Raw genomic sequence first — 288,358 nt, 5'->3', positions numbered from 1 at the left:
ATTTAGGCAGGCTCTCAGTGGCGGCAGCTCTCCCTTAGCTGCAGCGGCCCACTGAGGGTTAGCGAAAGGTTCAAAGGTTCAGACCGAGGCAGGCTCTCAGTGGTGGCAACTCTTCCTTAGCTGCAGCGGCCTGCTTTGTTTTTAACAGAAGATTTCAAAGGTTCAGGTTTAGGCGGGCTCTCAGTGATGGCAGCTCTCTCTTAGCTGCAGCGGCCACCTCCAGGTTTAGAAAAAGATTCAAAGATGCCCAGTCCATGGTCCTCACAGTAGAACTAGAGGCTAGAGGATTACTAGACGGAGTCCTCACCCGCAAGTAGGATTCCTTGCACAGGAATTCTGATGGCTGGCATGGTGAAGTCTAATGTCCCTGAGACTTCTGCAGGAGGCACTCTCGATTTAGGCGCTCTGGTAGTTTCTTTGGCAAACTTGGTGAAAGTGTCAAAGTTCATTCCTCAGTCCGCTCTGACAGAGTTTTGTCTTCATATCCAGAAGCACCACACCTGGACAAAGTTCCAGCGCAGCATTTTATACCAAAAAAGTCTTTGTTCTCTAAGGTCACAAATCAGAACCAGTTCAGTGGGGTCGGGGAGCACTCGGTTTACAAGGTGACCTCCTGCCCTTTCAGAATGCTATCAGACACCCAGTGTGAGGTGGAGCCATCATTCACCTTGCCGGGCTCAGCCCTGCTCGGATCAAAGAGTCAACCCTCCTCATGCTCTGAATACCAATCTCTCTCTCCAGCCAGGTTTGACCCAGCTGGCCCCGCTGCTCTAAAACCAGACGGCCAATACACATACTCGCAGCAGCCTAGAGTAAAGCTTAGGCCACAAACTACCGCGTTTCCAGGAAAGATATTTTTGAACATGTAACATACAAACGGTCCTTACCAAAAGGTGCCCCTCAATGTCCTGAGCACAAACATACCACATTTGAAGTTCCTATTAGGTTCCTAGGGACAGATAGGATGATAGAAAGTAATCTTTAACCGGCCCATCCTGGCCTATGAGAATGGATCGTTTCGCAGTAGCGACAGTGAAATGGAGGGTAACTCGCTATTGAAACAGGCTACACAGATATAGGCATTATGGTTATCCTTATTCATACGATTCATTTATATACAGGGACCATTCACGCTGTGGCACTGAGTAGCAGTGGCACGGCGCCCAGAACATCTAAAGCCAGCCAATATAAAAAATAGGGAGAGGAGAGAGGAAGGGAGACCCATGCCAATGATGCCAGGTCTAACAGAAATATATGAAAGAGCATCACCAGAAAGATCCAATAAAGCACAATAAGAACTGGCAGTTAATAATTTGAAGTCACCATGGGAATAAATTAACCAAATGTTCTTTACATGACCTTTTCTGTGAAGAATTGTAGGAAAGGTTTTTTGACTGTAAATATCTGATTCCTACACACTCGCTTTGCTGACATCAAAGCTATGAAGAATGCCATCTTCCATGAGATGTATTTTAGTTCAAGCCCATGAATCAGTTAAAATAGAGCTGATATGAGTTGACTTAATACTATGTTCAGTTTTGAAATTGCTAATGGATAATGTACTTGTTAGAATATTCTAAATGGTCACTACTGACACTCCACTACCTCTGGCCTCTAAGGACATTGCTGATATGGCAGCACAGTTCTCTGCATTCATCAAGGACTAAGTGATACCAGTCTACATGAACACCACAGACCTCACTATGGCTGCAGGGACACTGGACTATGATTCCCTGAAAGTCACAAACTCTTCCATGTTATAGAAAGACCATGCCATCTTGGATTATCTGGTATAACTTCTGATGGGATGATATTTATCTTTCCATGGTATACTGGCATGTTCCCCTGTTCTATTTGCCCAGCTGCATACATATACGATATCCTGATTTAATTTTCAGCACCGGTATCATTCTTATCTAAGTGTGTGCATGCAGAGGCCTAAGACTTTGCCTGACTGTGTGAAGTCCTGTACCTGTCCAGTGTATACAGGAACACATTATGGGTGACCTCATTATGAGCAGAGGATCAATATCCTGTTCTGGGTACAGCGTATAACATAGCAAGCAACACAGCGCTGCAAGACAACTTGCTGCTCTGTGCTGTGTGAAAGGGAGAGGAAGGGCATGCTTCACATCAAGATATTGTGCATGCCTGCTATCTGCCTACACTGGCACACAATCTGCTTCCTTGCGCCAACGCAGGCACCCTTGATGCAAGAGTGCCTGTATTTCATGCAGGATTGTTTTATACAGGTAAGGACACCTTTCTGCACAAAAACAATCTTCTGAGGCTTTTTCCTCTTTCTAAGAGTGCTTCAGAAAGAGGAAACAACAAGGAGAGATGAAGATATTTCCTCTTATTGCGTCTACCTTGGGAAAAGGGTACAATTTTGACACTTTCCTTCGTTTAATAGTATTTGTAAATCTGGGAATGCATCAACATCTCTAGGGAGATGCATAAGAACACCAATGCTTCGCCCATGGAATGCCTTCTCATGGCAAAGTAATGAAAGGCAGCAGCTTGCAATGCCTTGCGTTACTCCAGATTTACCAAGCCACAGATGGCCACACAAGGATGCATTGTGAGTCTTGATAAATCTGACTTATGCATTAAGTTGTCCTCAAATCACCTTGGTAACACATGGGACAAAGCAATCTAATCATAAACCTTGCCCCATATTTTTAGAAGAATCAGTAGTGTTACATTTTATCTGTGTAATTGGGAAACAGGTTTGCTAGTCTACTTGCTTAAACTCCAACTATAATGTGTACACCCAAAACCTTGCACTGACATCCATGTGCTTAGCTGTGTAGTGCATGTGGAAGATCTGAAGTTATAGACTGTCTTAAAGATATTTATAAAAGTAGGACCTACACCATCACTTTGTTCCAGTTCCAAATCTAGGTAAGACATGTTCTGCAGAGAACTGACAGGACTGCTGTGAAATCAGCTCTGGTGTCTTTCTAGCATTCAGTCTCCAGAGATGAAAGAATATTATCTAAAGTCTGATATTTCTGCTAGAATAGATTTGGGGGTTAGGGTACTTCCAGAGAAAGCTAACTGCTAGAGATCTAGTTCATAATAAACAATGTGACATAGGGTCTTCATAGTCACCCACCTATGCATCCTGGTGGGAACCACAACATCTGTCAAAGACTGTATTAGGCATCATCATTGTAGGCACAAAGAGAGTTGCATCTACCTCAATTCCAGACAGGGACATTTATCTGCTGTGATCATCGTAATCACAATTGTGCAGCATCTACTTTGGGCCTGGAATGAAGCTGCAACTATTGTAATCATTGGTTGCCTTTTTTGAGCTAATGCTACTCTCAGTCCAATTGGTGCTGCAACTGCCATGCTCCCTGGCAACCCAGTTGGGATTGTAAGATCCATCAGTCCAGGCAGGACCACAATACTGTGTTCAAATGAGTCCCCTGTGGCTGGATTCATACCTTGCTGAAGTTGAGGCATCACAAGAATGAACTGAACGAGCATGTGGTCTGATGCAACATAGGTCAGGTCTATCCGGGGTAGCTATGAGGTTCCTATTTACAGCAGACCCTGCATGAAGGTGGCTATCTGGACTATTGTCAGGAAGGAGCAGCACGCATTTGCCTACCCATTGTATTACAAGGGGGTAAGATTTGAAAACAAAATTGAACTTAATGAGCATTTGATTTATGGAATGTGATGGTTTAACTGATTTAGAGAAAGGGGGAATACCAGAAGAGGCATCATCAGGGCTGCAATAATAAATAGGATTTATCTGTTTGGCATCAAAAATGAGGAGCAGACCCAGGGGGTTCTCTTAAATAACAAACTGGATTGTGTAAACATTTTTAGAAGTACTTCTGCATGATTAAAAGTGTATTATTTTCCTTAAAAGGCATGCACAGGGATGGAAATTACTTATTTTGTCTTTAGGTTAAATATTGAGTGCTGAGTTGAACTGCTTGCCCCTCTGTCTAGTCAAGCATAGAAAGGTTTGCACTCCACAACTCTGCAAACACTCCTCCTGGTGCACTACTAGTTGGGAGATGACATCCCATTCAGTCCTGAAGCCCTCATGAGACAAGATATCTCATTCTATTACCAACAGTCTGCTGTGAGGTGTGTTTGCAGAGTGGTGGAGAAAGGGGGAGTAGCCTCCAATCACTTCCCAGCAATCCCTCTTTGTGGGGCATACTGGGGGTGACAGGAGGTCAGGTTGGACCTTAAGAACTCTCAGCAGACACATTTCATCCCCCAATGAGCAGAGTGCCAGAAGGCATATTTGCAGAGTAGTGGAGGAAAGGGGCCATGTGGCCTCCATATCCTGGACCATTTTGTGCCACGGGGACCCCAGGGCCTGCCCTTTTCTAATTTTTTTCATTAACAAAAGAGAGACAGGCCATGTGACCCACCACCTCTCAGGCTGAAGATAGCCTGTAATGGCCACAAATAATCAAAGTCTGAATTCCAAGCAGTAAACCATTTGGGCTGAACGCTGCTGACGCTAGTGGAGGAGGAGCTCGCGAGGAGCCGCGTGAGCAGTGGGAGTCGCGATCCGCGGGAGCCGCGCTCCGCATACCGCGAGCTACAGGAGAAAGCGGAAAAAGTTGTGCTTTGTGCATCGGCTGGGAACGAGCCGAAAGCGGGAAAAGTTGTGCGTTGCGCATCGGCTGGGAACGAGCCGAAACCCGAGCCGTCGCAGTCTAGCAAAACCCGGGATCAACCGCGGGTTCAGCTGTGGCACTGACTGGTATCTCCCCCGGGTGAGCTGTACGGCAGGAGCGCGGCAGGAGAGAAGCCGGAACAGCGGTGAACAGTGGTGAAAACGCTGTGAAGTAAGAAAGGCTGTGCAGTGAGAAAGGCGATACAGTGAATCTGGGCAGTGAAACCAGGCCAGGCAGTAGCTACACTGCACACCACGTCCACCTGGGCCAGCATTGCAAGGTAAGGCTGGGGGTGTGGAGCAGTGGCAGTCTAATTAGACTGCTTAGACTTTTCAGACTGTCTAGAGTTCCAGCCAGTTCACTCTGGGGCTTGTGGACTATAGCGGCCCGGATCCAAGCCCAGCCCAGCCCTGCTTTGACCTGACCCGAGAGGAAAATCACCGGGGGAGCTGCACTTTTTTCAGCCCCGGTCCTGCTCCTGCCCCGCCTTGGGGGGGATCAGCTATCTATCACCCACCACTGTCTGCACTACCCCGCAGGAGGGGGAGCGTGGGAGTTACTCAACGAGGCGAGGCTGTGTAGAGCTGCTGGGAGAAAAGTAGAGATGATGCACGTGCGCGGTTGCCATTAGAGGCAGTCGCAAAGCAAGAGTCCGGTGGGTTGACTGGAAGGCGGCTTGGCCAGGCCCAGTCAGTTCGAGGTCCCCTCCGTGAGCACCGCTCGTCACCCAGCTCCTCTTCCCTCTTATTTTACCCCCATTACCACCAATGTAAGCAGCAATTTGCAGTTATTACTGCGCCTACTGAAAAAACACAAGGGGGCACAAATCAACAGGGAGTTATACCGTCGAAATCTGCCGGAAACTGCTGGAATCTGCTTCAAACTACCACAAATCTCTGTTGTATACCAAGTCGCAGTTCATTATCATTTTACAACGCAAGAGCCGAACTAGTAACTAACTACATATCGTGCTTACGTATCACATCGGAACATAAGTAAATATTAAATACATCAATTGTGTATAAAACGGAAAACAATGAGATCAGGCAGAGTGAGGCAGCCACCTTCCAATTCACCGAATAAAATTTCAAATTCTAAAATCAACTCTTTATCCAAATCTCGGAAAAGGAAATTAGAGTCAGAATCTCCACCAATACACTTAAGCTCCAGCAAAAACGGAGGAAGCCAACCTGTGGGAACCAGAGAAGATACGATGTCAACCAACAACGAAGAACTAAGAACTATTAACGAACTAACCCCCACTTCGGACTTATACAAAACCTCAAACATAAAGTGCCACGAAAATTCTAACGCATCCACTGTATTACCCTGCCAAGAGACAGCTTCTCAACGATTGCAGCAATTACAGGAACCCCGGGCATTAAAATCACCAACAATGGTTTCAAACAACCTTATAACCATTGATGGAACGCCAGTGAAGAAAAAGATACACTTTTACCAACCGAAGATATATACAAAGTTTTCTTTCTTAAAAGATCCAGGATCAGCAATCTTCTCTAAAACAGGGAGCATCAAGAGCCTCCACGCACCGCTCCTACCAAGTGAGCATAATCAAAGCTGCATAAAAAACTTCGATATTAACCTAACAGGCCCGCCCAGGCAAGCTGGCCCTTTGAATACGCCCAACATTGAGGTAGCTGAAGCAAGATCATCACCAATCCTTTCAAAGGAAAATAACAGGAAAGTGGACTCACTTACCCACTTAGCAACCCTGGCAGTCCAAGCAATCTCCAACTACACAAATACGGGAAAAGAGCTGACCAATAAATCCGTAATTAAAAATTGGAGTTTATTAAAGAAATTTGAATCCACAGAGGCAGTAATCCATCAATGCCAATACCCAGTAAGACAGGTTGAGAAGAAGGACTTTGAGACCCAGATCCATAAAGAGAAGGAAAGGGAAGACCTACACTGTCTCCAACCATTAAGTAGCTCGCCAAAATCAAAGAAATCAAAGAAGTTAATCCTGGACTTTGAGGAGATGCAAATACTGCACCAAGTCAAAACAACAAAACAATGAAGTGGTACCCAGCACCATCAATCGGTTAACATCTCCTTGACTCAAAAACAGACATCTCAAATAAATTTAAATAGCAACATAGGAAAAACTGTATCAAATGACAGGTCAGTAATACATACTTCACCGCAATGTTGCACTTTACTACAGTACAACGACTTTCAACCTACAGATAACTACACAAACAATGACGTATCCTCCATAGCAGCGCAGGAATGGGAGGAACTAGTTGCAACCTATAATCAGAAATCAGCAGGATGCAGCTCATCCATCGATGTATCACCAAGATTGGACAAAACCACCAATATTGACAATCTGGGCTATGACGCAATATGGACAACAATCCTGAAAAGCTTGCAACATTCACCATGGCTCTAGAATTTCAATCCCAAAAGATGGACCTGCAACTTAGTTTTGCAGACAATGGCAGATACAATTTCAGGAATTGACCGGAAGATTTCAGAATTAAATGGCCTCATAAAAAGAGGACAAGACGCTGTCTATGAGTCCCAAATAAATCCTCAACAATTGCAAACTTATGACCCGATTTTGGACAAATTGTCATCGTTACCAGCAATGCTGGGAGATTTAATAAATGATCTGAAACTGACAACTTTACAAACCCCGATCCCACAAATCTCGGATCCCCTGCCAGAGTCCTTATTGATACACACAAGCCGAGGGACCGAGCCATCTGCTGAGCAGAGACTAACAACTAATTTATCTCCAAAACAAACACCTCCTTTTGACTCATTGGATATTGTTCCTATGACTGCTCCTACACCCACAGATAATTCAACTTCAACAAACAACCAAGTTTTGAATAAAACCTGCAGAAAGAAAAAAAGGAAAGGAAGGAATAGGTTGTCAACGCACGGAAGGCAAAACAAAGAGATACAACTGTGTCCACCCGCCTTAGAAGTGACTCGTGGACGAAAAATAAAACACAAAGACCAATTATCACCCTCACATAAGACCACTGGTAGTATCTCCTCATCATCTTCAGAATCCTGCGACAAACTGATAATCAGTTCAACTCAGGAACTTGTTCTTAAAGAACTTGAACAGGAAGGCTCTCAAATCAATTCAAAACAAGCGGTACACAAGGTTGAGACAACATTTGTCGAACACACTCGAATAATAAAAAGTCCAGACAACGCTGCAGTGACTAAAGTAGAGCTGCCACTTCATCCAAAAAGGAACGCAAACAGCAACACAAGGCCTCAAAAGGCAGAGAACATTCCAATGGAGCAATTAAACTACTTAGACACTACATGTTTAGCACGTTTTCCCCAACCAATCCAACAAGATAATGTGGGACTCCCAGCAAACCCAACAGCACCTCACCATTTGCATAGTCAAGCATCAATCCTCTTCATTCCCTAATATATCTCCCGAGGTAGGGATGACATATTGAATAGGGGCAATAATTTAAGACTCTTGCACTCAGTCACCACCCTAGAAAACATTAGTTCTCCAGAACTTGCACAAATAGAGTTTCAGCCAAATGCTGAGCCCCATCGCCCGAAAATAACGAAAGCAACTTGGAACTCTACTGAAACAGCATGTAAAATCATGGAAGAAGCAGCAACATTTCAAAAATGGGGGATAGAGTTGAGATTAGAACAACGCCCCCGCTATCCAACACCCTTTCTATCATCTAATAGGCCTCCAGCCCCCAAAAGTACCAATTCAATTCTAAGGGGTGCCAGAAGTAATTTCCCGAGGGCATTCTCCAAAGATAACAGAAAACCACAAACAGGACTAAATCAAAATCATAGTAGTTACTTTTCGCAGGACCGTAACCATAATTGGAAGTCAATCCAACGTACAATTAGCACAACGACTGGTGCAACTTGACAAAAAGGGCAAGAACCAACTAATCTCTCAAGCAAGATCAGGGAAATTAGAATCTGCTCATGGAACATCAATGGCTTAGCCAGCAAAAGCAACGATTCGGAATTCCTTCAATATTTGAACAGATTTGATCTCCTATTGCTTCAAGAAACTTGGGAAGAAAAAGCATTTGATCTATTAGGGTTTGCATCATGCTGCATCCCGGCCAACAAAAACTCCATCTTTGGACGTAGGTCAGGTGGACTGATGCTTTTCGCCTCTATACAAACAATAGGCGAAATTAAAGAAATAGATTCTCACATACCTCCTCCGAGTGCAATACAGTTGGTAAAGATCTCACTTTGGTTACAGAACCTGCCTCAAGAAGTTACCATAATTAACACATACATACATCCAAAACACAAGCAAAAGGCTGCAAAAGATCTGGGAGCAGCCTTGGAGAAGATAAGGGAAGAACAGGACTCCGACTTAATCATCATGGCCGGGGATTTCAATATGCCTCTCATCAGCGAGGACCAAGATGACGACCTTATTCAAGACCTGAATGCTGCATGGGGCGTAACTGCACAAGGCTTGATAAAAAATAGTAAACTAACTAAAAACCCAAAACATGTACTTCAAAATTTGGAACATCTTAACTTAAGGGCCTTGAATGGGCGTTATGTCGATGACGACCAACCAGTTGCAACCTTTCACTCCAATAAACAATCTTTCCATCTCGATTACATGTTCTTATCTTTAAATATGTTCAGCTGGACTAAAACGTTTAGATTAGGGACGAGTGACCATAGTGACCACCTACCCCTAGAAACCACAATAAGAGTCAATTCTCAACCAGGAAAAGAATTGTACAAAGGCCCCTGCTTGGAAGTCATGTCTAATCTACGGCGGCTACGATGCAACCTCAATAACATCGGGTCAGTAAGCACGATAGCTAAAAATCTTTTTATCCAAACAGTCAATCCCACATACCAAGCGTCGGATAACTGGCAAAGCTTCATTACAAAAATTTGCGAGAAACTGATAAAAAAACTTGGCAAGCATGTTACGTCAGGGGAAGGGAGCCCCAAATAAAAATCTAGTAACCTTGGAAATGAAGACTCAAAAACGGCTAATAAATCCAACACTAAGGCTGCTGCGAAAGGATCAAACAAATTGCAGCTTGCGCTTAGTCCTACAGACAGCAAAAAAATATTTAAAACGGATGAAATTGGAAAAAAGGAAGGAACAGAAGGAAGAACTATGGGCAAAACTCCATTACGAAGGGAAGAAGAAAAACAGCTCGAAGTTCTGGCAAATGGTTAAAAAAATATATAACCCGGACCATCGGGGTCAAAACTCACATATACCAGAGGAGGTCTGGACAAAATATCTGTTAAAACATTTTAGCAATGAGGACACCATAGAGTGCGCTGCAACACGCAAACCTCGTTCCGAAATCATATGGCCCAAAATTGAAGGCAAAGAAATTAGTAATGTACACACAAGGACCCACGAAAAGTATGACAATGGGCCTACAATCTCACCGAAACATGATAAACCAGCACCAACGGCAGAAGTTCTGACAAGTGTCGAGCAATGGCAAAATCTAATCATCCCAGCCGACGTGAAACGACAAATAACAAGAGGGCGATCTGCGGGAGCACCGGGCCCAAATGGTATTCCTCCCATGTTCTACAAGGAAGACGTGGAATTTTGGAGCAAATCATTGGCACTCTTATTTAACTCTCTAATTTACACTCAGATACTCCCAGAGTCCTGGCATGGGTCAGTAATTAGCCCAATTCATAAGCATGGTAACAAGAAGCATCCAAACAATTACCGGCTAATTGCATTAATAGACGTAGAGGCTAAATACTTTGCAGGCATAATCTTGGAAGAGCTAACAACATGGGCAACTGAAAAATCTATTATCCCAATTACTCAAACAGGATTCTGCAGAGGCCAAGGCACCACAACTAACATCATGGCATTGTCCCTGTTGATGGGACAAGCCAAAGAGACCAAGTCACCCTTATATCTCACGTTCATCGACTACACAGCCGCTTTTGACCATATAGATCGCAACAAACTTTGGCAGAAATTAAGCCATTGGGGAATACCGAAACATCTTTTAGACGTTCTAATATTACTTCATTCCAATACATGGATCAAAATCAAACTTGGAACAGGAACACACCTTTCGAAACCTATCAAGACAACGAAAGGATTAAAACAAGGGTGTGTACTGGCTCCCTTCCTATTTAATCTCTTTCTAGCTGATCTACCGGGGGAACTAGACAAATCTTCCAACCATGCGCCCAAACTGGGGTCAATTACCCTTTCCAACTTACTATATGCAGACGACTTAGTGTTAATAAGTCGAACCCCAATGGGCCTTCAACATCTCCTGAACGTCGCATATATCTTTTCTGAAAGAAATGCCCTTCAAATAAACTTTAAAAAGACCAAGGCCATGGCTGTGAATTACAGGAAAAAAAGGGAAGTTCGTTGGTACCTGAACGGAGGGAAAATAGACTTGTTAACTACTTATAAATATCTGGGAGTAACCCTGGACGCAAAAAACACGTCTAAGCCACAACTTGCATCCCTACGAGGGAAGGCGACTATGATCCATCTGGCTATCAAATCACTAAAGGCCAAACTTCCTGACCTAACATTTCAACCTCTCCTTCAAATACTACGCGCTAAATTGCAGCCGACCGTCATTTACGGAAGCGAATCCCTACATGGGAAAGACGCCGTTTTATTGGAAAATAGTCATGGCCAAAGCATATAGGGCCATTTTCAATCTCCCCAAATACGTTTCTCCTGCTCAGATTCGGTTGGAATTTGGTATAATCAAACAGACAATAGGAAGGCGGTGTGCGTATGTAGGGACTTGGCACAAGATCCACACTGCTGAGACTGGTACCTTAAGCTCCAATGTATGGGGGAGCTACATCGACATCAAAAATCTTTGGCCAGAGACTGTTTACTCGAATCTCTCCAAGCCTTGGGCCTGATTGACTTATGGGAAACTCCAATTGATCACCTTTCTTTTAAAAAAATCGCAACGAAATCGGCACAAATCATTTCAGCAATTGAAGACAAGAATGATTTAGCGAAAAGAGCGCATGGCTGGACAACGCTGGGTGACTATGGGCCAGTACAACCACAAGCATACCTTAGTACTGGCATGAAAAAAAAAACTTAAGAAAGGTTTCTGAAACTACGCCTTGGAGTAATCCCTATACTCCCACATTTGCCACCCTGGGAGAGGAAGAACTCCTTAGAGCAGTGCCGACTGTGCAAAACTGGCAAGGAGGACATTGTCCACGTAATCTGCATTTGCACCAAATTAAATGATTTAAGGCATCACCTACTATGTCCATTCTTCAAGCAGCATGGCGTGCGGACTTGCAGACACGCTGTAAAACTGTGTTTTAACCCGAAACATACTAAACTGAATTGCCAGGTTGTAAAGTTCTTTGATCTAATAGGAAAAAGACTTAAGATACTTGATGATAACTAAAAAACTTTTCTAACTGATCTTAGATAATCTTTTTTAAACATTTTTTCTTTTTTTCTTTTCTTTCTTCAAGTTTTACAATATTTGTAAAGATTTTAATTAATTGTGTACAAATGATCTTATCTTATCTTACCTCTCAGGCTGATTTCAGCCCCAGGGGCCCCACCTCCTACCTTCATCTTTCAAACAAAAATGAGTTCTTGGTTCTGGGGGTCCCCGTGCAACTGTGGGTGTTTCTACCCTGCCCCCTTTCTTTTTTATGTTTGTTCTTGTGATTCAATTTAACTGAGTCACAAGCTGGTTTGAAGTGTAGGCAGCCAATCGGATCTCAGGAGACGATGTAGAGGGGTCGTGGATCCGCAGCGTCTCGATTCATATAACTGGAATTGTCTTTACGTTTCTCACCAACTACTAAACACATTTATACTAAATTACAAAAAGGCACATCTTTGACCCAACAACTACCCTACTGCCAAATTTGGTGTAATTCCATTCAGATGTGTAGGCAGTAGCCCTGTCTAAAGGTCCTATGGGAATTAACATGGAGAAAAAGGGCTCTCATTGATGAATCACCACAAAACTTTAGGATAGCAGCTGAAGTGAGTGTTGTAACAAGTTGGAAAGTTTGGTGAAGATTCATCAAGCGGCTCCAATGTTATTGGCAAAACAAAAAACACTTTTCCTATGGCAACTAGGTCCTAACTATAACTGCCCACAGACGACCACTAGTAGGATATATATATCCAAAGAAAATCCTAGGGCTGGTCCAGTGACACCGGCGCAAGACCAAGGCACAGACTCCACAAGCGATGATGAATCAAGTGTCTTTATTACAACATAAAGATATCCAAAAGTGACGCGTTTCGGCCACCAGACATGCGGCCTTGTTCACACATTGGGCTGCATAGCAGTGAGTAACATTTATATATATACATGGTGACACATAAAACAAATAGTAACTTTACTATGTTCATGCAGTGAGTAGACGTTTTGCAACATGACCGTGCATTTTTACAGCAGACCATATGCTTTACTGTCAGAGAATGCGGTAAGTCATGGATTGTGACTCATCAAGCGATATGGAAAAAGACTAACCGTGCCATGTGGCACTAGAGGCTAATAAAGGAAGTACTAGTGTGAGTTGGACGATTGATGGCAGTGCAACAAGGTGTGCTATGTGCCTGCGGCTAAGGACTATGGAGCTCCAGAGGCTAAGTTGCCAATATAATGCTCAGTTGCGGTAAGCTCAGATCTTTTACACTATGAAAAGAGATGTAATATATAGCAGGCAAACACGGGTACTATTTGACCTGGCCAAAGCTAAGTATAGATGGAGATCTTAGTATAGCACATGTGTGTCAAAGTATGGGGAATCGCTTGTGAAAAAAGAGTGAGCGAGCGCTGGTCAAAAAGGATATATATAATAAAATAATTTTAATAAATTATTTAGAAAAAGATCGTCTACTTAATGCTGGCAAATGTAATGTTACACAGAGATGGTGATTAGTAAAGGAGTCATTATGTGTTAAATATGTGTAGTAACGGGAGAGAGGGGAGAGGGAAGGTGAAGGGAAAGCACGTAGTACTTTACCAGAAGCTAAATAACGTGGTGCCGACAGTCGGGAACCTGACGTGCTCATTTAAAGAAAACCGGTGCTTGGTTAATGTGGGCGCAGGTTCACCGGTGCTCTATGTGTGGTTCAATTTATGAGTGAATGTAAATGTAAGAAGTCAGGATAACAAACCCCTAGAAGACCAAAGTCGGGGCGTGGCTTGCAGCCGACAGCAATGGCTGCAGCCTAGGAGAGCTCCGCGTTAATCAGCGTCTCTCCCCATAAATCCTGGAACGAATCCGCTACCACGGCACATGTAGAATACAAAACCGACCGTCGGAAGGCCTCAGAAGCAATCGATAGCTGTTTGGGGGCCAGCGCAACCGCTGGAAGGACCGCATCGACGGGGCCGCAGGATCGGCCTACTTCCGAGGGCCGCGACTGGGGACTCAAGTATACTAGAGCGGCACGAGAAGGAAACGCCAGAAGTGGGGAACACCACAGCGGCCGCTTTGGCCCAGGGACGTGAGGCGCGCGGCCCCCACCTGGCACCGCTGAAGGAATCAGGGACTCGGGTCTGTGCTCCGACACGACGTGACCTCCCAAGAAGGCACCAGGCAGCAGGACGCGGTGAGCTCTGGGAGAGAAGGAGGGAGAGGCCGATCGAACGCACCGGGCTGCAGAGGAAATTCGGAGAGGAATTAACACAGGATCTCAAATTCCTCTGGGACTGAGGAGAAAGTGAGCCTGAAAGAGAGGGTGAGACCTAGCATGCGGACCTGGATGCCAGCCCCGTGTTCGCTGCATGGCCTTGAGCCCGGGCCGGTCCTGCACAGACTGTGACATCGGCGGTGACTTGGTACTGCCCTGCAGCAGCCCGCCACTTAAAGCATAAGGAGAATGGTGTAGAGGCTCAGGGTGGCTTGCAGAGGGTGACGAACAGCAAAAGGAGGCAAAGTGAAAGTAGAAGCGGCTTGTTTACACGCTGATTCTCCCTCATAGACCTTCCCATATATAAAGGGAAACAGACCATATAGCCACACTGCACTGATCCAGGCTGCCAAGGTGCTAATCAATACGGTAACAGACGCTGTTGAGGGCATATTGGAGGTAAGACACCCTGCACAGGAGGCGGCGGAGGGAGGAGGGAAAACCGAAAGGCCGAGCGCTGAAACTCCCTGTGCAGTCTGGTAGCGGCGATTACCGAACTCCCTAACGCCAAACAACTACACCGACCGGCAGGACCGGCAACATGGGAGGGAGAGCCCAACGCGGGACACAAGCAACAAAATTAGAAAAATACGCCTACCGTGGAAATAGACCGCGGACTCCGGAGACTCACAGGAGAAGTGAGGATGAAACGCACTCAGACCAACCTAAAGAAATAACTTTGCACGATGTAATGCGCACGCTGTCGCAAATGCAAACATCGATAGGAACGATATCAACGGACATCACACTGCTGCGGGCAGACGTGTCTAAAATCAGTGGCAGGCTGAAAGAGGTGGAAGAAACGACGGCAACATTGTCCACGGAGACAGCGACACTGCAAAAAAGAGTAAGATCTCTGGAAAGAGTTCAGAAACAATTAGAGGCGAAACTGGATGACCAGGAAGGGCGCTCACGACGCAATAATATACGCCTAGTGGGAGTGCCAGAGACCATACGCGGTCCGGCGCTAGACTTGTTTGTGGAAGACCTCGTTAAAAATAAACTCCAACCGCGAGGATTATCGAGTTTCTTCTCGGTGGAACGTGTGCACAGAGTGCCGGGTGGGATGCCCAAGCCGGGAGCCCCACCGTGGCCTATATTAGTGCGAATCTTTAACTTCCGCGACCGAGACCCCGTCCTGCAGACAGCGCGCGTAGCTCCCCCACTACAAGTCGAGAATAGTAAAGTAGAGATATACCCGGACTACACAGCGCTAGTAACAATGCAACAACGAGACTTCCTGGAGGTAAAGAAAGAGCTCCGAAAGAGAGAACTTAAATACGCAATGCTTTTCCCCGCAAAACTGAGGGTAGAGGCAGAGGGAAAGGCATGGTTCTTCACGTTGCCGGAGGAGGCGACGGAATGGCTGGAGGGATGGCGCAAGACTAAAGGAAACCGAGGATCGGCACAGAGACACGGACAATCCATGGAAAAAGCAGCGGAATCAGACTCATCAGGAAAGGGGGCAACCGGTTGTACACAAAACCACAACATACAGGAAGATGCAAATGAAGCATAAATGGCATATGCAGGGACATGGAGGCCGGAACTTGGCCCCAGGGAGTGGCCCTGGGGTGTAGATCCGGGCAGCATACTTTGCAGCTGAACTGAGATAATGGCTCCTTGGTGTCGGGAGGTGGTGTCGTACTGATGGAAGCTGTGAAAAGAGGCGTACGAGACAGAAGAAAAAGACATTTTTACAGCCGTGGAAATACTGCACTTCTGAGGGGGAGACCGGGACTGGTCGCAAATGGCTTCTTCCCCCCCGGCACGCAAGTACAAAGTTATGGGGACTAAGCACTCTGCTCAGTTGGGGTGGTGGGTAGTTTGGAATCCGCCGGGCAGGAAAGCAGGCAGGTGGGTGGGGGGCAAGGGTAGTTCACAGGGGTTGTTGTTTCAAATGAATCAAATGCATACCAAACGACAAGCAATCATTTACATCGACCCCAGTCACTATATTCTCAGCAAAGCCTACATGCAAGACAGTAAGACAACAAGGGCTAAGCATTTAGAAGTTATCAATGGCAACCGACAACCCGCACAACACAGACGATACCAGTAATACCAAGCACCTTACGGTGATGTCGTGGAATGTAAATGGGTTGGGGGACAAGATAAAGAGGGGGCTAGTACTACAATACATTAAACGGAAGGGACCAGCGGTGACACTGATACAGGAATCACACTTGGTAGGTCCACCTGTAAGGCGTTGGACAGGTGGGGATATAAAATGGCAGTACATTCAGATTTCACCTCTGGATCGAGGGGAGTGGGAGTCTTGATCCAGAAACGATGCCCACTGATAGTACACAAGACCTGGACAGACAACCAAGGCAGGTTTGCAGCAGTTACATGCCGATGGGAGGGGAGGCGATATAACTTAGTTTCGGTATATATCCCGCCTGCTCTACATAGTTCCGCGCTCCCAGACCTAGGCAAATTCCTGCTTTCGCTCGCGCAAGGAGCAATGATTATAGGGGGAGATTTCAACGCAGTCATTGATGCATCCATAGACAGGCGACCCCCTAGAGGACCCAGCAGTTTCAGTCCCAAGCTGAAGGATTTTATTAATGCAATTGGACTAACAGATGCATGGAGGGCTAGATACCCACATGACGGTCAATATACCTTCCACTCAGGAGTACATAATAGTATGTCAAGAATAGATTATATATTTACTCTGGCGCTAGGGATGGAAAGGATAATAGAAGTAACACACCTGCCCAGGGGAATATCGGAACATTCACCAGTATTGATGACCTAGGCATCAGGCATCCCAGGTAGACGCAGGGTTTTCCCACTGTACCCACACTATTTAACAATCAAGGAAATTAAGAAACAACTGATTGCCACCACAAAACGATATTTTACAGAAAACGCACACACAGTGGAGTCACCAACGACACTATGGGAAGCATATAAAACGGTCCTACGTGGCCAGGCAATATCATTAGCGTCGCACCACAAGAAACAACAACACCAACAACTCCAAGCGCTAGAAGAGCATTTGGAGAGGGCAGAGGCAGACTATGCCTCAGATATCACTGAAGTAACTACGCACGGGCTCCAGCTGGCACAACAAGAGTATAAGACATTTGTATGGGAAGAGGCAAAATCTAGACTCAAGACTACAAAGCACACAGTATAGGAGCAGGGAGACAAGGCAGGCACACTTCTGGCCTGGTTAGACAAAAAGGACAAAGCAAGTAGATGGATAGCGCAATAGGACACATAAAGTGGAATCACAACCACAGATCCCCATGCCATAGTAGATGCACTGGCGACCCATTATGAACACATATATACTCCGACAGCCACGGCCACAATTGATGAAAATAGAGCCTTTTTGAAAGACATAAAAATGCCAACGCTGACCCAAACAGCAGTGCACGCACGAGAAGCGGACCCCTCTTCCCTCTTTCTGCACCTCGTTTGCTCTTTTTTACACCCTTGTTCCCTCGTTCTGCACCTTTCCAATCTGTTCCTGCACCTCTCTGGCTTCTTTCTGTATCTCTAGGGCTTCATTCTGTACTTCCCTTGCCTCTTTATGCACCCTTCATGCCTCTTTCAGCACCTCAGTTGCTTCTTTCTGCACTTCTCTTGCCTCTTTCTGCACCTCTCTTGCTTCTTTCTGCACCCTTCTTCCCTTTTTTGTATCCTTCTTTCCTCTTTCTGCTGTTCCCATACCATTTTCTCCACTGCTCTTGCTTATTTCTTCACCTCACGTGCCTCTTTCTGCTCCTCTCTGGCTTCTTTCTGTACCTCTGGGGCTTCTTTCTGTACTTCTCTTGCCTCTTTCTGTACCCTTCATGCCTCTTTCAGCACCTCACTTGCTTCTTTCTGCACTTCTCTTGCCTCTTTCCGCACCTCTCTTGTCAATTTGTACATCTCTCCTACCTCTTTCTGCACCTCTGTTTGTTGTTTCTACAGCCCTTTTGCCTGTTTCTGCAACTCTCTTGCCTCTTTCTGTAGTTCTCTTGCCTCCTTCTGTACCTCACTTACCTTTCTGCACTTCTATTGCCTCTTTCTGCACCTCTCTTGCCTCTTTCTGAACCTCACTCCCTTCTTTCTGCATGCATCTTCCCTCTTGCTGTACCTCTCTTGCCTCTGTCTGCACATCTGTTCCCTTTTTCTGCACCCTTTTGCCTGTTTCTGCAACTCTTGCCTCTTCTCTGCAGTTCTCTTGCATCCTTCTGTACCTCATTTGCCTCTTTCTGCACCTCTCTTGCTCCTTTCTGCACCCTTCTTACCTTTATTGCATCCCTCTTGCCTCTTTCTGCTTTTTTCTTACCATTTTCTGCACCTCTCTTGCCGCTTTCTGCACCTTACTTGCCTCTTTCTTGACTTGTCTTGCCTATTTCCACACCTTGATTGCATCTTTCAGCAATTATCTTGCCTCTTTATGCCCTTCTCTTGCTTTTTTCTACACCTCTCTTGTGTCTGCCTGCACCTCTGTTTCTTCTTTCTACACCTCACTTGCTTCTTTATGTATTTCTATTACCAATTTCTGCACATCTCTTGCTTCTTTCTGCACCCCTGCTGTCTCTTTCTGCATCCCAGTTGTCTCTTTATGCACTTGTCCCCCCTGTTTCTGCACCTCTCTTGCTTCTTTCTGCACTTCTCTTGCTTATTTCTGGACATCTCTTGCTTCTATCTGCACCCTTCTTCCCTTTATTGCATCCCTCTTTCCTCTTTCTGCTGTTTTCTTACCATTTTCTGCACCTCTCTTTCTGCTTTCTGCACCTCACTTGCCTCTTTCTTCACTTCTATTGCTTATTTCCACACCTCTGTTGCTTCTTTCAGCAATTCTCTTGCCTCTTTCTGACCTTCGCTTGCTTGTTTCTGCACCTCTCTTGCATCTTTCTGCACCTCTGTTGCTTTTTTCTACACCTCACTTGCTTCTTTCCATACCCCTCTGGCCTCTTTTCGTACCCCTTTTTTATGTTTCTGTACCTCTCTTGCGTCTTTCTGCACCCCTGTTCACTCTTTCTGCACCCTTTGCACCTCTTTCAGCATCTCTGTTGCTTCTTTCTGCACTTCTCTTCCTTCTTTCTGCACCTCTCCTGCCTGTTTCTGTACTTATATTGCATCTTTTTGCACCTCTCCTCCTTTTTTCTGCACCCTTTGCCTCTTTTGCAGTTGTATTGCCTGTTTCTGCATCTCTTGCTTCTTTCTGCACCTCATGTTTCTCTTGTAGCACCTCTGCTGCTTTTTCTGCTGATCTCTTACCCCTTTCTGCACCTCACTTGCCTCTTTCAGCACCTCTGTTGCTTTTTTTTTCTGCAGATCTCTTGCCCCTTTCTGCAACCTCACTTGCCTCTTTCTGCACTTCACTTGCTTCTTTCTGCACCTCTCGTGCCTCTTTTGACACCTCTGTTGCTTCTTTTTGTACTTCTCTTTCCTCTTTCTGCACCTCTGACTTATAGGTAGGTTTAATCCCGCTGCCCTATTATGTACTAGGGCTTTACCGGGGAGGTCATGACAATCACAGGGGTACCCCAACCCATAGTGCACCTAAGTGTTTGTAGGTGTTTCTACTGTATTTTAAGTGTCTTTCAGAATAGAACTGGCTCTGTGCCTGGTTAGTCAGAGTCAGTTACCACCAGTACCAGTCGGCAAAAAGTTGGGGGCACAGGATGACTTTGCAACAAGGCCTCTTTGTGCACCTCTGTTGGTTCCTTCTGCATAGCTCTTGCATCTTTCTCTACTTTTCTTCATCTTTCTGGAGTTCTGTTACCTCTTTCTGCAGTTCTCTTGCTTCTTTCTATCCCTTTCTTCCTCTTTCTGCTCATGTCCTACCTCTGTAGGCATAGTTAGAAATTAGCATTTTTTAAAAACCTTAGAAATTCACTTAAAAACCATAGGTTTCAGGGATGTTACTGTTAGTTGGACATTTCACTCATACAAAACCAGAGCAAATCGGCCATTATAGTTAGTTGAGCTAACTATAACTTGCGCCCTGCAATATATAGCTGATGATGTCACATTTCACATAATTCATGACATGGTCAGTGACATCACTGATGACAGCTACTCACCCACGAACACAAGGCCCTCCACTGTACCGGACCAGCATACCTGAACAGCCGACTCAATTTCCACGCACCCCAAAGGACCCTAAGATCATCCAAACTCTCCTTCGCCGTGGTCCCCTACACTAGCAAGTCTAGATCGTGAGGACGCTCCTCTTCTTTCCTCGCAGCAAAAGCCTGGAACGCCCTTACGCTCCACCTCAGACAGACATCGCTTCCCATCTTCACACAGAACCTCAAAACCTGTTTCTTCGACATACCCCCTCTTTGATGGAATGGATCCTGTGAACCCCCCACCCCTAGCACCTTGATTCCCTCACGGGTGAGTAGTCACGCTTAACAAACCCTTGATTGATAGATTGATTGACATCACTGATGACATCTCAAATGACATCACTGATGACATCACTCACGTGATAATCTGATGCACCTCCTAATACCCTAATATAAACTTTGATACACCAACTCTAAAATACAGACTACCAATACCAGTTACTACATACCCACTCACTGATTCATAGGTCTGCACATACATACACACAGTCACTCATACAGTCACTCATACATGCAGTCACTCAACAATACAGCACTATCATATGCACTCATACACCTATACAGACACGCACACACTGCCACTCATCCATAGAGTTATTCACACACCTATTCAGTCATGCAAAGTATCAATCACATTCCCATTTACTCACCTATACAGTAATACACAAAGCACCTCACTTATTCATACAGATACTAACACATACTTACTCTCTTATACAATCACTGATACACACACACACTCATTCACACAGCCACTCTAACACTCACTCTCACAGATAGTCATTTATATACTCCAACACTCACATATACTGCCTTTCACATATGTACTGACTCACACATGTACCACTGAGACATTCATTCACTCACCAACACACCCATACACACACTCACCCACCCATACAGCCCTTCACCCATGCAGTCTTGAACCCATACACCCAGTGAATCACCCACTCATCTATGCACAGAATCACATACCCCCCACCCACCCACACAGACACTCAGGCACCCATACAGATACTCGGACAACCAATCAATAACCCATATAGCCACTCATGTAATTACAAACCAACCCATGCAGCCGCTTACACACCAACTGAAAGACTGATACAGACATTCACACAGTTTAGTCAATAACCTATGCATTCAGTAAGACATGTTTAATCACTCACTTATACAGTCAGTCACGCACCTACTAAATCATCCATTCATACACTCATACACCCACTCATTCTTTAATACACCATGGCAGATATATGATGTCAACAGTAATGTCATCAGTATATATATATATATATATATATATATATATATATATATATATATATATATATATATATATATATATATATATATATATATATATATATTCAAGCTCCAAAGTTGCCCGCAGGCAAGGCCGCACTCCCCAGCAGCTTGTTACGAGCATATTTCTCGAAGCAATTTTCAGGGTAAAGTCAACACTGCGTCCTTCTGTGATTACAGTTCTCGTGTCAACGATAGTAGAGCCTGACGCGTTTCTGGGCTTCCGCCCTCTTCAGAGGCTCGACATGAGATTGTTGCGGTGGACACGCCCACACCTTTTATAATTAACCGCCCTCAGATGAGCTTTGCTAGGTGAATCCTTGCAATGTCTTATGGGAAAGGTGGTTCGTGTCAGCCACATTGATTTTACTGTGGTGATGCCCTGGATGGGCCCGAAGGAACGGGTGAGACATAGATCCCCTGCTGGATGTATGTCCGGGTGAGTGTTTGATGGTGATGCTGCAGAAGTGCTTGCCACTGCTGGCTGAGGCTGCTGTCGGAGTCTTCTGCATTCCTGCTTGGCAAGGTTCACGGGATGCAGAGTCTTCAGGTGTTTTAACATACTTGCAGTCCCACAAGAGTATTTTTTGATGGATCTCCTCTGGAAAGCACTCTTTGACATATTTCACATGTCACTTTAGTTGAATTAGTTTTATTTTGTCCTTCTGGGAAGGAAAAAAAATTCCACACCACAGAGGTGTATCTTTCTGGGCGTGGAGGTTCCACAACAAATTCCTCATCGGACGAATGGTCTGATTCTGATGGTGGCTGCTGTGCAGAAGCCATTGTCTTCAGAAAAATTGCAGCTATGGAAATCTTCCCCCAAAAAGTTTCTTCTAGTTCTAAGGTGTGAGATGTTCCTCCAAAGAAGCTCTAAGAATGATTGAAATGGGTTGGGTCTTTCAATAGTTAGAATAGGAAGTGTAATGAACCAATCAAATCTCTTTTTTTGAAGGTCACATGGGATCCGCGCACCGTGCGCTTACGCAGCATGCACCCAGCGCGCATCCGCGAAATTGAAAAAAAAAAAAAAATAATAGGATTAGATGGAAAAATATATTAGTTTTAAGACTAGTTTAGAGTTTGTCTTCAATTAATATTCACATGAAATAGATATGTTTTTTTAAATGTTAAATATTTTGCGGGATCCGCCCACCTACCGCGTCATTGATGCAGATGACGCATCGCGGAAGCGTGTAAACGTCGCGTTACGTACATCGAATGTGTCGCGTATATGCTGCGAGTCGCGTACCGGTCGCATTGAAAAAAATATATAAAATAAAGTTTTGCACATATAGTTAAAAAAATATTTTGAAAAATATAAAAAAATATGTTTGAAAAACCCATTAAGTTCAAATAATATTTTTAAATTTTTAAAAGAATTAATTGAAAAAATAAGTTTAAAAAATGTTGATTAAAAAGTATTTTTAAAACAAGGTAATTAATGAAATTGACACACTGAATTTGAAAAATATAGAAATCCAATCAAAATCATTAAACATGATATCTTCAGAGATAAGTTATAGATAGGAATTAGCATTTAAAAAATCTTTGAAATTCACTGAAAAACCATAGGTTTCATGCACGTTAAAGTTAGGAATTGGCATTTAAAAAACCTTTGAAATTCACTGAAAAAACCAAAGGTTTCAGGGGCGTTATAGTTCGGAATTGGCATTTAAAAAACCTTAGAAATTCACTGAAAAAACCATAGGTTTCAGGGGTGTTATAGTTAGCTGGACATTTCCCTCGTACAAAACCCTAGAAATTCCCCTGTTATAGTTAGTTCAGCTAACTATGACTCGCGCCCCAGCAATACACTGCTGATGACGTCACATATTACATCACTCATGACATGGTCAGTGACATCACTGAGGACATCACTGATGAAATCTCAAATTACATCACTGATGACATCACTGATGACGTCATCCAGTGACTGTGTGTTTCTGTAAAGTTTAAATATGTTTTATATATTTATAGTGAAAGGCCTGTTGAAGAATGAGTGTGTGTACAAGTGTCTGAATGGATGAGTTTGTAGGTGTGTAACTGACTCTATAAGTGAGGCATTAAATGTATCTTACTGCAGACTAGTGACTAAACTGTGTGAATGTCTGTATGTGTCTGTGTGTTTGTGTAAAAGTGGCTGCATGGTTTTGTGAATAGCTATATGAGTGTCTATATGGGTTATTGATTGGTTGTCTGAGTATCTGTATGGGTGCCTGAGTGTTTGTGTGCGTAGGCTGTGTGTGACTCTGTGCATAGATGTGTGAGTGGGTGATTCTATGGGTGCATGGTTTTAAGAGTGCATCTGTGATGAACTGTATGGTTGAGTGAGTGTATGTATGGGTGTGTTAGGCATTGAATGTATATCTCAGTGGTACATTTGTGACTAACTACATATGTGAAAGGCAGTATATCTGCGTGTAAGAGTATATAAGTGGGTATATGTGAGAGTGTGTGATTGTGAGAGTGGACGAGTGTGTGCTTGTATCAATGATTGTATAAGAGCGTAAGAATGTGGTACTATTTTTATGAGTAAGTGAACTTGAGTGTGTATAACTGCATAGGTGAGTAAATGGGAGTGTAATTAATTATTTGCATGACTGACTAGGTGTGAGAGTGCCTCTATGGATGATTGGTGGTGTGTAAGTGTCTATGTAGGTGTATAAATGCATATGATAGTCTTGTACGGAGTGACTGTAAGTATGAGTGACTGTACAGGTGAATGAGTGGGGGTGTGTGTAGACCTAAGAGTTAATAAGTTATTGGTATTGGAGTATCTACGGTTTTGAGAATGGACGTCTGAAATTTTTAGTTGGTGTATCAACGGTTAAATTAGGGTGTGAGAAGATGCAGTAACTTATCACATGGATGACGTCATCAGTGATGTCATCAGTGATGTCATTTGAGATGTCATCAGTGATGTCATGAGTGATGTCACTGACCATGTCATGAGTGATGTAATATGTGACGTTGTCAGCAGTGCATTGCGGGGGCGCAAGTTCTAGTTAGCTGAGCAAACTATAACAGGGGAATTTCTAGGGTTTTTGTACGAGGGAAATGTCCAGCTAACTATAACACCCCTGAAACCTATGGTTTTTTCAGTGAATATATATATATATATAAAAACACAGGTTTCAAGGTTGTTATAGTTAGTTGTACATTTCACTATGTCTAATATATATATATATATATATATATATGTATATATATATATATATATATATATTCACTGAAAAAACCATAGGTTTCACACATGTTATAGTTAGCTGTACATTTTACTGATAAAAAACCAATGAAATTCCCCCGTTATAGTTACTGTAGGCAACTATAACTCACGCGACCGTAATCCTCTGCTGATGCTAATACTGTATTTAGACACTTATTTGCCCATGTCTTCTTCCATTAAATTTTAGCTATACATATATTACAAATATTTTTTTTTCATAAAGACACATATGTCATCAGCAGAGGATTACGGTCGCGTGAGTTATAGTTGCCTACAGTAACTATAATGGGGGAATTTCATTGGTTTTTTATCAGTAAAATGTACAGCTAACTATAACATGTGTGAAACCTATGGTTTTTTCAGTGAATTTGCAAGGTTTTTTAAATGCTAATTCCTAACTATAACATGTGTGAAACCTATGGTTTTTTCAGTGAATTTGTATGTTTTTTTAAATGCTAACTTACTTTACGCCATTCGTGGCGTGCGCGCCCAGTTAACGCAGTTCGTTCCGTGCGCGCACGGTGCGCTTTGCGCACCGTGCGCGCACAGTGAGCATGCGTGCGCCCACTTTACGCAGTTAGTGCCATGCACGCACGGTGGTCACGCGGTGCGCTGTGCGCACCGCGTGCCCACATTATGCGGGATCGGCCATGTACGCACGATGCGCTTCGCGCACCGTGCGCACATGGGGGACATATTATGAGCATCGTTGTGAAATGTTTTGTTTAGTATTTTCATTAATTTTATATGCCATGCACAAATGGTGCCCTTCGGTTACCATTTGCACATGGGGTGGGGAGAGTGTTGATAATTTTTTTGTTTTAACAATATTTTTACCGTACGCGTACGTTAAGCGTAATCGGCGATTTTTAAAAAGAAAAAAAATATTTTTTTTTTGGCCTTGGGGGTTGTTTGGGGGCCCGTATATCACTGCTGGGTGATTATTATCTCAATATACTGCCCCATTACACATTTTTGGGCTTCATTTATGCTGCCCCACTCAGAGTGCGAGAGAGAAAATGGCGGCCGCCGCTTCCTGGTTTCGGCCGATTCGAATGTTTACTAAGATCTAAGAGCCAATCAGAATCGCACGTCACCGTACGCGTACGGTAAGCGCACGGTAAGCGCACCGTAAGCTGGCTCAGATATATATATTGATTTAAAGGCTATTTTCTCAGAATCTACTGAACAGATTTACACCAAACCTACAAAAGGCACTTCCTTGACCTGAGGACTACCTCTCTGCCAAATTTTAAGTAATTCTGTTCAGCCGTTCGGGCTGTAGCTGTGTCTAAAGGTCCTATGGAAAAATGCATGGGAAAAACGCGTTTTGGGACCCCCCTTTTATCTCAGCCCCCGCTTGACGAATCCCCCCGAGACTTTCAGGGTAGGAGCGGAGCGTAGCGCACCACCTATTTTGAAAAATTCGCAAGGATTCGTCGACCGGCGCAAAAGTTATTCAAAATAGAATGTTGCGGATTTCCTATGGAAACGTGGTCCTAACTATAACTACCTACTGGCGACCGCCAGTAGGTAATATATATATATATATATATATTCACTGAAAAAACCATAGGTTTCACACATGTTATAGTTAGCGGAAATTTTACTGATAAAAAACCAATGAAATTCCCCCGTTATAGTTAGTGCAGGCAACTATAACTCACGCGACCGCAATCCTCTGCTGATGCTAATACTGTATTTAGACACTTATTTGCCCATGTCTTCTTCCATAAATTTTTAGCTATACATATATTACAAATATTTTTTTTTCATAAAGACACATATGTCATCAGCAGAAGATTGCGGTCGCGTGAGTTATAGTTGCCTGCACTAACTATAACGGGGGAATTTCATTGGTTTTTTATCAGTAAAATTTCCGCTAACTATAACATGTGTGAAACCTATGGTTTTTTCAGTGAATTTGCAAGGTTTTTTAAATGCTAATTCCTAACTATAACGTGTGTGAAACCTATGGTTTTTTCAGTGAATTTGTACGGTTTTTTAAATGCTAAGTGACTTTACGCCATTCGTGGCGTGCGCGCCCACTTAACGCAGTTCGTTCCGTGCGCGCACGGTGCGCTACGCGCACCGTGCGAGCACAGTGAGCACGCGGTGCGCTTCGCGCACCGCGCGCCCACTTTACGCAGTTAGTGCCGTGCAAGCGCGGTGCGCTACGCGCACCGCGTGCCCACGTTACGCTAGATGGGCCATGTACGCACGATGCGCTTCGCGCACCGTGCGCACATGGAGGACATATGATGCACTTCGTTTTGAAAGGTAATATTTTGATTTTTCACATAAGTAATAAGCCATGCACAAATGGTGACCTACGGGCAAAGTTTGCACACGGGGTGGGGAGAGTGTGGCTAATTTTTTTTTTTTATATTTTTTTACCGTACGCGTACGGTAAGCGTAATCGGCGAAATTAGCGAAAAAATTAAAATTCTGTTTTTCCCTTTGGGGGATCTTTGGGGACTCCCTCACCATGGCTAGGTGCATTGGAGCTGTCCAAATAGCCCCTTTACATGTTTTTGTGCTTTGTATTTTAATCCACACTCTCAGTGCGAGAGAGAAAATGGCGGCCGCCGCTTCCTGGTTTCGGCCGATTCGAATGTTTACTAAGATCTAAGAGCCAATCAGAATCGCACGTCACCGTACGCGTACGGTAAGCACACGGTAAGCGCACCGTAAGCTGGCTCAGATATATATATTGATTTAAAGGCTATTTTCTCAGAATCTACTGAACAGATTTACACCAAACCTACAAAAGGCACTTCCTTGACCTGAGGACTACCTCTCTGCCAAATTTCAAGTAATTCTGTGCAGCCGTTCGGGCTGTACCTTCGACTAAAGGTCCTACGGGAAAATGCATGGGAAAAACGCATTTTGGGACCCCCCTTTTATCTCAGCCCCCGCTTGACGAATCCCCCCAAGACTTTCAGGGTAGGAGCGGAGCGTAGCGCCCCACCTATTTTGAAAAATTCGCGAGGATTCGTCGACCGGCGCAAAAGTTATTCAAAATAGAATGTTGCAGATTTCCTATGGAAACGTGGTCCTAACTATAACTACCTACTGGCGACCGCCAGTAGGTAATATATATATATATACTATATACTATGTATATATTTATAGTTAGTCTGCTTTTCCATAGATGGAGTGGTTTTGGTTTGCTAATATCTTTGGCCCCATTCGACCAATCTTCGCAAAACTTTACCAAAACAAATCACCTCAGTTCCTTCCTGGACAATTTTGGGGCGATTTGTCAATCAAAGGTTACCCATGAATTTTCCATTGACTTCTTTAGAAACAGCTACAGCAAAAACTGCTGTATGGAATTACATCAAATTTTTCATGAAGCTAGATCTTGGTCTTCAGATTGTGATTTTTGTGATTTTTGTGAATTAGCATAAATCCATTCAGTAGTTTTTGAGAAATAAGAAACAAAGTATAAAAATTATTGTACATTTGGATAGTTGGGATAGTTGGGTCCATGAAAGGCTCAAGAGAATCTTGTGGGAGCCCCAATTTATAAATGGAGCTGTCTGATTAGCCCAGGGAGATTTATCTCCCTTAGGCCCTTAGGCTCCTCAGGTGCAAGGGCTCTGATTGGCTGTCAGCAACATGGGAAAAATGTTGCTGGCAGCCTTTACAGGACTTGAGGACTTAGTGCCCTGTTCTGAAGTAAAATAAGAAAAATACTCTAAGGGGGAAGGGTAGGGATACCCTGACCCCCAAGGGCCAATGGCCCTAGGTCCCAGAGGGACCCCAGTGGCCAAAAACAAAATATTCTAACAAAAATGCTGCAATCCAGCTGGGATAAACAAAATGGTGGCTTGGCTGCATTTATTAAGTTTGTCCCCTGGGCAGCACACCCTCGGGCTATATTCATAAAGGGGAAAGGGATTCAGGGCCCCTTCCCATAGCCAATATTGTCCTGGAGTGCCCACCTCCGGGGATGTAATTTTGATATTACCAGAGAGCCCACCCCAGAGCCCAAACTAGTTCAAATCTCCAAACCAATAAAGACCCCTAGGGAACCAACCCCTCTGGCTGATTACTTTAAGGGAGAAGGCCGTTTACCTCCCTGAGTCATTAATAGCCCCAGGGCCCCCATTCCTCTGGACCAGCTTACATGCCATGTCCTGGGGATCCCACCCCTGGGACATAGTGGTTTCCTTTCCTAGATCTCTGTTTGCTCTCTCTTTGCACAAACATTTTCAAAACTACTACGAAGTAGATCTGTGAGTGAGTCCATGAGTCTTTTAGTGGGTCTGTGAGTGAGAGCATGAGTCTATGACTGGGTCTGTGAATGGGGTGCGTGAATCTGTGAGAGGGTCTGTGAGTGAGTGTTTGAGTCTCTGTGTGAGTCTGTGAGTGAAAAAAGACCTCCCTTTCCCCACCCCTCCCACTAGGAACTGCATACCGCAAGGAAAGCTTACCATATTTTTTAGATCACTGCTAGTTTGAGCTCTAAACTCTTAAGCAAGAGTGCAGAACTCCCTTGTGGTTGGATCTATGGCTGGGTTTTATAGCCTAACAATTGGTAATAAAAAAACTCAAATGCATGTTGATTTTTTTTAAATAAAATGTTATTTAAATAAATGTAAGATAATCTATTTTAGAAAACGTACCCTGTGAATTAATGGTTAGAATTATTGGTGATTTTGTGACAAAGTCATTTGATGTGCTTTAAATATGTAGGTATGCTCACCCTTCATCAAGCCAATAGGCCCACTTTGTATATTTTGGTCTTCTAACCCATTGATAAAGTCAGTAGATTATCAATTTCTCTTACATTATATTAAGTAAATCCTTCCAAGTTGACTGAAAAAGCCAAACATTAAAGTAATGACTGACTTAGGTGAAAATCCATTGGCAAAATAACATTTTAAACTCAACCAACCACTGCAATCCACATTCAATTTATCTCAAATTGTGCCCTCATTATGCACTGCTTCTGACCTCAAATATTGCAACACAAATAAAGTGTTAAGTTATACTATTGATATAATTACTGAGGACAACTGAACTGATATCAATGATGACAACACTGTGCATGTTGGGTTCACAAGTCATAGTTACTTTAGGGCACAAGTTATATTTACTTGTATCACTAGCAACTTCTTTTTCTATACACACTGTACACTTTCTTTATATTTTTGCTACTAAATCACATTGTTTGATTGTATGTAGTGTACTAAACCTTGCAAACCTACAACACTGAAGGGGCGTATTTCCTTGATGTAGAGTGGATTTTATATGGTGAGTCATCAATACTAACTGCTGTTAACTTGTCTCATCTATTTATCTCTATTTAGGGTACAATTAAGGTAAGAGCAGATTTGTATTATCTAATATCTTTGATTGAGCATTGCTATCAAGTTGAATATTCAGCATGTTATTTCTGAATTATGATTTATTATTTTCCTGAAATATTGCTTCTATTCGGGAAGAATTTTATCCTAGTGGTATTATTTGAGGTATTTCATTTTGTCCCTAATTACTCAAAAAGAAGCAGAAATAGTATTTTTGCTAACTGAGTCAGAAGAAAGCATGTCCAATTGTTTGTACAATCAGTGAAAAGATTGGGATAATAACTGTTGAATATGTAAGAGAAAATATATACTCAATTTGTAACCGGCAGTAGTCCAAACATTGTGAACATCTCATTTGTGCATTTTCTGCACTGGTGATAGGGCATATGATCCTATTACAGGTTGATGCCGCCTCTAGTCAGAGCCCTGTGTTGTTTCCAAGAATGTAGAGTTACCGACATCCACTGATCAGTTTGAGCTTTATCAAACGTGGGACATTTGACTTGTACTTTGACTGAAAGGATATTTTATGACTTCTCCTATTTCCCTTCTCAGTACTCATTGATATAAGCCATCAACTTGCTGCAGCATTCTAAAAGCATGGGTGTTTGGGGGCACCACATATACCCCCCTTGCCATATTGCAGAGCACAACAGGGGAATGTCGGCCCTGCTAGGGCCCCCTGAAGTCCCTTTCTGACATCCTTTCACCGGACTGCCATAAAAAGTCTTTGAGAAATGGACATCTTAATCCCTGTACAGTCACCACTTTTATTGTAGAGATTAGTGTCCGACCACAACCCCAATCGACTGCCTGAGCTTGTCCAAGGTGGCAGTCTTTCTCCCCAACCGCTGTTCTCCAAACGCCAGTATCTCAATCTGGTTGTTGGAACGTTGCGCTGGATATTAGGCAGAACGTCACAGATGGCTTGTCTTTGTAAGTCTGCCCGACATCTTACTGCTAGCTAAACGGAGAGTGGCATGTAAATGGGGTAGGGGCAGGGCCCCGAAATTTAAAGAGTGGTTGGCAGACCTAACATATTGTCAAGAACAGTCTGCTATCTATGCCGAGATGGTACCAACTGCCTCCAAACCCAGAGATATATGGCAACCGCTCCAGGGATACCTACTCCTACACAGCTCAGTGGATGGGAATGCTGCTCCACATACAACGGCATAAAGACGGATAGGGCTGTTGTGCAGGATGTTTCGGTGGCAATGACCGCAGCTAGCTGGGACTACTGGTACATATGGTCAACTGTATTTTTGAACAATGACACCAGGGGGTCGGATTGCTTGCCTCCGATTGCTTTGTGTCTGGTAAACTCCTCCTTGCCCACACAGAATGTTATGACATTGCGCTACGTGTCATTTATGGGTTTTTTTTTGTACTGATATGGCTTAAAAGAATGGCTATATTGAGGCTGGCACCGATAGGGGACCGAGCGGCAGAAACCACTGGGATTGTGCTATGGCTCTTTGCACATTGTAATGCTATCCGCTGTTGTATGTTATGTTAAAATCACAAATAAGTAATAAAAAAATTAAAAAAAATAAAAAAGTCTGCCCGACATCATAATAAGGACCTCAGCTGGGCAAGGTTACAGAATTACTGCCCAAGTCCTCTTAAAGGTGGATAGTCGGTGGATGGTGTTTGGACTCATTTTAAAAATATTGGAACACAGAAATATTGAAAATTAAATATCGTGACACACAAATATCATGATGCAGAAATAGTATTGACAAAAACAATGTTGTTTTCAGGTAAGTAGTATTGTTGTAAATAATATTGATGTTTTTAATATTGATTTCACTAATATAGTGGTTAAAATATACTTTTCTAATAGTTTGAAGGTGCTTTATTTGAGATATTAATTGTATGTGTTAATATTGTTTATAAAATTATAATTTTTGTAAATATAGCTTGTCATTTTCAGTGATTTAAAATAATTTATTGATTTTAAACTAAAAAATACAGAATTTGGTGCAATGGACCCGCGAATCCCATATGACTTAACAATGAATACACTCAAATCCTTATCATTTCTTTGGGTGAGTCTCCTTAATCTTCACATCTCTTCAGCTCAGGAGGAACTTTATCTTTTTTTCTGATGTTTGTTTCCTAAACTATAAAAGAAAATGGCATCAGGTGGAAAAAGAGAGCAGGAGGAAGTGCAGAAAGAACTAGAGGAAGCAAAGAAAAAAGAATCCATTGCTTGGAACATTTTCTCTATTCCGTCTGAAGAAAACGAGCTGGCTATTAAAGGTTGTTCAATGCAACTTTTACAATACATAATTTTTTAGCAACAAAATCCTGCACGGGACAAGAAGCATGTTGAATGGGTGTGTGTGTGTGTGAGCAGCTGCGTAGGTCTGTCAGGGGGAGCAGTAGTAGTTTTGTAGGTCTGTGATTTGGTGTGTGAGTGTGTGAATGGATGCACAAGTGGGTGTGTGAGTGGCTGTGTGGCTATATGAGGGGGAGCAGTGTTAGATCTGGGGGTCTCTAGTTGGCAGGGTAGGTACCACTGTCCAAGTAGGGACCCTTGCTTCTAGTCAGGGAAAGGGGGATACACTGTTAAGATAACCCCTGCTCACCCTCTAGGTAGCTTGGCCTGAGCAGTCTAGGCTATCAAAGGCAATGTGTAAAGTATTTGTACCAACACTCACAGTAATACAGTGAAAACACCACAGATTTACTCCACACCAGTTTTAGAAAAATAATGTATCTTTACTAAAAACTTCACAAGACCAAATACTACAGACAAACCAACATATAATTCAAAAGGTTACTTTAAAGATAGTTCAGAGTTTGCAGAAAGTACTCCAGGATGTAAAAGTCAGTGTCCTGCACAATGCGACTCTCAACGCACAAAATGCAACACTTTCGTGCCCAACAGTACCTGTAGTTGCGATAAGGTTCCCAAAAGCTATAACAAGGAAGCTTGCAAAGGCGATGCGATACTCCTGAGATCCTGGGGAGGCTTTGCAGCAGCCCTGCTTCACGCAGCAGAGGTGGATGCGCCGGCTCCGATCTGTAAGGGGAGGATGCGATGACTTTGGCCTTCGTTGCGTAGGTTTCTTAGGGGGAAGCTTCACGCACAGGTTCGATGCGACACTCTTCGATGTGGTGCGATGCGTGGCGCAGCGTTGCCTTCCGGCGCCGCAACTCTCGATGCGCCACGGAACGGGACTCTGCGTCGACGCACGCAGCGATTGGAGACTTTTCACGCACCGGCAGTGGTGCGGTTCGCAAACTGGTTCTGCGACGACCCTCGCAATGCCAGGAATCTTCACGCTTCGGGACGATGCTCGACGCACTCGGCGATGCGGGGACCCTGCGTGTTGCGATGGTGTCGCGATGAAATTTTCCACGCACTCTCGTTCTTGCGACACGCAATCGGATGATGCGTTGGGTACCAGTCACTCTTGTTCACGCTTCTGCTTCCCAGCTCCCAAACACAGCAAAAACGACCTCCTGAGGCCCCAAGACTGGGCAAGCACTCCAAGGCAGGTCAGAACTCTCTCAGCAGAGTTCCAGGGGAGCTGGTGGTGAAGTCCTTTTGTTCCTGGGACTTCTTAACAGGGAGCCAGCTCTTCTCAGGCCCTTGGAGATCAGAATCAAAAGAAGGGGACACAGCAAAGTCCTTCCCCTCTCCTTGGCAGCAAAGCAAAACAGCAAGCAGGCAGTCTTCTCCTCTTCAGTTTCTTCCAGCTTTCTCCTTGGCAGAGGTTTCTTCTTAGTTCCAAAGTGATCTAAAGTTTTAGGTGTCTGGGGTCCTCTTCTTATACCCCTCCAAGTCTTTGTCTCTTGTGTTTCAGTGGGGGGATTCCCCTGCTCAAACCGGTTCCTGGGTGTGCTCTGCCCTGGAGCACCTGGTTCCTTTCAGAGTGAGGGGCAGGGTCGTTAGACGCTCAGCAGGAGGTGGAGCCTTCTTTGTGCCAGCAGAGGCAGAGTCCTCAGCCTGGCCAGCAGGGGGTGGAGCCAGCATTGTGTTTTTCAGGGGCAGCCCTATTCAAACCCAGGGACTACTCCTCCCACCCATCTAAAGCAGATCTCCCTATTCACCCTGCTGCTGACTCATCCAGGCTCCTGGAGCCACCTAGCCCATCACATGACACCAGTCAGCCAACCAGCACACAGGCACACAGGAAGGTTAAACAGGAGAATAGCTACTTTCTAAAAAGTGCTATTCTCACACAGTGAATTTAAAAACCATCTTGCTAAAAAGATGTATAATTAAATTCTGAACACAGAGATACCAAACTTGGATTTTCTATCTTGCCCTTATGGGAAGATAGGCATGTAAACAGCCTTCCCCATTCTATCCTATGGGCAAGATAGCCTCTCAGCAGTGAAAAACGAAAATGGCTGTAATTCACTACCAGGGCATGTTACACACCTCAGTACATGCCCTACCTTTCAGATACACTGCACCCAGCCCAGGGGGGTACCTAGGGCCACCATAGGGATGCCTGACATGTACAGAAAGGGAAGGATAAGGCCTGGTCAGTGGGTGCACTGGCCAGGTCGACATGGCAGTCCTGGACTGCACATAGGCACTGCAAGCAGGCCTAAGACATCATTTTAGCGCTACTCCTGTGGGTGGCACAATCAGTGCTGCAGCCCACTAGTAGCATTTGAATCACCAGCCCTGGCACACGCAGTGCACTTTACTAGGGGCTAACAGGTGAAACAAATATACCAATCATGGATAACCAATCAATATAACAATTTATACAGAGAGCATATGCACTTTAGCACTGATTAGCAGTGGTAAAGTGCCCAGGGTCCTATTGCCAACAACCACCGGTCAGAAAAAATAAAGGAGGAAGAAGCAAAAAGTTTGGGGATAACCCTGCAAAAAGGGCCGTTTCCAACACAACCCCCTTCCAGCCTAAAGCCAGGGTAGACCAAGCGATACCTCGATGGGATTCCCTGCTTAGGGCGATAGAACACGGAAACTGGCCCAAACAGCAGAGCACTATTCCTGTTCTACGCCTTCCTGAACCCGGTTGGATCTCTCCATCCATACTCTCAGGGTCCACCCCGCCAACCCAGGTGGAACCCTTCTCTTCACCTGTGGACACCACCTGTGCAGCACCTAGCCTTAACTTGCTCACAGGTGTGTCCCAACAGACATACCGCAGGCCACAGTGACCAGTGACAGTGGTCAGGGATGAGACCCAGGCCTCATGCCTCTCAGGGCTCTCAAACCCCTGTGGCGTCAGAGGGTGGGGGGCGGTAGCCCCAGGTGCTTGGCACCCTTTGTCCACTCCCTTCCCTGTCAGGTCGGGTCTGACAACCTGGCACTGACCAACCAGCCCCGGGCCTGTATCCGGTGGCTGGACAGGAGGCTGGGGTAGGCTTTTCCATACCCAGTCCTCCTCTTCCTTGGGGCTCTGTACCCTCCCACCTGGAGCGGTACCCCCTTCTAGAATAGTCAGGGCACCTGTGGCAGGTGTCCTGCACCATTCACCCACCAGTTCAGGGGTTCTATCCTGCAACTGGGATCCCAGGTCAGGGGGGACACCCCGGACCTGGCCCTCCAACCTAGGGACTACACCCTTCAGGTGAACCGGCGTCAGAGGCGAGGACTCCCTCCATCTGCACCCCCTTCCAGAGTTCTGCACCCTCCTACTCAGAGCAGTACACCTCAAAGACAAATTGGTAGAGACACTGCTTACAGATGTCCCTCCCTCCAGTTCAGGACCTCTCTCCAGCAACTGGTCTCCCAACCTAGGGTCTAAACCCTCAGGTTGCACCGGGGTCAGAGGCGAGGACTCTCTCCCTCTGCACCCCCTTCCAGAGAGCTGCACCCTCCCCACTGGAGGGGTACCCCTGGAAGCCAAACCGGTCAGGACACAGCTTACAGATGTCCTTCCCCCCAGGTCAGGCAGATCCTGAACCTGGCCTCCCAACCCAGAGACTAAACCCTGCGGTTGCACACCTGCCTGGCATGCCAGGACTTCTGGAGACTCACACAGTATCTCCCCGAGGGTGACACATGACTCAGGTGTCTCGTGACAGTCTGCCTGGCGCAGATCTCCCGGCCCCTGTCCATCTGACAGTGCGCGAAGATCCCCCAGGACAGAAGTGGTGTCACCATGGTCACTCCTAGGGGACTCAGCCCTTCTGGCTGGTCCCTGACCCACTGGTTCTCCCACTGGGGAGCACATCCCCCTCTCACCCCTCAGCCTGGACTTCTGCACCCTCCCAACTGGAGCGGTACCGCCAGACACCAGAACCACTGGAGCTCTGTTTACAGAGGCTCCAGGTTCTCCTGACACTAGGAGATCCTCCTCAAATGGCCTACTAGCACTGTCTAGGCCCCCAACCTGGTGTTCCCTTAAGGAACCCTCCAGGCCCTGAGACTGGGTTTTGGGCACCTTGGGACCCACAGTCCCACACTCACCCCTTCTCCACTGAGACAGGACGTGAGCCCCTACACCCCTCCCACTACTCTGGGACCTAACTGGGCTACACTGAACCTCTTCCACCTCACAGGTCTGGAAGATATCCGGGCCACTCCTTTTGGGATCACTCCCCAATGCCTCTCCAGACCTTTTGACATCCAACCAAAGGTCTGCCTCCAACGCAAGCTCTCTGGAACCAGAGAACTCACACTCCACCGGGTGTTGGCATAGCTCTGGAAAACAGGGACTTAAAATATGCTCTCCAACAAATGAATCACACAGCCCCCCACAGTTGTTAACCAAGCTACTGTTTGCCTCACCCTCCAGTGCCTCACACAAGTACCCCACACCACTCTCCTGAGATTGGCAAGACAGTATCTGACTGTCTCTGTCACACAACTCACACTCTTCTGGGCGGTCTCCACACTCACACACCAAGGTTTCTACCATGGGGGAACCCCTCTCCCTGTACCTCTCATCTAGGGTCAGTAGAGTGTCCCTCCCACCACTAAGAATATGGTCCCCTGTGCCAGTTCCCCAATCCACTTCAGGGATACTGCACTCCACTGGAACTACATCATAAACCTGAACCCCCTGGTGTATGTCAACCCCCTCCCTCAAGTTAGGCGCCACGTCTCTGGGTGTTTGTACCTCTCCCTCAGCACTAGAAACTACAATCTTGCTGCCACCATCTGAGCTGGACTCCACCTCCAACTCAGCAAAGCTCACTTCCTGAGCTAACCTTTCTTCTTCAGCTGAGACACTCATGGCCTCAAGCCTCTCGAGCTCCATATCAAGCTCCCTCATTCTTAATTCATGTGCCAAGGTCAATTTCAATTCTTCCAAGGCATACATCTTCTTGCTCTCTTCTATTTTGTTTTGGGTTTCCATTTCCATCAGCTTCAACTCAAGCCTCATGACTTCTAACTCATGATCTCTAGCCCTTTGATTCTCCTCCAACTCCTCTGGAGTGAGACTCCTACTGGAATGGGAGCTGCCAGCCCTTGAGACTGGTCTGACCACGGGCAGAGCTTGGGGAAAAAAAACATTCTCTTCATCAGCATCATCTTCCTCTTGAGCCTCCCACCAGGCCTTCAAGACTCTTTGTAGCACATCCCTTCTAGATCCGCTTTTCACAGGGAAACCAAGGTCTTTGCAGAATTGCTTGAGCTCCTCAACCTTGTACGAATACAGATCCTCCATGGAAAACTCCAATTCTGCCCTCTCACTTGTTGCCACCTGAGACATGATGCTCTTGAAGAGTTATTCAAAAATAGAATCAAAGATATAGTATGTGGTTGTCTATTGGTCTGCACTCCTAGTGATGTACACCAATTACTGTGGGTCAAGTACAAATACAAGTTCAATCCTCACCGCTGACCACCAATGTTAGATCTGGGGGTCTCTAGTTGGCAGGGTAGGTACCACTGTCCAAGTAGGGACCCTTGCTTCTAGTCAGGGAAAGGGGGATACACTGTTAAGATAACCCCTGCTCACCCTCTAGGTAGCTTGGCCTGAGCAGTCTAGGCTATCAAAGGCAATGTGTAAAGTATTTGTACCAACACTCACAGTAATACAGTGAAAACACCACAGATTTACTCCACACCAGTTTTAGAAAAATAATGTATCTTTACTAAAAACTTCACAAGACCAAATACTACAGACAAACCAACATATAATTCAAAAGGTTACTTTAAAGATAGTTCAGAGTTTGCAGAAAGTACTCCAGGATGTAAAAGTCAGTGTCCTGCACAATGCGACTCTCAACGCACAAAATGCGACACTTTCGTGCCCAACAGTACCTGTAGTTGCGATAAGGTTCCCAAAAGCTATAACAAGGAAGCTTGCAAAGGCGATGCGATACTCCTGAGATCCTGGGGAGGCTTTGCAGCAGCCCTGCTTCACGCGGCAGAGGTGGATGCGCCGGCTCCGATCTGTAAGGGGAGGATGCGATGACTTTGGCCTTCGTTGCGTAGGTTTCTTAGGGGGAAGCTTCACGCACAGGTTCGATGCGACACTCTTCGATGTGGTGCGATGCGTGGCGCAGCGTTGCCTTCCGGCGCCGCAACTCTCGATGCGCCACGGAACGGGACTCTGCGTCGACGCACGCAGCGATTGGAGACTTTTCACGCACCGGCAGTGGTGCGGTTCGCAAACTGGTTCTGCGACGACCCTCGCAATGCCAGGAATCTTCACGCTTCGGGACGATGCTCGACGCACTCGGCGATGCGGGGACCCTGCGTGTTGCGATGGTGTCGCGATGAAATTTTCCACGCACTCTCGTTCTTGCGACACGCAATCGGATGATGCGTTGGGTACCAGTCACTCTTGTTCACGCTTCTGCTTCCCAGCTCCCAAACACAGCAAAAACGACCTCCTGAGGCCCCAAGACTGGGCAAGCACTCCAAGGCAGGTCAGAACTCTCTCAGCAGAGTTCCAGGGGAGCTGGTGGTGAAGTCCTTTTGTTCCTGGGACTTCTTAACAGGGAGCCAGCTCTTCTCAGGCCCTTGGAGATCAGAATCTAAAGAAGGGGACACAGCAAAGTCCTTCCCCTCTCCTTGGCAGCAAAGCAAAACAGCAAGCAGGCAGTCTTCTCCTCTTCAGTTTCTTCCAGCTTTCTCCTTGGCAGAGGTTTCTTCTTAGTTCCAAAGTGATCTAAAGTTTTAGGTGTCTGGGGTCCTCTTCTTATACCCCTCCAAGTCTTTGTCTCTTGTGTTTCAGTGGGGGGATTCCCCTGCTCAAACCGGTTCCTGGGTGTGCTCTGCCCTGGAGCACCTGGTTCCTTTCAGAGTGAGGGGCAGGGTCGTTAGACGCTCAGCAGGAGGTGGAGCCTTCTTTGTGCCAGCAGAGGCAGAGTCCTCAGCCTGGCCAGCAGGGGGTGGAGCCAGCATTGTGTTTTTCAGGGGCAGCCCTATTCAAACCCAGGGACTACTCCTCCCACCCATCTAAAGCAGATCTCCCTATTCACCCTGCTGCTGACTCATCCAGGCTCCTGGAGCCACCTAGCCCATCACATGACACCAGTCAGCCAACCAGCACACAGGCACACAGGAAGGTTAAACAGGAGAATAGCTACTTTCTAAAAAGTGCTATTCTCACACAGTGAATTTAAAAACCATCTTGCTAAAAAGATGTATAATTAAATTCTGAACACAGAGATACCAAACTTGGATTTTCTATCTTGCCCTTATGGGAAGATAGGCATGTAAACAGCCTTCCCCATTCTATCCTATGGGCAAGATAGCCTCTCAGCAGTGAAAAACGAAAATGGCTGTAATTCACTACCAGGGCATGTTACACACCTCAGTACATGCCCTACCTTTCAGATACACTGCACCCAGCCCAGGGGGGTACCTAGGGCCACCATAGGGATGCCTGACATGTACAGAAAGGGAAGGATAAGGCCTGGTCAGTGGGTGCACTGGCCAGGTCGACATGGCAGTCCTGGACTGCACATAGGCACTGCAAGCAGGCCTAAGACATCATTTTAGCGCTACTCCTGTGGGTGGCACAATCAGTGCTGCAGCCCACTAGTAGCATTTGAATCACCAGCCCTGGCACACGCAGTGCACTTTACTAGGGGCTAACAGGTGAAACAAATATACCAATCATGGATAACCAATCAATATAACAATTTATACAGAGAGCATATGCACTTTAGCACTGATTAGCAGTGGTAAAGTGCCCAGGGTCCTATTGCCAACAACCACCGGTCACAAAAAATAAAGGAGGAAGAAGCAAAAAGTTTGGGGATAACCCTGCAAAAAGGGCCGTTTCCAACAAGCAGTAGTTGTTTTTTTTGGTCTGTGAGTTTGTGAACATGTGCGTAGTCAATGTGTACGTGACTGCATGGGTCTCTGAGGAGGTGTAGTAGTGGTTTTCTGGGTGTGTGAGTGGATATGTGAGTGGGTATGTGAGTGGCTGTGTGAGTGTGTCAAAGGGTGTGTGAGTGGGTGTGATAGTGTGTGACTATGTGAATGGATGCGTGAGTAGGAATGTGAGTGGTTTTGTGGGTCTGTGAATTGGTGAGATAGTGTTTTTTTGGGTTTGTGTAGGTGTGTGAGTGTGTTAATGGGGAAATAAGTGGCTTTGTGGGTATATGAGGAGGTTTTGTGGGTGCGTGGGTATGTCAATGAGAGTATGAGTGGGTGTGTGAGCATGCCAATGAGTATGTGAGTGGGTCTGTGAATGGGCAAATTGGTATGTGAGTGGCTCAGTAGGTCGGTGAGTCAATGTGGTTGTGATTTTGTAGGTCAGTCAGTATGTGTGTGAATGGGTATATGAAGGGGTGTGTGAGTCGGTATGTGAGTGTGTGAATGGGTAAGTGAGGAGGATAAAGAGAACAAGAGGAAGAGCAGCAATAACTAGAGGAACTAGAGGAATAAGAAAAGCTGAGAAAAATCTATTTCTGGGAACTGTTTCTCCGTTCCATCTGGAGAAAAAAGGGTGTTAGCAAAAGTTGTTAAATGCAACCTTAGCTATAAATAATTTTTGAGAGGCACAAGCAAAAGATACTTGCATGGGACTGGCAGCATGTTGAAACTGACCATCCACCTGACAACTGTTGAGAGCGGAGATCTAAAAGGATGCAACAGATGCATCAACATCAAGTGCTGCAGCTCAGCTTGCTCCTAGAAGACCTGGTTCCTGCAAATGTAAATGCAAACATTCCTGCAGTGGTCCATAGTTGCTCAAAATTTTATTGTATTGCACAGTGTGTAATACAAGTGTTACTGTTGGACAACAGTCCATGCAAGCTGTTTTTAACCATTAGTGTTGAATTCTTCATTTTTAAAACACTGTTTGCACAAGTTCTGTGCATGTTTTACAATTTATTTTTACTAGTTATAGTATGACATTAGTATGTCATGTAAGTGTGACATTAGAATTACAGGATATATCAGGTTGTGCCACAGCTGGAAATTCAATGGTGACTAAAGATGGGGTTGTGGTGGGAGGTGCCGTGCTCAGGGGGGATTCTCCACCACCTCCTTAAGAAAGTCTCCTTTCTGTAAGTTCTATCTTGGTGGCAATAAATGTTTCCAACCAAAGCAGCAGATCCCGCTCTGTGGGAGACCCGTTCTCCTATTAAGCACCTCCGGGCGCAGAAATTATGAAGCCTAAGTGCTGGGGCAGCCTGAGGCTTGTAGTCCTTGCCCCTACTCCTTCTCTGACCAAGGAAGCGTGTCCCACGCTGTGGGAGCCCCGCACTCCTGTTAAGCCCCTCTGACAATGGAAATAATGAGGGCTGAGCACTGAGCACTGGGGATTATAGTCCTTGCCCCCACTCCCTCTCTGACCAAAGCAGCACGTTAATATGATTTATTCAACCTTTGAAACTCAACTCCCAGTAGAAGAAGTCTTCCCTCGGGTCTCAATTTATTGGGCAGGGTTTTAGATCTAACATGGAAAAACCATGAGGATGGTGAAATCTGGTTTACTGCTGGACCACAGTCTTTATTTTATCACGTCACAGCTGGCTCTGCATATTAAGTCCATATCTTACTTGGCTTTTCAATTACTTCCTCTAGAATAATAATGATTTGGATGCAGCCCAAACATGATTTAGAGCTAATAACAGCACAGGGCTCTTTTTTGAGTAACAGAACCCGCTTCACACAACTGGCCCCTTTCAATTCCATCTTCACCTGTCTATCTGCACGGTCCCTCAAGAGTCGTCTCTTGGCCCTTTCTTGTTTAACATTCATGTCTATTCTCTGGTGGGCATTGTTAAGACCTGGGGCTTTGAAAACCTCTGTTATGCTGAAGACACCAAGTTTGTTATGTCTACTGATGAGAGACACATAGATACACTTTTTAGGATGCCTATCCGATGATGCCTATCCGGTGTGGACAGATGAATGAAACTCATTGTCTGAAACTCAACTCAGACAAAACTGAAATATTGCTCTTTGGCGGGGCAAACAAAGAGTGAAATTACGAGTAGTGGCCTTCTCTCCTTGATTCTGCTCTTAAGCCAAAATGAGTAGCTAAGAACTTGGTATCTCACTAGACAGGATCAGGTGAATGCAGTGAGTGGTTAATGTTTTGGTCTCCTATACGTGCTGAGGAAACATTTTGATGGATCCTGGTAGTTTGGCAAAAGAATGTTGTTCAGGCACTAATTATGAGCTGATTAGACAATGGCAGTGCTTTGTATACAGGAATGGCCAAATATCTGCTTAATCCCCTTTAACTCATCGAAAATGAGGCAGCCAGACTGATTTGTAACAACACTGGATGCAGATCGGCCTTGGTTTGTCTCAACTCTCTTCACCGGCTTCCGGTGCACAAGACAGCCACATTCAAGGTATTATGTTATGTACACAAGGCACTCCATGACACTAGGCTAACAATCCTGTGTCACAGAGTGGCTTTTTACAAACCACTACAAATGCTTTGATTTAGAAATCAAGCTCTGGTGTGCAACAGATGAAACAAGAAGGCAAGAATGGAGAGCAGCTCTGTTAATCATCTTGCAGCACTCCACAGCAATTCTCTGCCTCAGGACATTTGTGTAATTGGAGATCTCACTTTCTAGAAGAGTTTGAAGATGTGGTTATTTCCGTTTTAGTGGCTTCTAATATATGGCATTTGGTATTATTAGTTGAGCACCAGGATATTCCTTAGGGGATGATGGAGTGCTTTATAAATACTTTTCAATAATAAATAATAATAATCTGTCCACCCGCCTGTTAGAAATGGGTGAGTGTTAAGCATTCTGTCGACTGAGCTCCTGTTGGTGCCACTGATGGAAGTCTTATTACAATGGCCAAACAGAGTTCGATTGGATGAAAGTCTTTACAGCATCCACCCTATTTAGACTGGTTAGAGTGATATCTTTTTTTCGAGTCCATCATTGCTAGGAAAAACCTTTTTTAAGAGAAAGCAAAAAGCAATAATGTTGCCCAAATTCAGGTCCAGTCTCTGGGCATTAGTACCCTGGAAGACCAGCATATCGAACTTCAGAACAAACAGGAGGACCTTAAAAATAGGAGCTGCCGCAACAACATAAGCGGGGTGCCGACTGGTGCGGAAGGAGCAGACTTCATGGTGTTCACGGCAGACAGGTGGTGTGCGTGGACGACAATGCTTCTCCTCCTGCCCTGGACTGGACTCATACAGTTTGCGGGGGGGGCACCGCACAGAGATAGTGGTCCAGACATCCTCACCAGGGTGCACTTCTACACTGAGAAAGAGGCGATTATGCAGGCCGCGTGCAACAAGGCGGAGATCAAATTCCAGGGACAAGTGATTCAGCTGTATCAAGATCTCTCCGCCGCTATGCTCTGAAAGCGGCATGATTTTAAGCCTGTCACGGACAAACTTCGACAACAGGATGTCCACTATCAGTGGGGCCAACCCTTTGCACTTGTATTCCAGTGGGAGGGCAAACGTCGTTCGTTACACTCGCTGGCAGAGGCCAAGGCCCTGTTGGATATACCTGATGAACACCAAGTGACTTGTGGCCCCTCTCCTGCAAACCATGATCTCAAGCCTCGATGGGCCACCGTACTGCTGTGATGCTCCAACAACCAACGCACTGACCTCTCATCCCAGGATGCAGATGTAATAGAACACCTGTGTGGACTTAGCGGAGGCCTCTCCACAACACGCTTCACTACTGGCTCTCTCTAATTTTGTGCCACTTCCGACTGCTGTGACTCTCTAAAGCGCCTATCTACAATCCATGCTGGGTGCCAGCAGCACCCTCCCGCAATCTTGTTGTTTCGTATACACTCCTCTGGTCAATTGGAGTGGTGCGCATTTATGATCGTCTTGCCCACCTCTGCTGGACAGCCCTCTGGTGGGCCCCGTGGATATGCGGGTCCTGCCCTGAAGGTGTTGCACTCTTCTACCTGTGACATGGATGGTTCGCCTCTCCAGCCCTGCTACTATTGAGGGTGACTCCTCTAGTGGGATCTGAGCATCTTTGTGCCAGTCTCCACACTCGGAATGGGATTGTTGGGCTCTGTTGGTCCGTTATAGGTTGTTTTGTTCTTTTTGCTATATATACAAGTCATCTGGGACGCTTCTTATATCTCTGCTTTTGAGGTGCACTCGGTGTGTCTGGGGAGGGGAACCTCGGGCGACGCTGGTTCTCTTCCTCCTCGGGGGGGTGACATAGCTTGGGGTCAGTATAGTGGGTGAGTCGATACCTAACCTCGTGAGGGAGCGGGGCGGGCACATGAGGAGGAGGAGTGGTCTGTTGCTTTCCTGAGGGCACCTGCCACAGTAGCACCATATTTCCTTTCATGACAAATGATGTTGCCCCTCAAGATCACCACCCACCTCCGGGAGGCAACAAATTGCTTTCATTGAATGTCTGCAGCTTCAACTCCCCTAATAAGCGTAGGCAAATATAGTGATATATTTTCCACCACGACCCCGATGTAATGCTCCTACAGGAGACCCACTTGCTGAAGTCAGATGTGCATCGCATGGCACACCCGAAATACCCTTTGCGATACTGGGCATATACGGATTCCAAGACTATGGGGATGGGGATTCTTTGCAAGGCCGGATACTGCACATCTGTCTCAAATGTCACCCGGGATGGGGAGGGCCGCTACCTGCGACTGCAGCTCATGCGGGGATGACAACAGTTGACACTCCTTAATGTTTACGCCCCTAATACTTCCCAAAATGTTTATCTCTGGGGCCTACTGGGTGTGGGGACTTTAATCTAGCTTGGGACCCAGTCTTAGACCGAAGTAACGGAACATATCAGAATGTGGGGACTATGTCGGCGCACCTTAAGAGAGATATCGAGAACTGGGGTCTTGTGGATTTCTGCCGGTACAAATACCCTGACTTTAGGGATTACTCACATTACTCACATGGGCCCAGATCTTACTCACGCATTGACTATGCCTTCATTAAGCCTTCGCCTCTCACTTACCTACACACAGCGAAGCTCTCTGACATCTCTATCTCTGACCACGTGCACTTAGAGCTCATCTTGGAGGACCGGTCAGTGCAATTGGCTGGTCTGCCCCACTGGCGCTTGCCCCCAGATGCTGTGAGACCCAGTGGATTTGGAAGAGATTCGGAAGGGCATATTGGAATATTTCCAGCTTAACGCCTCCCCTGAGATCTTCCTGCACACTTTGTGGGATGGGTTCAAGGCTACAATTCAGGTTACATCTCTCGCCATTGCTAGAGGGCGCAAAGCAAAACTTGTAGAATCTAAACTCACTGCAGAGATTAAGATCCTAGAGCGTGCAGACAAGGAGGCCCCCTCCTGTCGCACTAAACGGTACCTTGCGCTGCTGTGGGGCCAGCTGCCCGCGCATCACATGGGCAAGGCAGAACGGGCTCTTCTGTCCCTGCAGCAAAAATACTATGACGAGGGTGACAAGGTGGGCCAGCTTCTCGCTGGTAAACTGCAGCAATGTAAGGTGAAGGCTCACATCACTAACATTCAGACGGGTGCTTCCACATGGGTGACAGCAGAAAAAGATAAAGCGGAGGCATTCTGGGCCTACTATGATCAGCTATACACTTCCCCCACGTGCCAACACTCCTACTTGTCTGCTTGTAACTGGGATCCCTTGTCAAAACATCATGCGAACCCCCCAAGTTGTGCAAAATCAGTCTGGGGCAGGAGTTCATATCGAAGATCATGGCATCGTATGTGGCCCCTAGAGCTCGCATTCAACTTAATGGATGGGTCACAAGACCGATTTCGCTGCACTGAGGCATGAGGCAGGGGTGTCCACTCTCGGCCCTCCTATTTGCGCTGGCGGTAGAGCCCCTGGCTATATGGGTTTGACTTTTGGAGGCCAAGTTCATAAGATTAACCTCTTCGCTGATGACCTTTTACTCACACTGACTGAACCACAACTCTTGCTTCCTTGTGTGGTGGTCACCCTACAGTCATTTGAGGCTGTCTCTGGCTTTAAAATCAGCCTCTCCAAGTCATTGGACCTTAATATTAATATCACGGCCCCTGCGGCTAGCCTCCTGAAAGGGTTGACCCCCTTTCAGTGGATGGAGACCTCCTTTACACATCTGGGGCTCCAGCTTACTCCCACACTCTCCACTTGGTTGCGCCGCTCCGAGTTGGCTGACTTACAGAAATGGAAACCCCTTCATATTTCATGGCGAGGATGCATCAATGTCCTCAAGATGAATATCTTACCGTGGTTTCTCTATTTATTCCAGATGCTCCTGACCCCGATCCCACAAGTGGATATTCAACACCTACAGGCTGATTTGCATACCTTCGTGTGGAATGGACGGCGTCCGTGGGTGGTGCATTCACTTTTGATGCGACTTTGTGATCGGGGAGGCATGGCTTGCCCAAACCTTCAGGACTAATTTTGGCTGCACATTTGAGGTATATATCCGAGTGGGTTGGATGGGAGAGTGAGAAGCATTGGTTTCACATGGACCAGGTGGTGGCATACCAGTCATTGTGGGACCTCTCTTGGTTACTGTTATAACCTGTTGTGTTATGTGCATCTTCCTCATTGCTACTCTGTCCCTTGCTGCTCAGCCATGTGTGTGATGTCATTTAGAATGTTGGGTGTGAGGGACTGGAGGAGTTGGCAGTTGGAGTGATGGGGCTGAGCAGCAGGGAGGCTGCTCCTGGTGGGGCTCCACTGGAGATCTGAGGCCTTACTGATGATATTTATATGAACTTTGTTACCTGTCAAATAAACCTACAACTTGTTCTAAGCGGCCTGTCTACGAGACATCTTTGATTATTACACTGGCGACGATTTGGAGGAACTAACGCGTGTTCTGGCTTATGCTTTATGGAGCTTGTAGGATTTTCAAGAGAAAGGAACTTCAAGAGTTATTCAAGTAAAAGGACTTCAAGTAACTTCAAGAGTAATTGCGTATTTTGAGGAAACTGACACTTAAGAGCCCCACCAGTGACCACTCCATCGGTCGCCCTAATATGTAAGTGCCAGTATCTTTCTTCTGTACCTTGTTGCAAGAGATTCGTAAACCTACATGACGTTAAAGTGAATGAGCTCCGGTGTTAATGGTCCTTCTTTAGTTAATTTATCCCAATGTGTGACCGGACCGTCTGATTCTGGGATCGGGGGCATGTGTCGAGCCTCGGTGGAATGTTTATTTTGTGGTTATGGCACTGATTGAACCTCAGCGTTAACTGGTAATTAACTGTTTTCAAAGGAACTACTGTCGACACTTCTGAGATAATTTATTGTGGAGCAATGCAAGTAATCGACCACTGATTGCCTCTTAACTGGCTGGTGAGGTTGTGGATTGTGCCCACTGCACTGTACGCGCTGTAAGGAAGATGAACTGTGCATGTGAGGTGTGAGGACTAACGACGAAATGTAAGAGGCTGTGCTCTTTTGGCAATTGAAATCATCGTGGCAAGTGGAGTGTGACCTACGTTTTGAAGCCGATTTCAGTAAAATGGAAAAGTTTTTTGGCTGTTTGGTTTCACTGTGCGGTGGCGGTTTTGGTTCAGTATCATTTACTCTTTCAAACATGCCACGAGCCTCATGACATTCGCTCAGAGCGCGCCGTCTTACCAGCTTCAACTGCCGCGGGGAGCAGCTCCGTGGCCATTCCTTTTCGTCTAGGTTGGTTACCTTGACGACATGAGTTGTTGTCGTTCGCTTGATCCATGGCTAAGAGATTTCCTCTGTTCTTGAGTTACAGATGTGACGACGATAGCAAGTTTTGGTCTGAGAGGCGAAATGAGACGTTTTGGAGCTGGCGCATGCGCATTGGGAACAGGAAGCGCTAAGCTCGAAGCTGATCTTTTAGTCTTGCGCGCTGATAGCTGAATCTTTCCCCGAACATGCGCAGTGATGCGCACACTTCCTCTGGAATGAGTTCAGTATCCGACCAGCATTACAGGAGCCCACAGGAGAGCAGTGCCCCAAGCAGTGTTAATACCCAGAACATTCAGTACCCCAGCAGCATTACAAGAGCCAACACGTGAGGTGTTGTAAGGTGACAATTTACTGAGCACAATGGAGCTAGCAGGAGACAGCTCTCTTTGTAAATTTGATCGCTTGTATTTGCGCGGTGATGCGCACACTTTCTTGTTGTAGCTTACTAGGGTGTGGTTGGATGGGTGTGGCGTCAACTGGGGGGAGGAAGGTACTGTTTTGTGGGGGTGTGAGTGAGTGCTTCTATCCTGTGGGGGTGGTGTGTGTGTGTGTGTGTGTGTGTTCTGATTTAGTTTCATAGTGTGGTGTGTCTCTCTATGTTGAGGCTGTGGGGTAGTGTGTGCCTTAGTTCTGGTTTAAAGGTGTTTTGTACAATTTTATGGTGTGGTTACTGGTGTGTAATCCTCCATTTCTGGTTTTCATGGAGTTGTGGAGCTGTGTGTTCTAGTTCATTTTGAGACGTTTTGGGAGCTATGTGCCCCAATTCAGTTCACAGGGACTTGTGTTCCTTTTCAAAAGGGAGGTGTTTTTCCCCTATAGGGAGGTGTTCCCCTATTACTGGTTTTGGTGAATCATAGGGAAAGGTTTTTCCCTATTACAGTGTTTGGAGAGTGTTTGGAGGATATTTTCCTCTATAGGGAGTATGGTGTTATGATGTATCATAGGGAAGTTTATTTTCCCTATTTCTGTGTCTTTGGGAGGTGTTTTCCTCAATAGGGTGACGTTGTTCCTCTATTTCTGCAATTTGTTTCATAGGGAAGTTTATTTTCCCTATTTCTGTGTCTTTGGGAGGTGTTTTCCCCAATAGGGTGACGTTGTTCCCCTATTTCTGTAATTTGTGTTTTGGAGTGTCATAGGGATTTCCCTATTACAGTGTTTGGTGGGTCTTTGGGAGGTGTTTTTTCCCCTATAGGGTGACGTTGTTCCCCTATTTCTGTAATTTGCGTTTTGGAGTGTCTTAGGGAGGTTTATTTTCCCTATTTCTGTGTCTAAGGGAGGTGTTTTTCCCCCATAGGGTGACGTTGTTCCCCTATTTCTGCAATTTGTTTCATAGGGAAGTTTATTTTCCCTATTTCCAAGTTTATGGGAGGTATTTTTCCCTTATGGGGTGGTGTCTTTACCTCATTGCTGTTCGTTTGTTGGTGGTGTTTTCCATCTAATTATTTCCCTAGGGAGGGGGATGGGGTTGGTTATGAATTGTCTTGCAAGTATTTTCTGATCTGTTGTATGTTTACTTGCATAATGAATTTTCTGTTAATGGTTGCAATGGTATTTTGGTTACATCTTGATTTTATGCATTTGTATCTTTATGCTTTGTTTTCGTAAGGAAGGGAGATGTGTTATAACCTGTTGTGTTATGTGCATCTTCCTCATTGCTACTCTGTCCCTTGCTGCTCAGCCATGTGTGTGATGTCATTTAGAATGTTGGGTGTGAGGGACTGGAGGAGTTGGCAGTTGGAGTGATGGGGCTGAGCAGCAGGGAGGCTGCTCCTGGTGGGGCTCCACTGGAGATCTGAGGCCTTACTGATGATCTTTATATGAACTTTGTTACCTGTCAAATAAACCTACAACTTGTTCTAAGCGGCCTGTCTACGAGACATCCTTGATTATTACAGTTACCTAAGCACGCTCGCCCCCGGAGTGCATATGTCACGGCATCGACCAAGACAGTCCTTGATATATGGGACAAAATAGCAGTCAAAAGGGGCCTGACAACGTTCCCGTCCCCACATACCCCCATTGCAGGCAACCCTGAGTTGCGCCAGGCTTGCCAAAGCAGGTGTTCCGCGCTTGGACTGAGGGGGAGTGTCGGATTATAGGCACCATGTTCACAGGAGGCATCCTCAAATCCTTCGACGAATGCAGATCTGACTTTGCGCTCTCGCCTACGTCCCACTATCAATATATGCAACTGCACCATTGGCTTTCCATCCCCGAGGTGCATGCTGCAGCGACACATCCCCGCACCCAGTTCGAAAAATTGGTGAGAGCCTTTGAGGACTCTAAGACGTACTGGGTGCTACAACACTCAACTCCACCACGCCCGCATAGCTATCAGACTACATGGCAGGACGTTACTCCAGGAGGACTTACTCCCAAGCAGTGGGCTAACCTGTGGCACCATATCCCTAAGACCTACCTTAGGTGAAACCACCTACAAATTGATGCTCCAATGGTATTATACGCCCTCCCAGCTGGCTTCCATGTATTGCTCCATCTCCAAGCTATGCTGGAGATGTGGGTTGGCGGAAGGCACTCTTTATCATATCTGGTGGTCCTGTCATGTGATAGCCACATTCTGGAAGGAAGTTCTGGGCCACATTAAAGGTGTGGTGTGCTACCCAATCCCACCACTGCAACACGTGGTGATCCTGGGCATCCGTCCACCTAATCTAACGGCAATGACAAGGGCAGAGTGGGCACTCATTAGTCATGTTCTTTTTTGGTATCACGACAACTCATAGCATGCACATGGAAACAGACTTCGGGCCCATCCATAGCTCAGTGGTTGGCGTGTACTGGCTACAGAGTGGGTTTAACACAACATAGCGAATATTGAAAAAAAAATTCCAGCGCGTTTGGCAGCCTCTACTCTCTTATCTCATGCCCATCGAATTCACTTGCTTTAGCCCCCCTAAACTCAGAGCCCTGCATTTCTTCCCCAGAGACTGAAGACTGCTTGAACCCCAGTTTGATGGTAGCTCGGACATATTGGGATTGCTAGCTGATTTCCCCGTTGCCATCAGCCCCCTCACCTTTCCTCCACCTGCATAATATGCGACACCCCATCATCATATGACATGTCACAACCTGTACAGTTATTGTTACTTCTTTATTATTGTTTACCTTTTTCTACTACAGCTGCCCTGGCAGTGTCTTTACCAGCATACATGCACACTTAGCTTACTGGACTCTGAGGGGATTTGACGCCTTTATGAATGGCCTGGTGTTTGCTGTCCCTAAGTGGCGCTGTCCATACCTCCTGATCTTACATGCTAGTTGCCTCTGTTTGGGGCCTTGGACTCTTGACTCACTGAGCACATTTTGATATAAGATGATTTTAAGTCCCCTATGGCTCTTTTACTGTTCCACATCTTAATCAACCCTTGATGCAATGTTTCAGTTGACGCGGCCGGCCCGAAGTGGTTGTAGGAGACTTGCTGTGTACTCTTATACTACAATGCTTGCTATTTTATTAAGCTGTCGGCCCACCCAGGATTGTAGGCACAATGCCATGTGCAACAGTTTCTACCTGCAATAAAGGTTTTTGCACAAAACCCCCCAAAAACATGTTTTCCCTATCACTCTAGTGAATGGTACAAAGTGTGCTGCAATCCACAAGTGACTTTTCTTGCCCTCTGTATAATTTCTACATCATTTGCTAAGTCCTTATAGGAGAGCTAAACATGACATTTAGGAATAAGCCAGTCTCTTGATATTTTAAAGGCATGCACAGATACACTGGGAACTGGAGAGAAGTGCCCTAATATGCAGAGTTTAAGAACCCACAATAAAACCTAGACCAACTGGTGCTAAAAGGGTTGCTTTCTCACACATAGTAATATACTATCTTCCAGCCATAACTTCAGCTTTACTCTTTCATACATATTGCATAAATAAGTTATGTAGGTTTTACTTAAAAAACCTTCTCAATGCATTGCCAGCATTGCCAGCAGGCAGTAATGGACCTTGTGCAAAAAATACACGTCTTTGTTTGGAATGGCTCGCATGTTTCAACTTGAGAGCCTTATTCTGAGTTACCCTGAATGTAAAATAGTGGTTTGCTGCAAATTTGATATAAAAAATTATAACAATTTCTTGCAGAAAAAAAACTGTAGCATATCCAAATGTCACGGTCCACTACCGTGCAGCTTAATCATATCCCTTCCAATCCCAATTTTAGGTAGATTTTTGTGACAGTTGGGCAAATGTTAATCTACAAACCTTTGGTGATGACAATATATCCATTCTTTAGGAATGGTATCTTTCTAATTGACCATAATGTGGAATTATACTTTCGTCAATATTAACTGATACACATGGATATAGCACTTTATTTGTTGCTCCAAAATTGCAGTGGTTGCTCATACATAGTGAACTAAACCTCAGAAAGTGGTCCTTTGTGTATGGCTTTAGAGTGCAAGCAATACTCAAGATGCACTTTTTTGCAGTAGGGTAGGTTTTATATATTAGTTTTTTATTATTAAATGTTACTAACTAGTCTTTCACATTATTTTTCCTCTCCATCTTAGAATGACATGAAGGTAAGAACTGATTTGTATTATTTCCCCTATTTACTCCAGAGCATATTATATGTTGATTCTGAATAAGTTTTAAATTACATTATTAGCTCAAGAGGTGTAATGTGTGTATTGTTATTTTTAGGAAATATTATGCAAGAAAATGGGTAATTGGTTGAAGGGGTGGAAGCCCCGCTCATGCAAAAAACACATTCCTTGGGTGGGTGAACAAAGGAAGTCACTAAATTAACCTTTGCTTAACACTCTGGAAGCTTTGCACAAAACAGTCAGGTTCCGCAATTTTAAAGTATTTAAGAATCACACAAACAGTAATAATATAAAAACACAACATGATGAAATCCCAAATCAATTTAGAAAAAATAGACAACATTTTAATAAATAAAATGGCATTAAACAAATTAAATTCAATTAGTATAACCGGAGTTACAAATGTAATTTTCTTTAGTTAAATGTTGCTCCTAAAATGCCAAAGCTGCAACCGCAGGTATCTGGTCATGTAACACGGTTGAAAGTCAATAGTTAAGTAGGACTCCGTGGAGCTCGCAGAGTTTCACTCCATGGAATTCCGCAGAGTTACAAAATTCCGTGGAGTATTGCTTGGTGAACCCCTAGTTGATACATGTGACTCCAGAGGTGGTCTGTGGATCACATTTCCTACACAGATGACACCCTACTCATCCTCTCACTTACCGACGACCCCACCCTAACCACTAGAATCAACTTCTACTAATACATGATAAACATCACTGACTGGATGAAGAACAACTACCTGCAGCTGAACATAAAGAAGACAAAAGTATGGAGCTTTGGCAACAGCGGCATCACATGGATTGAGTCCTGGAGGCTATCAGACCTAGGACCCGCACCCACTCCCTCCAATTACACCAGAAACCTCTCACTCACCGTGGACAACAAGCTCACCATGAAATGACAGATCAATGCCATTTCCTCTCTCTGCTTCCTCACTCTGTGCATGATGCATAAGATCATCAAGTGGCTACCCCTATGCACGAGACACACCATGACACAAGCCCTCTTCACCAGCTGACTGGACTATGGCAATGCCCTATACTTAGGAATTGCCACACACCTTCTACAGAGACTTTAGACCATGTAGAATGCGGCAGCTAGAGTGATCCTCTGTCTTCCATGATGATCCCACATCACATCCCACATCAGGAAAGTCCACTGACTCCTCGTACAGTGCCAATTCAAGCTGCTGACCCATGCACACATGGTTTTACACAAGGCATCACAGAGCTAATGACACACCTACATTAATCACTGCCTGAACTTCTACCAACCATTGGAAAGGCTACGCTCTGCCTCCCTTTCACTTGTCCATAATCCCCACATCTGCAAAGCAGAAGTAGAGGATGCTCCTTCCCTTACATTGTAGCAAAAACCTAGAACAGCTTCCCTGTGTACCGCTAGACTATCACCTCACTTCTGAATAGCCCTCAACACCTGCTTGTTCGAATAAGCCTCCAGGCCTGTAAGCACCTGGATACCCTATTGTGTGATTAGCCACACTTTATAAATCCTGAGTGTCCCGATTGTCAGTTAGTCAGTCAAGAATATCTTTATTCGAATATTCAAATATCCATAATAGAAAAAGCACACTGAAGAGCAAATAGAAACATATAAAGTATAACATATGAAATAAAACACAATTCATCACACAGAAAAGTGATGTATAAAAGCACTACAGTTTCAACAGGACAGTCTTGACCGGGAAACATCATAAAGAATAAAACACAATGTATTACTTTCACGAAAACAAAACCTATAGTTTCATATATAAACACTGCAATTACAACAGGGTCACCTTAATCAGAAAGCATGGTACACCAGGCCCAAACTGCTGCTTTAAAAAAAAAAAGCATTGATATAAGCGTGTCTCATCATCCAGCATTTGTAGGAGGAAACTGAATGCCACCTTAAAATCCATAATATTGTGCTTTTTTAATGAGCATAAGTAAAAAGTGGTTCATACATCTTAATTAAAATTAGCAAAAAAGTGCTGCATAGACTGACCAGAACTCCCCTCACAGGGGCAAGGGCATGCATCAAGGTTCATTTAAAAACCCAGAGAGAAGCATAATAAGTATTTCAATGTGCCAACTTGGGATCGAAGCAACAAACTACATTCCCTGCGTCCTCTTGCTGTAAAGAGGCAGCTGGTAGGAAGGTTGACTACAGCCATGTTTAAATATGTTGTCACTGTTGGCTACTCCCCATCCACCTTCAATCTAGTGGTACGCTAAAAAATAAAAAACGTTAAAATATTATCAGGGTCTGTGAAGACACGCTGTAAACCAAACTTTCGAAAAACTGACTTGACAGCAGCTAATCATGGGATTTGGTGTCCCCTTTCCCACTCAAGAAAGTCCCTAATAATATCCCTGGATAAAGGGGATAATGCATTTTTCCATACTGCAACCAAAGTAATGCAGGGTATGCTCTAATGTGTTCTTTTATATATGGAAAGCGCAGTTATCCATGACAGATCACATAGGAGGATGATAGAGGGACCAACAGCACCTTCCTGAAGAACCCATATCCTAGCTCCATATGTTGCGGCAGCAGTTTTGTAAATAGGCAACATGGGCCTAGAGTTCCTCCTCCTGGTGGCTGGGGTAGATTACATAGTGACCCAACAGCCCTAGACAGCTTAGACCTAGACTGAGAAACATGAGGCTTTCAGGACCCAGGAGCAGCAAAGGTGACCCCAAATAGGAAAACATGTTGATGAATCTTAAACTGTTACTACATAGAAAAAGTGTTGCTAACTGTTTACACTTTGGACCACATGCCATAATGTATGATTTAACAAAGTTGATTTGTGTAAGTCCAAGGAACCCATAAGGTTCACAAAGGCATACACTAGTTGACGCAGGGCTTTTGGAGTTCATGCAATCAGCACTTCATCGTCAGCATAAAGGAGAGACAGGAGCAGTAGATGGGTACACATCAGGGAAAGCAGAGACTAAAAAAGGGTGATGTTTATTCATATATAATATAAATAAAAGAAGGGCCAAAATACAACCTTGCCTCACCTCCATAATATTCTTTTCATCCGTACTTTCTCATCCTATCCTTAATATCTTAGTGCAAATATGCCATAAGTCCATCAGTTTTTCATCCATATAATAAGAGAGCAAAATTTCCCTTAACTTGGAGATTTTGATGCACTTAAACGCTTGCAAAATGTCCATGTCCAATGTCCGAAGTATAAAGGGGAATGTATATCTTCCAATAATCAGATATTGCTAAACAGTCCCCACTCGATTTTTGAACCTATATTAATAAATCCTGATTTATGAGTTTTTGGGTGAAGCTCTGGGTGAACACACCTGTACACTCAACTCTGCTGGTGATTGGCAGAGTTTTTGCTGAACTCCATTCTCGAAGCAGAGCATGGACTTGCAAAACATTGTAACCTCTGCATTCGGAGCAGAGTTTATCGCCCAGAACTATAGTTAGAACTATAGTTAGACCGAACCATGATGGTTTGCGAATTGGATACAAGGGGTGGTTGGGCCCAGTCTCGGCTTACCTCTGGATATAGAAAAAACTCTCAAGAAAGGTTCTTGGGAAGGTAGAGTGATTATTTGTATTTTAATTCTCTGCACCTACCTGAGCTAGTTGTAGACATTTCCCGCCAGCAGGCACCTACTAACAGCGGATCCTAACGCTGTAGAAAGGGTAAACATCGGACGCCATCGCTGGTAACGCGAGGCCACGCCCACTCGCTAGGCCACGCCCTTATCCTCTTTCCATAAATGTGTGTCCCACGTAAGCGCAGCGGAAGAGCGCAGCGGGAGCGCCGTTTGCGCGCCGAAGGCGCGCCTAAGGCAAGCCCGTCTGCGCCCGTCCGCGGCCGGACGGGGCGCGGGGCTTCGGACCCTGTCACCTTCAAGTCCCAAGAGAGGCGGTATGATAGACAGGTATTGCTGGATCTATGCCCTAATACTGCACTCCCCTGCAAACACTCTATGGAGGCTATATCGCTACATGGTTGCAACATATGTCCCTTCACTCCTGATAATAATTGCCTCACCACCTCTAACACGAAAGGGCTGCTAAAAGCGGCATTATTGAATTGCAGATCCCTTAGGAAGCATTGTAATCAAATCTATCATCTCCTTGAGGATGAAGAACTCAATATCTTGTTTCTCACTGAGACCTGGTTAGATGAGCATTCTGACCCTGTCATAATTGAGGCCTTGCCACCGGGATACTCCCTCTCCAGACTTGATAGGAAGGATGGTAGAGGTGGGGGTATCGCTATAGCAACTAGGGCACCTTTAGAATGCTCCCTATCTCCTCTTTCGATAGATCATAGTGAAGCAGGCTCCTTTACCATCTTAATAGGGCCGAAATATTCCCTCTCGGGTATCCTTATATACCGACCCCCAGGAAGACTCTATGACTTTACATCTAGCCTTATGGAGGCTACAACTCACCTAGCACTGAGAAAATCCAGATTGCTAGTGTTGGGAGACATGAATGTCCACTTTGACAACCCCCTTGACAATGAGGCAGCTGACATAAAGTCTGATCTGCTCTCTTTACAGCTAGAGCTTAAAAACCAGGACCCAACTCACCAATTAGGACATTTGCTGGACCCCATCTTTGGGAACTGGACTGGAGTACTCCCTCTGGCCCCTCTACCGATACCCTGGTCTGACCATTTCGTGATTCCGATGCTAATACAGATCCCTGCTACCGAACTCAGCTCTGATACTGCTTATCGCTATCAATGTAGAAAATGGAAAAATTTCTCCCTTGACTCTTTTATTAAGAAACTTGATAACGCTGGACCTCCTGGAGGGTTTGATTGTGAAACAGCTTATAGTCAGCTACAAAAATGCATCACAACTGCTTTAGATAGCACTGCCCCGATTCGTATGCTGACTAACATCAAGAGAGCCAATAAAGCTAATCCGTGGTTCACTCATGAACTACGTCTAGCCAAATCCGCCTGTAAAAAACTTGAGCGGACATGGCGTATCAATTTTTGCCCAAAAACTAAAACCCTTTACAAAGAAGCGCAAAAAAACTATTATAGAATGATCCGAGCCTCCAAAGCATCCCACTATAACATTCGCATTATAGAAGCAGAGAATTCCTCGAAGGAGCTTTTTAAGATCTTTAAAGAAATCTCTGTAACCGCCTCTAACAATACTTCCCTTAATGATTCAGTTGATACTTGCAATAAGATTGCTAAGTATTTTTCTGGCAAGATCACTGACATCTATGCTAACTTTTCGGGCAACATAAAACCAGGACATGACTTTGTTGAGAGTGATGATGCCGCTCCCACAGATTTATGCCTGCGTAATTTCACGGTCCCTTCCCTGGAAATCTTTGTTAAAATCTGCCAAAGTATTAAATCTGGTTCCCCTCGGGATCCGGCTCCTCCCAAAATAATAGCTGCTAGTCTGGCTGTTTTGGAGCCCCACCTTAGGCACGTGCTACAAATTTCCTTTCCACAGCCTGTCTGCCTGAAGACTGGAAAAAAGCAATCGTACTTCCAATAAAGAAAAAGCCCAATGTGAGTCAGGATACCCTAGATAATTTAAGACCTATATCTCTGCTACCTTACCTAGCCAAAGTCGCAGAGAAAATAGCAAATATTCAACTCATGTCCTTTCTCGAATCCCAAAATGCTTTACACAGCTCTCAGTCTGGTTTTAGATCAGGCTATTCAACAGAGACAGCGCTCCTGAGAGCGACTGAAACTTTACGGGAAGGCGCAGATGAGGGTAAGACCATGGCACTCATTATGCTGGACCTCAGTGCTGCGTTTGACACTGTAGCACACTTCATCTTGCTACAGTGTCTAAACAAAGCTGGGGTCACCGGGAAGGCACTGGGCTGGCTGAAAGCTTTCCTAACCAACCGGAGCTTTCAGGTTCAGAGAGGCAATTTTCTCTCGGACAGCATAGCGTTAGAACAGGGGGTACCTCAGGGCTCTGCCCTGAGTCCCACCCTGTTCAACCTGTATATGGCCCCACTGGCAGGGGTGGTCCAATCGTACGGCGTAGAGCTAGTCTCTTACGCCGACGATACTCAACTGCTGATCTCCCTGTCCCAAGATCCCTCCTTGGCTGCTGAAAATTTTAAAACCTGCATGAGCAATCTTGCAGATTGGATGACCCAACACTGCCTCAAACTTAACGGCTCGAAGACTGAGGTGTTGATAATTGGAGGCAAGGACACTAGCTGGACCAAGGAGTGGTGGCCATCCTGTCTGGGGCCTCTGCCTACTCCCGGCAGAGAAGCAAAGAATGTAGGTGTCTGGGTGGATTCCAAACTCTCCTTTGACAGCCATGTAAATAAAATTGTAGGGAAGTGCTTTGGGGTCATGAAAACTCTCAACCGTACCCTGGACCTTCTCCCTTTGGAGGCCAGGCGTACCTTGACTCAGGCCCTAGTAACCTCTCGCATGGACTATGGCAATGTACTTCTTCTTGGTACCTCGGAAAAGAACATCAGGAGACTGCAGGTACTACAAAACTCGGCAGCACGGCTAGTATTGAGATTACCCAGAAGAGTTGCTTCTAAAACCACCTTGGCAACCCTTCATTGGCTGCCCATCAGGAAGAGAATTCTTTTTAAAGCCCTTCTTTTATGCTTTAGAATTATCTCTCACGGTGCACCGTCCTACTTGTCTGACCTAGCTGTCCCATACGAGCCTAACAGAGCACTTCGCTCGATGGGAAAGGGCCTCCTCATGATCCCCCGTATAAAAAAATCCAGAATGGGAGGTCGGTCTTTTCGTTCCCTGGCAGCAACCAAATGGAACACCCTTCCCATCAATATTAGGTTAGCAAAAAATGAAGCCACCTTCAGGAAACTTCTAAAAACACACCTATTTGCCCTTTAGGCTCTTCCCCTCCTCTGATCTCTGACTCTATTCCTCAGCGCGGGGATACGCCGGTAGGCGTCACCATGCGCTCTACAAACCCCTTTATTATTATTTTATTATTAGAGTACGGCTGATAAAGGAAGCAGGCTTTGTTTGAGGAGGAGTGGTCGATGCCAGGTAGTCACTAGATGAATTCTCATTAAAGCCATCAACAATGACAAGAAAGCAGGAAAAGTTGGATTTCCAGGCCATTGAGTTATCATCATTGGAGTGGAGGTGGTTATCATCGAGCCATGTGAAGCTTTTTATCTTTGAACTTGTATAACTCTTTGAAAGTCAAAAATCTCTAGTGGGATACAGTTGCAGGCTGTAGCCAAAGAGGGCTCCTCAAGGCCACATACCATTGCTGAGAGGTCATACTTAACAGCATTCACTGCTGTTGAGAAGAACGTAGCAGTAGCTACTGCAAAGTCAGGCTGACCGATGATGCACTTTGGGTGGATTGGTTGGCAGAGAGGTCCCAGTGTTCTGTCAGTTGTCCAAGAACTTTATAGTGGAAAATGTTCTAAGTCTCAACATTTGGAGAAATACCACCAATACCACTACCAGGGTCCAAGATTAGGGAGGGGTGAGGTCTCACTCCAGCAGAGGTCAGCACTAGGGTTTAAGGCTTCTGGAGCTTTCTATGTTCCTGTAGATCACACAGGAGGCCACCAAACTAGCCCCTGGAATCACTGCTGGTGGTTCTGGATTCAAGGAGATGGTCCAGTTCTTCTTGTGGCTGAAAGTCAATACTTTAATAAGCAGGACAGTCCTCTAGTAGCAGCAGGACAGTCCTCTGGTGCCAGAACAGTCCTTTCAAAGTCTTTCACAGGCCCAGAATTGAGGAGTTGCTTTGAGGGTCCAATATTCATACCTAGTGCCATCCTTCCATTACCCTGTAAAGGATCAAAACTGACTGGGGTGACAACATACTTGTGCCAGGTTCCTTTTTGTGAGCTGGAGGCAAGTCCTTTGAATTGTAAATGAGGCAGGGAACAGCTCCAACCCAACCATCTTTGCAAGATGGCTTATCCTTCCTACATGGGTTCCTTTTGTGTTGATGTCTAGGAAGAATACGCAATCCAAAACAGTCATGTGATGCAGGACTCTGGCAGAAGGCACAAGTCTTGTCGTATGCACTTTCATAAGGGAGTACCCCAGGGCTTGAGTGTAAGTCCAACCCTCTTTAATATCTATATGGCACCACTTGCACGGATCTTGATAGCCTTTGATGTGGAGATAGAGTTGTATGCTGATGACACTCAACTTCTCATTTCCTTAGGACCATACCACGACAAAGTAGAAAGCAAAGGTTGCTAACTGTATTAATGAAGTTGCTGCATGGATGTCTAGTAACTATCTTCAACTGAACAGCGACAAGTCCAAGATTATGCTTTTTGGGCCCTGAATTGGGCCCATCCCCTTCTCCTAAGCAGTCTGTGAAAAATTTTGGAGTGAAGCTGGACCGGTCTCTCTCCTTGAAGGTCCAAATAAATGCCACCTGAGGCTCATTCTTTGCCTCTCTGAAGCTTCTGAAAAGGCTCTTCTTTGGCTCCTGACAGTGCTAGAAAAACTCTTGTCTAGGCTCTCATAATCAGCAAATGACTCTTTGTTGATGAAGCTGCATGTAGTAGAGAATACTGCCACTAGACTAATTTGTGATTGTCTCTCTCGCTCCCCCTCTTCCCCTATTCTTCGGGATCTCCATTGGTTGCCTATCAGAAAACTGGTCATTTTTAAACTCTGTTGTCTGACACATAAGGTACTTCATAAATCCCGCCCAGTTGACTTGCCAATGGCTCTGCAGTAGTCTGATGGTTTCTAGTTCCGTTATCTTCATTTCCTCTCCATTGAATCCACCATATTATTACAGGGTAAGCAAGGTAAATTGTGCCATGTTAAAAAAAGGAGAAACTTTTATATTAGTTATTTCTTTACCACTTATGCCATGGGAAAAATAAAAGCATTAAATGTGTCACAGATGTTTGTCTGTATGCAGACCACTAAAGTTACCAAAAAGTGGCACAGTGTGATTTCTCTCTTCTTAAATTTACTGAAGATAGTAATATTGATTATAAATATACTGAAATATTTAGAATACTTCCACTAGCCCCCAAGTGTCTAATCCTGCCAACAGTGCTTCATTCAATTCAATAATGCAGTTTTACTTTGGCCCTGATTACTCTTATCCTGGAAATGAGAGAAATATTGCACTCAATATACTTTGACAACATAGGGGCCGATTACTGACTGACTCAGAATCTGCGGTTCCGCACGACCTATTACGATGCTTCCTAAAACCATTAGGAAGGACTCCCATTGACTTCAATAGGAGCCTGTGTTCCAACCGACAACACAGGCTCCTATGGGGAAAATGGGTGGCTGTGGAAAACCTTTCACCCTGTCACGGCACCCCATGGTACCTGCCGCACTGCACATGATTTTACATGGTTTTACAGAGGAATCCCTTGGGATCCACCATGGACTGCAACCGGAGACATCAGGATGAAGGGGGAGCCTGCTAGGGGCCCCAAATCAGTGTCAGACAGTCTGACTCGGAAGGCGGTCGGAAACACTGTCCTTTGAGCTGTACAAATTGGCGCCGACTGACTTGCAGGTCGAAACCGATAGGGAATGACCAAAAGGTTCCCCTTCCGAATGCAAGCATCGTAATCGGTCAGTCAGAATGAGTTCCGGCCGAGTCGGCAGACGGGTTCCAACATGGTCTAGTGTAATCCAACTGTCGGTCTAAGGCTTTTTTACACGACATCTTAATCAGTCCTGTACAGATTTGATAAATATCACTCAGATACAATTATTGCTTCAAAAGTGAAGCAAAATGAGGCATTATTAACCAGACATTTTTCTACGGTAAATGTAGTCAGGTTTTACCTGCCTAAATCTATAATAAAAAAACATGCTAGCAGCTCATGCTCAGAGCACAAATCATTATGACGATATGTGTGGTAACAGGAGTTACTGCATATATCACAAATGATCAGGATGACCGTAAAGGAGTAGATTTACCATTTCTAATCTAATTTACGGCACATTTGGGAAAGTGTTGGACTATGAGGGGATGTATTTACTATTTCCAGTCCAATCTAAGCCACATTAGAAAATAGTGTATCTCAATAACATTTGTAAAAATATATATACTTATAGATAAAAATACTGGAAGAGAAAAGCATAGGGGCCGATTACGATGGTGGGTGCACTTGAGTCCGCCCTCCATCGTAGCGGGATTGGGACTTCCCGCCTGTGATGCTGCGGTCCCACACCCCTAATTATGATGCGACCGCCACAACGGTGGTCGCATCTGGCTGCAGCACCTACCGCAATGGTAAATGGCAATGTTGTGTATTTCCCTGTACAACGTGGCAGGCACTGCCTGGTGCCTGCCACCTTGTGCATGGAAATGTAGGGTGTACCCACCAAGGGTACCCCAGTACACAACTGCCCCCCACCACAGTGGGGGCCTGTAATGGGCCTCCCGAAGCCAGCCTATGCCAGCAGATGGGGCGGGTGTTGCCTTCGAGGCACCGCCCCCATATCACCGGCCTTATCCGCTCCGCCAGGCAATCGTAACGATTGCCTGTGGTGGAAGCATGACGGGTGCCCTTTGCCGTCGCCATGCTTGGGGCACGATTTCTCCCGCCATCCTAATGTGGTGGGAGAAATAGGAGCCAGATAGCAGAGGGACCGCCACCACACCCGTTTATGTGTATTTTAAAAAAAATAATATGTAATATGAAAAATTATTTTTTAGAAAACGTTAATAGCAATATTTTGAAATATTTGAAACTATGAATCACCTAAAAAACAAAAAATGTTTATTTAATTTATACTCACAATTTGCACTATTACAAAATGTAAATAACATAAATATTTTTTATTTAAATATTGTTTGTTAGTAATGAGGGTCTCTAGTTTCCATTGGATGGCATCATGCCCAAGTAGGGACCCTTATTCTTGTCTTGGTAAGGGTAAGGGGATTGCAGAGCTTAGATAACCCCTGATCACCCCCTTCGTAGCTGGACACGGGCAGCCAGGCTTTTCTCGGAGGCAATGTGTAAAATATTTGTACAAAACACACACAGTAACAGAGTGAAAACTTCACAAATGGACACCACACCAGTTTAGATAACAAGCAATCTTTATACGAATAAATTGTTCAGTCCATAGGAAAATATGGATGCATCACTTTTATCACAGAGTACCTGGCATGTTTCAAAATCAAAGACAAAAACAGGCTACGGGGATGTGAGGCGCCGGAAAAGCAAAGCAATGCATCAAATTCTTACTCCATTGGAAGTAATGCATTGATTCCTTACTGCCAGGGGAGGTGATGCATTGATTCCTTACTGCAGTGCAAAGAAGGTGATGCATTTATTCCTTACTGTCAGGGAAAGTGATGCATTGATTTCTTACTGTGAGGAAGACTTGGCAGGTCATAACTCCCAACAGAGGAGCTGATGGGTTGCAAATGAAGACTCTGATGGTCCTGAGACTTCTTAACAGGAGACAAGCACACACAAGCTCTTGGAGAACCTTGGCAAGCAAGATGTAGAAAGCAAACTCCAGTCCTTTCTCTGCCCAAGACAGGAGCAGCAATCAGCAGTCTAACACAGCAAAGCACACTGCAAAGTGGTAGTCTGTCTTGACAGCTTCCCCAGCATTTCTTCTTGCCAGAATGTCCTTTTAGTTCAGAAGTGTTCTAAAGTTGTGGTGTCACAGCTCCAGTACATATACCTGTTTCTGCCTTTTAAGTAGGCAAACTTCAAAAGAAAGTTTCTGCAGTAATCAAGGCCCCTCCTTTCTTCACCTGGCTCCAGACACTGTACAGGGGGATGGAGGCAGCTTTGTTTGAGGACAGTCAGAGCCATATTCAGGTATCAAATGACAACTCCTTCCACCACTCTAGTTCAGGATGATCCATCAGCCTTTTGAGGAGCCATCAGGAAATTCTGGACACACCTCAGCTCCTTTTGTGTGACTGTCTAGAGCAAACACACAAACAGCCCAGCTGTCACTCTTCCTCAGACATGGATTCCACAGGCAGGCAGAGGCACAGAATGGTAAGCACAAAAAGGCCCACTTTCTAAACGTGGTATTTTCAAACATGCAATTCGAAAAGCAAATTCAATAAAAGATGTATTTCTGAATTGTGAGTTCAGGAATTACAAACTCCAAATGTTTATCTCTTCACAATTGGAAGTTACCCTTTTACAAGGCAGCTCCACTGATTAATTATGAGAGAGATTGTCCTTGCAAAAGTGAAAAACAAAATTGGTGGTATTTCCCTATCTGGATACATAACACACACAATCACATGTCCAACCTTTACATTACACTGCACCGTGCTAATGGAGCTACATTGAGCCAATCTTAGGGGTGCCTCACCTGTATTAAAAGTAAGGGCTTGGGCCTTGGGTGCACTTGCCAGGTCGACATGGCAGTTTAAAACTGAACTGACAGACACTGCAGAGGCAGACCTTAGACATGGTTGCAGGACTACTCATGTGGGTATCACAATCAGTGCGGCCTCAAAAAAAACGTACTTCTTACATTATTCATTAGCTATAGTCTGTTGCCGATTTATTTTGCAAACCAGCATGACATGGTTATGCATACATGTTATATAGGTCAAATTTGTTAGTCTGGGAGGTGAACTCTGCTCTGCTCATGGAGTTTTCTGCTCTCCGCGTTAGGCGGAGCTCGCAGAGTTCTGAAAAACCCTGCTCCAGTTTGCAGAGTGGGAGTGTTTGCCCTCGCTCCGTTCATCAATGTCAGAGAGTATTCCTCGTTCGCAATCGTCAACATCAAGCTGGCGACCACGAGCATTGAAAATCAACCTCCTGGTGAGATTTCTTATTTTGAGTGGTAGCGTATACTCGCGACCGCTTGCATTGAGAAACCGCCCACTCGCATTGAGATAGCTGCCATTCGACTAAAAATTGACTTGAGCGGCAGAAAGGAAGCAGCGCCCTCTTGCACTGTGCATGGTGCCGTTTGCGATGATTGCACAGTGAGAACAACCACTTGGCAGGGAAAATCATCACAGACTGTATTGATCTAAAGAAACTCCACCGCTTGCGGAGTTATTCGTAGCACAGCAGAGTTTTTTGGGCGTAGCAGAACACTGCGAACTATGCTGAGGCTTACAAATCTGTTGCTGTTGCTGTTGCAAAACACTGTTTACTGAACTGTGTGAAATACAAAATAAGAAAGTGAATAATTAATTGCAGTGGATGGATGTCCATCACAAGTTTTGAAGTAACTAACCTGTTAGGTCCGGTAACTGGTTTAGATAATTTAAACCTGAGCTCAACCTCTGTATCTATGATACAGAGCAGGCAGGCTTAACATAGAGAGAAAACAAGTAAAGTATTTACAAGTACCAAGACAGTTAGAAAGCCAAAAACACAAAACAATAAAAATCCCAATCCAGTTTAGTACAATTGAATAACAAAATAACAACTTTATAATGTGATAAATATTTTTTATTTTTTATTTATCACTTTATTAGCTTCCCACAATATAAATCCAATAATTCAACAGCCCACAATTAAAACTTACATAAAATAGATAAAGATACTACAATGTACATAGTTGATAATCAATTAGCTAATTAATTAATAATTGATCATTATTTTTCAATTAATTATTACTTAATTAATACCCCATCCAATGTCTCTACAATCCCAAATTATTATGGAATTTACATAATTGTTAATCATTTAAATATGTATTAATTCATTATTATTTATTAGTAAAATGACTATTACATAGATAACTTCACACCCTATACCACTAGAAACCTAGAAACCCACAACAGCACTATAAATTACTATTAGCAATTAAATTTGAATATATAAATCACTTAAAATTATGAACTATATTTAAGATTGTAATTAACAGTAATGCTGTTTTAAACTGCCATTTCAACCTGACAAAATATACCTTTTGCCAGTCTTAAATCTTAGTCACCGTTAAGGTAGGCCCTATAAGCTCCTACGACATGGTGCATGGAATTTAAAAAGTAGGAAGTGTGGATTTAAGTTTGATACATCCTGATAGTATTAGTTGTTTGTTACTCTCCAGACATATGGGAGCCAACCCCAGGAAAGGCAGGGATGGGGATAGAAGGTGGAATGCTCGTACCCTGAAATCAGATGATGTCTCGACCAGTGAATGACTCCACAAAAGGACTGGCCTGCAGCTGGAAGGCTGCCCTGCAGCTGGAAACACTGCTGTGTTGCCATGCTACCCAAGGACAGAAGATTGGAACTGTTCTTTAAACCCAGGACCATCGAAGTGACTCCAAGGGCTAGCAGGGAGCCACCTGTGTTAACTACAGGTAAACAGCAAGCTCCAGAAACCATGCTACTTACCTGCCTGCTGCTGCTGATCCCTTCTGGAGTGAGACCTAGCCCTCAAGAGGTAACCCCCCCGTTCGTGGACTCTTGGTGAGGTGCTAAAGTGGCATCCTGTTACCTAACTCTAAAAGCTGAGACTTGGAAACGTTTTCACAAAAAAAACTGCTCTGAGAACTGACAGAAAACCAAGATTTACCTGCAAGCTAATCCAACAAATGGGCATCGCAAGCGGGATTAACTTGATCACATCTCAAGTTATATTCTTGTCTACAGCTGGACCTCTCGACAAAGGTGACTCAGAGCCCTCTTCAGCTACAGTCTGCAGCCTCATAGAGCTGGAGGAATCGGAGGTCCAGATAAAAGACGGAAGATAGAAACCTTCACTTAGGTGGATGACAACCAGTACTCCATTGATGAAAATTAAGCATTTCTTGGTCTGAGTTTCTCCCACAATCATTTACAGCATAACCACGACTTCATCCAGTGGTTCCTCGTCATTGACAACTCATCCCTGGATACAGCCTGCTGCCTTTTCACCCTGACACTCTAACTTCTCAAGGATTTTTCAGAAATGTCTTCTAAGTCTGAATGTAAGCCGAGACTTGGCTAATCAACCGCTTCTATCTGACTCATACTCCATCTTGGTTGGCCTTAACTTTTTACTTTGATCTGGTCTCTGTCAACCATATAACTGTGGTTGGTGTTTTGTTTGTTTTTTTGGTTATATTTTAAACTAAAAGTGTAAAAATTCATAACTTATAAGATTTCATTTTTTTTGGGTCATTTTAGTTATTAAAATGTACTCTATTTTCCTAAATTGTGTTTTCACTTTATTACAGTTTGAATGCCGCATACATACTTTATTTATTGCCTCTAAGTTATGCCTGACTGCTTTCATGCTAAGCTACCAGAGGGTTAAGCACGGGTTAATTTAGTGACTTTCTTGTTGTTCACCCTAACAAGAATTGTAGTTGTTACTTCCTTCAACTATTAAGTCAGTTTCTTACAGTATGGCACCAGCTTGTAGGTTGGAATGACTCTAGACTTCTCCATGACTAATAGGGTAAAGGTTTTAAGCAGCAGCTATAGTTACTTCAACAGCAAGTCTTGTTAGCTCTACTGCAATCAATCCCATTATATACCTTCATCCTGATATCAGATAGAGACGTCCATATTCCCTTGTACAGAGCCTGTGTGTCCACCCAGATGATTGGCCAGGGCAATGAACATTACTCTCCTCTACATAAAATCAAAACTGGTTCCAAGGTGTAGCCCTCCTCCCACTTGGTAAAGTGCCAGCCTAACTAGGATACAAAAGTCTACTCCTCTTCAAGTATAACCTGATATTTGCTTATAACAAGGCAGGCACGTTTGAAGTTGATTAAGTTCCTGGACTCACGCCAACTGGTCAGCTTTCCAAAGGTAGAAAACACCTCCCTAACCCTGGACAATTGTCCCTTCTCTGGGAGCAGTTTTGTACCTCATTAATGATAAGTAAATCCTGGGAAGCTGCTGGAGAGGTAATGCAAATTAGTACCCAGGAGTTTCATAAATGAAAAATAGCTTTTGAAAAGTAACTTTTCCTAAATATTTAGTAAAAATTTGACTCCACAAATTAAATGGGCATTTAATAAGCATACAAATAGTGATTTAATTGTTTTTGTATCTGGGCACACACAGTGCACTGTACTAGAGACTTACTAGTAACTCAAATATCTCAATCAATGACACAATTAACATGGCTAGCATATGCACTTTATCACCAAATAGCAGTGATAAAATGTCCAGAGTCTTAAAACCAACAAAAAATAGGACAAAAAAGGAGGTCAAAAAGCTAAATGTCTGGGGGTAAACCTGCTGAAAAAGCCATGTTTAATATAGACTATTGTCCAGTTATCGATGCAGCTTAATTCTTTAATATGTATTGCATAATTTTATATAAGTGCAATGTAGTTTCACTTAACAAAAAATCTTCTTGATTCTGTACAAGCAGACAGTAAAATGCCTGCTGCTTATTCATTTAACAAATATATGTTTACTTGGCATGTACATGGACCATCTTAGTTTGCCTATAGGCATTTTTCAATTTGAGTGCTTTATTTTGGGTTTCCCAAATTATAAGATAGCTCTTTCCTGCAAATTAAATGTCACATTTATGAGGAATTTCTCGCTGAATAACTGTAACTCATACAAATGCCAGGGACTATTACTTTTGTATCTTTATCATATTGCTCAAATTCCACTTATTTTAGAGCTAGACATAGTCAGTTTTTTGTGACCTTGGTTTGAATGGTAAACTTCTACCCTTGCACTAAATTGTTTCCCTCACACTTGTCTTTTCTGAAATGTATCAGTTTTTGTGAAGACAATATAACAAACTTTATATGGCCTATTTTTCTAATGGACCATTATGTGGTATTATAGTTTTGTCAATACTGACTATACAGATGTACAATGCATTTTCTTTTGTTGCTACTGAATTGCATTGTTTGTACATTAGTAGGCACCTATAGCTTTGATAATGGTCCTTTCTGTATGGGTTATGGCTCTGGAGGACTGTCAATAGGATAGACATATTGGAAGTTGTGTGGGTTTTATATGAAGGTATTTTATTATAATGTTGCTAACTAGTCTTTCTAATCACTTTCTCCTCTCTATCCCAGACTGTCGTAACGGTAAGAACAGATTTGTATTATTTCCCCTTTTTGCAAAAGTGCATTGTAAGTTGGCCTCCCTAGAAGTTGCCCTACGACCAACGCCATCCGCTGACTACATTGGCTGCTGGAGGCTAAGTGCAACAAGTTCAAGTCCCTCTGCATTGCCTATAAAATCATGAATCTCTCCTCCCCAGATATCCTGGCAAACCTGCTTTCACCCTATACACCTACTTGCCTACTACTATCTATGGGCCAGCATTTGGCGGTTGTTCCTCGGGTGAGGAAAGTGCGAGCAGAAGGACACTCCTTCCGCACCCTGGCTGCAAAACTGTGGACCTCTCTTCCTGCGCACATCCGTAGCATTGACAATTACCTGGCATTCCGCAAGGCCATTAGAACACACCTTCTGTTAGTAGCCCCTTACCTCCGCCTGTTAACGCTGTGATGCCCCTTTGCTGGGGCAGCTGTGCACTATAAAAAACCTGTAACATAACATAACATAACTTTGAATATTTTGTTTTTAAATTGAAATTTAAAACAGACAAATTCAAAATTAAATTCATGAGGTTTAATATGTGATTCATTATGTTCCTGAAATATTGCTTAGTAAGTGAGTGTAAACCACAAATTATTATTGGTGCATAGACATCAGTGAACAATGAAAACTTCAGATTGGGGATTGTGCTGTTCTTGCTCCCAAACATGGTTAAGAGGAACATGATCAGCATCATTATTAATCATATGTGAAATGTTAAGCAAGTAAATGAAGTTACTAACAATGAAATGCTTAGGTTAACATCATGGTGCTGATTCCAATCCTGTAAAAAAGCTGTACGAATTGTTGTATGGAGCGTTTTCTCCGTACGACTCGTACCCGGTAAACTCATCTTACAACCAGGAAGTACGATTCGTACAGAAAGCCTTTTTCTGTACAAATCGTACAAAAGACCATACGGCTAAAAGAAAACAACGATTCTGATCCGGAACTGCTTGTACACGACGTCCGGACGTATTTAAGCAGCGGTTTCCGTCCCAGCAAGTACAATTCGTCCCTACGTCACTACGTACGTCTCTTTGATTACGGGAGCGAAAAACAGCCGGGAAAGCAGAATCCTACAAACGGAGCCCCGGTACGCGACGTACACGCCATGAACCCGTCGTATGTGTCACTCCGGTCCTCTTGGCCTACGACCTGGCACACCGCAGAAGGTGGGAAAAACAGCCAGGGGCCAGGGTGGGGGTGAGGGGCAGGAAACATACCCCATACTCAAACCCAAACCTATAATATGGAGGCCATACATTACCACCAGGGTCTGGTCACTTGGGGGGGCGTGTCCAGCAACCCCTGCGTACCACAACAACGGAAGTGGACGTGTAGGGTGCGTACCACACGTACCCCTATGGCACCATTAGAACAGTGATACGGACCGTACACACGCAATGAATGCGTCGGTACGGTGCGTACCACACGTACCCCTACGGCACCATTAGAACAGTGATACGGACCGTACACACGCAATGAATGCGTGGGTACGGTGCGTACCACACGTACCCCTACGGCACCATTAGAACTATGATACGGACCGTGCACACATAATGAATGCGTGGGTACGGTGCGTACCACACGTACCCCTACGGCACCATTAGAACTGTGATATGGACCGTACACACGCAATGAATGCGTGGGTACGGTGCGTACCACACGTACCCCTACTGCACCATTAGAACTGTGATACGGACCGTACACATGCAATGAATGCGTGGGTATGGTGCGTACCACACGTACTCCTAGGGCACCATTAGAACTGTGATATGGACCGTACACACGCAATTAATGCGTGGGTATGGTGCGAGTCACACATACACTGTTACGGCAGCAGTACATTTGGGATACAAGGCGTACACACGCCAGGAATGTGGACCTAGAGGACTTGCCCAGCATGTTACCTTCATATTGGTGTGTGTGTAGGTCCAGGCCAGCAGTGTACAGCTCCAAGGAGGTGCGTGGGTGGGTGCATATGACTCCCAGCTGTGTCCAGACATATGAGGGGTGGGTGCATATGACTCCCAGCAGTGTCCAGACATATGAGGGGTGGGTGCATATGACTCCCAGCAGTGTCCAGACATATGAGAGGTAGGTGCATATGACTACCAGCAGTGGACAGAGATATGGGGGTGGGTGCATATGACTACCAGCAGTGGACAGAGATATGGGGGTGGGTGCATATGACTACCAGCAGTGGACAGAGATATGGGGTGGGTGCATATGATTCCCAGCAGTGTCCAGACATATGAGGGGTGGGTGCATATGACTACCAGGAGTGTCCAGACATATGAGGGGTGGGTGCATATGACTCCCAGCACTGTCCAGACATATGAGGGGTGGGTGCATATGACTCCCAGCAGTGGACTGCAATATGAGGGGTGGGTGCATATCACTCCCAGCAGTGTCCAGACATATGAGGGGGGGGTGCATATGACTCCCAGCAGTGGCCTGCAATATGAGGGTTGGGTGCAGAGGACTCCCAGCAGTGTCCCACTCCCAGGAGGATGGATGTCTTTCACACACTGCATGACACACCACATGTGGTTGTGAGGACATATAACACATGCATGCCCACCCATGGTGGATGCAGCACAATACACACCCTGATTTCATGCCAACAGACTGTATAGTCATGTAACTGCATACAAAACTAAGATAGCCAAAGGGAACACACACTGTCACGCACATCCCAGGAGTGATAGGAATGTTCAGGTGCTGGTCCAGCCACCAAGATGTTGTCTCTCATGGAAGGAATAGGGTTCAATTCCACTAGATACAATGCCCACAATTGTGAGTCAGGTGCCCAAATACCCTGCATAACAAGTACCATTTGTGTGGTAGGCCGTGATTACACACATGCATAGTGCTGAAAAGGGCCAATTTGCCCCTGAAGGCATTCCTACATACCCAAAGCACAAGTACAGTGACTAGCAAGGATGGCACAGACGATTCAGCAGGAGACATCGGTGAGCAGGCATGGCCATTGTTGAAGGGATCCGTCACCAACAAAGGAAATGTTGACACAGGTCAGCACAACAATTCTGCAACTGTTTGCAGGGAAGATGTCAGATGCCACAGAGGAAGGAACACTCCTTGGGACAATCTCTCCAAACAAAAGAAACACACTCTACCAATGATTATTTGCAGAGACATTGTGATGGCACACAGATACCATGGTCCACCTCATGACCATCATACAAAAACATATCTCATAACCTTAACACATTACCAGAACACCAACTCCAGGAGCCTCATCACCAACATCAAGTACCTGAAATGCAATAGTGTTGAAAGTAAAAGAAAAGGCTTTATTCAGCACAAAAAATGTTTTAATTAAGAAGAGACTATGTACAAAGGCCAATGGCCAGTCCATTTCTCAAGTCCAGGGGTGGACGTAGGGGACCGCGCCCACCATTACCTTGCCTGCACAAAGGATGTCGTCCGGGGGGGCATCATCTGTGGCAGTACCAGGCACCGCAGGGACAGTAGGGGGATGGGTAGGTGTGGTGGGTGCAGGGGTGGACGTCTCCACCACAGGGGGTGGGGCAGCGCCAAATTTGGAGGTGAGCTCGGTGCTGCACACTGCTGCTAGGACGTCCAGACTAACCCCTGCACCTGAAGATACCCCAGGGCCAACGGAGGGTGTGGTGGCCGAGGGATATGGTGCAGTGCTCTTGGGGGAGGGGGTAGACATTGGGGGGACTCAACTCCCATGCCCGGGGACTTCCTCACCCGCTTGTGGGGTGGTGTCTCAGTGGGGACGAGGTCCAGCTCACCCATGTAGATCTCCTTGGGTGAGAGTTTGGCAGAGGAGCTAAGGGGAGTGGTTTTGGAGGAGCAGGGTTGTGAGGACTGCGGACTGCGACTGTGGCTGCGTGTCTGTCGTCTGCCCCCAGACCCTGTGGGTGTGCCTATATCCCCCTGATTGTGCGTGCCAGGATGTGTGCACTGTGCCTTACTTGGGGGTGTGCTGGATGTGTCTGGTGGGGTGCGTGCCCATGACTGTCTGGGTATGCGTTGGGCAGGCATGGGAGAGGGCAGTGTGGATGGGTCCGGGGTAGGGGGGGACGGAGCACTGCAGGAGAGTAACTGCTGCCATCAGTGAAGAGTCCATGGACCGCAGAATCCTGCGTTGGTCAGACATCGTTGCTGACATGCCTTCCATGAACGACACCACCTGTGTGAGCAGTTTAGTGTGGTCATGGAGGACATTCAGCACTGATGCCTGCCCAACCTGCAAGTGCCGCAGTATGTCCACAGACTCTTCAATGAGGGCAGCAGGGGTGACAGGGGCAGGGGGTGCGGTGCCTGGGCCGAAGGAGACATGGTGGGCCTCTGCACGGACAGGAGGGACGGGAGCAACTGGGAGGACGGAGATGGTAATGGAGGAGGCGGGGACAGATGTGGGGATGCTGCCAGTTGGTGTTGCAGCCTCCGCCTCCTCAAGGAGGTCAGCAGGAGGTCAGCGTCGGACCCGTCGGTGTCATAGCTGCTCTCGGCTCCAGACAGGTCCTCCAACTGACTCCCCTCGCCCTCCGTGCCACCGGCTCCTGCTGACTCCACAGCACTGGTGGCACTGTCGCTGGGTCCCTCCTCCAGGTCCATGCAGGTGTCTCCCTCGGTTTCAGATGATGATGCTGTGGGCAAGGAGAAGAAACCGAAATGCATCAGTCACCTGTATACATCTGACACATGAGCACAAAACAATTGGTCACAGTGCATATCCGGCAATGCATCATGAGTAACAGCTAGATTACTCCGCACATATGTATGCCCTGTACTGCCCAGTTGGTAGACCCACTGTGCCACTTGGACACCAGGAAAAAAAGAACACACCAGGCCACAACTTGAATGAGAAATACACTGAGAAGCTAGTGTCTGTGAACCGGTGAGCACAGCAATACAATGAAGTCATGCTACCTCTTGTTTACCCTGAAAGAAACTGTAGTGGTGCACCCAAGGTAAACTAACACACCTCAATACTCAAGGTGTCACCACACTCAGAGACCTGCAAGTACTTTGGAACACAAAACGAAAAAATGTTATTACCTTGGGACTCACAATACTTTACACAATTGACATGTTTTGAATGTGGCAATTCGCCATCTTGTGAAAAGAACACTCATGTGCCTGCATGAAATATGTCGCACAAGGCAGTGCACACAAAAGTACATTTACAATGTCATTGAAGAAGCTGGCACCTTTTCTAAGAAGCCACAGTTAGAAATAAATGGTGTTGCAGAAAGTACATATACATGGGCCCAGGGAGGTCTTGATGTCTTGGGACTCGTTAGTTTGTATCACCAACAACAAAGGAGTTTCACAAAATCAAGACCACTGTGGGAACATGTATATGGAGAATCTGGAACACCATTTAATTCTAACAGTGGCTTCTTTGAAAAGGTGTCAGCGTGTTCCATGAAAGTGGAAATGTCGTTTGGTGTGCACTTCCTTGGTAGACTTTTTTCATGCAGGCACATCAGTGTTCTTAACACAAATCATCAAATTTCCACATTTACATGAATAACTGTTGACAAGTGCTGTGAGTGCCAAGGTACAATTTGTTTAGAGTAACAACTTGAATTATGTCAGGTGTCACATGGCCATCCGTCACCTGATTACACAGTTGGCTACACATATGACCTACTGGCACACATGTCCACACCCAGGACAATGCATAAGCTAATGGGCCTGTAATTGGGTTGTAAAAAAGCCTAGCTGTACTGTGGGGACACCCTCATGGCAAGCCAGAATGTACACACAGATGGCAGCACACAAAGTCCAAACTGCGTTGCATCTGAACCACACACAGGTGCCAAAAATGTATGAGCAGGATTCATGTTTGTAAAATTCTGACACAGGCTGCAAAGCACGAACATTAAGCACTGGCCAGCATCACAGGGGCACTTCACGGTGATTTTTTGTACAGCCAATTCTCACACACAAGTCAGACCTGGCAATGAAAAATCAGGGTTGCACATGTATGCCTCTCCCGCACCCCCCCATACCTGAGTCAATGTGATTGATACAGATCAAGAAGTGACACTTCTTATGCAGGGTTACAATAACTGTGCTGGAAAAATTGCTTCATTTACACAACATCACCTCGTGGGGCTGGCAACACATATTTGTGACAAACAACCATCAGCAGATTGTTGTGAATAGCCACACAGTCACTGCCCAGTGTGAGTATGCACAAGCAAAATGGTGTTTTCCTGTACAGTGGACACATGTAGCATACATTTGAAAAATACAAACTAGGCCAGGGAACAATGCCACAGAGGCAGACCTATGCTGAACCCACAGAGAATGTGCACAGTGTTGGATGACACACATGATTAGGAGGCCAGGGTGTCTCAGGGGACTGTAGTGGGCACACTTCTCCGTGGTCCTGGAATGAGCTGACTGTACCATGTTCAACCGTCATGGCACTATGCATATCTCCCACTCATGCACATCATGTCTGAGGCCACAACATTGGTCATGCATGCTGCAAGGGTGTTCAGTTGAAACCTCACACTCCTATGTTGAGAATCATCATCAGTGACAACAAATATGGACCCCCAACATAGTGAACAGGTCATGGCACAGGCAAGGTACCAACACAAGACACAGACCACCCTCCCACATGATGCAGAAAGCAATGTGCACCTAGATTTACTGGCACCCTAGATGACCATGTGCAAATGTGATTACACGCAGACCAGGGGACACATGTCAAGGAGGGGAAGGGATGAAAAAGAGCACCAGTTGACATTGGGGAACAGAAAATACACTGCACATATAAACTCTGGAAGTGTATTCAGGCTACAGAGCACTTCCAAAAACTGGCAACCCATAACACGACAAAAAGCCATGTACCTACCCCTTCCTTGCGCAGTCTCTCCTGTAAATTCCTATCGAGGTCAGGGAAGACCACTGCCAGGACACGTCTCATGTGGGGGGTCAGGCGTCAGCGGGCGCCGTGGGGGCGAGGACTGTCGAGCCCCAGCTGGACCCGGGCGATCCGCCGGGTCCAGCACCGGATGTCCTGCCACCTCTTGCGGACCTGTGGCAGCTGCCGACTATGCTCCCCCTCAGATCTCACGGCCCTGATGATGTTGTTCCAGATCACCCCCTTCTCGTAGGCAGTTACCTGTCAGGATGACAAAGTGACACAACATCAATACACCTGCTCCATGTCCCAGAAACACACATTTGAACATCTTTGAAATGTTGAATAGGGCATAGGATGCAGACAGGAATTACATCATACACAATAAGAAATTGGCCTGTGTGCAAGCCCCAATGCACTACATGGCATTGAAAGTCAACAGGTTGGCATGAGGGGTGCGACCCACTCACTGATCATGCCACACACTGTGCAGCACATGCAACAGCAGGCTGATGGCCAGCACGTGCCAAGCAGTCACATGTGCCACTCCACTGACGCACCCTCAGCATACTAGACAGACACACCCAAGCTTAGATCACTCACCTGTCATTGACAACAGCGGATACAACCCTCACTCTGCACATGTGCCACTTGCCAGTCGGGTGTCACAGGTGTCGTGCTAGCTCTGCAAGTCAGACACACAGCACGGCTTACTTGTCACATCTGATGGGTTGATCTGTTGCCTCCTCCATGCAGCTGTGGTGCAGCACTTCACATAGACACTTTCCCACATGTAAAGGAACACTCACACACATCAATGTCCATGAGGTCGTACACATCATTTGGACACTCTCACCACAGGTCCACTCAACTCATGCACATCTGTGGGTACAGTCACCTGTCACACCGGGGGGACCATTGAATCACCTCAGGACAATAGGAAAAAAGAATCACCAAGGATTTGCCAGGTTGAATGTGTCATGCACTATGCAGTGAAAGTCACAATAAGCACAATGCAAGTGAGGGGTGCACACAGGAACTACATCATGCTCTGCATGAGAGACATCAGCATGTCCTCCCCCTGGGACCCACTCTAAACAACATTGCATGTCTGTACCACCTGGACACAATATTGACAGTCACACAACAGGTGCCTAGGCAAAGGTAGTGGACTCAGCACTCACCTGCTCCCCTGGTCTCCCATACAGCTTGGTGTACTGTGGGAGGAGGCAGTCCAGCAAGGCCTCATTCCCCTCCTAGGTGAATGGCTGGGCCCTCTCCACAGTACGTGACATGGTCCAGAGGAAGCTGAGACAGCAGCAGTGTGGTCGACTGGAAAGTTGTGCAGGCACATGCCCTCTCATGGGTTCTGGCTGTCTTATATCTGTCTTGCTGAGGGGCATTCATTTTGAGGAGTACATAGTGATTGGTCAGACTCATTAGCATCGTACATTTACTCCAATCCCTTTAAACATACACCAATGACAGCATTTGCATCGTTCAAATTTTGAGCATCATGTCAAGTCAACAACCACTTTGCAACATTGTATTTTGTGGCCAACTGACTGTTCCAGGACACATGATCAACACTTTTCAACTGAAAACTCTTTCTCCATGACAACCAGCAGGCATTTAGGGCCTCATACTTGTCCCTTATGTGTCCCCTATGTAATTTTGAAATCCACACACAGGTATGTGCGTTTGACACGTACCCCTACGGCACCAGTTGTACAGTGCGTTTGACACGTACGTGTACGCACTAGTAGTACACGTACATGTACGCACTAGTAGTACACGTGCGTGTCAAATGCACTGTACTACTAGTGCGTACCCGTACGTGTACTACTAGTGTGTACCAGTACGTCTACTACTAGTGCATACATCATATTTTCCCAGTCATACATGTGTGCGTTGTCTCAATGGCTGTATCTTTGTGTTGCCACGTGTACCCCTTCATCGCACTGTGTTTGATATGTACATTTGACATTCCATGTGACCTGTGCGTGTGCCTTGCAGTCAGCTGTCTGGATGAGATGACATCCTTCCAATGCAGCTATGTGGTTGTGTGTCACTCCGGTGATATCTGTGGCTCTTCACTCAGACTGGTCCCCAGCTCATTTCAGGGCATGCGGTGTAGACTTGACAATCAACAGGTGTATCTTGCTTTTTGTAGGAGTGCCAGCAAGCTGGCATATGTGTCCTGTATGTATTGCACACAACCGACTCCATAGTTACCTGATGTGTATTAGCAGTGTAGCATGTGCTATGTTCATTGACATTGATATTGGCAGACTCTCAATTTTCATTCTTACAAACAATCTCTTGCAGGGCACAGCCTGTCCCAAGAACAATGCCAGACTTGGGTGCCATGAGGGAACGTGCCTGCATCCACCGTTACAGATTCACTCGCCAGTTGATTGTGGACTTGACAGACAAGCTTGCACCACACCTCCAACCGCGACACAGGTATCCTACTGCGCTGACCCCCAAGATGAAGGTGATGTCAGCCCTACATTTTTTTGCCACAGGTACGTTTCAATTGACCATAGCTGATGTGGGTGGGATATCACAGACAATGTTCAGCCGTGTCCTGCGTGAAGTTTTAGAAGCCATGTTGGAGCACCTTGATGAATTCATTAAATTTCCTACTCCTGAGGAGTTGACAGATGTCAAGGGTGATTTCTATGCCCTGGGAGGGATGCCCCATGTAATTGGGTCCATTGATGATACACATGTGGCGTTGGTAGCACCACAGGCACAGGAACAAGCCTATCGCAATAGAAAACATTACCACTCGATAAATGCCCTTTTGGTGTGTCTTGCTAACATGCTGATTTCCCATGTCTGTGCACGTTTTCCAGGATCAGCACACGATGCCTACATCATGAGGCATAGCAGGGTGCCACAAATGATGCTGTGGCTGCACAACGAATGAGCATTGCTTGTTGGTGGGTATACTCTGTTTGTCTTGTGTGTTGCAGTATCTTTGGCTCCTACGGCATCTCCTGACCCACTTATTTACATGATGTTTACATGTAGGGGACTCTGGATATCCCAACATGCCATGGCTGATGACACCTCTCCGCAACCCAAGAACAGCTGCAGATCACCGGTACAACAATGCACACGGGCAGACCAGGCGAGTGATTGGATGAGAGGACGTTTGGACTCCTGAAGAGCCGATTCCGGTGCCTCGACAAGACAGGCGGGTCACTCCCTTATGCCCCGGAGAAGGTTTGCCAAATCTTCCTTGTGTGCTGCATGCTGCACAACATGGCAGTTGAGAAGGCAGTGCCACTCATCCTGGATCCGGATGAGCAGGGACATCCACCCGTGGAGGATCAAGGGCTTGCTCACGAGGCTAGGGATGAGGAGGAGGATGATATCCGGAATCAGCTCATACGCAACTTCTTCTCATAATGGTGAGTCACTGGGTATGAGTGTGCAAGCTTGTAGCATTGATTGGCATGTGTTTCAATGTGTGTGTCCAGCTGTGTCACTCGAGTGATGATGTCATGCCATACAGTTTTGCGGAGAGACTTTCTTTGAAATTTACATGTGACCAACATTGTTCATGTTTTGTAAATGTCCATGTGTGCTGCGAGAATTGTTTTCGGTGACTTCGTGTGTGTCCCAGGTTTTTGCGCCTGTTGGCTGCTCGTGTCATTGTTGTCCTCCTGCTATTCCTCATGAGGATTGCAACGTGTGCTGAATCAGCGTTCCATGCACGGACATGTGGAAATGTCAGTTTGGGTAAGGATTGCAGCAAGGCTTTTTGGTGTTGGTACGGGTTGGGAATGTGTGGGCCTGCTTCTGTGCATGTTGTGGTAACATGCATACATGTCTTCTCACCATGGGGCATATAACATGTAGCATCACTCCCATGACATGATAGTCAACCTTCTTGACAGTCATCTGTAGTGGAGTGTGGCGTCTGATGAAGGCATCAATGTGTCTAAAACTTGCCTCTGAAACATTGCGGATGCTACTGGTGGACATAGTGTGGGACATCACAACAACAGGCTCTATGGGTAATTGCAGCCTCTCCGTGTGCAGCAGGATGTGTTTGGCTCATCCCCTTAACTTGTGTGCCAGTTCATTGGGATTTACATCATCCGTGTTGTGAAGGGGGGGTCCAGCGTATGTCCCACATGTTCTGTCAACTGACCTGTGACTCTGTTAATATTGATGCATTTCCCTTTGTGTGTGTATGTGGAATAAAGGTGTTCAGCCCAATCCAAAGTGCCTCATCTCTGTCACTGCAGATCTCTTGCCACTTTGCATGCGTCATCTATGGCATAATTGTCAAAGATTGAGCATATGTGTGTATGTGTACTTCGGCAACATGCATGCAGTTCTTCATGGCTAATATCTATTGTGCATGAAGTACCTGGTTGTGTATGTATTTGTGCAGCTTGGTCCCCACAACAGGACGTGAACTGATGGTGTGTCTCCTGTGCGCAGCTCCGCATTTTGTTGACTGATCCTGTGGCCGTCATTTTTGGTGATTGTTCCTACATTTTCCTGGAGTGACACATGAGTAATCTGACACTCCTTCCTTTACATACACCTGTTGCACTATGCCTTTCTGACCTCCTTGTCTTTGTTGGCTACTTTTTGCCTAATTTCTCACCCCTTCCACCTGCTGCTGCCTCACCTGCGGCACCGCCCCACCGAGTGCCCTGATTCTGCAACCCACACACCTCCAAAATGCTCAGCCCTTCCCCCTCCACCCATTCTAAATGCAGCCAACAGCTTTTCTGTGCCACTGTTGCGCCAACGCCATGCCAAATGCAGGACCGTCTGCGCCTGCAAATTGCACAGTGCACGACCCTCTGGTCTTTGCATGACCCATGTCACACAACAGGCTCATGCTGCAGCCAAACTCCAAGCAATGTCCTCCAGACAATCATCCGCCTGATATCAGGCAACCCCTAAGCACACACACGACACCTTCGCATGCTGAATGTGCAACTCCAACTGCCTAAACAGCGCTGCCCAGCCTACCAGACCCTGTCAGAATAACCAGGTCATGTGCCTCCTACTCCACACCCGCTCCGTCCACCAGCACGCCATTGGACTCTGTTACCTCCTCAACACAACAGCCCCACACATCACCTTCATGACAGTAACCTGGACAAAAGCATCCTCAGCACACAACTTCTTCATTGCCATCTCAGACGGATCCAAGATCACCCGCAGGGACGGAACAACAATCCCAGAGGATGAATTGCAATTTATTCACAAGTACACCCTCAGAGTCACTAATCCAGTTTTGCAGCAAATCCCTGGCAACCCTCAGAGTAACACTCATCTACAGAGCTCCAGCCCTACATCCACAATTCCGCTAAGCCATCAACACGTACATCTGCACGCACGCCCTCACCTCCACAGGCTACATGTGGCTGGGGGCCAGTAACTTCTTGCTGGAGGAGAACCACACCACCATCCATCATTGGTCCATCAACATTTGAATCCATGTCTCCGACAAGCAACACACTGCCCCACACCCCACTACTGATACCCCAAAGATGCTTGATGTAAGTCACCACAGACAAGCTGTGTGGGACACTCGAAACAACACCACTGCCACACCCTGCAAACTCATGCACTGGATCAGCAACTGATCCAACAATCTTGCAACATTGACAGACTTTCCTGTGAAGCACAACAACAGTTAAGGCACCTGGGACAAGGCAGACCTACTGGACTCCTACAGACCTAGCCGGACTCTTGTGCAAACCTTACAACACAAAGAGCGATCATTTACCTTACAGCCCTGGAAAACACCACACATAGCCATCACCATATCATCAGCAAGGACAAGTGGAGATCCTTCAGATAGTGCCGAGACACCTAGACACACGACATCAAGGAGCTCATCAGCATTGTGAGTGAACTGACAGCAGATCTCAATCCAAGACACCCCACCATTGCAAGGCAGATCACATCCCTTGCAACTTTGTACCACTGCAAGCTCATGGCCATACACGACAGCCTTGGCACACAGAGGCAGACAGCACTATTATCCGCAGGACAAACCCCCCTCAGGTTCTGGACTCCCGTCAGCAGCAAGTACACAACATGGGTCATGTGCACCATCCACTCTGGCTCTCCATCAGGCCCCTTCCCACACAACATCTCAACCACATCATTCCCCATCCTTGAACCCCACGTCCAGCGCGTCATGAATATCTCCTTTGAGTTTGCCACATTCCATGGGTGCTGGAGGCATGCAGAGACCCAGGCCCTTCTTAAACAACGGACAGCAGTACCGCAGGATCTCCTGGAACATCACTCTGCTTCCCTACCCAGCAAATGTCATCACGAAGACACTCAACAAGCAAATGACAAATTTCCTCCACGCAAACTGCTCCAGGCAACCGGCACCAGACCATCTTCCACAGTAATCACCACTGCAACCGTCATCATTGCCACCACCGACGACAACTTTGCCCTGCTCAACAATGGTGAGCCCACCCCCCTTGACCTCTCAATGACATTCTACACCATGTGCTACCACACTGTCAGCTCACACATCTCCAACACTGGTATCCAGAGGAGGGCCCAGGATTAAATCAGAAAGTAGCTCACCAGCATGGCCCAGGGAGTCTGCCTCCACCCTGCAGCATGTAGTACACTGGGGTCATCTGGCCCATGCCCCAGGGCTCTTCTCTCAGCGTGACGATCTTCAATGTCTCCATGAACCCCCTCTCCACCATCACATGCGCACACAACCTCATCATCATCTTGTATGCCATTGACACCCAGCTGCTCCTCAAACTCACCAAAGACCCAGCCATTGCCAGATCCAAACTTCAAGAAGGCATGAGATCAGTTGACGAATGGCTGAACATCAGCCACCTGAGGCTGGACTTGGACAGGACTGAGGTCATCATCTGAGGATTGTCCCCTTACGGCTGGGTCAACTCCTTGTGTCTAACCAGCCTGGGCACCGCACCAGCACCCAGTGGCCACGCACCCAAGCTGGTGTTCATCATGGACCCATCGCTCACAATTAACATGCAACTAACCACCATCTGTACCTCATGCTGCAGCACCCTCCACATGCTGCAAATGATCCACAGATAGATCCACTCTAAGGCAAGACAGACCGTCCCCCAGGTCCACGACACCAGCCGGCTCAACTACCGCACCGGCCTCTACGGAGAACAACAGCAAAACTGCAGGAGAACTTGTCCACATCCAGGGTGCATCCGCACACCTCATCTTCAACATCCCCCGCCCCAGCCACATCACCGTCCACCTGAGATAGCTACAATGGCTCACTGTCTGCTCCTGGATCACCTTCAGACTCCTCAACCACACTCAGGAGGCAGTCCACAACCCCAGACCCAAAACCGACCTTGGACGTCTGTCATCCAACACCCAGTTGGCCCAACTCGGCAGCCCACCTTGCCCTGGCCACCAGTCCTCACATCCACATAAAAACTGCATACAGGAGATAGTTCTCCCACCCCGCCAAACAGACCTGGGACTCCCTCCCCGGGCACATCAACATGACCCATGACCTCTACACCTTCATGATACTCTTCCAAATTGGTCTGTCTGAGCAGTATTGCAAGCCCCTCCTCAGCAGCTTGAGGCCATCCCGGGTGACTATTGGGCTCCATGTCTGTATTTGGTGATACATTGTGACTCATGTGTGTCCTCGACCGGACTCAGATCCAAGTGTATGGATGGCTGGAGTTAGTTCCACACTCAGGCATACTTTGACATATCCCCACACGTATGTTGTGGACTCATGCTAAATGACTGCAACATAAAATTTCAAGTATTAATTTTTTAATTATAGCTCTGGGGCGTGATTTGTGCACAGAAAAAGGTGCAATGCAGCGACCATAGAATCCAAAGTTCACAGGGGGAGATGGGATCCTTGCCATTTAAAGTCATCAGAGACCAGACCACAGTGTTTGGCATCATTGGTCAGACTGTGACCAGCAGGTCCATGTGGCAGATGATGTCAGTCAATGAGGTGATGCTGTCGCACATGAAAGCCAGGTGCCAGGCCAGGTGACCTGGGAGATGTGGATGAGCCGCTGCCTCTCACGGTCTTTTCCGTGGACGACCCACCTTCCTTGCGGGACCCTCAGATGCAGGCCTTGACGATGCTTGGGACGCTCCATTGGACGAATCCTCCTCCTCCTCCCTCCCTGTGGCTGGTGCTGGTCTGTGCCTGGTGGCACAGGGAGGGTTGCCCATGTTGTCGGCGATCCGACGGAGTGAATGGCTTATGTCCCTTCGCACCGCCAGAAGCTCAACCAGTCTTGCCTCCATCCGTCCTTGGTGTTCTTGTTGACTGGCATGTTGCTTGGCCTGCTGGTTCTTGATCTCTGTGAGGGTCACCACTACCTGGCTGAACTCCCTGGTGTCACGCCGGTATGCATCCATGATGTTGTGTATGTGTGACATACCGGTCCCTTCAGCTGGCTGGTCAGGTTCTCGCCTCCACCTGCCTCCACTCCCACCACCCCTGCCCACACGAGCCTGGCCTGCCATTGTGGGCCAATCGGGTCTACGGGACCCCTGAGGGATGGCAGTGGCGGTGTTGTCTGCCTCCTCCTGGGTGCCGGCCGCACCTTGTCCCTCCTGGTCAGACTGGCTCTGTTGTTCACTGCGGGCAGGGCTCCTCGGTGTCTCCTGGGATGTGGCAGGAATGGGGGTGGTGGTTGGCACAGAGGTTCCTGAACAAGGTGCTGCAGGGGCTTGGACACCAGAGGGTCCAGGTCGGTCGGGGGCATCCGCGGAGTGTTGAGAGGTGTCGCTTCTGGTGGGATCAGGTTCCTCCCGAGCCTGGGACTGTGATTCTTCCCCTCCATTGTTGGGGGGAGATTCATCATGTTGCCCTGTGAGTGAGAGACAGACAATGTTAATGCTGTTTCTTGCAACATGCATGTTTCACACACATTCAAGTTGGCACTGTTCCTCCAGGTAGTTGTATGTGCCTAGCATTCTCCTCAATGTTCACTTGTGTATGGGTATGTTGCGGGGGACAGATTGATATGTTCTCCTGAGTCTTTGACATGTAGAGTTTTGGCTTGGATGCTTCTGCGGCTATGTATTGGTCTTGTTGTGTTACATGTCCATTGTGACAGTGGGTAAATCCATCGCCTGTCCCGGGGGTGTCTGCTTGAGTAAGGGGTGTGTGTGATAGGGCCTGCTGGTGTGTGTAGTGTGATTTGGCCCTGGGTCTCCATTCTTGGGTTGGTGCTTCGTGTAGCATGGGACATAGCATGGCCTTGCTTTCTCAATGGGGCATACACATGTTATTGGCATTAGCGTTGTTTTTGACTGTGGTTCTGGCCGGTGAGGGCTTGGGGGTAGTTGCGTGCATTTGGTGTAGTTGGGGTGTAGATGCCATTACCCCCATGGTACGTAAGTTGTTTGTGTACTCACCAGGCTCTGGAACTCGTTGAAGTCCATGTACTCCCACCGGCGGAAGCATGCCCATCACCTTCTCCTCCCAGGGATGGAAATGTACTGGTCTGCGGGGCGCACCATCTCCAGTGATGTTGCTCTGGGCGTAGTCGTCATTCATTTTTCTCTTGACCGCCCTCCGCAGATCATACCACCTGGCTTGGCATTCGGTCCTGGTCCTTCCGATGGGTGCAACAGCATTCACCCTATCGACAATCCTCTGCCACAGGCGTGATTTTTCGGCTATGCTGGTCTGTCTGACCAATGTTCCAAATAGCTGTGGCTCGACTCTGATGACTTCATTGACAAGGATCTCCAGCTCCTCCCTTGTGAACTTTGGATTTTTGTCTGTGGGCATAGTGTGGGGTGAGGATGTGGATGATTGTGGTTTTGTGGGTCTGAATGTGACGGTGTGAATCTGAATGTGAAGAGGGGGTATGTGTGAAGGAGGTTGTGTGAAGGTGTATATGTTAAGGTGGATGGGTGCAGTTGTTGGTGTGTGCTCTCTAGTTGCAGTGAGTCTGTTGCAAAGGCTCATGGTTTGTGTGTGCGGGCCATTTTTATTGGTCCATTTGTGGGTGGGGCTCAGTTTGAATTTTTGGTGGGTGTGTTTTAAGGGGTGGTTGTGAGTTTGCCCCTCTGTTTGCCTGTTTAGATGTGTCCAGGTCAGTCCTTTCCATTTTTTGTGCAGTGTAGACGTGTTTTGTGGTGTTGTGCGAGTCGAATAGACCCTCCTTGTGCTGTTTTACAGTGTCCGTGGTTCAGTACGGTACAGGGGTACAAGTCGTACAGGCACACACCCCCATGCGTTGTGTATGTACGGTGCGTACACGGACATTGCTATGTACGGTGCGAACACCGCCATTGCTTATGTACGGTGTGTACACCGCCATTGCTATGTACTGTGCAAACACCGCCATTGCTTATGTACGGTGCGTACACCGCCATTGCTTATGTACGGTGCCTACACCGCCATTGCTATGTACGGTGCGTACACCGCCATTGCTTATGTACGGTGCGTACAACGCCATTGCTTGTGTACGGTGCATACACCGCCATTGATATGTACGGTGCGTACACCGCCATTGCTCATGTATGGTGCGTACACCGCCATTGCTTATGTACGGTGCGTACACCGCCATTGCTATGTACGGTGCGTACACCGACATTGCTTGATAACTTGTGAAAACCATTTTTTTGCTTACAAAACAGACCTATTGACTTTGTCAGTGCTTCCTATTTTGTGAGGCCAAACTGTGCAATAATAATACTGATCTGTAAGTAGATATTGTTTTAAAAAATGCATGTTTAAAATGTCCCAAAAATCATCCATTGTCTAAAAGACAGCTCATGCAATGTTGTGCAGCTATTATTCAACTGAAAGAATGATGGTTATAAGTGCCTTGCTATAACGTTTGAAAGAGCAAACAACTCTTGGATTGACAGTTTACAGAGCTCGGTTCAAAGACACCAGTCCAAGAACCCTAGACCATTGTGGTACATATGTGACAACACCATGGCATAGTAAGCAAAGGGAAATCATGCAGTGGAAACGTGACATCCAAGGGATAATAGGACAAAGCCCCCATGTTCTTCAGAAATGTTTTTAATATATAAAAAGTATTAAAGCTACCAAAATGGCAAAATAGAACAATCTATAACCCAAGTAAAACCTAATTAATCAAACCAAACCAAAGAAATGCATGAAATACTGCAATGAAAAGTTCAACTATTTGCCGGCAATGAAAGCCTACCATATGAAGACTCCATAGCAGGAATATTACCCTGAAAATCCCCAAATTACAAACTAAATATAAAATATAACCTTGAACAACAGGCACATAAGTACAGTGTCACCAAAAATCTTTATTTGAAACACATACTACACACCTTATTAAAAACACCATAAAAAGTTAAGATAGATAAAATAGTGTTAAGAATGCATTATATTGACAATCCTCATATAAAATAATGAGGTTAATCAGGTCTAGATCGCTTTGATCTCAAAGCTGCACGTAAAGAACATGAAACAGCAATTAAAACATTTTCATTCGGCAGAAGCTGCAGATACATAAGCAGGACTTTCAATAACAGGAGGATAAACTGCTTCCGGGGCATGCTAATATACTTACAAAACTGCAAAGAATGTACGGTGCACTGTGGAGACATTTTATCTCAGATTCAGGACCTCAAAGTTCCTGAATGAGATCACTTACTAGGGGAAGCCATAGATGGTGCAGCAAATTAAACCTGAACCTCACAACAACAAATCTATCCCTCTCAATAGGTAAAAGAGATAGATAAGTCTCCATACCATGTACAGTTTTTAATAGCATGTGCCCACTTACTGTGTGTTCGTGCTGTAGTACAACACGTTAAAAAATAAGTCTCTCACCCTTTTAAACTGCAGAGGGTGCAGGGAATGATGATTGTAGAATATGTCAGCCCTGCCCATGCTGGCAAAAGCTGCCTTTACATAGGCAATCCAAAGGATTTTCTACGCGTGGTCAAGGGACAGACTGTCAGAAAGGATCAATCTGTTCAGCTGGGTACCCCGCTCAGTCTAAGTCTTAATCCAGCAAAGCAAAGGGCTGAGAGCAACAATATCTTCAATTTATTTTATGTCATGCTCTTCATGAACAGAAAATGCTGAAGTACTTTGCAGATCCTGCAGACTACATCTTAAAGTCATATTTTCTGTGAGCTGGATCATATCAATTGTGATGTATCCCCATACCTCAATGCCATAAAAAGACTTGGAAACACACTTAGCCTGGTGAAGCTTAACTAAGGAGTCTGGTGACCATGAGCCCAATCTCTACGCAACAATATTTACTGCCCCTGTGGTCTTTTTTTTTTGTCCTCATTTGCCTATTTGCCGCCCAAAACTCTAACGAAACCACCCTGGGGTTTTCAAACTCATTTCACTGGAAGAGGGAGACAAAAAGAGGTAGGGGAGTAGATGGAGAGGAGGCGGGCCAAGCGAAGTCTAAGACCAAAGGCTCCCCTTTCCCCAAACCCTCCTAGTCACCCAGAAGAAAAAAAACCTTCACCAGCCGAGGAGGGCTCAGGCTTAATCATTGGACTTTTGCAGCTTACAAAACAAAACACCATACACCCTACACTTCCCCCAAACGAGCCAAAAAGGCCTCCAAAATTTATATCTTTTCTTTGTCTGATCCGAAATGTCCATTTTTGCAATGAGTCTCATAGAACACAACCAGTCATGCTTTGTTGGAGGCACAGGAGAAACCCATTGTTTGCATATCTCTCTACGGGCCAAAAGCACAGCATAGAAAATAAGCTTCCTGATATGACCAACTCTGGGCTTACCTGAATCTGGGCCCCAGGATACTTGCCAAAAAAGAACTCACGGCCTCCCAGAAAGCCTGGATCTTCGGACACCGCAGAAACATATGTAAGTCATCTTCGCTCGGGCTTTTGCACTTGGGACACACAACCACACCTCCTGAACTGAACTTGGAGAGTCTTCGAGGGGTCCAGTACGCACTGTGCACTGTAAAAAAGTGATTCTTCCTTAAAAATGCAGGATTTACAATTTTATAAAGCATAGACATTGTTACTTGCCATTGATCTTCCGTAGCAAACTCCGGCAAGCAGTCTCCCCACAAGGTCTCTGGAAGCGTAAACTGGCCATCCTCCATTTCAAGCAGCAACCAGTACCTCAACGCTATTTCCTTCTTAAAAGCACGAGTCGAAAAGAGCTTGTCCTCCAATTCATTATAGGAACCAATTTGATCACACATTCCCACCGACCAGCTCTAGATCGGTAAATACTTGAATCTAGAAAAGCTAGAATCCCACTCCTCATCACACTGACCCCATGTGATTAATGATCCATCCGGGAATAACTGCTCCCATCTCTGAAGACCCTTCTCCCTTAAAGGACAAGCCAGCAAATCCTTAGACCACGGTGGAGATCCTGGGGCATCCCAGATTGAGGCCTTCTGGCTATAATATGGAATCTTAACCACCTGCCTAATTCTATACCAAGTCTCCGCGATGTCTCTTAAAACCTTCAACCTGACCTTTTTAAAACATTTTGGATCAGAAAATTTATACATGAATCCATTCTCATTATAGTCCTGCTTCTTGAGCATGGCTTCACACATTCTGCCAATTGCCGAGTTTGCACAACACTATTTACTGCCCCTGTGGTCTTGACCAGGTCACATCTCCTTCCTTCAATTAGGGTTTCGCATAAAATAAAACCCTGAATTAAGATAAAGCTGGAACTTTTTACAAAGTATGACTCCACACCTTAAAGGTGTTGGAACTGGTGGACCTGGAGACAAGTATCATTATAGATGATTTTGTGAAGTTAACCACAAGATCAAAATTGTCCATGAAGCAGACAAATTGCTCCAACAATGACTGCGGTACTACAGCTGTAGGCTCCATGAGGAACGCATCATCGGCATACAGATAGACCGGTAGCAATCTCCTTCTTATCTAGAACAATCGGGATGCACTTAAAGAAGGGCCTATTCCAACCCACTAATATAAAGAGTTAACAAAAAAGGGACAAGTAGATACCACTGACACACTCCCATCGTGGTGCAAAAATGTTGTGTGAGATCCACCCTCTATGAATACCTCACCGCAACCGAGGTGTTAGCATGTAGGTTTGATAAGAGGAGTATTATTTCTGTGTGCACACCCATCACAAGGATCAAATCCCAAAAGATCTTATGGTTGACTCTATCAAGTGCAAGCATGAGGCTCACGAATGCCAGGTGTAGTGATACTGGCCTGCAACAATGTACTCATTTATAATTAAGTATAGGTTCAGCCATTGATTAGTTGTTGACTTACCTGGCCTAAAACAGTATTGATATTTTGAGAATATTTCATTAACATCTGCCCACAGCTCGAACCTATATAAAATTACCCTCCCAATGACCTTCACTGCTGCATCGACAAGTGGAATTGATCTATAGCACCGGGTATTGTCCTTGCCCCCTGCTTAAATGTCGGAACAATTACAGCAGTGGACCATGGACGTGGAGCGCCCTCGCTCACTGCAGCAATTAGGGTTAGCCCCCAGACCTCAAAGTTTTCCCTAAACAAGTCAGGAGGTATACTGTTGTGTCCTGGGGCCTTGTTACAAGATATTGCCTGGATGCCCTGAGAAACATCCTCTAGGGTAAAAACAACATTAGTTCTGCCCAACACTAAGCCAATCTGGTTCTTCATACCATCAGCTAGTCCAAAGTTATACACACTTTTAAAACGATCTACCCATTGTTGCTCAGAGTTGTGATGACATCGAACAGACCCTGACGGTTCAGCAAAACAAGACTTATTAGTAATCCTCCAGAAAAGAGGACTGTCTCTGGTTCCGCTTGCTTGTGCAAAATAATCCCACACAGACCTGTGTAATATAAGCTTGCCATTGATTGAGGCCTTCTTATATTCCTTCTGACATGAAGCAGAATGCTCCCTGACACTGGGGACCTGCTTTAGGGCAACCTTCAAGAGATGAAGGGACATAGACCAGTCTCAATCTACCCATGTGGGCTCCAGTGAGCCATGTTTTGTCACTGGGACCGTTGACAATGCCAGCACCTTCTAGGCAATAGGTACAAAAGTGGACAAGATCACCCCTCTTTAGGAATTAAAATCCAGACAGGTAGATATCTCCTGGCAGCACAAAGTAGAGAGTGAAATCCTTTGGGTCTACTTGCAAACACCTCAGTCATCTACCCTGGTCTGAGAGAGTATGGACCCACCTTGATTGTGTCTTCACCAACAGCCTAATCCTGCCCTTTACTCCTCTGCTGATTAGAGGCTGTGAACTATGCACACCCCTACCTTTAAATGTGGGGGAAAAGTGTGGTTTAACTGAGTTTATTAACTTCTCTAGAGCAAAAAAACATATTATAAGTGTTTGAAAATATGTTCTACTCCCTTCCCTCGGATGTATGAACCATTTGGAGCCCATCTGCTATCATAAGTTTGGGCTTAATGGTATCTAAAGCTATAGGGCAGGCACATAGATTGCAGATGAAATCACCTGCTAGTATAAGTTTATCCCAAGCAATGCAATGCCCCACCTGAGAGTCAATAGTTGATCAGAAAACTGGGGAGGATAGGTGCCACGTACAGCCCTGATTTCACATTATAAAAGTTTGTCAGTACTATAGGTGTGGATCAGGGGGCATGCAGCTTCAGGGCCTGAGACAAATGTTACTCCCATTTGAGGATATGATGTGACCACATAACTCCAATGCCATAAAATGACCAACTCCACTTTGGCCTTCACAGACATCACTACAGGAGAAACATATGTTTTATATCCTTCCAGGAAAAATAGATTAGTTGCTTCCCGGGTTTCCTGCAGACAAATTACATTATATTTCCTAACCAACTGGACCCAGTTGCTGTCATTAAACTTACTAGACAGACCAGGGATATTCCAAAGTAGTAGCCTCAACCCATCCAAGTTACCGGCGAATATCTGAGGGGGGCGTTGAGGGCAGGATCAGTAGCAGGAGTGTCTCAGGGGTAACAAGTCAGTCTCAGGACTTCAGGGACTCAAATCTGTTACATAGAAGAAGGATTGGAGACACAGACAGAGCCGGTGTAAGGAACCACAACATAACAACCCACAATGGTTGGCACACAATTATTGGTTCGTAAAAACAGCACAGTGGAAGTGCCAGGGTGGTAGTCGATCAAAGTTATTAGTGTGATCTTAGGGTAGTCATGACCCTCCTGACCATGAATATTGTATAATAAATCTCCATGCATAGTTAGAATGAGACCTGAATTGTTTTTTCAGTCCACTAGAGTAATGCAGGAGTACTTCAGGAGTACCGCAGGACCTCTGAAACAGACATGAAAAACATTGCATTGGTTGAAATCACAGTCAGCCTAAATTTAGAGCATGTTTAACCTTCATAACTTCATTTATGATTCATGTGTAGATGTACTTAGAGTTTTGCTGTGCCTTTAACCATTATTTGCATTTTTGCTATTTTTTGGGTGTGTCAACTATGGCTTCATGTGAGTAGAGTCCAGTTAATGTCTTCATTCCTTTAATCTTCAGCTGAACACCTGTACCTATGACAGAGAGCGGACAGAGATAACTTAGAGTAAAAATGAGCAATGCGTTTAGAACTACAAAGAAAAAAGTAATAAATCACTATAAAAATCTTACTCCAAATTATAACCCCCTTGTGCCTCTGTAAATTGGGGTGCAGGCATGTGGGCACATGTGGTGCCCACTATATTTTTGCAAACCCAGTTTCTTTAGGGGGAGGAATGGACAACATGGTGTAGTCCGTCCCGTGCAGGAGCGTACTTCGACGGTCCCACGTTGGTGCCTTTCTAAGGCTATCTTATGAGCCTTAGAGAGGCACTGCCATGGGACCGCTGAAGCACATCTTCCCAACAAGGATTAAAGTTGTAATCCGGCAGATGGTGTGAGGAAAGATTTGGCTTTCTTCCTGCAGAGCGCTGGTGTGGCGCTCGGCAGGAGGGCTGCCACAATCTTAATCAGGCCCTTTTTGAGTGTAATGAAGATGCACACGTGGAGTCCTGTGCGTTGTATGAAATATCAGTTCCTTCATTGTCCTTCTTTCTTAACACCAACTAGCCAACATGAGTTTCATTTGGCACCACCTCTTCCTCAGGATTTGGTAATCAAATTTCTCATGGAATAATTGATCTCAAATACATGACCACGATATTCAAAGGAGAGAAAGATCCCCTAAGTATGAGTCTCTTTATTTTTAGTTATCACATCAGTATTCAAAACTCAAAAGCCATGGTGTGGGCTGCATTATAGAATGTCAATGATCAGGCATGCAATCGGTTACGCATCTTCATCCTCTGGGGGTCCTGTTGTGCAAACATTTTCTGAGTCCCAATTTTTCATACATTTCAGCATAACTCTAGTTAGATACAGCTAGGGGTTCTAAGATATCAGGAATATAATTGGGGGGTTAAGATTTAGTCCTACAGTGCCCAACAACGGGGTCAAGTTCACGTCCAGTTGCTTCTAATCAGCTGGGCACTACAGAGAAAATTCCTGTTGCAGCTTGGTATAGCCATGTACCCTAGCAGGAACTCAGTCAACTGAGCCTTTGAGTCCAACTCATTGTCCTGGTACAAGTGGGATAAGGTTACCACACAGGTCTCATACAGCACTTCTGTGGTCACTCAAAATTGAATCTGGGTGTAGCCCTCCTCCCACTGGGTTTAGTGTCAGCCTGATTAAGGGCACACAGGCTGGTCATATCCAGATGTAACCTGACTTTTGATTGAGATTGGTCAGCACCCTTTAAGTTGTAGAGGTTCCTGGGCCGAACTCAACTGTTCTTCCTGCCGGGGAATGAAACACTTCACTACAGCCAGGCCAATGTCCTTGCTCTGGGAGCAGTTTTCACACTTCATCAATACCAACTACATGCTGGGCAGCTATTGGAGAGCTATTTGCATAAATTGTCTCAATTCATTACCATCAGGCAGTAATGGGACTGATAATTGTTTGTTCAAATAAATATGTTTTTGCTTGGCATGTACAGGGTCCATTATTGACTGGGTGCATGCTTTCAATTTGAGTGCCTCATTCTGGGCTCCTCTTATTGTGAGATAGCACTTTGCTGCAAATTAGATATCAAAGTGAAGAGGAATTTATTGCAGAAACACTTTAGATATGCAAATATCAGGTACCACAACTTTATGCAGCTTTATCATATACCTTCCAATTCCACTAGTGTTTAGCAGGAAACGTAGGCAGTTTTTTACAGACTTCAGGACATATGTTAAACTACCAACCTTGTACTAAAGCGTTTTCCTCTCACCTGTACCTTTTTATATTTATTCATTTTTCGTGATGGTAATATTTAACTTTTTCTAATTTTTATCAATTGTACTTTTCAAATAGACACTGATGTGCAACTATACTTGTGTCAATACTGAATTCATGTGACATTTTCATTTGATGATACTAAATTGCATTGGTTGCTCATGATTAGTGAACTAAGCTTTGAAAAGAGGTAATTTCTGTGTAATTTTAAAGTGTCAGAGATTGCATGTTGCTAATAAAGAGTGGGTTTAATGCAGTGGTATTATATTATTACATTTTGCTAACTAGTCTTTCTCATATTATTCTCCTTTTTACCTTAGGAGGCCGTGAATGTAAGAGCAGTTTTATTTTACCTGTTTGCACAAACACGTTTTATAGATGGACGCTTAATATGCCTGTTTTAAACTGAATGTTTTTTCTTATAAGGTTTGATTTATGATTTGTTTTTTCTTAAAATATTGCTTTGAAGAGAATAATCTTAGTGAGAGAAACTGAAAGATTGTTTTGAGCAGAGTGTACTGGTACTTATGTGTCTACAATCCAAGCAAAATGGACTCTTTTATAGGTGGAATATTTCCTAAATATGTCGGAATACATTCTTCCAACCCTGTATTAATAGAATTACATAGCAAACACTATGCAGCCATCTGGAGTATCTCCATTATCGTTGAAAAGTCAAGTTATCTTTTTCTTCTTCTCCATTGAATGCACCATTATTGCACAGAGGAAGGTACCTAAATGGTGTAATGGTTTGTGAGAGAGTAGTTTTTAAGCTAGTGACTTCTTAACCACATATGCTAAGATTAATTAAAGGCTCTAAATATATCATAGATGCTTGCTTGTTTTTAGGTAGTCTACTACAGAATAGGCTAAGACAATTTTAGAAATAGTTCAAGGTTCTTATGTCATAGAGTGAGATTTTGTAACCCCAACTTCCTGAAATTTTTTCATACAGCTCTTCATTTTGTTTGTGTCGCCAGATAATGGGCAATGTGATTCCACTAACCCTAAACATGTTGGGCCCGATTAACAAAGGTTAAGTTAGACCAAAAGTCTTACTTTACTACTTTTTGGTATTCGCAAAGGTAACGTTAGACCAAAAATCTAACTTAGACCAAAAGTCAAACTTTACTACTTTTCACTATTCACAAAGGTAAGTTACTACTAGTAAAGTTAAGCTTTTGGTCAAAGTTTACCTTTGTGAATACCAAAAAGTAGTAAAGTTAGACTTCTAGTCTAACTTTACCTTTAAGAATTCCGAAAAGTAGTAAAGTTAGAATTTTGGTCTAAGTTTACCTTTGTGAATACCTAAAAGTAGTAAACTTACACAGACGTGTAAGTTTACCTTTGTGAATAGGGCCCTCTGAGTTTACATATTGATTATGCATGCACTCAAAAATTTAAGAGACTTCCACTAGCCTATTAATTGTGTAATGCTGCTAACATTACTTCATTCAACTCAACAGTGGCATTTTATATACACCTTGATTACAAGAGAACACAGAGAGGAGAATTTATCTGGTGTGACACATTTGCCCCAAATATGATTATTCCCTGTAAAACATTTTTCTAGTTACAACATGTGGCATTTTGTCAAACCTGTTGATTGCCATGATTTGCAATACAGCTGGGCTACTGCCTTGTTTTTATTGAGAATGTCTAGCAATACAATATGTCTCATCATGATTTTTTATTGCACAGTGGTGCTCTAATATCCTTTTATAGGTGGACAGTTTTACTTTCCACATATTGGAGCCTTCACAGGCACTCAAGAATGTACATGCAAGGATCAATGGAATATGTGGTGAACTGAGTGATGGTTCTCTCTTTCCCATTATGTGAAGTATAGGTTGTGCAGCTCATGCTGTGTTTCCAAGTCTTATCTTTTTACATTTGTGAAACCAACTCAGAATCTCCAGCCATGTTTTGGTAGGAGATTGGAAGTGCATATGAAATAGACTATTTTTATTGGATCTTGACTTCCAGTATTTCATCGACACATTGCTGTCTACTGCTGACCTCAGAACTTGAACTGGGACCTTGTTTCTAATCGAAAAGCGTTGTTCGTTTGCTAATATCTTTACGATCCTTTGACAAATGTTTGCAAAATTTTCAAAACTAATGCCCCACTCACTTCAGCTGCTGTCTTGAAAATTTCAGTGTGATCCGTGAAAGCAGGGCCAAGAAAAAAAGAGAGTCCCAAAATTCTTTTTCTCCATGTTAAATCCCGTAGGAAACTGCTGACGCAGCTACAGCCTGAACTGCTGAACGTGATTACACCACATTTGGCAAAAAGATAGCTCTTGGTCCAGAGTGCACTTTTTTTTGTTAAATGGTGTAAATCCATTTGGTAGTTCCTGAGAAATGTAAACATTTCTCAGATATACAATTTTGGCCGCGAAGGATCCGCAAACCCTCCCAATCGGGTGCCTGATATCTGATAGGCTGCCAACACTTCAAACCAGAAAGTGTTGGCAGCCATCTTGTGATTTGGTTGAACTGAGTCACAAGAAAAAAAGGTAAAAAATCCAGAAAAGAGGGCAGGGTAGAAATACCCTGACCCACTAGGCCTGCTCAGGGGGACCCCCATGGCCAAAAATAGCATTTGTATCTATATTTTCAGCGGGATTTGTGTATCAGGATGAAAATTGTTAAAACACGGAGCGCATGCCCCCTCTGGCAATGCTCACTCTGTGCTGTGTCCGGTTCTAAACCCTGACTGAGAAGGGTGGAGTAGATTATTCTCTGTCAAGAAGGTGGCCAGTTGATGATTTACCACCTTCTCAAGCACTTTAGAGGCTTCTGGGAGTTATGACACTGGCCTATAACTAACCAAGGATTTGGGGTCAGCGTTGACCTTTTTAAAAAATGGATCACTGTGGCTCTTATCCAGTCATTAGATACTAACCCTGACTGAAGGAAGATTGCAAATAATTCCTAATGCAGGGGAACAATAATGTTGGCAATAGGCTTCAAAATGGCTTCAAAATGTGGGGCAGAATGGAATCTATTGCAGACCCAGGCGTATAATTCACAAAAGAAGAAGTCACCTCAATTGATGGAACCAAAATGTTTGACAATGTTGCCTGTGATATTAATCAACTGGATATCCTAATTCTAACTCTCCCAGAGTCTTATTTCCCCCTGATAGATTATACTGAATTCTGAGGATTTTCTCCTCAAAAAATCACTCAAATAGGACATTAAGAGCTGACTATGGTCCAGCAGGGGAGATGGGAATTTAGGGTCTGTAAAGTTAGACACAATATAAAGACTCTTTTTCATCATTTCCCCCTCCCTCATTCACTGCGTGTAAAATGTGCTACCTGTCTACTTAACATTTCTATGACAGAGTTTCAAAGCTGTTTTATAGCGAACTTTATCTGAGTTCTAATACAAGCACCACCAACGTCTTTCAAACTTCTTACATGCTGCTCTTTAAGGAACCAATTCCAGCTAGAACCAAAGTTCTGAATCAGCTTAAGTAGCTTTTTTGGGGTCCTATCGAGGCTTCAGTGTAAGCCGCCCTTCTAAGTCATGAACAACCACAGTGTGCCCATCCTTAAAGGAGGGTACTCCTTAAATCATCCAATTGCACCTTTTGCCAGCATCTCTAATCATTTTGCGGCACGGAAGGTCAGGGAATCTTTAAATACTCAAACTGCCATGCAAAAGGCAGAAGAAAGTGATCTGACCATAGCACTGTCTGAGTATAAGCCACTTTGAACATTATGTTAGAAAATATATCTTCTATAGCATGCTCCGCTATTTAGGTAGTCCACATAGAGGCACTGACTAAATTATTAAAGGAAGCTAAAGTGTCTAATAATCACATCATTAAGGGCTCCTCTATCATGTCTAAATGGAAGTTAAATTCCCCAAGGATGGAAAAAAGTAGTATGAAAAATACAATCAGAAACCAGCACTTGATAAAGAGATGAGATAACATCCCCCACATAACCCAGGGGCGACAGACCAATATCCCTGATAGGCAACGTTGTCCATCAAAAGCTAGGTTAAAACCCCATGTTTCTGCACCTATAATCCCTTCTGGATTAAAGGTCTCACAAATATGAGATTTCTTATACACTACCATCAGCCATCCTCCTCTTCTTGCTACCCTGTCCACATGCACACACACATAAGACTCAGGAATAGGAAAATGCAAATCTGGGCAGACATCCTCCTTCAACCAAGTTTCATTCAATAAAAGTATATCTAGAGTCTCCTTCTTTCAAAGATCATATACATCCAGAGCATGCTTATGCAGAGAACACACATTAATCAGTGTTTCCTTTACTTCCCTCAGTTTCTTGGAGCTGCGTTAGTAGTGACTGGGTGGTTCAAGGGAGAAAAAAACATATTTACCCTTGCCACATTAGACAGGATAAGTAGCTTCCAATAGAAAGATCCTACACCCTTTCAAATGCCCTCTTGTCCTACCTATGAGTTGATCTGATATATAGGTCTCAGTAGGTCGGTGGAACCAGCATAATGCCTGGCACTGGCCACGGGCGGGATGCGGATGGGTGCAGACGGCTTTGTCTTTGGTGTGCATTTGGTGCACCAGCAACGCGTCCACTGCAAGTTTGAGCTGAGGCCATCATTTTATAAAATAAGCTTCTTCCCACTCATCCATGGAGCTGTGGAACACCAGATAATGCCCAATACAAAATGGCGTCACTCCATGACCAACAACATCTTCTCCCATCTTCTCAGTAACCCTGTCTGTGCCCATGGCCTCCAACTTGGTAAGATCTTCCTTTAGCGTAACAGTACATAGAGCAACTGACAGCAACACCAACAACCTAATCTACATGCGTTACACAGAGCTGTGCTGAAAAAAAACTAATTTAAGAAAGTGAACACAATTTTCGTTTCATTACATTTCACTTTTCACATTTTATTACATACAATGTTATTCCTTTAAAAAAATGGCAGACAGTTTTCCTTAAAACCGAAATAATTCTCCTCAATTCCGTGCATGAGACGGAAAACACCGACTCCAAGACACTTTTTCGGAAACCTAGTATTAGCTCGCCCACTCTGCAGCCAGCATTTCATACACAAAGCCTCTTCATAATCATCTATGGAGCTATGGAACACTAGGACGTACCCAATACAAAATGGCATTGATCTGTGTCCAAATACTTCTTCTCCCAGCAACCCTGACTGTGCCCCTGGCCTCCGACATGGTAAGATCTTTTTTACCACATCAAACATGAGATAAAGCAACTGACAGCAATGCCTGAAACCTATTCTACGTGTCACAAAAATGGAGCCATACAGAAAAATAAAAACTTAATTAGAAAAAAATGTATTTCAACATTTCAAGGTGCATGATAGCAAACGTAATCGAAAATGAGGCACATGCTAGAAAAGTTGAATTTGGTGAATTTCTAAAGGCTATAGGGTGATAAGAAAAAATCAGCTTACTCAAGGGGCAGTGACTGCAGACTGGAGTCTGCTGGCTGCTGGAACTGCATCACATGGTCCACATATATACTTCAACAGCAATTCAGCTCAAGGGGCTCGCTATATGCCCCTTGAGCAAGTTAAATGCCCAGACAAACATTTTGTTGTAAATTAATGTGAGAATGCTTTATGAAAGTCATGTATATGAATGCCCTTGATATAAAAGTGCCCCCATTAGGTAATCTGTAGATTATTAATATCTGCATAATTGCATTTGATGCAGTTATTTCAGCAACTCTATCGATATCGACAGTTTATTGATACCTATAAACATTTATTCTTAGGTCTTACTGGTTTATGTGAAGTTCTTGTAGCTACATTCATCACTCTGAGAAAGTTGGCGTAAATCTGTCTTCGGCTACAGCCCTCTACCTCGACCCGCTGCACATTTTCAATTTCCAGAAAAGAGACTAAACCCAAACATAGAAATCTTCACTGCAGCTTCAACCCAAGTCCCCCCACGATGGCTCTCCCTCCTCGGATACCGCCTGCTGAACTTTATCTTCTCAAAACGTTTTTCTCAGAAATTCTTCAAGCTAAGCAGTGACCAGGCCTAATCAACTTCTTGTATCTGAACCATACCCCATCACGGTGAGCCATATTTTTTGACTGACCCAGTCTCATAAGATTAGATGTCTGTAGTTTGTACTTTGATTATTTAGGCGCTGTGATTAAAAACTCCAGTTTTACTGATTGGATTTTTGTCATTATGGTGTCAAATAAAGTATTCAAATTGTCTATATTTTTTTAATTAGTGTAGGTTTAATCTTGGGTAGTGTTTTCACTTTGTTTGTGTGCTGCATACATACTTCTCGCATCACCTCTAAATTATGCCTAAAGGCTTTTTCTGGCAAGCTACCCAGGGTTAAGCACAGGTTAGTTTAGTGACTTTTTGTAGTTCACACTGAAAGAGACCGCGACTTTTGCTTGAATAGGGCTCATAACCACATCAACCAACAATCCAATTTCTCACATCGTGTCAGCAGTGTGGATCAGGACTTATATTTATGCAGTACTATACAGTGATTTGTGTTTCACAAAAATCCCAGATCAATAATTTGACATCAGAGTGTCCCCGTTTTCAATGTATCCTTAGTTTTTTCAATTGCAAGTGTAAGTGTCCTAACAGCGGAGTGGATCAGGACTTGTAATTGTGCAGTGCCACAAATGACACTGATGAAACAATGAGAGGGGCCCCTTGTATTGTGCAGTGCAATACAATGATTTGTGTAGCACAATATCATAATTAAATAATTTAATACCAAACTGAGCCTTTTTAAATTATCCTTAGTCTTCCATTGGCTGTTTTCCTTTTTTCTAAATGTAAGTACCCTACCCTCTTCTTTTTACCATGGAGATGGAGCTGATCAATGTTGACAACCTCGAAAGGCTCTGTAAGCAAATATGGTTGAATGTGGGCAGGAAAACTTTTCAACATATTTTGTAGAAAACCCTCTGGGGTCTATGAAGAAATTAGAAGGATGCAGGTAGCAACAGTAGAGGATAACCATGAGGAGTACATGGACTCAATTAAAGATGAGGCGCAGGAACGAGAAAGGCACCCTGCGCTGCAGGAAGAGCCCAACTGTACCCCAAAGAGAAACAAGGATAACCAAGATTGGGCTAGGAGCAGTGTATCTCCAGCTGAAGTTGGAGCTGCCCAAATTAAAGCTGGATAAGGAGAAAGCTGAGAGGGCCCTAGTTGAAAGGAAAATACTGTTGGAACTTGATAAAAGCATGAGGACGCTGGAGATAAATACAACGCACCCATCAGGACCCAACAGGGATGGTGATAGCGTACCAACTGTGTCTGCTGGATAGGTGCAGTCAGCATATCACTGAAGGTGGTGTCTATGTGGTTGGAGATGATATAGCCAAGTGGTTTGCTGCAAATGACATTGCACTCAGGGAGCACAAGGTCCCATAGAAATTCTGGGATGACAGCTTGTGGAAATACATGCCCACAGTGGGGATGTATGCTATCCTTACACTAGAGGAAGGGGAATAGGACAAAGTAGGCCCCATGAAAGGTATTCTTGCTGTTAAATTTGAGCTGACACCTGAGAGGTTCCATCATAGGCTCGGGACAGCAACAAACTCCCAAACCAGTCCTGAGGGAACTTTTTAAATTATGCCAGCGAGGCATTGAAGGGGTGGGTGAGGAGCAGCGAAGGCAAACATTTTACTTGGATGTACAACATAATTTTGAGGAAGCATATGCTTAATATATGTTTTTACAGATTGGATAGCATTCTTACTGATCCCAGGATGCTTTTTAAGGAGGCAGACACCTGATTCTGCACCAGAAATTCTAAAAGGGCACCCTGGAGGGCACAAACAAAAGGGTGGTCATGGTTCCCAATAGAAGAAAGAGCAAGGGAGATACAAATAATATCAAGGAGTTCTCTCAAGGCCCCCAATACAGTTCACAGGGGCCCCAATCCTAATCTGGACACCAAAAGAAATGCTTCAGAGACAAGAATACTGGAAAGTTTGTCCATAAGTCCTAAGGATCCTGCCAATATGGGCATGTCAAAGGAGATGCCAAGTGCTTCAAAAGGGCACCACCCCAGTCATAGGCAGTCACAGGGGTTGGCTAGTAACCATAACTTCCAAATTAAAATTCATGCAACTCTTTTTTTGTTTGCGCCACCAAAAAAATGGCCCTATGTGATACCCCTCATCTTAAACTTTATGAAGACCAGATTATTAATTATGAACACAAAAACTATTTAGGAGACCTCCACTAACATGCTAATTGTCTATTGCTCTAACAGTGCTTCATTTAACTCAGTAATGCAACATTAGTTAGGCCCCAATCGCTCTTAGAAATGGGTGAAACATCACTCTTGATATGCGCAGACACAACAGAGGTCAGAATTGATCTGGTGTGATAAATACCGCTCAAATACAACTATTTTCTGTAAAATTGGGCAAAATGAGACATAACACTCATCTTAATTTGCCAGACATTTTATATCCAATACATGGAGTAAGATTTTACCTTCCTAAATGTATGAATGGAAAATAAAGGGGTTTGGTGCTTTTTGAATGAACCAGATTGGAAACATGTATGATAACATGAGTTACTGCACATATAACCTGTAATTAAGCCAACTACAAATGGGCCATGGCATATTCTACACTTTGACTAAAATCCATCACCCAGACAAATCCTAAAAGGGGTACTAGTATCGCAGCCTCCTAGATATGCCACCAACCTTAGACAGCAAACAACTTTGCATGCAAATATGTTCCAACAAGCATTAGCACAGTCAAAGGGTTTTGCTTTTTAAAGAATGTTTTATTCTCAAACACATAGCTGTTGTGTAAATGGGTGAATGTATGATTAAATACATGTATTGCTTAACCATTGATTCATACATTTATTATCCCACTATGAACTCATCTGGTTCATTTATGCAACCATCTGTTTATGTATTCACTAAGTTATTCAACCATTCATTCGTTCATTCATTCTCCCATACTTTTATTGATGTATTCTCACGTTCACCCACAAAAGCTTGATAACTTGTGAAAACCTTTTTTTTCCTTACAAAACAGAGGTATTGACTTTGTCAGTGCTTCCTATTTTGTGAGGCCAAACTGTGCAATAATAATATTGATCTGTAAGTAGATATTGTTTTTAAAAAATGCATGTTTAAAATGTCCAAAAAATCATCCATTGTCTAAAAGACAGCTCATGCAATGTTGTGCAGCTATTATACAACTGAAAGAATGACGTTTATAAGTGCCTTGCTTGGATCTATAATGTCAGAAAGAGCAAACAACTCTTGGATTGACAGTTTACAGAGCTCGGTTCAAAGACACCAGTCCAAGAACCCTATGCAATTGTGGTACATATGTGACAACACTATGGCATAGTAAGCAAAGGGAAATCAGGCAGTGGAAAAGTGACATCCAAGGGATAATAGAAGAAAGCCCCCATATCCTTCACAAATTTTTTTAATTTAGAAAAGTAAGAAAGCTACCAAAATCGCAAAATAGAACAATCTATAACCCAACTAAAACCTAATAAATCAAATCAAACCAAAGAAATGCATGAAATACTGCAATGAAAAGTTCAACTATTTGCCGGCAATGAAAGCCTACCATGTGAAGACTCCATAGCAGGAATATTACCCTGAAAATCCCCAAATTACAAACTAAATATAAAATATAACCTTGAACAACAGGCACATAAGTGCAGTGTCACCAAAAATCGTTATTTGGTTATAAGTATAACCATAAAAGAGCATACAATCATGAAACACATACTATACACCTTATTAAAAACACCATAAAAAGTTAAGATAGATAAAATCGTGTTAAGAATGCATTACATTGACAATCCTCATACAAAATAATGAGGTTAATCAGGTCGAGGTCGCTTTGATCTCAAAGCTGCACGTAAAGAACATGAAACAGCAATTAAGACATTTTCATTCATCAGAAGCTGCAGACATAAGCAGGACTTTCAATAACAGGAGGACAAACTGCTTCCGGGGCATGCTAACATACTTACAAGACTGCAAAGATTGTACGGTGCCCTGTCGAGACATATTGTCACAGATTCAGGACTTCAAAGTTCCTGAATGTGATCACTTACTAGGGGAAGCCATAGATGGTGCAGCAAATTAAACCTGAACCTCACAACAACAAATCTATCCCTCTGAATAGGTAAAAGAGATAGATAAGTCTCCATACCATGTACAGTATTTAATAGCATGTGCCCACTTACTGTGTGTTTCATCAACTCTGTGTGTTCGTGTTGTAGTACAACACGTTCAAAAATAAGTCTCTCACCCTTTTAAACTCCAGAGGGTGCAGGGAATGATGATTGTAGAATATATCAGCCCTGCCCATGCTGGCAAAAGCTGCCTTTACATAGGCAATCCAAGGGATTTTCTGCGTGTGGTCAAGGGACTGACTGTCAGAAAGGATCCATCTGTTCAGCTGGGTACCCTGCTTAGTCCAAGTCTTAATCCAGCAAAGCAAAGGGCTGAGAGAAACAATATCTTCAATGTATTTTATGTCATGCTCTTCATGAACAGAAAATGCTGGAGTACTTTGCAGATCCTGCAGACTACATCTTAAAGTCATATTTTCTGTGAGCTGGATCTTATCAATTGTGATGTATCCCCATACTTCACTGCCATAAAAAGACTTGGAAACACACTTAGCCTGGTGAAGCCTAACTAAGGAGTCTGGTGACCATGAGCCCAACCTCTGCGCAAGACTATTTACTGCCCCTGTGGTCTTGACCAGGTCACATCTCCTTCCTTCAATTAGGGTTTCGCATCAAAGAAAACCCTGAATTAAGACAAAGCTGGAACTTTTCGCAAAGTATGACTTAAAGGTTTTGGAACTGGTGGACCTGGAGACAAGTATCATGATATATGATTTTGTGAAGTTAACCACAAGATCAAAATTGTCTATGAAGCAGACAAATGTGTCCAACAATGACTACAGTACCACAGCTGTAGGCTCCATGAGGACCGCATCATCGGCATACCGAAAGACCGGTAGCAATCTTGTTCCTACCTAGGACAATCGGGATGCACGTAAAGAAGGGCCTGTTCCAACCCACTAATATAAAGGGTTAACAGAAAGGGATACACTCACCTCGTGGTGCAAAAATGTTGGGTGAGGTCCACCCTCTGTGAATACCTCACCGCAACCAAGGTGTTAGGATGCAGGTTTGATAAGAGGAGTATTATTTCTGGGTCCACACCCATCACAAGGATCAAATCCCAAAACATCTTATGGTTGACTCTATCAAGTGTAAGTATTAGGTTCATGAATGCCAGGTGTAATGATACTGGCCGGCAACAATGTACTCATTTATAGTTAAGTATAGGTTCAGGCATTGATTAGTTGTTGACCTGCCTGGCCTAAAACAATATTAATCATTTGAGAATATTTCATTCACATCTGCTCACAGCTCGAACCTATATAAAATTAACCTCCCAAGGACCTTCACTGCTACATCGACAAGTGAAATTGATCTAGAACACCGGGTATTGTCCTTGCCCCCATTCTTAAATGTCGGAACAATTACAGCAGTGGACCATGAAAGTGGAGCGCCCTCCCTCACTGCAGCAATTAGGGTTATCCCCCAGACCTCAAAGTTATGCCTAAACAAGTCAGGAGGTATACTGTCAAGTCCTGGTGCCTTGTTACAAGATAGTGCCTGGATGACCTGAGAAACATCCTCTATGGTAAAATCAACATTAGCTTTGCCCAACACTAAGCCTGTCTGGTTCTCGACACTATAAGCTAGTCCAAAGTTATACACACTTTTACAATGATCTACCCATTGCTGCTCCGAGTTGTGATGACATAGAACAGACCCTGACGGTTCAGCAAAACAAGACTTATTAGTCATCCTCCAGAAAAGGGGACTGGCTCTGTTTTGGCTTGCTTGCGCAAAATAATCCCAACCAGACCTGTGTAATATAAGCTTGCCATTGATTAAGGCCTTCTTATATTCCTTCTAACATTAAGTAGCATGCTCCATGACACTGGGCACCTGCCTTAGGGCAACCTTTAAGAGATGAAGGGACATGGAGCAGTCTCAATCTAACCATTTGGGCTCCTGTGAGAAATGTTGTGTCATTGTTGCCATTGACAATGCCAGCGCTTTCTAGGCAATAGGTACAAAGGCAGACAAGATCACCCCTCTTTAGAAATTAAGATCCGGACAGGTAGATATCTCCTGCCAGCACACAGTAGAGAGTGACAGATTGAAATCCTTTGGGTCTACTTGCAACCACCTGTCGTCTACCCTGGTCAGAGAAAGTATGGACCCACCTTGTGTCTTCACCAATAGCCTAATCCTGCCCTTTACTCCTCTGATGATTAGAGACAGAGGATTATGGTCATTAAAGGGGCTGTGAACTATACACACCCCTACCTCTAACCCCTTGTATGCCCATGACGAGCTGGACTTGTCATGGAGCACAGTCGCAATGTGCTCATGACGAGTCCAGCTCGTCATGAGGCATTCCCTAGGGAATCCCTCTGGTGCGGGCACCAGAGGGATTCCCTTTAAACCAAAATAGCCTCGGGAGCTGGGGAAGAGCTTCCCCAGCTCCCGAGGCCCCCCCCCCTTTCACTGTAATGACGATCGGCGCGCACGTCGCGCCAACGTCTTTACATTGAAAGTGAAACTGAAATGAGCCAAGAGGCTCATTTCAGGTTTCACTTTGTACGTGCTCAGGGGGCTATCTCAGCCCCCTGAGCAAGTAGAAAGATGGGAGAGGTATCGTTGGAAAGGGGAGAATATCCCCATTCCAATGGTACCCCTCCCCAGTGGATCCCTGCTTGAGGTTTGCCACAGGAGGGCGATCCCCAAGCAGGGATCCACCCACTAGACACCAGGGAGGGGGGAGCGGCCCCTTGGGCAAGGTCCTTTGCTCCCCCAAATAATTTTGGGCACATTTAGTCTTTTTGCCCCCCCTGGGGGGCATATGGGGGCAGTAGCCCCCAATCTGCCCCCCCGGGGGGGCAGAAAGCCCACTAGACACCAGGGAATTTTTTTGACAATAAAAATAGGGGTGGGGGCTGCCCAAAACGGGCAGGCCCATGCCCCCAGCCCACCCCCAAATTATCGCAGTCTTTCTGCCCCCCCCCGGGGGGCAGATGGGGAATTGGCCCCTAATCTGCCCCTTCGGGGGGGCAGAAAGCCCACTATACACCAGGGATTTGTTTTCAGTTTTTTTTTAGGGTGGGGGCTGCCCGAAACGGGCACGCCAATGCCCCCACCCACCCACCACCATTACAGTCTTTCTGCCCCCCCGGGGGCAGATGGGGCATTGGCCCCTAATCTGCCCCTTTGGGGGGGGGGAGAAAGCCCACTAAACAACAGGGATTTTTTTTACGCAATTGTTTTTAGGGTGTGGGCTGCCCGAAACGGGCACGCCAATGCCCCCACCCTCCCCCCCACAAAAATGACAGTCTTTCTGCCCCCCAGGAGACAGATGGGAGCTGTAGCCCCCAATCTGCCCCCCCCTGGGGGTGCAGAATGCCCCCTAGAAACCATGGATTTTTTAGTTTTATTAGTGATGGGGTAGGGGCTCCCCAAAATGGGCATGACAATACCCCACCCCACCCCCAGAGAAATTCCAGTCTTTCTGCCCCCCCCGGGAGGGCAGATGGTGGCAGTGGCCCCTGATATGCCCCCTGGGGGGGCAGAAAGCCCACTAGGCGCCAGCGAGTACGCAGGCTTTTTTTATGCATGGGGGTGGGTGCTACCCAAAATGGTCATACCAGTGCCCCCACCCCCACAAAAAATAGCCACAGTCTTTCTGCCCATTTAGGGGCATATCAGGATGAAACCTCCTTCCCCGATTCCCCCCCAGGGTGGCAGAAAGGCCACTGGGCTCCGGATTCTTTTTTAGCAATGTGCATACCTGTGGATTTTGGGCCCTAGCACAGTTGGCACGTAGGCAAACCTAGCAAACCTGTACATTCTTTAAAACTAGACACCGAGGGGAATCCTGGATGGGGTGACTTCACTGGCTCTCACCAGGTTCTGTTACCCAGAATCCATTGCAAATCTAAAAATGTGTCCAAAATACCACATTTTCCTCACATTTCTGTGGTGGAAAGTTCTGGAATCTGCATGGGTCCACAAAATTCCACCCACCCTGCATTCCCCAAAGTCTTCAGAGAAAAATGGTACCTCACTTACATGGGTAGGCCTAGTGCCCGCGTCACGCAAGGGCCCAAAACCTATTGAGGAGACATCAAAATTACCTATCACAAAACAACCTGGTTTTCCAAAGGGGGTTCTATGAGTTTTTTGCCCCGGGCTTGGCGGCCACCTAGGGGAACCTACCAAACCCACATATTTCTGAAAACTAGACACCCGGGGGATTCCAGGGAGGTATGGCTTGCGTGGATCCCTCAACGTTTCCTTACCCAGAATGCCCTGCAAACCTCAAATTTAGCTGAAAAAATCACAGTTTTCACATATTTGTGTATGGGAAAGTTGTGGCATCACCGGGCTGACACAAATTTCCTACCACCCAGCATTTCCCCAGGTCTCTCGATAAAAACGGTGCCTCACTCGTGTGGGAGGCCCAATTACCCGCGACAGGCAAGGGCCCAAAACATATTGAGGCGACATGAAAATTGCCTACCTCTAAACGTCCTGGTTTTGCAAGGGGGGTCACCTGGGTTTTTGGCCCGGTGCTAGGCGGCCACCTAGGGGAACCTACCAAACCCACACATTTCTGAAAACTAGACACCCAGGGGATTCCAGGGAGGTATGGCTTGCGTGGATCCCCCAACGTTTCCCTACCCAGAATACCCTGCAAACCTCAAATTTACCTGTAAAAATCACCTTTTTCACACATTTTTGTGTGGGAAAGTTGTGGCATCACCGGGCTGACACAAATTTCCTACCACCCAGCGTTCCCCCGGGGTCTCCCGATAAAAACGGTGCCTCACTCGCGTGGGAAGCCCAAGTACCCGCGACAGGCAAGGGCCCAAAACGTATTGAGGGGACATGAAAATTGCCTACTTCAAAACGACCTGGTTTTGCAAGGGGGGTCACCTGGGTTTTTGGCCCGGTGCTCGGCAGCTACCTAGGGGAACCTACCAAACCCACAAATTTCTGAAAACTAGACACCCGGGGGATTCCAGGGAGGTATGGCTTGCGTGGATCCCCCAACGTTTCCCTACCCAGAATGCCCTGCAAACCTCAAATTTACCTGTAAAAATCACCTTTTTCACACATTTTTGTGTGGGAAAGTTGTGGCATCACCGGGCTGACACAAATTTCCTACCACCCAGCATTCCCCCGGGTCTCCCGATAAAAACGGTGCCTCACTCGCGTGGGAAGCCCAAGTACCCGCGACAGGCAAGGGCCCAAAACGTATTGAGGCGACATGAAAATTGCCTACTTCAAAACGACCTGGTTTTGCAAGGGGGGTCACCTGGGTTTTTGGCCCGGTGCTCGGCAGCTACCTAGGGGAACCTACCAAACCCACAAATTTCTGAAAACTAGACAACCGGGGGATTCCAGGGAGGTATGGCTTGCGTGAATCCCCTAATGTTTCCTTACCCAGAATGCCCTGCAAACCTCAAATTTAGGCAAAAAATTCACCTTTTTCACACATTTTTGTGTGGGAACGTTGTGGCATCAGCGGGCTGACACAAATTTCCTACCACCCAGCATTCCCCCAGGTCTCCCGATAAAAACGGTGCCTCACTCGTGTGGGAGGCCCAAGTACCCGCGACAGGCAAGGGCCCAAAACATATTGAGGCGACATGAAAATTGCCTACCTCAAAACGACCTGGTTTTGCAAGGGGGCTCACCTGGGTTTTTGGCCCGGTGCTCGGCGGCCACCTAGAGGAACCTACCAAACCCACACATTTCTGAAAACTAGACACCCGGGGGATTCCAGGGAGGTATGGCTTGCGTGGATCCCCCAACGTTTCCTTACCCAGAATGCCCTGCAAACCTCAAATTTAGCTGAAATAATCCCCTTTTTCACACATTTTTGTGTGGGAAAGCTGTGGCATCACCGGTCTGACACAAATTTCCTACCACCCAGCGTTCCCCTGGGTCTCCCGATAAAAACGGGGCCTCACTCGTGTGGGAAGCCCAAGTACCCGCGACAGGTAAGGGCCCAAAACCTATTGAGGCGACATGAAAATTGCCTACTTCAAAACGACCTGGTTTTGCAAGGGGTTCACCTGGGTTTTTGGCCCGGTGCTCGGCGGCCACCTAGGGGAACCTACCAAACCCACACATTTCTGAAAACTAGACACCCGGAGGATTCCAGGGAGGTATGGCTTGCATGGATCCCCCAACGTTTCCCTACCCAAAATGCCCTGCAAACCTCAAATTTAGCTGTAAAAATCACCTTTTTCACACATTTTTGTGTGGGAAAGTTGTGGCATCACCGAGCTGACACAAATTTCCTACCACCCAGCGATCCCCCGGGTCTCCCGATAAAAACGGTGCCTCACTCGTGTGGGAAGCCCAAGTACCCGCGACAGGCAAGGGCCCAAAACGTATTGAGGCGACATGAAAATTGCCTACTTCAAAACTACCTGGTTTTGCAAGGGGGGTCACCTGGGTTTTTGGCCCGGTGCTCGGCGGCCACCTAGGGGAACCTACCAAACCCACAAATTTCTGGAAACTAGACACCCGGGGGATTCCAGGGAGGTATGGCTTGCGTGGATCCCCAACGTTTCCTTACCCAGAATGCCCTGCAATCCTCAAATTTAGCTGAAATAATCCCCTTTTTCACAGATTTTTGTGTGGGAAAGTTGTGGCATCACCGGGCTGACACAAATTTCCTACCACCCAGCATTCCCCCGGGTCTCCTGATAAAAACGGTGCCTCACTCGTGTGGGAGGCCCAAGTACCCGTGACAGGCAAGGGTCCAAAACATAGTGCGCGCGTTATTACCTATTGACTTTCGATGCATTTCTGCCTTCCAAATGAAAGACATTGTGTAAAAAAGAAGTCATTCTAAAAAATGACTGATAATTCTCATGCTAGTATGAGTATTACCAATTTCGGAAATGTGCAAATATCTACTGTTTCTAAACTCTATATTTTGTTCCCATTTCAGAAATACATAGGTGTCTTTCATACCGATTTTTCCATGTACACATTTTCACAGAATAATTACTATATACCCGGTACATAATAAAAAACCATTGCAAGCTGCTGCTCAGTTTTTGGCTCTGGGTTCGTCGAGTTCTTGGTGAACCTACAAGTCCTATATATCCCCACAACCAGAAATGACCAGCGGATGTAACGGTATATTGCTTTCAAAGAGTTGTCAAAATTAGAAGAAATTACAGGTGAAAACGTTGACACAAATGGCGCTTTTTTTCAACAAATTTTCAATTTATCCTATATTTAACTGTTAGTTTCTATAAAGAAACCTTGATGGATCTACACAAATGACCCCTTGCTGAATTCAGAATTTTGTCTACTTCTCCGAAATGTATAGCTTTCCAGGATCCATTATTGCTTTTGTACCCATTTCTACCATTAACTGGAAGGAGGTCGAAAGCACAAAAAATAGCAAAAATAGGCTATGTCCCAGAAAAATACCAAAACTGTGTAAAAATGTTGGGTTTCTGACAAAAGTCTGATATCCCCTAAAAGCTGGGAAAATTGTGATTTCAGCCCCACAAACCCTTTTTTAATAACATTTGCAGGGAAAAACCCAGATGCTTTCATTTGCAGCCCGTTTTTCCCATTTTCCCAAAAAAAAAAAAATTTTGCTGTATTTTGGCTCATTTCTGTGACCCCTCCAGGGGAATCCACAAACCCTGAGTACCCTCAGAATCCCCATGATGTTGGAAGAAAAGGACGCAAATTTGGCGTGGATACCTTATGTGGTCAAAAAGTTACAAGGTCCTCAGCGCGCACTACCCCAAATAGCCAAAAAAGGGTGTGGCGCAGGAGGGTGAAAAGGCCTGGCAGCGAAGGGGTTAAATGTGGGGGAAAAATGTGATTTAACTGAGTTTATTAACTTCTCTAGAGCAAAACCATATTATAAGTGTTAGAAAATATGTTCTACTCCCTTCCCTTGGAAGTATGAACCATTTGAAGCCCATCTACTATCAAATGTTTGTACTTAATGGTATCTAAAGCTATGGGGCAGGCACACAGATGGCAGAGTAAATCACCTGCTTGTATAAGTTTATCCCAAGCAATGCCTTGCCCCACCTGAGAGTCAATAGTGGATCGGAAACTGGGGAGGATAGAGGCCACGTACAGCCCTGATTTCACATTATAAAAGTTTGTCAGTACTGTAGGTGTGGATCAGGGGACATGCAGCTTCAGGTACAGATGTGAATCCCACTTGAGGTCCAATGCCACAAAATGACAACCTCCCCTTTGGCCTTCACTGGCATCACTAAAGAAGAAACATATGTTTTATATCCTTCCAGGAAAAAGAGATTAGTTGCTTCCCAGGTTTCCTGCAGACAAATTACATGATATTTCCTAACCAACGGGACCCAGTTGCTGTCATTAAACTTAGTAGACAGACCAGTGATATTCCAAGGTAGTAGCCTCAACCCATCCAAGTTACCGGATGAAATATCTGAGGGGGGCACTGAGGGCAGGATCAATAGCAGGAGTGTCTCAGGGGTAACAAGTCAGTCTCAGGACTCAAGGATATTCAGGGACTCAAATCTGTTATTTAGAGGAAGGATTGGAGACGCCAACAGGGGCGGTGTAAGAAACCTCAACAGAACAACCCACTCCGTACTAGGATCCACAATGGTTCGCACACAATTATGGGTTTGTAAAACAGTCCAGTGGAAGTGCCAGGGTGTTAGTCGATCTAAGTGATTTGTGTGAGCTTAGGGTAGTTATCACACAACCTCCTGACCATGATTATTGTGTAATAAATCTCCATGCATAGTTAGAATGAGACCTGAATTGTTTTTGCAGTAATGCAGGAGTACTTCAGGAGTACCGCAGGACCTCTGAAACAGACATGAAAAACATTGAATTGGTTGAAATCACAGTCAGCCTAAATTTAGAGGATGTTTTAACCTTCTTAACTTCATTTATGATTCATGTGTTGGTGTACTTAGAGTTTTTGCTGTGCCTTACACCATTATTTGCTAGATTTTGGGTGGGTCAACTGTGACTTCATGTGAGTAGAGTCCAGTTAATGGCTTCATTTATTTAAACTTCAGCTGAACACCTGTAACTATGGCAGAGAGCGGACAGAGATAGTTTAGAGTAAAAATGAGCAATGCATTTAGAACTACAAAGAAAAAAGTAATAAAACACAACACAATAAAAATCTTACTCTAAATTATAACCCCCTTGTGCCTCTGTAAATTGGGGTGCATGCATGGGGGGCACATGTGGTGCCCCACTATATTTTTGCAAACCCAGTTCCTTTAGGGGCAGGAATGCACAACATGGTGTAGTCCGTCCCGTGCAGGAACGTACTTCGACGGTACCATGTTGGTGCCTTTCTAAGGCTATCTTATGAGCCTTAGAGAGGCACTGCCATGGGACCGCTGAAGCACATATTCCCAACAAGGATTACAGTGGTAATCCTGCAGATGGGGTGAGGACAGCTTTGGCTTTCTTCCTGCAGATCTCTGGTGTGGCGCTCTGCAGGAGGGCTGCCAAAGTCGTAATCAGGCCCTTAGTGAGTGTATTGAAGGAGCACATGTGGAGTCCTGTGCGTTGTATGAAATATCAGCTACGTCATTGTTCTTATTTCTTAACACCAACTTGCCAACATGAGTTTCATATGGCACCACCACTTCCTCAGCAATTGGCAATCAAAGTTCTCATGGACTAGTTGAACTCAAATACATGAGTAAGATCCCCTAAGTACGAGTCTCTTTATTTTTAGTTATCACATCAATTATTCAAAGGCCATGGTGTGTGCTCCATTATAGAATGTCAATGATAAGGCATGCTATTGGTAACGGCATCTTCATCCTCCGGGGGTCTTGTTGTGCAAACATTTTCTATGTCCCAATTTTTCATACATTACAGCATCAGTCTAGTTAGATACAGCTGGGGGTTCTAGGATATCAGGAATATAATTTGGGGGTTAAGACTTAGTCCTACAGACCCCACCAACGTGGTCAAGTTCATGTCCATTTGCTTCTAATCAGCTGGGCAATTCAGAGAAAATTCTTGTTGCAGCTTGGTATATCCATGTACCCTAGCAGGAACTCAGTTAACTGAGCCTTTGAACCCAACTCATTGTCCTGGTACAAGTGGGATAAGGTTACCACACAGGTCTCATACAGCACTTCTGTGGTCACTCAAAATTGAATCTGGGTGTAGCCCTCCTCCCACTGAGTTTAGTGTTAGCCTGACTAAGGGCACAGAGGCTGGTCATATCCAGGATGTAATGTGACTTTTGATTGAGATTGGTCAGGACCCTTTAAGTTGTAGATGTTCCTGGGCCAACCTCAACTGTTCTTCCTGCCGGGAAATGAAACACATCACTACAGCCAGGCCAAATTCTTTGCTCTGGGATCAGTTTTCACACTTCATTAATACCAACTACAGGCTGGGCAGCTATTGGAGAGCTATTTGCATAAGTCGTCTCAATTCATTACCAGCAGGCAGTAATGGGACTGACGCTTGTTTGTTCAAATAAATATGTTTTTGCTTGGCTTGTACAGGGTCCATTATTGACTGGGTGCATGCATCTTTTAATTTGAGTGCCTCATTCTGGGCTCCTCTTATTGTGAGATAGCACTTTGCTGCAAATTAGATATCAAAATGAAGAGGAATTTCTTACAGAAACACTTTAGATATACAAATGTCAGGTACCACAACTTTGTGCAGCTTTATCATATACCTTCCAATTCCACTAGTGTTTAACAGGAAATGTAGGCAGTTTTTTAAGGACTTCAGGACATATGTTAAACTACCAACCTTGTACTAAGGTGTTTCCCTCTCACCTGTATCTTTATAAATTGTACTTTTCAAATAGGCAATGATGTGCAACTATTCTTGTGTCAATACAGACTTCATATTACATTTCCATTTGATGATGCTAAATTGCATTGGTTGCTCATGATTAGTGAACTAAGCCTTGAAAAGAGGTAATTTCTGTGTAATTTTAAAGTGTCAGAGATTGCATGTTGCTAATATAGTATGGGTTTAATACAGTGGTATATTATTATTACATTTTGCTAACTAATCTTTCTCATATTATTCTGCTTTTTACCTTAGGAAGCCGTGAAGGTAAGAGCAGTTTTATCTTACCTGTGTGCACAAACACGTGTTATAGATGGCCGCTTAATATTCCTGTTTTAAACTGACTTTTTTTCTCATAAGGTTTGATTTATGATTTGTTTTTTCTTAAAATATTGCCTTGTAGAGAATAATATTGGTGAGAGAAACTGAAAGATTGTTTTGAGCAGAGTGTACTGGTACTTATGTGTCTACAATCCAAGCAGAATGGACTCTTTTATAGGTGGAATGTTTCCTAATTATGTTGAGGATACATTCTCCCTTCCCTGTATAGATAGACTTACATAGCAAACTCTATGCAGCCATCTGGAGGGTTCCATTATTGTTGAAAAGTCCAATTATCTTTTTCTTTTTCTCCATTGAATGCGCTAATATGGCACAGAGGAAGGTACCTAAATGGTGTAATGGTTAGTGAAGGAGTAGTTTTTAAGCTAGTGACTTCTTAACCACTCATGTTAAGGTTAATTAAAGGCTCTAAATATATCATAGCTGCTTGGTTGTTTTTAGACAGTCTACTACAGAATAGGCTAAGACAATTTGAGCAATATTTCAAGGTTCTTATGCCATAGAGTGAGATTTTGTAACCACAAATTCCTGAAACATTTTCATACAGCTCTTCATTTTGTTTGTGTCACCAGAATATGGGCTATGTGATTCCACTAACCCTAAAAATGTTGGGCCTGATTAACAAAGTTTAAGTTAGACCAAAAGAATAACTTTACTCCTTTTTGGTATTCACAAAGGTAAAGTTAGACCAAAAGTCCAACTTAGACCAAAAGTCTAACTTTACTACTTTTCAGTATTCACAAAGGTAAGTTACTACTAGTAAAGTTAGACTTTTGGTCAATGTTTACCTTTGTGAATGCCAAAAAGTAGTTACGTCAGACGTTGGTCTAACATTACATTTAAGAATTCCGTAAAGTTAGAATTTTGGTCTAAGTTTACCTTTGTGAATACCTAAAAGTAGTAAACTTACACAGACGTGTAAGTTTACCTTTGTGAATAGGGCCCTCTGAGTTTACATATTGATTATGCATGCACTCAAATATTTAAGAGACGTCCACTAGCCTACTAATTGTCTAATGCTGCTAACAGTACTTCATTCAACTCAACAATGACATTTTTATACACCTTGATTACAAGAGAATACAGAGAGGAAAATGTATCTGGTGTGATACATGTGCCCCAAATATGATTATTCCCTGTAAAACCTTTTTCTAGTTACACCATGTGGCATTTTGTCAAACCTGTTGATTGCCATGATTTGCAATACATCTGCGCTACTGCCTTGTTTTTATTGGGAATGTCTAGCAATACAATATGTCTCATCATTATTTCTTATTGCACAGTGGTGCTCTAATATCCTTTTTTAGGTGGATAGTTGTACTTTCCACATATTGGAGCCTTCACAGGCACTCAAGAATGTACATGCAAGGATCAATGGAATATGTGGTGAACTGAGTGATGGTTCTCTCTTTCCCATTATGTGAAGTATAGATTGTACACCTCATGCTATGTTTCCAAGTCGTATCTTTTTACATTTGTGAAACCCACTCAGCATCTCCAGCCATGTCGTTTTGGTAGGTGATTGGAAGTGTCTATGTAATACAGTATTTTTATTGGAACTTGACTTCCAGTATTTCATCGACACATGGCTGTCTACTGCTAAACTCAGAACTTGAACTGGGACCTTGTTTCTAATCAAAAATAATTTTTTCGTTTGCCAATATCTTTAGGATCGTTTGACAAATCTTTGCAAAATTTTCTAAACGAATGCCCCACTCACTTTAGCTGCTGTCTTGAAAATGTCAGTGTGATTCGTGAAAGCAGGGGCCGAGAATGCTTTTTATGTTAATTCCCATAGGAAACTGCTGACGCAGCTACAGCCCGAACTGCTGAACGTGATTACACCAAATTTGGCAGAAAGGTAGCTCTTGGTCCAGAGTGCACTTTTTTGTTAAATGGTGTAAATCCATTTGGTAGTTCCTGAGAAATGTAAACGTTTTTCAGATATACAATTTGGGCCGTGGAGGATCCGCAAACCCTTCCGATCGGATGGCTGAGATCTGATAGGCTGCCAACACTTCAAACCATAAAGTGATGGCAGCCATCTTGTGATTCGGTTAAACTGAGTCACAAGAAAAAAGGTAAAAAGGTAAAAAATCCAGAAAAGGGGGCAGGGTATAAATACCCTGACCCACTAGGCCTGCTCAGGGGGACCCCCAGGGCCAGAAATAGCATTTGTATTTATATTTTCAGTGGGATTTGCGCATCAGGATGAAAATTGTTAAAACATGGAGCGCATGCTCCCTCTAACAATGCTCACTCTGTGCTGTGTCTGGTTCTGAACCCTGACTGAGGAGGGTGGAGTAGATTATTATCTGTCAAGAAGGAGGTCAGTTGATGATTTACACTACCACCAGCTGTCCTCTTCTTCTTCCTACCCTGTCCACATGCACACACACATAAGAAACAGGAATATGAAAATGCAAATTTAGGCAGGCATCCTCCTTCAACCAAGTTTCATTCAATAAAAGTATATCTAGAGTCTCCTTCTTTAAAAGATCATATACATCCAGAGCATGCTTATGCAGAGAACACACATTAATCAGTGTTTCCTTTACTTTCCTCTGACAGTTTCTTGGAGCAGCGTTAGTAGTGACTGGGTGGTTCAAGGGAGAAAAAACATATTTACTCTTGCCACATTAGACATGATAAGTAGCATCCAATAGAAAGGTCCTAAACCATTTCAAATGCCCCCTTGTTCTACCCATGAGTTGATCTGTTGTATAAGTCTCAGCAGGTCGGTGGAACCAGCATAATGCCTGGCGCTGGCCACGGGAGGGATGCGGATGGGTGCAGACGGGCTTGTCTTTGGTGTGCATTTGGTGCACCAGTGACGTGTCCACTGCAAGTTTGAGCTGAGGCTATCATTTTATAAACTAAGACTCGTCCCACTCATCCATTGAGCTATGCCCAATACAAAATGGCGTCACTCCATGACCAAAAACAACTTCTCCCATCTTCTCAGTAACCCTGACTGTGCCCCCGGCCTCCAACTTGGTAAGATCTCCTTTTAGCATAATAGTACATAGAGCAACTGACAGCAATACCAAAAACCTAATCTACATGCGTTACACAGAGCTGTGCTGAAAAAAAACGAATTTAAGAAAGCGCACACAATTTTCGTTTCATTACATTTCACTTTTCACATTTTATTACATACAATGTTATTCCTTTAAAAAGATGGCAGACAGTTTTCCTTAAAACCAAAATAATTCCCCTCAATTCAGTGCATGAGACGGAGAACGCCGACTCCAAGACCCTTTTTCGGATACCTAGTATTAGCTTGCCCACTCTGCAGCCAGCATTTCATACACAAAGCCTCTTCATAATCATCTATGGAGCTATGGAACACTAGAGCTTACCCAATGCAAAATGGCATTGCTCTGTGTCCAAATACCTCTTATCCCAGCAACCCTGACTGTGCCCCTGGCCTCCGACAGGGTAAGATCTTTTTTTTACCACATCAAACATGAGATAAAGCTACTGACAGCAATGCCTGAAACCTATTCTACGTGTCACAAAAATGGAGCCATACAGAAAAATAAAAACTTAATTAGAAAAAAATGTATTTCAACATTTCAAGGTGCATGATAGCAAACGTAATCGAAAATGAGGCACATGCTAGAAAAGTTGAATTTGGTGAATTTCTAAAGGATATAGGGTGATAAGAAAAAATCAGCTTACTCAAGGGGCAGTGACTGCAGACTGGAGTCTGCTGGCTGCTGGAACTGCATCACATGGTCCACATATATACTTCAACAGCAATTCAGCTCAAGGGGCTCGCTATATGCCCCTTGAGCAAGTTAAATGCCCAGACAAACATTTTGTTGTAAATTAATGTGAGAATGCTTTATGAAAGTCATGTATATGAATGCCCTTGATATAAAAGTGCCCCCATTAGGTAATCTGTAGATTATTAATATCTGCATAATTGCATTTGATGCAGTTATTTCAGCAACTCTATCGATATCGACAGTTTATTGATACCTATAAGCATTTATTCTTAGGCCTTACTGGTTTATAGCTACATTCATCACTCTGAGAAAGTTGGCGTAAATCTGTCTTCGGCTACAGCCCTCTACCTCGACCCGCTGCACATTTTCAACTTCCAGAAAAGAGACTAAACCCAAACATGGAAATCTTAACTGCAGCTTCAACCCAAGTCTCCCCCACGATGGCTCTCCCTCCTCGGATACTGCCCGCTGAACTTTATCTTCTCAAAACGTTTTTCTCAGAAATTCTTCAAGCTAAGCACTGACCAGGCCTAATCAACATCTTGTATCTGAACCATACCTCATCACGGTGAGCCACATTTTTTGACTGACCCAGTCTCGTAAGATTAGATGTCCGTAGTTTGCGCTTTGATCTTTTAGGCGCTGAAATTAATAACTCAAGATCTACTGATTGGATGTTTGTCGTTATGCTGTCAAATAAGGTATTCAAATTGTCTATATGTTTTTAATTAGTGTAGGTTTTATCTTGGGTAGTGTTTTCACTTTGTTTGTGTGCTGCATACATACTTCACGCATCACCTCTAAATTATGCCTAAATGCTTTTCCTGGCAAGCTACCCAGGGTTAAGCACAGGTTAGTTTAGTGACTTTTTGTAGTTCACACTGAAAGAGACCGTGGCTGTTGCTTGAATAAGGCTCATAACCACATCAACCAACAACCCAATTTCTCACATCGTGTCAGCAGTGTGGATAAGGACTTATATTTATGCAGTACTATACAGTGATTTGTGTTACACAAAAATCCCAGATAAATAATTTGACATCAGAGTGTCCCCGTTTTCAATGTATCCTTAGTTTTTTCAATTGCCCATTTGTAAATGTAAGTGTAAGTGTCCTTACAGCGGAGTGGATCAGGACTTGTAATTGTGCAGTGCCACAAATGGCACTGATGAAACAATGAGAGGGGCCCCTTGTATTGTGCAGTGCAATACAATGATTTGTGTAGCACAATATCATAAATAAATAATTTAATACCAAACTGAGCCTTTTTAAATTATCCTTAGTCTTCCATTGGCTGTTTTCCTTTTTTCTAAATATAAGTACCCTACCCTCTTCTTCTTACCATGAAGATGGAGCTGATCGATGTTGACAGCCTCAATAGGCTCTGTAAGCAAATAGGGTTGAATGTGGGCAGGAAAACTTTCCAACCCAATTTGTAGAAAACCCTCTGGGGTCTATCAAGAAATTAAAAGGATGCAGGTAGCAACAGTAGAGGATAACCATGAGGAGTACATGGACTCAATTAAAGATGAGGCGCAGGAACCAGAAAGGCACCCTGCGCTGCAGGAAGAGCCCAACTGTACCCCAAAGAGAAACAAGGATAACCAAGATTGGGCTAGGAGCAGTGTATCTCCAGCTGAAGTTGGAGCTGCCCAAATTAAAGCTGGATAAGGAGAAAGCTGAGAGGGCCATAGTTGAAAGGAAAATACTGTTGGAACTTGATAAAAGCATGAGGGAGCTGAAGATAAATACAAGGCACCCTTCAGGACCCAACAAGGATGGTGATAGCGTACCAACTGTGTCTGCTGGATAGGTGACAGTCTGCATATCACAGAAGGTGGTGTCTATATGGTTGGAGATGATATAGCCAAGTGGTTTGCTGCAAATAACATTGCACTCAGGGAGCACAAGGTCCCATAGAAATACTGGGATGACAGCTTGTGGAAATACATGCCCACAGTGGGGATATATGCTATCCTTACACTAGAAGAAGGGGAATAGGACAAAGTAGGCCCCATGAAAGGTATACTTGCTGTTAAATTTGAGCTGACACCTGAGAGGTTCCATCATAGGTTCGGGACAGCAACAAACTTCCAAACCAGTCCTGATTGACCTTTTTAAATTATGCCAGCAAGGCATTGAAGGGCTGGGTGAGGGGCAGCAAAGACAAACATTTTACTGGGATGTACAACATAATTTTGAGGAAGCATATGCTTAATATGTGTTTTTACAGAGCTGTGCTGACACCAATTGGATAGCATTCTTACTGATCCCAGTATGCTTTTTAAGGAGGCAGACTCCAGAAAGTCTAAAAGGGCACCCTGGAGGGCACACCCAAAAGGGTGGTCATGGTTCCCAATAGAAGAAAGAGGGTGGGAGATACAAATAATATCAAGGAGTTCTCTCAAGGCCCCCAATACAGTTCACAGGGGCCCCAATCCTAATCTGGACACCAAAAGAAATGCTTCATAGACAAGAATACTTGAAAGTTTGTCCCTAAGTCCTAAGGATGCTGCCAATATGGACATGTCAAGGGAGATGCCAAGTGCTTCAAAAGGGTTCCACCCCCAGTCATAGGCAGTCACAGGGGTTGGCTAGTATAGCTCTTGAGAAGGAGATGGCCCCAGTTAGTGAGGTTACCCTAGTGTCCTGGGGTGGCAAGGAGATGGTGCCCTGAGGCTCACATACCCTCGAATAATTCAAAGTATAGACAGTGTTTCACCATCAATGGGCAGAGCGTGGATGCTCTGAGGGACACAGGAGCCAGTATGACTACTGTCAGGTGTCATATATCAATTGGTATCCTCTGAGCAAGGGTTCGCCAATACATTCTACTAGGTTGTAGTAGCAGACAACTGGGAGAGGCACTACCATGTAGCTCTGGTTCCCTTTTACTGGAGTGGGGTCTCAAATCCGCTGACTGTTGCTATGAGCTGTTCTATGCCTTGGTGACTGTCTGTTGAGGAAAAGCCTGGTGCATACTGCTATGAAGGAAGCAGAGCTCAGGTCACACCTGGAAATGTTAGCATTGTCTGTGCGGTCACCTGGTCCTTAGCTTCCCAGGAGTGGAGTCAAAAAGGTCTGGAGCCTGGAAGAATGGCCCAGACAGCTGCCAGGAAAGGGACGGGAAAGGGGCATGGGAATCCAGCCCCTGCATGTCCTATAACACAGGTAGTTGGGGCACTGGAGCGGGTGCCTCTGAGTCTACCAGGGAGGACATTGTCTCTCTTGGTCACCTGCCTGAGCTTGTCGGATGGCAGGTGGAAGAGGGACCTACCAGAATGGAAATATTCAAGTCACAGAAGGAATGCCCAATCCTTGAGGGCCTGAGCGGGCAAACTGAAGCCCAAGCAGCTGGTGAGACCTATTGAAGTCACCTCATATTTTGGGAGAATTACCTACTTTATTGTGAGCCTAAGGATCCTGGGTATAAGGAAACGTGTGTGCCAGTCTAGTGGGAAGACTAGGAAAAAGCTAAAAGTTATTCTTATTCCAATGCCTGTTGTTGTTACACCAAATGAGACAGTTGGCAGTGTAGGATCCTTGTACCACCAAGACAGCCTTAGGCAAGAGGTTCATCTTGGTCTTGGTAGACCATTCCACTAGGTCATCAAGGCAATCCCTCTGAGGACTGTCACTACACTGTCACCAGAGCCCTGATGGGGATTTGTGACACAGTGGGTTTCCCCAAAGAAGTGGGGCCAGGCAGGGGCACCAACCTCATATCTGTGTACATGATGTCAATCAGCAAGGAGTGTGGAGTCACTCATAAGTTCTCCACACCCTACCACTCACAAACCAATGGGATTGTGGAAAGTTTCAACAAGACCCTAAAAGGCATGATTATGGGCCTGTCTGAGGTCATGAGACAGAAGTGGGGCGTCCTCGTACCATGCCCGCTTTTTGCTTAGAGGAAGATACCAAAGAAGGGAGAGTGGTTTAGCCCATTTGAACTTCTGTATGGTCATCCTGTCAGGGGAGCTCTTAGTCTGGTGAAGGATGAGTGGGAGAAAGCTCCCAAGAAACTCCCTCAGGATGTTGTTCGCTAAATGCTAGCCCTTCGGAAGCAGATGACTAAGTTCTGAAAGAAGGCTTCTGATAACTTTGCTGTTAGCCTGGAGTTAATGAAGCAATGGCATGACTAAGCAGTTACCATGGTAGAATATAAGCATGGGCAGAAAGTATGGTTAATGGAGCCAATGCAGCCTTGGGTTTTCAAGGACCCCTGGACAGCTTTATGAGGTGATGAACAGGAAGGAGTAAGAATCCAGAATTGTTAAGTTGGTCCATATCCCTGCAAGGAATGGACATTGTTGTGGAACACCATACTTGGTCAGACCACACCAGTGCTAACGGTCTATCCATGTTTCTATACCTTTTGAAGGTGAATATCATAGTTTGGGTATGTGCAGGTTTCAATTTGAGTGGGTCATGCTCGGCTCCACTTATTGCAAGATAGCAGTTTGCTCCAAATTAGATATCTAAACTGCGAAGAATTTCTTGCAGAAAATCTTTAGTATATACTAATTTTAGGCACCTTTCCTTTTTGCTGCTTTATTATATCCCTTCAAATCTCACTACTTTTAGGGCTAAATGTGGGCAGCAATTTGGTGACCTTGGGTCAAGCAGTATAATGCCAAATTTGTACAAATTGTTTCCCTCTCTCCTGTATTTTCTCAATTATATCAGATTTTGTGCTGACAATATATCCATCTTTATAAATGGTATATTCCTATTGACCATGATGCGACATAATAATTTTCCCAATATTGACATCATCTCTTGATAAATATGTATGTTGCATTTTCATTTGTTGCTTCTAAATTGCATTGGTTTCTTATTAGTGGTGAACTAAACTTTGGAATTTGTTCATTTCGATTTGGCTTTAGAGTGTGAGCAATACTCAAGATGCATGTTTTGCTGCAGAGTGGGTTTATATCCTCGTATTGTATTATTACATTTTGATTCCCAATCTTTTTCCAAACTTTCTTCTCTCTATCTTAGGATGCCATGAAGGTAAGAACTGTTTTTTTAAATTATTTTCCCTGATTGCACAAAAGCATAGTATAGGTTGACTTTGAATATGTTTATTTTAAAATACATATTTAACTTATGATTCAGATAGTGTACAGTAACAGACAATGGCGGACACAGTGACCGCACTATCCTATTGTGTACCCTTTGTATGAAGATCAGCAATTTGTATAGAAAGGGTGTGCATTGGCCACTCCAGCACCTGCCGTTGTTTGGTGCTAACTGCGACGCAGAGAGATGCTGAATCCAAGGTTTGGAGTGGTGCACCACCAAAATACAGACAAAGTTGCTTTTCAATAAGTCTTAAAGTCTTTTAGTAGATTATCAAACACAGTCTTTTATTACAGAAAGGTTTGATTTTCAGGAAATTGTCAGCCAACGCGCTTCGTTCACAACAATGAACTTCTTCAGGGCTGAAAGTTACTATATAGAACACATAAATATATGTACGGAAACAAACGTGCAAATATACATGACACAGGATTTTGAGTGACTTAGAGGTGAGAATGTAAAGGGGAGCAGTGAAGGAAGAGCAGAGGGGAAAAAAATTTTTTTTTTATGACAAACATTTTGAATCCCACTAGACTTTACGTATTTTTTTTCTAATTAGTTTTTTTTTTCTTTCTATATATTTTTTACCTTTCAGCCCTGAAGAAGTTCATTGTTATGAACGAAACGCGTTGGCTGACAATTTCCTGAAAATCAAACCTTTCTGTAATAAAGGACTGTGTTTGATAATCTACTAAAAGACTTTAAGACTTATTGAAAAATAACTTTGTCTCTATTTTGGTGGTGCACCACTCCAAACCTTGGATTCTACATTTTTAACTTATGATGTTTGATTTGTTATTTGTTTGTGTTCATGAAAAAATGCTTTCCAGAGAATAATATTAGTGATTCATTGGCACCCACAAAATATTATTGGTCCAAAAACACAGGTGCACAGTCACATTCTCCTACTTGTGATTGCACTGTGTTAGGTTAAAAAATGTTATTGGGGTAAAATATAGATAATAGGAACGGAAACAGCTTAAGTCCATTGTAATGACAATATGTGTGGTAACAGGGGTTACTACACATATCACACATAATCAGGCTGCTCACAATTAAGTCAAAGTACTTTCTCCACACTAATTTCCATGGCAAGCACTCATTCAAATAGGTCAATATAGGTCAATATAGATTGGAATTTATTAATAAACCATTGATTCATGCATTCAGTATTCTACCAGTAAGATATAGATTCAACTCATCCATCAATAGAACCATCTGTTTGTACTCAGTAAGCTATTCTTCCATGCATTCATTCACTCATTCTTTGATTGAGTCATTCTAATCTTCTCCCACAAAAACTCGACAACTTACAAATAATCGATTCCATTTACAAAACATACATATTGACATTGTCCTGGCTTCATTTTTTGTGAGGCCTTAATATGAAATAATAATCCTGACCTATTAGTAGATATTATTTTTAAAATAAATACATCATTAAAATGCCACAAATTACCCAATGTCTAAACATCAGCTCAAGCAATATTTCATGCAAAATATGTTCATGAGATCCCAAGTTTCCCATGTCATGTAAGAACATATATGACAGCACAATGGCATAAAATCTCAAAATAAATAATGCAGAGAAAGATGGTACCCCTCCTTACAAGGGACCTTAGACAAAGCCTCCATACACCTTATCAACCACTATAAAATTACTCTAATACTCTAAATATACAAACTTAATTTAAATGTTTAAACATCAAACACCTATTTAAATAATGTACTGCTCATTAATATTCAGTTAAAATATATATTTAATTTGAAGCAAAATTCAGTCAGACTGAAAAGTAAAAGTACTCAAATCAAAGAATAATAAAATAACAGCAAACCACAGAAACACCTTTTAAAATGGAGACAAAGAAACAAAAACAAACACAATGCATAATACTCTAGAAAGCAAATAGTAACACAAAGAACTTTAAAATACATAAATATTGCCCACCCATAAAAAATTAAATAAAATGTACCTTGTTTTTGAAGCTGAAGTCCATGAACACCAAGCAATCCTCACGCTCACTAAATGTGCTTTTGAAGTGTGATTTTTCCCACAAATTACTCTTAATTTCATGAGGAGGAGCAATCACATAATTATTGATAATTCTGTTCAAAGAGTAACGTGGAATTACTGAAATTACTCCAAATACTCTGGCATAATAAAACATCTTCCTAGTCCTAGAGATCACTAGATATGAAACTGCCCAAGTAATCTCTCACATGTGCTGCAATAAGTCCCCATGGAAGGAGGGTTTTCTTGTGAACTTTTCAAATGGGTTAATCTAGATGCCATGGAATCACTTTAAAGTACCATTAAAAAAGTGAAACGCTCCAATGGTCTATGTTGTTATTATGTTATCGGTGTTGTTATAGCAATACCCTGAGGGTATCCTCACTCTGTAGCAGATGAGGGAGGATAGATCTAGGGACATATTTGAAAAGACAGGTCTTCAGCTTCTTGTAAATCTTTAGAATAGAGGAGGAGATGTTGTTCTTTTGTGGGAGGTAGTTCCAGGCTTCAGAAACCAGGTATGAGAATGTGTACCCCTTGCCCTGATTTGTATATGTGTGGGGTGATTATGAGACACCAGAGGTTGTTTAGGTAGGCAGGGACAGTGTTGTGGTGCACTTTGTAGGTGATGGAGAGGAGATTGAAGTTTGCATGCTTGTGTATTGGAAGACAGTGGCATTAACTAGGTGTGGTGTATTGTGGACTCTGTGCAGGAGTGTGAGGGATAGTTAGACTGCTGTGTTGTGGATGTCCTGCAGACATTTTGCTTACTGGTTGGCTCTGTCTGTACCCAGTGCATTTCTGTAGTCTAATCTTGATGGTGATATGGGATTGATAGATAGTTTTCCTGGTGTTGTCTGGTAGCCATTTAAGATTTTCCTCAGCATCCCAAAGGTGTTGAAGCAGGACAAGACCATTGTGTTGACTTGGGCAGTCATATCCAGTTTGTTGGTATGATTCCAAAGTGTATTGCTGGTAAGTAGGGAATGGAGGCGTGACCATGATCCCATGGTGAGGCGTTGTACCAGTAAATTTCGAGTTAAATTTGAGGCAGTTAGATGTTATCCAAGTGGCCACTTCTCTCATGCATGTGGTGAACTTGTTTCTGGTGTTGGATGTTTTGTCTGAGAGGAACAGTATCAGTTGCATGTTGCCAGCGTATGTGAGGATGATTATGTTGTGACCTCGATTGATGTTGGTCTGTGGCGCCATGAAGATCCTACTGGACGATCATATCTATCCAATACAATGATTTCTGTCTGACCTAAAAATGGGAAAATCACTTTGGACTGTTGTAGTTACCACCCAATATCCCTTCTTAATATGGATATCAAATTGCTTGCAGTATCTTGGCTGCATGGCTTAAACGGGTAATTCCGTATCTCATCCACACCTCAGTTGACAAGTGGACTTTGTACTGAGCTGTACCTCCTGTAACCATATCGGTATGCTCTCACACCACTTTGGTTATTTAAGGACTTCTTACAGGACCCACATGCCTTGTTGTTCAATGCAGAGAAGGCCTGTAGGTTTAATCTGCAGCAGTCAGGCTAAAAGTCATATTTCCGCTTCCACACTAAAGGAGTGCATAATAATTGCTGCAGTCAACCGGTAACAATACATTTTCCATGCCCTGGACCAGGTTCAAAATGGTAAACTTACACTTTTGTGTAAGTTTACTACATTTTGGTATTCACAAAGGTAAACTTAGATCAAAAGTATTTACTACTTTACAATATTTACAATGGTAAACTTAGACCACAGCCTAATTGTACTACTTTTTGGTATTCATAAAGATAAACTTAGACCAAAAGTCTAACTTTACTAGCAGTAACTTACCTTTGTGAATACCGAAAAGTAGTAAAGTCAGACTTAGTAAACATACACAAAAGTTTACGTTAACCCTTGTGAATTAGGCCCTCTGTGTTAAATTCTACATCATATGCTATGGCCTTAAAGGAGAGTTAATATTCCAATAAAGGGTTGGCCATTGTCTACATGTTTTATGGGGTCAAGACAGATACACTGGACACTGGTCAGAACTGACCCACTGTGCAGAGTCTAAAAAACAGAAATACAAACCAGCCAAAAAGAGTAATTTTATCACATGCAGTACTTACTATTTTACAGCCATATCTTTAGCTTAACTCTTTGATACATTCTACAAAATTTAGTTCTGGAATAACTTTAAAAATAAACCTCAACAAGCCACGACTAGCTGACGCTAATGGGCCTGTTTCATGTTTGTTCAAACAAATATATGTTTGCTTGGCATGTACAGGGTCCATCATGGTTTTTTGCCTAGATGCATATTACATTTTGAGTGCCTCATTCGGGGTTCATCTCATTGTAAGACAGTATTTTGCTGTAAACTAAATAACAAAACAAAACAACAAAATGTCAGAAACCACTACTTTGTGCAGCCTTATTGTATCCCTTCCTTTCCCTCTACTTTTAGTGCCAAATGTAGACAGTTTGGTGCCGATCACGATCCTGTAAAAACCGGGTACGAACCGTCGGACGGAGCATATTCTCCGTCCGACGCGTACCCGGTCGTCAAAATATACAAACATGGAATTACGATTCGCACAGAAACTCAATTTCCGTAGGAATCGTACAAAACCCCGACCGACGAAAATAAACATACAAATGCGATCCGGGAAAGCGCCGACGTGACGTCGGGACGCACGCAGCCTGCCATTCACGAACCAGTAATTACGATTCGCACCGACGTCATCCCGCACGGACAATATTTTCTGGCTGCCAAAAACTGCCGGGAAATCAAGACGACGCAAACAAGGAGTACCTGTACGCGACGGACAGACATGGACCCGAACCTACGTGTCATCCCGGCCCTCATAGCAGTCGACCTCCTCTACAGGTTAAGACGCAGACGCCACAGAAGGTCAGAACAACAAAGGGAGGGGGGAAAGGGAGGGGGGCAGGACCAGGGGCAGGCCACAAAACCCCCACCCAAGTCACACAGCACACATGCCCTGGACATACCTGACCCCCAGGCCCTGGTCATTACGAGGGGGTGGGGGCGTGTCCAGCAAAGCCAGCGTCCGCCACAACGGAAGTGCCTGACGACGCGAACCGGCAACACAACAATACAGGTACGTCCCATACCCACGCCTTAAGAGCGTGGGTACGAGTCGTACCACGCCCACACCTACGTCACCCCAACAATGGCGGGACGGCTGTACCCACGTGGTAAAGGCCTGGGTACGGCCCGCACAAGCATACCACAGCGTGGGGACGGATATGTACGGACCGTACCCCCACCCGCGTATGCATGGAGCGTACCCACCACCCCAACCGTGTATGTACGACCCGTACCCTCACCCGCGTACGTATGGAGCATACCCCCCACCCCAACAGTATAAGTACGACCCGTACCCTCACCAGCGTATGCATGGAGCGTACCCCCACCCCAACCGTGTATGTACGTACCGTACCCCCACCCCAACCCTGTATGTACGACCCGTACCCCCACCTCGTATGCATGGAGCGTACCCCAACCCCAACAGTGTAAGTACGACCCGTACCCCACCCGCGTACGTATGGCACGTACTCCCACCCCAACAGTGTAAGTACGACCCGTACCCCTCCCGCGGACGTATGGAGCGTACTCCCACCCCAACAGTGTAAGTACGACCCGTACCCCCACCCGCGTATGCATGGAGCGTACCCCCACCCCAAACGTGTATGTACGACACGTACCCCCACCTCGTATGCATGGAGTGTACCCCGACCCCAACAGTGTAAGTACGACCCGTACCCCACCTGCGTACGTATGGAGCGTACTCCCACCCCAACAGTGTAAGTACGACCCGTACCCGCACCCGCGGACATATGGAGCGTACTCCCACCCCAACAGTGTAAGTACGACCCGTACCCCCACCCGCGTATGCATGGAGCGTACCCCCACCCCAACCGTGTATGTACGACACGTACCCCCACCTCGTATGCATGGAGCGTACCCCAACCCCAACAGTGTAAGTACGACCCGTACCCCACCCACATACGTATGGAGCGTACTCCCACCCCAACAGTGTAGGTATGACCCGTACCCTCACCCGCAGACGTATGGAGCGTACCCCCACCCCAACAGTGTAAGTACGACCCGTACCCTCACCCGCGTACATATGGAGCGTACTCCCACCCCAACAGTGTAAGTACGACCCATACCCCCATGGAGCGAACCCACACACATGTATGTTCCAAGCGTACATATTGTTAAATAGGAGGGGTGTGTGCAGAGTCGTCCCAGCCATGCCCAGACACAGGAGGGGTGTGTGCAGAGTCCTCCCAGCAGTGCCCAGACACAGGAGGGGTGGGTGTAGAGTCCTCCCAGCAGTGCCCAGACACAGGAGGGGTGGGTGCCTAACACTCCCAGCAGTGCCCAGAGACAGGAGGGGTGTGTGCAGAGTCCTCCCAGCAGTGCCCAGACACAGGAGGGGTGTGTGCCTAACACTCCCAGCAGTGCCCAGACACAGGAGGGGTGGGTGCCTAACACTCCCAGCAGTGCCCAGAGACAGGAGGGGTGTGTGCAGAGTCCTCCCAGCAGTGCCCAGACACAGGAGGGGTGTGTGCCTATCTCTCCCAGCAGTGCCCAGACACAGGAGGGGTGTGTGCAGAGTCCTCCCAGCAGTGCCCAGACACAGGAGGGGTGGGTGCCTAACACTCCCAGCAGTGCCCAGAGACAGGAGGGGTGTGTGCAGAGTCCTCCCAGCAGTGCCCAGACACCGGAGGGGTGTGTGCAGAGTCCTCCCAGCAGTGCCCAGACACAGGAGGGGTGGGTGCCTAACACTCCCAGCAGTGCCCAGAGACAGGAGGGGTGTGTGCAGAGTCCTCCCAGCAGTGCCCAGACACAGGAGGGGTGTGTGCCTATCACTCCCAGCAGTGCCCAGACAGAGGCGGAGTGAGTGCAGAGTCCTCCCAGCAGTGCCCAGAGACAGGAGGGGTGGGTGCCTATCACTCCCAGCAGTGCCCAGACACAGGAGGGGTGGGTGCAGAGTCCTCCCAGCAGTGCCCAGACACAGGAGGGGTGTGTGCCTATCACTCCCAGCAGTGCCCAGACGCAGGAGGGGTGGGTGCAGAGTCCTCCCAGCAGTGCCCAGATGCAGGAGGGGTGGGTGCAGAGTCCTCCCAGCAGTGCCCAGACACAGGAGGGGTGGGTGCAGAGTCCTCCCAGCAGTGCCCAGACACAGGAGGGGTGTGTGTAGAGTCCTCCCAGCAGTGCCCAGACACAGGAGGGGTGGGTGCAGAGTCCTCCCAGCAGTGCCCAGAGACAGGAGGGGTGTGTGCAGAGTCCTCCCAGCAGTGCCCAGACACAGGAGGGGTGGGTGCAGAGTCCTCCCAGCAGTGCCCAGACACAGGAGGGGTGGGTGCCTAACATTCCCAGCAGTGCCCAGACACGGGAGGGGTGTGTGCCTAACATTCCCAGCAGTGCCCAGACACAGGAGGGGTGGGTGCCTAACACTCCCAGCAGTGCCCAGAGACAGGAGGGGTGTGTGCAGAGTCCTCCCAGCAGTGCCCAGACACAGGAGGGGTGTGTGCCTATCTCTCCCAGCAGTGCCCAGACACAGGAGGGGTGTGTGCAGAGTCCTCCCAGCAGTGCCCAGACACAGGAGGGGTGGGTGCCTAACACTCCCAGCAGTGCCCAGAGACAGGAGGGGTGTGTGCAGAGTCCTCCCAGCAGTGCCCAGACACCGGAGGGGTGTGTGCAGAGTCCTCCCAGCAGTGCCCAGACACAGGAGGGGTGGGTGCCTAACACTCCCAGCAGTGCCCAGAGACAGGAGGGGTGTGTGCAGAGTCCTCCCAGCAGTGCCCAGACACAGGAGGGGTGTGTGCCTATCACTCCCAGCAGTGCCCAGACAGAGGCGGGGTGGGTGCAGAGTCCTCCCAGCAGTGCCCAGAGACAGGAGGGGTGGGTGCCTATCACTCCCAGCAGTGCCCAGACACAGGAGGGGTGGGTGCAGAGTCCTCCCAGCAGTGCCCAGACACAGGAGGGGTGTGTGCCTATCACTCCCAGCAGTGCCCAGACGCAGGAGGGGTGGGTGCAGAGTCCTTCCAGCAGTGCCCAGATGCAGGAGGGGTGGGTGCAGAGTCCTCCCAGCAGTGCCCAGACACAGGAGGGGTGGGTGCAGAGTCCTCCCAGCAGTGCCCAGACACAGGAGGGGTGTGTGTAGAGTCCTCCCAGCAGTGCCCAGACACAGGAGGGGTGGGTGCAGAGTCCTCCCAGCAGTGCCCAGAGACAGGAGGGGTGTGTGCAGAGTCCTCCTAGCAGTGCCCAGACACAGGAGGGGTGGGTGCAGAGTCCTCCCAGCAGTGCCCAGACACAGGAGGGGTGGGTGCCTAACATTCCCAGCAGTGCCCAGAGACAGGAGGGGTGTGTGCAGAGTCCTCCCAGCAGTGCCCAGACACAGGAGGGGTGTGTGCCTATCACTCCCAGCAGTGCCCAGACAGACGAGGGGTGGGTGCAGAGTCCTCCCAGCAGTTCCCAGACACAGGAGGGGTGGGTGCAGAGTCCTCCCAGCAGTGCCCAGACACAGGAGGGGTGGGTGCAGAGTCCTCCCAGCAGTGCCCAGACACAGGAGGGGCGTGTGCCTATCACTCCCAGCAGTGACCAGACGCAGGAGGGGTGGGTGCAGAGTCCTCCCAGCAGTGCCCAGATGCAGGAGGGGTGGGTGCAGAGTCCTCCCAGCAGTGTCCAGACACAGGAGGGGTGTGTGCCTATCACTCCCAGCAGTGCCCAGACACAGGAGGGGTGTGTGCAGAGTCCTCCCAGCAGTGCCCAGACACAGGAGGGGTGTGTGCCTATCACTCCCAGCAGTGCCCAGACACAGGAGGGGTGGGTGCAGAGTCCTCCCAGCAGTGCCCAGACACAGGAGGGGGTGGGTGCAGAGTCCTCCCAGCAGTGCCCAGACACAGGAGGGGTGTGTGCAGAGTCCTCCCAGCAGTGCCCATGGAAAGAAAAAGGGTGGAGTACCCACAGATCCAATGGCCACAATTGTCAGTCAGGTGCACAAAGACCCTGCAGTACATGTACCACATGTGTGCGAGGCTGGGAGTATACGCATACATAGCGCAGAAACGAAAACATGTCCACATGAAGTCATGTCAATAGTCCACATACACAAGTACAATGACTACCAAGGATGCCACGAATGATGCAGGTGGAGACATTGCTCAGCATGCATGTGCAAAGTAGAAGGAGTCCGTCACACACCCAGCCAATGTACACACAGCTCAGCGCTAAATATTGGGAACACCCTGCAGGGAAGATGTCAGGGTACACAGAGGAAGGAATACACCTTTGGACAATTTCACCATGCAGCAACTGCTTACATGAACAGAGAAACCTAGCTAACACCGTGTGATGGCACACAGATCCAAGGGTCCCCCCTATGACCAGCACACTACTACATTTCCCACACACCCAACACATGAACACCACCCAAAACCATGTAGCAGCCCCACCAACAGTAATACCAGCAAAGCAGTAGTGTTCCAAGTGGAAAAAAATAAATTGCTTTATTCAGCATGAACCAAAAAATCTAGTTTGTAGGAAGTTCAATATTTACAAAGCCCATAGGGCAGTCCAGAAGTCACAGCTGGATGGGGGACACAGTGGGATGCGTGTCCCCTAGCTTGCCTGCACAGTTAGATTCCGTCGTCTTCCACAGGGGTGAGGGCATCATGTGGGGGCGAAGAACCAGGCACCGCAGGGACAGTAGGGCGAATAGTAGGCGTCGTGGGTGCAGGGATGGAGGACTCCACCACAGGGGGTGGGGCAGGGCCAAAGGCGGAGGCCAGGATCTCGCTGCACACCTTAGCAAGGTCCTCCAGGGAATCCCCTGCACCCGAAGGAACCACAGGCCCCAAGGAGGGGGGGGGTCAGAGGGATGGGTCGCAGCGCCACTGGGGGAGGGTGTAGACAGGGGGGGGAATCAACCACCCTGACCGGGGACTCCCTTGACCGCTTGCGGGGTGGTGTCACTGTGGGGCTCAGGGACAGAGCGGCCATGAAGGAGTCTTTGTGTGATATGTGGCCAGGAGAGCTGAGGGGAGGGGATTTGGAGGGAGTGGATTTGGTGGAATGCGGACTCCCACTCTGGCTGCGTGTCTTACGTTTGCCCCCCGACCCAGTGGGTTGGCCTACTTCACCCTGTGTGTGCGTGCCAGGAGGTGTGCGGGTGACCTTCCCTGCTGGTGTGGTGCCTGTGTCTGTCGTGGTGGGAGCATGCTGACGTCTGGGTGTACGTGGGACAGGCATGGGAGTGGGAGGTATGGATGGGGCAGGGGTAGGGGGTTGGACGTAGCGCTGCAGGAGACCCACTGCTGCAGTCAGTGTCGAGTCTATCGACCTCAGCAAGCTGCGTTGGTCAGCCTGCGATGAGTGAATGCCCTCCAAGTATGCCTCCATGTTGTTGAGGACCTGGCTGTGGCCATGGAGGACATTAAGGATCGCAGCCTGACCAATCTGCAACTGCCGCTGGATGTCCACAGACTCGGCATTGGCGGCAGCAGTGGAGACAGGGGCAGGGGGTGCGGTGCCTGGCAGGAAGGAGACATGTGGTGACCGGGCACGCTGGGAAGGGACACGAGCAAGTGGGAGGCGGCTGATGGCAATGGAGGGGGCGGGGTGCGATGTTGTGCCGCTGTGAGCTGGTGGTGCAGCCTCCGCCCACTCGGAGAGATCATCCTCGGACCCGTCGGCTTCATATTCGGTGGTGCCAGTGGACAGGTCCTCGGCCTCACTCTCCTCCGCCTCTGTACCACTCAATGTGCCAGCCACGATGTCAACGCTGGCACTGGTGCTCGGTCCCTCCGCTCTGTCTGTGCTCATGTCTCCCTCCGTGTCCCCCGACGATGCTGTGGGCAAGGTGAAGAGACAGCAATTAATCACACACCTGTATACATATGTCACATGAGTCCAATCTACATAGGTTACAGTGCACAGCCTGAAAAGAAAGATCAGTAACATCTACAAAACAAGGTACAGATGTAGGGCATGCAACACACAGTTGGTTGACCCACCATGCCAATGAAAATCCATGGAGAGCATGACACAATAGCAAATGACATGAAATGGAGTTTGACATAGGAGCCAGGCCCTGGGGACAATCCAGCACTGCATCTGCACCACACAGCGTTGCCGACAATAGGGATGAGGAGGGACCAAATCCATGAGCTTGAGGCACATGCTGCATTGGTAATACTGAAAACATGCCCACCATGACTGGCTCACTGCACCTTGAGTGTATGTCCAGACAAACATCACACACTGGCCAGAACTAGCAAGGAGATTTCAGGTTTTGACATGTAGGCTTGCCCCGCACCAACCACCCCCTACATGAGACAATTTGTTGAGACACAGGTGGCACTTACATCTCTTAGTCTGGGTGAAATACACAGGGGCTGCATAAATGCAAGATTGGACGCCAAATACCCGAGGTGCGCCTGTCCAAATAATCATATACAAATGGCCAGCATCAGATGATTGTAACAAGACACACAGGCACTGGCCACTGTGACTATGAACAAGGAAAATCAGGTCAGGCTGTACAGTGGACACTTGTACTACATTTCACGTCAAGATACATGGTGCCAGGGGACAATGGCACAGAGCACAACCTATGCTGTAGACACTGAGAGTGTCCACGTTTTGTGATGACACACATGACACCTAGGAAAATATGCCCCAGGGGACAGTAGTGGCCACACAGCTCCATGGTCCTGAATGGGAATGACTGCAACACAAGCCACCATCCCTGCACCATGCGTATCGCACACTCATGCACATCATGTCACAGGCCACAACATAGGACATGCGCACTGTAAGGCATGACACTTGTGAGACTAACTCCCATGTCTGTACTCTGCATCAGTGCCAACTGACATGGAACCCACATGTACTGAACTGGACAGGGCACAGGCAAGGTCCCAAAACCTGTTACACACCACCCCCACACATGATGCTACAGACATAGTTCACGTGGAGAAAGCGCAAGCCTAGATAACCTTGTGAAGGAGTGACTACACACAGACCAGGGAACACATTGCAAGGAGGGGAAGGGAGGCAGGAGAGCACAGCTATACAAAGGGTAACTGGATCTGCACAGCACCTTTAAACCCTGGCAGTGTATCCATGCAACTGTGCACTTACAAATGCTGGTGAAACACAACAAGCACACATGTACCTACCCCCTTCCTGCTGCTGCATCTCCTGTAAGCGCCTCTCCAAGTCTGGAAAGACCACCGGCAGCACACGCTTGTGGATGTGGCTCAGTCGGCGGCGCCCGCGGTTCTTATGGCTCTCAGGTGAGTCCCCCAGCAGGACCCGTGCGATCCTCCGCGTGCAGCACCGGATATCCTGCCAGCGTTTCCTCACCTGGGACAGGCGCCGCTTCCGGCCATCCGCACTCCTCACGGCGCTGACGGCGGTCAGCCATATCTGCTCCTTGGCAGAGGCGCCTACCTGTGAGGATGAACAAGTGACACTACATCAATACACCTGGCACATGTCACAGAGACACATATTAGAACACATTTGCTGTTTACAACAAGGCATAGTATGCATCCAACGCATTGCACCTTTGTCATAGGGACATGATCCTCTGGGGAAGGGCAAAAGCAGTACGTGCCATTGAAAGGACACAGGTGGAATGAGGGCAACTACACAATCAATGATCCAGGCTCACACTGTGCATCACAAGCTACACCAGGATAATGTGCAGCAGCTCTAAGCAGTCACATGCCACAGGCCACTGACGCTACCGCAGCAGAGTACACAGACACACACAGGCATAGGACATTCACCTGTCATTGCCAAATGCAGCGACCAACCTCACTCTGCACATGTGCCACTAGATGGGGGGGGCTCACAGGTGTGGGGCTGGCTCTGCACGTCAGACACACAGCACTGCTCCCTGCTCACATCACATGGGCAGGGTATATCCATCCCTCATGCAGCCCGGGTGCCACACTCCACATATGCACCCACCCACATGACAGGGGACTTACACACACACCGATGTCCAGGGTACGAACACATCATGTGGACACTCTCAGCACAGGTACACAGAACTAACACACATCTGTGGGTACAGTCACCTGTCACACTGGGCTGACCACATAATCACATGAGGACTGTAGAGGCTACATTCCCAGGAGGACAAGACAGGCAGAATGTGGCATGCACCATGCAGTGATTGTCACAGTAAACACAATGCAAGTGAGGACGGCAGACATGCACCACAGCATGCTCTGGCTGGGAGACATCAGGCATTCCCCCCCCTGGGACCCCCCCTACAGTACATAGCATGTGTGAGACACCTGGACACAATGGCAGAAGTCACAGTCACAAAAAAGGGACACAGTCTGTGCTAGTAGACTCTGCACTCACCTGATACCCTGATCGCCCATACAGCATGGGGTACTGTGGGAGGATCACATCCAGCAAAGCCATGTTCTCCTCCAGGGTGAAGGGCTGTGACCTCTCCACAGACCTTGACATGGTTCCAGGGAATCAGTAGCAGCAGCTGGGTCGTGGAATCCAGAGATGTGCAGGCAAGTGCTCCCTCATGGGACCTGGCTGCCTTATATCTGCCTTGCTGGCCTGTTTCATGCACAGGAGTACAGAGTGATTGGTCACTCACATTTGCATCCTATGTTTCCTCCAATCCCTTCAAACCTAGCACAGTCAGTGGGTTCTTATTGTGTTTTTTTCTCCAGCATGATGTCAACCCCACAAACACATTGCAACAAAGTAGATTCATTCCAACTGACTTCTGCTGTGCACCTTCCAGAACAAATTCAAACTTTAAACTTGGTCTCCATGACAACCAGCATGCATGTAGGCCTTAATACTTGTCCCTCATGTGTCCCCTATGTAATTTTGAGCTTCACACACAGGTACGGTGCGTTCCGGGGCCCTAGGGCACCCCAAATGCATAGCAACGGCCCGTACAGGTGTGTGTACGGGCCGTACCACTATGAGTATGCATACGCAAGAACACCCATAGTGGTACGGACCGTACACGCGTGCGTAAGTTCACTATCACTATGGGTGTCCTCACGTATGCGTACTCGTAGTGGTACGGCCCGTACACACGCCTGTACGTTCACTATCACTATGGGTGTCCTCGCGTATGCGTACTCATAGTGGTACAGCCCGTACACACGCCTGTACGTTCACTATCACTATGGGTGTCCTCGCGTATGAGTACTTGTAGTGGTACGGCCAGTACACACGCCTGTACGTTCACTATCACTATGGGTGTCCTCGCGTATGCGTACTCGTAGTGGTACGGCCCGTACACACGCCTGTACGTTCACTATCACTATGGGTGTCCTCGCGTATGCGTACTCGTAGTGGTACGGCCCGTACACACGCCTGTACATTCACTATCACTATGGGTGTCCTCGCGTATGCGTACTCATAGTGGTATGGCCCGTACACACGCCTGTACGTTCACTATCACTATGGGTGTCCTCGCGTATGCGTACTCGTAGTGGTACGGCCAGTACACACGCCTGTACGTTCACTATCACTATGGGTGTCCTCGCGTATGCGTACTCGTAGTGGTACGGCCCGTACACACGCCTGTACGTTCACTATCACTATGGGTGTCCTCGCATATGCGTACTCGTAGTGGTACGGCCCGTACACACGCCTGTACGTTCACTATCACTATGGGTGTCCTCGCGTATGCGTACTCATAGTGGTACGGCCCGTACACACGCCTGTACGTTCACTATCACTATGGGTGTCCTCGCGTATGCGTACTCATAGTGGTACGGCCCGTACACACGCCTGTACGTTCACTATCACTACGAGTACGCATACGCGAGGACACCCATAGTGATAGTGAACGTACAGGCGTGTGTACGGCCCGTACCACTACGAGTACACATACGCGAGGACACCCATAGTGATAGTGAACGTACAGGCGTGTGTACGGGCCGTACCACTACGAGTACACATACGCGAGGACACCCATAGTGATAGTGAACGTACAGGCGTGTGTACGGGCCGTACCACTACGAGTACGCATACGCAAGAACACCCATAGTGATACGGACCGTACACGCGTGCGTACGCTCACTATCACTATGGGTACGCATACGGCAGCACTCCCATAGTGATAGGGAACGTACACAGGCCCTCAGAGCGAATGTACGGTGCCTTTCACACATCACAGTGGTGACAGGCAGCACACAGGAAGGAATAGAGCTGACATACTTGTCCATGGATGGACATCAAGGCATTGTCTGGGCAGTACTACATGTGTGGGGCACAGGTGTGAAAGGCTGTGATGTGGCAACTCACTCCTGAGTCGAGAAGGCACCAGATGTATGATGAGATGTGTACAGATGTTATGTGTGATGGTGCAATGTATGCCAGGCATGCCCTTGACTCCTTTGACATGTGTGCATGTCGTACTGCACACTTGGGATGAGCGTCACTGGCATGGCATGGACACCAACACACGGAAGTGTCCCCTGAGGCCAGGTACACGGGTTACCACACCAGACATGTGACTACCCATGGTGCACGATGTGACTATGTATGTGTGAGGTGTTCCCATTAGCTTGATGTTGGTGCTCCCTCAAAAGCTGCAGCTGTTGCAGCAACCAACATGTGTCTGTGTGTAGATGGACATGGCACACTGTTACGCACACCAGGCCACATGTGGTATCGGATGTGAGGTGCGTATGTATGCATGGCACACGGAGTAGCGTAACAAGGACATGTCTGCATCCTCTCTATGAATGTGTGGTGAGTCATTACATGTACACCTTATTGGCAAGGTGTGTGGGCTGTCCTAGTGTAATGTCATGTGACCTGTGGCTCTGGGGTTCCGCTACCAGTCTCTGAAATTGACATCCTACTTCTGCTGATGTGTGGATGTATGTCACTCCTGTCTTGCGTCTGGCTTTTCACTTACACTGGGACACAGCTAATCCCATGCCATGGCATGTGGAGGTTCACAATCTCCGTGTGTAGCTGGGTCTTGGTAGGAGTGTCACCTGGCAGCCATACGTATCCAGGGCATGTGGCACATACCTGACTCCGTATGTAGCATATGTGTATAGACAGATTAACATGTGCTCAGTACAAATAAATTGTTGTTGTGGTGCACTCACTCTTCCTTGTCACTTCCAAATTACTGCAGAGCGCCGCCTCTTCCCCGACCAATTCCGGACTTGGCTGCCATGCGGGAGAATGACTGTATCCGGTGCTACCGCTTCCCCCAACGGTTGATTCTGGAGTTGACGGCAAGACTGGCACCACACCTGCAACCGCTGCACAGGTATCCTACGGCACTGACACCCAAGCTGAAGGTAATGGCAGCCCTACATTTTCTAGCCACGGGTACCTTTCAAAATACCATAGCTCATGTTGGTGGCATGTCCCAGAGCATGTTCTGCCGTGTGCTGCATGATTTCTTAGAGGCCATGTTGATTCACCTGGATGACTTCATCCATTTCCCAACCCCTGAAATGTTGACTGGGGTCAAGCGTGGATTCTATGCCCTGGGAGGGATGCCCCATGTCATTGGGTCCATAGATGGGACACATGTGGCTTTGGTACCACCACAGGCACAGGAGGTAGCGTACAGGAATCGCAAGCACTACCACTCCATCAATGCCCTTGTGTTGTGTCTGTCCAACATGGTGATTTCACATGTCTGTGCTCGTTTTCCAGGATCAGCACACGATGCCTACATCATGAGGCGTAGCAGGGTGCCTGAAATGATGACGCAGCTGCGCAACGAACGAGCATGTGTTGTTGGTGGGTACACTCTGTCTGTCCTGTATTTTGCGTAGACTTCCAGCACGACCGCTTCTCCTGTCCTACTTATGTCCATGTGCTTTCCATGTAGGGGACGCTGGCTATCCCAACATGCCATGGCTGATCACACCTCTCCGCAACCCCATCACGCTGGCCCAGCTCCGCTACAACACCGCCCATGGCCGGACAAGGCGAGTGATAGAGAGGACGTTTGGCCTCCTGAAGAGCCGATTCCAATGCCTCCACAAGACCGGCGGCACCCTCCCATATGCCCCGGCGAAGGTCTGCAAAATCTTCATGGTCTGCTGCATGCTGCACAACATGGCAGTTGAGAAAGCTGTGCCACTCATCCTGGATCAAGATGACCTGGACCATCCACCCGTGGAGGACGAAGGGCTTGGCAATGGGGCTAGTGATGTGGAGGATGTGGAGCCGCAAGAGGACATCCGGACTCGGCTCATACGCGACTTCTTTGCTTAGTGGTGAGTACCAGTGTCTGAGTGTGCACGCATTGGTCCCCGTGTGGCATGTGTTGCGATGTGTGTCTCCATCTGCATGTATGGCACGTGAGTCAGAGGTGTGTGTGGATGTGTCACTGGAGTGATGGTGCCAGTGATGAGTGTATTTCCCCAGTCATAATTGTGACCTAGCATGTTGTCATCCATACATGTGTCGAGTACATGCACATGCAAGTGGCTGTGCTTTTTGTGACTGACTTCTTGTGTGTCCCTCTTCCCCAGGTACTTGTGCATGCCGTCTGCTGCTTGCATTGTTGTGGCACTGCTATTCCTCATGGACACGTCATCGTGTGCTGACTCAGCGTTACACGCACGGACAAGTTTGGAAGTCTCCTTAGGGTAAGGGATGCATCAGGGGTGTATTGGGTGTGGCAGTAGTTCACGATGTATGCACACTGCCCCTGTCGATGTTTGTTTCCTCTGCAGACATGTTGCATCACCATGGGACACATGACATGCAGATGGGTACACCTGAATAGATGGTCAGACTTGTTGACAGTCATCAGTGATGGGATTGTGGAATGTGATGATGGCATCAATGTATGTAACACTGCCCTCGGACACATACGGTTTGCATTGGCTTGACATGGTGTGGGACTTCCACATCAGTGGATCAATGGTGTATGGCAGGCTCTCCGTGAGCAGCAGGGGGTGTTTAGCTGTTAGCCGACACTTGTGTGCCAGTTCCACGGATATCACGCATTTGTGCTGCAGAAGGGGGGTGCCAGTGTTGGACCCACATGTTACTCCACATGACCCGTTCATGTGTACTCCGACTTGCCTCTGCAATCCCAAATACATTACTAATAAAGGTGTCCCTATGCCTCCAAGGTGCCTCTTCTCCGTCAATGCTGGTGTGTTGCCACGGTGCATCCGGCATGTCTGGCATGGTTTTCCGTGATAGTGGCTATGTGTCTATGTGTAGAGTAGCAAGATGCAAGCTGTTTGTGTGGGATTAGACCGTGTACTGTGCATGATGTCCATGACTGTGTGGGTATTGTGACATGTGCCATCCCCATGCATCCAACGTTGGCCAGGCCACCATTCTCTGCATCCACCTGACTCAAGCTTGCAGGACATGGTTCTGCCACCTGTCTACACATACCTGGGTGCCCCCCAGGACACTCGACATGATCCCTGACCTCTGCGCATGACTGTTGCTGTACTCAATATGTCTGTCGGCACGGTTGTGCGCCCCCCCTCAGCTGGTTGGGCCCATCACGGGTGTGTATGGTGCTCCATGTCTGTCTTGCCTAATACACTGTGACCCGTGTGTCCTGTGCCAGACTCAGGCCCCAGGGTGTGGATGCTTGAAGTCAAATGAGAACTCAGGCATGGTTAGACTTTACAAGACACATGTAAGGTAATAATGCAACCAGCAGGCATCTTCTCTTCATGGTGTGACTTTTTATTTTAGTGGGGGGGGGGTTGACATGAGGGGCTTTCCGGGTGTGTGGAATCCAAAGTTCACTAGGGGAGTTGGTGTCCTTGCCATTAGAAATCCTCAGAGTCCATGCCACAGTCTTTGTCAACATTGGTCAGACAGTGACCAGCAAGGCCATGTGGCAGAGAATGTCTTTTGATGCTGTGCTGCTGTTGCTCCAGTGGGCCAGCTGCAAGGCCAGGTGTCCTGGGAGATGGTGCTGTAGCGTCGACCCTCACGGTCTTTTCCGTGGACGACCCGCCCTCCTGCGGGGACTCTCAGAAGCAGGCCGTGACGATGTTTGGGATGCTCCATCGGATGTTTCCTCTCCTCCTCCTGATCCCTCCCTGTGGGTGGTGATGTTCTACGCCTTCTGGCACAGGGAGGGTTGCCCATGTTGTCGGCCATCCGACGGAGTGTACTGTGATTCCCGTGAACACCGTCACAAGCTCAGCCTGTCTGTCCTCCATCCTCCGTTGGTGTTGCAGTAGACAGGCATGTTGCTCCGCATGTTGCTGGGCCTGCTGGGTCTTGATCCCCTCGAGGACGGACACAACCTGGGCCATGCCCGTGGTGTCCTGCCGGTATGTGTCCAGGATGTTTCGGACATGGGAATATACCGGATCCCCAGCCAACTGGTCAGGCTGGCGCCTCCGCCGTCCTCCACTCCCACCACCCCTGCCCACTTGCACCTGGCCTGCCCTTGTGGGCACATCGGGTCTCCGGACCCCTGAGGGGTGGCATTGGCGTTGTCGCCTGCCTCCTCCTGGGTGCCCGGGACACCGTGTCCCTCCTGGCCAGCCTGGCTGCTTTGTGGTGGTGGGGCAGGGATCCTGGGTGTCTCCTGGGATGTGGCAGGAGTGGGGGTGGTGGTTGGCCCCGTTGTACCTGATGCAGGTGCTGCAGGTCGTTGGACACCAGAGGGGCCAGGTTGGTCGGGGTCGGGTTCGTCCACAGAGTGGTGAGAGTCGTCGCTGCCGGTGGCTCCTTCATCCCGCCGAGCCGGGTCCTGTGAGTCTTCCCCCCCAGTGTTGGGGGGTGATCCACGACGTTGACCTGTGTGTGAGAGAGACAATGTTAATTATGTTCCATGCAACATCCATGTTTCATTCGTTTCAAAGTTGGAACATTTGGTTATGTCTTGCATTCCACTCACAGTGCACTTGTGCATGGGTATGTCCCTTGGGCACAGCTTTGGCGACTTTACCTATGGCTATGTGTGGCACAGTCTTACTTGCTGCGTCAAGTGTGACTGCAGTCAGCAGTGGAGTGGGCAGGTGTGGCGAGCCGTGCATTGGCACCTTCCGTGTAGCACTGTACGTGGGCACATGAAGTTGTTCCACACACTTAGATAATGCAGGTAGCTGTCGTTGTGCTCGTGCACAGGTTGTGACATGGCCCTGTGTTTTGCCATGGAGGAGAGGGGGGTGCTGGCACTGGCCACCCTTGTCTACATGCACGCAGTCCACCTGCTGACGAGCAGACATTCACACACACCACAAGGCTGATTTGCTCTCCCTGTGTCTCACTCCCTCTCTGTCCCCCTCTCCCTCCCTCTGTGTGTCAGCCTCCTCCCTCTGTCCGTCTCCCTGTGTGTCCCTCCCTCTCTGTCCCCCTCTCCCTCCCTCTGTGTGTCAGCCTCCTCCCTCTGTCCGTCTCCCTGTGTGTCCCTCCCTCTCTGTCCCCCTCTCCCTCCCTCTGTGTGTCAGCCTCCTCCCTCTGTCCGTCTCCCTGTGTCTCGCTCCCTCTCTGTCCCCCTCTCCCTCCCTCTGTGTGTCAGCCTCCTCCCTCTGTCCGTCTCCCTGTGTCTCGCTCCCTCTCTGTCCCCCTCTCCCTCCCTCTGTGTGTCAGCCTCCTCCCTCTGTCCGTCTCCCTGTGTCTCCCTCCCTCTCTGTCCCCATCTCCCTCCCTCTGTGTGTCGGCCTCCTCCCTCTGTCCGTCTCCCTGTGTCTCGCTCCCTCTCTGTCCCCCTCTCTCTCCCTCTGTGTGTCAGCCTCCTCCCTCTGTCCGTCTCCCTGTGTGTCCCTCCCTCTCTGTCCCCCTCTCCCTCCCTCTGTGTGTCAGCCTCCTCCCTCTGTCCGTCTCCCTGTGTCTCCCTCCCTCTCTGTCCCCCTCTCCCTCCCTCTGTGTGTCACCCTCTGTCACCTCAGCCCAGCTTACTGTGCACACACTGTTAGCAGATCTTTGAATGGCCCTTGGATTGTTGATGTGAGTTTGTTTCTGATCTCCAGGCACCCATTGGGTGTAGTGTCTGTGTCTGCACTGCTGCTGTGGTGGTGTGTGCTGCCACTCTTTCACAGTGTTGGCTGTTCATTAACTGCTGTCATGTGCAAGAACGTGCCATCCCCCCCATGTGTTGATGCAAGGCGTCCGCCATTTGCTGGCAAGTCATTCCTGTGTTGGGACACACTGTTTGTCTGGCTGTGACCTAGGCCATATGGGCAGGGGGCATTGTTGTCTGCTTCTGAGTTGCACTATGTGATTTTTTGGGCCCCCCCTCCCGCCATCCGGCTTACCGTGTCATGTGTTGGTGTCTTCTGTGGCCTGTGACTTGACATTGTCCAGCTGGGTGCATGGGGCATGGTGGCGCCAGTGGCATGTGCGTGTTCATGGAGTGTGGTTGAGTCATGCGATAGCTTGGGGTGGTTGCGTGCCTGTTTGTGAGTTTGGTTGTGGATGACGTTCCCCCCATGTGAGGTGAGTTGTTTGTGTACTCACCCGGGTCTCGGAGTCCTCCTAATCCGTCCACTGCCTCCACCGGCAGTATGGCCATCACCCTCTCTTCTGCCAGGGATGGTAGTGTACGGGTCTGCGGGACGGCCCTCCTCCAGTGACGTTGGCCTGGTTGTGTTCATCCGTCATCTTGGCTCGGACCCTCCTCCGCAGATCGTACCACCTGGCTTGGCATTCCTGCTTGTTCCTTCTGGTGTCCGCAACAGCATTCACAGCATCGACGATGGTCTGCCACATGGCTGTTTTTGCTGAAATGCTGGTCTGTCTGACCAATGTTCCAAAGAAGTGTGGCTCAACTCTGAGGATTTCATCGACAAGGACCTCCAACTCTCGGCTAGTGAACTTTGGATTCTTGTTAGTGGGCATGGTGAGGGGTGTGGGTGTGGATGGTGGGGGGGGGTGTGGATGGTTGTGGGTGTGTGGGTGTGGTTGTGCAGGTGTGTGTGTGAATGTGATGTGGGGGTGTTTGTGAAGGTGTGTGTGTGAAGGTGTGCAAGTGTAAGGTGTGGTAAAGCTTCTAGTATGGTGCTGTAGGTTGTCTGTGGGGTCTGGCAGCAGTGAGTCTGTTGCAAAGGCTCATGGTTTGTGTGTGTGGGCCCTTTTTATTGGTCCATTGGTGGGTGTGGCTGTGTTTGAACTTTGGGTGGGTGTGTTATAAGGAGTGGTTGTGTTTTGGGCCTCTGTTTTGGATTTTGGCAGTTGCAGGTCAGTGAATGTGTTGTTTTAGTGGTTGTTGGACATGTTTAGTGGCTTTGTGCCATTCGAATGGTGTATTCTTGTGTCGTTTTGGTTTTTCCTGGTTGTGTACGTGCGTTTTTTGCGTGTGTACGGTGTGTACATGGGCCATTTTGTTGTACAGTGCTGTCCTTGTGTGTGGCTTGGTACGACTTGTACATGCGGTTGTGATGTTGGGGCCTGGGGTGCGCTCCGTACTTAGAATGTTGTGGTGGGGGTATGCTCCATGCATACGCGGGTGGGGGTACGACTCTAACGTACACGGGTGTAGATACACGGGGGGTACGACACGTACACGGGTGTACATACATGGGGGGTAAGACACGTACAGGGGTGTACATAACCGGGGGGTACGACACGTACGTAGAGGGGGGGTAGGACACGTACACGGGTGTACATACACGGGGGGTACGACACGTACACGGGTGTACATACACGGGGGTAGGACACGTACACGGGTATACATACAGGGGGGGTATGACACGTACACGGGTGTACATACACGGGGGGTACAACACGTACACGGGTGTACATACACGGGGGGTACGACACGTACACGGGTGTACATACAGGGGGGGGTACGACACGTACACGGGTGTACATACACGGGGGTACGACACGTACACGGGTGTACATACACGGGGGTACGACACGTACAGGGGTGTACATACACGGGGGTATGACACGTACACGGGTGTACATACACGGGGGGTAGGACACGTACACGGGTGTACATACATGGGGGTACGACATGTACACAGGTGTACATACAGGGGGGGTACGACACGTACACGGGTGTACATACAGGGGGGGTACGACACGTACAGGGGTGTATATACACGGGGGGTACGACACATACACGGGTGTACATACACGGGGGGGTACGACACGTACACGGGTGTACATACACGGGTGGAGGTGTACATACACGGGGGGTACGACTCGAACATACGGGGGCTGGGGGAGTGTTAGGCGCGTATGTGGGCACATGTCTCCATGGTTGCTATGGGAGTTCGGTGCGGACGGTGTTTTTTCCATACGGTTGTAACATCGGACGCACGGGATGGATCGTGATTCCGCGGTTGGACTTCACTTTTCACATTTGTACGGTAAATCGTCCGAGGACGTGTCGGACACATTTTCTGACCCGAGGACGTGTGGGGAATAATTCCCAATGCGATTCGTATGGACTTTTTCCCATGCGAATCGTAATTGGCAGTTTGTACGGCACTTGTACGATTCGTACTGTAAAAAGACCGGATACGAGTCGTACGGGGAAATTTTGTACAGGATCGTGATCGGCACCTTAGTAGACAATATTTTCACATTTTTAGAAACAGGATCTATCTTATTGACCATGATGTGAATTATACATTTGTCAATGCTGATTTCATGTAAGTTTAATTTTCATTTGTTGCTACTTAATTGCAATGGTTCTGCATAAATAGTGAGGTAAATATTGGAAAGTGGTACTTCCTACATTGCTTTAAAGTGCCAACAATACTCAAGATGCACAGTTCTATTGCTGCAGGCTTTATGTACTGATGTACTAACTTTTCATTAATAAATGTTAATAACATGACTTTCCCCTCACTGTCTCTTGTATCATAGGATGTCTCGAAGGTAAGGATAGATTTCCATTATTTCCCCTGTTTACACTTGCAATAAGTTGACTCTGAATTTGCCTGTATTACATTTCTATTTTTTAATCATGAGGTTTCATTTGTGATTTATTATTTTCTTGAAACACTGCTTTCCATGGAATAATCTTAGTGAGTAATTGTCACAAACAAAATATCATTAGTACAAAGACACCTAGGCACAATCAAAATTTCAGGTTGGTGAGTGTAATGTGTTTGCTCCCAAATTTTTGATGTGACAACACATGGACAAAAGGCACAGAAACAGGTAAGTCCAATGTTCATGAATTTTTAACTGCATTTCATTAATTTTGCAGGAGCAATTAATTACTATTAGTGAATTCTGAACTAAACTAAGAAGGACTTGCTCTGCACCTAAATTGCACTAATGCAAAATTCCTTTCAATTACCATATATCCAAATTTTACATTAGTTGCAGAGTCTATATGACACCAGTGATGTTTGTTCCTTTGCTAAAAAACAGAACATGACAACATGTTTCTAGTGTGATATACTGGTGATTATGCCTCTACAGCTCAAGCAGAGTGGGCTTTACTACAGGTGGGATATTTTGCTCTAACTTTATGCAAGGACATTATCATGACTTCCCCAGTCCTAGTATTTATAGAGAAACACACTAAACTCCAAGCAGCTGTTGGAAGGCTTCCTGTATTATTCAATAGTTTTTTTTTCTTTTCCTCCCCATTACTTCTACCCCTCCTTTGGATAGAATTGGGCAGAAATTCATGTTTATGCCATCTCTGGAGGGCAAATGTTTTGTTTTTTTCATTGCTACATCCAGCTCCACTCACCTACAAATCCTACCGCCAGGGGCATAGCTTGGTCAGTAAAACTGGGGGAGTGTAACCTTCAGATTATCCGACACTCACGCTATAATATTATGTTATCATTATATAAGAAGCAGTACATGAGGGGGGCTTAATCCCTTCACTCCCAGACCTTTTCCTCCAATGTGTAGCCTTTTTGTAGGGTAGTTGGGGTAGTTCACCCTTATGCCCCATATAGATATGTCCATGCCACATTTGTGTCCTGTTAGCAACATCCTGGGGATTCTAACGGTACAGCGGGTTTGTGAATTCCCCTGGAGGGAACCAAGAAGTTTTTGGGGAAGAGTGCTGCAAAAGAAAGTGTTTGTTTGTTCCCTGAAAATGGTATCAATGATGGTTTTATCGTGCTAAAATCACCATCTTCCCAGCTTTCAGGAACAAGCAGACGTTTATCAGAAAACAACATTTTTCAAGGCAGTCTTGTCATTTTAATGGTACAGACCCCATTTTGTCTATTTCTTGTTTTCTCAACCTCCTTTCAGTTAGTGTTAGAAATGGGCATAAAAACAACAAAGGATCGCAGAAAGCTATACATTTCTAAAATGTGAACAGAGTTCTGAATTAAGCAAGTGGTCATTTGTCTAGATAGTTCAAGTTTTTCCTATTGAAAGTAACTAGTTAAAAACAGAAATATTGAAATTGAGTTGAAAAAAACAGCCATTTGTGCTACATTTTCAATTGTAACTTCTTCTAACTATGGCAGATTTGTTAAAGAAATATACTGAATCCTTCTATTTGCAGGAATATATTGGCTTGTAAGTTCACCAAGATACCCGGAGGCAAAAACTGAGCTGCACCTTGCAATGGTTTTTCATTAGATACTGTGTATACAGCAATCCATATGGTGAAATGCAAAGAGTGAAAACAAGTATCAAGGAAACCTATGTGTTTCCAAAATGGGAAGCAGATATGAAGTTTAGAATCTGTAGTTATTTGCACACCTCTGATTGTGTGGGTACGTATACTAGCATGTGATTTAATGGACATTTTTCAAATTGTCTTCATTTTTACACACTGTCTTACATTTGAAAGGCAGAAATGCAGAGAAAGACAATAGTTAATTATATTTGCTAAACTATTCTGTATTTTTCTACGTCTACTGATAAAATGGTACCTCACTTGTGTGGGTAGGCCTAGTGCCCGCAACAGGAAATGGCCCAAAACACAGCACACACACAAAATATTTTTCCAATGAAAACTGTCGCTTTTTTGCAATGTGTGGATTTTTTGACCTAGCTCAGCTGGCATCTAGGGCAACCTAGCAAACCTGTACATATTTTAAAACTAGAAACCTAGAAATCTTCAAAAAATGGTCACAATCAGGGTGATCATGTGGCAGCACTAAAGCATTATCAACAAAATGCAGCATCTAATGAAGCAAATACCAGTTACGACTCATGGTTTCAGGAAATATAGCTGTTGCCATCAAGGGACTAGTAGACCAATATGAATACAATGATGGCTTCCTTATCAGGACCATCACAAAATGTAAAACCCACAAACCTCTTCAACTCTTGCAGACTGTGGAAGTTCTCCAGGTAGCTCTAGAGTGGGGCTTAAGTCTGGCACTGTTGTGCCTCAAACACTACTCAGCAAATATTAGTCTGGTCAACAACCGCATTCAAAAATGCATCATCCATAAAGGACTGAAAGAAATGTATAGGCAAAAAGTTTTCTGTATTCACTGTACACCCTGCTACACCACTAAAGGCAGGAAACGCAGGCTGCATCATGTTTGGGACAACCCAAAGTTCAGTTCTTCCAATGGGAAACCTTCAGCCTAACATCTGTATCCTCCTCTAAAAGAGGCACATTCCCTGCAGTGAGACTGGCTTCATCATTACAAGATTCCTCTTGGATTGAAAATGTCAGGTTTTCCGACATGGAAAACTAGTCTGGGGTTTTCCAAGATGGAAGGCCGGTCAGAAAGTGACTTTGCGGGGCCTCCAGCAGGGCCCTCCTACTTCTATGGCCTCTGGTTTAGGGCAAGTAGCACCTCTTGTGCCTCCTGTAAATCCCTGCACCGTGTGGCAGGCACCATGAGGATAGGTACTACAGTCACTCACATCTCTCTATGGGAGCTTGTGCTGTGGCTGGTCTTCGACCACCGCACAAACTCCCATCGGAAAATGTGCAGGTGCATAGTAATTACAGTTTTGGACCATCTACGCAAGGGCGGTCGTTCCGAAACCGCAGAGATGTCCGTTGGAGGCAACTCCGACTGACATCATAGTCAGGCCCTGAATAAAAAAACATAACAAATAAAAATCATCTCAATATTTTCAAAATGAAAGAATAATCAGAATATAGAGCAAATAACCCAGCAAGGAGACAGGGAGAAAATAAAGATAAAGAATTGTGAACCTGGGATTCAGAATAATAAAAAACCAGGAACTCTGAAATCAAATTCAGGCACTTGGACATGTGCCTGATCTCTGCCCAAGAGAACATAGAAAGATGAATCTCTACAATTGCTACACCATGGGACTCTCTTCCTTGGCAGAGAAAATGTGGGCCAGTTAATATCATGTTATAAACTTGGGAGATAAAGGCTTTAAGCAGGACTGACAGAGAGAGTTACTGCGTTCTTTTGTTTAGGATTTAGACTGATAGCACATTTCAGATGCCCTGAAAATTGAGGGAATATTTTACTAAGAAATCACGCAACCCAGATCAGTAACCAAAGTTGTTGCACTGCATTGCATAAAAAGGGAGATAGTGGGATAGTGATCTATCTACTAAGGTAATGCACGTTTGCTCTTTCCCTTTTCCTGGCACATTGTAGGTCCTGTGTCTATGCTCTTACACAATGTGTGATATTTAGCATAGTTTTTGTCCTGAAAGTGCACCCTTCACACCAAAATATTTTTGTGACACTGCACCTGTGCAAAGTGTAGATAAATCTTGCCCGGGCATGTGATATCTGTGATGCCTTTGGCAGAGCACACATGTGAATCCTAGACGTGACATGAGTAGTATTCCACCAGAATATCGACTACATAATATCATGAGCCTAAATCTCAAGCCTAAATTCCAAGCACCAAATATTATGAAGGTAAGTACTGATGTAAAAATAGTTTTACTCTGCCAAACTTCATATATGTATATATATATATATATATCACCCATTTTTGCTTCAGCAAGTTGAGGCCGCTCACCACCGCAGGTTCAAAGAACATCTTTATTTTAAATAAACAGACAGTTTCCGATTCCGTGTTGGAAACCCTCGGCCTGACGCGTTTCAGAGTCTCTCACTCCTTCCTCATATATATATATATATTACACCAAACTCCTTCAAACGAGAGAGCAGAGGCCACACAGGGGGTTCACCTTAGGGAAGCACTTTATTGGTTTTTGGCGAATGCATTTCGGCATATCATCTGCCTTTTTCAGCGCCCAAGTATCCAGGAAGTTTGCAGCAACTGATGGTAAGTCCTGCCTCCTTTTTGTTCATGGTTCAGACCCGCTCCGCCCCCTAATTGTCCGCTCACCTGTGCTAGTTCACGTTGGATGGAAGTGAACTACAAAACCCAGAATCCTTTAGTTGTGGATCCAGGTAGATGGTGCGGGGGGTGAGACTGACGCCCAGTTGTTGTGCGGGGATGCAGGGAATAGTGCATGCACGTTTAAAACATTTTCCTGCTTTAAAGTTCCAAAAGCGCCTCCTCAGGTCCCCTTACCGCATCAGCCTCAGAGACCAGATATATATATCTTAACCATTTTTTAATATGTGTATGTTGTGGGTGTGTGCATGTGTATATAGATACACAACCAATTCCAAAACATGCTATTAAAGGAAAACACTCACTCACACAATAGAGGAGCAAAGAATATTTATTCCTCATTGCCCACATCCACAAAGGACTTAGAACGCATAAGGACAATAGTGACGTCCAGATGTTAAATAACACCAAATTCAACAACAAAGAAAGCAGACCCACGTAGGTGCTACAGTGCCATCTGATGAGAGGTAAAGGTCAAAGTGTTGCACAAAGTGAAATAAAAACCAGTAAAGCAATAATTACATAAAGTGGAAGAGAAACACAATGCAATCTACACACAATTAAATTAATCCAATATCAAATAAAGCTCCCAAATGAAGTGGAGGATAAATACAATTCATTCTACAAAATATTAAATCAATGCAAATTAAATAATGTTCAGAGTCTCCTTTCCCAAACAAAACTCTGCATTTGTCATTCTAGACTTAACCCTGTAAAAATTATATAACAAGTATAGTTGATGGGAAATCGATATCTATCCCATATTCTTACCATCCTCTCCATTCTGTACATAGTGTATTTCACATGTGTCTTCCCAGAAAATAGGCCCAAAATTGCCACCTCCAAGGGACAACATAGCATTGGCATTTAGTGAAATGTGACCCTACTATTGGGACACTCATGACCAGGACACCACTGATTACATATAGGAAGGCTTGCTTGAGGAAAGATCAACTTGTAAAGAGTGACATCACAAAGGAAAGGGAGTTAGGGTAAAACTAGAAGCAGGTTTTACTAAATGCTTATTCACCTTTTGGGAAAAACATCAATGCTAAAAGGAGCATTGCATATAGGAGTGACTAAGGGCCAAATTTATAAATTGGCGGTAAATGCAATCCATCACAATGATGACAGGTTATATGTACCACCAATTTAAAGGTCTGCCTGCCCAATTTAAATAACAGCAGACCTTCAGCTTTGCCACAGCGGAGAGTACTGTCTCCACTGTGGCCAAACGTCTCTGACAGCCCTTACTTCCCAGGGCCATCAGAGAAATAGCTTCATGTCTCCCTGACCTATTTAGGCAGACAAGAAGTAATTTTTTACTGTAAATTCTGGTAGTAAAGAACATTAAAAGTATTGTGCTCCCCCTGCCCTGGGAGAAGACTCATGGTGTTTTGGGATTTTCATTTTGAAAAGAAAGCTGTTTGCTACAAGGCTTCATCCTTCTGATGCAGCCCTGAGGCAAACAGTAAAATGCTTTGGCGGGAACCACTGCAGCGGCAATTCCTTTCAATAACTTTATAAATTATTGCTACCTTGTAGGGTCATTTATAAATGAGGCTATTGGCCTCTCCACCATTGGGACAGAGTAATTAAATCTGAGCCTATGTTATTTATATGCTGCAATGTACTTGCTCCAAAGTATTTATAGGGAGTACCATATTATTGGTGTACAATAGAATATTGCAGTATCAAAGAGCTATAAGAAGGAAAGATTCCAGCTACGAGTTTGCCATACAGTATAATACACTATGATAACATTTATAAAGCATGCAGCTGTATTCAAAGAAGTGTCCAGCGCTAGTTGCCCAATTGTATAAAAGAAGAAGACTATTTAAACCTCAACAGAAAGTTTATGCATCAAAAAGAGAAGTCTTCAGCAGTTTTTGAAGAAATGATTAGGAAGGAGCGCAATGTCATAGGCAATGGGTTCCAGAGTTTGGTGGTCAGAAATGAAAAGGAGCAACCTCCTCTATTTGCCTTGTGGAACGCAAAGATGTTTTTGTGCATTGGAGTGCAATGATATTTTATCATCTGTTATCATATTAATGAATACCAAGGAGTTTAAACATTGGTGAAGAGATGTATGTATCATTCATAACAGAAATGTGTTTGGTTGTCTTTTCTGAGCAGAAAATCAGATTTTTGAGAAGCATTTTTATATGTGGTTTTAAATATATTTTAAATTTATGTTTGTCTACTGAATTGCTTTTCTAGACTCCAGGATCCAATACAAAAGAACGTGAGGTGGGACACCTTTACAATTTTTACAGGATTTGAAAGTCTGTATATCTTTTTTACATTATTTGCCCGAACGAGTTTGGTGAAAGGATTATGGGAATGCAAAATGTAAAATGAATGTAGTAGCCCATGATGGCTTTGTTTGTGTTAGATATGTAAATATGGCTGTATGTGTATATACATAGATATGTATGTGTGTGTATGTGTAAACATGTGAGTGAGTGTATATATGTGTGTGTGTGTAAATCTATATATATGTGAGTGTATATGTGTGTGCTTATCTAAATACACATATATATTGAGAGAGATGTGTATTTGTGCATGTGTGTGGATGTGTGTGTGTGTGTGTGTAACTATATAGCCCCAAAGTCTTACCAGGTCCCATACTCAATTGGCAGCAGTGCACTGTCAGTGTGAGATTTAAATCAACATTGCAAGTTTCAATCTGGTACATAAAATGTGCACCCAAAGTTGCTTACCACAGATTTATACAACTGATAGACCCATGGAAAATGTATGCGGGTGGCACGGACAACACCTGACACATTTTGGGGATCTGGTCACCCTGGTCACAGATAGAAGTGTGCATTTTCCTTGCTGGATGGAAACTTGCAATGTTGATTATATATTTAATCAACATTGCAAGTTTCCATCCAGCAAGCAAAACGCTGGAACATTCACAAACAGACAGCCACATCTAGACTCAATGGTTGAGCCAAGACGCAGATGTCTGTTTGCAGAAAAAGACACTCTATAAAAAGTGTCTGCACAAGGTAAAGGATGTGCCTACAAGGGGATTGACCAGAGAAGTACAAAGTAGGGATGGAGCTTGGCTGTATTGGACTAGTGAGATCTCAGTGAAGACATGTGTACAAGGTAAAAAACTGAACATGGCTGCTGCTTGGCCACTTAATGGGATTGGGGATCTGGAGGCAAAGGGTGTGCATAGTATGGGCATGACCACCTAATGAGGCTTAGATGTCTGGAGGGAGTGGGCTTTTTGTGACGATTTCTTTGCAAGGTGTAAGGTGTGTAGTAGTGATTTTGACACATAATGAGGTATGTGGATCTGTAGAGGAAGTTTATGCATAGTAGCTTTGCCAACAAATGGGGTTTGGTATTTGGAGGGAGTGGGTTCCCAGGAAAAAAATCTGTACAAGTCAAAGGCTATGCCTAGTAAGAGTTTGGTCACTTAGTTGAGCTTAGGGTATAAGTAGTAGGGGCTTAGCCCACTAATGGGTTTTGGCTGTCTGAACGGAGTTTGCTCTCCTTGAAGACTGTTGGGCAATGCGAAAGATGTGCATAGTATAAGCTAGGCCACCTAATGGAACGGGTGTGTCTTGAGGTGATGGATTGGCGTAGTAGGGAATGGGCCACCAAAAAGGGGGTCTTTCCATGAAGACATCTGTATAAAGGAAAGGCTGTGAGTGGCAAGGGCTTGATCACATAATGGAGCTTAGTTGTCGGGTGGTAGTGGGTACTCCATGAACGTTTCTGTACAAGAGGAAGCCAGTGCATAATGGGGTTTCAACACTTAATGGGGTTTGGGTATCTGGAGGAAGAAGTATGTTTTGAATGCTCATGGGACTGGTTGTCTGGAGTGAGTGGGCTCTCAATGATGATTTCTTTACAAGGGGAATGGTGTGCATAGTAAGGGCATGGCCACCTAATGGGGTCTGGCTGTCTGGATGGGGTGGGCTCTCCAGGAAGAGCTTTGTAACAGGTGGTCTCTGCATAGTAGCCAGTTGGCTGTATAATGGACTTGGGTGTTTTTAGGGATTGTACTCTCTGCAGAGTCTTCTGTAAACATTGAAGGCTATGCGTAGATCGAGCTTTGCCACCCAAAGAAGCGTGGGTGTCTGGTGGGGGTCATCTCTCTGTAAAGATTACTCACAAGTTGAAGGCCATGATAAAAAGTGTGTTCAAACTGGGACTTGGGTGACTGGATGGAGTATGCTCTTCATAAAAACTTCTGAACGAGATGAAGTCTGGGTTTAGTAGGGGCATGACCACCTAAGACCACCTAATGAGATTGAGTGCCTTCAGGTGTAGGGTGGCAATAGTTGAGACAAATGCCAATTGGCTGCTTTGAAGGAGTGGTCACTCACCCTAAATACCTCCTCACAAGGTGAAAGACGTATGTAGTAGGGACTTGAGTGTCTATATAAGGACCCCCTGCTACTTGTACCTATACCAAAGGCAGGGAAAATACAATTGTAAATAACAAATCCCTATGCAAATAATATTCTAATTTGCATTATATGACATAATTGCAACATGATACTGAAAAAGGCTAATTGATCACTTATAAATAATGTAAAAAGCACATATTGGTACAAATTATCTGCAAATGTATGTCGCATCCTGCCTGTAATGTTTAGGTCTGGATGGTGAACTCCGCTCCCGGAGTTTGAAGAGTTTTCTACACTCACGCTCCGGGAAACTTGCAAAGTGCAGAAAACTTGTGAAGGGTAAGTGAGCAAGTTGCCGCTTTGGTAGAAGTGGCAGTTTGCATTGAACCATGTCACTTGCGGAACTCCGTAGAGATTTTTTGACAAGGCCTGGTAATGTTACATGGCAAAACTTAAACACACAAAGAAAAACAAGACATATGCTCCAGTGAAGACATATCTCTCCATGAAGAACTATAATAAAACAATTGTTTCATGTATATTGCTTCGACAATAGAACTAATGTAGGAATAGTATTGCAGAATAAGTCAAATTAGTCATACAATGAAAACCATGAATGTTATGTTATGTTATGTTATGTTAAACAATTTTATAGAGCGCAACAGCTGCCTCAGCTAAGAGGCGTCCCGGCGCTAAGCAACAACAGAGCAGTACGCAAAAACGATCAAGGCCTACGAGGATGGAAACAGGAAAGTCTTGATTGCTTTCCTGAAATGGAGATAGTGAGTAAGCTCCCGAATGTGAACAGGCAGAGAGTTCCACAGCAGGGCCGCTCTATGCCGGAAGGAGCGCCCGCCAGTGCGGGCTTTCCTTACCCGGGGAACCACTACTAAACATTGTCCCATAGAACAAAGTGGTCGTCTGGGGATATAAGGTAGAAGGAGATCGGACAAAATGTAGAGAGATGCCAGCTTCAGAATTTTAAAGGCAAAACAGAGTGCCTTAAACTCAATGCGCCTGGCTACCGGCAGCCAATGAAGGCGACGAATAGCACTGGTCACTGAGCAGGTTCTACGCAAGCCCAGGAGAGATGTAATGGCCACATTCTGGACTCTCTGTAGCCTCTGTATTTCAGATTTATTTATTCCTAAATACAGCGAGCAGGCGTAATCGAGCCTTGACAAAATCAGGGCCTGAATAATGGTCTGCCTGGTTGTAGCATCAAGAAAGGCCAGAATAGGTTTAAGCCCACGTAGCAGACCAAAATAAGTGCCTTGCTCCTTCTTCGTCTGGATCTGAAAGTTGAGGTAGCTGTCCATCCAAACCCCCAAGTTCTTTACTACTGGCTTCGGGGTAGGTGCCGCGCCCAGACTAGCAGGCCACCACAGGTCACTCCAGTGACCATGGTTCCCCCCACCAACAACACCTCAGTCTTGCTAAAATTCAGTTGTAAACAGTTGGCGATCATCCACTCGGCGACTGCAGGGAGGTCGCCCTGGAATGTCCTGGCGTCCTGCTCGGGGTCACTCGAGAGGGCCACCACCAGCTGAGTGTCGTCGGCATTGGAAACCATGGTGAACCCCCTGCTCCTGGCAACTTCCGCCAAAGGTTGAACATAAAGATTAAAGAGCAGGGGGCTCAAGGACGAGCCCTGTGGGACCCCCTGACCAACAGGAAAAGTACCAGAGGCAAAAGGGGGGGTGACTACCCGAAACGTCCTGCCGGCCAGGAAGGAAGACAGCCATCTGAGAGCTAACCCAGAGACCCCTGCCTCAGATAGGCATTTCAGCAGGATGACATGAGATACAGTGTTGGTTGCGGCACTGAAATCCAGAAGGATCAGTGCAGACATCTGCCCTGCATCTAAGGCCGTCCACAGGTGTTCAGTAACATCTAAATATTTATCAAAAATATATAATATATGAAAAAAAGAAGAGAAACCTTATGCAGTAACATACATGTCAAAAGTGAGAGACAGTCATGTGGCTTTGATCATAGATGGATCCTGTTGTGTCGTGTTTATGCGTGTTTCGGTAACTCAAGCGCCTTCATCAGGCATGCCACATAGCATGTCTAAAAAAAAATGTGAACACTCCTTTCCCAAACAAAATGCTGCATTTGTCATTCTGGACTTAACCCTTTCAAAATTATATAACAAATATAGTTGGTGGGAAATAAATATCTATCCAATAATCTTGTATTGTGTTCATCAAAAATCAGATAACATCCTCTCAATTCTGTACATAGTGTATATCACATGTGACTGCCCAGAAAAAAAGCCCAACATTGCCACCTCCAAGTGCCAGCATAGCAATGGCATTTAGTGAAATGCAACCCTGCTGGGACACTCATGACCAGAACACCACTTATTACATATAGATAGGATTGCTTGAGGAAAGATCAACTTGTATGGAGTGAAATCACAAAGGAAAAGGAGTCAGGGTAAAACCAAAAGCAGGTTTTACTAAATGCAATAAATGTAATGCATGTAGTCATTATGAATACATAATGAGTTTTATTCACCTTTTAGGAAAAACATCGATGCTAAAAGGAGCGTTGCATATAGGAGTGACTAAGGCCTGAATTTATAAAGTGACGGTATATGCAATCCATCACAATGATGACAGGTTATATATACCACCAATACGAAGGTCCGCCTGCCCCATTTAAATAACAGCAGACGTTCAGCTTGGCCACAGCAGGGAGTACTGTCTCCATTGTGGCCAAATGTCTCTGAAAGCCCTTACTTTCCAAGGCCATCCTAGAAATAGTTTCATGTCTTCCTGACCTATTTAGGCAGACATGTAGTAATTCTTTACTGGAAATTCTGGCAGTAAAGAACATTAAAAGTTGTGTGCTCCCCCTGCCCTGGGAGAAGACTCACGTGGTGAGGGAAGAATTATAATTCTTCTTTTCAAAAAGAAAATCCTGTTTTACGATTTTCGTTTTGAAAAGAATACTGTTTGCTACAAGGCTGCATCCTTCTGATGCAGCAGTCTGTGAAGAAATGATTCGGAAGGAGCGAAACGTAGGGTCATAGGCAATGGGTTCCGGAGTTTGGTGGTCAGAAAAGAAAAGGAGTAACCTCCTCTTCTTGCCTTGTGGACGCTAGGAACGCAAAGATTTTTTGCGCATTTGAGCGCAATGATCTTTTATCAAATATTATCATATTAATGTATACCAAGGAGTTTAAACATTGGTGAAGAGATGTATGTATCATTCATAACAGAAATGTGTTTGTTTGTATTTTCTGAGCAGAGAATCCGATTTTGGAGAAGTATTTTTATATGTGGTTTTAAATATATTTTACATTATTGTTTGTCTACTGAATTGCTTTTCTAGACTCGCGGATCCTATGGAGAAGAACCTGTGGTGGGACACCTTTACAATCTTTTAACCATAATGAAAGACTGTATATCTTTTGTGCATTATTTACTCAAAAAGGGTTTGATGAAAGGATTATGGAAATGCAAAATGTAAAATAAATGTAGTAGCCCATTATAGTTTTGTTTTTGTTAGATATGTAAATGTGTCTGTGAAAGTGTGTATATGTAAATAGATATCTATGTGTGTGTAAGTGTAAACATTTGAGTGTATATATATATATATATGTGTGTGTGTGTGTGTATATATATATATGTGTGTGTTTGCTTACCTAAATACATATATAAATATAGGATGTATGTCGTTACAACGCACACTTTTACAACGCATGCACTTACAACGCATTTTTTACAACGCAAAATCCATTACAACGCATTCCATTACATAGCATGACACTACAACGCATTTTTAAAAACTACCTTTACAACGCATTCCATTACAACGCATACTACCTTTACAACGCATACCATTACAACGCATAATATTAAATTGCATTTAAGGTAAGTATTAGATAGTATAGCGGTAAAAATTACTTTTCTAACTCCAGGGGGTGCAACAGTAGGGTAAGTGTTGGATAGTATAGGGGTAACAATTACTATTCTAACTCCAAGGGGTGCAACAGTAGGGAAAGTGTTGGATAGTATAGGGGTAAAAATTACTATTCTAACTCCAGGGGGTGCAACAGTAGGGTAAGTTTTGGATAGTATAGGGGTAAAAATTACTATTCTAACTCCAAGGGGTGCAACAGTAGGTAAAGTGTTGGATAGTATAGGGGTAAAAATTACTATTCTAACTCCAGGGGGTGCAACAGTAGGGTAAGTGTTGGATAGTATAGGGGTAAAAATTACTATTCTAACTCCAGGGGGTGCAACAGTAGGGAAAGTGTTGGATAGTATAGGGGTAAAAATTACTATTCTAACTCCAGGGGGTGCAACAGTAGGGAAAGTGTTGGATAGTATAGGGGTAAAAATTACTATTCTAACTCCAGGGGGTGCAACAGTAGGGAAAGTGTTGGATAGTATAGGGGTAAAAATTACTATTCTAACTTCAGGGGGTGCAACAGTAGGGAAAGTGTTGGATAGTATAGGGGTACAAATTACTATTCTAACTCCAGGGGGTGCAACAGTAGGGTAAGTGTTGGATAGTATAGGGGTAAAAATTACTATTCTAACTCCAGGGGGTGCAACAGTAGGGTAAGTGTTGGATAGTGTAGGGGTTTTAATGTAATATTATGCGTTGTAATGGTATGCGTTGTAAAGGTAGTATGCGTTGTAATGGAATGCGTTGTAAAGGTAGTTTTTAAAAATGCGTTGTAGTGTCCTGCGTTGTAATGGAATGCGTTGTAGTGGATGTTGCGTTGTAAAAAATGCGTTGTAAGTGTAGTACGTTGTAAAAGTTGCGTTGTAAAGGTTGTTCCCCATAAATATATTGAGAGAGATGTGTGTGTGTGTATGTATTTGTGTGTGTGTGTGTATAACTGTATAGCTTCAAAGTCTTACCAGGTTCGATGCTCAATTAGCAGTGGGGCACTGTTGGTGTGAGATTTAAATCATCATTGCAAGTTTCAATCTGATAAGTAAAACATGCACCCCAAGTTGCTTACCACAGACTTATACAGCTAATAGACCCATGGAAAACGTGTGCATGTGGCACGGACAACACCTGACACATTTTGGTGATCTGGGCACCCTGATCACAGATAGACGTGTGCATTTTCCTTGCTGGGTGGAAACTTGCAATGTTGAGTATATATTTAATCAACATTGCAAGTTTCCATCCAGTAAGGAAAATGCTAGAACGTTTGCAAACAGCCGCATCTCGACTCAATGGTGAGCCAAGACGCAGATGTCTGTTTGTGAAAAAAGACTCTCTATGTAAAATGTCTGCACAAGGTAAAGGATGTATCTAAAAGGGTATTGACCAGAAAAGTACAACGTAGGCATGGAGCTTGGCTGTATTGGAGTAGTGAGATCTCGGTGAAGACGTCTGTACAAGGTATAAAGCTGCGAATAGCTGCTTGGCCACTTAATGGGATTGGGTATATGGAGGCAAAGTGTGTGCATTTGATGGGCATAACCACCTAACGGGGCTTGGATTTCTGGAGGGATTGGGCATTCTGTGACAATTTATTTGCAAGGTGCAAGGTGTGTGTAGTAGTGGTTTCAACACATAATGTGGTTTGTGTATCTGTAGAGGAATTTTTTGCATAGTAGCTTTGCCATCAAATGGGGTTTGGTAGTTGGAGGGAGTGGGTTCTCAGGAAACAATTCAGTACAAGTCAAAGGCTGTGCCCAGGAGGGTTTTGGTCACTCAGTTCAGCTTAGGGTATAAGAAGTATGGGCTTGGCCCACTAATTGGGCTTGGCTGTGTGGACGGAGTGGGCTCTCCTTGAAGACTGTTGTGCAATGCGAAAGATGGGCATAGTTTAATCTTGGCCACCTAATGGAACTAGTGTGTCTTGAGTTGATGGGCCTGTTTAGTAGGGAATTGGCCACCAACAAAGGGGGCTTTCCATGAAGTCTTCTGTATAAAGGGAAGGCTGTGGGTTACAGGGGCTTAGCCACATAATGGAGCTTAGTTGTCTGGTGGGAGTGGGTATTCCATGAAGGTTTCTGTACAAGAGGAAGCCAGTGCCTAATGGGGGTTTCACCACTTTATGGGGTTGCGTATCTGGAGTTAAAATTATGTTTTTCAAGTTAATGGTACATGGTTGTCTTAAGTGAGTGGGGTCTCAATCATGATTTCTGCACAAGGGGAATGGTGTGCATAGAAAGGGCATGGTCACCTAAAGGGGTTGGCTGTCTGCATAGGGTGGGCTCTCCTGGAAGACCTTAATAACAATCGAAGTCTCTTCACAGTAGCAGGTTGGCAGTGTAATGGGCCTGGGTGTTTTTAGGGATTGGACTCTCCACAAAGTCTTTAGTACGCATTGAAGGCTATGCGTAGATCGAGCTTTGCCACCCAATGAGGCTTGGGTGTCTGGTGGGGGTCATCTCTCTGTAAAGATTACTCACAAGTTCATGGCCATGACAAAAAGTGTGTTCAAAGTGGGACTTGGGTGACTGGACAAAGTAGGCTCTTCATAAAAACTTCTGTACAAGATGAAGTCTGTGTTTAGAAGGGGCATTACCACCTAATGGGATTGAGTGACTTGAGGTGTAGGGTGTCTATAGTTGAGACCAATGCCAATTGGCTGCTTTGAAGGAGTTGTCACTCACCTTAAAGACTTCTTCACAAGGTGAAAGCTGTATGTGGTAGGAACTTGAGTGTCTATATAAGGACCCCCTGCTACTTATACCTATTCCAAAGGCAGGGAAAATACCATTGTAAATAACACATCCCTAGGCAATTAATGTTCTAATTTGCATTACATGACATAATTGCAACATGATACTGAAAAAGGCTAATTGATCACTTATAAATAATGTAAAAAAGTCTTTTATCAGTACACATTATCTAAAAATGTATGATGCATCCTGTCTGTAATGTTTAGGCCTGGGTAGTGAACTCCGCAGAGTTTTTTTGCCCAGGCCTGGTAATGTTACGTGGTAAAAATTTAAAACACAAAGAAAGACAAGACATATGCTCCATTGAATAAATGTGTCTCAATGAAGAATTATATTCAAACAATTGTTTCATGAATATTGCTTCGACAATAGAATTAATATAAGAATAGTATTGCAGAATTTGTCAAACCAGTCATACAATGAAAACCATGAATGTCTAAATATTTATCAAAAATCAATAATATATGAAAAAAACAAGAAAAAATTATGAAGTAATACATATGTCTAAATTGAGAGACAGGCAAGTGGCATTGATCATGGATCAATCCTGTTGTGTCGTGTCTACGTGTGTTTCAGTAACCCAAGCACCTTCGTCAGGCAAGCCACAGATAGCATGTCTAGAAACAAATGTGAGCACTCCTTTCCCAAACAACATCCTGCATTTGTCATTCTGGACTTAACCCTTTCAAAATTATATAAAAAAATAGTTGGTGGGAAATTGCTATCTATTCAATAATCTTTTATTGTGTTCATCAAAAATCAAATACCATGCTCTCCATTCTGTACATAGTGTATATCACATGTGACTTCCCAGTTAAAAAGCCCATAATTGCCACCTCTAAGTGACAACATAGCAATGGCATTTAGTGAAATGCAACCCTGCTGGGACACTCATGACCAGGACACCACTTATTACATGTAGATAGGATTGCTTGAGGAAAGATCAACTTGTATGGAGTGAAATCACAAAGGAAAAGAAGTCAGGGTAAAACCAAAAGCAGGTTTTACTAAATGCAATAAATGTAATGCATGTTGTCAATATGAAAACATAATGAGTTTTATTCACCTTTTAGGAAAAACATCAATGCTAAAAGGAGCATTGCATGTAGGAGTGACTAAGGCCTGAATTTATATAGTGACCCTATATGCAATCCATCACAATGATGACATGAAATATATACCACCAATACGAAGGTCTGCCTGCCCCATTTAGATAACAGCAGACGTTCAGCTTGGCCACAGCAGAGAATACTGTCTCCACTGTGGCCAAACGTCTCTGAAAGCCCTTACTTTCCAAGGCCATCCTAGAAATAGTTTCATATCTTCCTGACCTATTTAGGCAGACATGTAGTACTATTTTACTGTAAATTCTGGTAGTAAAGAACATTAAAAGTATTGTGCTCCCCCTGCCCTGGGAGAAGACTCACATGGTGAGGGAAGAATTGTATTTCATCTTTTCAAAAAGAAAATCCTGTTTTGCAATTTTTGTTTTGAAAAGAATACTGTTTGCTGCAAGGCTGCATCTTTCTGATCAATGATTGTCAGCTTGGTGGCCATTTATAAATTAGGTTGTTGGCCTCTCCACCATAGGGACAGAGTAATTAAATTTGAGCCTATGTTATTTATATGCTGCAATGTTCTTGCTCCTAAGTATATATAGGGTGTACAACATTATCAGTGTTCACGAGAATTTTGCAGTATCAAAGAGCTATATGATAGAAAGATTACATCTACCAGGTTACCAGATAATTCACCCCCCCCAAAAAAACGTCCATGGGGGATGAGAAAATTAGTAAATAAATATATTCTGTCCCTGAGAGATTGATACAGAGTGACAGGGAAAAGGAGCTGAGTAGATCAGGATCCAGGTATATCATACAATATAATACACTATGATAACATTTATAAAGCATGCAGCTGCTACCAAAAAAGTGTCCAGCGCTAGCCGCCCAATTGTATAAGAGAATAAGACCTGTTGAAACTCAACAGAAAGTTTATGCATCAAAAAGAGAAGACTTCAGCAGTTTGTGAAGAAATGATTTGGAAGGAGCGAAATGTAGGGTCATAGGCAATGAGTTCCGGAGTTTGGTGGTCAGAAAAGAAAAGGAGTAACCTCCTCTTCTTGCCTTGTGGACGCTAGGAACGCAAAGATGTTTTCGCGCATTTGAGCGCAATGATCTTTTATCACCTATTATCATATTAATGTATACCAAGAAATTTAAACATTGGTGAAGAGATATATGTATCATTCATAACAGAAATGTGTTTGGTTGTATTTTCTGAGCAGAGAATCCTATTTTGGAGAAGTATTTTTATATGTGGTATTAAATATATTTTAAATTGCTGTTTGTCTACTGAATTGCTTTTCTAGACTCGCGCATCCTATGGAGAAGAACCTGTGGTGGGACATCTTTACAATCTTTTAACGATAATGAAAGACTGTATATCTTTTGTACATTATTTGTTCAAAAAAGGGTTGATGAAAGGAAAATGGAAATGCAAAATGTAAAATAAATGTAGCAGCCCATGATGGTTTTGTTTTTGTTAGATATGTAAATGTGTCTGTGTGTGTGTGTATATACATAGATATGTATGTGTGTGTATGTGTAAACATGTGAGTGTATATATATATGTGTGTGTGTATATTTATATGTTTGTGTTTGCTTATCTAAATACATGTATAAATATATTGAGAGAGATGTGTGTATGTGTATGTATTCGTGTGAGTGTGTGTATAACTCTGTAGCTTCAACGTCTTACCAGGTCCGATGCTCAATTGGCAGTGGTGCACTGTTTTTGTGAGATTTAAATCATCATTGCAAGTTTCAATCTGATAATTAAAACATGCACCCCAAGTTGCTTACCACAGATTTATACAGCTAATAGACCCATGGAAAATGTGCGCATGTGGCACGGACAACACCTGACACATTTTGGTCATCTGGTCACCCTGGACACAGATAGAAGTGTGCATTTTCCTTGCTGGATGGAAACTTGCAATGTTGATTATGTATTTAATCAACATTGCACGTTTCCATCCAGCAAGGAAAACGCTAGAACAGTTGCAAACAGCCGCCTCTCGACTCAATGGTGAGCCAAGACGCAGATGTCTGTTTGTGAAAAAAGACTCTCTATGAAAAACGGCCTGCACTAGGTAAAGGATGTATCTAAAAGGGGATTGACCAGAAAAGTACAAAGTAGGCATGGAGCTTGGTTGTATTGGAGTATTAAGATCCCGGTTAAGATGTCTGTACAAGGTATACAGCTGAGAATAGCTGATTGGCCACTTAATGGGATTGTGTATATGGAGGCAAAGTGTGTGCATTTGAAGGGCATGACCACCTAATGAGGCTTGGATTTCCGGAGGGAGTGGGCTTTCTGTGACGATTTATTTTCAAGGCGCAAGGTGTGTGTAGTAGTGGCTTCAACACATAATGTGGTTTGTGTATCTGTAGAGGAATTTTGTGCATAGTAGCTTTGCCACCAAATGGGGTTTGGTATTTGGAGGGAGTGGGTTCTCAGGAAACAATTCAGTACAAGTCAAAGGCTGTGCCTAGGAGGGGTTTGTTCACTCAGTTCAGCTTAGGGTATAAGAAGTATGGGCCTGGCCCACTATTTGGGCTTGGCTGTGTGGACGGGGTGGGCTCTCCTTGAAGACTGTTGTGCAATGCAAAAGATGTGCATAGTATAAGCTTGGCCACCTAATGGAACTAGGGTGTCTTGAGTTGATGGGCCTGTGTAGTAGGGAATTGGCCACCAAAAAAGGGGGCTTTCCATGAAGACTTTTGTATAAAGGGAAGGCTGTGAGTTGCAGGGGCTTGGCCACATAATAGAACTTAGTTGTCTGGTGGGAGTGGGTACTCCATGGAGGTTTCTGTACAAGAGGAAGCCAGTGCCTAATGGGGGTTTCACCACTTTATGGGGTTGGGTATCTGGAGTTAAAAGTATGTTTTGCATGTTAATGGTACATGGTTGTCTTACGTGAGTGTGCTCTCAATCATGATTTCTACACAAGGGGAATGGTGTGCATAGTAAGGGCATGGCCACCTAATGGGGTTGGCTGTCTGGATAGGGTGGGATCTCCTGGAAGACCTTAGTAACATGTGAAGTCTCTGCACAATAGCAGGTTGGCTGTGTAATGGGCTTGTGTGTTTTTAAGTATTGGACGCTCCACAAAGTCTTCTGTACTCATTGAAAGCTATGCGTAGATCAAGATTTTCCACCCAATGAGGCTTGGGTGTCTGGTGGGGGTCATCTCTCTGTAAAGATTACTCACAAGTTGATGGCCATGATAAAAAGTGTGTTCAAAGTGGGACTTGGGTCACTGAAGGCTTTTCATAAAAACTTCTGTACAAGATGAAGTCTGTGTTTAGTAGGGGAATGACCACCTAATGGGATTGAGTTCCTTGATGTGTAGGGTGTCTATAGTTGAGACGAATGCCAATTATCTGCTTTGAAGGTGTGGTCACTCACCTTAAAGACTTCTTCACAAGGTGAAAGCTGCATGTGGTAGGAACTTGAGTGTCTATATAAGGACCCTCAGCTACTTATAACTATTCCAAAGGCAGGGAAAATACCATTGTCAATAACAAATCCCTAGGCAAGTAATGTTCTAATTTGCCTTACAAGACATAATTGCAACATGATACTGAAAAAGGCTAATTGATCACTTATAAAAAATGTAAAAAAGGATTGTATTAGTACAAATTATTAACCCTGGGCGTAGTTCGCAAAGTGCACTTCGCACTACGCGAGCAACACGTAGCACTTCGCGAACTGCGTAGTACCCTGTTCGCACTGTGCAATATGTAGTTTTCAATGATTGCATGGTACAGACAAGCAACCGGCACTGTGCAATCATTGAAAAATGGCATCTTGCACAGTGCGAGCTGTAGTTTTCTGCCGCTCGAGTAGATATTTACTCGAGCGGCAGCTGTTTCAACTCGGACTGGTAGTTTCTCATCGCGAGCGGTCGCGAGCATACGTGACCACTCGCAATGAGAAACCTGACCTCCTCGAATTGACAATCTCGCCGGGAGGTTTATTTTCCACGCTTGCGATCGCCAACTTGATGTTGCTGATCGCGAACGAGGAAAAAGTGTCGCCGGGATGTCATTTTGCTTGCTCTCGGTCGCCAACTTGACGTTGAGGACCGCGAGCAAGCAAAAAATGACCGCTGCACTACGCAACACTATGCTACGCGTGTTTGCACTGTGCTACGTGCAATTCGCGTAGTGCGAAGTAGCGCAAACTTTGCAAACTACGCGAGCGTAGTGTAGTGCTTTGCCCAGGCTTCCAAATTATCTAAAAATGTATGATGCATCCAGTCTGTAATGTTTAGGCCTGGGCAGTGAACTCCGCTCACATATTTTGAGGAGTTTTCTACACTCGGCGCTCCACGAAACTTGCAGAGTGCAGAAAACTTATGACCGGTAAGTGCGCGGGTAGAAACGGCAGTTCGCATTGAACCATGCTACTTGCAGAACGAGAGACAGTCAATTGGCATTGATCATGGATAGATCCTGTTGTGTCGTGTCTACGCGTGTTTGAGTAACCCAAGAGCGTTCATCAGGCAAGCTACAGATAGCATGTCTAGAAACAAATGTGAACACTCCTTTTCCAAACAAAATCCGACATTTGTCATTCTGGACTTAACCCTTTCAAAATTATATAACAAATATAGTTGGTGGGAAATTGATATCTATTCAATAATCTTTTATTGTGTTAATCAAAAAACAAATACCATCACCTCCAATCTGTACATAGTGTATATCACATGTGACTTCCCAGTTAAAAAGCCCACAATTGCCACCTCCAAGTGACAACATAGCAATGGCATTTAGTGAAATGCAGCCTTGCTGGGACACTCATGACCAGGACGACACTTATTATATGTAGATAGGATTGCTTGAGGAAAGATCAACTTGTATGGAGTGACATCAGAAAGGAAAAGGGGTCAGGGTAAAAGCAAAAGCAGGTTTTACTAAATGCAATAAATGTAATGCATGTTGTCAATATGAAAACATAATGAGTTTTATACACCTTTTAGGAAAAACATCAATGCTAAAAGGAGCATTGCATATAGGAGTGACTAAGGCCTAAATTTATAAAGTGACATATATGCAATCCATCATAATGAGGAAAGGTTATATATACCACCAATACGACTGTCCGCCTGTCCCATTTAAATAACAGCAGACGTTCAGCTTGGCCACAGCAGAGAGTACTGTCTCCACTGTTGCCAAACTTCTCTGAAAGCCCTTACTTTCCAAGGCCATTCTAGAAGTAGCTTCATGTCTTCCTGACCTATTTAGGCAGACATGTAGTAATTTTTTACTGTAAATTCAGGTAGTAAAGAACATTAAAAGTATTGTGCTCCCCCTGCCCTGGGAGAAGACTCACATGGTGAGGGTAAGTAAGTAAGTAATTTATTTATTGTTTGGTTAATTAAAACCTTTACAATTTCCATATGAAAAAAGAGTAATAGCAGCAGAATTCATATCCTAAAACAATGTAAATAAAACATATAAAACTTTCATGAGTTGTATTAACATCCACAAAGCAATTAATAGTAAATGTCTGCACAGACCATAAATTAAGAAAGCAAGGCTCAGTTATCAAAGAGAGAGAGAGGGACTGTTGCGTCAACAATTGGTTGTTAACGGCAGTAAAGAATTGGTTGTTAACAGCAGTGAAGAAAATTTGCTGTTAGGTTTACTACTCAAGTATATAACGACTAAGTGTTAAGTAAGCATAGAATTTCAATTTTGCTTTAATATAATGATTTAAGGGGCCATGAAATGCAAAGATTAAGCGATCCAGTCACTTGACGCAAGAGCTTTTGCCCCTGCCACTTCCATGAATTGAACAAAGCGACATGCCAGCTGTACATCTCTACCTCCGAAACATGCCTTCACAGCTTGCCTGCAGGTTCTTATCCGCTTTCTAACAAAGAGCGGCTTTAGTAACTGTCGCCGTTCGGCCTGTAGATTTCTGCATATACATAGTAGGTGTAATACACTTTCATTGGCATCCCCGCATAGGCGGCATATTGACTGACTCTGGTGACGCTTCCACGGGGGAAGATGCGGTAAAGATGGCAAAATACCCAATCGAAAATGAAGATATTTTACTTTACTTCTTTCTATTAAATCTCGTGCCTAAGTATGGTGGTAGAGAGGGTTTGTCATAGCTGTGAACCACAAACCATCCGTGGGCTCTTTCTGAAAGTGTCCCCTTGTCTTCTACTAATGATAGCTTTTTCGCTGTCTTGTTAACAATTTGTTTAAAGCAATGATAAGACTCTGAGGCGGCCCAAAGTTCCTTGAGGCCCAGACGATCTATTGATACTATCAAATATGTCCTTGATGCACACTCCTTCTTTAGATGTATTTCATTTCATAGATATGAGTTCAGTGTGCCTTTTTCAAAGTTTTTTATCCTATACCAGGTCTTAACGTATGCTCCTTTGCGGGCTATTTCTTGACTTTGCATGCCGAATGCTAGCCTTATTTGGGCTGGCGAGACGTACTTTGGTAAATTAAATATTATCCTGGCAGCTCTTGAGACAGCTCTGTCCAAAGTGAGTGCATCTCTTCCCCTCAGACACTCACTCCCATACGTGATTGCCGGGATGAGTTTTGCTTGCCAGACTTGTAGCAGTGGAACAGGGCTAGGGCCGGCCGTTTTCTGTTTGATTGATTTTATGGTTACTGCTATCGTAATGCCTCTTCTTTCAATTGCTTCTTTTTGTAAATTGAAAGACCCCTTGTTATCCATGCTCACACCTAGATACTTATATCGGTCAACTACTTTGATTGGTGAATCTGCCATATACCAGGAGTATTTAGAGGTTTCCTTTTTTGGATGCATCCTCATAACCTTTGTTTTGTCATGATTAATGGTTAATCCGTTAGATATTGAATATCGACTAGTTGTATCCAATAAGTGTTGGAGACCGATGTGGGTTTCGCTGACCAGTACGAGATTGTCTGCGTAAAAGAGGTTAGAAAGCAAAGTAGTAATTATTTACTCTAAATTCTGGTAGTAAAGAACATTAAAAGTATTGTGCTCCCCCAGCCCTGGGTGAAGTTTCACATGGTGAGGGAAGAATTATATTTCTTCTTTTCCAAAAGAAAATCCTGTTTTGCAATTTTCGTTTTGAAAATAATTCTGTTTGCTACAAGGCTGCCTTCTTCTGATGCAGCCCTGTAGCAAAAAGTCAAATGCTTTCTCAGGAACCACTGCAGCAGCGGTTCCTTTCAATACCTTTATCAATGATTGCCAGCTTGGTGGTCATTTATAAATTAGGTTGTTGGCCTCTCCACCATGGGGACAGAGTAATTAAATCTGAGCCTATGTTATTTATATGCTGCAATGTTCTTGCTCCTAAGTATATATTGGGAGTACAACATTATCGGTGTAAATGAGAATATTGCAGTATCAAAGAGCTATATGATAGAATGATTACATCTACCAGGTTGCCAGATAATTCCCCCCCCCCCAAAAAAAAACATCCATGGGGGATGAGAAAATAAGTAAATAAATATATTCTGCCCCTTAGAGATTGATACAGAGTGACAGGGAAACGGAGCTGAGTAGATCAGGATCCAGGTATATCATACAATATAATACACTATGATAAAATTTATAAAGCATGCAGCTGCTACCAAAAAAGTGTCCAGCGCTAGCCGCCCAATTGTATAAGAGAAGAAGACTAGTTAAACCTCAACAGAAAGTTTATGCATCAAAAAGAGAAGTCTTCAGCAGTCTGTGAAGAAATGATTCGGAAGGAGCGAAACATAGGGTCATAGGCAATGGGTTCCGGAGTTTGTTGGTCAGAAAAGAAAAGGATCAACCTACTTTTCTTGCCTTGTGGATGCTAGGAACGCACAGATGTTTTTGCGCATTTGAGCGCAATGATCTTTTATCAAATAATATCATATTAATGTATACCAAGGAGTTTAAACATTGGTGAAGAGATATATGTATCATTCATAACAGAAATGTGTTTGGTTGTATTTTCTGAGCAGAGAATCCGATTTTGGAGAAGTATTTTTATATGTGGTTTTAAATATATTTTACATTTTTGTTTGTCTACTGAATTGCTTTTCTAGACTCGCGGATCCTATGGAAAAAAACCAGAGGTGGGACACCTTTACAATCTTTTAACGATAATGAAAGACTGTATATCTTTTGTCCATTATTTTCTCAAAAAGGGTTTGATGAAAGGATTATGGTAATGCAAAATGTAAAATAAATGTAGTAGCCCATGATGGTTTTGTTTTTGTTAGATATGTAAATGTGTCTTTGAAAGTGTGTGTTTGTGTTTGCTTATCTAAATACATATATAAATATATTGAGAGAGATGAGTGTGTGTGTATGTATTTGTGTGTGTGTGTGTGTGTGTGTGTATAACTATAGAGCTTCAAAGTCTTACCAGGTCCCATGCTCAACTGGCAGTGGTGCACTGTTGGTGTGATATTTAAATCAACATTGCAAGTTTCAATCTGATAATTAAAACGTGCACCCCAAGTTGCTTACCACAGATTTACACAAGTTGAAGGCCATGATAAAAAGTGTGTTCAAAGTGGGACTTGGGTGACTGGATGTAGTTGGATATTCATAAACCGTCTGTACAAGATGTAGTCTGTGTTTAGGAGAGGCATGACCACCTAATGGAATTGAGTGCCTTGAGGTTTAGGGTGTATGTAGTTGAGATCAATGCCAATTGGCTGCTTCGAAGAAGTGGACACTCACCTTAAATACTTCTGCACAAGGTGAAAACTGTATGTAGTAGGAACTTGAGTGTCTATATAAGGACCCCCTGCTACTTATACCTATTCCAAAGGCAGGGAAATACAATTGTAAATAACAAATCCCTAGGCAATTAATGTTCTAATTTGCATTACATGACATACTTGCAACATGATACTGAAAAAGGCTAATTGATCACTTATAAATAATGTAAAAAAGACTTATATTGGTAAAAATGATCTACAAATGTATGATGCATCCTGCCAGTAATGTTTAGGCCTGGGCGGTGAACTCCGCTCACAGAGTTTGAGGAGTTTTCTACACTAAGTGCTCAATGAAACTTGCGGAGTGCAGAAAAAGTGCTCAAGTTGCCGCTCGGGTAGAAACTGCAGTTTGCATTGAACTCCGCCACTTGCAGAACTCCCCAGAGTTGTATTGCCCAGGCCTGGTAATGTTACATGGCAAAACTTAAAAACACAAAGAAAGAGAAGACATATGCTCCATTGAACAAATATCTCTCAATGAACAACTATAATCAAACAATTGTTTCATGTATATTGCTTCAACAATAGAAGTAATGTAGGAATAGTATTGCAGAATAAGTCAAATTAGTCATAAAATGAAAACCATGAATGTCTAAACATTTATCAAAAATCAATAATATATAAAAAAAACAAGAGAAAAATGATGAAGTAACACATATATCCAAATAGAGAGACAGTCATGTGGCTTTGATCATGGATGGATTCTGTTGTGTCATGTCTAGGCGTGTTTAGGTAACAAAAGCACCTTCATCAGGCAAGCCACAGATAGCATGTCTAAAAAACAATTTGAACACTCCTTTCCTAAAGAAAACTATGCATTTGTCGTTCTGGACTTAACCCTTTCAAAATATATAATAAATATAGCTGGTGGGAAATCTATATCTATCCAATAATCGTTCTTGTGTTCATCAAAAATCAGATACCATCCTCTCCATTGTGTACATAATGTATACCACATGTGACTGCCCAGTAAAAAAAGCCCAGAATTGCCACCTCCAAGTGACAACATAGCAATGCCATTTAGTGAACTTCACAGAAACACAACGTCACTGGATGATGTCATCAGTGATGTCATTTGACATGTCATCAGTGATGTCACTGACCATGTCATAAATTATGTAATATGTGACGTCATCAGCAGTGCATTGCGGCGGCGTGAGTTATAGTTAACTGAACTAACTATAACGCCGGTATTTCTATAGTTTTCTACAAGTGAAATGGCCAATTAACTATAAAGTTCCTGAAACCTATGGTTTTTCAGAGATTTTCTATGGTTTTTTAAATGCTAATTTCTAATTATAACATGCCTGAAACCTATGGTTTTTTCAATGAATTTCTAAGGTTTTTTAAATGCTAATTTCTAACTATTACGTGCCTGAAACCTTATGGTGCTTTCAGAGAATTTCAAAGGTTATTTAAATGAAAATTTGTAAGTCTAATGTACCTCAATCCTATGTTTATTTTATTTTCTATATATATATATACATATATATATATATATATATATATATATATATATATATATTTAAAAAAAATTGTGAATCATTTTTAGTTAGGAAAACTATAGTTAATCTTTTTTTTTAATATTATAGAGAAGTCGCACACCCTTCGCGCACCGTACACAAAGGCTGCGCGCATTCTGGTACCTATTTTGAAAAGTCGTGCTGGGGTCGCGACTTCAGTGTGATTTGTAAAGTATGAAATATCTTTAAATTAATTAGAAATAAAAGTTTTCCTTTAGCTGTTTGTCTAAATGTATAATAAAAGTATTTTTAAAGTATTATTTTCAATATAATTTTGACAAAAAATTATTTGATTATTATTGGATTCGGAGGTTAGGAGGGATGGCCATTTTTCTTGATCTGTTTTGCAAGATATTTTTGTCTAGTCAGGTGGACACCCTCCTCCGGGTGAGGTACGGCTTGGGGATTCTATTAAAAAGTGAATCCACATGCAGAAGCATCCATCAGAAGAACAAGTTACTTACCTTCTGTAACGCTTTTTCTGGTGGATACAGTATCTGCCTGTGGATTACTCACTGTCCCACCCGCCACCCCGCTGTTCAACTGATACTACCAAAAAGATGCTATTACTGTTTGGCATGAATGTTTTGAATATGTCTTAATCATGCGTTTGTTTTAATAGTGAGAAATGCTTGATCTGTTGCTATTTCTTTATGCTTGTATTGGTTACGCATTTGAATATATATATATATATATATATATATATATATATTATCTACTGGCGGTCGCCAGTAGATAGTTATAGTTAGGACCTATTTTCCATAGGAAATCCGCAACATTCTATTGAGAATATCTTTGGCGCTGGTTGATGAATCTTCACGAAATTGTCCAAACTTTTAGCCAGCTCCGCTCCGCTCCTACCCTGAAAGTTTCGTGGTGATTCGTCAAGCGGGGGCTGAGAAAAAAGGGGGGTCCCAAAACGCATTTCCCCATGCAATTTCCCATAGGACCTGTTGTCGCAGCTACAGCCCGAACTGCTGAACGGAATTACACCAAATTTGGCAAGGAGGTAGTCCTCAGTTGAGACTCGTGCCACATGGGACTGTGGGAGGAGCAAGTCCTTAGGGCCCGCTTCAGTCACATTTTGGACAAACATGTCAAATCTTGGTATCGTTTTATAGATGATTTGTTCATAATCTGGAGAGGATCAGTAGCCTCAGCCAATGTATTCATTGAGGAAATTAATATAAACAATCTGAATCTTGAATTCACCTCATCGATCAGCAATTCTTCTGTCAATTTTTTGGATGTAGAAGTGTTCATCAAGGATAGTTGCATTGAGACCAAACTACATCGCAAGGCTACGGCAGGTAACACTGTTCTGCATGCCTCCAGTCACCACCCAGACCATCTGGTGCGCAGTATCCCGTATGGAGAAATGCTGCGCATCAGACGGATCTGTAGGAGGGACACTGACTATGTAGAGGCCCAGCTGGAGAGCAGGCAACGATTTATTGACAGAGGTTACACTATTTCAGTGCTAGATACAGCAATAAAGAAAGCTAATTCTATTTCACGATCTACAGCACTAACAGGTAGCTCTGAACCTATGGCACTGCCCAAAGTTACCAATCCCATGTTTGAACCGCCAAGGCTAATTACCACCTACAATTGTCAACATAGTAAGGTGAGTGCTATTTTTAACAAAAACTGGCCACTGGTTCAAAATGATTCTGTAATTGGGGAGCTCTTGCCTAAAACCCCAAACATTACATTTCGTAGATCAAGGTCAATGAGTGACATGCTAGTACAGAGCAGTCCAGAGATCAGCACACAAAACTCTTGGTTACAGAGCTCAAAGGGGTTCTTTAAATGCGCCAGTTGCAAAGCTTGCAAACTGGGGCGTAACAGGACATCCTTTATGACTCCTTTTAGTGATGTTCCTGTTTTTATCTCAAATAAACTAACGTGCAAGACTGAATTTGCCGTTTATGTGCTGGAGTGTGCGTGTGGCCTGCAGTATGTTGGTAGCACCAAGCTGCAGGTTCACAAACGCATCCTCCAGCACATGCGGGCTATCAGCAATAATGATGCAGCCTACCCTGTCGCCAGACATTTTAAAGAGATCCATAACAGTTGCTTAGATTTTTTAAGCTACTTTGTGGTAGATTCAGTCCCACGGCTCCGTCGAGGAGGCGATCGGGAATCTCTGCTTCAGCTGGAGACTAGATATATCCTTATGTTGGATTGCAAATCACCCAACGGGCTTAACTCCAGTGAGGATTTCTTTACTTGTTTATAACAATAGTCAGCACCCTAGAGGTTAGTGGACAACTGTGTTTTACAACCAATGGCCTATTTGGATTCAGTTTCAATGCCCAATTGTGTCTTAACATAGTTTACTCCGTTTGACTATTGCGTTATATATGGCTGCACCATCTGAATCACCACCATCTGAGCTGCTCATGTAATATATAAAAACAATGTTTCTGTAAGAAAGATTTTTATTATTACTATGTCTTTTCCCCTCCTCTTTTTTTTATATTTAAATACTTCACTAATGCGTGATGGCTTTCTGGGCAGATTAGGCATGAGAAAAACATTTTTTTAGATTATCCATTACAGACCTAAATGTCACCTCAACGTTGATGAAACCTGCACTGTAACTGTTGTTTTGCACTAAATAGTTGGCATTTGCACCTTAGCTTGTTAGATACCTTGATGACATTACCTCATTTTGAGGAGCTTCGATAACTTGTTGCTTTTTTGCACTTGCAGCCATTTGCACATCGCATTTTTTGCACATTTGCTTTTATTCGAACAGTGGAGCATTTTTGTATTAACAATATTCTGCCACTCGAATGATTGACCTACTGCCATTTACAGTCTGTGTTTACGAATGTTGCGGTATTTTGTAATTCTTGCCAAGCTAGCTATTTTGCACACGTAGTTACTCTGCACAATGTGAAATTTGTCAATCATTGTATTTTGGTTTCATTACTTTTTGGAGCTTTATCTTGTATTTTACATTTATATGTCTTTTATGTCTATTGGCCCAGTTATCACGTGTTTTAGTCACTGGCACTTTAAATAATCTGGCTTGTACTGCAGGCGTCATGTGATCAAGGCCTCCGTGTTGAGGCCGAAACGCGTCATGGTGGTACGTGTTGCACTTACCGATTAAAATTTCTTCACGCACTGAATTACTTGAGTCCTGTTTCGTCCTTCCAGAAGATGTGTCAGCAGAGGCGAAGTTCCTTATATATATATATATATATATATATATATATATATATATATATTTTAAAAAAATTGTGAATAATTTTTAGTAGGAAAACTATAGTCAATCTTTTTTTTTTAATATTATAGAGAAGTCGCGCACCCTTCGCGCACCGTACACAATGGCTGCGCGCATGCTGGTACCTATTTTGAAAAGTCGTGCTGGGGTCGCGACTTCAGTGTGATTTGTAAAGTATGAAATATCTTTAAATTAATTAGAAATAAAAGTTTTCCTTTAGCTGTTTGTCTAAATTTATATTAAAAGTATTTTTAAAGTATTATTTTCAATATCATTTTGACAAAAAATTATTTGATTATTATTGGATTCGGAGGTTAGGAGGGATGGCCATTTTTCTTGATCTGTTTTGCAAGATATTTTTGTCTAGTCAGGTGGACACCCTCCTCCGGGTGAGGTACGGCTTGGGGATTCTATTAAAAAGTGAATCCACATGCAGAAGCATCCATCAGAAGAACAAGTTACTTACCTTCTGTAACGCTTTTTCTGGTGGATACAGTATCTGCCTGTGGATTACTCACTGTCCCACCCCCCTCCCCGCTGTCCAACTGTTACTACCAAAAAGATGCTATTACTGTTTGGCATGAATGTTTTGAATATGTCTTAATCGTGCGTTTGTTTTAATAGTGAGAAATGCTTGATCGGTTGCTATTTCTTTATGCTTGTATTGGTTACGCATTTGAATATATATATATATATATATATATATATATATATATATATATATATATATATATTATCTACTGGCGGTCGCCAGAAGATAGTTATAGTTAGGACCTATTTTCCATAGGAAATCCGCAACATTCTATTGGGAATATCTTTGGCGCCGGTTGATGAATCTTCGCGAAATTGTCCAAACTTTTGGCCAGCTCCGCTCCGCTCCGCTCCTACCCTGAAAGTTTCGTGGTGATTCGTCAAGCGGTGGCTGAGAAAAAAGGGGGGTCCCAAAACGCATTTTCCCCATGCAATTTCCCATAGGACCTGTTGTCGCAGCTACAGCCCGAACTGCTGAACGGAATTACACCAAATTTGGCAAGGAGGTAGTCCTCAGTTGAGACTCGTGCCTTTTGCTGGTGGTGTAAATCCGTTCAGTACTTCCTGAGAAAATTAGAGTTAAAAGTTAGTGATATCTATGGCCAGGGAGGATCCACCCACCCCGAACCCTCCCGAGCATGAGCTGAACGTTAATTGGCTGCCAACACTCTGAATCAGGAAGTGTTGGCAGCCATCTTGTGCCTCACTGTGACCCCCTAGGCCTGCGAGATTCGCGCACCCAGCGTGAATTTCGGCCGAAAATATTAAAAAAAGAAGCACGGGGCTCCCGTGCTTCTTTGGTACTTGGCCCCCGGGGGGGACAAATCCCGGGGGCAGAAATAAAAAAGTGTGGGGGGGTCCCAATCCCCCCTCACTGCCCCGGGGACCGCCACCCCCCGGGGCTCAGAAATACTATATGGGGGGGCTCACGGCCCCCCATCCCCGGGGACCACCACCCCCCGGGGCTTATAGAAAATGGGTGGGGTGCTCGCAGCCCCCCAGCCCCGGGGACCGCCACCCCCCAGGGCTTGAAAGTATTTGCGATGGGGGGGGCTCTCAGGCCCCCCCAGCCCCGGGGACCGCCACCCCCCAGGGCAACTTGTACGTGTGGGAGGGGGGCCACGCGGCCCCCCTCTTGGAGCCAATGATGGTCCTGGGAAACGCCACGCCCCAGGGCCGGCTCCTGCAGTGTCCCGGGGTGCCCACCCCCGGGACACTGCTGTTTGCAATGACAGCGCGGGAGCCTCGCGGCTCCCACCCTGTCATTGCAAACTGCTTTGCTTCATTGAAGCGAGAGCAGGGAAACCTGCTCTCGCTTCAATGAAGCAAAGCTGATTGCTTTTCCACATGGGGAGCAGCATGTTAGCTGCTTCCCATGTCGAAAAGCAATGCCGGCAGAAAAGATCGGGCCGGAGTCCACGCCCCCTCCTTACACCACTTGGCAAACATGCCCCCTGGCGCGTTTGCAGAGGGGGAACTAATTCCCCTTGAATACTGGGTGTCCCTGGGGGCCAACTAGCCCACCAGGAACCTACAGTATGCACCAGGGGGCTGCGTTGCTGAGAGGTATAATGAGGTCACACCCCTTTTTACACCTCTCTGCAACGCAGCTCCGTGGAGCTCACTGGAGGTACCTGGTGGCCTAGTTGGCTGCTAGGGGATCTCAGGATTTAAGGGGACTTAATCCCCCAACTTAAAATGTGCCACGGGTGCGTTTGAACAGTGGTGAAGGTAGGGGGCGGGGCCTGAGGTGATGCTGTGCACACACGCCCTGTGGCGCATTTTAAGTTGGGTAATTCATTCCTCTTCAATCGAGAGGTCCCCTAGGGGTCAACTAGCCCACCAGGTACCTCCAGTAAGCGCCACGGAGCTGCGTTGCAGAGTGTTGCAAAAAGGGGCGTGGCCTCTGAACACCGCTCTGCAACACAGCTCCCTGACACATACTGGAGATACCTGGTGGGCTAGTTGGCCCCCAGGGGACCGCAGGATTGAAGAGGAATTAATTCCCTAACTTAAAACGCGCCACAGGGCATGTTTGCACATGTCACCTCAGGCCCCGCCCCCTTCCTTTACATTGTACAAATATTCCTCTAAAATCAGCAGAACTACGAATTCCGATTTACTCACCTGTTATCAGGAGAGAACCCAGGGCTGCATCTTTTAGCCCAGCACTGACCCTGAAAAATAATTCTAAGCGTACTTACCAGTAACTTGTATTTCCTTCCATAGGAATCCATTGTGTGGTTTTCAGCAGGAAATTTTCCAAGTGTCCATTTTTGAAGCGTACAAATATTACTCTGAAATCAGCCGAATTACGAAATCCGATTTACTCACCTGTAATCAGGAGAGGACCCAGTGCTGCATCTTTTAGCACAGCACTGACCCTGAAAAGTAATTCTAAGCGTACTTACCAGTAACTTGTATTTCCTTCCATAGGAATCCATTGTGTGGTTTTCACCAGAAAATTTTCGAAGTGTCCATTTTTGAAACGTACAAATATTCCTCTAAAATCAGCCGAACTACGAATTCCGATTTACTCACCTGTAATCAGGAGAGAACCCAGTGCTGCATCTTTTAGCACAGCACTGACCCTGAAAAGTAATTCTAAGCGTACTTACCAGTAACTTGTATTTTCTTCCATAGGAATCCATTGTGTGATTTTCAGCAGAAAATTTTCGAAGTGTCCATTTTTGAAACGTACAAATATTCCTCTAAAATCAGCCGAACTACGAATTCCGATCTACTCACCTGTTATCAGGAGAGAACCCAGGGCTGCATCTTTTAGCCCAGCACTGACCCTGATGAGTAATTTTAAGCGTACTTACCAGTAACTTGTATTTCCTTCCATAGGAATCCATTGTGTGGTTTTCACCTGAAAATTTTCGAAGTGTCCATTTTTGAAACGTAGAAATATTCCTCAAAAATCAGCCGAACTACGAATTCCGATTTACTCACCTGTAATCAGAAGAGGACCCGGTGCTACATCATTTAGCCCAGCACAGACCCTGAAAAGTAATTCTAAGCGTACTTACCAGTAACTTGTATTTCCTTCCATAGGAATCCATTGTGTGGTTTTCACCAGAAAATTTTCAGTGTCCATTTTTGAAACGTACAAATATTCCTCTAAAATCAGCCGAACTACGAATTCCGATTTACTCACCTGTTATCAGGAGCGAACCCAGGGCTGCATCTTTTAGCCCAGCACTGACCCGGAAGAGTAATTCTAAGCGTACTTACCAGTAACTTGCATTTCTTTCCATAGGAATCCATTGTGTGGTTTTCACCAGAAAAGTTTCTAAGTGTCTATTTTCACAAACTAAAAATATTCCTAAAAAATCGTCTTTATGACTTAAACACATTCTTTCAACTGTTTACAGGAGGTTGGCCAGTGCTGGATCCAGGATCCACCACTGTGTAAGAAAAAGTAATGATAACACTACTTACCTGCTAAGTGAATTTTCTGCCATAGGATAACATTGGTGATTCTATGTGAAAACATTTCTAAGTGTCAACTTTTAAAATACAATAATATTCCTTAAAAATAACTACTGTAATCAAAGATCTTTTACTCAACTGTTTACAGGAGATGTCCAAGGACTGAATCAATGATCCAGTCCTGTGGTTAGAAAAGTAAAACATAAAGTAACTAATTGCATTTCACTAGAAATTCACATTGAGCTCAATGTTGCTTTGTGTTTGAAATTGTGTTGCCCATTGCAACAACTGTAACTACTGTACTTAAAAGTCTGTTGCCTATTTGCCAAGTATTTAAACTAAAGTAATTCATTCTGAGCAAGTATATTTTGTATTGTAATGTATAATGTAATTCTAATGTAATTAAAAAAAAATATATAAAAATAAATAGTTTAAAAAATATAGTAAATCAGTATAAAAAAAATCAGTATAACATTTAATACATTCAAAATTGTCATTTACAAAACCTTTGAAATTCACTGAAAAAACCATAGGTTTCAGGCCTGATATTGTTAGGAATTAGCATTTAAAAAACCTTTGAAATTAATTGAAGAAACCATAGGTTTCAGGGGCGTTATAGTTAGGAATTGGCATTTAAAAAACCTTAGAAATTCACTGAAAAAACCATAGGTTTCAGGGGCGTTATAGTTAGCTGGACATGTCCCTCGTACAAAACCCTACAAATTCCCCTGTTATAGTTAGTTCGGCTAATGATGTCACATATTACATCACTCATGACATGGTCAGTGACGTCACTGATGACATCACTGATGACATCTGAAATGACATCACTGATGACATCACTGATGATGTCATCCAGTGAGTGTGTGTTTCTGTAAATTTTAAATATGTTTAATATATATATATAGGGAAAAACCTATGGAAGAATGAGTGGGTGTATAAGTGTGTGAATGGATGATTTAGTAGGTGCGTGACTGACTCTATAAGTGAGTCATTAAACGTATCTTACTCCAGACTAGTGACTAAACTGTGTGAATGTCTGTATCTGTCTGTTGGTGTATAAGCGGCTGCATGGTTTTGTGAATAGCTATATGAGAGTTTCTATGGGTTATTGATTGGTTGTCTGAGTATCTGGGTGCCTGAGTGTTTGTGTGGGTGGAGTGGCTGTATGGATGAGTGTGTGCTTGTATCAGTGATTGTATAAGAGCGTAAGAATGTGGTACTATTTTTATGAGTAAGTGAACTTGTGTGTGTATAACTGCATAGGTGAGTAAATGGGAGTGTGATTAATTATTTGCATGACTGACTAGGTGTGAGAGTACCTCTATGGATGATTGGTGGTGTGTAAGTGTCTATGTAGGTGTATAAATGCATATGATAGTCCTGTACTGAGTGACTGTAAGTATGAGTGACTGTACAGGTGAGTGAGTGGATGTGTGTGTAGATCTAAGAGTCAATGAGTGGGTATGTAGTTATTGGTATTGGAGTATCTATGGTTTTGAGAATGGACGTCTGAAATTTTGATTGAGTATATCAAAGGGTGTGAGAAGATGCACTAATTTATCACATGGATGACATCATCAGTGATGTCATCAGTGATGTCATTTCAGATGTGATCAGTGATGTCATCAGTGATGTCACTGACCATGTCATGAGTGATGTAATATGTGACGTCATCAGCAGTGCATTGCGGGGGCGCGAGTTATAGTTAGCTGAACTAACTATAATGGGGGAATTGTACTAATGCAAAATTCCTTTCAATTACCATATATCCAAATTTTACATTAGTTGCAGAGTCTATATGACACCAGTGATGTTTGTTCCTTTGCTAAAAAACAGAACATGACAACATGTTTCTAGTGTGATATACTGGTGATTATGCCTCTACAGCTCAAGCAGAGTGGGCTTTACTACAGGTGGGATATTTTGCTCTAACTTTATGCAAGGACATTATCATGACTTCCCCAGTCCTAGTATTCATAGAGAAACACACTAAACTCCAAGCAGCTGTTGAAAGGCTTCCTGTATTATTCAATAGTTTTTTTTTCTTTTCCTCCCCATTACTTCTACCCCTCCTTTGGATAGAATTGGGCAGAAATTCATGTTTATGCCATCTCTGGAGGGCAAATGTTTTGTTTTTTTCATTGCTACATCCAGCTCCACTCACCTACAAATCCTACCGCCAGGGGCATAGCTTGGTCAGTAAAACTGGGGGAGTGTAACCTTCAGATTATCCGACACTCACGCTATAATATTATGTTATCATTATATAAGAAGCAGTACATGAGGGGGGCTTAATCCCTTCACTCCCAGACCTTTTCCTCCAATGTGTAGCCTTTTTGTAGGGTAGTTGGGGTAGTTCACCCTTATGCCCCATATAGATGTCCATGCCACATTTGTGTCCTGTTAGCAACATCCTGGGGATTCTAACGGTACAGCGGGTTTGTGAATTCCCCTGGAGGGAACCAAGAAGTTTTTGGGGAAGAGTGCTGCAAAAGAAAGTGTTTGTTTGTTCCCTGAAAATGGTATCAATGATGGTTTTATCGTGCTAAAATCACCATCTTCCCAGCTTTCAGGAACAAGCAGACGTTTATCAGAAAACAACATTTTTCAAGGCAGTCTTGTCATTTTAATGGTACAGACCCCATTTTGTCTATTTCTTGTGTTCTCAACCTCCTTTCAGTTAGTGTTAGAAATGGGCATAAAAACAACAAAGGATCGCAGAAAGCTATACATTTCTAAAATGTGAACAGAGTTCTGAATTAAGCAAGTGATCATTTGTCTAGATAGTTCAAGTTTTTCCTATTGAAAGTAACTAGTTAAAAACAGAAATATTGAAATTGAGTTGAAAAAAACAGCCATTTGTGCTACATTTTCAATTGTAACTTCTTCTAACTATGGCAGATTTGTTAAAGAAATATACTGAATCCTTCTATTTGCAGGAATATATTGGCTTGTAAGTTCACCAAGATACCCGGAGGCAAAAACTGAGCTGCACCTTGCAATGGTTTTTCATTAGATACTGTGTATACAGCAATCCATATGGTGAAATGCAAAGAGTGAAAACAAGTATCAAGGAAACCTATGTGTTTCCAAAATGGGAAGAAGATATGAAGTTTAGAATCTGTAGTTATTTGCACACCTCTGATTGTGTGGGTACGTATACGGATGTATGACGTTACAACGCACACTTTTACAACGCATGCACTTACAACGCATTTTTTACAACGCATAATCCATTACAACGCACTACACTTACAACGCATGACACTACAACGCATTTTTAAAAACTACCATTACAACGCATACCATTACAACGCATAATATTTAATTGCATTTAAGGTAAGTATTAGATAGTATGGGGGTAAAAATTACTTTTCTAACTCCAGGGGGTGCAACAGTAGGGTAAGTGTTGGATAGTATAGGGGTAAAAATTGCTATTCTAACTCCAGGGGGTGCAACAGTAGGGTAAGTGTTGGATAGTATAGGGGTAAAAATTACTATTCTAACTCCAGGGGGTGCAACAGTAGGGTAAGTGTTGGATAGTATAGGGGTAAAAATTACTATTCTAACTCCAGGGGGTGCAACAGTAGGGTAAGTGTTGGATAGTATAGGGGTAAAAATTACTATTCTAACTCCAGGGGGTGCAACAGTAGGGTAAGTGTTGGATAGTATAGGGGTAAAAATTACTATTCTAACTCCAGGGGGTGCAACAGTAGGGTAAGTGTTGGATAGTATAGGGGTAAAAATTAATATTCTAACTCCAGGGGGTGCAACAGTAGGGTAAGTGTTGGATAGTATAGGGGTAAAAATTACTATTCTAACTCCAGGGGGTGCCACAGTAGGGTAAGTGTTGGATAGTATAGGGGTAAAAATTACTATTCTAACTCCAGGGGGTGCAACAGTAGGGTAAGTGTTGGATAGTATAGGGGTAAAAATTACTATTCTAACTCCAGGGGGTGCAACAGTAGGGTAAGTGTTGGATAGTATAGGGGTAACAATTACTATTCTAACTCCAGGGTGTGCAACAGTAGGGTAAGTGTTGGATAGTGTAGTGTAATATTATGCGTTGTAATGGTAGGCGTTGTAATAGTATGCGTTGTAAAGGTATTTTTTTTAAATGCGTTGTAGTGTCATGCGTTGTAAGTGTAGTGCGTTGTAATGGATTATGCGTTGTAAAAAATGCGTTGTAAGTGTCGTGCGTTGTAACAGTTGCGTTGTAAAGGTTGTTCCCCACGTATACTAGCATGTGATTTAATGGACATTTTTCAAATTGTCTTCATTTTTACACACTGTCTTACATTTGAAAGACAGAAATGCAGAGAAAGACAATAGTTAATTATATTTGTTAAACTATTCTGTATTTTTCTACGTCTACTGATAAAATGGTACCTCACTTGTGTGGGTAGGCCTAGTGCCCGCAACAGGAAATGGCCCAAAACACAGCACACACACAAAATATTTTTCCAATGAAAACTGTCGCTTTTTTGCAATGTGTGGATTTTTTGACCTAGCTCAGCTGGCATCTAGGGCAACCTAGCAAACCTGTACATATTTTAAAACTAGAAACCTAGAAATCTTCAAAAAATGGTCACAATCAGGGTGATCATGTGGCAGCACTAAAGCATTATCAACAAAATGCAGCATCTAATGAAGCAAATACCAGTTACGACTCATGGTTTCAGGAAATATAGCTGTTGCCATCAAGGGACTAGTAGACCAATATGAATACAATGATGGCTTCCTTATCAGGACCATCACAAAATGTAAAACCCACAAACCTCTTCAACTCTTGCAGACTGTGGAAGTTCTCCAGGTAGCTGTAGAGTGGGGCTTAAGTCTGGCACTGTTGTGCCTCAAACACTACTCAGCAAATATTAGTCTGGTCAACAACCGCATTCAAAAATGCATCATCCATAAAGGACTGAAAGAAATGTATAGGCAAAAAGTTTTCTGTATTCACTGTACACCCTGCTACACCACTAAAGGCAGGAAACGCAGGCTGCATCATGTTTGGGACAACCCAAAGTTCAGTTCTTCCAATGGGAAACCTTCAGCCTAACATCTGTATCCTCCTCTAAAAGAGGCACATTCCCTGCAGTGAGACTGGCTTCATCATTACAAGATTCCTCTTGGATTGAAAATGTCAGGTTTTCCGACATGGTAAACTAGTCTGGGGTTTTCCAAGATGGAAGGCCGGTCAGAAAGTGACTTTGCGGGGCCTCCAGCAGGGCCCTCCTACTTCTATGGCCTCTGGTTTAGGGCAAGTAGCACCTCTTGTGCCTCCTGTAAATCCCTGCACCGTGTGGCAGGCACCATGAGGATAGGTACTACAGTCACTCACATTTCTCTATGGGAGCTTGTGCTGTGGCTGGTCTTCGACCACCGCACAAACTCCGATCGGAAAATGTGCAGGTGCATAGTAATTACAGTTTTGGACAATCTACGCAAGGGCGGTCGTTCCGAAACCGCAGAGATGTCCGTTGGAGGCAACTCCGACTGACATCCTAGTCAGGCCCTGAATAAAAAAACATAACAAATACAAATCATCTCAATATTTTCAAAATGAAAGAATAATCAGAATATAGAGCAAATAACCCAGCAAGGAGACAGGGAGAAAATAAAGATAAAGAATTGTGAACCTGGGATTCAGAATAATAAAAAACCAGGAACTCTGAAATCAAATTTAGGCACTTGGACATGTGCCTGATCTCTGCCCAAGAGAACATAGAAAGATGAATCTCTACAATTGCTACACCATGGGACTCTCTTCCTTGGCAGAGAAAATGTGGGCCAGTTAATATCATGTTATAAACTTGGGAGATAAAGGCTTTAAGCAGGACTGACAGAGAGAGTTACTGCGTTCTTTTGTTTAGGATTTAGACTGATAGCACATTTCAGATGCCCTGAAAATTGAGGGATTATTTTACTAAGAAATCAAGCAACCCAGATCAGTAACCAAAGTTGTTGCACTGCATTGCATAAAAAGGGAGATAGTGGGATAGTGATCTATCTACTAAGGTAATGCACGTTTGCTCTTTCCCTTTTCCTGGCACATTTTAAGGCCTGTGTCTATGCTCTTACACAATGTGTGATATTTAGCATAGTTTTTGTCCTGAAAGTGCACCCTTCACACCAAATTATTTTTGTGACACTGCACCTGTGCAAAGTGTAGATAAATCTTGCCCGGGCATGTGATATCTGTGATGCCTTTGGCAGAGCACACATGTGAATCCTAGACGTGACATGAGTAGTATTCCACCAGAATATCGACTACATAATATCATGAGCCTAAATCTCAAGCCTAAATTCCAAGCACCAAATATTATGAAGGTAAGTACTGATGTAAAAATAGTTTTACTCTGCGAAACTTCATATATGTATATATATATATATATATATATATATATATATATATATTACACCAAACTCCTTCAAACGAGAGAGCAGAGGCCACACAGGGGGTTCACCTTAGGGAAGCACTTTATTGGTTTTTGGCGAATGCATTTCGGCATATCATCTGCCTTCTTCAGCTCCCAAGTATCCAGGAAGTTTGCAGCAACTGATGGTAAGTCCTGCCTCCTTTTTGTTCATGGTTCAGACCCGCTCCGCCCCCTAATTGTCCGCTCACCTGTGCTAGTTCACGTTGGATGGAAGTGAACTACAAAACCCAGAATCCTTTAGTTGTGGATCCAGGTAGATGGTGCGGGGGGTGAGATTGACGCCCAGTTGTTGTGCGGGGATGCAGGGAATAGTGCATGCACGTTTAAAACATTTTCCTGCTTTAAAGTTCCAAAAGCGCCTCCTCAGGTCCCCTTACCGCATCAGCCTCAGAGACCAGATATATATATCTTAACCATTTTTTAATATGTGTATGTTGTGGGTGTGTGCATGTGTATATAGATACACAACCAATTCCAAAACATGCTATTAAAGGAAAACACTCACTCACACAATAGAGGAGCAAAGAATATTTATTCCTCATTGCCCACATCCACAAAGGACTTAGATCGCATAAGGACAATAGTGACGTCCAGATGTTAAATAACACCAAATTCAACAACAAAGAAAGCAGACCCACGTAGGTGCTACAGTGCCATCTTATGAGAGGTAAAGGTCAAAGTGTTGCACAAAGTGAAATAAAAACCAGTAAAGCAATAATTACATAAAGTGGAAGAGAAACACAATGCAATCTACACACAATTAAATTAATCCAATATCAAATAAAGCTCCCAAATGAAGTGGAGGATAAATACAATTCATTCTACAAAATATTAAATCAATGCAAATTAAATAATGTTCAGAGTCTCCTTTCCCAAACAAAACTCTGCATTTGTCATTCTAGACTTAACCCTGTAAAAATTATATAACAAGTATAGTTGATGGGAAATCAATATCTATCCCATATTCTTACCATCCTCTCCATTCTGTACATAGTGTATTTCACATGTGTCTTCCCAGAAAATAGGCCCAAAATTGTCACCTCCAAGGGATAACATAGCATTGGCATTTAGTGAAATGTGACCCTACTATTGGGACACTCATGACCAGGACACCACTGATTACATATAGGAAGGCTTGATGAGGAAAGATCAACTTGTATAGAGTGACATCACAAAGGAAAGGGAGTTAGGGTAAAACTAAAAGCAGGTTTTACTAAATGCTTATTCACCTTTTAGGAAAAACATCAATGCTAAAAGGAGCATTGCATATAGGAGTGACTAAGGGCCAAATTTATAAATTGGCGGTAAATGCAATCCATCACAATGATGACAGGTTATATGTACCACCAATTTAAAGGTCTGCCTGCCCAATTTAAATAACAGCAGACCTTCAGCTTTGCCACAGCGGAGAGTACTGTCTCCACTGTGGCCAAACGTCTCTGACAGCCCTTACTTCCCAGGGCCATCAGAGAAATAGCTTCATGTCTTCCTGACCTATTTAGGCAGACAAGAAGTAATTTTTTACTGTAAATTCTGGTAGTAAAGAACATTAAAAGTATTGTGCTCCCCCTGCCCTGGGAGAAGACTCATGGTGTTTTGGGATTTTCATTTTGAAAAGAAAGCTGTTTGCAACAAGGCTTCATCCTTCTGATGCAGCCCTGAGGCAAACAGTAAAATGCTTTGGCGGGAACCACTGCAGCGGCAATTCCTTTCAATAACTTTATAAATTATTGCTACCTTGTAGGGTCATTTATAAATGAGGCTATTGGCCTCTCCACCATTGGGACAGAGTAATTAAATCTGAGCCTATGTTATTTATATGCTGCAATGTACTTGCTCCAAAGTATGTATAGGGAGTACCATATTATTGGTGTACAATAGAATATTGCAGTATCAAAGAGCTATAAGAAGGAAAGATTCCAGCTACGAGGTTGCCATACAGTATAATACACTATGATAACATTTATAAAGCATGCAGCTGTATTCAAAGAAGTGTCCAGCGCTAGTTGCCCAATTGTATAAAAGTAGAAGACTATTTAAACCTCAACAGAAAGTTTATGCATCAAAAAGAGAAGTCTTCAGCAGTTTTTGAACAAATGATTAGGAAGGAGCGCAATGTCATAGGCAATGGGTTCCAGAGTTTGGTGGTCAGAAATGAAAAGGAGCAACCTCCTCTATTTGCCTTGTGGAACGCAAAGATGTTTTTGTGCATTGGAGTGCAATGATATTTTATCATCTGTTATCATATTAATGAATACCAAGGAGTTTAAACATTGGTGAAGAGATGTATGTATCATTCATAACAGAAATGTGTTTGGTTGTCTTTTCTGAGCAGAAAATCAGATTTTTGAGAAGCATTTTTATATGTGGTTTTAAATATATTTTAAATTTATGTTTGTCTACTGAATTGCTTTTCTAGACTCCAGGATCCAATACAAAACAACGTGAGGTGGGACACCTTTACAATTTTTACAGGATTTGAAAGTCTGTATATCTTTTTTACATTATTTGCCCGAACGAGTTTGGTGAAAGGATTATGGGAATGCAAAATGTAAAATGAATGTAGTAGCCCATGATGGCTTTGTTTTTGTTAGATATGTAAATATGGCTGTATGTGTATATACATAGATATGTATGTGTGTGTATGTGTAAACATGTGAGTGAGTGTATATATGTGTGTGTGTGTATATATCTATATATATGTGAGTGTATATGTGTGTGCTTATCTAAATACACATATATATTGAGAGAGATGTGTATTTGTGTATGTGTGTGTGTGTGGGTGTGTAACTATATAGCCCCAAAGTCTTACCAGGTCCCATACTCAATTGGCAGCAGTGCACTGTCAGTGTGAGATTTAAATCAACATTGCAAGTTTCAATCTGGTACATAAAATGTGCACCCAAAGTTGCTTACCACAGATTTATACAACTGATAGACCCATGGAAAATGTATGCGGGTGGCACGGACAACACCTGACACATTTTGGGGATCTAGTCACCCTGGTCACAGATAGAAGTGTGCATTTTCTAGGCCTGGGCAGCAAATTCCGTTCCGCTCGCGGAATTTGCGTAATTTGCGTAATTTCGCGTTCCGCGGAGAACGCGAAATTGCTTAAAAGTCTGCTTTCCGCGATTTCGCGAAATATTTGCTTGTTCGCGCTCTCAAAATGCATGTTCGCGAGATATTTCTCCTCGAGCACGCAAACAGCAATTGCGAACAGGAAAAAAGCATCGCGAACAAGCAATTCCGCGTGTTCGTGGAATTTCTGCGTGTTCGCGGAGTTTCTGTACAAGAGGAAGCCAGTGCATAATGGGGTTTCAACACTTAATGGGGTTTGGGTATCAGGAGGAAGAAGTATGTTTTGAATGCTCATGGGACTGGTTGTCTGGAGTGAGTGGGCTCTCAATGATGATTTCTTTACAAGGGGAATGGTGTGCATAGTAAGGGCATGGCCACCTAATGGGGTCTGGCTGTCTGGATGGGGTGGGCTCTCCAGGAAGAGCTTTGTAACAGGTGGTCTCTGCATAGTAGCCAGTTGGCTGTATAATGGACTTGGGTGTTTTTAGGGATTGTACTCTCTGCAGAGTCTTCTGTAAACATTGAAGGCTATGCGTAGATCGAGCTTTGCCACCCAAAGAAGCGTGGGTGTCTGGTGGGGGTCATCTCTCTGTAAAGATTACTCACAAGTTGAAGGCCATGATAAAAAGTGTGTTCAAAGTGGGACTTGGGTGACTGGATGGAGTATGCTCTTCATAAAAACTTCTGTACGAGATGAAGTCTGGGTTTAGTAGGGGCATGACCACCTAAGACCACCTAATGAGATTGAGTGCCTTCAGGTGTAGGGTGGCAATAGTTGAGACAAATGCCAATTGGCTGCTTTGAAGGAGTGGTCACTCACCTTAAATACCTCCGCACAAGGTGAAAGACGTATGTAGTAGGGACTTGAGTGTCTATATAAGGACCCCCTGCTACTTGTACCTATACCAAAGGCAGGGAAAATACAATTGTAAATAACAAATCCCTATGCAAATAATATTCTAATTTGCATTATATGACATAATTGCAACATGATACTGAAAAAGGCTAATTGATCACTTATAAATAATGTAAAAAACACATATTGGTACAAATTATCTGCAAATGTATGCCGCATCCTGCCTGTAATGTTTAGGTCTGGATGGTGAACTCCGCTCCCGGAGTTTGAAGAGTTTTCTACACTCACGCTCCGGGAAACTTGCAAAGTGCAGAAAACTTGTGAAGGGTAAGTGTGCAAGTTGCCGCTTTGGTAGAAGTGGCAGTTTGCATTGAACCATGTCACTTGCGGAACTCCGTAGAGATTTTTTGACAAGGCCTGGTAATGTTACATGGCAAAACTTAAACACACAAAGAAAAACAAGACATATGCTCCAGTGAATACATATCTCTCCATGAAGAACTATAATAAAACAATTGTTTCATGTATATTGCTTCGACAATAGAACTAATGTAGGAATAGTATTGCAGAATAAGTCAAATTAGTCATACAATGAAAACCATGAATGTTATGTTATGTTATGTTAAACAATTTTATAGAGCGCAACAGCTGCCTCAGCTAAGAGGCGTCCCGGCGCTAAGCAACAACAGAGCAGTACGCAAAAACGATCAAGGCCTACGAGGATGGAAACAGGAAAGTCTTGATTGCTTTCCTGAAATGGAGATAGTGAGTAAGCTCCCGAATGTGAACAGGCAGAGAGTTCCACAGCAGGGCCGCTCTATGCCGGAAGGAGCGCCCGCCAGTGCGGGCTTTCCTTACCCGGGGAACCACTACTAAACATTGTCCCATAGAACAAAGTGGTCGTCTGGGGATATAAGGTAGAAGGAGATCGGACAAAATGTAGAGAGATGCCAGCTTCAGAATTTTAAAGGCAAAACAGAGTGCCTTAAACTCAATGCGCCTGGCTACCGGCAGCCAATGAAGGCGACGAATAGCACTGGCCACTGAGCAGGTTCTACGCAAGCCCAGGAGAGATGTAATGGCCACATTCTGGACTCTCTGTAGCCTCTGTATTTCAGATTTATTTATTCCTAAATACAGCGAGCAGGCGTAATCGAGCCTTGACAAAATCAGGGCCTGAATAATGGTCTGCCTGGTTGTAGCATCAAGAAAGGCCAGAATAGGTTTAAGCCCACGTAGCAGACCAAAATAAGTGCCTTGCTCCTTCTTCGTCTGGATCTGAAAGTTGAGGTAGCTGTCCATCCAAACCCCCAAGTTCTTTACTACTGGCTTCGGGGTAGGTGCCGCGCCCAGACTAGCAGGCCACCACAGGTCACTCCAGTGACCATGGTTCCCCCCACCAACAACACCTCAGTCTTGCTAAAATTCAGTTGTAAACAGTTGGCAGTCATCCACTCGGCGACTGCAGGGAGGTCGCCCTGGAATGTCCTGGCGTCCTGCTCGGGGTCACTCGAGAGGGCCACCACCAGCTGAGTGTCGTCGGCATTGGAAACCATGGTGAACCCCCTGCTCCTTGCAACTTCCGCCAAAGGTTGAACATAAAGATTAAAGAGCAGGGGGCTCAAGGACGAGCCCTGTGGGAGCCCCTGACCAACAGCCCGAACCCCTCCAAATTAATCTTCAGGGTCCTAAAGGACCTCATAACTAAGAGGACTCCGGCGGCTGAAATTTGCATAGACTCCCATTGCGAGCGCCTGGCCTTGTTCTTTGTTCAGAAGGTGCAAGCTATTTACCACACCTTCCCTACGGCCGTGCACTGCTCGAATCCAGTTGATTGTCCTGAGTTCAAGGATAGGATCCTGGATTGTCTAGCCCCCCTATCAGAGGAGGGTTTTGATCTCTTGAGCCAAAAAATCAAATCGGGCTCCCCGGGAGACCCCCTCAAACCGGCCCTATTTAAAAACATACAGGATACATGTCGTGCTCCCTTGCTTTCCCTTATCAATATGGGTTCAGGGACCGTACCTACCAAGTGGAAGCAAGCGGTAGTCACTCCCATCCTGAAAAAGCCTACCCTCGACCCCACTAAACCTGAGAACTACCGCCCCATCTCCTTGCTGCCGTGGGCTGCTAAAGTCATCGAAACCCACGTGAATGGGATCCTGGCGGACCACCTTGATAAAGCTAACATCTTGGACCCCACGCAAAATGGTTTCTGTAAAGCCCACAGCACGGAGACTGCCCTGCTATATATGGCTGAACATCTGCGCTCCGTGCTGGACACCGGACAAACAGCGGCACTCCTGTTGTTAGACCTGAGTGCCGCCTTTGATACGGTGTCCCATGACATCTTGATGCGGCGGTTAGAGGAAGCTGGGGTTAGGGGGTTGGCATTAGGCTGGTTCCGCTCCTTTCTTTCCAACAGATCCTTCCAGGTTGCGATACCACCCGGTAAGTCCACCTCTCACCCGCTCATGTTGGGGGTTCCTCAGGGCTCATCTCTGAGCCCCACTCTTTTTAATCTCTACGTGAGGCCGCTAGCTGCTGTAGTCAAAAGCTGGGGCCTGACAATGGTTTCCTATGCGGATGACACGCAGCTGGCGGTCACACTAAGTGGGGACTCAGCTATGGATGCCCTCAACTTCTGTGAGGGGTTGCGCTCGGTGGCCAATTGGATGAATCAGAACTGTCTCCAATTGAACACTAAGAAGACAGAGGTGATGGTGTTTGGTAAGCTTCCTGGATGTTGGAATGATAGCTGGTTGCCCCCCGAGTTAGGTACGATCCCTTCTCCTGCAATGGAGTTAAAGAACCTCGGGGTCTGGCTGGACCCTTCACTTAGTTTCACCTGTCATACTAAGAAGGTGGCTGCCTCTTGTTTCGGCATTATCAGGAGCATGAGGCCGGTGCTCAAATTCTTTGATGCCAGCACTAGACAGCTGGTGGTCCAGGCCTCGGTATTATCTAGGATAGACTATGCCAGTGCTCTGCTTGCAGGATGAACAAGGCTGAACCTTTGCGGCTACAACGAGTGCAGAATGCCGCCGCAAGAGCAATATTTGGGTTGCCCAAACGTCGCTCAGTGTCCGGAGTACTGCATACTCTCCACTGGCTGCCTGTTGCGCGGCGTATTGAGTTTAAGGTGCTTTGCCTGGCCTTTAAAATCCTGAAAGGCTTGGCCCCACCTATTCTCACGAATCTTCTTACCCCGTACATCCCTCCTCGCTCTTTGAGATCCTTGGGCCAGAACTTAGCTGTTGTTCCCCGTTTTTTGTTGAACAGGACGGGTGGCCGCTCCTTTCGAGTAGTAGCTGCCAAGCTCTGGAACGCTCTTCCCTACGACATCCGTGCTGTGGAAGATTTAACCAGGTTCAGAGGTGTCATTAAAACGTTTCTTTTCAATAAAACTAACTAACCCTCATTCTGTGTTGTTGTGTTCACCTTTCCTGGCGCCAGGACGCCCCTTGGCTGGGGCAGCTGTGCGCGGTACAAAAATCAGTAACATAACATAACATAACATAACATAACAGGAAAAGTACCAGAGGCAAAAGGGGGGGTGACTACCCGAAACGTCCTGCCGGCCAGGAAGGAAGACAGCCATCTGAGAGCTAACCCAGAGACCCCTGCCTCAGATAGGCATTTCAGCAGGATGACATGAGGTACAGTGTTGGTTGCGGCAGTGAAATCCAGAAGGATCAGTGCAGACATCTGCCCTGCATCTAAGGCCGTCCACAGGTGTTCAGTAACATCTAAATATTTATCAAAAATATATAATATATGAAAAAAAGAAGAGAAACCTTATGCAGTAACATACATGTCAAAAGTGAGAGACAGTCATGTGGCTTTGATCATAGATGGATCCTGTTGTGTCGTGTTTATGCGTGTTTCGGTAACTCAAGCGCCTTCATCAGGCATGCCACATAGCATGTCTAAAAAAAAATGTGAACACTCCTTTCCCAAACAAAATGCTGCATTTGTCATTCTGGACTTAACCCTTTCAAAATTATATAACAAATATAGTTGGTGGGAAATAAATATCTTTCCAATAATCTTGTATTGTGTTCATCAAAAATCAGATAACATCCTCTCAATTCTGTACATAGTGTATATCACATGTGACTGCCCAGAAAAAAAGCCCAACATTGCCACCTCCAAGTGCCAGCATAGCAATGGCATTTAGTGAAATGCAACCCTGCTGGGACACTCATGACCAGAACACCACTTATTACATATAGATAGGATTGCTTGAGGAAAGATCAACTTGTATGGAGTGAAATCACAAAGGAAAAGGAGTCAGGGTAAAACCAAAAGCAGGTTTTACTAAATGCAATAAATGTAATGCATGTAGTCATTATGAATACATAATGAGTTTTATTCACCTTTTAGGAAAAACATCGATGCTAAAAGGAGCGTTGCATATAGGAGTGACTAAGGCCTGAATTTATAAAGTGACGGTATATGCAATCCATCACAATGATGACAGGTTATATATACCACCAATACGAAGGTCCGCCTGCCCCATTTAAATAACAGCAGACGTTCAGCTTGGCCACAGCAGGGAGTACTGTCTCCATTGTGGCCAAACGTCTCTGAAAGCCCTTACTTTCCAAGGCCATCCTAGAAATAGTTTCATGTCTTCCTGACCTATATAGGCAGACATGTAGTAATTCTTTACTGGAAATTCTGGCAGTAAAGAACATTAAAAGTTGTGTGCTCCCCCTGCCCTGGGAGAAGACTCACGTGGTGAGGGAAGAATTATAATTCTTCTTTTCAAAAAGAAAATCCTGTTTTACGATTTTCGTTTTGAAAAGAATACTGTTTGCTACAAGGCTGCATCCTTCTGATGCAGCAGTCTGTGAAGAAATGATTCGGAAGGAGCGAAACGTAGGGTCATAGGCAATGGGTTCCGGAGTTTGGTGGTCAGAAAAGAAAAGGAGTAACCTCCTTTTCTTGCCTTGTGGACGCTAGGAACGCAAAGATGTTTTTGCGCATTTGAGCGCAACGATCTTTTATCAAATATTATCATATTAATGTATACCAAGGAGTTTAAACATTGGTGAAGAGATGTATGTATCATTCATAACAGAAATGTGTTTGTTTGTATTTTCTGAGCAGAGAATCCGATTTTGGAGAAGTATTTTTATATGTGGTTTTAAATATATTTTACATTATTGTTTGTCTACTGAATTGCTTTTCTAGACTCGCGGATCCTATGGAGAAGAACCTGTGGTGGGACACCTTTACAATCTTTTAACCATAATGAAAGACTGTATATCTTTTGTGCATTATTTGCTCAAAAAGGGTTTGATGAAAGGATTATGGAAATGCAAAATGTAAAATAAATGTAGTAGCCCATTATAGTTTTGTTTTTGTTAGATATGTAAATGTGTCTGTGAAAGTGTGTATATGTAAATAGATATCTATGTGTGTGTAAGTGTAAACATTTGAGTGTATATATATATATATATTCACTGAAAAAACCATAGGTTTCAGGGGTGTTATAGTTAGCTGGACTTTTCACTTGTACAAAACCATTGAAATTCCCCCGTTATAGTTAGTTCAGCTAACTATAACTCGCGCGCCCGCAATGCACTGCTGATGACGTCACATATTACATCACTCATGACATGGTCAGTGACATCACTCATGACATCACTGATGACATCTCAAATGACATCACTGATGACATCACTGATGACATCATCCAGTGAATGTGTGTTTTTCTGAAAATTAAATATGTTTTATATATGTATATCTCAAGGTCGATGGAAGAATAAATGGATATATAAGTGTCTAAATGGATGATTTGTTTTTGAAAAATTGATTGTGTAACTGACTGATTAAGTGTATCATAGTGAACACATGGCTTAGTGAGTAATGTTTAAATATGTAAATATCTGTATCAGTCTCTCACTTTGTGTATAAGTGGCTGCATGGGTTGGTGAGTAGCTACATGGGTGTCTATATAGGTTATTAGTTGGTTTTTTGAGTATCAGTCTGAGTGTCTGCATGGTTCGGTGGGGGGTATTACGTAGTGCATAGGTGCATGAATGAGTGACTCACTGTTTGTATGTGTTGAACACAGCATGTGTGCAGGACTGTATGGGTGGATGAGTGTGTGTATGGGTGTGTTAGTGAGTGAATGACTGTCTCAATAGTGTCTTTATGAGTAACTACATATGTTTTAAACTAGTATATGTGACTATTGGTGTATATATGTGAGTATATGTGAGAGTAAGAGATTGAAAGAGTTCCTGTATGAATAAGTATGTGTTTCTATAAGTGATTGTTTAAAAGACTAAGTATGTGTAAGTTTCCGTAGAAGTAAGTATGGTGGTGTGTGTATAACTGTATATGCAAGTAAATGTATGTTTGATTCTTTATTAGCATGAGTGACTATGTGTGTGAGTAACTCTATGGATGAGTGGCATTGTGTAACAGGATGTATAGGTGTATGAGTACATATGATGAGTGAGTACATGTATGAGTGACTGTATAGGACTGTTGGTGAATGAGTGGATGTGTATGTGGATCTTAGAATTACTGAAGAGGTTGTTGTAACTGGTATTGGTATGTCCATTGTTTTGAAAATTTTAGTCTCTATTTTTGAATGTGTGTATCAAAGGTTATATTAGGGTGAGAGGAGGTCTGCCACTCTATCACAAGGATGATGTCATCAGTGATGTCATCAGTGATGTCATTTGAGATGTCATCAGTGATGTCATGAGTGATGTCACTGACCATGTCATGAGTGATGTAATATGTGACGTCATCAGCAGTGCATTGCGGGCGCGCGAGTTATAGTTAGCTGAACTAACTATAACGGGGGAATTTCAATGGTTTTGTACAAGTGAAAAGTCCAGCTAACTATAACACCCCTGAAACCTATGGTTTTTTCAGTGAATTTCTGAGGTTTTTTAAATGCTAATTCCTAACTATAACGTGCCTGAAACCTATGTTTTTTTCTGTGAATTTCAAAGGTTTTTTAAATGCTAATTTCTAACTATGCCTACAGAGATAGGACATGTGAAGAAAGAAGAAAAAATGCACAGAAAGAAACAAAAGAAGTGCAGAAAGAAGCAACAGAAGTCCTCAAATACGAAGATAAGTGCAGGAAGAAGGATAACGTGCAGAAAGAACAAAAAGAAGAGCAGAAAGAAGCCTTGTTGCAAAATCATCCTGTACCCTCAACTTTTTCAGACGGATACTGGTGGTAACTGAGTCTGACTAACCAGTCCTAGAGCCAGTGCTATGTTAAAAGACACTTAGAATACAGTGAAACACCTACATACACTAGGGAACATTATGCGTTGGGGTCCCCCTGTGATTAGCATGACCTCCTCTGTAAGCCCCTAGTATATAATAGGGCAAGGGGATTAAAACTACCTCTTAAAACAGGCCACAGGGCGTTTTTGCACACGTTAACTCAGGCCCCGTCCCCTCCCTTCACCACTGTGTAAACACGCCCTGTGTCCATTTTTAGTTGGGAGATTAAGTTCATTTGAATCCTGAGGGTCCCTAGGGTCCAACTAGCCCACTAGGTACCTCCAGTAAGTGCCACAGAGCTGCGTTGCAGAGAGGTGTAAAAAGTGGCACGGCCTGGACCACCTCTCTGCAATGCAGCTCAGTGGCGCTTACTGGAAGCACTTGGTGGGCTAGTTAGCCCCCAGGGGCCCTCAGTATTGAAGGGAAATTATATCCCCAATTTAAAACGTGCCATAGTGCGTGTTTGCACACGTCACCTCAGGCCCCGTCCCATCCCTTCACCACTGTGTAAACGCGCCCTGTGGCTGTTCTAAGTTGAGAGATTAAGTCCCCTTGAATCCTAAGGGTCCCTAGGGTCAAACTAGACCACTAGGTACCTCCAGTAAGCGCCACAGAGCTGCGTTTCAGAGAGGTGTAAAAAGGGGCTTGGCCTCAGAACACCTGGCTGCTGCGCAGCTCCCTGGCGCATACTGGAGATGCCTGTTGGGGGCGCGTTTGCAGAGTGCTGCACGGAGGGGGCATGGCCTCCGGCACGATGCCAGTCTTTTATTTATTTTAGTTTTTTAAGAAGGGGGGCTGTTTGGTTCCCCTTCTTATTCTAATTTATTGGCCCTGATGACCCCATCCCCCAGGGCCAGTCTCCTAATTATATTTTTTTGACCCCAATCCCCAGGGCCGGCCACTGTTTTTTATTATTTTTAAAAAATATATATTTATAGACACACCTAGGACATGCTGGACAAACCGTACATACCTATCACCATGACGATTTGCGTGATATTCATTAAAAGGCGACTATGCATGCAATGAATCCACGTGGAATGTATTTACACCACTAGTGAAGCTCTGACATGTCTGATGCCCTACCGTGCCTAATCCTGGTAGACACCCTTGTCCTTTATTTATACAAACATGGGTAGCTATTGACGGGCACATTTAATACACATGCACACCAAGCCATTCAAAGGGGATTCGACAAAAATTCGACCAAAACTATGCAAGAAACCCCCCTCACGGTTAATAAAACACACATCCACTGCCGGATGTGTAATACTTTTTATTTTACTCTCTGGAAAGGGGACGAACATCACTTGAGAGTCACAGCGTGCTCCTGACAGAGCCCAATGCTGTGTTACACCCACCATTGCCTGCCGAGTGCCACACACCTCTGTGTTGTATTCCACTAGCTAGTGCATATGCTATGACACTCTCTAGCCCATGTGCACTGTAACACCACCCTGTGAATATGTCATGCCACACTTGTCTTCGCACGGGTTATATTGCCCCATCTAACGTGCCTTTCTCGATGCCTATGTCATAACGCACAGTGCTATGCCATACATATTACAATCTGGGATCCATATCTTTGTCACAGTGCATATGCAACGTTACACTCCCCAGCACATATTTTATATTACAACTTTAGAGACTAGTTAGGTTACACAACACTGCCCTGTGCATATTACACTCCAAGGCGCATATCGCATAGCACGCGCTAGTGCCTGTGCTATCTCGCATCTCCAATGAATCTGTCATTGCGCACAATGTATTGCATATTATATTTCACGCCCGGTTCATCTTATATCACACTTTTTGGTGCATAGTTTATACCATACACTATATCTAGTTTTCATTTTCAATCGTGCTCTCAGGACTATGTTCTATATAACACTGTGTTCACCTACCCTTTTCACGGGCATTACATTTTGCGATAGTGGGTGGAGGGTCAGGGGGTGTTTCTGCCAAGTGAGCCCGGAGTCACAGTCACAAACGTCCTCTTCTTCCTGAATAAAAGTGAGATTATGCTGCATACTTGTTCATATTTTAAGTAGTTCGCACAGACACAATGTTTTAAAAACAATAAAGTTCCTAATACCCGCCTTCTCTGAACAGTTAGCTTGCTGCCCCATCCCCTTCCTCCCTATCCTCTGTTGTGTGAATCCATGGACTAGCCTCCTCCCTCCTGCCATGCATGGTCTGATGTGCTGCCACTGCCCTCAATTTAGTATGATGTACCAGTCCACTCCTCCTGCCCTCCATTGCCCAATTCTATGCCCCATCATTGACCTCCTGCTTAAACTCTGTGCTTAGCTTGCTGCCCCTATTCTCCTTCCCCCTGCCCTCCGATGTCTTTGTGCATGCCCCTGATCCATCCTTTTTGCCCACCATGTCCCATGGACCTGCCACTCCTATCTACTCTGAGTGTTCTGTTGAGCATCCACTCCCCTCCCACCTGCCTAGCATTGTCAGATGACTGTAACCTGTCCCTGCCACCTCCACCCTGCCTGTCCACATGCCATGCCCCTATCCTCTTCCTCCTGTCCTACATGGTCCATTGTACTGCCACACCCTTCTGCCCTCCCTGGTCTGTTGTGCTGCAACTGCTCCTCCTGCCTGCCCGTGTGGTCTGTTGTGAGGTCCCTTCCCCTGAACTTTCTTGTCTGTGCACAGGTCCTGACCCTCCCTTCTATCCTCCATCGTCCTTTGTGCATGCCCCTCCACCCTCCTTCTTGCCCATCATAGCCATTGTGCTGCCACTAACTCTCCCACTTGCCATGCATGGTCTTCTGTGCTGCCATGGCCCCTCCCACCTTCCCTGTGTGGTCAGTTAGCTGCCCCTGACCCCCTCCCACCTTCCCTCCATGGTCTGTGTGTATGCCATCACAGTCTCACTGTTGCTCTTCATGGTGTGTCTTGCTTCTAGTGCCCATCCTGCCTGACCTCCATGGCTATCTTGCTGCTCCTGCCCTGCCCCCTTGCCCCCAGCCCTACTCCCTCCCTCCTGGCTTGTCTGTTCCATTGTAATGCCCCTGATCCGTCCCTCCTGCCCTTTATGGTCTGTTATGCTGCAGCTTTCTCTCCTGTCTGTCCATTATGGTCAGCTAGCTACCATTGCCTCTTGCCCCTCTGTTCTCTGTTGTCCATGTGCATGGTCCTGTCCCCTCCCTCTTGCTTTCTATGGATTGTTGTGCTGCACTCCCGTCCTGCATGCCCTGTGTGGTGTATTGTGCTGCTGCAATCCCTGATGCCTGCCCTGCAGGGTCAGTTTGGTGCACCTCTCCATGTCCCTCCGGTCCTCTGTTATCCAAGTCCATGTCCCTATCCCATTTCCTTCCATGATCCAATGTACCATACTTGCGAACATTTTGAACTTGGTAAGAGGGAGATTTTGAAAAAAAACTGGGGTATTGATTTTCCCCTTTGAGTTACATTGAAAAAGAGGATATTGTAGACAGGAGACAGATCAAATAAAGCCCATTTGAGCTTAAAAACATTGGACGTTTCCTGGCTGAATCGGGTCTGTTGGCATGTATGGTTGTACTACCATTGCCTCTTCCTTCTGCCCACAATGGTCTATTACATTGCCACAGCCTTGAAGGAGGGTAGATTTTGTATCACATGGGGCCCCTGGCCCGTTCTGTCCACACCTGAAGTATGAGACCCTTGTCCTTGCCCTGCCAGCTGCATTTGTAGGCCGTATTAAATTGACCAGCGGGTCCTGTGTTGCTATATAATTATCCTGAGACATCCTTACCACTCAGCCAGCATAAAACCCCTGTGTAGGCCCTTCTGTTCAATATGTAGGCCTCTTTGTTAAATTGACCATAGCTCTGCAATTTTAGTGTATAGCAGTCTGAAGGCAGGTCTGCGAGGCCTTCTGATCCAAACTAGTAGCCCCCACCCTACCCGAGTGCTCCGTGCTCGGTATCAAAGTTCAACATCCCCCTGAAGCTGTCGACATACAGTAGGCTGCATCCTGGACTGGTACTTGCTTCCTGGGCAGGTTTCCCGCTTTTAAGGAAGTGGCAACCGCAGAGCGTCAAGTTAGGAGAACTGAGGAGATTTTATACATAAATATATTGAATTCCCTACAATACCCATTATTTTCTGCTTGCTCTATGGAACTTACGATAAGCGATTGGCCTGAGAGACTGACCTTTTCACCCAGTCCATTGTCAGCATTAAGTGGGTAAATGACGAAATGTCTGGTAAAATCTGCAGACGAAGCTTTTGGGTAGCATACGTAGGTAGATGTAGCGTGCAAAGGAGCCCACAAAATGATATAAAAAGGGAGCACCCACAGATATCGACGGACTACCTCGCCGTCTGTATGTAGGTTAACAGGCAGTGCAGGTTTTCCCAAAGAGCTGGGAGCTCTTGTCTTCCTTTGCTTAAAATGTCTTGCTCTACTTTGCTTGAAGTATCTTATTCTATTTTACCTATATGAAATGTCATGTTATGTTTAACCATTGTTCTCTTTACTTTTGCATTTAAAAGATTTTGTATTGTAATTGCAGGAATGCTTGCTCTAAGAGTAAACGTGAGTGTTCCTAGGTAACATTTTCCTTGGTGTAACTTGTTTCTCATGATGCATTTATAGATGTGTTTTCTCTCTCTCTCTGTCAGTACATTAATTGAGATACAGAGAATATTATGACAGCTGTATGATTATCTGGATTCTGTATTTTGTACTTTATGTCTCTATTCTGCGGTTTCTTTGAAGTTGCATCTTCTCATTAAACTGCCATTGTATTCTGCCTCCAATTCCATGTCTCATATGTCTGTTTTCTTCATTTTTGGAGCAAGCGTTCCTAGGCACCCCGGCTCAAATTAAGGTGCCCCTTTTGTCCCTGACTCACTCTCCTGCTCAGTTCTGTGGTGGCTCCCGGGGATCTGGGGACCGCCCCTAGCTTCCTTGACCCGTAATAGATCTTCCCTCCAACAGCCTCTCTTGCAAGTCCTGTATTGTTGGTTTGTTGCCCCTGCCCCCCTTTCCACTGCCCTCCATAGTCTGTTGTGCTTCCACGGCCCTTCCTGCCTGCTCAGTGTGGTTAAATTGTTGCCTTTGCACCCTCCTACCTGCCTTCAATTTTCAGAGTCCGTGCCCCTGGCCTCTGCCTCTCAACAGTATCCTAATGAACAACTAGATTGCTAACATTCTATATTTATTACAAAAGTGTGGAACGCCTGACATCATCTTGATGTAATAAAAACTGTAATACCTAGAGCATTTCCTTTAGAAATTACATATATGAGAGGGTCTTATTGGCATCAAAATTATGGTTAGTGCTCTAAAAGACTAAAATAAGGACATATTTTCTGAGTTTTCAAATAGCGACAAAGCACTTTTAAATTATTTGTTATCTTTATGTTTTTTTATCCAGTTGACCACTTGATTAAATGTTGCACTTAGGGGAGAGGATGTGGTGTTACTTCCAGAACTGCAGACTTTGCAACTGGGGAACCAGGTTGAAGTTTCTGCTTCAGCTCGACATTCTGTGATTCTGGTCAAATCACTTAGTCTCCCCATGTCTACAACCAAAATGAATTTGTTCTTGTGTGATGTAACCAATGCTCATGTAAAGCACTCCAATACCTGACAAGTCTGCACTATATAACACTGCAAAAACACAAAATAATAAGTGTTTTGCACACTTCTGTCATTGGGCTATATTTGGGCTACATCTGGGTGATTTTGGGCTACATTTGGGCTCTTTTGTCTCCGGTGGCCATCTTGGGAGATTTATTTGTTATGAAGTTTCCTAATTTCCTCATGTACTGCAGTCTCCTCAGTAGGAAATGCTTTCAGTTTTTTACTTTGATTCCATCATGAAGGTATTCAGATATGTCACACATTTGCCATAAATTCTGAATGTTAGCACTCTAGTTGCTCATTAGATCACTGTAGTAAAACTACTGCACCATGGAAGTCTGCTCCTGGTATTAAAAGTGCATGTTTCAGTCTGCATGTCAGAATTTTTTAATGAAATAGAAGAGGATTTGAGAAGTCACTCAAAATGTGGCCTCATTTTCTTTCTTCAGCATTAATCATAATTTCTATGGCAAAATGAACCTCCTCATTGTGTTCCTTTTTAAATTAAATGTTTTAAGTGTTACCAGTTTATTCCAATCAAGATGGCTTCAGGTGTGCCATACTTTTGTCATAATGAAGACAGTAAGCGCTCTAGTTGTTTTTTAAGAACATTCTGGGACATTCTGTCATTGGGCTATACTTGGGCTACATCTGGGTGATATTTGGGCTACATTTGGGCTCTTTTGTCTCTGGTGGCCATCTTGGGAGACTTATTTGTTATGAAGTTTCCTAATTTCCTCATTTACTGCAGTCTCCTCAGTAGGAAATACTTTCAGTTTTTTACTTTGATTCCATCAAGAAGGCATTCTGATGTGTCACACATTTGCCATAAATTCAGAATGTTAGCACTCTTTTTGCTCATTAGATCACTGTAGTAAAGCTACTGCTCACCAGGGAAAACTGCTGCTGGTATTGAAAGTGCATGTTTCAGTCTGCATGTCAGAATTTTTTAATGAAATAGAAGAGGATTTGAGAAGTCACTCAAAATGTGCCCTAATTTTTCTTTCTGCAGCACTAATCATACTTTTTATGGAAAAATGAACACCCTCATTTTGTTCCTTTTTAAATTAAATGTTTTAAGAGTTACCACTTTAATCCAAGCAAGATGGCTTCAGGTGTGCCATACGTTTATCATAAGTAGGACTGTTAGCACTCTAGTAGTTCTTTGGAACACTCTGGGAAGCTGCAGTAGAACACAAAGGAATCAACTGACAGTCTCTGCCCTTGTTGGATGTACATGTTTTACTGAGAATGTCAGACTTCATTCTCACATGACTGAGAAAGATAATGTGAATTTACAGAAAATAAGCTCTCAGTTTAGCCTATAGATCACCTTCCAAACCTCTGTGGTAAAAGCATGAGAAAATATTTTTCTCTCAATCATGATATCCCAGCAGAAGGCTTTTTCACATGGTGAAATCACCTTAGAACACACCACAATTCCTAAAATGAGTATGGTACCATCAACAAATGATGTATAATGTAACTAAAGTCTTAAAACCTTCTATTAACTGCAATGCTTTTTAATGAGGTGCTATCATGTATATTGGTCCCAAGATGGCTGCCAACACTTCTTGGATGAAGTGCTGACAGCCAATCAGATCTCAGGATGAGATGTGTGGTTAGGCTCCGCCCACATATATATATGCTTTTAAATGCTATTTTCTCAGGAAATACTGAACAGATTTACACCAGACCTGCAAAAGGCACTTCCTTGACCTTATGGCTACCTCTCTGCCAAATTTCAAGTAATTCTGTTCAGCCGTTCGGGCTGTAGCTGTGTCTAAAGGTCCTATGGAAAAATGCATGGGGAAAACGCGTTTTGGGACCCCCCTTTTTTCTCGGCCCCTGCTTGACGAATCCCCCCGAGACTTTCAGGGTAGGAGCGGAGCGGAGCGCCCCACCTATTTTGAAAATTTCGCGAGGATTCGTCGACCGACGCCAAAGTTATTCCAAATAGAATGTTGCGGATTTCCTATGGAAACAGGGTCCTAACTATAACTACCTACTGGCGACCGCCAGTAGGTAATATGTGTGTGTGTGTGTATATATATATATATGCGTGTGTTTGCTTACCTAAATACATATATAAATATAGGATGTATGTCGTTACAACGCACACTTTTACAACGCATGCACTTACAACGCATTTTTTACAACGCAAAATCCATTACAACGCATTCCATTACATAGCATGACACTGCAACGCATTTTTAAAAACTACCTTTACAACGCATTCCATTACAACGCATACTACCTTTACAACGCATACCATTACAACGCATAATAATAAATTGCATTTAAGGTAAGTATTAGATAGTATAGCGGTAAAAATTACTTTTCTAACTCCAGGGGGTGCAACAGTAGGGTAAGTGTTGGATAGTATAGGGGTAACAATTACTATTCTAACTCCAAGGGGTGCAACAGTAGGGAAAGTGTTGGATAGTATAGGGGTAAAAATTACTATTCTAACTCCAGGGGGTGCAACAGTAGGGTAAGTGTTGGATAGTATAGGGGTAAAAATTTCTATTCTAACTCCAGGGGGTGCAACAGTAGGTAAAGTGTTGGATAGTATAGGGGTAAAAATTACTATTCTAACTCCAGGGGGTGCAACAGTAGGGTAAGTGTTGGATAGTATAGGGGTAAAAATTACTATTCTAACTCCAGGGGGTGCAACAGTAGGGAAAGTGTTGGATAGTATAGGGGTAAAAATTACTATTCTAACTCCAGGGGGTGCAACAGTAGGGAAAGTGTTGGATAGTATAGGGGTAAAAATTACTATTCTAACTCCAGGGGGTGCAACAGTAGGGAAAGTGTTGGATAGTATAGGGGTAAAAATTACTATTCTAACTCCAGGGGGTGCAACAGTAGGGAAAGTGTTGGATAGTATAGGGGTACAAATTACTATTCTAACTCCAGGGGGTGCAACAGTAGGGTAAGTGTTGGATAGTATAGGGGTAAAAATTACTATTCTAACTCCAGGGGGTGCAACAGTAGGGTAAGTGTTGGATAGTGTAGGGGTTTTAATGTAATATTATGCGTTGTAATGGTATGCGTTGTAAAGGTAGTATGCGTTGTAATGGAATGCGTTGTAAAGGTAGTTTTTAAAAATGCGTTGTAGTGTCCTGCGTTGTAATAGAATGCGTTGTAGTGGATGTTGCGTTGTAAAAAATGCGTTGTAAGTGTAGTGCGTTGTAAAAGTTGCGTTGTAAAGGTTGTTCCCCATAAATATATTGAGAGAGATGTGTGTGTGTGTATGTATTTGTGTGTGTGTGTGTATAACTATATAGCTTCAAAGTCTTACCAGGTTCGATGCTCAATTAGCAGTGGGGCACTGTTGGTGTGAGATTTAAATCATCATTGCAAGTTTCAATCTGATAAGTAAAACATGCACCCCAAGTTGCTTACCACAGACTTATACAGCTAATAGACCCATGGAAAACGTGTGCATGTGGCACGGACAACACCTGACACATTTTGGTGATCTGGGCACCCTGATCACAGATAGACGTGTGCATTTTCCTTGCTGGGTTGAAACTTGCAATGTTGAGTATATATTTAATCAACATTGCAAGTTTCCATCCAGTAAGGAAAATGCTAGAACGTTTGCAAACAGCCGCATCTCGACTCATTGGTGAGCCAAGACGCAGATGTCTGTTTGTGAAAAAAGACTCTCTATGTAAAATGTCTGCACAAGGTAAAGGATGTATCTAAAAGGGTATTGACCAGAAAAGTACAACGTAGGCATGGAGCTTGGCTGTATTGGAGTAGTGAGATCTCGGTGAAGACGTCTGTACAAGGTATAAAGCTGCGAATAGCTGCTTGGCCACTTAATGGGATTGGGTATATGGAGGCAAAGTGTGTGCATTTGATGGGCATAACCACCTAACGGGGCTTGGATTTCTGGAGGGATTGGGCATTCTGTGACAATTTATTTGCAAGGTGCAAGGTGTGTGTAGTAGTGGTTTCAACACATAATGTGGTTTGTGTATCTGTAGAGGAATTTTGTGCATAGTAGCTTTGCCATCAAATGGGGTTTGGTAGTTGGAGGGAGTGGGTTCTCAGGAAACAATTCAGTACAAGTCAAAGGCTGTGCCCAGGAGGGTTTTGGTCACTCAGTTCAGCTTAGGGTATAAGAAGTATGGGCTTGGCCCACTAATTGGGCTTGGCTGTGTGGACGGAGTGGGCTCTCCTTGAAGACTGTTGTGCAATGCGAAAGATGGGCATAGTTTAATCTTGGCCACCTAATGGAACTAGTGTGTCTTGAGTTGATGGGCCTGTTTAGTAGGGAATTGGCCACCAACAAAGGGGGCTTTCCATGAAGTCTTCTGTATAAAGGGAAGGCTGTGGGTTACAGGGGCTTAGCCACATAATGGAGCTTAGTTGTCTGGTGGGAGTGGGTATTCCATGAAGGTTTCTGTACAAGAGGAAGCCAGTGCCTAATGGGGGTTTCACCACTTTATGAGGTTGGGTATCTGGAGTTAAAATTATGTTTTTCAAGTTAATGGTACATGGTTGTCTTAAGTGAGTGGGGTCTCAATCATGATTTCTGCACAAGGGGAATGGTGTGCATAGTAAGGGCATGGTCACCTAATGGGGTTGGCTGTCTGCATAGGGTGGGCTCTCCTGGAAGACCTTAATAACAATCGAAGTCTCTTCACAGTAGCAGGTTGGCAGTGTAATGGGCTTGGGTGTTTTTAGGAATTGGACTCTCCACAAAGTCTTTAGTACGCATTGAAGGCTATGCGTAGATCGAGCTTTGCCACCCAATGAGGCTTGGGTGTCTGGTGGGGGTCATCTCTCTGTAAAGATTACTCACAAGTTCATGGCCATGACAAAAAGTGTGTTCAAAGTGGGACTTGGGTGACTGGACAGAGTAGGCTCTTCATAAAAACTTCTGTACAAGATGAAGTCTGTGTTTAGAAGGGGCATTACCACCTAATGGGATTGAGTGACTTGAGGTGTAGGGTGTCTATAGTTGAGACCAATGCCAATTGGCTGCTTTGAAGGAGTTGTCACTCACCTTAAAGACTTCTTCACAAGGTGAAAGCTGTATGTGGTAGGAACTTGAGTGTCTATATAAGGACCCCCTGCTACTTATACCTATTCCAAAGGCAGGGAAAATACCATTGTAAATAACACATCCCTAGGCAATTAATGTTCTAATTTGCATTACATGACATAATTGCAACATGATACTGAAAAAGGCTAATTGATCACTTATAAATAATGTAAAAAAGTCTTTTATCAGTACACATTATCTAAAAATGTATGATGCATCCTGTCTGTAATGTTTAGGCCTGGGTAGTGAACTCCGCTCACATATTTTGAGGAGTTTCCTACACTCGGCGCTCCACTAAACTTGCGGAGTGCAGAAAACTCATGAACGGTAAGTGCGCAAGTTGCCGCTCAGGTAGAAACGGCAGTTCGCATTGAACTCTGCCACTTGCGGAACTCCGCAGAGTTTTTTTGCCCAGGCCTGGTAATGTTACGTGGTAAAAATTTAAAACACAAAGAAAGACAAGACATATGCTCCATTGAATAAATGTGTCTCAATGAAGAATTATATTCAAACAATTGTTTCATGAATATTGCTGCGACAATAGAATTAATATAAGAATAGTATTGCAGAATTTGTCAAACCAGTCATACAATGAAAACCATGAATGTCTAAATATTTATCAAAAATCAATAATATATGAAAAAAACAAGAAAAAATTATGAAGTAATACATATGTCTAAATTGAGAGACAGGCAAGTGGCATTGATCATGGATCAATCCTGTTGTGTCGTGTCTACGTGTGTTTCAGTAACCCAAGCACCTTCGTCAGGCAAGCCACAGATAGCATGTCTAGAAACAAATGTGAGCACTCCTTTCCCAAATAACATCCTGCATTTGTCATTCTGGACTTAACCCTTTCAAAATTATATAAAAAAATAGTTGGTGGGAAATTGCTATCTATTCAATAATCTTTTATTGTGTTCATCAAAAATCAAATACCATCCTCTCCATTCTGTACATAGTGTATATCACATGTGACTTCCCAGTTAAAAAGCCCATAATTGCCACCTCTAAGTGACAACATAGCAATGGCATTTAGTGAAATGCAACCCTGCTGGGACACTCATGACCAGGACACCACTTATTACATGTAGATAGGATTGCTTGAGGAAAGATCAACTTGTATGGAGTGAAATCACAAAGGAAAAGGAGTCAGGGTAAAACCAAAAGCAGGTTTTACTAAATGCAATAAATGTAATGCATGTTGTCAATATGAAAACATAATGAGTTTTATTCACCTTTTAGGAAAAACATCAATGCTAAAAGGAGCATTGCATGTAGGAGTGACTAAGGCCTGAATTTATATAGTGACCCTATATGCAATCCATCACAATGATGACATGAAATATATACCACCAATACGAAGGTCTGCCTGCCCCATTTAGATAACAGCAGACGTTCAGCTTGGCCACAGCAGAGAATACTGTCTCCACTGTGGCCAAACGTCTCTGAAAGCCCTTACTTTCCAAGGCCATCCTAGAAATAGTTTCATATCTTCCTGACCTATTTAGGCAGACATGTAGTACTTTTTTACTGTAAATTCTGGTAGTAAAGAACATTAAAAGTATTGTGCTCCCCCTGCCCTGGGAGAAGACTCACATGGTGAGGGAAGAATTGTATTTCATCTTTTCAAAAAGAAAATCCTGTTTTGCAATTTTTGTTTTGAAAAGAATACTGTTTGCTGCAAGGCTGCATCTTTCTGATCAATGATTGCCAGCTTGGTGGCCATTTATAAATTAGGTTGTTGGCCTCTCCACCATAGGGACAGAGTAATTAAATTTGAGCCTATGTTATTTATATGCTGCAATGTTCTTGCTCCTAAGTATATATAGGGTGTACAACATTATCAGTGTTCACGAGAATTTTGCAGTATCAAAGAGCTATATGATGGAAAGATTACATCTACCAGGTTACCAGATAATTCACCCCCCCCAAAAAAACGTCCATGGGGGATGAGAAAATTAGTAAATAAATATATTCTGCCCCTGAGAGATTGATACAGAGTGACAGGGAAAAGGAGCTGAGTAGATCAGGATCCAGGTATATCATACAATATAATACACTATGATAACATTTATAAAGCATGCAGCTGCTACCAAAAAAGTGTCCAGCGCTAGCCGCCCAATTGTATAAGAGAATAAGACCTGTTGAAACTCAACAGAAAGTTTATGCATCAAAAAGAGAAGACTTCAGCAGTTTGTGAAGAAATGATTTGGAAGGAGCGAAATGTAGGGTCATAGGCAATGAGTTCCGGAGTTTGGTGGTCAGAAAAGAAAAGGAGTAACCTCCTCTTCTTGCCTTGTGGACGCTAGGAACGCAAAGATGTTTTCGCGCATTTGAGCGCAATGATCTTTTATCACCTATTATCATATTAATGTATACCAAGAAATTTAAACATTGGTGAAGAGATATATGTATCATTCATAACAGAAATGTGTTTGGTTGTATTTTCTGAGCAGAGAATCCTATTTTGGAGAAGTATTTTTATATGTGGTATTAAATATATTTTAAATTGCTGTTTGTCTACTGAATTGCTTTTCTAGACTCGCGCATCCTATGGAGAAGAACCTGTGGTGGGACATCTTTACAATCTTTTAACGATAATGAAAGACTGTATATCTTTTGTACATTATTTGTTCAAAAAAGGGTTGATGAAAGGAAAATGGAAATGCAAAATGTAAAATAAATGTAGCAGCCCATGATGGTTTTGTTTTTGTTAGATATGTAAATGTGTCTGTGTGTGTGTGTATATACATAGATATGTATGTGTGTGTATGTGTAAACATGTGAGTGTATATATATATGTGTGTGTGTATATTTATATGTTTGTGTTTGCTTATCTAAATACATGTATAAATATATTGAGAGAGATGTGTGTATGTGTATGTATTCGTGTGAGTGTGTGTATAACTCTGTAGCTTCAACGTCTTACCAGGTCCGATGCTCAATTGGCAGTGGTGCACTGTTTTTGTGAGATTTAAATCATCATTGCAAGTTTCAATCTGATAATTAAAACATGCACCCCAAGTTGCTTACCACAGATTTATACAGCTAATAGACCCATGGAAAATGTGCGCATGTGGCACGGACAACACCTGACACATTTTGGTGATCTGGTCACCCTGGACACAGATAGAAGTGTGCATTTTCCTTGCTGGATGGAAACTTGCAATGTTGATTATGTATTTAATCAACATTGCACGTTACCATCCAGCAAGGAAAACGCTAGAACAGTTGCAAACAGCCGCCTCTCGACTCAATGGTGAGCCAAGATGCAGATGTCTGTTTGTGAAAAAAGACTCTCTATGAAAAACGGCCTGCACTAGGTAAAGGATGTATCTAAAAGGGGATTGACCAGAAAAGTACAAAGTAGGCATGGAGCTTGGTTGTATTGGAGTATTAAGATCCCGGTTAAGATGTCTGTACAAGGTATACAGCTGAGAATAGCTGATTGGCCACTTAATGGGATTGTGTATATGGAGGCAAAGTGTGTGCATTTGAAGGGCATGACCACCTAATGAGGCTTGGATTTCCGGAGGGAGTGGGCTTACTGTGACGATTTATTTGCAAGGTGCAAGGTGTGTGTAGTAGTGGCTTCAACACATAATGTGGTTTGTGTATCTGTAGAGGAATTTTGTGCATAGTAGCTTTGCCACCAAATGGGGTTTGGTATTTGGAGGGAGTGGGTTCTCAGGAAACAATTCAGTACAAGTCAAAGGCTGTGCCTAGGAGGGGTTTGTTCACTCAGTTCAGCTTAGGGTATAAGAAGTATGGGCTTGGCCCACTATTTGGGCTTGGCTGTGTGGACGGGGTGGGCTCTCCTTGAAGACTGTTGTGCAATGCAAAAGATGTGCATAGTATAAGCTTGGCCACCTAATGGAACTAGGGTGTCTTGAGTTGATGGGCCTGTGTAGTAGGGAATTGGCCACCAAAAAAGGGGGCTTTCCATGAAGACTTTTGTATAAAGGGAAGGCTGTGAGTTGCAGGGGCTTGGCCACATAATAGAACTTAGTTGTCTGGTGGGAGTGGGTACTCCATGGAGGTTTCTGTACAAGAGGAAGCCAGTGCCTAATGGGGGTTTCACCACTTTATGGGGTTGGGTATCTGGAGTTAAAAGTATGTTTTGCATGTTAATGGTACATGGTTGTCTTACGTGAGTGTGCTCTCAATCATGATTTCTGCACAAGGGGAATGGTGTACATAGTAAGGGCATGGCCACCTAATGGGGTTGGCTGTCTGGATAGGGTGGGATCTCCTGGAAGACCTTAGTAACATGTGAAGTCTCTGCACAATAGCAGGTTGGCTGTGTAATGGGCTTGTTTGTTTTTAAGTATTGGACGCTCCACAAAGTCTTCTGTACTCATTGAAAGCTATGCGTAGATCAAGATTTTCCACCCAATGAGGCTTGGGTGTCTGGTGGGGGTCATCTCTCTGTAAAGATTACTCACAAGTTGATGGCCATGATAAAAAGTGTGTTCAAAGTGGGACTTGGGTCACTGAAGGCTTTTCATAAAAACTTCTGTACAAGATGAAGTCTGTGTTTAGTAGGGGAATGACCACCTAATGGGATTGAGTTCCTTGATGTGTAGGGTGTCTATAGTTGAGAGGAATGCCAATTGTCTGCTTTGAAGGTGTGGTCACTCACCTTAAAGACTTCTTCACAAGGTGAAAGCTGTATGTGGTAGGAACTTGAGTGTCTATATAAGGACCCTCAGCTACTTATAACTATTCCAAAGGCAGGGAAAATACCATTGTCAATAACAAATCCCTAGGCAAGTAATGTTCTAATTTGCATTACAAGACATAATTGCAACATGATACTGAAAAAGGCTAATTGATCACTTATAAAAAATGTAAAAAAGGATTTTATTAGTACAAATTATTAACCCTGGGCGTAGTTCGCAAAGTCCACTTCGCACTACGCGAGCAACACGTAGCACTTCGCGAACTGCGTAGTACCCTGTTCGCACTGTGCAATATGTAGTTTTCAATGATTGCACGGTACAGACAAGCAACCGGCACTGTGCAATCATTGAAAACGGCATCTTGCACAGTGCGAGCTGTAGTTTTCTGCCGCTCGAGTAGATATTTACTCGAGCGGCAGCTGTTTCAACTCGGACTGGTAGTTTCTCATCGCGAGCGGTCGCGAGCATACGCGACCACTCGCAATGAGAAACCTGACCTCCTCGCATTGACAATCTCGCCGGGAGGTTTATTTTCCACGCTTGCGATCGCCAACTTGATGTTGCTGATCGCGAACGAGGAAAAAGTGTCGCCGGGATGTCATTTTGCTTGCTCTCGGTCGCCAACTTGACGTTGAGGACCGCGAGCAAGCAAAAAATGACCGCTGCACTACGCAACACTATGCTACACGTGTTTGCACTGTGCTACGTGCAATTCGCGTAGTGCGAAGTAGCGCAAACTTTGCAAACTACGCGAGCGTAGTGTAGTGCTTGCCCAGGCTTCCAAATTATCTAAAAATGTATGATGCATCCAGTCTGTAATGTTTAGGCCTGGGCAGTGAACTCCGCTCACATATTTTGAGGAGTTTTCTACACTTGGCGCTCCACGAAACTTGCAGAGTGCAGAAAACTTATGACCGGTAAGTGCGCGGGTAGAAACGGCAGTTCGCATTGAACCATGCTACTTGCAGAACTCCACAGAGTAGTTTTGCCCAGGCCTAGTAATGTTACATGGCAAAAATTAAAAACACGAAGAAAGATAAGACATATGCTCCATTGAATAAATGTGTCTCAATGAAGAATTATATTCAAACAATTGTTTCATGTATATTGCCTCGACAATAGAATTAATTTAAGAATATTATTGTAGAATTTGTCAATTTAGTCATACAATGAAAACCATGAATGTCTAAATATTTATCAAAAATCAATAATATATGAAAAAAAACAAGAGAAAAATTATGAAGTAACACATATGTCCAAATTGAGAGACAGTCAATTGGCATTGATCATGGATAGATCCTGTTGTGTCGTGTCTACGCGTGTTTGAGTAACCCAAGAGCGTTCATCAGGCAAGCTACAGATAGCATGTCTAGAAACAAATGTGAACACTCCTTTTCCAAACAAAATCCGACATTTGTCATTCTGGACTTAACCCTTTCAAAATTATATAACAAATATAGTTGGTGGGAAATTGATATCTATTCAATAATCTTTTATTGTGTTAATCAAAAAACAAATACCATCACCTCCATTCTGTACATAGTGTATATCACATGTGACTTCCCAGTTAAAAAGCCCACAATTGGCACCTCCAAGTGACAACATAGCAATGGCATTTAGTGAAATGCAGCCTTGATGGGACACTCATGACCAGGACGACACTTATTATATGTAGATAGGATTGCTTGAGGAAAGATCAACTTGTATGGAGTGACATCAGAAAGGAAAAGGGGTCAGGGTAAAAGCAAAAGCAGGTTTTACTAAATGCAATAAATGTAATGCATGTTGTCAATATGAAAACATAATGAGTTTTATACACCTTTTAGGAAAAACATCAATGCTAAAAGGGGCATTGCATATAGGAGTGACTAAGGCCTAAATTTATAAAGTGACATATATGCAATCCATCACAATGAGGAAAGGTTATATATACCACCAATACGACTGTCCGCCTGCCCCATTTAAATAACAGCAGACGTTCAGCTTGGCCACAGCAGAGAGTACTGTCTCCACTGTGGCCAAACTTCTCTGAAAGCCCTTACTTTCCAAGGCCATTCTAGAAGTAGCTTCATGTCTTCCTGACCTATTTAGGCAGACATGTAGTAATTTTTTACTGTAAATTCAGGTAGTAAAGAACATTAAAAGTATTGTGCTCCCCCTGCCCTGGGAGAAGACTCACATGGTGAGGGTAAGTAAGTAAGTAATTTATTTATTGTTTGGTTAATTAAAACCTTTACAATTTCCATATAAAAAAAGAGTAATAGCAGCAGAATTCATATCCTAAAACAATGTACATAAAACATATAAAACTTTCATGAGTTGTATTAACATCCACAAAGCAATTAATAGTAAATGTCTGCACAGACCATAAATTAAGAAAGCAAGGCTCAGTTATCAAAGAGAGAGAGAGGGACTGTTGCGTCAACAATTGGTTGTTAACGGCAGTAAAGAATTGGTTGTTAACAGCAGTGAAGAAAATTTGCTGTTAGGTTTACTACTCATGTATATAACGACTAAGTGTTAAGTAAGCATAGAATTTCAATTTTGCTTTAATATAATGATTTAAGGGGCCATGAAATGCAAAGATTAAGCGATCCAGTCACTTGACGCAAGAGCTTTTGCCCCTGCCACTTCCATGAATTGAACAAAGCGACATGCCAGCTGTACATCTCTACCTCCAAAACATGCCTTCACAGCTTGCCTGCAGGTTCTTATCCGCTTTCTAACAAAGAGCGGCTTTAGTAACTGTCGCCGTTCGGCCTGTAGATTTCTGCATATACATAGTAGGTGTAATACACTTTCATTGGCATCCCCGCATAGGCGGCATATTGACTGACTCTGGTGACGCTTCCACGGGGGAAGATGCGGTAAAGATGGCAAAATACCCAATCGAAAATGAAGATATTTTACTTTACTTCTTTCTATTAAATCTCGTGCCTAAGTATGGTGGTAGAGAGGGTTTGTCATAGCTGTGAACCACAAACCATCCGTGGGCTCTTTCTGAAAGTGTCCCCTTGTCTTCTACTAATGATAGCTTTTTCGCTGTCTTGTTTAAAGCAATGATAAGACTCTGAGGCGGCCCAAAGTTCCTTGAGGCCCAGACGATCTATTGATACTATCAAATAGGTCCTTGATGCACACTCCTTCTTTAGATGTATTTCATTTCATAGATATGAGTTCAGTGTGCCTTTTTCAAAGTTTTTTATCCTATACCAGGTCTTAACGTATGCTCCTTTGCGGGCTATTTCTTGACTTTGCATGCCGAATGCTAGCCTTATTTGGGCTGGCGAGACGTACTTTGGTAAATTAAATATTATCCTGGCAGCTCTTGAGACAGCTCTGTCCAAAGTGAGTGCATCTCTTCCCCTCAGACACTCACTCCCATACGTGATTGCCGGAATAAGTTTTGCTTGCCAGACTTGTAGCAGTGGAACAGGGCTAGGGCCGGCCGTTTTCTGTTTGATTGATTTTATGGTTACTGCTATCGTAATGCCTCTTCTTTCAATTGCTTCTTTTTGTAAATTGAAAGACCCCTTGTTATCCATGCTCACACCTAGATACTTATATCGGTCAACTACTTTGATTGGTGAATCTGCCATATACCAGGAGTATTTAGAGGTTTCCTTTTTTGGATGCATCCTCATAACCTTTGTTTTGTCATGATTAATGGTTAATCCGTTAGATATTGAATATCGACTAGTTGTATCCAATAAGTGTTGGAGACCGATGTGGGTCTCGCTGACCAGTACGAGATTGTCTGCGTAAAAGAGGTTAGAAAGCAAAGTAGTAATTATTTACTGTAAATTCTGGTAGTAAAGAACATTAAAAGTATTGTGCTCCCCCAGCCCTGGGTGAAGTTTCACATGGTGAGGGAAGAATTATATTTCTTCTTTTCCAAAAGAAAATCCTGTTTTGCAATTTTCGTTTTGAAAATAATTCTGTTTGCTACAAGGCTGCATTCTTCTGATGCAGCCCTGTAGCAAAAAGTCAAATGCTTTCTCAGGAACCACTGCAGCAGCGGTTCCTTTCAATACCTTTATCAATGATTGCCAGCTTGGTGGTCATTTATAAATTAGGTTGTTGGCCTCTCCACCATGGGGACAGAGTAATTAAATCTGAGCCTATGTTATTTATATGCTGCAATGTTCTTGCTCCTAAGTATATATTGGGAGTACAACATTATCGGTGTAAATGAGAATATTGCAGTATCAAAGAGCTATATGATAGAATGATTACATCTACCAGGTTGCCAGATAATTCCCCCCCCCAAAAAAATACATCCATGGGGAATGAGAAAATAAGTAAATAAATATATTCTGCCCCTTAGAGATTGATACAGAGTGACAGGGAAACGGAGCTGAGTAGATCAGGATCCAGGTATATCATACAATATAATACACTATGATAAAATTTATAAAGCATGCAGCTGCTACCAAAAAAGTGTCCAGCGCTAGCCGCCCAATTGTATAAGAGAAGAAGACTAGTTAAACCTCAACAGAAAGTTTATGCATCAAAAAGAGAAGTCTTCAGCAGTCTGTGAAGAAATGATTTGGAAGGAGCGAAACAAAGGGTCATAGGCAATGGGTTCCGGAGTTTGTTGGTCAGAAAAGAAAAGGATCAACCTACTTTTCTTGCCTTGTGGATGCTAGGAACGCACATATGTTTTCGCGCATTTGAGCGCAATGATCTTTCATCAAATAATATCATATTAATGTATACCAAGGAGTTTAAACATTGGTGAAGAGATATATGTATCATTCATAACAGAAATGTGTTTGGTTGTATTTTCTGAGCAGAGAATCCGATTTTGGAGAAGTATTTTTATATGTGGTTTTAAATATATTTTACATTTTTGTTTGTCTACTGAATTGCTTTTCTAGACTCGCGGATCCTATGGAAAAAAAACAGAGGTGGGACACCTTTACAATCTTTTAACGATAATGAAAGACTGTATATCTTTTGTCCATTATTTTCTCAAAAAGGGTTTGATGAAAGGATTATGGTAATGCAAAATGTAAAATAAATGTAGTAGCCCATGATGGTTTTGTTTTTGTTAGATATGTAAATGTGTCTTTGAATGTGTGTGTTTGTGTTTGCTTATCTAAATACATATATAAATATATTGAGAGAGATGAGTGTGTGTGTATGTATTTGTGTGTGTGTGTATAACTATAGAGCTTCAAAGTCTTACCAGGTCCCATGCTCAACTGGCAGTGGTGCACTGTTGGTGTGATATTTAAATCAATATTGCAAGTTTCAATCTGATAATTAAAACGTGCACCCTAAGTTGCTTACCACCGATTTACACAAGTTGAAGGCCATGATAAAAAGTGTGTTCAAAGTGGGACTTGGGTGACTGGATGGAGTAGGATATTCATAAACCGTCTGTACAAGATCTAGTCTGTGTTTAGGAGAGGCATGACCACCTAATGGAATTGAGTGCCTTGAGGTTTAGGGTGTATGTAGTTGAGATCAATGCCAATTGGCTGCTTTGAAGAAGTGGACACTCACCTTAAATACTTCTGCACAAGGTGAAAACTGTATGTAGTAGGAACTTGAGTGTCTATAAAAGGACCCCCTGCTACTTATACCTATTCCAAAGTCAGGGAAATACAATTGTAAATAACAAATCCCTAGGCAATTAATGTTCTAATTTGCATTACATGACATAATTGCAACATGATACTGAAAAAGGCTAATTGATCACTTATAAATAATGTAAAAAAGACTTATATTGGTAAAAATGATCTACAAATGTATGATGCATCCTGCCAGTAATGTTTAGGCCTGGGCGGTGAACTCCGCTCACAGAGTTTGAGGAGTTTTCTACACTAAGTGCTCAATGAAACTTGCAGAGTGCAGAAAAAGTGCTCAAGTTGCCGCTCGGGTAGAAACTGCAGTTTGCATTGAACTCCGCCACTTGCAGAACTCCCCAGAGTTGTATTGCCCAGGCCTGGTAATGTTACATGGCAAAACTTAAAAACACAAAGAAAGAGAAGACATATGCTCCATTGAACAAATATCTCTCAATGAACAACTATAATCAAACAATTGTTTCATGTATATTGCTTCGACAATAGAAGTAATGTAGGAATAGTATTGCAGAATAAGTCAAATTAGTCATAAAATGAAAACCATGAATGTCTAAACATTTATCAAAAATCAATAATATATAAAAAAAAACAAGAGAAAAATGATGAAGTAACACATATATCCAAATAGAGAGACAGTCATGTGGCTTTGATCATGGATGGATTCTGTTGTGTCATGTCTAGGCGTGTTTAGGTAACAAAAGCACCTTCATCAGGCAAGCCACAGATAGCATGTCTAAAAAACAATTTGAACACTCCTTTCCTAAAGAAAACTATGCATTTGTCGTTCTGGACTTAACCCTTTCAAAATATATAATAAATATAGCTGGTGGGAAATCGATATCTATCCAATAATCTTTCTTGTGTTCATCAAAAATCAGATACCATCCTCTCCATTGTGTACATAATGTATACCACATGTGACTGCCCAGTAAAAAAGCCCAGAATTGCCACCTCCAAGTGACAACATAGCAATGCCATTTAGTGAACTTCACAGAAACACAACGTCACTGGATGATGTCATCAGTGATGTCATTTGACATGTCATCAGTGATGTCACTGACCATGTCATAAATTATGTAATATGTGACGTCATCAGCAGTGCATTGCGGCGGCGTGAGTTATAGTTAACTGAACTATCTATAACGCCGGTATTTCTATAGTTTTCTACAAGTGAAATGGCCAATTAACTATAAAGTTCCTGAAACCTATGGTTTTTCACAGATTTTCTATGGTTTTTTAAATGCTAATTTCTAATTATAACATGCCTGAAACCTATGGTTTTTTCAATGAATTTCTAAGGTTTTTTAAATGCTAATTTCTAACTATTACGTGCCTGAAACCTATGGTGCTTTCAGAGAATTTCAAAGGTTATTTAAATGAAAATTTGTAAGTCTAATGTACCTCAATCCTATGTTTATTTTATTTTCTATATATATATATATATATCCAAAGAACGCCCACTCGTGAAGAACAGGTAGAGGCCACTCGGGGGAGAACGTTAGAAGATCGTTAATGAATAACAGCGAGTGCATAATGCATTTCAGCCCTGCGGCCTTCCTCAGATGCTGCTGTTTGCAAGGGGTAACTCCACCCCCACCTTTGAATGTCCAGAAGCACTACCATTGGCGGAAGTCCGCTGAAACAAGGTCACGTGTTGGCAACTCCACTGCAGTTGTGCCACAACTACAGCTCCCAGAATGCTGTAGAACCGGGTAAGTGTTGCTGTGTAGTGATTAAATATAATAACCCCTATAAGTATAGGGAATAGTACTGGAACGGTGCGGAGTGTTTAAAATTATGAGTCCTTGCTTGGAAAATGTCACCGATCTTCCTCCGGTCCCCTTCAACGCTCCAGCCTCATTGCGCGTTTGCCGGCTGGTCCGTGAGACAGAGTTGCAATGAATCTGACTCCTCGTCAATGACAAGCTGTGGCACACAGCGGTCCAGGGTACAGGCATGCACAACAGGGCGGGCCGGAGTTATTCAATCCCTTGAATCAAAAGAAGCTGCACGCAGTGATGCCAGTATATATATATATATATATATATTTAAAAAAAATTGTGAATCATTTTTAGTTAGGAAAACTATAGTTAATCTTTTTTTTTAATATTATAGAGAAGTCGCACACCCTTCGCGCACCATACACAATGGCTGCGCGCATTCTGGTACCTATTTTGAAAAGTCGTGCTGGGGTCGCGACTTCAGTGTGATTTTTAAAGTATGAAATATCTTTAAATTAATTAGAAATAAAAGTTTTCCTTTAGCTGTTTGTCTAAATGTATAATAAAAGTATTTTTAAAGTATTATTTTCAATATAATTTTGACAAAAAATTATTTGATTATTATTGGATTCGGAGGTTAGGAGGGATGGCCATTTTTCTTGATCTGTTTTGCAAGATATTTTTGTCTAGTCAGGTGGACACCCTCCTCCGGGTGAGGTACGGCTTGGGGATTCTATTAAAAAGTGAATCCACATGCAGAAGCATCCATCAGAAGAACAAGTTACTTACCTTCTGTAATGCTTTTCCTGGTGGATACAGTATCTGCCTGTGGATTACTCACTGTCCCACCCGCCTCCCCGCTGTCCAACTGTTACTACCAAAAAGATGCTATTACTGTTTGGCATGAATGTTTTGAATATGTCTTAATCATGCGTTTGTTTTAATAGTGAGAAATGCTTGATCTGTTGCTATTTCTTTATGCTTGTATTGGTTACGCATTTGAATATATATATATATATATATATATATATATATATTATCTACTGGCGGTCGCCAGTAGATAGTTATAGTTAGGACCTATTTTCCATAGGAAATCCGCAACATTCTATTGAGAATATCTTTGGCGCTGGTTGATGAATCTTCGCGAAATTGTCCAAACTTTTGGCCAGCTCCGCTCCGCTCCTACCCTGAAATTTTCGTGGTGATTCGTCAAGCGGGGGCTGAGAAAAAAGGGGGGTCCCAAAACGCGTTTCCCCATGCAATTTCCCATAGGACCTGTTGTCGCAGCTACAGCCCGAACTGCTGAACGGAATTACACCAAATTTGGCAAGGAGGTAGTCCTCAGTTGAGACTCGTGCCACATGGGACTGTGGGAGGAGCAAGTCCTTAGGGCCCGCTTCAGTCACATTTTGGACAAACATGTCAAATCTTGGTATCGTTTTATAGATGATTTGTTCATAATCTGGAGAGGATCAGTAGCCTCAGCCAATGTATTCATTGAGGAAATTAATATAAACAATCTGAATCTTGAATTCACATCATCGATCAGCAATTCTTCTGTCAATTTTTTGGATGTAGAAGTGTTCATCAAGGATAGTCGCATTGAGACCAAACTACATCGCAAGGCTACGGCAGGTAACACTGTTCTGCATGCCTCCAGTCACCACCCAGACCATCTGGTGCGCAGTATCCAGTATGGAGAAATGCTGCGCATCAGACGGATCTGTAGCAGGGACACTGACTATGTAGAGGCCCAGCTGGAGAGCAGGCAACGATTTATTGACAGAGGTTACACTATTTCAGTGCTAGATACAGCAATAAAGAAAGCTAATTCTATTTCACGATCTACAGCACTAACAGGTAGCTCTGAACCTATGGCACTGCCCAAAGTTACCAATCCCATGTTTGAACCGCCAAGGCTAATTACCACCTACAATTGTCAACATAGTAAGGTGAGTGCTATTTTTAACAAAAACTGGCCACTGGTTCAAAATGATTCTGTAATTGGGGAGCTCTTGCCTAAAACCCCAAACATTACATTTCGTAGATCAAGGTCAATGAGTGACATGCTAGTACAGAGCAGTCCAGAGATCAGCACACAAAACTCTTGGTTACAGAGCTCAAAGGGGTTCTTTAAATGCGCCAGTTGCAAAGCTTGCAAACTGGGGCGTAACAGGACATCCTTCATGACTCCTTTTAGTGATGTTCCTGTTTTTATCTCAAATAAACTAACGTGCAAGACTGAATTTGCCGTTTATGTGCTGGAGTGTGCGTGTGGCCTGCAGTATGTTGGTAGCACCAAGCTGCAGGTTCACAAACGCATCCTCCAGCACATGCGGGCTATCAGCAATAATGATGCAGCCTACCCTGTCGCCAGACATTTTAAAGAGATCCATAACAGTTGCTTAGATTTTTTAAGCTACTTTGTGGTAGATTCAGTCCCACGGCTCCGTCGAGGAGGCGATCGGGAATCTCTGCTTAGACAGCTGGAGACTAGATATATCCTTATGTTGGATTGCAAAACACCCAACGGGCTTAACTCCAGTGAGGATCTCTTTACTTGTTTATAACAATAGTCAGCACCCTAGAGGTTAGTGGACAACTGTGTTTTACAACCAATGGCCTATTTGGATTCAGTTTCAATGCCCAATTGTGTCTTAACATAGTTTACTCCGTTTGACTATTGCGTTATATATGGCTGCACCATCTGAATCACCATCATCTGAGCTGCTCATGTAATATATAAAAACAATGTTTCTGTAAGAAAGTTTTTTATTATTACTATGTCTTTTCCCCTCCACCTTTTTTTATATTTAAATACTTCACTAATGCGTGATGGCTTTCTGGGCAGATTAGGCATGAGAAAAACATTTTTTTAGATTATCCATTACAGACCTAAATGTCACCTCAACGTTGATGAAACCTGCACTGTAACTATTGTTTTGCACTAAATAGTTGGCATTTGCACCTTAGCTTGTTAGATACCTTGATGACATTACCTCATTTTGAGGAGCTTCGATAACTTGTTGCTTTTTTGCACTTGCAGCCATTTGCACATCGCATTTTTTGCACATTTGCTTTTATTCGAACAGTGGAGCATTTTTGTATTAACAATATTCTGCCACTCGAATGATTGACCTACTGCCATTTACAGTCTGTGTTTACGAATGTTGCGGTATTTTGTAATTCTTGCCAAGCTAGCTATTTTGCACACGTAGTTACTCTGCACAATGTGAAATTTGTCAATCATTGTATTTTGGTTTCATTACTTTTTGGAGCTTTATCTTGTATTTTACATTTATATGTCTTTTATGTCTATTGGCCCAGTTATCACGTGTTTTAGTCACTGGCACTTTAAATAATCTGGCTTGTACTGCAGGCGTCATGTGATCAAGGCTTCCGTGTTGAGGCCGAAACGCGTCATGGTGGTACGTGTTGCACTTACCGATTAAAATTTCTTCACGCACTGAATTACTTGAGTCCTGTTTCGTCCTTCCAGAAGATGTGTCAGCAGAGGCGAAGTTCCTTATATATATATATATATATATATATATATATATTTAAAAAAATTGTGAATAATTTTTAGTAGGAAAACTATAGTCAATCTTTTTTTTTTAATATTATAGAGAAGTCGCGCACCCTTCGCGCACCGTACACAATGGCTGCGCGCATGCTGGTACCTATTTTGAAAAGTCGTGCTGGGGTCGCGACTTCAGTGTGATTTGTAAAGTATGAAATATCTTTAAATTAATTAGAAATAAAAGTTTTCCTTTAGCTGTCTAAATATATATTAAAAATATTTTTAAAGTATTATTTTCAATATCATTTTGACAAAAAATTATTTGATTATTATTGGATTCGGAGGTTAGGAGGGATGGCCATTTTTCTTGATCTGTTTTGCAAGATATTTTTGTCTAGTCGGGTGGACACCCTCCTCTGGGTGAGGTACGGCTTGGGGATTCTATTAAAAAGTGAATCCACATGCAGAAGCATCCATCAGAAGAACAAGTTACTTACCTTCTGTAACGCTTTTTCTGGTGGATACAGTATCTGCCTGTGGATTACTCACTGTCCCACCCCCCTCCCCGCTGTCCAACTGTTACTACCAAAAAGATGCTATTACTGTTTGGCATGAATGTTTTGAATATGTCTTAATCGTGCGTTTGTTTTAATAGTGAGAAATGCTTGATCGGTTGCTATTTCTTTATGCTTGTATTGGTTACGCATTTGAATATATATATATATATATATATATATATATGAAAGACCAATCCCATTTCAAGAAATGGGTCCGACACATGCTCCATGGCAAAGGAAACTTTATTGCAGCGAAGGCTTCGTTGTTAGTTAAAATAGCGAAATGCTAGGGCAGACGCGTTTCAGCCTTACGGCTTTCTTCAGTGCCCGCTCCACTATCTCAATGTTTACCAACTGGAGGCTCGTTGATAGTCTAAGTAGATTCTCGTTGATTGGAGCAATTTACTGGCCCAACCCCCTTGGTTTCCGCCTCCATAATCCCATAGTAGTCCATCTCGGGGTTTACATGCCCTCCACTGTGAAGTCCAGATACAATGATCGGTGTCTTCAAAACACCAAGTGATGTCCCAAACGACTGTTTGGCTGTGAAAAACACTTATGCCCCGGCAGACCAACCAGAGTGCAAGGATGAAATTGCATCTTTAGCCACTTCCAAGCAGTGGACCGCTACTGACCGCTGCTTGCTCTCTCCTCCAACAGTTCAGACTCCGGTGAGTATATCCAACCATCAGAGGGGGTGACGCGCTGTGCCTTCTAAACACCACACCACAACGCAAACTTGCGCGTCACTCCAGACCGAGAGGCGTGCCGGGTAAGACGGTTGTTTGCAGTCCGTCTAAAACATGAAAGACCAATCCCATTTCAAGAAATGGGTCCGACACATGCTCCATGGCAAAGGAAACTTTATTGCAGCGAAGGCTTCGTTGTTAGTTAAAATAGCGAAACGCTAGGGCAGACGCGTTTCAGCCTTACGGCTTTCTTCATATATATATATATATATATATATATATATATATATATATTATCTACTGGCGGTCGCCAGTAGATAGTTATAGTTAGTACCTATTTTCCATAGGAAATCCGCAACATTCTATTGGGAATATCTTTTTTTTTTTTTTCTTTTTTTTTTTTTTTTAACTTTGTTTATTGAATTTTGTATCAAAACAATACAGTCACACAGTAATCATAAGCAAACTTCAGTGGCATTTCAAGGTCTGAATCATTACAGCAGTATATTCGATGTATGGTCGGGGGGAGCGGGAACAGCAAAACATAAATTATCATGAGTCTTGGCGCAGGGACCCTGGGCATGAACATCTGGCAGCAGAGCCACACACAAGTCAAGTGAACAATGTAGTCCTGGGAGGTTCTTTAGTGGACCTCCCCCATGCAGTATACCTTTCCCAGGGCGTGACCGTCATCCTTAAAACACGTGCAACAGGTATGCAGCCTAATCATCACGGCCCGGGAATCATGGAAGAAAGAGCAGAGTGGCCACTTAGGGAGAGGAGGAAGCCCGGGGACACATGAACAGAACCCCCGCCCCCACAGCATCGCAACAGCTCAACCGTCCCCCTGCTCAAGGTGTGCGTCATGAGCAGCAGAAGCAACGCCGTCATGGGCCAGGGAGGGGGCGTCCCCCGACAGGGCTCCCGGGTATTGCAGTAGGTAACATTGTAGTGGGCCCCAAATATCGGCGGGGCGGGATCGAGCCGGGAGCAGGTCGGAGTATGTCAGTATCTGCTCTTGGCAGTAGACAAGGTCTACAAGCCATTCCTTAAATTTCGGAGCCCTCCCCCTACCCCACTGGCATGCTATCCGCCGCTTCGCCAACATCAGCGCCGCCGTGACAAATCTGCGGCTCGCCCGCGGAATGTGTTTGGTATACCCCAATAGCGCCTGCACCGGGTCGGGCTCGAGGAGTAGGTCCACCATCTGTGAGACAGCGGAAAACACTTGGGTCCAGTAGGTCTGAATTGCGGGGCAATCCCAGGATAAGTGCAGGAAGTCTGCATGTGGGGCGTGACACCTCTCGCAGTTGTCCGAGTCCTGCAGTTTAAATTTGTATTTGGTGACCGGTGTGCAGTACAGGCGGTTCAGGAACTTAAAGTGTATGATACGGTGTCTGCTGCTCGCAGAAATTTGCTCTGTCTGTATGCAACAGTATGACCACCTGTCATCTCCCAGCTCTAGCCCCAACTCCCGCTCCCACTCCCCACGAGCCCGTGAGGCGTCTAGTGCAGCGTCAGATCGAACTGTGTGGTATAGGATGGAGACCAGGTGGGAGGGCGAGGACGCCTGTAAGACTCTGTGCAATGGGTCAGTGATTTCGGGTTCCACAGGAAATGTCTGCAATATGGACCGCATTCCATGCCTTAGTCTCATGTAGGTGAATAGCTCCAAAGGGGTAGGCGCGTACCCGTCGAAGAAGTGTTCCCGATCGCGGAAGCGCCCAGCTAAGAACAGGTCACCCCACCTCTGAATCCCCAATTTGCGGATCAAGTCTTGAAACAATCTTTCCTGTAGAAGGGGCAGCTGCGGGTGGTAGGCAATGGGGAGAAGGGGCGAGTACAAGAACGAGCTCGCAACTCGCTTAGATATCTCCAGCCATGCCCGCACCGTACCCTGCAATGCGCTATAATCCGAGGTATTATGAGGGAGAGTACTATGCAGAAGGCCGTGCAGAGGCAGAGGAGCCGCCAGCCAGTCCTCCGCAGCGAGTTGGGGCATAAATGCAATGGGGTGGAACCAGTAAAATGCATAGTGCGCTTGAGCGCAATAGTAATACAACTCCAGGTCCGGTATGTCCAAACCCCCCCGGGAGTAGGGAGAGGTCATCACCTCCCACTTCAGCCGAGGTCTCTTCCCACCCCAGACAAGCCGAATCAATTCCGAGCGCAGGCGATTGAAAAAATGCCGACCCGGTGGGAAGGGAATGTTCATAAACAGATATAAAAGTCGAGGGAGCACCACCATCTTAATCAAGGCAGCACGTCCTGCCATCAAAAGGGGGAGCGCGATCCAGCGGTCCACACAGGAGGAGACCTGTGTCAACGCCGTACCGTAATTGGAGCGCATCAGTTCTTCCCTGTCACGAGATATCCTGATGCCGAGATATTTTACGTCAGACTCACACCATTCTATGGGATAGTCAAGTGAGAACTTCCGACATCCATCCGTCAAATGGAGGATCTGAGACTTTGACCAATTGATTTGCACGCCAGACATTTCACCGTACGTGATGAATTCCCGGAGTAGCGGGTTCAGGTTATTTTGGGGGTCCCGCACATACAAAGTAATGTCATCTGCGTAGAGCGACAGCAGAAGCTGCCTCTGCTCGCAGATCAGCGCCCGATGTTGATGACGCTGTCGCAACCGCGAAGCAAGGGGCTCGAACGCCAATGCGAACAAGAGCGGGGATAAGGGGCACCCCTGCCTGGTCCCTCGGGCGATACCAAAGGGCTCCGACGTCCTACCATTGATCAATACCCTGGCGCGGGGGCCTCCGTAAAGGATAGCTATCCAGCCCAGGAAAACCAGGGGGAAACCCATACTAGTCAGCACCGCCACCAGGTAATCCCACTCCAGGGAGTCGAACGCTTTTGTCGCGTCCAAAAAGACGGCCGCCATCTGGAGGCTGGGGTCAACGTTCTGCAGAGTGGCGAACAGCGTGCGCAGGTTGTGCGACGTCGCCCTGCCCGGTATGAAACCCGACTGATCCGGGAGTACTAGCCCCTGCATAAGGAGCGTCAACCGGTTAGCCAGAGTTTTAGAGAGGATCTTTACGTCACAGTTAAGGAGGGATAGGGGCCGGTAGGAGTCAGGGGAGGCCGCCGGTTTACCCGGCTCGAAAAGGGAGGTAATCAATGCCTCTCTCATGGTAGGGGGGAGCTGTCCCAGCGTGTGGGCCTCCTCAAACACCTCTTTCAAGATCGGGGCAAGGATATCTATGTAAGACTTATAAAACTCGATCGGGAGCCCGTCGAGTCCAGGGGCTTTCCCCGAGGCCATTTGCATGATGGCCTCACGGATTTCGTCAATCCCAAGCGGTGCCATGAGGAACTTCCTCTGCTTATCAGATAGCCATCCCAATGTGGTCTCCCCCAAATAGGGAGCCAGCTCCGGCGGTTCCGCGTGAGCGGAGGAGTATAGGTCAGTATAATGAGCAACAAATGTTTGCATGATGGACCGGGTGTCCCTGTGGAGCTCCCCCGACCCATCCTGGATTTCAAAGATTTGGTTGTTAAAACGGGGCGGCCGGATTGCCCAAGCTAGGTATTTACCCGGGCGCTCCCCCTCCCCGTACCTACGAGCCTGAAAGTATTTCCCCCTGAACCGGACCTCTCTGTCCGCTGTTTCTTCATAGTCGGTCAGTAGTTCCCGAAAGCGGGCCTGAGCCCCAGCATCAGTATGAAACGTGGGGGCAGTCTCCAAGTCTTTCAGGTCAGTCTCGAGTTTACAAAGGGTGCTACGTAAAACCTTGAGGACCCCCACACCCTTCGAGATGCACAGTCCTCTAATCGTGACTTTAAAAGCCTCCCACACCACGGCAACACTATCCACCGTGCCACCGTTGCGCTGGAAGAAGCTCTCAATTTCCTGTGCTATTTCGGATCTGAAGACGTCGTCCAGCAGGGCAGTGGGCTGCAGTCTCCACGACATCGGGGAACCGGCGAGGTCAGTCAAGGCAATGCTCAGCAGGACCGGGGCGTGATCGGAGTACGTGCGAGCGAGGTGTTTTACCCAGCCTATCGTGGGAGCAAGCCCCGGGGAAACTAGGATATAGTCCAGTCTCGCCCACGTGGAGTGCGCGGCAGTCCAGTGCGTGCCCTCCCTTGTCACCGGGTGCCTAGAACGCCACGTGTCCAGTAGATGACGCTCAGTAAGAAGGTCATGCACATATGCCTGCGAGCGAGAGTAGTGGTGTGGGTTCGGATTCGACCTATCACTCTCGGGGTCAACAGCTATGTTAAAGTCACCCCCCCACACTAGGTAAGTGGAACCGACATGCAGAATCTCTCCCCATAGCGTTTGAAGACAAGATGGATCATCAATGTTGGGACCATAATAGCATACCAAAGTGAGCGTATCCATGCCCATGCGCCCCCAGACAATACAATACCTGCCCTCCCGATCCATCCGCTCGCCCATGTGCACAAACGGGGTATGTTTCCTAATGAGGATGGCCACCCCACGCGAATAGGAGGAGTAAGAGGAGAAGGTACGGTGCGCAGCCCAGCGCGAGGCAAATAGCACCGGCCTGGAGGGATCTAGGTGCGTCTCCTGAAGAAAGGCCACTCCTATGTGATGCCTGTCTAGGTATGCCAGGACGTGCCTGCGCTTTCTGTGGTCCCCCAAGCCCCTCACATTCCAGGATAAAAAGTTAAGCTGCCCAGTAGAGTCCCTATGTGTCTGCGGATCACTCATGGGAAACCAAAAGACTCACACCCAGCAATACAATGCAAACGCCGCCCCCCGACCCATGTGAAGAAGACCATGCCAGCAGCGCCACATCCCATACATACTGAACAAACATAGCAAATCCCCAACTCCCCCCCTCCCCCCACCCACAGCAGCATCCCAAACATGCTATCTGGACATACCCCCTCCCCCCCACCCCCGAACGAACTCCGTCCATAGCCAAGGCCATAGTGGAGCAACATGGAAACTTAAAGTCAAATGGGTAATACCCTTGGGAGGACAGTCTAGGTGAATACACAGTAACCCCTCGATCCAGAAGAGTGCGCCCCGCCCGTGGGCCGGACCCTCCCCATGGTCAAAAAGGGTGCCCAGCAAGACGATGAATTCCTGAGAGTCTAGTGCAAGCCAAAGAGTTTCTGAACTCCGCCAGCAGCCCCTCACAGTGGACAAAGCCGGGTCCATGGGTCACTGTATCAAGTTCCACAATAGCAAATACGCGCAACACCTTACCAGCTGACAGGCCACAGTCTCAAAATCGACAGGTCAACAATCCAGTCCCATCATTCTGATGCCGGCGATGAGGGGCAGTCCTGATCACGTTTCTTGAGTCGCTTCAAAAACTCCTCCGCCTGTTGGGGTTTAGTGCAAAAAATTTGTTTCCCTTGATGCGTGATGCGCAGGCGGGCCGGGTAAAGAAGCGCATAGTCAACTTGTGCAGCGCGCAGTTTATGCTTGACCTGGACAAATTTCTTCCGTTCCTCCTGAACCACCGGGGTGAAGTCCGGGAAAATGGTGAAGGTAGTGCCACCATAGGATAGGTTCTTCTTCTCCCTCGCCGTCCGAAGCGCGACATCTCGGTCACGGAAGTTCAGCAGGCGTGCGATAATAGGGCGAGGGGGAGCCCCCGGCGGTGGTCTCAGGGCCAGAGATCTGTGTGCCCTTTCCACTATGAACTGGGGAGATAGGGAGTCCGTGCCCACCACCTCACGCAGGAGACCCTCCACATAGTCCTCCATCTTGCCCGTGTGGGTCGATTCCGGAATGCCAATTATACGGATATTGTTCCTCCGACTACGCGCTTCCAAGTCTTCGTTTTTGGCTGCTATTGCATGGAGGACTTTGTCCATGCGCGCCACTGTGGCGGACAGTTCCGTTGTGCGATCTTCGGTGTCCGAGATACGCCTCTCCGTTTCCGTGAGGCGTTCGCCATGGCTGTCAACCTTATGTACAATCGAGTCCATGCGGGATTGCATGGAATCCATTTTGTCAACTATGGTCGCTAGACTTTGCCTCATGTCCAGCAATATGGACTTGACATCATCACCCGGCGGGGCCTCCACCGGCATCGACCCCGTCGCAGCGGCCTCCGGCTGCGACCTGGTCTGCTTCTTGGACTCAAAAGTAAGGCGAGACTGACGGCTGTCCGGCTTCCCCATGGCGGCGCCACCAGGCTGCCCGCAGCAGGATCGGGGGGGACGCCCGGGTGGGCCCCGGGGGCAAGCAGCAAAGGAGGGGGGGAGCGGCAGCTTAGGGGAGAGGGGGAGCGTCCAGATCTTACAGCAGGTCACAGTATCCACCACCAGCACCTCGTGCAACCCCCTCCACCTGCCACGCAGGACCCCGCTGGGGACCAGCCGCCGCCCCCGGGGCCGACCGCGACCCCACAAGCACACCTCTCACCTCCACGGCCAGTAGCCACTCTCCTTGAGCGAACGGGATGACTCCTGCGCGGATCGCCAGCAGAAAGGAGCCAGGTAGATGGGGGCAAAGAGGATCCAAGTCGGGGCCCCACACGCAGGCCCCGCAATCGTGAGCGCGCCAGGCAGGGGGAGACAGCATGCACCTCCGTCTAGCACCCTCGGGTCGATGGCTACCTTCTCTGTCTCGTCTCTCCCCAGCGTAGGCCTCACAACGGAGGCCCCGGCGCAGGAGGGCCAGCGGTCAGCGCACTAGGCAACAGTCTCTCCGGGCCCCGCACCTCCTCCGATCTGCCCCTCCGTCGGACGCGTAATCGTCCCCAGTGGGCAAGCAGCAAGGTAGCAGCCGGGGGGGGATCCGCGCAGGCTGGTACGAGCGGGGCGGCACCACGCCGCAGTAAGGATCCGGCGCGAGCAGGGAAGGCGGCCACCTCAGCTGCGACCTCGGCCGGGCGCGCCACTCACCAGCGCCCGCGCCCGTTGTGCATCACGCTGTAATCCAGTCCGTCCTCTCGCCCCCGGTCGGGGGTATCCAGCGTGGGCCACAGCGACCCCCAGCAGACCCCCGCAGCCGTGGATCCGGAGGCGAGGCCTGTCACCCACGTGGGACGCACCGGCCTCGCGTCGCAGCAGCCTCCCGGACACAGCTCCAGCGAGATGTCCTTCACAGCCGGCACAGCCCGCAGCGGCTCCACAGTCCAATATCGCCGGGTCACCAGGGATAAGACAGCGCTCAGACCGCGGTAGAGATGTCGGTCCGCCCACACAGGCCCGTGTGGGCAGTAAAATGCGACTTTCAGGAAGGATTTTTAAGGATTTCTTCGCTGGGCTGCGGGAGCTTCACCCGAAGGCAGCCATTCCGCTGTGCGCCACCTAGCGCCCCCTCTATTGGGAATATCTTTGGCGCCGGTTGATGAATCTTCGCGAAATTGTCCAAACTTTTGGCCCGCTCCGCTCCGCTCCTACCCTGAAAGTTTCGTGGTGATTCGTCAAGCGGTGGCTGAGAAAAAAGGGGGGTCCCAAAACGCATTTTCCCCATGCAATTTCCCATAGGACCTGTTGTCGCAGCTACAGCCCGAACTGCTGAACGGAATTACACCAAATTTGGCAAGGAGGTAGTCCTCAGTTGAGACTCGTGCCTTTTGCTTAAATGGTGTAAATCCGTTCAGTACTTCCTGAGAAAATTAGAGTTAAATGTTAGTGATATCTATGGCCAGGGAGGATCCACCCACCCCGAACCCTCCCGAGCACGAGCTGAACGCTAATTGGCTGCCAACACTCTGAATCAGGAAGTGTTGGCAGCCACCTTGGGCCTCACTGTGACCCCCTAGGCCTGCGAGATTCGCGCACCCAGCGTGAATTTCGGCGAAAAATATTAAAAAAAGAAGCACGGGGCTCCCGTGCTTCTTTGGTACTTGGCCCCCGGGGGGGACAAATCCTGGGGGCAGAAATAAAAAAGTGTGGGGGGGTCCCCGCCACCCACCGGGGCTCAGAAATACTATATGGGGGGGCTCACGGCCCCCCATCCCCGGGGACCACCACCCCCCGGGGCTTATAGAAAATGGGTGGGGTGCTCGCAGCCCCCCAGCCCCGGGGACCGCCACCCCCCAGGGCTTGAAAGTATTTGCGATGGGGGGGCTCTCAGGCCCCCCCAGCCCCGGGGACCGCCACCCCCCAGGGCAACTTGTACGTGTGAGAGGGGGGCCACGCGGCCCCCCTCTTGGAGCCAATGATGGCCCTGGGAAACGCCACGCCCCAGGGCCGGCTCCTGCAGTGTCCCGGGGTGCCCACCCCCGGGACACTGCTGTTTGCAATGACAGCGCGGGAGCCTCGCGGCTCCCACCCTGTCATTGCAAACTGCTTTGCTTCATTGAAGCGAGAGCAGGGAAACCTGCTCTCGCTTCAATGAAGCAAAGCTGATTGCTTTTCCACATGGGGAGCAGCATGTTAGCTGCTTCCCATGTAGAAAAGCAATGCCGGCAGAAAAGATAGGGCCGGAGTCCACGCCCCCTCCTTACACCACTTGGCAAACATGCCCCCTGGCGCGTTTGCAGAGGGGGAACTAATTCCCCTTGAATACTGGGGGTCCCTGGGGGCCAACTAGCCCACCAGGAACCTCCAGTATGCACCAGGGGGCTGCGTTGCAGAGAGGTGTAATGAGGTCACACCCCTTTTTACACCTCTCTGCAACGCAGCTCCGTGGAGCTTACTGGAGGTACCTGGTGGCCTAGTTGGCTGCTAGGGGATCTCAGGATTTAAGGGGACTTAATCCCCCAACTTAAAATGTGCCACGGGCGCGTTTGAACAGTGGTGAAGGTAGGGGGCGGGGCCTGAGGTGATGCTGTGCACACACGCCCTGTGGCGCATAATTTTAAGTTGGGGAATTCATTCCTCTTCAATCGAGAGGTCCCCTAGGGGTCAACTAGCCCACCAGGTACCTCCAGTAAGCGCCACGGAGCTGCGTTGCAGAGTGTTGCAAAAAGGGGCGTGGCCTCTGAACACCGCTCTGCAACACAGCTCCCTGACACATACTGGAGATACCTGGTGGGCTAGTTGGCCCCCAGGGGACCGCAGGATTGAAGAGGAATTAATTCCCTAACTTAAAACGCGCCACAGGGCATGTTTGCACATGTCACCTCAGGCCCCGCCCCCTTCCTTTACATTGTACAAATATTCCTCTAAAATCAGCAGAACTACGAATTCCGATTTACTCACCTGTTATCAGGAGAGAACCCAGGGCTGCATCTTTTAGCCCAGCACTGACCCTGAAAAATAATTCTAAGCGTATTTACCAGTAACTTGTATTTCCTTCCATAGGAATCCATTGTGTGGTTTTCAGCAGGAAATTTTCCAAGTGTCCATTTTTGAAGCGTACAAATATTACTCTGAAATCAGCCGAATTACGAAATCCGATTTACTCACCTGTAATCAGGAGAGGACCCAGTGCTGCATCTTTTAGCACAGCACTGACCCTGAAAAGTAATTCTAAGCGTACTTACCAGTAACTTGTATTTCCTTTCCATAGGAATCCATTGCCTGGTTTTCACCAGAAAATTTTCGAAGTGTCCATTTTTGAAACGTACAAATATTCCTCTAAAATCAGCCGAACTACGAATTCCGATTTACTCACCTGTAATCAGGAGAGAACCCAGTGCTGCATCTTTTAGCACAGCACTGACCCTGAAAAGTAATTCTAAGCGTACTTACCAGTAACTTGTATTTTCTTCCATAGGAATCCATTGTGTGATTTTCAGCAGAAAATTTTCTAAGCGTCAATTTTGAAACGTACAAATATTCCTCTAAAATCAGCCGAACTACGAATTCCGATCTACTCACCTGTTATCAGGAGAGAACCCAGGGCTGCATCTTTTAGCCCAGCACTGACCCTGATGAGTAATTTTAAGCGTACTTACCAGTAACTTGTATTTCCTTCCATAGGAATCCATTGTGTGGTTTTCACCAGAAAATTTTCGAAGTGTCCATTTTTGAAACGTAGAAATATTCCTCAAAAATCAGCCGAACTACGAATTCCGATTTACTCACCTGTAATCAGAAGAGGACCCGGTGCTTCATCTTTTAGCCCAGCACAGACCCTGAAAAGTAATTCTAAGCGTACTTACCAGTAACTTGTATTTTCTTCCATAGGAATCCATTGTGTGGTTTTCACCAGAAAATTTTCAGTGTCCATTTTTGAAATGTACAAATATTCCTCTAAAATCAGCCGAACTACGAATTCCGATTTACTCACCTGTTATCAGGAGCGAACCCAGGGCTGCATCTTTTAGCCCAGCACTGACCCGGAAGAGTAATTCTAAGCGTACTTACCAGTAACTTGTATTTCTTTCCATAGGAATCCATTGTGTGGTTTTCACCAGAAAAGTTTCTAAGTGTCTATTTTCACAAACTAAAAATATTCCTAAAAAATCGTCTTTATGACTTAAACACATTCTTTCAACTGTTTACAGGAGGTTGGCCAGTGCTGGATACAGGATCCACCACTGTGTAAGAAAAAGTAATGATAACACTACTTACCTGCTAAGTGAATTTTCTGCCATAGGATAACATTGGTGATTCTATGTGAAAACATTTCTAAGTGTCAACTTTTAAAATACAATAATATTCCTTAAAAATAACTACTGTAATCAAAGATCTTTTACTCAACTGTTTACAGGAGATGTCCAAGGACTGAATCAAGGATCCAGTCCTGTGGTTAGAAAAGTAAAACATAAAGTAACTAATTGCATTTCACTAGAAATTCACATTGAGCTCAATGTTGCTTTGTGTTTGAAATTGTGTTGCCCATTGCAACAACTGTAACTACTGTACTTAAAAGTCTGTTGCCTATTTGCCAAGTATTTAAACTAAAGTAATTCATTCTGAGCAAGTATATTTTGTATTGTAATGTATAATGTAATTCTAATGTAATTAAAAAAATATATATAAAAATAAATAGTTTAAAAAATATAGTAAATCAGTATAAAAAAAATCAGTATAACATTTAATACATTCAAAATTGTCATTTACAAAACCTTTGAAATTCACTGAAAAAACCATAGGTTTCAGGCCTGATATTGTTAGGAATTAGCATTTAAAAAACCTTTGAAATTAATTGAAGAAACCATAGGTTTCAGGGGCGTTATAGTTAGGAATTGGCATTTAAAAAACCTTAGAAATTCACTGAAAAAACCATAGGTTTCAGGGGCGTTATAGTTAGCTGGACATGTCCCTCGTACAAAACCCTAGAAATTCCCCTGTTATAGTTAGTTCGGCTAATGATGTCACATATTACATCACTCATGACATGGTCAGTGACGTCACTGATGACATCACTGATGACATCTGAAATGACATCACTGATGACATCACTGATGATGTCATCCAGTGAGTGTGTGTTTCTGTAAATGTTAAATATGTTTAATATATATATATATAGGGAAAAACCTATGGAAGAATGAGTGGGTGTATAAGTGTGTGAATGGATGATTTAGTAGGTGCGTGACTGACTCTATAAGTGAGTCATTAAACGTATCTTACTCCAGACTAGTGACTAAACTGTGTGAATGTCTGTATCTGTCTGTTGGTGTATAAGCGGCTGCATGGTTTTGTGAATAGCTATATGAGAGTTTCTATGGGTTATTGATTGGTTGTCTGAGTATCTGGGTGCCTGAGTGTTTGTGTGGGTGGAGTGGCTGTATGGATGAGTGTGTGCTTGTATCAGTGATTGTATAAGAGCGTAAGAATGTGGTACTATTTTTATGAGTAAGTGAACTTGTGTGTGTATAACTGCATAGGTGAGTAAATGGGAGTGTGATTAATTATTTGCATGACTGACTAGGTGTGAGAGTACCTCTATGGATGATTGGTGGTGTGTAAGTGTCTATGTAGGTGTATAAATGCATATGATAGTCCTGTACTGAGTGACTGTACAGGTGAGTGAGTGGATGTGTGTGTAGATCTAAGAGTCAATGAGTGGGTATGTAGTTATTGGTATTGGAGTATCTATGGTTTTGAGAATGGACGTCTGAAATTTTGATTGAGTATATCAAAGGGTGTGAGAAGATGCACTAATTTATCACATGGATGACATCATCAGTGATGTCATCAGTGATGTCATTTCAGATGTGATCAGTGATGTCATCAGTGATGTCACTGACCATGTCATGAGTGATGTAATATGTGACGTCATCAGCAGTGCATTGCGGGGGCGCGAGTTATAGTTAGCTGAACTAACTATAATGGGGGAATTGTACAAGGGAAATGTCCAGCTAACTATAATGTCCCTGAAACCTATGGTTTTTTCAGTGAATTTCTAAGGTTTTTTAAATGCCAATTCCTAACTATAACGCCCCTGAAACCTATGGTTTTTTCAGTGAATATATATATATATATGTTACCTACTGGCGGTCGCCAGGAGGTAGTTATAGTTAGGACCTATTATACATAGGAAATCCGCAACATTCTATTTTGAATAACTTTGGCGCCGGTTGACGGATCTTCACAAAATTTTCAAAACTGATGGGGCCCTCCGGTCTGCTCCTATCCTGAAAGTCTCGGGGTGATTCGTTAAGCGGGGGCCGAGAAAAAAGGGGGATCCCAAAACGTGTTTTCCCCATGCAGTTTTCCATAGGAACCATTAATCGCAGCTACAGCCCAAACTGCTGAACGGAATTACACGAAATTTGGCAAAGAAGTAGCCCTTGGTTCACACTTGTGCCTTTTGGTTAAATGGTGTAAATCCGTTCAGTAGCTGTTGAGAAAATCAAAAGTAAAATCATAGATATATCTGGGCGGAGCCTAACCACACATCTCATCGTAAGATCTGATTGGCTATCAGCACTTCATCCAAGAAGTGTTGGCAGCCATCTTGGGACCAATATACATGATAGCACCTCATTAAAAAGCATTGCAGTTAATAGAAGTTTTTAAGACTTTAGTTACATTGTAAAGTGCTTGCCATAAATGAAAACATGAAAGTGTTCGCAGGCCCAGACAACCGCCAGACTCTCTTTCTCTGGTTGAGAATACGCCTTTTCAGTGTCTGACAAGATGCGACTCGCATAAGCCACAATGTGGCGCTGATCCTCCTCTCTGTCATATTGAGCCAGAATCGCCCCTAGACCCACCGGGCTGGCATCTACGGTTATTTCCGTCTTCCGTTTGGGGTCAAAGTATGCCAGATTGTCGGCCGCCTCAACGGCCCGTTTGATGTCCTGGAAGGCCTGCTCACACTGACGGGTCCAGTCGAAAGGTTGTCCCTGCTTTGTGAGAGTTTAAAGTGAATGACTAATTGTGGCATAGTCCTTGATGTACCTGGCACAATAACTGGCCATGCCCTGAAAGGAACGGACATCACTGACATCTTGAGGGCTCTTGGTATCGTTTAAGGCCATCACTTTTTCAGGGTCAGGTTTCATCCCTGCTCCAGAGAACACATGTCCAAAAAACTTGAGTGTGGATCGATGGAATTCGCACTTCTCTTTGTTCAATGTCAGGTGGGCATCCAAGAGGCCATGGCATACTCGATCAAGAGCCTTGTCATGTTCTTGGACGTTGGACCCGTACACAAGGATGTCGTCGCTGTAGTTCAGCGTATTAGGTATATGGCATATGGTTTGACGTTTCGCCTCCTGAAAGATATCCGCAGCGGAAGAGATGCCAAAGCTTAACCGTTTATATCGAGACAAACCCAGGTGTGTCACAAAAGTCGTTATGTACCTTGACCTTTCATGCAGCTCCAGCTGATGATAGCCCTTGTTTAAGTCCAGTTTCGAGAACACCCTGGCCCCATTTAGCGCAGCAATCATATCACTTAAGTGAGGCCCAGGATGTCGTTCCCGTTCAATAGTGGTGTTAGGAAGCCGCATGTCTACGCACAGCCGCACTTTTTCAGACGCACCCTTCTTGGGCACTATGACTACGGGTGACACCCATGGGGTGGGGCCGTCAGTCCGTTTAATAATGTCTGAGGCAAGCAGTTCTTGAAGCTCATCCTCCACCGCCTGCTGAAGGTGGTACGGTACTCGCCGGGGATGTTGAGCGACAGGTCGGATCTGCTCATTGATGTGAAGCTGAACCTGACATCTATTCATCCTTCCCAACCCGTTGAACAGCTTGGGGAATTTGTGTAATATGTCTTGATCACCACTGACCCGGTATAAGATCTCAACCAACCGAAGTCGCTCGGCCGTTGGTAGGCTGAGAAGGCAGTCAGCTTCCGGGCCATCAATCACATGTATGACAGCTGACACCAACTTGTTCTGATGTCGAAGAGTGGTTAGAAATGTCCCTAGACAGGGGAGCGGTTTCTTTGACATCCAGGTGAATACCCGGACGTACGCCGGGCACAAAGGAGGTGGTGACTTCATCTTTTTGTACTCCGTTACCGGGATGTAATTCAATGATGCTCCACTGTCCAGGACAAACTGAGTGTCATGATTACCCACACTGATGTTCAGTCTCGGGTATGTCTTTAATTGATCCGGATCTGCGACCATGCTGGCAAATTCAACCGTGTACTCCGATTCACACGACCCTGATCGCGAGTCCTGGGATGGTGACCTTCCCGCCCAGCAAGATCTCCTCGACTCCCTCCTGGAATGTGATGAAGTGGAAGACGATTTTGGCCGATCTTGCACAGCTTTCACGTGGTGTCGCCTAGTGTCAGAGCGAGTTGGCCTCGTCCCTTCATTCTTCCTTTCCCTGCGATATTCTCCACAGGTCGCCTCAACGTGATTAGTTCGTCCACACTTCCGACATTGCTGCCCCATGGCTGGACATGCTTCTCTGTGTGGGAAGTCATACCCACATCTGTAGCATTTCCGTCCCCCATCTTGTCTCTTGTCTTTTCTACTTGACTTGTGTCTCCTGCGCTCGGTGTATCTCTGGCGGGAAGATGGCCGGGAGGGGTACCGGTGCTCCTTCGAGTGTCTGCGCCTGTGGCTATCTTGCACTCGGCATACTCGCTCGAGTCTTTCAGGGCGTCCAGCCTCCATTCTCTTGGCTTGCTCCTCCGCTTGGTCATACACTCGAGTCATCTCCTCTATCTCCTCTAGGTTGTGACTTTTCCTTAACAGCCTCCTCCTCAGTGTCTCAGACTGACACCCATCAATTATCTGCGACCGGATGGCATCATCCGTTGAAAACGCATCGAATTCGCAATATCTGGACAGTCGACGCAGTCGCGTTATGATAGAACTCATTACTTCTTCTTTCCCTTGACGGGCTTGGTGAAACGCATATCTTTCATAATCCACATTTCTTTTGTGCAAAAACTTCTTATTTAGCGCCTCGCGCACTTTATCGTACGTTTCTGTGTCCGCCCAAGGCAGTTCTTTGATGATCTTGCTAATTTCTTTGCCCACCAGGTTGCGCAGCGCGATCACTTTGTCTTCATCCTCGGTCACCTTCGACCCCTTGATGTAGTCCTCAAAGTCCTCAAGCCATTCCTGCCATCTGGGGCCCATGCTCTCCCCAACCGTCAACGGTAGTGGCTCTGGTGGGTGCAAGTGTGACACACCCGTCATGATCGGTGTGACTTCAGCTCTATGCGGCGAGTTGTGATTTGACATTGTGGCAGCACACGCCTAACTCGTTCTGTCCTCCCACGTGCTTGTTCGTTCCTGGCTTGCCCTGGCTGGTGCCTGTACACTTTCTTTTACTTCTTGTTTGCTGTAGCAGATGCTTGGCTGCTTCCTCTCGCCTTCCTTACATATATATTCTTTCTCTTGGCTTGTCGAATGCTTGTTTGTTTCTGGCCTGACTTAAAAATGGCCGCCCCTTTACTTCTATAGGGATGACCCACTGATGACCGCCTGACTCCAAGATGGCCGCCGCACAGGGTCTCTCACTCCCACGAGGTCTTGTCTGCCACTCTCAGCCAGCTTGCCACACTGTTATCCGCACTCCCGCAGTCACAGCACCTCTCTAGTGCCTTGTGCACACTTTGGGATCCATTACCTGGCACAACGAGCTCGGGGTGGGCACCCGACGTTCCTTTTCGCACGCGTGCCGTTTCCCACACATCGGGCGTGAGATTACCATTCAGCGCATAGCAGCGCTCATTCGGCCACACGTTTTACTGCTCCGGTGCAACCGTCAGTCACCGCAGGAGCTGCCAGCATTCGTCGGGGTGAGCTCCCGCTCCCTCCTTCACTTTCTCACCTCAGGGTGACGCTGGATGTAGCGCGACCCGGCGCTCGGCAATGAGCGCGTTTTCTCTCCGGTTGCACCAGGGGACAGGGGGCACGTCTTCTTCGGGTGTAGGGGCACTGGGCTGCAGCATCCCACCCTCGTCGCCAGCTGTAGTGTCCACGGTCAATCACGACAGACACTTGACTTCAGTTCAACACCAGCTTTATTACCTTGCTTCTATCACGTTCCCTGTCCCCATCCTATCTGCCCTCTTCCTGTCGCTGCCCCTCCTCTTCCCTTGCCCTCCTAACTCCGCCCACACCAACTACTGTACCGCTCAGTCTCTACATTCTCAAGGGTATAATTATGGTGGGAACCTCGACATGAGAGCTGTAGAGGGAACTCGAACGAAAAATTATTACCATTATTTTGGTTGAACTGTATGTGGAGCTCAAGTCACTAACCTAAGGATGAAGGGCGGGTGAGGTTTTAACTGCAGCACAATAGATATGTATGTCATAGGTGTAAATTCAGTATAGAGAATTGAATCTCAAGTTCTCCTTCCTATAGCCTTCTCAGTTTATTTGTAGATGTAACCCGTATGAACGCAGGTGTGAGATTCTGCTGCACCATACTCCCAGGCCAGTATGCCACTGACTCAGGGGTGCAACTAGACGCATACTTAGGGGGGGCAAACAAGTCAAGCACTGGAGATGTGTCCAATCATATATATATTAGTGACCAGGAATGTGATTCCCAACCACCATCGAAGCCCCCCTGAATCTCTTACTAATACCCAAACTAATATCTTGATGGGCTATCTCAGTAAGACAATTAATAAAATGGATGACCTAGCTAAATTCATAAGAGATGCAATAAAAAACATATCTTAAAAAGTGGCCAAATGCTCAGTAACTCCAAAGCATCATAATAGCGGTAATTCAATAAGTAAGCATAGAGACACAGCAAAGCTCGAATGCAGTGAGGCAACATTTTCACAACATATTCAGTTAGTCCCACAGAAAGACACACAATCTGTTGAGACACATTGTAAAGAATGCCATATAATGCCAGATCCTATGCCTCCTACTGAATTTACAATGACCACAGTGGACCGAACTTTACCTAGTACATACACAGTTAATTTTAATAAAGAAAAGAATTTTAGGGAGCATTCATCTACCCATATAAGTTCTAATCAGCCTACCCAGCTTTTATCCTTAAATAGCCAGAAATGTCCTCACTGGATATTCCACCAGCAGCTACCCCTTACACAGTAATTTTGTCCAATGTACCTAGATTGTCGCCCCAGGCATTAGAACCCAGGGATGCTCTGAGGAATAAAGCCTTGTTCTGGCTGGGGACAAAGACAGGGCTAATGGAGGTACTTTTTGCCAAATTTAAAATGGCAAGAAGAGTCAATTGTATTGCCAGAGACCGCAAAACTCTTCTGGGTGATTGTGTGGTATTTACATTTATAACTCCACATTTAGTTCAAACTATCTTGAGGAGAGCGGAAAATCATTTTATCACGAGCCAGGGCATTAATATGTTACCACTGAGATATTTTTATCAACCACCGAAGGAACTACATACAAGAAAAGATAGGAGAGATTTTTATGATAATGTTTATGATACATATAACGTCCCGGCCTCTCACCGTTTTGATATTCTGCCCACTTTAGAGAAAGTAGACTAACTAAATGCGACACGTATGCAAGCCACACAAGTAAGGGGTGGCAATTCACATGTGACACCAGATATATAAGTACATATTCCCAGCTATGTAACAAATTGGGAAAAAGGAAATTAATCCAATATTCCTATAGGCTTTCCAGCCTTTCCATGCCGAAAGAAAGGTTTTACGCCCTCTACACATGGCACAACGGATACCTCAGATAAGACCTTAACTCTAGAGACATTTCCCATAACTATAGGTAATCCTTATAAAGTAAATGATATGAACAACTTAGGTAATAGTAGGAAGGATCTTTGCCATGTTCTATTTTGGAATGTGGTAAGTTTTCGATCTAATCTTACCAAGACCCTAAGGTTAGATTTCATAGGGAAATTTAACATATTGTGCATCCAGGAAACCTGGGAGGGGAACACTATGCATTTCAACAGGTATAAAAAGTATCATACAGCCGCGGTACCATCGACCCACAGGAGGAATAAGGGTGGGCTATGCATATATGTATCCATATCTGAAAATGCAAATAAGATTGAATTGAAGGAATCAGAAATGTATTACCAGATTGTGTCATTTGACATTGGCAAAATGCATTGTAATGCTCGGTTGAATTTATATAATAATGTCCCATCAGACAAGATTGTGGGGGTACTGAGGAATTTGAGTAGTGACCTGAGATTTAGACAGAACAGCAATGTAAAAGATGTGTGCGTCCTTTGGGGTAGGGATTTTAACTCCACCTTGTGCCCGCACACTGAGGGGGACATTTGTGGAATCATGTCTGATGATGGAACAAATTATATACATTTCTCACACACAACCTTTGGGGAATAATTAAATTAAATTATGTTTTCACTTGATCTTGGTTTTGCCGATAATTTCTGTTCTCCGTTAGTCCCATTCAGTCATGCCTTTAACGGAAGAGGGATGTGTTCGACCATTGATTGTATCCTTCTGTCAAACAGGCATTCGAGCAGGCTTATAAGTTTTACCATCCATAAAAATGCCATGAGTAATCACTTTCCTTAAAGTATTACTTTTTTACTCCCAAGCAACATGATAAATACTAAAGGTAAATTGGTGCATATTGTTCATAACGTAGTTCTGAAAAAAATTAATGTCTATTCCCTACGCTGGCCTATGGTGGACCCCCATGCTGAAATTTAAAACTCTTTCAAAAAGATAACTAGAGTTGTTAAAAAGGCCTTATTTGTGGTGAACAAAAATTCTTATGACATTAAACCAGGCTGGTTTGATGCTCAATGCGCTAAAGCTTATAGTAAACTGAAACATGCTTTATACAAGCCTACTAGAAATCGACAAGAAATTAAAACGGCAATGGGGGATTATAAACATGCCCTTAAAGAACGCAAAGGCGAGTTAAGAGAAGATTCATGAGCAGCACTGCACGAAGCCCCTTTAACCAAAGATAATACAGCCTTTTGGACATCGGTAAATGTCACTTTTCTGACCCCTCGAGATATACCAACCATAGAGATAGCTATTGTCGAGGACCAATGGTTGGACCATTATTTGAACATGTATAATAACAATGTACATGAGACATCAAGGGTTACGTCAAAATAATTTCATGAGATATCGTCACACAATTACTATCCTATAGATGTACATTTTACCTTAGAAGAGGTCAACTGTGCCCTTATTGCAAGTTTAGGTGGAAAAGCTCCCAGCCCTGACGGAGTTGCTGTAGACCTTTATAAGTCAAATTTGTCCCTATGGGGTACTCTTCTAACACAAGCAATAGCAGCATGTTGCTTTTCCAGCTTTATAACAACTTGGTCGAAATCTACATTGATCCCAATTGGAGACCGTCATAACCATGCATGCTATCGACAGATATCATTGATAGATTCCTTGGTCAAGGTGGTGGGACGCATTATGCGAATAGATTACAGGATTGGGCTGATGACAATGGCATCATAACTGAGCTACAATTTGGCTTCCGACAGGGACTAGGCACGGTCAAGAAGGGACTAAACTTAAATATCCTTTTGGGAAAGTATACACAGGCCAAGCAGGTAGGCTATATCTTGCATTTGTAGATTTAAATGAGGCCTTTGACTGCGTCGTACATGACAAATTATGGAAGATCTTAGAAGATATGGGTGTGAAAACCCCACTTACTCACTTCTGAGGCGGCTATATAGTAATGCAAAAGCAAGGGATCGTTACGGGACCAGCGGGGAGTGTACGCCTATGTTCAAAATATTGAGAGGAATATGACAAGGATGTGTTTTGGCACATTTTTATTTACATTGTATATTAAATTAGGTCAAGTCCTAACGAATCAGTGATAGGACCTGCCACAAATCAATGTGTTCTATACCCCCCTACTGTATGCGGACGGCTCTGTTTTGATGAGGCAAACACAATTGGGGCTTCAAAGGGTTGTGACTAGTTGTTCAACATTTATGCATAAATTGGGCCTTAGAATGAACACCTCTAAAACTTTTATCATGAAATGTGGGAAAGATGTACAGCATGTAGAGACATATTTATTGAAAATAATAAGGTAACATTTACCAACAGATTTTCTTATTTAGGCATTCTTTTTGACCAGAAGGGGACATGGTCCCAGGCTGTTCAAGCAAGAAAATTATTATTTATGAAAGCTACTGATTCACTAGCGAACTTTGCTAGAAAACTGGGAAGACAACCAGTCATCAAATTATTTCATATCTATAAAGCTAAATATATCTCTACAGCTATGTACGGCACTGGCGTCTGGGGCTATGTAGACACTCAGCCCCTGCAGTCATTTGAGAATGTCTTTTTTACATCTTCGTTGGCAGTCCCAAGTAGTACATCTACTCATACATGTCATTCTGATCTAGGGATGCCGCATATATCTGACTTAATAAAAATACAACCCATTTTATCATGGCACAGGATATGGTCCACCTTTAAAACCATATTTAATCTGGATAATCTAAATGATATCTTAAAATTACAATGGGCCTCTAGTATCCCATGGTTAAACTATGTAAAAAATGTTATGAAAGACCTTGGGCATCCAGAATACTTTGACGACCCTGGTAACATAATTACAGTTTCGAGAAATAATCTAAAAATAAATTGTTTGATACTCCTTGAGACAAACAGATTCTCAACCGATATATTAAAGCTAACGGTACAGGCAAATCAAGTGATGTTAACCACCTACAGCATTCAGCCTATCTTAAAACCATTGTATGTGCTTTTGACAGGATGGTATTGACTCGTTTTAGATTGGGAATATCTTTCCCCATCAAAAATGATTGGTCTAGTATCATGAGTATGTGCCCATGTGATGATAAGTCTCTGCAAACAAAACATGTTCTTTATTTAGTAAATTTTATTCTGTACCAAGAAAGAGGTTATTTTACCAATGTTAGGCCTACTTGGTCTTAGACAATGTCATCCTATATTTTTAGTATTACAATTTTTAGAGAACAAACATTTCACAAGGTCTATAGCTTCATTTTTAAAAAGTGTAATTAAATACAGGAACACTATTCATATGTGAATTTCTCATAATATGTTATTTACAGTAGGGTTTTTTTAAGTATGTTATTATTAGTATTTTTAATAATTTTCTTTTAATTTTGAACTGTTTATAATATTACGTGATATCATGTGCTTTTATGATTGTATTGCAAAAATCAAATAAAGCTCATTTGAATTGAATTGAGAACTAAAGAAAAAAATAACAAAGACTTCCTTACCTGTAAATGAGTTTTGGCTTCAGTAGCCTATCTTATACTGTGTGTTATGTAGAGGGTGAGCCCAAACATTTACACAACAAGCTGAGTTATAGCCAAATGGAGCAGAGGGTCTAGTTTGGGCTAAGAGCCGGTGCATTATCTGAGCCCTGAAAATGTTTGCTATATAATTCATGGAGCAAATATTATGAAAAAATTATGAAAGTTCCTTACATTTAAAGAAATATATATGTATTTGTGAACAGGCTGAAACTTTTCACCTTAGTACATAAGAGTGCATCACTGCAATGAGGCGTATTTGCTAAAAGTGATAGTTGTTAAACAGGAATCTAAAGTAATGTATGCCCACCCCACCACCTAATGACTTTGCCATTAGTGAACTACGAGGCAAATCACTTGACATGCACCCTGTTAGAATTGGGAAAAGGCAGATGAGTCCAATGGTCCTGGGACTCAGTTCAGGGGGCAAGCTCTTCTTCCAAGCCCTTGGAGATAGTTGAAAAACAAAGTGCAAAGTCTCTTTCAGTCTTTTCCTCTCCTTTCTCAGCAAGGCACCAACTGCAGGCCAATCCCCCAGGTCAGGGAAAGTTACTCCTCCTTCAGCTTCTTCCAGGTCCTTCTAGTCAGGCAGAGTTTCTTCGTGGTTCAATCAGGATCTGATTTCTTAGGAGCAGGGCTCCTACATTTATACCAAGTTTCTTTTGTCTTTACAGGCCAGGGGGGCCTTTGCATAATCCCAGTCCAGTTCTTTTCAGTGAGGAGCACTTTGTTGTTGGGACTCTGGCTTCTTCTTTCAGCAGGCAGGGCAGAGACATCAGACGCTTCCCAGGGGGTGGAGCCAGCATTGTGGTGGCAGAGCACTGCCCTATTCAGAGTCAAGGTGCACTCCTCCCACCCATCCTGGTGTAATCTCTCTATTCACCACCTGGTAGCCCCAGCCTGTCTCCTGGAACTTCCCAGCCCTGTCACTCAAGCTACACACAAAGAAAATAGCCCTCCCCTCCAGAGGCGGACTGAGATGGTTAGGCACGCAAAGGCTAACTTTCTAAAAGTAGCATTTGCAAACCCAGGATATTAAGATAACCTTTGCTAAAAGATGTATTTTATTATTCTGAGTTCAGGCATACTAAACATGAATTTCTACCATGCTTCCTGAGCCTGCTAGGATTATAGAGTGTTATAATCTAGCAGCCCATTCTGGCCTATGGAGAGCAGGTAGCCGTACAATAGTGAAAAATGAAAATGGCTGTAATTCACTATCAGGACATGCCACACACCTCAGGGCATGTCCTACCTTATCCTTACAATGCACCCTGCCCTAGGGCCTACCTTAGGGGTGACTAACATGAAGGTAAGAGAAGGTTTTAGGGACTGGCAAGTGGGGACACTTGCCCAGTCAGCATGACAGTAACAGACTGCATGCAGGTTCTGCAATGGCAGACCTTAGACACATTTTACCAGGCTGCTTCTGTGGGTGGCACAACCAGTGCTGTGAGCCCACTAGCAACATTTGGATTTAAAAGCCCTTGGCACCCCTGGTGCACTATACTAGGGACTGATAGTAAACCAAATAAGCCAAACAGGGAAGTCAACTCACATAATACATTTTACCATAGGGAGAACATATGCACCTTAGCACTGATCAGCAGTGGTAAGGTGCCCAGAGTCATAAAACAGCCAACACCAGGTCAGAAAAAATATAGGAGGAAGGCAAAAAGTTTAGGGATGACCCTGCAAAAAGGGCCAAGTCCAACACACCCTAAATGTGATCTACATTTTTATTGCATATGGATTAAAATTATAGAATATTACATCCAAGTCAAGCGGTTTTTGTACAGCACAAATCTTTAGCTCATGTAGGTTAAAGTGCTCTCTTAAACAATTTTAAAGAAAAAGAACACTTGAATGCTCTCTTCATTGAGGGCTTGAGGAGCCAGGAGCAACTCAAGCTGAGCACCTGGCTTGAGACTTTTGAGACTAACCCACCTCTAGGTGAATATAATAATAAGATAAAGACTTGTATATTCATAGTGCTTTCAGTGGAAGTGGGATACACATAGACTATTCCCCTGTTCATTTAATAGGATGCAGTTTGTGACTGTCTGATTAAACATACAGACATCAGCAGAGATCACATTAACCAAACGCGCTGTCCTGTAGCATAAAATAATACATTCTACGCCAATTACTTTAACTTGTATTTAAAGTGTATACATTGCATTTTATGTTCATTTACCTAAAGGTGAAAGGCCCACAAAACAGTTGGAGTATTTTGATCCCATGTAGCCCCTCACTCTCACATTCAGTGTCAAAGTTCCCATATTTAATATACTTCAGGTTCTGGCTGATCTGCAAAGGTTTTTATAGGAGGTTGTCACTGCACCCCAACTACAGCACAGCTGCAGCCCGGACTAAAACACACAGCGGGGGTGGCTGAAGCCCTTTTAGGCCAATGGACATTGTGCACCTATCCTGATTACTTATGGCTTAATGTCTTACCATTGCCACATCATCATTACTTCCTGGGAAATAAGCTTGCTGATGGATTTCTTAAAATCCTAAGGGTAATTTGAGCTACAGAGGTTGGAATGGTTTGGGGACTTCTCCAATAATACATGCTGTTGATACATTTGTGATGTGTCGTATTTTGCAAACTGACATATTGAACGTTGCTTTTGTCACTCTCTCCCTAACTTCTATTAGCAAAATAAAGTTGGATATTATAAAATAGGAAAGTTTCTGTATGAGAAATCAGAATGATTCATGAGATTTGTGTTATTTCCTTGCAGGCCTGAAGAAGCATCCATAAAGGCTAAGAAACACGTGTTGGCTTTTAAGTCTTATTTCAACAATTTGTCTAATGCAATGGATTTACAGAATAGCTATTCAATATATTTTGTCTGAAGAATATTGGGACATTGCAGTTCTTCTGTAGTGCAATTCATATAAACCTGGTGTCAAAAAGAATTTGAATGATAGTTCTTGTTTGTATACATTTTGGAATTTTGTTGTACTGTCATGTACTAAAAATTTCACATGAAACAAATGGGTAATAAATATATTTGTGTGATTTCATGTGGTGTTCTTTGGCATATATTTTATTCTTTTTGCTCCCAATTGGAAAACAATTTTTATACTTTGAAACAAATGTCTGTTGGGTTAACAGCTAACAGTGGGTGTGAGCCAGCATGATGTCTCATACATTCTTAACCCATTTAAGTTATATGGATATTTTATATTAAAGGATTACCACAGTGCCACCCAAGCTGAGCTAGAAAGGGAAAAGTATTTTTCCATTTCTACAGCAAAGTCTTTAAGCATAGGATTAGCACAGAGCCAGCCACACCAAGCTGTAAAATGACAAAAGCTGTTTACCACTCCATGCACAGTTTTACAGCTTTGGATTAGTAAATGCTGTCCAGCCCAACCTGAAATGAGTAAAACAACCATTGACATGTGTTTCACTATCGTTATAGCTCTTCAGATGTTTAACTTAGTCTAGGCAGAAGGGGGCACCCAGTAAAAGTCTGAAAGGTTACATGTATGTATGTATATATATCTATATATATCTATATATATATATATCTATATATATCTCTCTCTCTCTCTCTCTATATATATATATATATATATTATCTACTGGCGGTCGCCAGTAGATAGTTATAGTTAGGACCGTGTTTCCATAGGAAATCTGAAAATTCTATTTTGAATAACTTTGGTGCCGGTTGACGGATCGTCGCGAAATTTTCAAAACTAATGGGGCGCTCCGCTCAGCTCCACCCTGGAAGTCTCGAGGTGATTCGTCAAGCGGGGGCTGAGAAAAAAGGGGGGTCCCAAAACGCGTTTTCCCCATGCATTTTCCCATAGGACCTTTAGTCGAAGGTACAGCCCGAACGGCTGAACAGAATTACTTGAAATTTGGCAAAGAGGTAGTCCTCAGGTCAGGGATGTGCCTTTTGCATATATGGTGTCAATCTGTTCAGTAGTTCCTGAGAAAATTGCAGCTAAAAGTACATAAATATCTATAGCCACGCACCGTGCGCACACCGTACGCGCACCGTGCGTGCACAGTGCCGTGCGCGAGCGTAATTCTGATTGGTGGTTACATGTCAGTCAACATTCGAATCGGTCGAAATCAGGAAGTGTTGTCCGGCATTTTGTGTGTGACAGTGAAAAAGAAAGGTGGAGAACGTGAAAAGGGGGCAGGGTACAGAGTTCCTGACCCCCTAGCTTTTGTCAGGGGGTCCCTGAAGGACCATGAAGGGTGAAAAAAACTTTTTTTTTTTTTTTTAAATCACGGGGTGTGTGCACGGCGGAAAAAAAATCATAAAAAAAATAGAATTAAAAATCAAATTTAAGTGTTTAGATGTTAGGTGGCTCTAAAAAGAGCCGTTGTGTTAATTGAGGGACAGAGGAACAAAAAAATGGCAAAAATTATAGGGTACCGCACGTGTGCTGCTGTATCTTGCTCTCTATTAGGGGAATGCTGGTGTCCCCATAAGAGAGAAGAGCATTGCACGCATTGCACCATATACGCACCCTCTTAAACAGAGGGTGTATATCCAGAGGAGCAGAAGCAGGTGAAGTTGCCGCTGCAGATGAAGTGCTCGGCTGAGCTGCCGATGATGTGCTCGGCTGAGCTGCTGCGGATGTGCTCGGCTGAGCTGCTGGAGGGTTTTCTCTAGCAGCTCGAGCATAAGCCACAGGATGTACATATCTAACGTGCCTGATCATAGTGAAGATACTAAAAGAGTATTTCTTTTTAGGATCTCCTCTTGATAAGACACGATCACAAAGAGTGCAGGTGACTTTGGAGAATTCACCTTCCTCTGCCCCTCTGGAAAAGTGAAAAATTGCCATATAAAAGACTTTTTCTGTTTCCTCTGTCTCTGTGGCACAAGGGTCTCCTGCTCACTCCCAGAAGATGACTGCTGCTCTGCCATTCTCAAGTACTGGAGTACTGGAAATGCTGCTCAGCTCCTTCTCACAGGGAATCAGAAGTAATAATGAGGGGAGTGGGTGTGGTGTTGGAAGTTTCTGGAACTGAAACTACTATAAACCAATGAAAAGTGTTGTTTCTTAATCACATGACCTGAAACTACTATAAACCAATGAAAAGTGTTGTTTCTCAATCACATGACTTGCCGTGCGCGCACCATGCGCGTACGTAGTACACGCGCATGTGCGTACGGAGCACGCGCGCATGCGCGTACTGAGCACGCACGACGTACGCATGCGCACGTGTAGCACGTACGCATGCGCGCACGGACAAAAACCCTAAAAAAAATTTTTTAAGTGTTTATAAGTTTATAGAAGATATTGACTATGGTGTTCAACTCTATCCAAATTTAAAAAAAAAAAACTGAGCCATTCCATATTACAGGATAAAGTTAATATATAACTATATATATAGAGAGCTTATTGTAAAATAAATATTTAAAAAATATAATAATACATTCATAAATTAGCATTTAAAAAACCTTGCAAATTCACTTAAAAACCATAAGTTTCACACACGTTATAGTTAGGAATTAGCATTTAAAAAACATTTGAAATTCACTAAATAAACCATAGGTTTCAGACACGTTATAGTTAGGAATTAGCATTTAAAAACCTTGCAAATTCACTGAAAAAACCATAGGTTTCACACACGTTATAGTTAGGAATTAGCATTTAAAAACCTTGCAAATTCACTGAAAAAACCATAGGTTTCACACATGTTATAGTTAGCTGGACATTTCACTCGTAAAAAAACAATGAAATTCCCCCGTTATAGTTAGTTCAGCTAACTATAACTCGCGCGCCCGCAATCCACTGCTGATGACGTCACATATTACATCACTCATGAAATGGTCAGTGACATCACTCATGACGTCACTGATGACATCTCAAATGACATCACTGATGACGTCATCCATGTGATAAATTACCACATCTTCTCACACCCTAATATAACCTTTGATACACTGACTCAAAATTTAAGAGTTCCATTCTCAAAACCATACATACTGCAATACCAATAACTACATACCCACTTATTAACTCTTAGGTCTACATACACTTCCACTCATTCACCTGTACAGTCACTCATACTTACAGTCATTCCATACAAAACTATCATATGCATTTATACACCTATATAGACACTCACACACTACCAATCATCCATAGATGTACTCTCACACCTACTCAGTCATTCAAATAATCACACTCCCATTTACTCACCTATGCGCTTATACACACTCAAAATTTTCTAAGTGTCCATTTTTGAAACGTACAAATATTCCTCTAAAATCAACCAAACTACGAATTCCGATATACTCACCTGTTATCAGGAGAGAACCCTGGGCTGCATCTTTCAGCCCAGCACTGACTCTGAAAAGTAATTCTAAGCGTATTTACCAGTAACTTGTATTTCTTTCCATAGGAAGTTTCTAAGTGTCTATTTTCACAAACTAAAAATATTCCTAAAAAATCGTCTGTATGACTTAAACAGATTCTTTCAACTGTTTACAGGAGGTTGGCCAGTGCTGGATCCAGGATCCACCACTGAGTAAGAAAAAGTAACGATAACACTACTTACCTGCTAAGTGAATTTTCTGCCATAGGATAACATTGGTGATTCAATGTGAAAATATTACTAAGTGTCATCTTTTAAAATATAAAAATATTCCTTAAAAATAACTACTGTAACCAAAATGGTTTTACTCAACTGTTTATAGGAGATGTCCAAGGACTGAATCTAGGATCCAGTCCTGTGGCTAGAAAAGTAACCCATAGAGTAACTAATTGCTTTTAACTAGAAATTCACATTGAGCTCAATGTTGCTTTGTGTTTGAAATTGTGTTGGCCATTGCAACAACTGTAACTACTGTACTTAAAAGTCTGTTGCCTATTTGCCAAGTATTTAAACTAAAGTAATTCATTCTGAGAAAGTATATTTTGTATTGTAATGTATAATGTAATTATAATGTAATAAAAGAAAAATCTAAAAATAAATAGTTTAAAAAATGTAGTAAATCAGTACCAAAAAAAGCAATATAACAATTAATACATTAAAAATTGTTATTTACAAAACCTTTGAAATTCACTGAATAAACCAAAGGTTTCAGGCCTGATATAGTTAGAAATTAGCACTTAAAAAACCTTTGAAATTCACTGAAAAATACATAGGTTTCAGGACTGATGTAGTTAGGAATTAGCATTTAAAAAAACTTTGAAATTCACTGAAAAAACCAAAGGTTTCAGGGGCGTTATAGTTAGGAATTGGCATTTAAAAAACCTTAGAAATTCACTGAAATAACCATAGGTCTCAGGGGCGTTATAGTTAGCTGGACATTTCTCTCGTACAAAACCCTAGAAATTCCCCCGTTATAGTTAGTTCAGCTAATTATAACTCGCGCACTGCTCATGACGTCACATATTACATCACTCATCACATGGTCAGTGACATCACTGATGACATCTAAAATGACATCACTGATGACATCACTGATGACGTCATCCAGTGAGTGTGTGTTTCTGTAAATTTTAAATATGTTTAATATATATATAGGGAAAAACCTATTTAAGAATGAGTGGGTGTATAAGTGTGTGAATGGATGATTTAGTAGGTGCGTTACTGACTCTATAAGAGAGTCATTAAACGTATCTTACTGCAGACTAGTGACTAAACTGTGTGAATGTCTGTATCTGTCTGTCTGTTGGTGTATAAGCAGCTGCATGGTTTTGTGAATAGCTATATCAGTGTCTCTATGGGTTATTGATTGGTTGTCTGAGTATCTGTATGGGTGCCTGAGTGTTTGTGTGGGTGGGGTGTGTGTGACTGTGCATACATGTGTGAGTGGGTGATTCTATGGGTGCATGGTTTTAAGAGTGCATCTGTGATGGACTGTGTGGTTGGGTGAGTGTATGTATGGGTGTGTTAGGGATTGAATGTATATCTCAGTGGTACATGTGTGACTAACTACATATGTGAAAGGCAGTATATATGTGTGTAAGAGTATATAAGTGGGTATATGTGAGAGTGTGTGATTGTGAGAGTGGCTGTATGGATGAGTGTGTGCTTGTATCAATGATTGTATATGAGCGTAAGAATTTGGTACTATTTTTATGAGTAAGTGAACTTGTGTGTGTATAACTGCATAGGTGGGTAAATGGGAGTGTGATTAATTATTTGCATGACTGACTAGGTGTGAGAGTACCTCTATGGATGATTGGTGGTGTGTGAGTGTCTATGTAGGTGTATAAATGCATATGATAGTCCTGTACTGAGTGACTGTAAGTATGAGTGACTGTACAGGTGAGTGAGTGGATGTGTGTGTATATCTAAGAGTCAATGAGTGGGTATGTAGTTATTGGTATTGGAGTATCTATGGTTTTGAGAATGGACGTCAGAAATTTTGATTGAGTATATCAAAGGGTGTGAGAAGATGCACTAATTTATCACATGGATGACGTCATCAGTGATGTCATCAGTGATGTCATTTCAGATGTCATCAGTGATGTCATCAGTGATGTCACTGACCATGGCATGAGTGATGTAATATGTGACATCATCAGCAGTGCATTGCGGGGGCGCGACTTATAGTTAGCTGAACTAACTATAACGGGGGAATTTCTAGGGTTTTGTACGTGGGAAATGTCCAGCTAACTATAACGCCCCTAAAACCTATGTTATTTTTCAGTGAATATATATATATATATAAATATGCATAACAAGGTTGCCCTTTTAGAGAGAAGTTGCACAGCGAGAGGTAAGGTTTCAGCGCTTTTATTTTGGTGGAAGCAGCAGCCTGCAAGTCAGGGCAGTGTCTTCCATCTTCAAATTCCATGCTAGTTTAGCACTTGATCACGGGCCAATTTCAAAAAGGCAGTCACAGAGTCAATTACCCGCACATGTTAACACAATGACGTTTGCCTCAGTGGGCGTGGCAGCATCAGCGTCAGCTGCCCGATGGTCTTTGTAGTGCTGGGGCAGTATTACTTCAGTGAGTTGCTCGTAGAATGCCAAAATAATGAAAAATAAAACCCCAGTGGGTTGAAGTACATTGTCCTGTACACTGAAGGCTGTAACTCGTTGCTTGCACTCACGCTCCTCTCGCCCTTAATTGCTGTCATCGGTTGGCAGCAGCAAAGGACCGCATGGCGGCGGGGTTTCACTCGTGACCAGGCTAGCCAATAACAGATCCAGACCAAGGTTGCCCTTTTAGAGAGAAGCTGCACAGCGAGAGGTAAGGTTTCAGCGCTTTTATTTTGGTGGAAGCAGCAGCCTGCAAGTCAGGGCAGTGTCTTCCTTCTTCAAATGCCCAACGCGTTTCATGCTAGTTCAGCACTTGATGACGGGCCAATTTCAAAGAGGCAGTCACAGAGTCAATTACCCGCACCTGTTAACACAATGACGTTCGCCTCAGTGGGCGTGGCAGCGTCAGCTGCCTGATGGTCTTTGTAGTGCCGGGGCAGTATTACTTCTGTGAGTTGCTCGTAGAATGCCCAAATAATGAAAAATAAAACCCCAGTGGGTTGAAGTACATTGTCCTGTACACTGAAGGCTGTAACTCGTTTTTTGCACTCACGCTCCTCTCGCCCTTAATTGCTGTCGTCGGTTGGCGGCAGCAAAGGTCCGCATGGTGGCGGGGCTTCACTCGCGACCAGGCTAGCCGCTAGCAGATCCAGAACAAGGTTGCCCTTTTAGAGAGAAGCCGCACAGTCAGAGGTAAGGTTTCAGCGCTTTTATTTTGGTGGCAGCAGCAGCCTGAAAGTCAGGGCAGTGTCTTCCTTCTTCAAATGCCCAACGCGTTTCATGCTAGTTCAGCACTTGATGACGGGCCAATTTCAAAGAGGCAGTCACAGAGTCAATTACCCATACCTGTTAACACAATGACGTTCGCCTCAGTGGTCTTGGCAGCCTCAGCTGCCCGAAGGTCTTTGTAGTGCTGGACAGTATTACTTCAATGAGTTGCTCGTAGAATGCCCAAATAATGAAAAATAAAACCCCATATATATATATAAGTGCACAATCCTGAAATGCTTGGTTCCAGCAAAAAACAGGTACGGACACCAGCATGTTTGATGAATTTAAAGTGCAGTTTTATTGCATAAATTTCAGCTTCAATTGGTACAGCAAGTACCCAGCATGATGCGTTTCGACAGCAGGACGCTGTTTTGATCACATGACTGCCTAAGGGCCAATCAGCAATAAATATTCATGAAAGTGAAAAAAACTGGTGAAACATGCCCGTTTTTTCTAAAAGCATAAAGCTAGAAGAAACACTAAAGTGACCCAAATACCTTCATGATATGAAGTAAATTTGATTGCTAAAAAGGGCAAAATAATATACTCAAATACAGTGAAGAAAAAGTGCTAGTGCAATGATTCATAAATAACAAATCAATTTCTCAATTAAAACCAGTTATTAAAATCATAACTACTAATTCAGTCCGAGAAATACCGTTTAGATGCTATTATAATCATAAATATATAAGTGCAAGTGCATTATTAAATTTAATCATACCGAACACAAAGTATACTGAGTGCAAATAAATCCTGATCACCACCAATCATTATAAATGGTTTCATTATAGTCCAGATTGATTGCAATTATTTATGTAATAATAAAGAGAAATGTCAAAATAAAGTGCAAGTGCATAAATATGACATTAAAATATTACAGTCAATAAACAAATGGCAGGAAAAAGAAAAATTCAGTAGATTTAAGATGGCTTGATACATAAAAAGGAACTCTAAAATTACCCATAAATAAGACCCAACTCCAGCCCCATAAAAGCCAATCGAAACCACAGGAGAAAGCTGGGGAAACCCAGATAAAACCAGTAGTAAAACCCAGCTAAAATACGGCTAAAATCAAAGAATAAATATGAGACAAAATTTCAGATTTATAACGAATCTTAAAGAAAAACTGAATGAATGCGGGGAATTTTTACAGTAGTCATATTCAATGTTCCAATTACAAGAAATTGTGTAGATCCTCCCCTGTATTTAGACCATTCGGCATCTTGGTATCCAGTGTTAGTATATAGTGAGACTCGAGCTGCCAAAGCTTTTTCTCCCTGTTGCCACCTCTGAGTGACTTCGGCACAGAATCGAATACATAGTAACTCAGCTCACTGAGATCAGTATTATGTACATGTTTAAAATGCCTGGTCACCGGGTAGCTTGGGTCTGAGTTCACAATAGCTCGTAGGTGTTGCAGTATACAATTAAAAACGTGTAGTTTGGTGCTGCCTACATATTTGAGTTTGCAGGAACATCCTAACACATAGACTGCATACTCAGTACGGCAAGTTAACAGAGTTTTATTTTTTAGAGGTTCAAACTCCAATGCTGTAACTACTTAATAAGTATTTCTCCCAAACTTACAAGCTCGACACAACCTACACTTAAAAAAGCATGTTCTCTTGGTTAACCAGTTGGATGAAGCAGTAACCTCAGGGCTGGCTCTCAATAGTACATCCCTCATAGAGGGTGCACGTCTGAAGGTTAATGTAGGCAAATTTGACACCAATTGTGACATAGTCAAGTCAGTTTTAACAATGGGCCAATTTTTGTATATTATTTTCCTGAACTGTTTCTCCTGGCGACTATATGATGTAATAAGTCTTACCATATCTTCATGTCTAGGTTGGTCTGTGTTGTTATTACTTAGGGTATTGAAATTCGCTGTACCAAGTAATTCCTCTTCACTTATCTGTTCATTTGCTTTATTCATAGCCAGTTTTAAATCTTTTTCCTTGTATCCTCGAACCTTAAATCTTTGAAAAGCCTCATTCTGACAGAGTGTGAGATCCTGATCTGAATTACAGATAGGTTTTATTCTTAAACATTCCCCATAAGGAATACTTTTAATCAAATGGTTAGGATGCAAGCCGCTGGCATGAAGTACTGCATTACCTGCAGTACTTTTTCTATGCAGTTTCATGTGAATCATGCCTTGTTTTATATAAATCTCGTCATCAAGAAATTGCACAGTTTCATCGCTAACTGTAGCAGAAAAATTCAAATTTAAGTCATTGATATTGATTTTATTGACAAATTCATATGCAGATTCTATAGATCCTTCCCAGATTACACAAACATCGTCAATAAAACACCACCAATGTCTGAAATGTGTGTCATACAGTACCTTATGTGTGGTTCTGAGGACGTGCTCCTTCCACCAGCCAACGTGAAGACACGCATAGCTGGGAGAAAAGCACGCCCCCATCGCCACTCCAAGTAACTGCTGATGCACTTGTTTGTTGAACATATATATATATATTCACTGAAAAAACCATAGGTTTCAGAGGCGCTATAGTTAGTTGGACATTTCACTCGTACAAAACCATTGAAATTCCCCCGTTATAGTTAGTTCAGCTAACTATAACTTGCGCGCCCGCAATGCACTGCTGATGACGACGCATATTACATCGTTCATGATATGGTCAGTGACATCACTCATGACATCACTGATAACATCTCAAATGACATCACTGATGACATCACTGATGACATCATTCAGTGAATGTGTGTTTTTCTGAAAATTAATTATGTTTTATATATGTATATCTCAAGGTCGATGGAAGAATAAATGGGTATATAAGTGTCTAAATGGATGATTTAAAAAAAAAATTGATTGTATAACTGCCTGATTAAGTGTGTCTTAGTGACTACATGGGTTAGTGAGTAATGTTTAAATATATAAATATCTGTATCAGTCTCTCACTTTGTGTATAAGTGGCTGCATGGGTTCGTGAATAGCTACATGAGTGTCTATATAGGTTATTAGTTGTTTTTTTGAGTATCAGTATGAGTGTCTGAGTATCTGTATGGTTCGGTGGGGGGTATTACGTAGTGAATAGATGTATGAATGAGAGACTCACTGTTTGTATGTGTTGAAGACAGCATGTGTGCAGGACTGTATGGGTGGATGAGTGTGTGTATGGATGTGTTAGTGAGTGAATGACTGTCTCAATAGTGTCTATATGAGTAACTACATATGTTTTAACTAGTATATGTGAGTATTGGTGTATATAAGTGAGTATATGTGAGAGTGAGAGATTGGAAGAGTTCCTGTATGAATAAGTATGTGTTTCTATAAGTGATTGCTTAAGAGAGTAAGTATGTGTAAGTTTCTATAGCAGTAAGTGTGATGGTGTGTGTATAACTGTATATGCAATTTAATGGATGTTTGATACTTTGTTTGCATGTGTGACTATGTGTGTGAGTAACTCTATGGATGAGTGTCAGTGTGTAACAGTAAGTATAGGTGTATGAGTACATATGATGAGTGAGTACATGAATGAGTGAATGTATAGGACTGTTGGTGAATGAGTGGATGTGTGTGTAGATGTTGGAATTACTGAATAGGTATGTTGTAAGTGGTATTGGTATGTCCATTGTTTTGAAAATGTTAGTTTCTATTTTTGAGTCTGTGTATCAAAGGTTATATTATGGTGAGAAGAGGTCTACCACTGTATCACAAGGATGATGTCATCAGTGATGTCATTTGAGATGTCATGTGGGATGTCATGAGTGATGTCACTGACAATGTCATGAGTGATGTAATATGTGACGTCATCCGCAGTGCATTGTGGGCGCGAGAGTTATAGTTACCTAACTAACTATAACAGGGGAATTTCAATGGTCTTGTACGAGTGAAATGTCCAACTAACTATAACGCCCCTGAAACCTATGTTTCTTTTAGTGAATATATATATATATATTCACTATAAATATATATATATATCACAAAACCAATCCAGCACCGCCACTGACATCCAACAGGCGGAAAGAACGCTGGCAGGGACCTCTACGACGTGCTTACGATAGTAAGGATGAACAGGAATCCGGAATAGGTGCAAGAAATAATTTATTTAGGCAGGGATAAGTCCATTGCAATTGTCAGACATAGTGTCCACCATGACGCGTTTCGCTCGCGTCCGCGAGCTTGATCACATGACGCAATCGGGAACAACCATGCATAAATTAACACACAAGCACAAATTACTTTAGAAATAAGCCTTAATGCGTGCATAGAACTAAACAAAAGACTCCTGAAGCATGTGGCATACTGCCTTGAAACTACCAACAGTCCATAAACACTATATTGGTAATTAGTTGCAACTAATATATATATATACACATCTCAAATTACATCACTGATGACATCATCCACGTGATAATCTGATGCACCTCCTCACACCCTAATATAACCTTTGATACACCCACTCTAAAATGCAGACTACCATTTTCGAAAACATAAACACACCAATACCAGTTACTACATACCAACTCACTGTTTCCTAGGTTTACACAAATGTCCACTCATTCATCCATACGGTTACCCATACATGCAGTCACTTATCAATACAGCACTATCATATGCACTCATATACCTACACAGACACTCACACACCACCACTCACCCATGGAGTTACTCACACACCTAGTCAGTCATGCAAAGAATCAATCACACTCCCATTTATTCACCTATACAGTTATACACACCCAACTTCACTTATTCATACAGGTACTAACACACACTTACTCTCTTCTGCAATCAATGACACTGTGGAAATATACCTTTTTAGGGGTACACTGGTTTGTCAAAAAACAACAAAGTAGAGCTCAGCACTGAAGTAGGAATAAATAACAAGTTTATTAATCACTCATGAGTGGGACCACGTCCACACAGCACTCTCAAGTGCTGGAGGAGGTAGTACACTGCAATCACAGAACACAGAACTTTATACAGTTTTTCTGCAGTGTAAGCACGTAAACAGAAATAGGAAGAATACGTTTAGGAAATAGCTATCAACAAACAAGGGCAGATAAAAACTACATGGTCAGCAAAGTGGGAGGGGGAGCAGAAATGTTTATGGCAGCAACAAATTATTAACAGTCAAAAGATGTACCAGCAGCTACAAACTCTCAGCATGTTCATTGCTTTTAGCTGAGTCAGGAAGTCAACTAAAATAGATAGCACAGGCAGGAAAAGACGAGCAGCAGAGGATGGCAGAATTACGAAAGAAAGGAAATGAACACCTCAGCCAAAATGGCTGCTGCCAAATAAACTATTACACATTTTCCATAGACGGCCCTTTTGACATAAGCTAAGACAATTTCTTATGCTTTAAAAGGGGTACGATTAATGTTATACATATCAGTTAGCATCATGTTGCCCTAATTTTTCTTTCTGCAGTACTAATCATACATTCTATGGCAAAATGAACCCTCTCATGTTGTTCCTTTTTAAATTAAATGTTTTAAATGTTACCACTTTATTCCAATCAAGATGGCTTCAGGTGTGCCATACGTTTGTCATAAGTAAGACTGTTAGCGCTCTAGTTGTTCTTTGGAACACTCTGGGAAGCTGCAGTAGAACACAAAGGAATCAACTGACAGTCTCTGCCCTTGTTGGATGTACATGTTTTACTGAGAATGTCAGACTTCATTCTTACATGACTGAGAAAGATAATGTGAATTTACAGAAAATATGCTCTCAGTTTAGCTTATAGATCACCTTCCAAACCTCTGTGGGAAAAGCATGTGAAAATAGTTTCCTCTCAAACATGATTCATGATATCCCAGCAGAAGGCTTTTTCACATCGTAAAATCACCTTAGAACGTACCACGATTCCTAAAATGAGTATGGTACCATCAACAAATGATTTATAATGTAACTAAAGTCTTAAAACCTTCTATTAACTGCAATGCTTTTTAATGAGGTGTTATCATGTATATTGGTCCCAAGATGGCTGCCAACACTTGTTGGATGAAGTGCTGACAGACAATCAGATCTCACAATGAGATGTGTGGTTAGGCTCCGCCCAGATATGTATATGATTTTACTTTTGATTTTCACAGGAACTACTGAACGGATTTACACCATATATGCAAAAGGCACATGCCTGACCTGAGGACTACCTCTTTGCCAAATTTCAAGTAATTCTGTTCAGCCGTTCGGGCTGTACCTTCGACTAAAGGTCCTACGGGAAAATGCATGGGAAAAACACGTTTTAGGACCCCCCTTTTTTCTCAGCCCCCGCTTGACGAATCACCCCGAGACTTTCAGGGTAGGAGCTGAGCGGAGCGCCCCATTAGTTTTGACATTTTCACGAACATAAGTCAACAGGCGCCAAAGTTATTCAAAATAGAATTTTCAGATTTCCTATGGGAACTCGGTCCTAACTATAACTATCTACTGGCGACCGCCAGTAGATAATATATATGTATATATATATATATATATATATATATATATATATATATATATATGTATGTATGTCAAGGTGTATTGAAGAATGAGTGGGTGTATAAGTGTCTGAATGGATGATTTAGTAGGTGCGTGACTGACTATATGTGACTGATTAATTGTGTCTTACTGAATACATGGGTTAGTGACTAAACTGTGTGAATGTCTGTATTAGTATGTCAATTGGTGTGTAAGCGGCTGCATGGGTTGGTGAGTAGATACATGAGTGTCTATATGGGTTATTGATTGGTTGTCTGAGTATCTGTATGGGTGCCTGAGTATCTGTGTGGGTGGGTGCATGGTGTATGGCACTGTGCATAGATTTGTGATTGGGTAATTCACTGGATGTATGGGTTCAAGAGTGCATCTGTAAAGGGCTGTATGGGTGGGTGAGTTTGTGTATGGGTGTGTTCGTGAGTGAATGGATGTCTCAGTGGTACATGTGTGAGTAACTACATATGTGAAAGGCAGTATATGTGAGTGTTGGAGTATATAAATGATTTTATGAGAGAGTGAGTAATTGTGAAATTGTGAGAGTGGCTGTATGAATGAGTGTGTGCTTGTGTTGTGGAAAATGTGTAATATTTTATTTGGCATAAGCAGCAACCATTTTGGCTGAGGTGTTCATTTCTTTTCCTTCATAATTCTTCCGTCCTCTTCTGCTCGTCTTTTCCTGCCTGTGCTATCTATTTTAGTTGACTTCCTGACTCAGCTAAAAGCAATGAACATGCTTAGAGTTTGTAGCTGCTAGTAAATCTGTTGACAGTCAATCATTTGTTGCTGCCATAAGCATTTCTGCTCCCCCTCCCACTATGCTGACATGTAGTTTTTATCTGCCCTTGTTTGTTCATAACTATTTCCAAAACTTGCTCTTCCTATTTCTGTTTACGTGCTTACACTGCAGAAAAACTGTATAAAAGCTCTGTGTTCTGTGACTTCAGTGTAGTACCTCCTCCAGCACTTGAGAGTGCTGTGTGGACGTGGTCCCACTCATGAGTGATTAATGAACTTGTTATTTATTCCTACTTCAGTGCTGATCTCTACTTTGTTGGTTTTCGAACCTGTTTACAAAAGGGTGACCCTGCACCAGTGTACCCCTAAAAAGGTATATTTTCACAGTTGGCGCCTGCCGTGGGACCCCATTGGAGACGTGGCCGTCCGAAGGAGTGGTCTCGATGGAGGATTTGAATTTCACTGAGGAAGCGCACTGCACGAGGAGACCTTTGTCTTTGCAGGCCAATATGACTTTTCCGGTTTTGCTGATTTGACCCTCCAGGTGGTGCCGGTCTCAACTGGGGTTTTCTTTGGTGCAATTTTGGAGAGATCATTAGGTCGACCAGAGATCAGCAGGTGGAAGTTGGAGATTTCTGTCTGGTAAGGTCACTGAAGCGGCATTCTTGATTTGTTTGGCCTAGGTCTTTTGGTTTGAATTTGTTATTCACTTTTTGCAGAAATTAAAGGCAGGTAATGTGGAGCTTTTTCTCCTTTTGAAGTATTTGAAGTGATAATATTTTAGCATTTTTGGTGAAGCATGCCTGTTCTCAGCACACTCTGTAGGTGGTGTTGCTGCTCTGGTGGTACCACACAAAGTTTAGAAAAAAGTCAGCCGGCTCCCCCAGAGAGGACAGCTAACAAAGACATATATGTCAAATATGGTATTTCTTCCATAATGTACAGTACACTGTGGAGCAAATACACAAAGACAGATTCTGATCTACAATTGCCTGTGAATGGGTCATTTGATTTTTAAAAAGGTTCAATATATAGAGTAGTGTTTATTTGAAAGAAAAAATGGACAGGATATGTTTTGAGTGTGTGAGTGTGTGGGAGAAAGAAGCTCGAGAGATAGTGAAGAGAGCAGAAGTTATAGCAGAAAAAGAACAATGAAACACGATATATAAAATAGAGCAAGAAAAAGAAAGAAAAAATAGAAAAAAATAATATAGGGAACGTCAATTAGAGGTAAATGGCCAGTATCCTATTATGCACCCTATTTATCCTATACTTAATAAACCTCAGGATGACTGCATCCTATTAGATTAAACCCCACCCCGTATAAATTCCCCACTCCAGGTGCCTCTGAGGATGAGGTTTTTTGATAAGGAGCATTTGTCTTCCGAAGAAAAAGATAAAGATAAGCAAATTTGGGCGGCAGACTTGCTCTACTTTATCTAGGGAAGAGGAAGATGACTTGCGGGATATTGCTAGAGAGGAACCACGTCGGACAACTGCAGCAACAACCCTCACAGTTACAGTTCAGACTTGGGAAGACGCAAAACAGTTTTATTTTTGTAGAAAAATTCACTTGGGAGGTAATATATGGTTGGCAGCAATTTTCTGATGCAACAGAACCAGATGAGATAAGTACTGATTATAAACAGTTAGGACACGGGACTTTCCTTTTTTCAAACCTACCTGATATGATTAGACGGGTGGTCAAATTACGAGATGACACATTGTGTTTGTGAAAGGAGCAAGAATTAGCTAGGACAAATAAAGTTGCAGAAGCAGTTCAATCTCAGGCCAAGAAAGTAGATGCTTTGGTGGATGCGAATAAACCCAGTAGTAGTGAGTCTGCTATGAAACCTATGCGTGAAGCTGCATCCCTTTATGTTCCTCCGAAGGGTGCGGGAACACTTCAAATGATAAAACTTCAAATGATTCAAAGGGATATTTTATATATAATTGGGTTTACACTCCTTGCAGTAGAGCTGATATGATGGCTGCTTTGCCAGACTCCAGGAAAAATTCTGCCACCTTCTATGAAGAGGTGGAAGGAGCCATTAGCTCCTGCACTATGACCTTGCCAGATATTGATATGTTCTTTGGGCTTATTATGCCCCCTGATATGTGGAGAACAATACATAAACAGATGGCAATGCAGCATTTGGTGATACCTGGGTGGAATTAGAACTAATAAATGTGGAAAGGGAGCCTGTGCAGAAACCTCAGAAGGAGCTATTAGATCTTCCTGAAGCTATTTTGACTAAGTTAAAGACTCTCCTACCCCCCAAAGAAAATAGATTGGACTATGTTAGCGTCCTGTAAACAGAAAAAAGGATGAGTTAGTTTCTAAATTATTTTCAAGGTTTGAGGAGACATTCCACGATTTTAGTGGTCAGTTATTGGCCGATGATACGGGTAAACATTTGTTTGTTGATACATTTGTCGCTAATATGTTACCAGAAATAGCTAGTCGCTTAAAGGCCAGCGGGAGTTCTTGTACCACGTCTTCCCCAGTTTCCCATTTTGACCATGGCCCATTATTATGAGCAACAGGAAGCAAAAGGCAGAGAGGAAAAGAAGGTTAAGGAGTTAAAGACAAAAGTTATGTTAGCTCAAGTATATGGTCCACCATTTAGGGGAGGTGGAAGAGGAGGACGTGTAATGTATACACCTGGAGCACCCCCTCTCCCTCGAGCAAATTTGTCCTCTGATCAGTGTGCTTATTTAAAGAGACTGGGCATTGGCATTCTGAGTGCCCTCTTTTGCGAGGTCAGCAGTTTCAGCGGGGCAGGGGTAGTGTGAGTAGACGCCCCGGGAATTCAGGAAACAGGGGAGGTACAGGCGCTCATCCCAGGTTTGAGGCAGTTGAACAAGGACCAAATTACTCTAATACTTTTGATAGACGAAATCAATATCAAATGTCTGATCATTCTGACTATTTGTCCCAGTTAACTGACAGCTTGTCTTCTATTTTTCAGCAGGTACGGGAAGTTCTTCCAGACAGGTCGCAGGGTGAAGGCCGCGATCTGCTGCCTGTTGATTTCATGCTGCATTCCTTCATGAGCCCAGCTGCATTGACAGACCACCTCAACATCCTGGTCACCGAGAAAGGACGAGCTGTATCACCTGAAAGATCTGAAGAAGTCTTCCCGGACCACACTCTCCCTGGTACATGTAGATATCTGCTGCGATTCAGGATGAAAGACATTTCATCACAGAAAGAGACTGTTTGAGCCACTGTCCTGGGTAGTTGAAGACTGACTACAAAGGGGGGTAGCCTATTAGTGACTACTCGTCTCTATGTTAGTGAAGAAATCAACGCCTGCCCAGGACATAATGGCATCATCTATTTTGTTGTTTGCCATTGAAAATGAGCACACCTAAGAAGAAGGAGATCGCTGTGACAATGTGAAGTGGCTGTACAATCTGCGTCCTTGATCCAACTTTGACAGCTGCCATTGTTGCAGGGATTCTGCTCATGCACAGAACTATGCATAGGAAACCAGGACCTCAGTGAATTGTGGTGTACCAAAAAACTTACCTCAGAACCTAGAACCCCTATCCGACCAGCATCAGTGTCCCATTTGGTATCTGTATTCTATTGGAGCTCCCAATGTAGAGACAACCCACAACAAGCGACTTAGAGTACTCTCAGGAATGGTGGGAATCAGAAATACCTGTTCGTTATTATTCTCATATCAGTCCACAACAAGAGGAAACAGAGACACGGTAGAGTTTAAAATGTTTATTTTATAATCTATGTGTCCTAAGATGCAGTACTTTGGCTAACATAAGCAAACAAATGATTAAAATTAAATCCATCAGCATTGTTACAATACCATAGAAAATGAAAGGAGAAATCATATTATAAATGACAGTGGAATACAGCCACATTCCCTTCGCTAGTATGCTAGTATTATTAGACTAATAGAAGGTCTCTAGGTTTGAATGGAGAACCCCATACCGTAAAGATCAGCTTAGGAGAATCACATGACAGGATCAGCTTTGCTCTGTGCCTGGAAAGGTTCTTCTCCAGAATGTGTGTGTAAAGCATGCAGATTGCAATATTAAAGGCTCTCGACTTTCAGGTATTTGCAGCTGTGTGCGTGTTATGGCTAGAGAGTGGGCCGATCAACGTGAACTCAAAAACATGCATTGTCTGGCGACTCAGACTGTTTCTTCACACAATGTTCAGACCAAGGTCGCAGTGCACGTCTAGGTATGTGAACAACAGACAGTTCTCATGTGAAGAAAAGGCAAGCAGGCAGTTTTCAAATAATAACATGTATCTGCAGTGTTGTGTGCAAAAGCAGCAAAAAGTGGCAAGATGGCTTTCAAACATCTAACGCGCTTATGCAAACATTGCATAGTATGGGTCTAAATCGCTGCTTTCACTACACCATCATCGCTGCTGTAATGTGGGTAGTGGAGGAAGTAATGCCTGGAGCCTCCTTACCTAACATTACTGTTACATCACTTGCTGCAAAAGAACATCATCATTTTGATTTGCCTCAACATGAACAGGGATACTGGCAAAATCTGAGAAACAATTCATTTCTTCAAATGTTGCATCAGACATATCAGCTAAGCAATGCTACTATTGGGTTTGTGGCAAGATTTCTCCTCATCAAAAAATAAAAGGAATCCCTCTGTCACCGCTGCCATTCTGTCACATTGGCTCATGCCCAGCTTGGTTCAAACTTCTATATGCCTCTAATGAGAAAAGTCTGTTACCCCAACGAAGATGGGGACCCACAAGCAAAAGGGACTGCTTTAAAAATGGAAGAATTTAGTAAAAGAAGTGCAGCAACAAACTATGTGTAGCCAAATTCTAGGTCGGCTACAGGAAATGGACACCCTTGTTATCTCTGTTGCCATGACCACTGGCCCCCTTTGTGTACAAAGTACAGGCCATGTCCCAGTGGGTCACAATAAATGTACTGCAGTGTTGCAGATGTCTACAAGAGGCTGAACCAGCTTCCTTGCATCACGTCACACTTATTTTGTTTGTGGAATTAGGGCTTACCACTTCCTACCTCCAGGCTGGTCTGGTCCGCTTTAGATAGCCTTCCTTCTACCACATGTGTTTTTAGATCCCCCAACCTACCATCAAGATTTGCAATTGTTCAATCACTATGCTGGTAATAGGGGAAAACGTGCAATCGATGTCTCTGTAGTCGACCAGACAGATGCTTTGTTCCCTCTGTATTTCTACTTGTACTACGTGTCAACCATCTAAAACAAATGTCCAAAATGTAAATGCCCATTTAGCAATAGAACAAGGGTTATAATCCATATTTACAGATTTGTTTTAGGATGTTACACGTCCTTGTACGATTTATTCAATGGATGGTGTCTGTTTGTTTAGAGGGTTATTATATATATATATAAAAAAAAATTTATTCAGGTTTCACAACTATTCCACACCAGATCGCGGTGTGCTGTACACCTGTTACATTGTGGAGTGGACTCTACCTATTGCTACTGCGACTCATAGTTATTCTTGGTGAGTGACATTACCAATATAGGCATGCTTATTATCGTTACCATAACGTATGCTATTTACCGCTATAGTGGGTTTAGATAGTAGTTTGTTAAGTACTCCGTCCACTCGATATGACCCATTCTACTTAACAATTTGAAGTGCTTAGTGAGTGCGTATTATTAGAGTCTGTTTGTATTATGTCGCTATTTTCAAAACTCTTGGACTTAGACACTCATTATTCCCATTTAGGTCTCTGTACCAATTGACACCTTATTGTGGTGTTTTCCCGTTAAATTGTTTGGACTGGTTACGATACAACCTTCATATCAATTCAAGTATTATCTTGGTAAGTGTTCTATTCTCATCAATTGAATAATTTCTTCATTTTTAAAAATTGGGCCATTTATTGGACTTGGCTTCTATGCCTGACATAGTACGTTACATTTCTTTCACATTTTCTTTTGTTTAGCTAATTTCATCGCGTTTTTACTAGCATCCATGCATATTACCACTCATTGGACCACGGAGTTGGTCTACTTGAATTGATGCCTACTTGGACTAATGACCATCCGACTATATTGTGAGGTGGGTTTAGTTACACACATTAGTTGTTGACATGAGTATTGTGCTTTAGACATCTATTTATATGCGTCTCAGCAGTCATCTATAGACTGTCAGCTTTATCTTATATGATTAGTCTCCTTATCCCTATGACGACTAGCATATTACCACTCCCACTTCACACATCTATACCTCAACTTATATTGTCTCTTAAATGTCTTTCAACTTCCTTGATATTTTTGGGCATATTCGTGGTCATCTTGATTACACTTTCTTCCTTCTAATCCCACTCAGGTTTGGTCACGGTGGTGTTTCTAGTTGATCGGGTCCTTTTCTTCTCTTTTCCTTTTTTCTTGTTCTTTTTCATTGGGATTATGCTTCATCTAATTAGAGAAGCTCTACTTTACTTTTGTATTTTGATACTTGGGTATAAACCATCATCACAAGATAACTCTGTCTCCCATCTTTCTTAATGTTTTGAAATTTATTTCCTATGTGTTTATATATATATATATTCCTTGTCAACAGCCTTGAAAAAGTCATTGTACAAATATAAGTACAGACGAAACACGTGTCGGCTGCTTTGGATATTTGACGTTGGTCTGGAAACTGATCCACAATCAATAAAGAAGAATACATTTTTGGAAAAACTTGTCAACTTCTGTATCCTGTTCGGCTATTTCTATTTGTGAATCGTCCAGAGACTATAACAATTTGTAAATTCATTTCAAAGAATTGGTCTTTAAACTTATTTGATAGACTTTTAGCTTTATCTTATATGAAGGGTGTGCTTCAAAGCTGATTCTTTTCTTAACAAAAACTGACAGTATGCCTACTGAGGAGACTGCAGTAAATGAGTAAATTAGGAATCTTCATAACAAGGTTCCCAAGATGGCCACCAGAGACAAAAGAGCCCAAATGTAGCACAAATATCACCGAGATGTAGCCCAAGTATAGCCCAATGACAGAAATCCCAGAGTGTTTTAAAGAACAACTAGAGCGCTAACAGTCTTACTTATGACAAAAGTATGGCACACCTGAAGCCATCTTGAATGGAATACAGTGGTAACATTTAAAACATTTAATTTGCAAAGGAACAAAATGAGGGGGTTCATTTTGCCATAGAAATTATGATTAGTGCTGCAGAAAGAAAACTTAGGGCACATTTTGACTTCTCAAATCCTCTTCTTTTTCATTAAAAAGTTCTGACATGCAGACTGAAACATGCACTTTGAATACCAGCAGCAGACTTCCATGGTGAGCAGTAGCTTTGCTACAGTGATCTAATGAGGAACTAGAGTGCTACCATTCAGAATTTATGGCAAATGTGTCACATCTGAATGCCTTCTTGATGGAACCAAAGTAAACAAGCATTGAAAATGCAATAGGTCTCGCCCTCGTTTAAGTTAAAGCAATTCTGTTTATAATTAGGTGGCTTTTTAGCTTTGCTTTTATTAGTGTTTTTCAAAATTTCATATACATACCATGCATATGTATGCATATATGTATATGTATATGTTTGCATGAATTTATATTTATATAGATATGCAGATTATATGTTTATATATGTATATATATATATATATATATATACACATACATATATAAATGCATTTGCATATATATGCATATATATATGTGCATATGTGTGCATGTACAGAGAGGTAGAGAGGTAGAGGTGTATAGGTAGAGGTGTAGAGGTAGAGAGGTAGAGGTAGAGAGGTATAGAGTAGCAGAGAGAGAGGTGGAGAGGTAGAGAGTAGGGAGCGAGTAATAGAGTAGAGAGTGAGTAGTAGAGAGTAGTAGAGAGTAGTAGAGAAAGTATCAGAGAGTGAATAGTAAGAGTAGTAGAGTGAGTAGTAGAGAGTAGTAGAGTGAGTAGTAGCGAGTGAGTAGTAGAGAGTGAGTAGTAGAGAGTGAGTAGTAGAGAGTAGTAGAGAGTGAGTAATAGAGTGAGTAGTAGAAAGTAGTAGAGAGTAGTAGAGAGTGAGTAGTAGAGAGTAGTAGAGAGTGAGTAGTAGAGAGTGAGTAGTAGAGAGTAGTAGAGAGTGAGTAGCAGAGTGAGTAGTAGAGAGTAGTAGAGAGAGAGTAGTAGAGAGTGAGTGGAAGAGAGTAGTAGAGAGTGAGTAGTAGAGAGTGGTAGAAAGAGTAGTAGAGAGTGAGTAGTATAGAGTAGTAGAGAGTGAGTAGTAGAGAGTAGTAGAAAGTGAGTAGTAGAGAGTAGTAGAGAGTGAGTAGTAGAGAGTGAGTAGTAGAGAGAGAGTAGTAGAGAGTAGTAGAGTAGTAGAGCGTGAGTAGTAGAGAGTGAGTAGTAGAGAGTAGTGGAGTAGTAGTGAGTGAGTAGTAGAGATTAGTTGAGAGTGAGTATTAGAGTGAGTACTAGAGAGTAGTAGAGAGCGAGTAGCAGAGAGCAAGTAGTAGGGAGTGTGTAGTAGAGAGTGAGTAGTAGAGAGTGAGTAGTAGAGAGAGTAGTAGAGAGTGATAAGTAGAGAGAGTAGTAGAGTAGTAGAGAGTGAGTAGTAGAGTGAGTAGTAGAGAGTAGTTGAGAGTGAGTAGTAGAGAATCAGTAGTGGAGAGTGAGCAGTAGAGAGTAGTAGAGAGTGAGTAGTAGAGAGTGAGTAGTACAGAGTGAGTAGTAGAGAGTAGTAGAGAGTGAGTAGTAGAGTGTAGTAGAGTGAGTAGTAGAGAGTGAGTAGTAGAGAGAGAGTAGTAGAGAGTGAGTAGTAGAGTAGTAGAGAGTGAGTGGTAGAGAGTAGGAGAGAGTAGTAGAGTGAGTAGTAGAGAATAGTAGAGAGTGAGTAGTAGAGCGAGGTGTAGAGAGTAGTAGAGTAGTAGAGAGTGAGTAGTAGAGAGTGAGTAGCAGAGAGAGTAGTAGAGAGTAGTAGAGAGTGAGTAGTAGAGAGTGAGTAGTAGAGAGTAGTAGAGAGCGAGTAGTAGAGAGTGAGTAGTGGAGAGTGAGTAGTAGAGAGCGAGTAGTAGAGAGTGAGTAGTAGAGAGTGAATAGTAGAGAGTGAGTAATAGAGAGAGTGTAGTAGAGAGTGAGTAGTAGAGAGTAGTAGAGTGAGTAGTAGAGAGTGAGTAGTAGAGAGTAGTAGAGAGTAGTAGAGAGAGAGTAGTAGAGAGTGAGTAGTAGAGAAAGAGTAGTAGAGTAGTAGAGAGTGAGTGCTAGAGAGCAGCAGAGAGTAGTAGAGTGAGTAGTAGAGAGAAGTAGAGAGTGAGTAGTAGAGAGTGAATAGTAGAGAGTAGTAGTAGAGAGTAGTAGAGAGAGAGAGTAGTACAGAGTGAGTAGTATAGAGTAGTAGAGTGAGTAGTAGAGAGTGAGTAGTAGAGAGAGAGTAGTAGAGAGTGAGTAGTAGAGTAGTAGAGAGTGAGTGGTAGAGAGTAGGAGAGTAGTGGAGTAGTAGTGAGTGAGTAGTAGAGATTAGTTGAGAGTGAGTATTAGAGTGAGTACTAGAGAGTAGTAGAGAGCGAGTAGCAGAGAGCAAGTAGTAGGGAGTGTGTAGTAGAGAGTGAGTAGTAGAGAGTGAGTAGTAGAGAGAGTAGTAGAGAGTGATAAGTAGAGAGAGTAGTAGAGTAGTAGAGAGTGAGTAGTAGAGTGAGTAGTAGAGAGTAGTTGAGAGTGAGTAGTAGAGAATCAGTAGTGGAGAGTGAGCAGTAGAGAGTAGTAGAGAGTGAGTAGTAGAGAGTGAGTAGTACAGAGTGAGTAGTAGAGAGTAGTACAGAGTGAGTAGTAGAGTGTAGTAGAGTGAGTAGTAGAGAGTGAGTAGTAGAGAGAGAGTAGTAGAGAGTGAGTAGTAGAGTAGTAGAGAGTGAGTGGTAGAGAGTAGGAGAGAGTAGTAGAGTGAGTAGTAGAGAATAGTAGAGAGTGAGTAGTAGAGCGAGGTGTAGAGAGTAGTAGAGTAGAAGAGAGTGAGTAGTAGAGAGTGAGTAGCAGAGAGAGTAGTAGAGAGTAGTAGAGAGTGAGTAGTAGAGAGTGAGTAGTAGAGAGTAGTAGAGAGCGAGTAGTGGAGAGTGAGTAGTGGAGAGTGAGTAGTAGAGAGCGAGTAGTAGAGAGTGAGTAGTAGAGAGTGAATAGTAGAGAGTGAGTAATAGAGAGAGTGTAGTAGAGAGTGAGTAGTAGAGAGTAGTAGAGTGAGTAGTAGAGAGTGAGTAGTAGAGAGTAGTAGAGTGAGTAGTAGAGAGAAGTAGAGAGTGAGTAGTAGAGAGTGAATAGTAGAGAGTAGTAGTAGAGAGTAGTAGAGAGAGAGAGAGTAGTACAGAGTGAGTAGTATAGAGTAGTAGAGTGAGTAGTAGAGAGTGAGTAGTAGAGAGAGAGTAGTAGAGAGTGAGTAGTAGAGTAGTAGAGAGTGAGTGGTAGAGAGTAGGAGAGTAGTGGAGTAGTAGTGAGTGAGTAGTAGAGATTAGTTGAGAGTGAGTATTAGAGTGAGTACTAGAGAGTAGTAGAGAGCGAGTAGCAGAGAGCAAGTAGTAGGGAGTGTGTAGTAGAGAGTGAGTAGTAGAGAGTGAGTAGTAGAGAGAGTAGTAGAGAGTGATAAGTAGAGAGAGTAGTAGAGTAGTAGAGAGTGAGTAGTAGAGTGAGTAGTAGAGAGTAGTTGAGAGTGAGTAGTAGAGAATCAGTAGTGGAGAGTGAGCAGTAGAGAGTAGTAGAGAGTGAGTAGTAGAGAGTGAGTAGTACAGAGTGAGTAGTAGAGAGTAGTACAGAGTGAGTAGTAGAGTGTAGTAGAGTGAGTAGTAGAGAGTGAGTAGTAGAGAGAGAGTAGTAGAGAGTGAGTAGTAGAGTAGTAGAGAGTGAGTGGTAGAGAGTAGGAGAGAGTAGTAGAGTGAGTAGTAGAGAATAGTAGAGAGTGAGTAGTAGAGCGAGGTGTAGAGAGTAGTAGAGTAGTAGAGAGTGAGTAGTAGAGAGTGAGTAGCAGAGAGAGTAGTAGAGAGTAGTAGAGAGTGAGTAGTAGAGAGTGAGTAGTAGAGAGTAGTAGAGAGCGAGTAGTAGAGAGTGAGTAGTGGAGAGTGAGTAGTAGAGAGCGAGTAGTAGAGAGTGAGTAGTAGAGAGTGAATAGTAGAGAGTGAGTAATAGAGAGAGTGTAGTAGAGAGTGAGTAGTAGAGAGTAGTAGAGTGAGTAGTAGAGAGTGAGTAGTAGAGAGTAGTAGAGAGTAGTAGAGAGAGAGTAGTAGAGAGTGAGTAGTAGAGAAAGAGTAGTAGAGTAGTAGAGAGTGAGTGCTAGAGAGCAGCAGAGAGTAGTAGAGTGAGTAGTAGAGAGAAGTAGAGAGTGAGTAGTAGAGAGTGAATAGTAGAGAGTAGTAGTAGAGAGTAGTAGAGAGAGAGAGTAGTACAGAGTGAGTAGTATAGAGTAGTAGAGTGAGTAGTAGAGAGTGAGTAGTAGAGAGAGAGTAGTAGAGAGTGAGTAGTAGAGTAGTAGAGAGTGAGTGGTAGAGAGTAGGAGAGAGTAGTAGAGTGAGTAGTAGAGAATAGTAGAGGGTGAGTAGTAGAGCGAGTAGTAGAGAGTAGTAGAGTAGTAGAGAGTGAGTAGTAGAGAGTGAGTAGCAGAGAGAGTAGTAGAGAGTAGTAGAGAGTGAGTAGTAGAGAGTGAGTAGTAGAGAGTAGTAGAGAGTGAGTAGTAGAGAGTGAGTAGTGGAGAGTGAGTAGTGGAGAGCGAGTAGTAGAGAGTGAGTAGTAGAGAGCGAGTAGTAGAGAGTGAGTAGTAGAGAGTGATTAGTAGAGAGTGAATAGTAGAGAGTGAGTAGTAGAGAGAGAGTAGTAGAGAGTAGTAGAGTGAGTAGTAGAGAGTGAGTAGTAGAGAGTAGTAGAGAGTAGTAGAGAGAGTAGTAGAGAGTGAGTAGTAGAGAGAGAGTAGTAGAGAGTGAGTACTAGAGAGCAGCAGAGAGTAGTAGAGTGAGTAGTAGAGAGAAGTAGAGAGTGAGTAGTAGAGAGTGAATAGTAGAGAGTAGTAGTAGAGAGTAGTAGAGAGAGAGAGTAGTAGAGAGTGTAGTAGAGAGTGAGTAGTAGAGAGTAGTAGCGAGTGAGTAGTAGAGTGTGGTAGAGAGTGAGTAGTAGAGTAGTAGAGAGTGAGTGGTAGAGAGTAGTAGAAAGTAGTAGAGTGAGTAGTAGAGAGTGAGTAGTAGATAGTGAATAGTAGAGAGTAGTAGATAGTGAGTAGTAGAGAGTAGTAGAGCGTGAGTAGTAGAGAGTGAGTAGTAGAGAGTGAGTAGTAGAGAGTAGTAGCGAGTGAGTAGTAGACAGTGCGTAGTAGGGTAGTAGAGAGTGAGTAGTTGAGAGTGAGTAGTAGAGAGTGAGTAGTAGAGAGTAGTAGAGAGTGAGTAGTAGAGAGTGAGTAGTAGAGAGAGAGTAGTAGAGAATAGAAGAGAGTCAGTAGTAGAGTACTAGAGAGTAGTCAGTCAGTGTCAGTCAATGTCAGTCAATGTCAGTCAGTCAGTGTCAGTCAGTCTGTCAGTGTCAGTCAATCAGTGCCAGTCAGTGTCAGTCAATCAGTGTCAGTCAGTCAGTGTCAGTCAATCAGTGTCAGTCAGTCAGTGTCAGTCAATCAGTGTCAGTCAGTGTCAATCAGTGTCAGTCAGTGTCAGTCAGTCAGTGTCAGTCAGTCAGTGTCAGTCAGACAGTGTCAGCTAGAGCAGCTCTGCTGACCTGGTTCGCTGGCTCTAAAGCATCTCTGCTGACCTGGTTCTCTCTCTCTAAAGCAGCTCAGCTGACCTGGTTTCTCTGGCTCTACAGCATGTCTGCTGACCTGGTTCTCTGGCTCTAGAGCAGCTCTGCTGACCTAGTTCTTATGCTACAGAGCAGCTCTGCTAATCTAGTTCTCTGGCTCTCCAACAGCTCTGCAGACCTGGTTCTCTGGCTCTAAAGCAGCTCCGTTGACCCAGTTCTATGGCTCTGAAGCAGTTCTGCTGACATGGTTCTCTGGCTCTATAGAAGCTCTTCTGACCTGGTTCTCTCCGTCTAAAGCAGCTCTACTGACCTGGTTTCTCTGGCTCTGCAGCACTTCTGCTGACCTGGTTCTCTGGCTCTAGAGCAGCTCTGTTGACCTGGTTCTTAGGCTCTAGAGCAGCTCTACTGACCTGGTTCTCTGGCTCTAAAGCAGCTCTGCTGACCTGGTTCTATGGCTCTAAAGCAGCTCTGCTGATTTGGTTTTCTGGCTCTAGAGTAGCTCTGCTGACCTGGTTCTCTGGCTCTAAAGCAGCTCTGCTAACCTGGTTCTCTGTCTCTAAAGCAGCTCTGCTGGCCTGGTTCTCTGGCTCTAAAGCAGCTCTGCTGACCTGGTTCTCTCCCTCTAAAGCAGCTCTGCTGACCTGGTTTCTCTGGCTCTACAGCAGCTCTGCTGACTTGGTTCTCTGACTCTAGAGCAGCTCTGCTGACCTAGTTCTTAGGCTCTAGAGCAGCTCTGCTGACCTGGTTCTCTGGCTCTACAGCAGCTCTGCTGACCTGGTTTTCTGCACTCACGACGCACGCACCCGACTTCGCGAAAATATATTTAAAAATATTATAAGTTTCTTATAAGTACAAATATATTATTTTGATGAATATCTTACATAATCTCTTGCCCTAATATGTATATTAAAGACACATACATATCATTTTGGAACATAATTTTTTTTTTTGGGAGTCGCGCACCCAGCGCGCCCCAGCACGTATATGATGTCACGCGGGACCCACAAGCGCGCAAACATCTTGTACCGTAATACGCATGTGTCGCGAATGCGCAGGAGCAGGAGTGGCAGACTGGTCGCATACCAATCGCGCATATCACGTGATATAAAAATGTATATGATGTAACTGAAAAACACACAGCCATCACACACCATACGCGGATCCTTCATGACTTTTCTAAAATGGCAGCTAGAATGCGCGCACCCACCGTGATGTGTACACTTTGAGTGCGCGACTGCGAAAAAAATTGGAATTATTTTTTTAAAGAAAATGATATAAATATATTAAAATAAAAAATGAAAACAAGAAAATCAATCAATATTTCTGTTTTAATTAAAAAATGTTTTTTTGCAATTTTCAGAAAAATATATGTTATTTAATGAATAAAATATATATAAATAAACAGTTAAAAAACTGTAGAAAATCAGTACAAAAAATAGATATAACTACTATCACACTTAAAAGTTAGCATTTAAAAAACCTTTGAAATTCACTGAAAAAAAACATAGGTTTCAGAGACGTTATAGTTAGAAATTAGCATTTAAAAAACCTTAGAAACTCACAGAAAAAACCATAGGTTTCAGGGGTGTTATAGTTAGCTGCCCATTTCACTCGTACAAAACCATAGAAATTCCTCCGTTATAGTTAGTTCTGCTAACTATAACACTCGCACCCGCAATGCACTGCTGATGATGTCACATATTGCCTCATTTATGACATGGTCAGTGACATCACTGATGACATCACTGATGACATCACAAATGACATCACTGATGACATCACTGATGACATCATCCACTGAATGTGGTTTAGTTTGAAATTTAAATATGTATTATATATATACCAATCTGTATTGAAGATATAGTCGTGCCTTTTGCTTAAATGGTGTAAATACGTTCAGTAGAAAATCAAAATCACATATATATCTGGGCGGAGTCTAACCACACATCTCATCGTTAGATCTGATTGGCTGTCAGTACTCCATCCAAGAAGTGTTGGCAGCCATCTTGGGACCAATATACATGATAGAACCTTATTAAAAAGCATTGCAGTTAATAGAAGGTTTTAAGACTTTAGTTACATTATAAATCATTTGTGGATGGTAGCATACTCATTTTAGGAATTGTGGTGTGTTCTAAGGTGATTTTACCATGTGAAAAAGCCTTCTGCTGTGATATCATGAATCATGTTTGAGAGAAAACTATTTTCTCATGCTTTTCCCACAGAGGTTTGGAAGGTGATCTATAAGCTAAACTGAGAGCATATTTTCTGTAAATTCACATTATCTTTCTCAGTCATGTGAGAATGAAGTCTGACATTCTCAGTAAAACATATACATCCAACAAGGGCAGAGACTGTCAGTTGATTCCTTTGTGTTCTACTGCAGCTTCCCAGAGTGTTCTAAAGAACAACTAGAGCGCTAACAGTCCTACTTATGACAAACGTATTGCACACCTGAAGCCATCTTGATTGGAATAAAGTGGTAACTCTTAAAACATTTAATTTAAAAAGGAACAAAATGAGGGGGTTCATTTTGCTATAGACAGTATGATTAGTGCTGCAGAAAGAAAAATTAGGGCACATTTTGAGTGACTTCTCAAATCCTCTTCTATTTCATTAAAAAATTCTGACATGCAGACTGAAACATGCACTTTCAATACCAGCAGCAGACTTCCCTGGTGAGCAGTAGCTTTACTACAGTGATCTAATGAGCAGCTAGAGTGCTAACATTCTGAATGTATGGCAAATGTATGACACATCTGAATGCCTTCTTGATGGAATCAAAGTAAAAAACTGAAAGTATTTCCTACTGAGTAGACTGTAGTAAATGAGGAAATTAGGAAACTTCATAACAAATAAGTCTCCCAAGATGGCCACCAGAGACGAAAGAGCCCAAATGTAGCACAAAACAGATGTAGCCCAAGTATAGCCCAATGACAGAATGTCCCAGAGTGTTCTAACAAACAACTAGAGCACTAACAATCTTACTTACAAAAGTATGGCACACCTGAAGCCATCTTGATTGAAATAAAGTGGTAACACTTAAAACATGTAATTTGCAAAGGAACAAAATAAGGGGGTTCATTTTGCCATAGAAATTAATGATTAGTGCTGCAGAAAGAAAAATGAGGGCACATTTTGACTTATCAAATCCTCTTCTATTTAATAAAAAAAAGTCTGACATGCAGACTGAAACATGCACTTTGAATACCAGCACCAGACTTCCCTGGTGAGCAGTAGCTTTACTACAGTGATCTAATGAGCAACTAGAGGGCTAACATTAATAATTTATGGCAAATATGTGACACATCTGAATGCCTTCTTGATGGAACCAAAGTAAAAAACTGAAATTATTTCCTACTGAGGAGACTGCAGTAAATGAGGAAATTAGGAAACTTCATAACAAACAAGTCTCCCAAGATGCCCACCAGAGAAAAAAGAGCCCAAATGTTGCCCAAATATCACCCAGATGTAGCCCAATTATAGCCCAATGACAGAATGTCCCAGAGTGTTCTTAAGAACAACTAGAGAGCTTACTGTCTTACTTTCGACAAAAGTATGGCACACCTGAAGCCATCTTGAGTGTAATAAGCTGATAACACTTAACACATTGAATTTAAAAAGGAACACAATGAGGGATTCATTTTGCCAGAGACATTATGATTAGTGGTGAAGAAGGAAATATTAGGGCACATTTTGAGTGACTTCTCAAATCCTCTTCTATTTCATTAAAAAAGTCTGACATGCAGACTGAAACATGCACTTTTAATACCAGCAGCAGACTTCCGTGGTGAGAAGTAGCTTTACTACAGTGATCTAATGAGCAACTAGAGTGCTAACATTCAGAATTAATGGCAAATGTGTGACATATCTGAATACCTTCTTGATGGAACCAAAGTAAAAAACTGAAAGCATTTCCTACTGAGGAGACTGCAGTAAATGAGGAAATAAGGAAACTTCATTACAAATAAATCTCCCAAGATGGCCACCAGAGACAAAAGAGCCCAGATGCAGCACAAATATCACCCAGATGTAGCCCACATGTAGCCCAATGACAGAAGTGTGCAAAACACTTATTTTTTGTGTTTTTGCAGTTTTATATAGTGCAGACTTGTCAGGTATTGGAGTGCTTTACATGAGCATTGTTTACATCACACAAAATCAAATTTATTTTGGTTGTAGACATGGGGAGTTTAAGTGATTTGACCAGAATCATAGAATGTTGAGCTGAAGCAGAAACTCCAACCTGGTCCCACAGTTGCAAAGTCTGCAGCTCTGGAAGTAACACCACATCGTCTCCCCTAAGTGCAACATTTAATCAAGTGGTCAACTGGATAAAAACATAAAGATAACAAATACTTTAAAAGTGCTTTGTCGCTATTTGAAAACTCAGAAAATAAGTCCTCATTTTAGTTTTTTAGAGCACTGACCATAATTATGATGCAAATAAGACCCTCTCATATATGTAATTTCTAAAGGAAAAGCTCTAGGTATTACAGTTTTGATTACATCAAGATGACGTCAGGCGCTCCACACTTTTGTAATAAATATTGAATGTTTGCAATCTAGTTGTTCATTAGGAAACTGTTGAGAGGCAGAGGCCAGGGGCACGGACTCTGCAAATTGAAGGCAGGTAGGAGGGTGCAGAGGCAGCAATTTGACCACACTGGGCAGGCAGGAAGGGCAGTGGCAGCACAACAGACGACTATGGAGGGCAGTGGAAAGGGGGGCAGGGGCCACAAACCAACAATACAGGACTGGCAAGAGAGGCTGTGGCAATATAATAGACCATTGTGGACAGAAGGAAAAGGCAGTGGTAGTACAACCATACATGCCAACAGACCCGATTCAGCCAGGAAACGTCCAATGTTTTAAAGCTCAAATGGGCTTTATTTGATCTGTCTTCTGTCTACAATCTCCTCTTTTTCAATGTAACTCAAAGGGGAAAATAAATACCCCAGTTTTTTTTCAAAATCTACCTCTTACCAAGTTCAAAATGTTCGCAAGTATGGTACATTGGATCATGGAAGGCAGGAGGAATTGGGGTAGGGACATGGATAGGTCCACAAAACTGACCCTACAGGGCAGGTATCAGGGTTTGCAGCAGCACAATACACCACACAGGACATGCGGGACGGGAGTGCAGCACAACAATCCATAGAAAGCAATAGGGAGGAGACAGGACCATGCACAAGGACAACAGAGAACGGAGGGGAAAGAGCATTACAGACCATAAAGGGCAGGAGGGACGGATCAGGGGCAATACAATGTAACAGGCAAGCCAAGAGGGAGGGAATAGGGGTCTGCACATGGAAACAGAGGGCTGGGGGCAAGGGGACAGGGCAGGAGCAGCAAGATGACCATGGAGGACAGGCAGGATGGGCACTAGAAAAAAGACACACTATTGAGAGTAACAGTGAGACTATGATGGCATACACACAGACCATGGAGGGAAGGTGGGAGGGGTCAGGGCCCAGGTCAGCTAGCTGACCACACAGGGAAGTAGGGAGGGGCTGTGGCAGCACAGAAGACCTTGCATGGCAAGCAGGAGGGTTAGTGGCAGCACAATGGCTATGATGGGCAAGAAGGAGGCTGCAGGGGCATGCACAAAGGACCATGGAGGATAGAAGGGAGGGTCAGGACCTAGGCAAAGACAAGAGTTCAGGGTAAAGGGCCTCACAACAGACCGCGTGGGGCAGGCAGGAGGAGCATTTGCAGCACAACAGACCAGAGAGGGCAGAAGGGTGTGGCAGTAAAATGGACCATGGAGGACAGGAGGAAGGGTATAGGGCCATGGCATGTGGACAGGCAGGGTGGAGGTGGCAGGGACAGGTTACAGTCATCTGACAATGCTAGGCAGGTGGGAGGGGAGTGGCAGCTCAACAGAACACTCAGAGTAGATACGAGTGGCAGGTCCATGGAACACGGTGGGCAAAAAGGATGGGGCATGCACAAAGACATTGGAGGGCAGGGGGAAGGAGAATAGGGGCAGCAAGTTAAGCACAGAGGCTAAGCAGGAGGTCAATGATGGGGCATAGAATTGTGCAATGGAGGGCAGGAGGAGTGGACTGGTACATCATGCTAAATGGAGGGCACTGGCAGCACATCAGACCATGCATGGCAGTAGGGAGGAGGCTAGTCCATGGATTCAGACAACAGAGCATAGGGAGGAGGTGAATGGGGCAGCAAGCTAACTGTTCAGAGAAGGTGGGTATTAGGAAATGTATTGTTTTTAAAATGTGTGTCTGTGCGAACTACTTAAAATATGAACAAGTATGCAGCATAATCTCACTTTTATTCAGGAAGAAAAGGACGTTTGTGACTGTGACTCCGGGCTCACTCGGCAGAAACACCCCCTGACCCTCCACCCCCCATCGCAAAATGTAATGTCTGTGAAAAGGGTAGGTGAACGCAGTGTAATATAGAACATAGTCCTGAGAGCACGATTGAAAATGAAAACTAGATATAGTGCATGGTATAAACTATGCACCAAAAAGTGTAATATAAGATGAACAGGGGCGTGAAATATAATATGCAATAAATTGTGCGCAATGACAGATTAATTGAAGAGCGCGAGATAGCACAGGCACTAGCGCGTGCTATGCGATATGCACCTTGGAATGTAATATGCACAGGGCAGTATTGTGTAAACTAACTAGTCTCTAAAGTTGTAATATAAAATATGTGCTGGGGAGTGTAACATTGTATATGCACTGTGACAAAGATATGGATCCCAGATTGTAATATGTATTGCATAGCGCTGTGCGTTATAACATAGGCATCGAGGAAGGCACGTTAGATGAGGCAATATAACTCGTGCGAAGGCAAGTGTGGCATGACATATTCACGGGGTTGTGTTACAGTGCACATGGGCTAGAGAGTGTCATAGCATACGCACTAACTGGTGGAAAACAACACAGAGGTGTGTGGCACTTGGCGGGCACTGGTGGGTGTAACACAGCATTGGGCCCAGCCAGGAGCACGCTGTGACTCTCAAGTGAGGTTTGTCTCCTTTCCAGAGAGTAAAATAAAAAGTATTACACATCTGGCGATGGACGTTTGTTTTATTAACCGTGAGGGAGGTTTCTTGCATAGTTTTGGTCGAATTTTTGTCGATTCCCCTTTGAATGGCTTGGTGTGTTTGTGTATTAAATGTGCCCGTCAATAGCTACCCATGTTTGTATAAATAAACGACAAGGGATTAGGCACGGTAGGGCGTCAGACACGTCAGAGCTTCAATAGCGGTGTAAATACATTCCACGTGGATTCATTGTATGCATAGTCACCTTTTAATGAATATTACGCAAATTGCCATGGTGATAGGTAAATACGGTTTGTCCAGCATGTCCTAGGTGTTTCTATAAATATATTTATAAAAAAAATAAATTTAAAAAAAAGGCCGGCCCCAGGGGAATGGGGTCCCCGGGGCCATAAGTGGCCTGAGGAGGGGGGCAACGCAGCCCCCCTCCTAAAGAATTTGTTTTTTTAAAAGGCCATGCCCCAGGAGTTGGGGCCCCAGGGCTGATTAAGTCCTTGGGGGCGGGCCACTTGGCCCCCTTTCAAATTTAAAAAAAAAAAAAAAAAATTAGGGGGCAGGCCCTGGGGGGTGCGGTTCCCAGGGCCAATAAATTAGAAGAAGAAGGGGGGCCACACAGCCTCCCTTCTTAAAAAAATAAAATAAATAAAAGACCGACATCGCGCCGGAGGTCACGCCCCCTCCTTGCAGCACTCTGCAAACGCGCCCCCTGGCCAGTTGTAAGTTGGGGAATTAATTCCCATTCAATACTGAGGGTCCCTGAGGGCCAACTAGCCCAACAGGTATCTCCAGTATGCGCCAGGGAGCTGAGTTGCAGACAGGTGTTCTGAGGATACGCCCCTTTTTACACCTCTCTGCAATGCAGCTCTGTGGCGCTTACTGGAGGTACCTATTGGGCTAGTTTGACCCTAGGGACCCTTAGGATTCAAGGAGACTTAATCTCTCAACTCAGAACGGCGTCAGGGCGCGTTTACACAGTGGTGAAGGGAGGGGACGGGTCCTGAGGTGACGTGTGCAAACACGCCCTGTGGTGCGTTTTAAGTTGGGGAAATAATTCCCTTTCAATCCTGAGGGATCCTGGGGGCCAACTAGCCCACCAGGTGCTTCCAGTAAGCGCAACTGCTCTGCGTTGCAGAGGGGTGGTGCAGGCCGTGCCTCTTTTTACACCTCTCTGCAATGGCACTTACTGGACGTACCTAGCGGGCTTGTTGGACCCTAGGGACCCTCAGGATTCAAATGAACTTAATCTCCCAACTAAAAACGGCCACAGGGCATGTTTACACAGTGGTGAAGGGAAGGGACGGGGCCTGAGTTAACTTGTGCAAACACGCACTGTGGCTCGTTTTAAGTTGGGGAAATAATTCACCTTCAATCCTGAGGGACCCTGGGGGCCAACTAGCCCCCCAGGTGCTTCCAGTAAGTGCCACTGCGCTGAGTTTCAGAGAGGTGGTCTAGGCCGTGCCCCTTATTACATCTCTCTGCAACGCAGCTCTGTGGCGCTTATTGGAGGTACCTAGTGGTCTAGTTGGACTCTAGGGACCCTCAGGATTCAAGGGGACTTAATCTCCCAACTTAAAACGGCCACAGGGTGTGTTTACATAGTGGGTAAGGAAGGGGACGGGGCCTGAGGTGACATGTGCAAACACGCCCTGTGGCTCGTTTTAAGAGGTAGTTTTAATCCCCCTGGCCTATTATATACTAAGGGCTTACAGAGGAGGTCATGCTAATCACAGGGGTACCCCAACTCATTGTGTTCCCTAGTGTATTTAGGTGTTTTCACTGTATTCTGAGTGTCTTTTAACATAGCACTGGCTCTAGGACTGGTTAGTCAGACTCAGTTACCACCAGTATCTGTCTGAAAATGTTGAGTGTACAGGATGAATTTGCAACAAGGCTTCTTTCTGCTCTTCTGTTTTTTCTTTCTGCATGTTATCCTACTTCCTGCACTTTTCTTTGTCTTTGAGGACTTCTGTTGCTTCTTTCTGCATTTCTTTATTTCTTTCTGTGCGTTTTTCTTCTTTCTTTACATGTCCTATCTCTGTAGGCATAGTTAGAAATTAGCATTTAAAAAACCTTTGAAATTCACTGAAAAAAACATAGGTTTCAGGCACGTTATAGTTAGGAATTAGCATTTTAAAAACCTTAGAAATTCACTGAAAAACCCATAGGTTTCAGGGGCGTTATAGCTAGCTGGACTATTCACTCGTACAAAACCATTGAATTTCCCCCGTTACAGTTAGTTCAGCTAACTATAACTTGCGCGCCCGCAATGCACTGCTGATGATATT

The 288,358-nt window shown here is 44.1% G+C and overlaps 1 protein-coding gene across 1 annotated transcript; it reads left to right on the top strand.

Annotated features, from left to right (window-relative positions):
* The first annotated feature begins 152,740 nt into the window (after positions 1-152,740).
* Positions 152,741-252,426, top strand: LOC146806138 (uncharacterized). The gene is made up of 10 exons (XM_085623865.1): positions 152,741-152,827; positions 155,496-155,525; positions 160,994-161,023; positions 166,694-166,723; positions 173,439-173,468; positions 191,712-191,741; positions 198,429-198,458; positions 213,694-213,723; positions 220,716-220,745; positions 252,141-252,426. The coding sequence occupies exons 1-10, from the start codon at positions 152,741-152,743 to the stop codon at positions 252,144-252,146; spliced, it is 333 nt and encodes a 110-aa protein (XP_085479991.1). The 3' UTR covers positions 252,147-252,426.
* The last annotated feature ends 35,932 nt before the right edge of the window (positions 252,427-288,358 follow it).

The sequence above is a fragment of the Triturus cristatus genome, chromosome 8 (genome assembly GCF_964204655.1).
Source record: "Triturus cristatus chromosome 8, aTriCri1.1, whole genome shotgun sequence".
Classification (NCBI taxonomy): Eukaryota; Metazoa; Chordata; class Amphibia; order Caudata; family Salamandridae; genus Triturus; species Triturus cristatus.
The sequence above is the reverse complement of the archived record's forward strand: the minus strand, read 5'-3'. Positions and strand labels throughout refer to the sequence as shown.

What these genes read in the sequence shown, in the direction of transcription:
- LOC146806138 (XM_085623865.1), top strand. Translation starts at nt 152,741, where the DNA reads ATGAGTAGTATTCCACCAGAATATCGACTACATAATATCATGAGCCTA. An exon ending in CCAATACAAAACAACGTGAG is followed by an intron (nt 191,742 to 198,428) that starts GTGGGACACCTT and finishes TTGCTTTTCTAG; the next exon opens with ACTCGCGGATCCTATGGAGA. An exon ending in CCTATGGAGAAGAACCTGTG is followed by an intron (nt 198,459 to 213,693) that starts GTGGGACACCTT and finishes TTGCTTTTCTAG; the next exon opens with ACTCGCGCATCCTATGGAGA.